Source organism: Papio anubis, chromosome 9, assembly GCF_008728515.1.
Source record: "Papio anubis isolate 15944 chromosome 9, Panubis1.0, whole genome shotgun sequence".
NCBI lineage: Eukaryota > Metazoa > Chordata > Mammalia > Primates > Cercopithecidae > Papio > Papio anubis.
The window spans coordinates 12,085,175-12,373,532 of NC_044984.1; the positions used below are offsets into that span (position 1 = coordinate 12,085,175).

Consider the following 288,358-nt stretch of genomic DNA (forward strand, 5'->3'; position numbering starts at 1 on the left):
GTCATTCGTTTTAATTTCCCTTGGGTATGGGCGTGGCCAATATTCTGAGGAACTGCCAAATTTCTTCCCAAAGTAGCTGCACTATTTTACATTCTTAGTTTTTCTTTTTCGTTTTTTTAAAATAAAGAATCTTTACGGTTTCCTCAGCGTCCCAGAGGAGGGCCTGCTTCCGGCACCCCACCTTCCGGGCTGCCTCCGCAGAGCTCCAAACTCCCCTCCCTGCCATTCCAGGCCCTGGCACTAAGGAGCCGAAACATCAGGTCAGGCGCACTTTGGGCCTCCAGCCCGGCCCCGCCTCCTCAGCGTTAGCTAGTAGGCAAAAGGAAAACAGCTGCCCCTGAATGAGGCTATGTGGACATTGTAGTTTTTTTTCCAGTCAGCAGCGCAGAGACTGTGATAAGAAAAACCACAATTCCCAGAATGCCGCGGTGCTACGGCAGCCGAAGGGGCCATTCCGCGTGTGGCGCTCCCGCCCACTCTCCGGTCTCGGCGGCTCTCCAGAGCGTCTGTAAACACCCAGAGACTGTCATGGAGGGGGAGGAGGAGGCGGCGGCGGCGAAGGGAGGCGTTTGGGGCCGCCTCCAGGGTCCGCTCTGCCATTCCTGAACTGGGCCCTAGTCCCCGTGACTGTGGCATCAGGGAAGCGAACTGTTAGGCAAGAGGAGGAGGCAGCCAGAACCATATCCCCTTCTTCCTCGGGGCGGGGGCCGGGCCAGGCCGGCTGAGCCGGGGGAGGGCTCCGGGAGGGAGTGCCCGGCCAGGCCAGCCTGTCTGCCGAGATGGATGACAGTAAGGTAAGTCTTGTGGTTTGCACGCGCCGCCGCCTGCTTGTCGCTCAATTGCTAGTCCCGCGGCTGAACCTCTGCTATGTAGTCCACGCCAACACCCAAGAGACACCTGCCTAAAACATACCTGCGCCTCTCCAGTCACTGCCCGATGGTACCTAGCCAGGAAATTAGGGAACACCGGGGCTGCTTTTTTCCAGGAAGGGCCCTCTCTGGAAATTTTTCACTCCCAGGGCAACCCTGTTTGCTAGCTTTCCAGGTAGTGCAACCCCTAGTCCTTAACTTGCCTGTCGAGATAAGTGAAGAAACGACTGTACTTTTTCTTCTTGCACTCTTTTGCTGCCTCCTACCTTCTCTCCAGTTTGGAGACTTTAGTGCACTCTGAACCAGTCTTATTCCCCTTGACGATTCCCCTTTCTTCTCTCAGGCTCCCTTACTCAATGCACCATTCATATAATCAGTTCACTCCCCCTCTGAGCTATTTTCCTGCGGTTGGTTGGAACACTGCTAAACTCCTGTTGCTATTTGGCCAGTCTGGAGTTTAACCTCGTCTAGAAAGCCTTCTCTAAAAAATAGTGATTTTTCTCTTGTTAACCTTAGTATCCCACCACCATCCAGTTTCCCTGTCCAAATCACTTACTTTATGATTGTAAGATAATAACGTTCATTATTGGTTAATCCAAATAGTTTATGTATAGCCTTTCTGTCTTTATTTATTGAGACTGAGTTTCGCTCTGGTTGCCCAGGCTGGAGTGAAATGGCGCGATCTCGGCCCACCACAACCTCCGCCTCCGGAGCTCAAGCTTTTCTCCTGTCTCCCGGGTTCAAGTGATTCTCCCGGCTCAGCCTCCCGGGTAGCTGGGATTACAGGCATGCACCACCACGCCCGGCTAATTTTGTATTTTTAGTTGAGACAGAGTTTCTTCATTTTGGTCGGGCTGGTCTCGAACTCGCAACCTCAGGTGATCCGCCCGCCTCGGCCTCCCAAAGTGCTGGGATTACAGGCGTGAGCCACCGCGCCTGGCCGCCTTTCTGTCTTTACCTCTACCCACATTAGTGTTGTTTAGTTTTATTTCCTGAAGATAGGGATGCTCAGGGATTTGCTTATTGATGTTTCAGGTTGTTTTGGAATTGGACTTTTTTATTTTAAGGAATCAGACCTCTAAAATCTGCCAGTTTTTTTGCCGGGCGCGGTGGCTCACGCCTGTAATCCCAGCGCTTTGGGAGGCCAAGGCGGGCGGATCACAAGGTCAGGAGATCGAGACCATGGTGAAACCCCGTCTCTACTGAAAATACAAAAAATGAGCCGGGCGCGGTGGCGGGTGCCTGTAGTTCCAGCTACTCGGGAGGCTGAGCTTGCAGTGAGCCAGGATCGCACCACTGCACTCCAGCTTGGGTGACAGAGCGAGACTCCGTCTCAAAAAAAAAAAAAAAAAAATCTGCCAGTTTTTAAAGTAAAAGCCATCCTTTGTGCTTCTCAGCGTCTTCTGTTTCACAGTCTCTGGCATACTCTTTATGATAGCTTGTCCTTTGGGTGTCTTTTTTTGCTGCTGCTGCAGTTTGTGTTTCACATATCCTCAGAGAGATTCAAAAAATTTCCAACTTCTCTGTGTTCCTTGTTTTATTCTTTCTTTCTTGTTTTCTCTTGCTCTTCATGTAGAAGGCTGTGAGGAAGTGACAGATGGAAGGGAAAACCCAGTGCAGTACTCTGGAATTGGGACTCACCTAGAGGAACGGATTGCTTGTGAAGTAGTAAACCCCTCTTAATAGGAAGTGGTATTTCCAAGACAGAAGTGGGGCACGTTTCAGGAAGCTATCGGCTCTTACAGTGCTTAGTATGCTCAGTACACACATTAATTCCCTTGACAAGAATCTTGCCCTTGTTCGTTTACAACAGTGCCAACAGAATGCGGGATAACATTGTAGACTCTTCCAGTTTTGCCATAGTAACATTCGTGGGGTATGATATTGGGGAAGTGGTATTTCCAAGACAGAAGGGGAGCATTCTGAAAGTTTTCCAGAAAAATCAGCAAGTAATTTTTTTTTTTTTTTTTGCTTTGAGTATTTCTTTGGGGAGGGGACATCACACTTCTTTTTTTTTGAGACGGAGTCTCGCTCTGTGGCCCAGGCTGGAGTGCAGTGACACGCTCTCGGCTCACTGCATCCTCCGCCTCCTGAGTTCAAGCAATTCTCCTGCCTCAGCCTCCTGAGTAGCTGGGACTGCAGGCGTGTCTGCACACCCAGCTAAATTTTTATTTTTAGTAGAGACAGGGTTTCACCATGTTGGTAAGGCTGGTCTCAAACTCCTGAGGGACCTCAGGTGATCCACCCACCTTGGCCTCCCGAAGTGCCAGGAATACAGGTATAAGCCACCGCGCCCGGCCAGGACATCACACTTCTACTCAATGAAGAGAAATGTTTTTATACCTTTCGTCTTTTTTACCCCTATTATGCCATGAATTCATAGGGAATAAGTTCCAGTAGCTCAGGCTCTTTTTCACTGGTGGAGCAGACTGGTGCTTCAATTGAACTCAGGTACCTTTCTTTTTTAGTTTACTTTTTTTTTTTTTAAATAGGGTTTTGCACTGTTGCCCAGGCTGGAGTGCGTTGCTGTGATCACAGCTCACTGCAGCCTTGAACTCCTGGGCTCAAAGCAGTCCTCCACCTCAGCCTCCCAAGTGACTGGGACTACAGGAATTCACATCCACGCCCAGCTAATTTTTTGCAGAGATGAGGGTCTCACTGGCTTCTGTTTCTGATCATTTTCCTTCACATGTTTCTGGAAGCTATCAGCTCTTAAGAGTACTTAATATGCTCAATACACACATTAATTCTCTTGGCAAGAATCTTTTCTTTTTTTGTTTACAACAGTGCCAACAGAATGCTGGGTAACATTGTAGACTCTTCCAGTTTTGCCATAGTAAGATTTGTAGGGCATTCCTTTTTTTTTATTTTTTTGAGATGGAGTCTCTGTTCCCAGGCTGGAGTGCAGTGGCATGATCTTAGCTCACTGCAATCTCTGCCTCCTGGGTTCAAGCTATTCTCCTGCCCTAGCCTCGCTAGTAGGTGTGACTACAGGCATGGGCCACCATGCCCGGCTAATTTTTTTTTTGAGACAGGGTCTTGCTCTGTCGCCCAGGCTTGATGCAGTAGTGCAATCTTGGCTCACTGTAAACTCTGCCTCCAGGGTTCAAGTGATTCTCCTGCCTCAGCCTCCTGAGTAGCTGGGATTACAGGTGCATGCCACCACAACTGATTAATTTTTGTATTTTTATTAGAGACAGGGTTTGCCATGTTGGCCAGGCTGGTCTGGAACTTGTGGCCTCAAGTGATCCACCCACCTTGGCCTCCCAAAGTGCTGAGATTACAGGCGTGAGCCATTGCACCTGGCCAACTTTTTGCATGTTTTAGCAGAGACAGGGTTTCATCATGTTGGCCAGGCTGGTCTGGAACTCCTCACTTCAGGTGATCTGTGTAGGCCATTCCTTATTAAACAGTGCCCATTCCATTGATGTCTACAATATCACCCTTCTTTTTTTTTTTTTCTTTGAGACGCAGTCTCGCTCTGTCACCAGGCTGGAGTGCAGTGGTACAATCTTGGCTCACTGCAACCTCTGACTCCCTGTTTCAAGCAATTCTCCTGCCTCAGCCTGCCGAGTAGCTGGGATTACAGGCATGTGCCACTATGCCCAGCTAATTTTTGTATTTTTAGTAGAGCTGGGACTTCACTATGTTGGCCAGGATAGTCTTGATCTCCTGACCTCGTGATCTACCCGTGTCGGCCTCCCAAAGTACTGGGATTACAGGTGTGAGCCAGTGCGCCCGGCTACAATATCACCTTTCTTGTAGGTTTCCATGTATGTGGTCAAAGGAACAACTCCATGTGTTCTAAAAGGCCTGGAGAACATCTGTTGGTGCCTTTTCTCTTTCCCTTTGTGTTCATCATTTTGGTGAATTACTGGAAGATGGCAGTTCCAGCCAAAAGGCAGAAATAATATATCATAAAAGTCTTTGCTAGCTTGATATTTCAGTGTTAATTTTGAAATTAAATCTTAATGCTGTGTCCATTATCTTGTCCAGAAAATAATACTAATGTTATGGGTGTTTAAGGATGGTAGAAGAACGTATTGTTCTTTATTTTTCCTAACTTGAGATTCAGAATATATTCTTTCTGGTTTTCAGTTTTTTCCTTTTCAGACCTTTGCAACATTTAACAGCTTACTGAAGGTCTTCAATAATTTCAAATAAGTCCAAGAAAAATACATAGGATTCTGGGCTATTTTACTTAGCTGTAAGATCACATAAAGGTTATTTCTAAAACCAGCAATCTGGTGGGGTGAAGGAAGGTTCAAAATGCCACTGTTTAGCCTAAAAGAGTGAAGTTAAAATTTGAGGGTAAGCTATCCGTGAATTACTTCCTAAAGGATACACAGGTAAGCACAATGAATTCGATTCTCACTCTTTATTAATTCGTTGTTTTTATAAGTACTTAGAAACTAGCAGCTTTAAAAACCTTAGTGAGTATCAAAAAGAAAATTCATTTTAAATGTCTCTGGATGGAGAGTGCCTCTGGAGTACTCTACTTGCACTTCGAATTCATGTTGCAGTTGTAGATGAGTAATATTTACATGTCATGTACAATACTGGACTCTCCTTCAACAGTCAGGCACTGTGAAACTGTCCTTATGTAAGGCTTTGGCAGCTCCCAGCCCTGCCTTTTCTGTGCCCTAGTTATAATCCCACAAAATTGTACTGTCCTCCTAGTATATACAGACATACACACAAAACATACTTTTCCCTCACATTCTGTATGAGTCAGTCTCTGGTTCCATTTTCCTCAGTGTAAGGGAAGACGAGAATTGGGGTTTGGAAGTGTGGTGGCTGTGCCAGTGAGAGCATAAAGGATGACAAACTGGCTGACAGCAAGACCAGGGCAACAGGAAGAGGACAGAGTAGGCAGGAACAGCAGTTATAGAGAGGTAGTATTTGACTGAGTAGGTCAGGAAACATGATGATGATGATGATGATGATGTGAGGACCTCCCTTTATAAAGATTTTGTATTCTGAGTTGTTTTTACCAGTGGTGATAAATGAATTTGCTGAGAGTTCTCCACACTCTGCCATCTAGCCGGCTGGAGTGAGAGCAGGACGAATTTGAATGGGGAACAGCTTTGCCTCCCAAGTTTCTAGCAGTGTGCCTAATACAGCATCAAGTACTCATTAATAGAGATTGAATTAAATTGGATCAGGGTGACATGAAGGAGATTGCCCTGATGTACTCGGGCTTTATTAATCAGTGTGCTCCAGCTGAGCAAACCAGCCAGCACGTACTTACCATGGCAAATGAGAGAAATAAAGCAAGAGATAGATTGGGCATCTCAAAGTGGGGTTTAGGAAAGTGTTAAGTAGCAGAGCTCAATTGCTAACTGAGTAGATCTCCTACTAGGCTTGTTGGGAAGGAAAAAATCTTGGCTAATTTATTTACTTTTTTGAGCTTCCATATCCTTATCTGTTAAATGTGGCCAATAGGTGAGGTTTTTGTGAGGATTAGGGATGATACATTTAAAGCTCTAGTACAGACTCTAAAACATAGTAGGCTCTCAAAACACGTTACCATTATTATATTACCTAACAGTGATTCCTTGGGCCTTTGCACAGTGCAGTAGGTCCCTGAGATGCTCATTTTAGTAATTCCTAAGTATATGCTGTTGTATAAGATTTGTAGCACCTGTACTACCCTTTGCTCCAGACTGTGCCCCAGATGGGACAGGGGCAGTGGGGTGGGACATAAAATGAACTTAAGCTCTGTCATTAACTGTTAGATAGTGTGAGAAAGGTAGTCTCCTGAGGCCACCTCCATGTTTACCACTAGGAAAAAGTACTTGTTTTTATGAAAATCTCTTCTCCTTGGCCAGGTGTGGTGGCTCATGCCTGTAATTCCAGCACTTTGAGAGACTGAGGTGGGTGAATTGAGTTCAGGAGTTCAACATCAGCATGGGCAACATGGTGAAACCCCATCTCTTCAAAAAATACAAAAATTATCCAGCTGTGGTGGTATGTAGCTGTAATCCCAGCTACTCAGGAGGGAGGCTGAGGCATGAGAATTGCATAAGCCCAGGAGGTGGAGGTTGCTGTGAGCCAAGATTGTGCCACTGCACTCCATCCTGGGCAATGGAGCTGGACTCTGTCTCAAAAAAAAAAAAAAGAAAGTTTGTTCTCCCTTGACCTGCTACATTCAATTAGAAAATAGAAATGTGTTATTTTCAGAGGCTTTGATCATAGATAGAAAGTTCTCATTTTTTATTTTATGTTGGACTTTATGTTTATTGAATGAACACATGAATAAATTGAAGTATCCTAAGGTGTCAAGATCCAGTTGAGGGACTGATGCAGGAGTGGGCTGGCTGATGGCTGCAGCATGCCAATATGGGCTGCCATTTCCTTCCACACTTCTTTTCTACTTTGTGTTCTACGTGATTATCTGGAAATGAGGTTTCTTGCACTTTCCTTACCCTTTTAACCCCCTTCCTCTGCCAAAGTTTTCTGATTCTTTTCAGTTCTGAGTAGTGCTGGTTCTCAAAAAATTTTTTAATTTGGCAAAAAAATCTCCTTGACATTCTCGCATATATTCTTTGGCTCCTTAACCATCCTCCAGTGCAGTTGGAGTTACCTTCCTTGGGCCGTGCCTTATAGCCCAGACATTTTCTGCTTTTCCTGTCCTCTTACTCACATCAACACTTTCTAGAAGACCAAGACAAAAGAGCCATGTCATCTATTAAACAAATCTCTGACAGTAGACATTAATGTGCTTATGTGCTTTCTTTCTTTTCTTTTCTTTTTTTTTTTTTTGAAACAGTCTCACTCTGTCGCCCGGGCTGGGCACAGTGGTGCAATCATGGTTCACCGCAGCCTCCACCTCCCTGGCTCAAGTGATCCTCCCACTTCAGCCTCTGGAATAGCTGGGACCACAGGCGCCTGCTACCACTCTTGATTAATTTAAAAATATTTTTTGTAGAGACAGCCTGTGTTGTCCAGGCTGGTTTCAAACTCCCGAGCTCAAGCAATCTGCCCATCTCGTCCTCCCAAAGTGCTGAGATTACTACAGACGTGAGCCACCAGGCCCAGCTGCCTTTCTTTGTCTAGGTTACATGCACATTTCAACTTGAGTACCTCTACGGATAATTCAGAAACCAAGGAGTAATTTAAATACCACAGAAACCAGTTGAAATCTAAGTTTAAATAACCTTAATCTAAATTTAATCTAAGTTTAAATAACCTTATTCAGAATGTTTTGTCCTCTAAGATTTTCAGGAAAGTGTATTTATTAATTCATCCAACATTTGTTGGACACCTAATATGTATGAGGCATTGTGCTAGGCATTGGAGTTGCAAAGATGATTAAGAGTTTGTAACTGTTCTCAGGGAACATTTTATTGGGTGAGGCAGACAGATAGAAAAGTAATTACGATATGGTGAGGTAGAAAATGAGGGCAATAGAGGCAAAGTTCTTTTGGGGCACTAAGAGTGGATGCTTAGCTGTCGAAGTATGTCAGACATGGGTTTACAGAGTAGGAATGAGTCTTTAAAGAACTGGAGTCCCCTCCAAAACAGGAAAGATGGAATATCGTGTACTAAAGCATCTTGCACAGTACAGTAAGTATTTTGGTACAGCTGGAGAAGGATCGACAGACTTTCTGTAAAGGGCCGTGCACACCATATTGTCTCTGTTCAATTATTCCACTCTGCCATTGTATCATGAAAGCAACCATAAGCAGAATATAATGAATGGGCATGGCTGTGTTCCAGTAAAACTTTATTTTCAAAAACTGGGCCGGGCACAGTGGCTCATGTACAGGCATGAGCCAGCATTTTGGGAGGCCAAGGTGGGCAGATCACCAGAGGTCAGGAGTTCGAGACCAGCCTGACCAACATGGAGAAACCCCGTCTCTACTAAAAATGTAAAATTAGCTGGACGTGGTGGTGCATGCCTGTCATCCCAGCCACTCGGGAGGCTGAGGCAGGAGAATTGCTTGAACCCAGAAGGCGGAGGCTGCAGTGAGCCGAGATCGCACCATTGCACTCTAGCCTGGGCAACAAGAGCAAAACTCTGTCTCAAAAAAAAAGAAAAAAAAAAAACTGGCAGTAGGCTGTATTTGGGTTGCCAGCAGGGCGGTAATTTATTAACCCTGAACTACAGCATAAAGCACAAGTAGAGGTGTGGTCAGAGATGAGGATGAAAGATAAGCAGGGACCAAATTACAATATACCTGGTAAACAAGGCTGAGAAATTTGGGTCAGTATTTTTCAGAGTGGAAGAGACCTGGTGAATCAGATTCTTTCAGGATAGGGTCTGGGAATTTTGTGAGTGGCTTCCCAGTTGAGTGGCTCTTATGTGTAATGAGGTTTGAAAAACCAAGGCCATAGATGTTGGGGAGCCATTGAAGGGTTTTAAAGCAGAAGTGACAAAATCAGATTTGTGTTTTTGAAGAAAAATGCCAGTGCCTATATGGAGAACAGATTAGGGTGAAAATGTAGGAACTGGGACAAGACCAGAGGCAGATGGTCCAATTATGAAAGAACATGGGTTTTAGCATATGACTTGAGTTCAAATCTCATTTTCACCCTTTCAAACTGTTGTGATTTTGGACAGATTATTTAATCTCTTCAGATACTACTTTCTTCAGATACAGATTGGGTGTGTTAACAAGGACCTTATTGAGTTATTGTGAGAATTAAATGTAGTATATGTATGATCCCATACCAAAAGAACTTAATACATACTGAGTTCAATAAATCCTGGTCTTTTTTGAATTCTCATCGGTCTGGTTAGATTGTGCAGAAGAAAGGCCTGAAGACCATATTAGAGACTTTACAGTGTAAGTTGCAGTTGATGTGGCGTGCTTAAAATTCCGAAAGGATAAAGAGTGGAGAGAATAGAGAGCTAAAGAGAGCCCTGGAAAACTCTAAAGTGATCAGAAGATTCCTGAAGAATAGGACTCAGCAAAATAAACTGAAAAGAGAGGTCAGTGACGTAAGAGAACCAGAAGACAGGGCTGTTGTGCCATCTAAGAGTGGAGAGACTTTTAAAAAGAGGACTTACCAGTTGCAGGGGATGGGGGAAGGGATGGGGTTGGGAGAGGAGAGGCAGAAGTTAACTCTCAGGCTAGAGATGCCTACTTGATCTTTCTCCTGTCGACTAGAAAAACTGGCAGAAAGATAACAGCAGGAAGATGTGAGTAGACTTTGCTGCTTTCTGTAGATCTGGCAAATAAAAAAAAAGAAGAAGCCTAACCCACAGCTGTGAAGGAAGTTATGGGAGCCTTAACATCAAATGAAAATGCCACTGCTTGTTTTGTTTTTTCTTTAAAGTGGTAAAGAGCAGTGGCTAGCCACATTCATATTTATCTTATTTTTCTTTAATCCGTGGGAGATAACTTTTCTCTTTATGTTTTTAAGAGAAAGACAAAACAGGCCCTCCTGTTTTCCTTTTTGGCTGAGGCTGCTGGTACTTCTTCATCTAGATACAGTAGTTCTCTTAACTTTAACAACTTGAAACTTTTAGTAGTCGCCTTAATTAGAGCATCAGGATGTAAATAAGTGCAAAAAGGGTGATAAAAGAAGCGTTCTTAATTGGTTTTCAGATTTCACATCCCTGAGAAGGAGCATTTCCTTTTATCAGCTTTAAAGTTGTTGGTGGTAGTAGTATCAATTTGAAGCACTTTCGAAATATTGCTGATTTTTCTTTTTCATTTATTCATTAAATTATCAATCTTTTAATAAATATCTCTTAAATGCCTGGCTCTGTGCTGGACACTGTGGGATTGCAAAAGAGTAGAAAACATAGCTTCTGTGCTTGAGGAGCTCAGACTACTTGGGGAGATAGAAAAATGTGTGAGTCCACTAAAAAAACAATATAACAAAGCATATAAATTCAGTGTGATATTAACTCTGTGTTCCAGGACTTTGAAGAAAAATGACTTATGGATTGAGGGTGGTGGTCAGTGAGAGCTTCAGAGAAAGAGGGTGAGAGCTGATCTTAACAAAACAAGATTTGCCCTTTTGGATGGTGGGAGGATAGAGGGAAAATAGAAATGTAGGTATAGTTAGAAGTGCAGGGGATGGAGTTCAGGCTAGTGGTCTCTAGGGAGACTGGCTTGAGTTGATACAGAGGGTGCCTGCTAGAGAACTGGCTTTGTGCAGGAATCCTGGATGCAGTGGGCTGAATGGTGGCCCCTCAAACAGTATGTCCGTGTCTGAATCCCTGGAACCTGTGGTTATCACCTTATATGGTAAAACAGTGAATATTACCTTGGATGGCAAAAGATGTGATTAAGAATTTTGAGAGGAGGAGCTTATCCTCCATTATCTAGATAGGCCCTAAATCCAGTGACAAGTGTCCTTTTAAGACTGAGGCAGAGGGAGCTTTGATGGACAGATGAGGAAGCAGTGTGACCACTGTGGCAGATTGGAGTGATGTGGCCACAAGTCAAGGAATGCTGGCAGCCACCAGAAGCTGGAGAGGCAAAGAATAGATTCTCCCCCATGGCCTGCAGAGGGAATGCAGCTCCGCCAGACTGCCCCAGTCTGGACTTCCAGAGCCAGAGAATAAATTTCTGGGTTTAAGCCACCACATTTGTGGTAATTTGTTACAGCAGCCCCAAGAAATGAGTATAATGGATATGATGACTTTGTAAGTAGTGCTGAGCCAGAGGTCTCTTCTTGAACTTGAGGGTGACATGGCCAGGGCCATTAGAGAAAATTTGTTATTTCTATAATGATCAGGTATTACTTTTTTACAGTGAAGAAAAACACCCTTGAAAAGAAAGGTTAATCTGGCAGCTCTTGCAAAATGGATTGACTAGGGAAGTGGGGTGGAAAAGGGGAGATGGTGGAGATGCACTGGGCACCTATTGTAACAACCTGTGAGTAGTGCCCTGACTGGTGTTGGGGTGTCAGTGAAGCAGGATATTTCCTGGACCCTTTCGCAGGACTCACTACAGGAGTGCCTCATATACTCAACCCACCACTCTCAGCTCCTTGCAGTAGGGAGCATGTGAGCAAACGAGTGAGGGAACTGGAATGAATGAGCACTGGAATCGGCCAGCTGCTTTGGTGCTGGCAGGAGTGAACTTTTTGCAGACCCAAAGACAGCATCCAGGTAGGGGTGCCTGAGACTTCTGAAGCCCCAGAGGGAGTGTTACAGTGCTCTTTGAGCTCTGCCATCCGTGGATGGCTCAACCATTAATAGCTCAGTGGACCCTTTGCCTTTTCTTGTGAGGCAACTGCCCTCCACCAGCAAGGGCAAAGGGCCAGTGTGACTGCCTTTTGTTTCTACACTTGTGGCTCCCAAGCTCTTCTCCATCGTCCAGGTAAATGAGGTCACACAAATGAATTGAAGGATGGTGAATGCGGGGGATTTTATTGCTGATGAAAGTGGTTCTCAGCAGGAGGGGGAACTGAAAAGGGGATGGGACTGGTAAGTAATCTTCCCTTGAAGTCCAGCTGTCTCCAGCCAGACTCTTCTCTGAAGTTACGCCATCAAGCCATTCCTCTGAAGTCCAGCTGCTGCTCTCTGACGTCTAGTTGTAGTCTCGTCTACCGGCTGAGTTTGGGGGTTTTATAGGCACAGGATGGGGTGTGGCAGGGCCATGGGTGGCTTAGGAAAAGGCAACATTTGAGTGGGAAAACAGGGATGTAAGTTCTCATTTTGGGCCGTCATTTCAGGCTTTTCGGCTTGAGGATGGGTTTTGTCGGGGACCCACCCTTTTCTGTCTAGAATTTTCTGTCTCCTGTCCCTATCAGTAGGAATGGTGAAGAAGAGAGAAATCAGAGGTTTATAAAGGAATACAATGGCATCACTTTAGTGGGTGGGCATGGAGAATCACAGTAGTAGAGGGAAACTTCAATGAGGTGTAACATGAAAAAGTTTGTTAGTTAACCTCCTCAGCACACCCCTTAACTGAGTGCCTAATATCAAAGTGAGTTGCATTAAATGAATAACCATGTATCATAAATACAACAGTGTATTTAATGCACCTGTCAGTGTTAGAGCTTTTTCAAGGAATTATATGATCAGGTTAATGCGTCCTGTCTGGGATGTGGATGGGAATAGGCATGTGTGATTACCTTCTGACAGGCTGCCATGATACAAATCTGGGGACTTGGGTTCTAGTCCCTGCTCTGATGGAAGTCTCTGGAGTAAAATCTTGTCATCTATGAAATGAAGAGATCACATATCCATGTCTGTGTATACACATCCCTCCACCACCAGCATTCTTGTCTACATTGATATTCTGCTGTCTGCAGTGTTACTGTTTGTTTCATATCTGCTGCTTTTCACTAGTCTAAATGCATGAAGGTTAAGGGTCCTATTGCTTTATATTTATCCCTAAAGTTTTACAGTGTTTGGGACAAAGTGAGTATTTAATAAAGGTCATTGAATAAAGGAATTAATGTGCCCCTCTTTACCTGAAAAAGATGAGGGTAATACTGCTTACCTCATCTGAGGTAGTGTGAAATAACATGAGATAGCGCGTAGGCCTCATTCAAGGCCTTGTTCATAATGAGCGCTTTATGACCACACACCCTGATTTAGCCTCGAACTTATGTTTTTATTCTGTTTGTCCTGAAAAATGGGAAGTAAATGGTCCAAGAATCTTTGGAATAGGATTAAATGTGGGTACTAGAGACTTCTTCATTTTAAGAAGCCCCAGTTAACTCCTAAAGAGCATGCAACTATAATTATGTGTTCTGTTTCTGTGGAAGTTAAACTTGTTGACTGTGAAGCCTAGGCCATCCATAATTTCCTCAGGCCTTTGCAGACTGGTTTCTATTTTGTCTTTTGCTATAATGGTTAATTTTAGAATTATCAGCAATGATTAAATCCAGTTTTATCTTAATTCTCAACCTTAAAACTCGTGAGTTAGAACCTTATGCTTGACCACTCCCCTCCAGAATACTCATTCTCCTCATAAGCTTCTGTATCTGTGCTACCTTGATTCTTCCCTTTCAGCTATTCTTTTTGCTTTTTCAGGTTCACTAGGCAACCATGTCTTTTTAAAAAATAATAGCTTTGTTGAAAGGTAATTCACAAACCATAAAATTCACCTTTTAATTTGTTCATCCTGTGATTTGTAGTATATTCACAGAGTTGTGCAATGATCATCACTATCTAATTCCAGAACAGTTCCATCACTCCAAGAAGAGGCTCTTATAACAAACTGTGGTACATCCCTCCAGTGGAATACTATTTAGCAGTAAAAAGAAGTGAGTTGCTAGGTGCACGTGTAATTCCAGCTACTTGGGAAGCTGAGGCAGGAAGATAGCTTGAAAACAAGAGTCTGAGACCAGCCTGGGCAACATAGCGAGGCCCTGTTTCTTAGAAAAAAAATAAAAATAAAGAAAAAAAGGAACAAGCTATCAAGCCACGAGAAGTCATGGAGGAGCCTTAAATGCATGTTGCTAAGTGAAAGGAGCCATTTTGGAAAAGGCAAAACTATAGAGATAGTAAAAAGTTCAGTGATTGTTCAGGGTTTCAGGAGACGGAGGAAGAAGGAGGAATAGATGGAGCACAGGGGATTTTCAGGGCAGTGAGACTATTCTGTATGATACTGCTTATCAAAATACATAGAATATACCACACCAAGAGTGAACCCTAATGTAAACTGTGGACTTCAGTTACTAATAATAAATCAACATTAGTTCATCAATTGTAATTAATGTACCACACTAATGAAAGATTTTTTTTTTTTGAGATGGAGTCTCGCTCTGTTGCCCAGGCTGGAGTGCAGTGGTGCGATCTTGGCTCACTGCAACCTCTGCCTCCTGGGTTCAAGCAGTTCTCTGCCTCAGCCTCCAGAGTAGCTGGGTTACAAGCGCCCACCACCACGCCTGGCTGTTTTTGTAGTTTTAGTAGAGACGGGGTTTCACCATCTTGGCCAGGCTGGTCTTGAACTCCTGACTTCGTGATCTACCCACCTCGGCCTTCCAAAGTGCTGGGATTACAGGCGTGAGCCACCGTGCCTGGCGAAAGATGTTAATGATAGGTGAAACTGTGAAAGTGGAGAAGGGGATAGTATGGGAACTCACTGTACTTTCAGCTTAATTTTCCTGTAAACCTAAACAGCTGTAAAAAACAAAGTCTGTTAATATAAAAAAGAAAAAAAGAAACTCTGAGGCCATTAACAGGTACTCCCCATTTTTTTCTTCCCTTCTCAGCCCTAAGCAACCATTAATCTACTTTAAGTCTCTGTAGATTTGGAATAATACAATATGTGGCCTTTTGTATTTGTCTTCTTTCACCTAGCATAATGTTTTCAAGGCTATCATTGTTGTACCATGTGTCTGTACTTCATTCCATTTTATAGCTGAATAATGTTCCATTGTATGGATATACTACATTTTGTTATCTATTCATCAGTTGATGGACATTTGGGTTGTTTCTGCTTTTTAGGTATCATGAATAATGGTGCTGTGAACGTTGATATACAAGTTCTAATGTGGACATATGTTTTCATTTCTTTTTGGAATATACCTAGGACTGGAATTGCTAGATTATAAACTTTATGTTTAACTTTTTGAGGAGCTGCCAGAATGTTTTCCAAAGTGGCTGCACCATTTTACATTCCCACCAGCAATGTATGAGGATTTCACTTTCTCCACATCTGCACCAGTACTTGTTATTGGTTGTCTTTTTTTTTTTTTTGAGACAGATTCTCACTTTGTTGCCAGGGTGTAGTGCAGTGGCGCAATCTCGGCTCACTGCAACCTCCGACTCCCGGGTTCAAGTGATTCTCCTGCCTCAGCCTCCCGAGTAGCTGGGCCTACAGGTGTGCGCCACCATGCCCAGCTAATTGTTTTTTATTTTTAGTAGAGATGGGGTTTCACCATGTTGGCCAGGATAGTCTCAATTTCTTGACATTGTGATCCACCCACCTCAGCCTCCCAAAGTGCTGGGATTACAGGTGTAAGCCACCACGCTTGGCATTGGCTATCTTTTTTATTATGTAAACATCCTAGTGGATGTAAAGTGATATATTTTGTGGTTTTGATTCACATTTCCCTAATGACTAATGATGTTGGTATTTTTTCATTTGCTTATTGGCATTTGTACATCTTCTTTGGAGAAATGTGTATTCAAATCCTTGCCCCTTTTTTAAATTGGATTGTCTTTTTATTATTGAGTTGTAAGAGTTCTTTATGTATTCGAGATACAAGTCCCTTATCATATTTATGATTTACAAATATTTTCTCCCATTCTGTGGGTTGTCTTTTTACCTTGATTATCCTTGAAATACAGTTTGATAGCTTGTGCTTATCATATCTAAGAAGCCATTGCCTAATCCAGGTCATAAGGAATAAATCCTCTGTTTTTCCTCTAAGAGTTTTATAGTTTTATGTCTTACATTTAGGCCTTTGTTCTATTTTTTTAAAATTTGAGACAGGTTCTCACCCTGTCATCTAGGCTGGAGTGCAGTGGCACAAACCCAGCTTCACTGCAGTCTTGACCTCCTGGGCTCAAAAGATCCTCCTGCCCTGGTCTCCCAAAGTGCTGGGATTACAGGTGTGAACCACTGCACTCGGCTTGTTCAATTTTTAATTTTTGTATATGGTACAAGGTAGGGATCCAACTTAATTATTTCGCAAGTGGCTATCCACCTGTCCCAGCACCCTTTATTGAAGAGACTGTTCTTTCCCCCATTGAATTGCTTTGGCACCTTGTCAAAAATCAATTGACCATAAATGTAAGGATTTATTTCTGGATTCTCTGTGCTTTTCCATTGGTCTGTATGTCTGTCCTTGTGCCAATATTTGCACTGTCTTGATTATTGTAGCTTTCTCATAAATTCTGAAATCAGAAAGTGTGAGCCCTCCAGTTTATGTCTTTTTCAAGATTGTTTTGGTTGGGCCGGGCGCGGTGGCTCAAGCCTGTAATCCCAGCACTTTGGGAGGCCGAGACGGGCGGATCACGAGGTCAGGAGATCGAGACCATCCTGGCTAACACGGTGAAACCCCGTCTCTACTAAAAAATACAAAAAACTAGCCGGGCGAGATGGCGGGCGCCTGTAGTCCCAGCTACTCGGGAGGCTGAGGCAGAACAATGGTGTAAACCTGGGACACGGAGCTTGCAGTGAGCCGAGATCCGGCCACTGCACTCCAGCCTGGGCGACAGAGTGAGACTCTGTCTCAAAAAAAAAAAAAAAAAAAAGATTGTTTTGGTTATTCTGGGTCCCTTATATTTCCATGTGAATTTTAGGACTAGCCTGCCAATTTCAGCAAAAGGGTAGCTGAGATTTTGATAGGAATTTTGTCAAAACTGTAGATCAATTTGAAGAGTATTGCTTTCTTAATAATAATAAATCTTCCAGCCCACTAACATGGGCTGCCTTTCCATTTATCAGATGTTTAATTTCTTTTAATGATGTTTTGTAGTTTTTAGTGCACAGATTTTGCACGCTTTATGCTAAATTGATTCCTAAATATTGTATTCTTTTTAGGCTACTATAAGTGGAGGCATTTTCTTAATTTCATTTTCAGATTGTTCATTGATAGTGTGTAGAAGCACAACTGATTTTTGTATAGTGATCATGTATCCTGGACCCTTGCTCTACTCATGTAGTAGCTCTAAAAGGTTTTTTCAGCGGGGCAAGAATTCTTTTGGATTAGATTTTCTATATATAAAATCATGTCATCTTCAAGGACATAGTTTTACTTTTTCCTTTCCTTTCCTTTCCCTGAATGCTTTCTGTTTCTTTTTCTCAGTAGTACAGTGTTAAATAGAAGTGACACTGTCTTGAGAGAAGACAAGATTGTTGGCCGTATTCATGATCTTTGGGGGAAAGCATTCAGTGTTCCACCATTAGTAAGATGTTAGCTGTGGGTTTTTTGTAGATATCCATTATCAAATTGGGGAAATTCCCTCCTATTTCTAGGTTATTGAGTGTTTTTACCATGTGAAGGTGTTGAATTTCTGTCAAGTTCTTCTCTTTTCCTTTTTTTGTCTATTGAGATGAACATGCAAGTTTTGTCCTTTTTTTCCCGTTGATACAGTGTATTATAGTAATTGATTTTTCAGATGTCAAACCAACCTTTATTCTTGAGATAAATCCCTTTTAGTCATGATGTATAATCTTCTTTATATGTTGCTAGATTCAACCTTCTAGTATTTTATTGAGGATTTTTTGCATATAAATTCACAAGGCCATAGTGTTCTGTAGTTTTCTTCTGATATCTTTGTTTGGTTTTTGTTTCAAGCACATATTATTGGCCTCATGGAATAAGTTGGAATAAGCTTTCTCCTATTCCACTTTTTGGAAGAGTTTGTGAGTGTTGATTATTTAAATATTTGGTAGAATTCATCAGTGAAGTCATGTGAACCTGGGCTTTTCTTTGATTACTAATCAAAGAAAATTTTTTATTACTAATTGTATCTTGTTATTTGCTATAGCTCTAATTCAGATTTTCTATTTCTTCTTGAGTCTGTTTTGCTACTTTGTGTCTTTCTAGGAATTTGTCCATTTCATCTAGGTCATCTAGTTTTTTGGCATGCAATTTTTCCTAGTATCCTTTGTATCCCTTTTATTTCTGTAATGTTGGTAATGGTGTCTCTTTCGGTCCTCATTTTAGTATTTTTGAGTTTTCTCTTTCTCTAATGGTCAGTCTAGCTGAAGATTGGTAAATTTTGTTGATCCTTTTGAGGAACCATCTTTTGGTTTCATTGATTTTTCTCTGTTGTATTTCCATTCTCTATTTTATTCCGCTCTGCCTACTATTTATTATTACATTCCATCTACTTGCTTTATGTTTAATTTGCTCTTCTTTTGCTAGTTTCTTAAGGTGGAAGATTGTATTACTGATTTGAAACCTTTCTTCTTTAAAAAAAAAAAAAAAAAAAGAGGTATGTTCAGCTCCCTCTGAGGAATGCTCCAGTTGTACCCCTTAAGTTTTAGTATGTTGTATTTCCTTTTTTTTCATCTCAAAGTATTTTTCTAATTTCCCTTGTAATCACAATTGCCATCTATTTTCCTTAAAGTATTTTTCTAATTTCTCTCGTAATCACAATCCTCTTTGACACATTGGTTACTTAGGAATGTCTTTTGTTTTTTAACTGTCATTTATTAAATACTGATTACCAGGTACTAAGAATTATATGACACAGTTCCAGGTGCTTACTTTGAAAAAGTCATGACCTTTAGTTTTAGCTTGTCTTAAAAGAGAAAGTGTTTAAAACAGGGAGTTGGAAAATTGGGACCTTCAGTCTTGCTTGTAACCGGTAGACTTTAACACTTTTGACATATAATGAAGACAGACTTAGTATTTCAAAAACCTTACTGATGTCTAACATCTTTAATAGCCCACCTTTGTGAAAGAAGCTCTCTGTGAAGGGTAAGAAAAAATCACTGGCTAGCAGGTTTCTTTTCTAAGTGGTTGGAGGTCGGGAGACAGGTATTGTTTCCCCTCGGGCTCACTGTCTGCATCTCACAAATGTGCTCTAGGGTGGAAAAAGACATAAAATGGATAGTGGGTAAAGAGGTATACTGTTTTAAAGCCAGCTGTTTAAATTTGCACGTGACTCTATGTAAATAGAAATAGAATTAGAACAGGAAAAAAAAGCTGGATGTGTGGGGTTATTTTCATAGTTTTCTTTGGAGTTTATGTTGGTACATGAAAGTCAGTACTTTTGTTTGTGCATATTAATATGTTTCCTCACAGAAGTATCACGAAAGAGCAAGGGAACAATGTGGTTATCCTTGAGTTTTTGAAAACTTTATGAATTGTAAAGAATGGTCTTTTGGCCCAGGAATTAATTTAAGGAATTAGTGGGCTTGATTTCAGTTTTAGCTGCTGGTTCTTGGTTTCTAATTAACTTCCCCTATCTTTTCCTCAGTCTTTATGGCTTATGATATATATAAAGTTCAGTTGTCAAGGCAACTAGTACTAACCTACATTTGTATGATACTTTTTTCTCTTTTATTTTTTTATCTCCTCAAATTCCTTTTACCAAATAATTTTTTTCTTTACAAAGTAGTCTCATATACATTGTTAAAGCTAAGATTTATAATAATCCTGTGATACACTTGACTCTCTTGGAACTTTAGGCATTAGCTGTTACAAAAAGCCAAAACATTCGGCTTATTAATGAGGAAAAGTTAAGCTAGAGAAGTGGTGATTATATGTTTTAAATGTGACTTTATAGTAGATGACATAAAATACAGAAACCTTAGATTCATTTACTATGCCTTTCTAATAAAAAAAAATGGAAGAACACAGATCCAATTAAAATATTTTGCTACCATGAAAACTAAACAAAGGGTTATAGCTTTTATTTTATATTTTTATGATTGGTAGATTTGTTTCAAAAATCAGTGAAGTCCATGAAGTACACTGTGTTCTCTTTCTGGCTTCTCAAAAGCAGCTACTCCTGAATTAATTAAAAACAGCAATATATGAAGTATTGGATTATAGTGTTGTGTGATTAATGACTCATTTTACTACATAAAGAATAGATGTCATTATTCATTTATTTCACTGTAGACATGAGTTCTCGATGTAATACGTATAAGCTTTTCAAAAAGTGTATTCAGTAGTAAATACACTTTATTTTAACGCAGGGTGATTTCAAAATATTTTATTAAAATTATGCAATTGATGAGATATAAGCATAATTTTAAATTTAGTCCATTGTAATATTTGGATGCACTAGGTCATCCTGCAGTTGCTTTCAAATATTTGGCTCTGAAGAAAGTTTCATAGATAGATAGATAGATAGATAGATAGATAGATAGATAGGTTTTTTGTTGTTGTTGTTGTTGTTTTGAGACAGAGTCTCGCTCTGTCCCCCAGGCTGGAGTGCAGTGGCGAGATCTCCTCTCACTGCAAGCTCTGCCTCCCGGGTTTACGCCATTCTCCTGCCTCAGCCTCCCGAGTGGCTGGGACTACAGGTGCCCGCCACCACACCCGGCTAATTTTTTGTATTTTTAGTAGAGACGGGGTTTCACCATGTTAGCCAGGATGGTCTCGATCTCCTGACCTTGTGATCTGCCCGCCTCGGCCTGCCAAAGTGCTGGGATTACAGGCGTGAGCCACCGCGCCTGGCGGGTTTTTTTTTTTTGAGTTGGGGTCTTGCTGTTGTCATCTAGCCTGGAGTGCAGTGGCCCAGTCTTGGCCCACTGCCACCTCAGCCTCCCGGGTTCAAGCGATTCTTCTGCCTCAGCCTCCTCCCAAGTAACTGGGATTACAGGTGCCCACCACCATGCCCGGCTTTTATATTTTTAGTAGAGATGGGATTTCACCATACTGGCCACGCTGGTCTCGAACTCCTGACCTCGCTGGTCTCGAACTCCTGACCTCAGGTGATCCACCTGCCTCGTTCTCCCAAAGTGCTGGGATTACAGGTGTGAGTCACCATGCCCAGATAGATGTATATTGTTATAATGTAATAAAAACATGACGATTGGGCCAGGCCCGGTGGATCACCTGAGGTGGGCACCTGTAATCCCAGCTACTCAGGAGGCTGAGGCAGGAGAAATGCTTGAACCTGGGAGGAGGAGGTTGCAGTGAGCTGACATCGCGCCATTGCACTCCAGCCTGGGCGACAAGAGCAAGACTCCATCTCAAAACAAACAAATAAAAAACATGATGATGATGCAGAAGAGAAAAGTTTTAAAAGACCAGATTTTGAAAACTTGAAACTAACTTAGAAGTAGTACTGAGGCACCTGGCTTTTAAGATGGTGGTGGAAAGGACATATTTTGTTTTTCCCCAGAGCCTTGGAGTAATCTGCCTCATTTCAGAGCCTCCCCACAAAATGCTAGATACAATGGTTGGCCATCATGATATGACAGAGTTTGGTAAATGTGGCTGATTCACATTTAAAGCTTGGTTTTCTTGACCTAACAGACTTAGTAATTATCTGATCTTTTTAGGGTGCTTAGCTTTGTGAATGTGATACTAATAGTATTTCAAACAAATCCAAGTTTTTGTATCCAAACAGATATTGACCCTTTGAGTTTTGCTACCTGGGAAGGCATCTACATTTATTCTAATAATTTGCCAGTGTTTGATTTTTGCATCTTCTCTTTTAGAATTGCCTTTAAAGCCTTAGCAATGTTCCTGTCAGGACACTAAATGTGTAAAATTTTTATTCTTTGAGGGCAATTTTCAGAAAGAGCTAGACATCAGTCATTCAGAACCTTGTCAGATAAAGAAAGTGGATAATCAGATTGGGAATTTAAAGAATAGTGTATAGCTCTAACATATTGTTATGCCTTATAAAACTTATAAAAACTGGCTCCAATGCTACTTTCCAAAAAACCTTTGAATTGTGGCATTATTGGAAAAAATGTACTCCCTTTCAAGGTGACTGCATTGAAGAACACTTAGTTGATGAAATGTACCCCCTTTCAATGTGACTGCATTGAAGAACACTTACTTGATGTGTAAGTTCAGGTTCAAGTGTTTAATAAGTCATCATCTTTACCACATAGTTGCATCTTGCGTAAAAACTGGGGAAGGTTTCAAAGCTAAACAACAAAGAAGATCAAATTACTTTGCCAGTCACCTAATAATTGTGCCTAGGCAGGTAACTGAGTAACAGGGATATTGAGAGGTTGCTTTATGACATCAGTGGGAGCAGGTAGAAATCTACTGAGACAGTTGAGACTTCTGTGCGTTCCTTTGGGCTCAGCAAAGTTGAAGGAATTTATAGCCAAATTCCTTAGGATACATATTTATTTTTATATATACAATTTTATACACATATTTTATATTTTATTATCTAATTTGAAAATCATAAAAATATAGGTGAGGAAAAGCTATTTATAATTACACCTATCAGAGAAGTCTTCATTGACCTTGTTTACGTCCTTTCTTCTATGTATTGTTTTATAATGTTGAGATCATAATGAACTTACAGTTTCGAATGTTGAGTTCTTTAAATGTATTTTGTTGGAATTATTTTCTCAAGGCAATAAAAACTTCTTAATGAGTCCAGGCACAGTGGCTCACACCTGTAATCCCAGCACTTTGAGAGGCTGAGGCAGGAGGATCGTTTGAGGCCAGGAGTTTGAGACCAGCCTGGTCAATATAGCAAGACCCTAGCTCTACAAAACAATTTTTTTTTTAAATTAGCCAGGCATAGTGATGCTCACCTGTAGACCCAGCTACTAGGGAGGCTGAGGCAGAAGATCACTTGAGCTCAGGAATTCAAGACTGCAGTGAGCTATGATGGTGCCACTGTGCTCCAGCCTGGGTAACAGAGTGAGCGAGAACCTGTCTCAAAAAAAAAAAAAAAAAAGAGGGTGCCTGGACCATGGCTTACTCCTAGCACTTTGGGAGGCCAAGGCAAATAGATCACTTAAGCCCAGGAGTTGGAGACCAGCCTGGGCAACATGGGTGGAACCCCATCTCTAAAAACAACAACAAAAATACAAAACTTAGCTAGGCATGGTGGCTCACGCCTATAGTTACAGCGACCGGGGAGGCTGAGGTGGGAGGATCACCTGAGCCCTGGAGGTCGAGGCTGCAGTTAGCTGTGATTGTGCCACTGAACTCCAGGCTGAGTGACAGAGTGAGACCCTGTCTGGGGAAAAAAAAAAAAAAAAAAAAAAAAAAAAATTCATGAACAAAATATTTACTAGATATTTTTTAGTTTTTTATTATCCATCTCCGTATGGTTTATAAAGTTTACTGGTGAGCTATTTAAACTTCATTATCAAATAAATAATAATGTACATTATTTCTTCTTTCACGTTCATGGTTTCAAAAGTGTCAGAAAATAAATTATGAGGCAAAGACCCAGAAGGCATTTGATGGGATTATGCTTTCTTAGTTCCATAGGCTTCACTCAAGTTTTGTTTGTAAATGTTCTCTTTGCTAATATGCAGCCATAGTCACTTTTCTGTACACAGAACTAAGGGGAAAAATTATTTCTTCTCTCGCTTGCTGAAGGTGGTTGGAGGCAAAGTAAAGAAGCCCGGTAAACGTGGTCGGAAGCCAGCCAAAATTGACTTGAAAGCGAAACTTGAGAGGAGCCGCCAGAGTGCGAGAGAATGCCGAGCCCGAAAAAAGCTGAGATATCAGTATTTGGAAGAGTTGGTATCCAGTCGAGAAAGAGCTATATGTGCCCTCAGAGAGGAACTGGAAATGGTAAGAAATTGTCAATAAACACATGAAAAAATCACCCTAACAAATAAATAACACATTAAAATACGAAGATACCAGTTATCACCTGTCCAGTTGGCAAACATTGGAGAGAATATTAACCTGTTAGCCAGGATGGGGGCAAATAGGCATCTTCATACACTGCTGGTGGGAGCGGAGTGTACATGACTGTCACACTGCGGGACTGTTTATGAGAGAAGAAAATGGAAAATAACCCAGATGGACAACAATAAAGGACTGGTTAAATAAATGTTACTACATTCATATATTGGACTACTTCGTAGCCAGTAAAAATCACAATGCACATCTATTTACTGATATAGAAAGATACTCACAATATATTGGCAAGTGGACAAAGCAATATAACAATGTGTAACTGTGCATGGCATAACCATTCGTGTTTAAGTGACTTTATTTATTATTTTTTAAATTTTTACAGTTTACTTTTTTGAGACAGAGTCTCGCTCTGTTGCCCACTTTGGTGCAGTGGCGCGATCTCGGTTCACCACAAGCTCCGCCTCCCGGGTTCACGTCATTCTCCTGCGTCAGCCTCCCAAGCAGCTGGGACTACAGGCGCCTGCCACCACGCCCAGCTAATTTTTTTTGTATTTTTAGTAGAGACGGGGTTTCACCGTGTTAGCCAGGATGGTCTCGATCTCCTGACCTCGTGATCCACCTGCGTTGGCCTCCCAAAGTGCTGGGATTACAGGCGTGAGCCACCACACCTGGCCAAGTGACTTTATTTATTTTACATGTTTTATTCACTCATGCATTCAGATATTGGACAGTGGCTGTAAAAATGTGAAAGAGAGTAGATAAAACAGAATTGAAACTCCATTATTGTGAGTTGAGGAAGGAAGTGACAGAAGAGAGAGATGATATTACCGTGATCATTACACATTCCATAGGTTTTTAGAAAGTAAGACAACAAGGTTGGAACATGAAGAGAGGGACATGAACAGTGTTGTATGTATTGTCCAGATATATACTATTCAGTAGATTTTTTTGATATGTTGAATATGTGACATGCTATCAATTATTTCTTACTTTCTGCAGTGTAAGCCACTTGAGGGCAGAATCTTTGGTCAGCTTTGTCTTTGTATACCCCCAAAGTCCCTAGCATGCACTCTGGTAGATAGTAGATGTTTAATGATTACTTGTTAAAGAGAGAAAGAAAATTACTGACATTTATTTCTTTGTTTTGGGAGTAGAAATAATACTGTGACAAGTATATATATATATAAAAGATGAATTCTAACTAGTGGCCCACTGTGGGGAGATGTCCTTTTAACCACAGGGGCCTTTTAAATCTGAGCAACACTCCAATACATCAAAGACGATTCAGCAGCTGTTTTTCCACCTCTTCTGAAAGATGGCAGATCTCATACATGTCTTCAGTTTATAAATAGGTAATACCATGGAAAGTGGGTTTCCCAGCAGCGAACATGACTTCTAGCCATGGGAGTTCTTATGTCTAGGATTTCTACCAGTGGTTCCTGAACTCTGAGGAGTAAAGGTTTATTTAAATATGTTTTACATATTTCAGTACAAGCAGTGGTGCATGGCAATGGACCAAGGAAAAATCCCTTCTGAAATAAAGGCCTTACTCACTGGAGAAGAGCAGAACAAATCTCAGCAGAACTCAAGCAGGCATACCAAGGCTGGGAAGACAGACGCTAATAGCAATTCCTGTAAGTACAATCAATGGGAGAGTTTATATTTAAGAGGGTATCTTGGCTGCGCACAGTGGCTCATGCTTATAATCCTAGCACTTTGGGAGGCTGAGGTGGGCAGATCTCTTGAGCCCAGGAGTTCAAGACCAGCCAGGGCAACATGGCAAAACGCCATCTCTACAAAAAAATACAAAAATTTGCTGGACATGGTGGTGTACACCTGTAATCCCAGGTATTCGAGAGGCTGAGGTGGGAGGATCACCTGAGCCCAGGGAGGTTGAGACTGCGGTGAGCCATGATTGTGAGACCCTGTCTCAAAAGGGGGAAAAAAAGGGGTATCTCAAGGTAGGGTTTCTGTTGACCACTTTTCTTAGTATGTCTTTAAATAAAATGTTGATGCCATTTTTAATACACTAATAAGCAAGTGAAAGGGCATTAGATTCTGGCCAGGTGTGGTGGCTTCTGCCTGTAGTCCCAGCACTTTGGGAGGCGGAGGCAGGCAGATCACTTGAGGCCAGGAGTTTGAGACCACCCTGGCCAGCATGGTGAACCCTGTTTCTATTAAAAATACAAAACTTAAGCGTAGTGGTGTGTGCTTGTAATCCCAGCTACTCAGGAGTCTGAGGCACAAGAATTGCTTTAACCTGGGAAGTGGAGGTTGCAGTAAGCTAAGATCATGCCATTGTATTCCAGCCTGGGCAACAGAGCAAGACTTCGTCTCAAAAAAAAAAAAAAAGAAAAAAAAAAAGAAATGGCATCAGATTCTAAATATTAAAATGCGTTTTACATGGAGTCTATAAAGAGCAACTGATAAATTTATCAAAATTTTATTATTAATAGACTTAGTCCATAAATGGGAGTGGCACTAATCTAGCTTTTTGTTAATAATACTACCTTTATTTGTATTTCGATTTACAGTTTACAAAGTACTTTCATTGGCCGGGCGCGGTGGCTCAAGCCTGTAATCCCAGCACTTTGGGAGGCCGAGACGGGCGGATCACGAGGTCAGGAGATCGAGACCATCCTGGCTAACACGGTGAAACCCCGCCTCTATTAAGAAATACAAAAAAAACTAGCCGGGTGAGGTGGCGGGCGCCTGTAGTCCCAGCTACTCGGGAGGCTGAGGCCGGAGAATGGTGTGAATCCGGGAGGCGGAGCTTGCAGTGAGCTGAGATCCGGCCACTGCACTCCAGCCTGGGCGACAGAGCGAGACTCCGTCTCAAAAAAAAAAAAAAAAAAAAAAGTACTTTCATTTATATTTATCTTAAATATTCCCTACAATGATTGTGTTAAGGAATTATACTTATTTTATAGATGAAAAAAATAGCAAAAGGCTGGGTAAGGTGCCCAAGGTCACACAGCTTTAATGGTAGAACCAGTCCTCACCTAGTCCAGGCTCCCTAGTGCAGTAGCCCATCACTGTAAGGATTTTTTTAATTGAAGTAAAATTCACTTAACATAAAAATTGAGAGCCATTTAGTACATTCACAATGTTGTGCAACCATCCCGTCTATGTAGTTACAAAACATTTGATCACCTCAAAAGATAATCCTGAACCCATTAACCAGTTAATTCCCATTGCCCACTTCCGCCAAGCCCTTGCAACCATGAATCTGCTTTCTGTCTCTATGGATTTACCTATTCTATAAATATTTTATATACATGGAATCTATACAGTATGTGACTTTTTGTGTCTGGCTTCTGTCACCTAGTATAATGTTTTCAAGGTTCATCCACATTGTAGCGTGTATCACCAGTATTTAATTCCTGTTTATGGTCAAATAATCATATATATACAGTTGTTTATCCATTGATGGACATATGTTTTTACTTCTCGGATATTGTGAATAGTACTGCTCTGAACATGTGTGTACAGTGTTTGTTTGCATACCTGTTTTGAATTCATTTGTATATACAACTAGGAGTCAAATCGCTGGGTCATATGGCAATTCTATGTTTAATTTTTGAGGAATAGTCAAACTGTTTTCCATAGTACCTGAAACATTTTACATTCCCACCAGCAATGTATGTCTGTTCCAATTTGTCCACATCTCATCAATACTTATTTTCCATTTTTTAACTATAGCCATCCTAATGGGTATGGAGTGATATCACATTGTGTTTTATTTGCATTTCCCTAATGTCTAATGATGTTGAACATATTTTCATGTGCTTGTTGGCCATTTGTATGTATTCTTTGGAGAAATGTCCAAGTCCCTTGCTAATCTTTAATTAGGTTTTGTCGTTGAGTGGTAACAGTTCTTTACTGTGGTTGCAAAACCTTTATCAGTTACATGATTTGCAGATATTTTTTCCCCTTCTCTAGGCTTCTTTTCACTTTGTTGATAGTGTTCTTTGATGCACAAAATATTTTAATTTTGTTGAAGTCCAATTTATCGATTTTTATTCTTTTGTTACTCATGCTTTTGGTGTCATATCTAAGACTCCATTGCCAAATCCACAGTTATGAAGATTTACCTGCCTCATGTTTTCTAAGAATTTTATGGTTTTTACTCTTTTATTTGGGTGGTTGATCCATTGTGAATTAATTTTTCTATATGGTGTAAGGTGGGAGTCCATGTGTTGCATGTGAGTATCTAGTTGTCCAAGCAACATTTGTTGAAGGAACTGGAGACTTTAAAATGAGTATGTCCTATGTTGATTTCTTCATTATTGTTATTACTCTGGGAGCACTTTAAATAGCTATAAGGAAATGTTGCAAACCTTTTTTTTTTAATTAATTTTTTTTTTTTAGGTCAACCTCTGGGAGCACAGAACAACTTTTTTTTTTTTTGAGACGAAGTCTCGCTCTGTCACCCAGGCTGGAGTGCAGTGGCACAATCTCGGCTTACTGAAACCTCTGCCTCCTGGGTTCAAGCGATTCTCCTGCCTCAGCCTCCCGAGTAGCTGGGGTTACAGGTACATGCCACTGCACCCAGCTAATTTTTTGTATTTTTAGTAGAGACGGGGTTTCACCGTGTTGGCCAGGCTGGTCTTGAACTCCTGACCTCAGGTAATTCACCTGCCTCGGCCTCCCAAAGGGCTAGGATTGCAGGTGTAAGCCACCGCACCCGGCCAGAACAAACTTTTTATGTTTTAAATATTTTTTACAAAATTGAAGAAATTGGCTTTTTGATAACTTTTATTAGATGAGATAACATTTGTCTTCATGTAGGTTGACAACTGCACTAAAATCTCAGACTCCACCACTATACACTTCGCCCATAACCAAAAACCACTTCTACCCCAAAAGCTACTGAAATGTTTAAAAATTAGAAAAAGAAAACATTTGCCTTCATCTAAATTAAATTAATGGAAAAATCCAAATCAACTTTTTTTTAGTCTGTGTTTTTTAAAATTAACCTTACTGAAAATAAAATTTTGTGCATCTTAAAACAGATTTTTTTTTTTTTTTTTTTTTTTTGAGACGGAGTCTTGCTCTGTCGCCCAGGCTGGAGTGCTGTGGCCGGATCTCAGCTCACTGCAAGCTCCGCCTCCCGGGTTCCCGCCATTCTCCTGCCTCAGCCTCCCGAGTAGCTGGGACTACAGGCGCCCGCCACCTCGCCCGGCTAGTTTTTTGTGTTTTTTAGTAGAGACGGAGTTTCACCGTGTTAGCCAGGATGGTCTCGATCTCCTGACCTCGTGATCTGCCCGTCTCAGCCTCCCAAAGTGCTGGGATTACAGGCTTGAGCCACCGCGCCCGGCAAAACAGATTAATTAAACTTTATTGACTTTTAAAGCATTCTTACATTGGTAACTTTTATTTTTCAGGGTGAAGATTATATAAAGATGAGTCAGTGATTGAAGCCAATATTCTGATTCCAATGGAAGATGGATGGGCAAGAGTGTACTTCTTGGCTCCATTTACTACCTACTGCTCAGTAGTCATCTCTGTAAATCTGCAGTTTCTACCAAAATGTGTGATCATAGATCTCAAAGGATCTGGCTTTAACTTTCAATACTTAGCAAATCTACAAACATTCAGACCTGTCTGGTCGGTGTTGCCACCCACGACATTTAACATGTTGTGATGCTTGAAAACACAGGAGTAGAGAAAACGGATGAAGATTGTATTTTTGCACCTTAACTCCACATTGCTTTATTGGTTAATTTATATTCTTTCCATGTAATTCATGTAATTGTATGTCTGTGTGTGTTTACATCACCACCTTTCATGTTTTTGATTGCCCTACAAAGAGAAACCAAATGAGCTGATTACTGACTGTAAGTTCTCAGCCTTTATGGACCTAATCTTATTTTTATTTACTTGAGTAATGTTTATTCTCTGCATGAACCATGACTTCTCCTGTGAGCCATTCCAGCATAAGCTGTGAATATGTATTAACAAATATATACATTTCTATTTTTATAATCCATAAGGATATGCCTGTTTTAAATAAAATACATACTAACAAAATCTATCAGGAAAACCCTGAAGACAGCTTCTAGTTAAAACCTTTGTTGCTGTCCTCTCAAACTATATTTATAAAAATTTGCTAGGGCCAAATCCATACTTGCAGAATAATTCATCAAATTTTATTTTTAAGTGAAAAGTAACCTTTCAGGCATTTCAGCAGCATACATTGACAACCTAGGGTATATATGTATGTATGTTTCTTATTGTATGTCTATATATGTATGTGGGGAGGACAGGAGTGAATGTTCACACACATTTTCTTGCGTACTCAACTGAATCAGAGAATGTTTCTGAAGAAAGTAGGATGAAATTAGCTGCTGAGATTGAGTTTCTGCCTTAAAATCTGTAACAAAAAAAGGGACAAATTGCTGGTAGATCTATTGACCATAGCCATCATCAGAATACTTAGTTTCTTCCCAGACATGAATTTCCTGACAGGCTGTGAGCCAGAAACACACTGTGGGCATGCATCTGGTTCAGCCCTGGCTATGCCTCCACTGTGGAGGGAAGCATTGGAACTGGAGTTGTGCACAGCATTGCAGCTAGTGGGCCTGGCTGGGGGTGCAGAAGAGCAGGGTAATTCTTTCCAGTTCCCCTTGCAGCTACACGTGCTTTCTTCCTGACTACCAAATGGAGGGACGGTTGAAGAAACAAGCTCGTAATATAATAAACCCAGACAGACCCAGAAATCTTTTAATTTCCCCAGCGAGATACTTTATCACTCTCTCTTCTCTTTCCCATGGTTAAAACAGGAGTTGTGTTCTCTGTCGCTGCTAAATGATTCTTCACTCGAGTGAAGCAAATACTTAGCTTCCAAATAAAATACGTTGTGTTCTGAACTGGCAGTTTAAGAGGAGATACTGTAGTCTAGATTGTCTTCAAGGTAGAACATGCGATGGACCACATAGTTTAAGATTACAAGGTACTTTCCCTCTTCTCTCAGGCCATGCATTTGAATAAAGTGCCTCCCTTTAGCCTGAGCTCCTAAAGACCTCTTGTACTTGGGTTGCAAACTCAGATCTCTAGTCTAGTCTAGTCTAGTCTAGTCATGTGTGACTGTGTACTGAGATACCACTAGCCCAGTTTGCTGGGTCTCTCTTATGTTTTGGAAGTTGGGGGTTTAATAATATTTAATGTCTTTTTAGGATCATAAACATAAATAGATTTGTTGATATTCAGGCCTTCAGAATGTAAGGGTTTTAAATTTAGCATTCAGATTGTAATTGGTATGTTTTTGCCATCTGGTCTACTCAATTGTATATGTTTATTCTGCAGAACAACCCAAGATTTACTTTATGTTGCTTTGTTCAGTACCTTTTGAATTCCTCCAGAAGAGTTGTTTTCAAAACAAACATTCCAAAATGAATGTGGCTCTTCAATGGAACGTCTCTATTGTGCTTGAAGTATTTCTTCTCTGGTTGTAATTCTAAATTACAGAGTCATTTGAGCTTCCTCCCCTCCCGCTAGTATCTTTACAGGAGCAGGGAAGAGCAGTGACTTTATCCTCAGGTAGAGGATGTGTAATTTTGGGTGAAGTTAAATTACAATTTATTTGAGGTTATTCCTAAACCTATTTATTTGGTATTTTGGAGGAGATCACACTAAGAGAACGTTGATTGCCTCGGCTATTGTGCTGGCTGGTCACTTTGGTCACTTTTGAAGCATGTTAGTAAATGTCACTGATTAAAACAGCTGGAGCATTTCCTTCCCATTCCAGTGAAGGAGCAGCATAGTGAAATCCTGGCACCCCTCACCTTCTTGTGATGACAAGAAGGCTGACAGTCACAGAGTCCAGGAGAAGGTGCTGCTCTCCTTGCTTTCTGAGTAAACAGAGTAATGTTTTCTTTTTCTTATTTTCCCAAGGAAAGAAAGATAAGGGGGAAAATATATTTGTATGTTTAGACCAGTCAAATTCTGTCATTATTTTATCTTCAACCTGCTGTATATTAGAGCAGCTGAATATAATATGGAATAAGTTTGACCAGGTCAAGTTTTAGGATATAGTTGAATTTCTTTAAAATTTTTCTATTTTATCTAAAATCTATTATATCTAAATCAGAATGATCGTCCTGCAGCAAATTCACATTATTGTTTGCTGGCTAATCGACAGTATTTATCAGCATCACTGTGTAGCATTCTATTTTAGCATCTTTGAATTATGATCATTTGATTTGGCTAATTACAAAAAGTACAGGTTTAAACTGGACTTACCTTGAGTTAAAAGCAAAGAAAATCTAAAAACATAAATGTTATGTTTCATAAGAAATCAGTTGCATATTATCCATTACATACTTAGTTTTTAAAAGGAAGAGTCACCTTGAATTATTTTTTGAGTCATCTTGAATTATTTGATCTCTCAACCTGCTTTCTCATCTGTAAAAAAGGGGGGAGGATAACTTTCACAGGGTAATTGGTAGCCTAAATAGGAGTTACAGAAAACTGTTTGTTAAATAGGAAAGAACTACATTAAATTTAAATATTCACATTATGCCTGTGTTTGACTATTGTTAGGATTTAAATCACTAAAGATCAATATATTTAGTGAGTTGGACTCTATGTAGTACTGTAGATATCACATTTCCCAAGTCGTCTTAGCTATATCATGTCTGTCCTTGGAATGGTATAGTTGGAGGCCCTTTTTAGCAATAATAGCCTTCTTTTGATTAGACTAACATTAAGAACAACTAATATTCCATCTGGCAATATCATCCTATAATTATTTGTATAAAGCAGGCTTTCAGACTGCTTGGTAACTTGGCTCTCTTCTATTCCATCCATTTTACCTAACTACAAGGTGGTCATGAATCAGTGGCTGGACTGCCTTGTAAGGTTGAGCTGATTTTGCACTGCACAAAAGTACGCAGTTAAGGAGGCGAATGGACCTAAAAATCTAGTTCACATTCCCCTCAACAAGCTATGTGTGGAGGAAGGGGCTCCTGCCTTCTCACTAAGGTGTACATGTGGCACAGGTCTCCCCAGAAGAGATGTCTTTTTCTAATTTGCCCAAAGGGGATACCTGTCTTAATTTATCCACCAGGGGGTGCCTTTTTAAAAATGTGCAAAGCCGTGGTGTGTTGCGGCTGGCTTTTGCTGGCTCCCCACAGGAGAACCAATTGTGTGCATCTCTTCCCAACTTGATGTGCAGTGACATCAGGTTGGTAGCTTTTAATGGACAATGGTAGGAATATTTATATCATAGAAATTAGAAATTGCTGCAGATTGTGGATCCCCCACCCCCTCAGTCAGTTTCTAACACACCACTGAAAAAGGCCCAATGTAGGCTAGCATTGCATTTCCCGGAGCAGGCACACTGGAGTTCCAAAATGTGTATGATTAAAGGACACATAGAGCTAGAAGAACTCTATATAAAGTTTTAGGCAGCTTGGAGATGTCCGTATCAAATTCAGATTGGTTCACAGACACATGGTCGTTCTGACTCAGAAACTGTTACGGGTCACAAAAGAATATGCAGTCCAACTCTAGAAATGACTAGGAAGTGAATTAGCTGAATTATTTTTGAGATGGAGTCTTGCTCTGTCACCCAGGCTGGAGTGCAGTGGTGCCATCTCAGCTTACTGTAGCCTCCACCTCCTGGGTTCAAGTGATTCTCCTGCCTCAGCCTCCTGGGTAGCTGGGATTACAGGCATGTGCCCCAACGCCCAGCTAATTTTTTTGTCTTTTTAGTAGAGATGGAGTTTCACCATGCTGGACAGGCTGGTCTTGAACTCCTCACATCAGGCGATCCGCCTGCCTTGGCCTCCCAAAGTGTTGGGATTACAGGTGTGAGCCAACACGCCCAGCCGAATCAGCTGAAATCTTAAGCCTTAGGGAAAAAGCAGGCACAACCAATTCACCTACTGTGTTGTGATACAGTTCACCAGACATTCCTGGATTGAGGAGGGCTAGAGCTGGACAGTGAACTCTGGCTTACAGGCCATTTTGACTTTGCAGTAAGATAAATATTTGGGCAGGAAAATTTTCCCATGATCCAACAGAACCCAATCCAATCTTACCATGCCTCAGCAACCCTTTCCTGAGAAGGAAAGCAGTGCTTGGCAAGCACATTATAAACCTGAGCCCAGGTTTATCCTCTTGTGTAATCAAGTCTATGGGGTGGATGTGACAACACCTGTGCCTAAGCTAGGTGGGCTTGAATAGTCCAGAACGAAATAGGCCAAAGGCTGTCCCAAGCCAACTCTTGAGTTTCAGATGTTACCACTTAAGTGTCAGCATCACAAGAAAAGTTTGTACAAGAATTATGGCAATAAATAAATACCTCTAAACCTGCTCCTTCTCAAGCAAGGACAGGCCTCATCTGCCACAAAGGAAGAGAAAGAATATCAAAAAAGTAAGGAAGAAAGAAAACAAAAAGCCAAGCCTTTTTTCAGAAGGAAGAAGATAGTTCATATAGGGGCTGTATTAGTCCATTCTCTCATTGCTATAAAGAAATACCTGAGACTGGGTAATTTATAAAGAAAAGAGGTTTGATAGGCTCACATGTGGTACTGCAGGCTGTACAGGAAGCATGACTGGGGAGGCCTCAGGAAACTTACAGTCATGATGGAAGACAAAGCAAGAGCAGGCATCTTGCATGGCAGGAGTGGGACCAGGGATCAGGGGGTACCACACACTTTTAAACAACCAGATCTTGTGAGCACTCACTATACAGTACCAAAGGGGGATGGTGCTAAACCATTCATGGGAACTCCACCCTCATGATCCAGTCACTTCCCACCAGTCCCCACCTCCCAACACTGGGGATTACATTTTGATATGAGATTTGGTGGGGACCATTTCCAAGCCATATCATTCTGCCCCTGGCCCCTGCAAATCTTATGTCCTTCTCACATTGCAAAGTACAATCATCCCCTTCTCAGTAGCCCCCCAAAGTCTCAAATAATTCCAGCATTAACTCAAAAGTCCACAGTCCAAAGTCTCATCTGAGACAACACAAGTCCCTTCCACTTATGAGCCTGTACGATCAAAAACAAGTTACTTCCAAGATACAAAAGAGGTACACGTATTGGGTAAATATTCCCACTCCAAAAGTGAGAAATCAACCAAAAGAAAGGGGCTACAGGCCCTATGCAAGTCTGAAACCCAGCAGGGCAGTCATTAACTCTTAAAGCTCCAAAATCTCCTTTGATTCCATGTCTCACATCCAGGGCACACTGTTGCAAGGGGTGGGCTCCCAAAGCCTTGGGCAGCTCTGCCCCTGTGGTTCAGCCCCCATTGATGCCCTCATGGACTGGTGTTAAGTGCTAGTGGCTTTTCTAGGTGTATGGTGCAAGCTGTTGGTGGCTCTACCATTCCAGGGTATGGAGGATGGTGGCTCTCTTCTCACAGTTCCACCAGGCAGTGCCTCAGTGGGGACTCTCTGTGGGGGCTCCAATCCCACACTTTCCCTCCTCAGTACCCTAGCAGGTTATCCATGAGGGCTCTGCCCCTGCAGCAGGCTTCTGTCTGCACATCCAGGCTTTGCCATACATCTTCTGAAATCTAGGCAGAGGCTCCCAAGTCTCAACTCTTGCACCCTGTGCACCTGCAGGCTTAACACCATGTGGAAGCTGCCAAGGCTTATGGCTTGCACCCTCTGAAGCACCAGCTTGAGCTGTATCCAGACACCTTTGAGCCACGGCTGGAGGTGGAGTGGCTGGGATGTAGGGAGCAGAGTCCTGAGGCTATTCAGGGCAACAGGGCCCTGGACCTGGCCCATGGAACCATTCAATCCTCCTAGGCCTCTGGGCCTGTGATGGGAGAGGCTGTCTATTAGATCTCTGAAATGTCTTGAGGGCTTAACCTGATTGTCTTGACTATCAGCAATTGGCTGCTTTTTACTAAGTAAATTTCTGCAGCGAGCTTGAATTTCTGCCCTGAAAATGGGCTTTGCTTTTCTGCCACATGGCCAGGCTACAAATTTTCCAAACTTTTATGCTTTGCTTCCCTTTTAAATATAAGTTCCAGTTTTATGTCATTTCTTTGCTCATGCACATGAGCATACGCTGTTAGAAGCAGCAAGGCTAAATCTTGAATGCTTTGCTGCTTAGGAATTTCTTCCACCAGAAGGCTGAGCATGGTGGCTCACGCCTGTAATCCCAGCACTTTTGGAGGCTGAGGTGGGCAGATCACGAGGTCAGGAGATTGAGACCATCCTGGCTAACATGGTGAAACCCCATCTCTAAAAAATAGAATAAATTGGCGGGTGCCTGTAGTTCCAGCTACTTGGGAGGCTGAGGCAGGAGAATGGCATGAATCCGGAAGGCGGAGCTTGCAGTGAGCCGATACTGCGCCACTGCACTCCAGCCTGGGTGACAGAGCGAGACTCTGTCTCAAAAAAAAAAAAAAAAAGCATTTTCTTCCACCAGATACCCTAAATCATCATCATCAAATTCAAAGTTCCACATATACCTAAGGCAGGGGCAGAATGCCTCCGAATTCATTGCTAAAGCATAGGAAAAATGATCTTTGCTCCAGTTCTCAGTTAAGTTCCTCATCTCTGTCTGAGACGTCATCAGCCTGGCCATCTCTGTTCCATATCACTATCAGCATTTTGGTCACAACCATTTAACGAGTCTCTAGGAAGTTCCAAATCTTCTAATCTTTCTGTCTTCTTCTGAGCCCTCCACACTCTTCCAACATCTGCCTATTACCCAGTTTCAAAGCTGCTTCCGCATTTTCAGGTATCTTTATAGAAATACCCCACTTCTGGTACCAATTTTCTGTATTAGTCTGTTCTCACATTCCTATAAATAAATACCTGAGACTGGATAATTTATAAAGAAAAGAGGTGTAATTGGCTCTTGGTTCCATAGGCTGTATGGGAAGCATGGCAGCATCTGCTTTTGGGGAGGCCCCAGGAAAAAGTGGGAGCAGGCATCTTACATGGCAGGAGCAGGACCAAAGGGGTGGGGGAGATGCCACACACATTTTTAATAACCAGATCTTGTAAGAACTCACACTATACAGTACCAAAGGGGGGATGGTGCAACTCTGCCCTCATGATCCAGTCACCTCCCACCAGACACCATCTCCAACACTGGGGATTACAATTTCACATGAGATTTGGTGGGGACACAGATCCAAATCATATCAGAGGCCAAACCAAAGATGAAAGTCGGCAATGCCTATTCCCTTGTTGGAGTAACCTCACCTTTTTACCACTCCAGACAAAAAAAGAAAAATCCATGTGCCCATGAGCCTTTTGAACCAGGCAGAGTAAGAAATCTACCTAGCAATAACCAATAAAATGTCTTTAAAGCTGACTGTAGTAGCAACAGTCCTCTTCCTGGAATAGTGGGGAGAAGGGAGTCTTTAGCACAAATCAGAACCCAGACTAGTGTAAGAAACAAACTGTAATAAATCTGGGCTCAGGAGATGATGACTCATTTTAAATGATAGAGGGGTACCCAGCTAGATACATTTGAAGTAGGAAATTGGGGAAGATGATTCCAAATACATGGGACTCATCACAGAGTTCCTTTATTTTTATTACTATTTTTGAGACAAGGTCTTGCTCTGTCACTCAGGCTGGAGTGCAGTGGCATGATCTCAGCTCACCACAACCTCTGCTTCCTGGGCTCAGGTGATTCTCCAACCTCTGCCTCCCAAGTAGCGGGGACTACAGGTGTGTGCCATCACACACCTAGCTAATTTTTTCTTTTTAATTTCTATTATGGATATGCTAGGAATAACTGGCTGATTTTTTTTTTTTTAATTTTGTAGAGATATTTTGCTCTGTTGCCCAGGCTGGTCTTGAACTCCTGGCCTCAAGCAATCCTCCTGCCTCAGCCTTCCAAAGTGCTGGGATCACAGGTGTGAGCTACCATGCCCAACTTCCTTTAAATGATCAGTCTTAGTGAAATTAATACTTTCAGATCATTAGGCATATCATTATGTGACGACACAAAACATCAAGCTAAAATGTACTCATCCATTTGTTATTAGGATGAAAATAGAAGGCTCTACAAGTCTGATATGTGCCAATATCATTTTAAGTAAACATGACATTTTAGGAGCTTTTTTTTTTTTTTTTTTTTTTAGTAAAAAACGTAACCAGTTGTGTACTGATAGATGTTTAACAACTGACTCCTGGTTGGGGGGAGGCCTAATTTGTAGTATTTGCCAATTTCTGGGGTGGAAATATTCCCACCAGAGTTGGTTTCAAGCTACTGTGTTCTTAACCAGCTCTCAAAGGTTTTGAAAATTCAGGATGGCTCTTGCAAGTGTGTATGAGCCAATTGTACATCATGGGATAACCGACATGGTACAAGGATGGGATATCAGTTAGGAAGCTTTCAGCTGCAAGTAAAGAATCCACAACTAAAATTGACATAAATAATAAAGACCTATCTCACATAATAAGTCTGAGGACTACAGTGGCTCAACAATGTCATTAAACAGTTTACAAATGTCATGGCAAAGTCAGGAAGTTACCCTATATGGTCTAAAAAGGGGAGACATGAATGATCCACCCCTTGTTCAGCATATAATCAAGAAAAAACCCACAAAAATGGGCAACCAGCAGCCCTTGGGCTGCTCTGTCTATGGAGTAGCCATTTTTTATTCTTTTTTTTTTTTTTTCCTGAGACAAGAGTCTCACTCTGTTGCCCAGGCTGGAGTGCAGTGGCGCAACCTCAGCTCACTGCAACCTCTGCCTCCTGGGTTCAAGTGATTCTCATGCCTCAGCCTCCCAAGTAGCTGGGATTACAAGTGCCCACCACCATGCCTAGCTAATTTTTGTATTTTTAGTAGAGCTGGGGTTTTACCATGTTGGCCAGGTTGGTCTTGAAATCCTGACCTCAAGGGATCCGCCCGCCTTGACCTCCCAAAGTGCTGGGATTATAGGCGTGAGCCTCTGTGCCCGGCTCATTCTTTTATTCTTTTTTTTTTTTTTTTTTTTTTTTGAGACGGAGTCTCGCGCTGTGTCACCCAGGCTGGAGTGCAGTGGCGCGATCTCGGCTCACTGCAAGCTCCGCCTCCCAGGTTCACGCCATTCTCCTGCCTCAGCCTCCGAGTAGCTGGGACTACAGGCGCCCGCCACCACGCCCGGCTAGTTTTTTGTGTTTTTAGTAGAGACGGGGTTTCACCATGTTAGCCAGGATGGTCTCGATCTCCTGACCTCGTGATCCACCCGCCTCGGCCTCCCAAAGTGCTGGGATTACAGGCTTGAGCCACCGCGCCCGGCCCATTCTTTTATTCTTTACCTTCCTAAATAAACTTGCTTTCACTTAAAAAAAAAAAGTCATTAAAAACCCAGAATCGGCCGGCCGCGGTGGCTCACGCCTGTCATCCCAGCACTTTGGGAGGCCGAGGCAGGTGGATCACGAAGTCAGGAAATCGAGACCATCCTGGCTAACATGTGGAAACCCCGTCTCTACTAAAAATACAAAAAATTAGCCGGGCGTGGTGGTGCGGTGGTGCGTGCCTGCAGTCCCAGCTACTCAGGAGGCTGAGGCAGGAGAATCGCTTGAACCTGGGAGGCAGAGGTTGCAGTGAGCTGAGATCGCACCCCTGCACTCCAGCCTGGGTGACAGAGCAAGATTCCATCTCAAAACAAAACAAAACAAAACAAAAAAAACCCAGAATCTTTCCTTCCTTGTCCACCATCCTCTGCAGATTGGCTTTCACCCTCAGCTTACCCGCTCATGGTGGTAAGACGACTGCTCCAGGCGTCACTCTCCAGGCATCACTCTCGCAGCCATGGTCTAAGGAGGAAAAGGAGTTCTTTCTTGCTACTGTTAACGGTGGAGGGTCTCCAGGTTCTTGACGTTTTGAACAAAGAATTGGACAAAACGCACAAACAAAACAAGGAAGGAATGAAGGGTTTTACTGAACATGAAAGTACACTCCACAGTGTGGGAGCCAGCCTGTGCATAGGGGCTCAAAGACCCTGTTACCGAGTTTGTGTGAGTTTACAAAGTCATTTACTCAGTGTATGCCCTATGGAGAGGATCTTTCCTGTCATAGCTGAAGTGTGAATCAGCCTTATGTTCCCTGCCTCCAGACCCTATTTTTCTGCCTCACTACTTCGTCTTATCAGGGAGAAAAACCTTTCCCAGATGCCCTCTCAACAGACTTATCTTTACATCTCATTGGTCAGAAGTTTGGGCTATATGAGCACCAGTAAGCCAATCACTGATAAGAGGGAAAGGAATTGCCATGATTGGCTTAAACACAGTTAATCCCTTAAAACCATCACTTCATTGCTACTTCACACCTGAACAAAATTAGTGCTGTTAGTAAGGAAAGAGGTAGAGTGGCTGTTAGGAAGTACAACTAACAATGTCTACCACAACAAATGAATGCCGTTAACTATGGAATAAACCAGAGATCATCAGTAAATGACTGAGCTTTGGGAGAACTTCCTAAATTCCAATCAAGGTGACTTTGGTAGAATCTCAAGAAAGCACACCTAAATGTGATATAATTTATTAAGTACAAACCAATTCTGCCCTTTTATGAGAATATATGACTAGATGGAGGATGATCAGAACAAATAAAATGGAAATCAAAAGAGTCAGAAGGTGATAGAGTTTATTCAGCATTCTTCAGAAAGAGACTATGAATATGGCATACAAAAGTCTAGTTGTCAAAGAGGTACATGCAAATATTGGGCTGGGATGGTTCGTTAGGTCCTTTCATGGCCTGAATGAAATAAATATATTTCAAAATACTTCAGTGCTATAGAGGCTGATTCTTCTTTTTTTTTTTCCTTTTGAGACAGGGTCTGGTCTGTTGCCTAGGCTGGAGTGTGGTGACATGATCTCAGCTCACTGCAACCTTTGCTCCCAGGCTCAAGCGATCCTCCCACCCCAGCCTCCCAAGTAGCTGGGACTACAGGCATACTCCACCATACCCAACTAATTTTTTTGTATTTTTTGTAGAGATGGGGTCTTGCCATGTTGCCCAGGCTGGTCTCCAACTCCTGGGCTCAAGTGATCTGCCTGCTTTGGCTTCCCAAGGTGCTGGGATTACAGGTGTGATCCACAGTGAGCCACTGTGCCTGGCCAGTTCTCACCACACCCGGCCAGGGTTTATGCTTTTTAAAAACTCAATAAACAAGTCTGGCATGGTGGCTCATGCCTATAATTCCAACACTTTGGGAGGCCGAGGCAGGTAGATCATGAGGTCAAGCGATCAAGACCATCCTGGCCAACATGGTGAAACTCTGTCTGTACTAAAAATACAAAAATTAGCAGGGCGTGGTGGCGGGCGCCTGTAGTCCCAGCTACTTGGGAGGCTGAAGAGGAGAATCGCTTGAACCAGGGAGTTGGAGGTTGCAGTGAGCTGAGATAGCCCCACTGCACTCCAGTCTGGGCGACAAAGCGAGAGTCCATCTCAAAAAACAAACAAACAAAAACAACAACAACAAAAAACTCAATAAACTTTACCTCTAGAGAGAGGTACTGGGAGAAAAGTCTAGGGTAAGAGACAGATTTAGTTTCCACCACATGTCATTTTGTAGTGGTAGACAGTCTCTGAAATGTCCCCCCATGTACCTGCCTCTGATATTCATACCCTTGTTTGGCCCCTCCCCTTAAGTGTGGGCAAGAGCTGTTAACTTGCTTCTGACCAACAGAACACGGGAAAAGTGATGGAATGTCACTTCCATGCTTAGGCTACATAAGATAGCAACTTCTGTCTTGATAGCAGCCCCTCTCCTTTGATGCTTTATGAAGCAAGCTGCCATACTGGAGAGGCCCATGTGCAAGGAGTTGAGGGCCAACAACCAGCAAGGATTTGAGGCCCTTGATGAATTGAATTCTGATAACAACCACACGAGCTTGAAAGCAGATCCTATCTCAATTGAGCCTTCAGATGAGACCCCACCCTGGTTGACACCTTGATTGCAGCCTTGTGAATCAGAAGGTTCACTGTTAAGCAGTTAAGCTGTGTCCAGATTTCTCACCCACTGAAACTATGAGATAATATAGGTGTGTGGTTTTAAGCTGCCAAAAAAAAAAAAAAGCCCCAAAACAAAACAAAACAAAACAAAACAAGACAAATTAGCTGGGCATGGTGGTGTGCAACTGTAGTCCCAGCTATTATATTTCGAGGGCAGAGGCAGGAGGATCATTTGAACATGGGAGGTTGAGACTGCAGGGAGCCGAGATTGTGTCACTGCCCTCCAGCCAGTCTAGGTGACAAAGTGAGACCCTGTCTCCAAAAAATAAACAAACAAACAAACAAAGGCTGCAGCATCAAATCTTGCCTGCTGGCCTGTGCTACAGATTTCAACCTTGCCAGCAGCACCCATAAATTGCATGAACCAGTTCCTAAAAGTAACTGTCCATCCATCCATCATCTATGCATATTTCCTATTGGTTCCATTTCTCTGGAGAACCCTAATATGGGTAAGTACTGTTATTTCCCCCATTTTAATCATGGAGAAGGCGGGGTCTGAGAACAATTTCCTTAAAGAGCTGGTAAGCAGAACCTGGACTTGGACCCAGAAAGTTTGACTCCAGAGCCCTCGAAAATAACCATTATACTATTCTGTAACTAAGGACAACTGTGCTGGTTGGCTATCTCACTGGAGTTTTGTACCTATTTTTTTTTTCTGATTTGTAAAGGGTCATTCAAGTGCAGTGCATCCGCCTAGAGAGCCAGATAGCATGGAAGTGAAATGACCCTTGACTGATGGGCAGAGACCCATCCGTTCCTCTCAGCTGTTGTGCTGCCATCCTCCCCACCACGCAACTCTTCACAGCTACTATTTTGTTGTCCAGCGGTCTGTGCTATGGTCTTATTGTCCTTCCCGAGCAAGCATAGTCAGGGTCCTACTGGCCAAATGTACAGTAGTCTCTTAAAGGAGACTGTTCTTTGGAAGATACTGCAGGGAAGCAGAATAGAGAGGATGCATTCGGAATTCCCCTCAAAGAGTTTGAAGCTCCTATATCTAGGGGTTGTGGGTAAACAACTGGAACTGCCTTCCTGACTGCCTGCTGGGAACCAGCCTATGTTTCAAGACCTCCAGACCTGCATCAGAATCCTCAAACCAGATACATGTGAACTCCCCACTGCAGAGCCCAGCATTTGTTGGAGATCTTTCTTCTGCGGAACTAAACTCATACATTCTTCAAATTATTGGTGAATCCAAATTGCATAACCCTACATATAGAACTTAATTAGGGTGCACAGAGAGTCTGTAAAGCAATTCTTTTAAAGAGGCTTCTTCTGGCCAGGCCAGTGGCTCACACCTGTAATCTCAGCACTTTGGGAGGCCAAAGCAGGAGGATCGTTGAGGCCAGGAGTTCAAGACTACCCTGGGTGGCAAAGCGAAATTCCATCTCTACTAAAAAATAAAAAATATATATATAAAAAAGAGGCTTCTTCTGAGAAAGAAAATATAGAGCTCTTGAAGCGTTCAATTGTGCAAAAAAGTTCAGAATGGCCCAGATTATAGGGGCTGACTTTAAAATAAATTGAACTGCCTACTTACCAGCAGCATATGAACATTCACTTGTAGGGAAACTCTAGATACACTGCTATGAAAAAGTCCATGAATTCTCTGAGTCAGTGATGAAAAGAGCGGAAAAGGAAAAGACAGGGCCTGGCCAAGTGTGGGTGGCACTAATGCCAGCTTGGTGGTCTGATGGAGTTTTTTTGAAAATGATCACATTTGTAAAATGGGTTTAAAACAATATTTTGACTAGTGATTTCATGTCTGAAAAGGGTATTATTTTGGAATTTCCTCCAGTGTTTAAATGCTTTGTGTTTTGAACACACTGATTGATTACTTAATCTACAGCTGCTTCTGGGTGCTCAGCAATTTTCCCTGTCTTGTTGCTATGAGACGAGGACTTCCCTGAATTCGCTCGTGTGACAGGCATTGTGAAGAGGTAGTGGGCTCTGCCCACAAGTCACAGTGCCATCAAGCGGCCATTCTGGAAAACTGTTAGAGGAAGTCGGTTTGTTTCCAATGTTCTCTAATTACGGCACTCTAAGGTCATCATTTTCACAGATGAATTAGCAGGTTAAATGAACAGTGAAGGCTTATGTATTCCTTTCATACTCTCCTGCACACAGTTCGGATTTTAAAAATCGAATACATCCAGCCTGGCCAACATGGTGAAATCCCGTCTCTACTAAAAATACAAAAAAATTTGCAGGGCGTGGTGGCACGGGGCCTGTTAACCCAGCTGCTCAGGAGGCTGAGGCAGGAGAATCGCTTGAACCTGGTAGGTGGAGGTTGCAGTGAGCCAAGATGAGTGCAGTGGCAGATCTCAGCTGCAACCTTAGCCTCCTGGGTAGCTGGGACTACAGGCACGTGCACCACACGCGGCTAATCGTAGAGACGAGGGGTCTCATTATGTTGCCCAGGCTGGTCTCAAACTCCTGGGCTCAAGCAATCTGCCTCGCTGGCCTCCCAAAGTGCTGAGGAATAAATAAAACTAATGTATTAAAAAATAAATGAATCCGGCTGGGCATGGTGGCTGACGCCTGTAATCCCAGCACTTTGGGAGGCCAAGGAGTGTGGATCACGAGGTCAGGAATTCGAGACCAGCCTGGCCAATATGGTGAAACCCCGTCTCTATTAAAAATACAAAAATTAGCTGGGCATGGTGACGCACGCCTGTAGTCCCAGCTGCTTGGGAGGCTGAGGCAGAAGAATTGCTTGAACCCAGGAGGTGGTGGTTGCAGTGAGCCAAGATTGCACCACTGCACTCCAGCCTGGGTGACAGAGTGAGACTCCGTCTCAAATAATCAATCAATCAATCAATCAATCAATCATGCCACAGCAAGCCAAACGGCAAAATTGAAAGAAAGTTGAACTAGTGGGTAGGAGACATTGTAGGTTAGCCCTAACTTCACCTCTCTTGGTCTCAATTTCCGCTTCTAACTAATGAAGGACTTGGGTTAGGTCTCCCAACGTCCCTTCTGCTCTAAAAGTGTCTAATCCCTTGCTTCTTTTACATATGGTTTTTAGAGGAGCACAACCTGGAAGCGGATCCTGATCAGGTCTTCCCAGCTGAGCTTGGTTATGTGGCTTCAAAGCGAGCTTGTGCAAATGGCAGCAAGGACGGAAGGGCAGAAGAGGGTCTGTGCCCACGGGGAGAGGTGAAATTGCCAGTAGTCTCTGGCAAACGACTCCACTCCCCACACGCTTGGTGGAGATGGGCCTCCACCGAGGATAAAATTGTCATTTCTGAGGGAGAAGTCTGGCCCAGGGTATCAGCTCCGGGCATGGGGGCTAATCCTGTGAAGAAAGGCTCACAGGCAAGTGCATCTGGGCAGGATGTGCTTATTGACTCAGCAGTAGGCTGGACGTTAATGTATTCAATGAAGATGAGAAGAAAGAGAGAATTCACATTCCACTCTAAGGATGCATCCCTGTCCCTTCCCTCCCCACCCACAGTTTATGAGACCCTGGAGCCAGGTAGGAGAACTGCCTCTACTCTGGAGCCTGCTTCCCCCTGTTGCCTTGCATGGACTCCTGTTTGGAGGCCACATGAATCTGGGTCTGTGGTGCACCTCATTGTCTTCCTGTGGCTTAATTCTAGTTCTTGTGGAGTAAATGTGAGGTGTAGTGAAGGCTGTTCTTGTGTTGCGGGACTTACGCAAATTTTTATCAGTCTGTGCATTATGTGAAGCCTCCTCCAAATTCAGGATCAGGAGAGACACCAGGAATGCTGAGTATTAAGCTAAACAAAAATACGGTGAATTACCAACACCCTGAGAGACCATAGCTGAATTAATACAGGTCATGCGACTTTGGGGCTCTCTTGAATGTGACTTAATACTCTTAATTTGTCATTATTTGGGGGATTAAAAAATACCTTCTGGCCGGGACGGTGGCTCATGCTTGTAATCCCAGCACTTTGGGATGCTGAGGCGGGTGGAACACTTGAGGCCAGGAGTTTGAGAAGAGCCTGGCCAACATGGGAAAACGCTATATCTACTAAAAATACAAAAATTAGCCGGGTGTGGTAGCTGTAGTCCCAGCTGCTTGGGAGGCTGAGGCACAAGAATCGCTTGAACCTGGGAGACAGAGGTTGCAGTGAGCTGAGATTGTGCCACTGCACCCCAGCCTGGGTAATGGAACCAGACTCTGTTTTAAATAGAAAAAAAAAACAACCAAACTCTTTACAAAAGAACTTGTGTGACATTGTCTCACTGAACACCCATCTACTGTAGTAAACTCCCAGGACATTAGACACAACAGAGCTTAGAAATCACCTAGTGTCATTCTTTGCCATTTAAACTGAGACCTACAAATACATAAAAATAAAATGGAAACAAATGAAACTTTTCACACTGTAACTCTAAAACATAATATTTCACGTAAAAAGACAAACAGCACAACTACGGCAGGGGTCTCCTATATTTTAACAAGTCTGAACCATGAAATTCAAGGGCTAAGTGAAGTAAATATCTGGCACATTTTGTTGTTTTAGAGCCATTTGATGATGGGATAAGAATGTGAGGAGGAGGGGAAAAGGGAGAAAGAAAAATATGATATATTATTTTTATTTTTATTTTTTTGAGACGGAGTCTTGCTCTGCCGCCCAGGCTGGAGTGCAGTGGCCGGATCTCAGCTCACTGCAAGTTCCGCCTTCCGGGTTCACGCCATTCTCCTGCCTCAGCCTCCCGAGTAGCTGGGACTACAGGCGCCCGCCACCACACCCAGCTAATTTTTGTATTTTTTAGTAGAGACGGGGTTTCACCGTGTTAGCCAGGATGGTCTCCATCTCCTGACCTCGTGATCCGCCCACCTCGGCCTCCCAAAGTGCTGGGATTACAGGCTTGAGCCACCGCTCCCGGCCATGATATATTATTTCTATCTTTGGAATTTGTGATTGAACAAAGCCTCTCAACTTAAAAACATCAGCTCTGTAAATGTTTTGTAGATTAAATGTTTTGTTATTCTTTGTCCCAAACATCAAAACGTAATCTTGTCTCATTCCCTTGTGTCCGGGAGGTATAGGAAGGTACAGGTTTCCCTCCTTATCGCAAACATTCCGCAGCACAAGTTCAAGAACCTACCTACAGCCAAGGAACAGGTGAGGCCCGGCTCATTACATTTCAACTAGACCCTTTTTAAGAATCACCAATGAATCTTAAATTCAGCTGATTTTTTAAAAATTGAAAATAAAAAAGAGGCCAGGCGCGGTGGCTCAGGCCTGTAATCCCAGCACTTTGGGAGGCCGAGACAGACAGCTCTCCTAAGGTCAGGAGTTTGAGACCAGCCTGGCCAACATGGTGAAACCCTGTCTCTATTAAAAATACAAAAATTAGCTGGGTGTGGTGGCAGGTGCCTGTAATCCCAGCTACTTGGGAGGCTGAGGCGGGAGAATCACTTGAAGTTGGGAGGCAGAGGTTGCAGTGAGCCAAGATCACGCCATTGCACTCCAGCCTGGACAACAGAGTGAGACTCTGTCTCAAAAAAAAAAAAAATTAAAAAAAGAAAAAAGAACAGCCAAATTCTCTTAGACCTTTGACTTCTACCAAGGCAGTGGTCAGGAAGCCCTTCGAGGCCTGGATGGGTTTGGCCCCTCGTGTTCTCTATGGAGACATCCGAAATGTCAAGGAAAGAGCGACAGACAGACATGCGGGTAGAGGCCCGAGTTTGAATGCCAGCTCTGTCACATTCCAACTTGGGCAGGTCACATAACTTTTGAGTTCCAGTTTGCTCATCTATAAAAGGGATGATAATAAATATATCACAGAATTGTTGAGAGGATAAAGGAGATAATGCATGTAAAATTGCTGAACAACTGGAGTTATTATTTGCAGCTCTTGTTAACTAGGGCGTGAAAATGCATACTAGTCTTGTCTCTAAACCCTTTATTGTTTAAATAAAAACATTTTTTAAATGTGCTGGCTGGTCCTCGATTTGAAATAATGGAGATCTGGGAACCAGAGGAAACACATTCCCTAGTTATCACAGGCAAAGAAGAGTTTGAGCTTGGCCAGGGTATGGTGCTGTGCCCTGGAGAGAGATGAGGGAGACCAGGCTCTGGCTAGAGAAATGGCCTCGAGTTTCTAGGAGAAGGAGGAAGGCAGTCCTTGCCCTTGCTGTCCTGGTGTATAGGGGTAGGGCTGGGCAGCTGAAAGTCTCGGCTTGAATTGCAGAGCCTGTACAGAGAAATGCCATCTGTCATGTCTGTCTTTGGCATTTTTTAGATATGCTAGCAACAGCACCTGCGCATTTACTTGTATATAACTCAAAAATGGGAGGTAAATGTCCTAGACACAGCCTAGATGGGACACAGATGTCAGGAAAACATTGCATTGACTTTGCATTTTTCAAGGCTTCATCAGCTGCTTAGATTAAGGAAAGATAAAAACAAGAGAAAGAGCAAGAGAAATTAGGCAACTCTATGCTTTTCCCCCCTAAGAATCCTGATTAAAATCCAACCACAGAAGACTTCCCAGCAAGTTCCAATACATGACATGCTTTCCATAGCAGATCTGGCTTGTGGTTACTTGGAGGAAGGTAACAAGACAACCTATACACTATTAACTCATCATAAATGTTGCTTAGTGGAAGAAATATAAATCTCTGAGATAGGTGACATGGGGATTTCATTTGGAACTGAAGCCCATAGTTATAAAACTTCAGTAAGGAGGAGAAAAACAAAACAAAATAAAACTAGATTGAATCATTAATCAAAGACTGTGTATATGGCTTAGGTTTATGTTTTTGAACCAACAGTAAATAAGTGTTAAGAAAGCATTTCTTTTTTATGCATGTAACTAATATATTAATAGTAAAAGGACCGTTGGCTGTAGCTCAAAGTGAATGCTTTCCCTAAAACATAAAAAGCAAGTAAAATAAAACCCACAAAAACTACAATAAACAAATGAACGCATTTTACAAAATAAAACATTTCCCTTGGAAAGTTGAGGGAAAACAAATATGTAAATAGCTTCTGTTTTTATAATTAAAGCTTTTTAATCTCTGGTGCATAACAATTGAAAGAATGAGAAATTAAACAAAAGTATTTGGTGGATTTGAGTTAATGGGCCAAGCAAGCTTTTTTTCCTTGGCTTCTCTGTCAAATGAGTCATAGATTGAGTCTTTGGTAATAGTTTTGGCCATGGAAGGGATTTCTGAAATGCCAACATAGTTTTTTTTGGCCATCCTTGAACTCGTTGTGATAGTATAGGCATTGCTTCGGTAACATTTCATAGAGGACATGCAAAAAGTCTCTTTCATCCCTCTCCGAAAATTGGCATTATAAATTGAATACAGAGTAGGTTTAGAGGCTGAAGAACTAAAGGATATCCACGTGATAGCTGTGAAAACAAGGGAACTTTTCTTATAGTCTTGTTCATGTGGGTGCCATAGCTGAGCTACATGAAAAGGCAGCCAGGAGAGCAAAAACAACAGATTTAAAATGAGGAACATCTTGATGGTTTTCACTTTTGTCCGAGGGACAATGTTCATTGTCCTCCTCACTGTTCGGCCATCTGTGCCTATTCTCCAAATATATTTTATGACCTTTTGGTAAAATAAAATTATGAGGGCAGATGGAATCACAAAGCCCACCAAGAAGTGGATGACAGTATAGGCAGTGCCTTCCCAAGAGGAAGGGAGGAAATAGTTACAATGACTGTCCCAGTTGGAGCCATAGAAAAAGAGCACAGGGGTCACAAAGGCTGCATCAAAGATCCACGATGCTGCGATCATTTTCTTGGCTTTTTCTCTGGACACCTTGAAGCTCAGAGGATAGACGATGGTGTAGAACCGGTCTATGCAGATGGAGAGGAGAACATAGATCTGGACACCTGGAGTGAGATACTGAAAATATCGCACAACCTTGCACATTGCACTACCAAGCGTCCACCTTCCAGTGGTGAACTGGAGCAGGACGAAAGGCATGCTGGCAACGCTGATAAGAAGGTCAGCACATGCCATGGAGACCACAAAGTAGTTGGTGGTAGACTGAGTCCTCCTACTCCTGTGGATGACCAAACAAACCAGGGAATTGCCGAAGATAGAAAACAACCACAGAGTCCCAAAGAAGATGCTGGCTGTGGCCACTTCCCCGGGTTTCAGTCCATAGTGCAGATGTGTTTGGTTGCTCATCCAGCTGTGTTCCTCACCTAATTCCATCAGGTACTGGCTTGGCAGAGGTGTGGCTGCTGCAGTGCAGCTGCGGTTTTGGAGTGGTACCAGAAGTGTAGGAATAATCAACTGTGGCTTGCTGTTATCCATTCTGTGAGCAAAAACCATATTCACTTTTTTCCTCTTAATTCTGGATGGGGAAAAGAAGAATGAGGCCTCCTGTTAAAAAGGTGTCATACAGGTTGGTTATGATTATGAAGGCGAATGATCTTATTTGACATTTAGATTGGTTGTCATTGTCTATGAGTAGGACTTGTGCATTGGCAGGAAAACATAACTACTATCCAGAAAAAGCCTGGCCCCCATTTTGTTTTCATTTTAGGAGCTGTTTCAGCAGATCCCAGCTCAGGCTCTCTCTGGCCTCACCTTCTTTTGAGCCTTAGTCATAATACCAAGCCCCACTCCTACACATATCCTTTTCCCTGTACTCATCAGAGATCACAGAGGATTAGGGAATCTCAAATCTGGCTCATGCTAAGGGTGTTACCACCAGCTGAAGATCTGCTGGCATTCTGGGCAAGTATGTGAGAAGCTCCTAACTGTCATGAGGTTGCAAGAGAGGAAAGCTTGGGCAGATGAAAACACACAGATTTTGACTATGGAAGTAGCTAACAGCAGTCTGTGAATAGAGACTGGCTAGCTACTGGGAAGGGTGCTGTCCTTACTTAGTGTAGATTTTCCATCATAGAAGGATCATGGTAACACATGGAGCAATCAACACTGCTACATGAGCCAGAAATAGCTCCTAATTTAATGACATGTGAAAATAGGTTGCTTTTTCTAGAAGACACAGTTCATGCACTAATAGCTTGCCACCTACCAGTGACATATATTTTGATGCTATTCTGTTGTTGTTGTTTCACAAAATATTGACTGAAGAACATACAAGATGTCCTCTAAGAAATGGAACCAGGTTACGGGAGACCTTATGGCAGTCAGGTGATTAAAAACAACAACAACAAAAAATGTAACTGTTAGCTAAGCATAGTGGCGAACACCTATAGTCCCAGCTACTCAGAAGGCTGAGGCAGGAGGATCACTTGGGCCCAGAAGTTTGAATCCAGCCTGGGCAACATAGCAAGACCCTATCTCAAAAAAAAAAAAGTAACTTAAAATTACTAAGCACTTTTTAAAAGCTTACAAAGCTTATAGTTCTTAGATATAAAAGAATATTTTAAAGTTTAGCCTTTATTTTATACTTTTTGTATTATTCAGTGAGGAAAAAAGTCACACTTTTTAAACAGGCAAAAAAGATTAACTAGTTGTGGGCCATTCAATTAAAACTGAAGTGATTTTGCTCACAGATTTTAAAGGTTCAATGTGGTCTGAATCCAGGAAACGAAAAGAGAAACAGTAGCAATGTAATCCATAATAACCATAACAATTATGGTGATTAACGTAAGAGATAAGGATAAACATTAATATTTTCCAGAATGTGCCCACTAAAAGTAAAAGCCCATGTGGGGTTACAGCCACCATTTTGCTGAGATTCCATCTGGCCTGTGGCACAGGGGATGTGGCTCCAGCAACAGGCTTTTCTAGTGGTCACTAGTTTCTTTCTTGGTGGGCTCCTGTGTCTGCACCTCACAAAGAAACATTTCTCAAGTGACAGTCAGGATTAGATAATAGTTCATAATGAAACAACGATTCTTAATGACTAATTTTTTCTTTTTTTTTTTTTTTTGAGACGGAGTCTCACTCACTCACTCTGTCCCCTGGGCTGGTGTGCAGTGGCATGATCTCTGCTCAATGCAACCTCCACCTCCCAGGTTCGAGAGATTCTTGTGTCTCAGCCTCTCAAGTAGTTGGGACTACAGGTGTGCGCCACCATGCCTGGCTAATTTTTGTATTTTTAGTAGAGACCGGGTTTCCCCATGTTGGCCAGGCTGGTCTTGAACTTCTGACTTCAAGTGATTCGCCCTCCTTGGCCTCCCAAAGTGCTGGGATTACCGGTGTAGCAACTGTACCCGGCCCTTGTTTTTTCTTTGAAGGATTTTTGTATTAATTTGTGGTAGAGAAAGAAGTGTTACTACATATCATCTTCACCAAAAAGCCACATTCAATACAAGTCTGGTGCTCCAGGCAATATACTCAATGCTGTTCTGTTATCTTTAGGCTTTTTTGTCCATGAGGCAACCTTACTTAAACAAGCTTAAGTAAGATAATTAAAATTTAAAAAAATTTTTAAAAATGTGTTTTTGCCATACAGAAAGCCAAAATAATTAAACATTCTGATCACTAAAAGATCTTTAAGCATGCTGGGAAAATGATAGCCAATGGTAAGAACAGCAACCATACTTTCCATATAAGAAATCAAGGCCAGGTGCGGTGGCTCTCGCCTGTAATCCCAGCACTTTGGGAGGCTGAGGTGGGCGGATCACAAGGTCAGAAGATCCAGACCAACCTGGCTAACACATGAAATCCCCGTCTTTACTAAAAATACAAAAAATTAGCCAGGCGTGGTGGCAGGCGCCTGTAGTCCCAGCTACTCAGGAGGCTGAGGTAGGAGAATCGCTTGAACCTAGGAGATGGAGGTTGCAGTGAGCCAAGATAGCGCCATTGCACTCCAGGCTGGGCAATGGGGTGAGAGGTCATCTCCAAAAAAAAAAAAAAAAGAAAAAAGAAAGAAATCAGGACATAAGATCTAAAATTAGCATTGTCCTAGAAAATCTGGACTGCATGACCCTCATACATATAAGATTGAAATCATCTTTTTGCCTTCATATGTGTAAAACCTATGAAACTTAAAAAAAAAACTTTTAAGATTTAAAGTTTAAAAATAAACTAAAACAGACAAACAATTTCCCCAGACAGAACACTGTTCTAACTTTTCTGGGATGCCTGTGGCCTGAATAAAACAGGAGTCCACAGGCACTTTTCCTTAATGCTCACACTTGAAAACCTGTGACCTTCCTTCTGTTTCTTTCTTCCTCTAACAACAAAACTGTAAATGAAACTCAAGCTCACAGCTTTAACTAAAGCCTGGGGGCGGGAGGCCCATCCATCATTTGCTGCAGCTGCTTTACACCCATGAGTATGTCTGCCCATTTCCCCAGCCCAACCACTTGGAAGCAGAGGATCTCGATGCTCAGAAACAGGACGAGGGAGTCCGAGGAATTTCTGAGTCTAGGTTTCCTCTGCTGGTGGCATGAGTTCTCACTGCACCTAAAATTGCTGCCGTTCTGAATATTCATTCAACAAACCGAGAAACTGGGCTAGGTATTAAGAAAACAAGGATACGTAGGGCCCATAAAATAAGCAGTGTGCCAAATTATAACTCAATTTGATAATAATTATAATTAACTGCTAAGAAGAGAACTATGTACAAGGAGCTAAGTAAGATAGAAATAGGGACCCAGTTTTGCCTGGGTAAGGGGAAGAAAAGGAAAGGCTTCATAGAAGAGGTGAAGTTTGAGCTGGGAGCTTAGAGGATGGATAGGACTTCTTCGGAAAGACAAGTGAATAAAACATTCCAGGGGAGAGAGAGAGCATGTGGATTTAATTTTGGGGTCATTTTTCTGGGTTGATCTTTTTTGGAGCCCTTTTCCCCTCAGAAACATAGTTTCCTTCAGACCATGCCTCTCAGAGTATATAGTTTCTAAATGCCCTACAATCAAACTGACCTAAATTTTTCCTCTGGTTACAATGAGAGGTTATATTTTCTGCATTCATGGGCAGAAATGCGGTCAGACAGTGGGTAAGAACATTAGCATATCCAGAATGGTTGTGGTACCCTTGTTCATACAGCATCTTGTTAGTCCTTTACTGCAGCATTTTCCGTTTGTTTTGCTCTAGCTTAGCCATACAGTACTTTGGAGTCTCCCAGGGAGCTTTAAAACATATTGATGCCTGGGTCCCAGCTTGAGGGATTTTAATTTAATTGCTCTGGAGTACAGCCTGTGTGTTGGAGGTTTCAAAGTTCCCCAGGTGATCCTGATGTGTAGCCAAGATTAAGAATATCTGCTTTAGAAATACCTCGATGTTTCTGTCTTCTCCAATAAACTATGGACTCCAGTAGGGAGATGGGGATGCTATTCTTTTTCTCCGTGCTCTACAGCTTCCGCTGAAGTTCTTTACATTAATAATTGCTTATTGGATGTTTACTAAATTGGATCTGTAAGGACAGAGAGCTGAAATAAATGACTCTTACTCTATGTGCCTCTGCTAGGAGAATTAAATGCAGATAGAAAATCATTATATATTGTCAGGGAGCTGAAACAGTGGGGACCATGGTGATAGCGGAAAACATGACTCCTGATAAAAGCAGGGCAGGTGAAACTGAAGCTACCAGGTCAACTGCTATATGAAACAGATATCTCATCTCAGGGAAAGCGAAGGCAATTTAGGAGGAAAATTTGCACTTTCCTCCCAGAAAAAAGGTCTGCCATATTATAACTAAATTCTAGGGTCTCAAAGTAAAGTTTCAAAAAGGCCTCCCCTGCTCCATTAATTTGGATAAAAATACATCTTCAAGGGGGTGTTTCTGAAATATAAGATCTGGTTAATTAGTAATTCTCTTCAGAGCTATCCATGTGAAGTAATTTTAGGACAAGAAAGCCTTCTTCACCTCTTTCCTGTTCAACCTATCCCTTCCCAGCCAGGTCTGAGACTACCATTTGGCATACTCCCTTGGCTGAGGTACTGAAGGCCCTTATTTATCTCTATCTGTATATGATCTAAAAGAGGAATCATTCATTTATCCTATTATCTACTTCTCATCCATGCAGGCTTCAAGATTAATACACGAGTGGGGAAAAAGGTAGATGGGTTGTCATAGTACAGAACTGGGGGCCAGGCATGGTGGCTCACACCTGTAACCTGGGTGGCCGAGGCAGGCGGATCACCTGAGGTCAGGAGTTCAAGACCAGCTTGGCCAACATGGCAAAACCCCGTCTACTAAAAATACATAAATTAGCCAGGCGTGGTAGCACGTGCCTGTAGTCCCAGCTACATGGGAGGCCGAGGCAGGAGAATTGCTTGAACCTGGGAGGCAGAGGTTGCAATGAGCCGGAGACCATGCCACTGCACACCAGCTTACGCAGAGTAAGACCTGCATCTCAGTTAAAAAAAAAAAGGTCGGGCGCTGCGGCTCAAGCCTGTAATCCCAGCACTTTGGGAGGCCGAGACGGCGGATCACGCAGGTCAGAGATCGAGACCATCCTGGCTGACACGGTGAAACCCCGCCTCTACTAAAAATACAAAAAACTTAGGCCATGAGGTGGCGGGCGCCTCTGTAGTCCCAGCTACTCGGGAGGCTGGAGGCAGGAGATCGGCGTGAACCCAGGAGGGTGGAGCTTGCAGGAGCTGGAGATCTGGCCACTGCACTCCAGCCTGGCGACAGAGCGAGACCTGGCCCCCAAAACGGGCCGGGCGCCGTGGCCTGCCTGTAATCCCAGCACTTTGGGAGGCTGAGACGGGCGGATCACAAGGTCAGGAGATCGAGACCATCCTGGCACGGCTAAACCCCCTGGCTCTCTACTAAAACACAAAAAATTAGCCGGGCGAGGTGGCGGGCGCCTCTGTGGTCCCCAGCCACTCGGGAGGCTGAGGCAGGAGAATGGCGGGAACCCGAAGCGGAGCTTGCAGTGAGCTGAGATCTGGCCACTGCACTCCAGCCTGGCGACAGAGCCGGCACTGGCCTCAAAAAAAAAAAAAAAAAAAAAAAAAGAACTGGGACTGCTGGGTGGACCCTGTAACATGGATCCTGGGCTTGGGAGGAGAGAATGTATCCTATCACTTTGCTTTGTAATTTTTATTTTGCATGTTTGTCTCCCCCATTAGGTTATGAGTTCCTTAAGGATCAGGACTATGTCTTTACTTCTATATCCCTGGGGCACATAGCTATTAAAAAAAAGGTTTAATGAATATATGAATGGGTGGATATGTTAGTGAAAATTATCCAATACTTGAAAATAAGGCAAAAAAGGACATATTGTTTTAAGGTCATACAGGGACATTATTAAATGGACCTCTCCAAGGATTATTTAATTCTCTGGGAGAATGTACCTGTGCTTGACTTTGCTACTTAATATTTAACTAGAGCTCAGACACTGAAAATATTTATATGTTAACTTGTAGATTTCTTTCTAGTAGAAAAAAATAACCCCAATGGTTGTGGACTTACTGCCCTCTAGGACATTAGCCAGTTTAGTGTTTACCTAGCAATTTTATGCTGAAATTCTTTTTTAAAAATGCCTATAAAGATGCATTCTTCAAATGCTCTTGGAACCAGCTTTATTATCTCATTGGTTCCTTCGGTATTATGTTAATAAATCTTTAACATATGTTCATCCCATATTTGTATAAGTCATGATTCTAACTTTTTGAAAATCATACTTTGTTGGATGGAATGGATGGATGAATGACTGGAAGCTAAAAAGAGGGAGTGGAGGACCACAGAGATGAATGGGGCATAGTCGACAAACTTTGCCTCACAATTCTGCATTAACTGTTCGATAGGTTTTTCAGTTAGTTGTTGGGGTATTTCTAGACTTAAAAATACCCTAACAACTAACTTTTTCTCCTCTTGTGATTATAAAGATTCACAAATATTCTCACAAGGTAGAAAGACCATTTTTATTTCTTGAGATTTGTTTAAAAATTTAATGTCAAACAAGAATTTTTATAATGTTGATGTTTTACATGACTTGGTTGAAAAAAAAAACACAATAGAAACATTTTTTGTAGAATGCTAAGTATCTGCTGGACCTATATGGATACATATGGCTATTTACTAATGAGCAGTAAGATTACAGTCATGACAGTAGTTATAGCATTAATACAACCAAGAATTAATACTTGTTTTTGTGCTTACTATGTGCGGCACTTTATATGTGTAATCCTTCAAAGTAGGTAAAATTACTGGCCTTGTTTTACAAATGAAAAAAAAACTGAAGTTCTTCTCCAAAGTCATACAGTTGGAAAGTGGTCACTCCAAAGCCCTTGCTCTTAACTACCCTCAGGGTTTCTTGATCAGTGAGACCACGGAGGGCTGAATTCAGAGAGTCAAACTGGATGTACATTGGTAAGTCTTTCTTGACTCTTCATTCAAACAGAGGAATACAAAGTTATTCCCTAGAGCCTATCCACAGATACATCTGTTGAATATGCTAGCTCAGAAATATGTGACATAGTGAACAGTTTTAAAAAATGATCACTTCCACAATGTACCGCACAGAAGCTTAGCATCAAAAGTGCAGCAGACATGCTGGCCTGGAGAAATAACCTTTCTTCAGAAAAAAGAATGTGAGAGTATTGGAATTTCAACATGATGTATAATTAACTGTTGCCTTTTAAACAGAATGAAAGCAGAATTCTAGACTTCAATTTGAATCGAAGTGAGGAAAAAATTTGATCAATTGTATTATCCCACTAGGAAATTATCTTATAAATTTTCGTTGTTTAAATTCAGGAAATACCATGGTACGGAGATTTTATCTTAAACCTTTCATTGTTGTCCAGGCTTGATTTGCTTACATGTGAAAATGGGAAATGCCTGTAACACTAGTGGGCTGGGACTGGCTTACATAGGGAGCCCTGAGCCAACTGTATATACATTTCTTCCCCACTTCAGGCTCAAAGACATCATGTTGATATCATGAATCAGCCATGGTAGGAGTATGGCAAACACCAAAAATTGAAGTTTTGTTTTCTTTTCCCCCCTCTGCAGAGCCAGTTGTTAAACATTTACCCGCACACCACTTCCAGTAGGGCAGGGCTTTCAGGGCAGCCTGTTCTAAGTCCTGAACTTATACACATTGCTGAACTTAAAAATGGCTCAGGAGGCCACACAAGCTCTTCTGAAGCTTCCTAAGTGGCTCTCTTGCTGTGTGGCCTTGAGATAAGACTCTGGTGTATGTGTGCTTGTGTGTGTTTTATAGAGATGAGGTCTTGCTATGTTGCCCAGGCTGGTCTTGAACTCCTGGGCTCAAGCAGTCCTCCTGCCTTGGCCTCCCAAAGTGCTGAGATTATGGGTGTGAACCACCATGCCCAGCTGAGATAAGACTCTGACATGAACATTAAGTGGCTTATAAAACTACATAAGGCTAGGTAGCCACCAGCATGACTGTGGTGGGGTAACAGGAAAACCAGAGAGGGTGAGACATGTTCTTACAATGTCGACTCAGATGAGGTTGCTAGATAAAATACAGGATGCCCAGGTAAATGCGAATTTCAGATAAATAACAAATAATTTTTTAGTAAAAGTATGTCCCATGCAATATCTCATGCAACATTTTGCTGGTGTCCTATATTTTTATTTGTTAAATCTGGCAAACCTACACCCAGAATGTAATCTTCTGCTAAAAAATCTATGTTTTAAATCTCACACAGTAGGCATACTGCAAAGCAGATATGTATGTAGGCTTTGAAGTCAGTTGCATCCTATTCCTGTCACTCATTCCCTAGCTGGGTGACCTTGGCCAAGTGACCTAACCCTCTTGAGCTCCAATTTTCTTTTTTTTTTTTTTTTTTTTTTTGAGACGGAGTCTCGCTCTGTCACCCAGACTGGAGTGCAGTGGCCGGATCTCAGCTCACTGCAAGCTCCACCTCCCGGGTTTACGCCATTCTCCTGCCTCAGCCTCCCGAGTAGCTGGGACTACAGGCGCCCGCCACCTCGCCCAGCTAAGTTTTCGTATTTTTTTTTAGTAGAGACGGGGTTTCACCGTGTCAGCCAGGATGGTCTCGATCTCCTGACCTCGTGATCCGCCCGTCTCGGCCTCCCAAAGTGCTGGGATTACAGGCTTGAGCCACCGCGCCCGGCCGAGCTCCAATTTTCTTATCTGTAAAATAAAGATAGTCAGTTCCTATCTCATTTGATTATTATAATTAGATGAGAGAATATACACAGAACTTAGATGAGTTAAAACATGTACATATGCCTGATATGAGGAAAACAACAGGTGTTATTTTTAGATATAGTTCTACAAAACACCTAGTTCTGTGTCTGGCACATAGCAACTGCTTCAAAAATTAATCTTTCAAACCATATGACAAACAAATTTTAGTAACCATATTACACATCACATACTATAGTAATAATACTAACATTGGTCACATAATCAAGGGTAAATGACTTTTGTGAAGGGGCCTGGGTACCTAATCGTCATTTACAACAACGTTTTTAAGGGGAAAATCGTTGAGGCCCAAATAAATAAACACATTTTCTCCAAGTTGGGGATGGTTTTATGTGACACGTTGGCCAGATCAAACTTTTTAAGATCTCCTACATCAAAATACGTAATACACCTGGACTGAATATGCCTTTTCCAAAAGCCCATAGAATCCATTCTGCTTAAATTATTTCCATTAGAGGCTGGGCATAGTGGCTCACGCCTATAATGTCAGCACTTTGGGAGGCCAAGGAGGGCGGATCACCTGAGGTCAGGTGTTCAAGACCAGACAGGGTAACATGGTGAAACCCCATCTCTACTAAAAATACAAAAAAAAAAAGCAATTAGCTGGGTGTGGCAGCTGGCGCCTGTAATCCCAGCTACTAGGGAGACTGGGGCAGGAGAATTGCTTGAACCTGGGAGGCAGAGGTTCCAGTGAGCTGAGATCGCACCACTGCACTCCAACCCAGACAAGAGAGTGAGACTCCACTTCAAAAAAAAAAAAAATTATTTCCATTAGATATTTTGAATAACTGCAAAAGAACCTCACACTGCCAATGAAAACAGAGCTTCCACTACCTGAGACTCCTGGTGCCACAAGCTTATAGGCCTGGAATTTTCTCTACTGGTCTTTTTCCTTTCCTCCTCTTATACAATATATATATAAGTATTCCTCCATAATAATCCAGCTCTGTACCTTTCGAACTGTTTCCTAACTGGGATCAAGCAGTTTCTCAAGCTCAGACTGGGTGTATTTTCTTTTTGTTTGGAAACTGGATATGCTTTCATGGTAACATGATTTTTTTTTAAAACAGAGCTGTTTTCAAAACAGCTTCTTCTAACTTCATAAAATAGCTTAAAACAACCATGAACATTCCTGGCTCAGAAATTCTGCCTATCTAGATTTAAGGGACTATTACTCTCCTATCACATTTGCCTCTTTCTTTATCCTTCACATGAATTCAAAAATATCACCCTCTCTCACAATTACAGCATCATCCTTTTTAAAGTCAAGATCCCTATTAAAATATAAATGTTTCTTAAAGACTGGTTTTACTTTTTTTTTCGGTTTTACATTTTATCAGTAGAGTAGTGATCTCTGAGACCCATTCATTCTATCTCTGAAATCTACGATTAGTGAAAATGAGAACAGAAGAGATGCCAAAAGCAAAAGCCATGAGGACCATCAGTAACTGAGAGAATTAAGATGGGGTGTCATTATGAGAAGGGCTGGGTGAAGGGTGAAAGGTGAAGTTGAAGAAAATAAACTTCACCTCCTTGACAGTTTTGTGAAGGAGTGGATAACCGCTGGGTAGATACCCTACCCAAATGAATATAACAGAAAGGAGCCTGAGTTTTACCCCACATGTTGTCCATAGGCTGCAGTCCTCCCCTAATTCTTTGCAAACAATGTTGCATGAAAAAAATGTTAGGTCATGTTGGCATCTCTTTGGGGGTGATCACCCCCATGGATGTATAAAGAATACTATCTAATATTTCTCTTCCCAACTGCTGCTTAGTAGAATTCCTTGTATACAGCATACAGCTGCAGGTTTAATACTGAACTTCCCCACCTCCCTACATTCACACAAAATCTGTAAGGTAAGATAAAATGTAAAAGAAACAAGTGCAAAAAAATTTCGCCCTGGCCGGGTGTGGTAACTCATGCCTATAATCCCAGCACTTTGGGAGGCCGAGGTGGGTGAATCACTTGAGGTTAGGAGTTTGAGACCAGCCTGACCAACATGGTGAAACCCCACCTCTACTAAAAATACACAAATTAGCCAGACGTGGTGGTGGGTGCCTACAATCCCAGTTATTTGGGTGGCTGAGGCAGGAGAATTGCTTGAACTCTGGAGGTAGAGGTTGCAGTGAGCCAAGATTGCACTACTGCACTCCAGCCTGGGTAACAGAAAAGATTCCATCTCAAAAAAAAAAAAAAAAATTCACCCTAAGAAATGACCATTTTGTTATGATGGCATATTCAATCATAACATCTATCCATTTTTTTAAAAAATCACTTAGTATGGCCAGAGTTGTGTTCATTGCTGGGGACACAGATGTTATAATAACCAGACAGACCAGATCCCTGTTTTTATGGAGCTTACTTTTAACATGGGAAACAAATAATAAACGGCTAAACAAATAAAAATGTCAGTAATTCAGAAATGATTAGTGCTATGTAGAAAAAGAAAGCAGAATGGGTGACCAAGAATTGGTGGGAAATGGAATGGCAGATGGCTGGTTAGCTGGTTACCCAATGACCATTCCCAACTCCTCCCTCTCCTGCCTTACTTACGAGGCTAAAAAGGTAAGATAATAATTTCCCCACCATCCCTTTCAGCTAGGTGTGGTCACATCAATATAATCGTCTTCTGGCCGGGCGCGGTGGCTCAAGCCTGTAATCCCAGCACTTTGGGAGGCCGAGACGGGCGGATCACGAGGTCAGGAGATCGAGACCATCCTGGCTAATACGGTGAAACCCCGTCTCTATTAAAAAATACAAAAAACTAGCCGGGCGTGGTGGCGGGCGCCTGTAGTCCCAGCTACTCGGGAGGCTGAGGCAGGAGAATGGCGGGAACCCGGGAGGCGGAGCTTGCAGTGAGCTGAGATCCGGCCACTGCACTCCAGCCCGGGCGGCAGAGCGAGACTCCGTCTCAAAAAAAAAAAAAAAAAAAAAAAAAAATCGTCTTCTGGCCAGAGACAAGAGAAAGTCTCCCAGCAGGGGGTTGGGAGGTTCTCGGAAAAATGTTTCTTCTTTGAAAAAAGGAAAGAGGTGTGTGGTGAGTATTCTCATGGGCCTGGCTGCCTCTCTGCTTCTTACCGCGTAAACTGCCATATGAAGATGTCAGGGCACTGGGTGGTATCTTCTGAGGTCAGTGGAAGTCCTGAGACTCACCGAGACACAGTGCCCTGACACTGTGGTGCTGCTAGGACACTCACCTCCAGATTTACTAAATACAATCAATGTCTTTATGGCTTAAGCCACTTTGAGTTTTGTTACTCACCTCTGAAAGCACCCTGACTGAAACAGGGTCTGGTTTTAGATGGAGCGGTTAGAGAAAGGTTCTCTAAAGAATCTGCCCCTCATTGGGGCATCTGAAACCCCAATGACAGGAAGCCCGCCATGACATTCAAGCAGAAGAAGTGATGAATGCAAAGACCCTGGTGTAGGAATGAGCTTGTTAGGTGGCTGTAGCATATCAATGCCGAAGAAAATGATACCTGATATAACCGGAAAGGTGGGCAAGGGTAGGATTACACAGGGCATTGTAGGGCATGGTTTTATTATATTGAAAGAAAATCCATCGCAGGTTTCAGGCAAAGGAGTGAAATGAATATGACATTTTTTTAACCCCCTCACTCAGATTTATGTTTTAAAAATACAACTTTAGTTGCTGTGTAGGTGGCCAAGAGTAGAAGCAGGGAGAATAGTTAACAGGCTATTTATTACACCCAGCACTTTGGGAGGCCGAGGCAGGTGGATCACTTGAGGTCAGGAGTTCGAGACCAGCCTGGGCAACATGGCAAAATCCTGTCTCTACTAAATATATAAAACTTAGCCCGACATGGTGGTGGGCGCCTGTAATCCCAGTTACTTGAAAGGCTGAGGCAGGAGAATCGCTTGAACCCAGGAGGTGGAGGTTGCAGTGAGCTGAGATCGTACCTCTGCACTCCAGCCTCGGCAAAAGCTAGACTTTGTCTCAAAAAAAAAAAAAAAAAAAAATCTATTACAGCCTGGGAAACATAGTCAGACTCTATCTCTACCAAAACCAAAAAAAAAAAATTAAAAATTAGCTGGATATGGTGGGAGGCTCCCAGCTACTTGGGAGGCTGAGGCAGGAGAACTGCCTGAGCCTAGGAGGTTGAGGCTGCAGTAAGCGAGGATCACACCACTGCACTCCAGCCTGGGTGACAGAGCGAGACTCTGTCTCTAAATAAATAAGATGCTATTACAATAATCTAAGTAAGTGATGATGGTGGCTTAGACCAGGGTGGTGGCAGTGTAGGTGGAGAAAAGTAGATGAACATTGAAAGTATTATGGAGACAGAAACAAGAAGATTAGTTGATGTGTGATGGGGTTAGGGGATGGGGATGACTCCTAGTTTTGAGAGCCTGAGAGCAAGAGAGAAAAAGTTTAGGGAGCTTGAAATCAATAATACCGTTTTAGATAAGTTAAATTCCCACTAGATATCCATGTAGAGATATCAGCTGGCTACTGAATATGTACGTTTGGAAAAATGTCTTTTGAAAACCTGTGCCCATTTGAATCAATTCATTCATCACTCCATAAATATACACTAAGATCATACTATGCTCCAGAATGTGCTGTGTTAATAATTAGATACACAATGGTAAACAAAACTGTATTCCTACCTTCATGAAGACCATAGTGTAATTAGTTGTAGAGGGGTAGAGAGTAGTAAACAGCTAAGAAGAAATGAATGTATTAAGTTGTAGTAAGTCCAATGAAAGAGTAGGCTCCTATAAGAGAGCATGGTAAGGACCCTCCCCTGGGCTGGGGCCAGGGAGGCAATGGAAGCAGCAGCAGAGATGATGAAGAATGGCTCATCTAAGGTAGACTCGCCAGGACCCCTGCTGCTGACAGATGACAAGAGAGTCTAGCCAACTGCCGCCTTGGGTCCCAGTCACCTTCCAGGTCCTTAACAATGTTCTAGGCTCCTTGAGGCCTGGACTTAGGACTGTTGTGATAGTGTGTTATCCTGGACGCAATTCAGAGGTTTTTTTGTAGACAAAAACACCTAAATTATCACATGGGGAGCAGGTTAGAGACAAAGAGGGATAAGTAGAGCCGAGAGGAACAAAGCATCCCCATAGATTTTGTTCTGTGTAAGAACCAAAGGACCTAGGAAGAGGAAGAGAGTCTCAGTAATGTTTGCCACTGATGTTCCCATCAGCCTGGTAGGATAGAGCCTTGCCATTATTTAAAGGAAATAATACGAGTAGTAGGCAGAATGGTCCCTCAAAGATATCCATGCCCTAATCCCTGGAACCTGTGAATTTGTTATGTTATACAGCAAAAGGAATTCTGCGTAATAATTAAGGTTATGAACCTTAAAGTGGAGAGATTATCCTGGATTATCCAGGTAGGCCCAACATGAGCCCTTAAATACAGAGAACTTTCTCTGGCAGCAGCAGGAGAAGTCAAAGAGAGACTCCAAGCATGAGAAAGAATTGACATGCTATTGCAGGCTCTGAGATGCAGGGGCCCACATAGAGGGACCAGGATGAGGCCTCTAGGAGGCATGATGGCTCCCACCTGACAGCCATCAAGGAAATAGGATCTTGATGAGGCCTCTAGGCGGTATGATGGCTCCCACCTGATAGCCATCAAGGAAATAGGATCTTAGTCTTACAACCACAACGCACTGGATTCTACCAACAACCCAACTCAGCCTGGGAGGGCAGTCAACCTCAGAGCCTCTAAAAAGGATCACAGTCCTGCTAAGATTTTGATTTTAGCCCTGGGAGACTCTAAGCAGAGAACTCAGCCAAACCCACCCAGACTTCTGACCTACAGAACCGTGAGATAATAAACAGTGTTATCTTAGGCCACTAAATTTGTGTTAACTTGTTACAGCAGCAATAAAAACTAATTCAATATAGCATTTCTTACATAATTGAATGTGAGTACTAAAATTCATACCATTCTATCACCTTCTACCCTACTAGCATCTGAAATATTAGAAAACCAAAAATCTTAAAGTGCTTTCTACTTCACCTTACACATTGGGCTGGGGGCTAAGAAACCTGGGTTCTAATTCTGATTATAAGCACTGAACAAGTCAAGAGACCCCAGTCTTATTTTTATTTCAGCATAAGGACCTTAAGTACATCAATCTCCCTGAACCTCTGTTTCCATATCTACAATATGCATGAGTTGGCCTAGTGATTTCTAAGGTCATTTCAGCTTTATGAGCAAAAAGTGACAGGTGGACATTGTTATCTGAGATGAGCTCATTTAATTTATAACCGACCACTTTCATCTGGCAGAGAGCTCGTACTGAGAGTGCATTTTGATGGGAGGAGAGGGAAGTTGTTTAGGGCTGCCGGGGCCCAGCACTGAGAGTTTTTGATATCAAAGATCAGTAGCATGGGTCTCCAAAGGAAAGACGAATTTTCCCTAGGGTCCAGCCCAGCCTTCACAGTAACTATCCTAGATGTGTCAACAACTTCTTACTGAAGATTCCTTGCAAGAAGTGGTCTGGTCAAAGAGGACCTGCCACCTGTGTTTGCTTTCCATTCTATCTAATACCAAGCCTCTCAGGGAAGAGAAACATTTCTAGAACCCCTGAGAGTCCTCGGTCAGTTTTCTACACCTTTCTTCCCAGTATGAGGTCTTTCAAATTCTGAAGAAAACAATTTGACCAAGGAATTTGCACCTCACTAAATTCAATTCATTACAATAAACATGTTTTGAACACCTGCTGTGTGCTCGTTGAGTTAGAGGGAACCAGTTGTTTTGGAGGTGAATGTTTGGTTTCATTTCTAAGTTCTGACTTCAGTATCAAGAGGCAAAGACTAGACTTATTAAAGTCAAAGCAAAGAACAATGAAGTAGTTGAGATTTACAGCTATTTGAAAAGGTGAAGGACTTGTTAAGAAGCGAGTATCAGCACTGAGCAGGAAGTTACTAAGCATTGTTTCTCAGGAGCATTCACCTTCTGTCTCACATCTTATTCATATCAACATTCCGGGTAAATTTTGATCTGTACCACTGTCCTCAGTCAGGGTTTTCTAGAAAGCAACCTTCAAGTTTATAAAGCAGATGTTTTTGTGTTTGTTTTTTTTTTTTTTTGAGACAGAGTCTCATTCTATCTCCCAGGCTGGAGTGCAGTAGTGCGATCTTGGCTCACTGCAACCTCTGCCTCCTGGATTGAAGCGATTCTCGTGCCTCAGTCTCCCGAATAACTGGGATTACAGGCATGTGCACCACGTGCAGCTAATTTTTGTATTTTTAGTAGACATGGAAAATGAAAAATGAAAGTCTTCCACTTATATTTGTATATTTGCTCTATTATTTGAGAATTTTGAATTCTGCGTTGCACCATGTTGGCCAGGTTGGTCTTGAACTCCTGGCCTCAAGAGATCCACCCGCCTTGGCCACCCAAAGTGCTGGGATTACAGGCGTAAGCCACTGCGCCTGGCTGCAGATGTTAAATTTAATATCGCATTAACGTGTATTTTTTCATGGACAAATTATGTGACTATATGAAAACATGGCTGAACATGTATTTTCATATATTTCACATGGATAATATATACAGTGCCATCTGTTTTTAGACAGTTTATAAATGGTCATTTCTCAGTGCTTCTTAATTCAATTCTCTCTGCATATCAGTAATGGTTGATTCAAATCACCTATGCTGGCTAGGCGGGGTGGCTTACACCTGTAATCCCAGCACTTTGGGAGGCCGAGGCAAGTGGATCACCTGAGGTCAGGAATTCGAGACCAGCCTGACCAACATGGTGAACCCTGTCTCTACTAAAAATACAAAAATTAGCTGGGCGTGGTGGTGGGCGCCTGTAATCCTAACTACTTAGGAGGCTGAGGCAGGAGAATTGCTTGAAGCTGGGAGGTGGAGGTTGCAGTGAGCCAAGATCGCACCAATACACTTCACCCTGGGTGACAAAGCGAGACTCCATCTCAAAAAAAAAAAAAAAATCACTTATGAAGCAATGTTCAATCTTCCTTCTTCAGAGGCACATGACAAATGTGTTCATATGTGTGATATACCCCCATATATCCAGAATTATGTACAATTCTAGGAGCTCGACCTGTAATTCCAACCCTTTAATCTCCATCTAAGAAATCATACTGAAAAAAACATTGTTATGTATATATCCTGAAATTTATTGGAATTAATTAAAAAAATAAACCAATGATTATTTATTAGTAAGCAGTTATTTGCAACTTGCTCTGTTTGAGACACAGCAATATATTTTGACACCTTTGTTGACATACACTGTCCTGATAGGCCACAAGTGTACACATGAAATCTAAATTCTTGAAGGCTAAGGTGCTTGGCACAGAGAACCAGAGAGAAAAGTGCAGTTATTCTCTTTCCTGGGCAACTGTGAGCTTGTAACTAGTTCTCTGAGTCTACTAATAAGCATTTAATAAGAATCTACTAATCTACTACTTTTCTTGATCCATAAAGCCACTGACATTCCAGCAAAGTTTCATGGCCTGCACCCAAATTTGAAGATTTATTTCTCTCTTTGGATATAGAACAAAATGACTTTATGTGCATTTTATTTCACTTTATTGGGTTGGTGCAAAAATAATTGCAGTTTTTCTAATGAAAAGTAATGGCAAAAACTGCAATTACTTTTACACCAACCTAATATTTTATTTTGAGACAGAGTTGCACCCTGTTACCCAGGCTGGAGTGCAGTGGTGTCATCTCAACTCACTATAGCCCCTGCCACCTGGGTTGGAGAGATTCTTGTGCATCAGCCTCCTGAGTAACTGGAATTACAGGCGCATGCCACCATGCCCAGCTAACTTTTGTATTTTTTGTAGAGATGGGATTTCACCATGTTGCCCTGGCTGCTCTCAAACTCCTGACCTGGAGTGATCTGCCCACCTCGGCCTCCCAAACTACTGGGATTATAGGCAGAAGCCACCGCGTTTGGCTCTTTATGTGCATTTTAAATATGAAGAGGCTATACAGTATAGTGGCTGAGAGCACAGGTTCTAGACTAGTGGTTCTCCATCAGAGATAATTCTGCCTCATAGTGAACATTTGGAAATGTCTAGAGACATTTTTGGTTGTCATATCTGGGAGAGGGAAGTGTTACTGACACCCGGTAGGTAGAAGCCACGGATGCTGCTAAACATTCTACAATGGGTTGGGCACAGTGGCTCATGCTTGCAATCCCAGCACTTTGGGATTTTGGGAGGCTGGGGTGGGAGAATCACTTGAGGCCAGAAGTTTAAGACAAGCCTGGGCAACATAGTGAGTCCCTGTCTCTATCAAAAAAAAAAAAAATAGCTGGTCATGGTGGTGCATGCTTACAGTTCCAGCTCCGTGGAAGGTTGAGGTGGGACCATCATAGACCTAAAGGGAAAAAACTAACACGCAGAAGACAGGGCATGTTGGGCCCTAGGAGTTTGAGCCTAGGAGCTTTAGGCTGCAGTGAGCCACGATTGTACCACTGCACTCAAGACTGGGTGACAGAGTGAAACCTTGTCTCTGGAAAACAAACAAACCCAAAACACTACAATGACAAGGACAGTCCTCGACCCCCACCACGACAAAGAATTATCTGGCCCCAAATGCCAACAGTGCTAAGGTTGAGAAAGCCTGGTCTAGAGTCAGCCTGCCTGGGGTTCAAGTCACTTATAATCTGTATAGCTGTTGGTAAATTATTTTACATGTTTGTGCTTATTGAGTGTCTTCAACAATAAAATTAGAATAAATAAGGCCGGACACGGTGGCTCACGCCTGTAATCCCAGCACTTTGGGAGGCCAAGGCGGGTGGATCACAAGGTCAGGAGATCGAGACCACCCTGGATAACACAGTAAAACCCTATCTCTACTAAAAATACAAAAAATTAGCTGGGCGTGGTGGCGGGCACCTGAAGTCCCAGCTACTTGGGAGGCTGAGGCAGGAGAATGGTGTGAACCTGGGAGGCGGAGCTTGCAGTGAGCTGAGATAGTGCCACTGTACTCCAGCCTCGGCGACAGAACATGACTCTGTCTCAAAAAAAAAATAATAAATAAAAAAAATTAGAATAAATAATAACAATATTCATTTTATTGATTTTTTATGATAATAAATTACACAAGAAAGGAGCTAAGGACAATGTCTGGAACAAAGCAAGTGCTCAACAAATGTTTGCTTTTGTTACCATTATATGCATTGAAAAAAAATTGAGAATACACCAAAATTTTAACAGTGATTTTTTTTTTTTTTTTTTTTTTTTTTTTGAGACGGAGTCTCGCTCTGTCACCCAGGCTGGAGTGCGGTGGCGCCATCTCAGCTCACTGCAAGCTCCGCCTCCTGGGTTCACGCCATTCTCCTGCCTCAGCCTCCCGAGTAGCTGGGACTACAGGCGCCCGCCACCTCGCCTGGCTAGTTTTTTGTATTTTTCAGTAGAGACGGGGTCTCACCGTGTTAGCCAGGATGGTCTTGATCTCCTGACCTCGTGATCCGCCCGTCTCGGCCTCCCAAAGTGCTGGGATTACAGGCTTGAGCCACCGCGCCCGGCCAACAGTGATTGTTTCTAGGTGGCAAGATCATGACTGATTTTTATTGTCATTATCTTTTTATACTGCTTTATATTTTCCAAATTTTCTAGAATGATATTTGTATTAATCTAATATCCAAAAACATGTTTTAAAAGAATGCAGAAAAAAGAACTTTACTTGTGATATAGTAAAAAAAGCACAGAATTTAAAAAGACCTAGATTCAGATCCTGACTCTACCTGCCGTCTGTGGACATTGAACAGGTAAGTTAATCTCTTTGAGCTTCAGTTTCCTCAGCGAAAATTGGGGCTAATAATGCATATCATAGAGAGTTGCTATGAGAATTAAACATGACAGACATGCAGTGTCTGGAAGAGTATACTGAATGAAAGGCTCCAGGAGATGACTGCTTTAAAGGTTTGGTCAAGGGAAAATAACTCTACAAACAGGGAAATATATTAATGATGGTAACTCCCCTTTTCCCTTTTATTTTTTGGTTTTTGAGATAGGGTCTTGCTTTGTCACCCAGGTTGGAGTGCAGTGGAGCGATCACCGCTCACTGCACCCTCAACCTCCCAGGCCCATGCAATCTTCCCACCTCAGCTTCCTGAGGAGCTGGGACCACAGGTGCCTGCCACCACACCCAGCTATTTTTGTAGATCTCCCTGTTTTTTTTGTTTTGTTTTGTTTTGTTTTGTTTTGTTTTTGTTTTTGAGACGGAGTCTTGCTCTGTCACCCAGGCTGGAGTGCAGTGGCACAATCTCAGCTCACTGCAACCTCCACCTCCCGGGTTCAAGCAATTCTCCTGCCTCAGCCTCCCGAGTAGCTGGGATTACAGGCACCTGCCACCATGCCCAGCTAATTTTTGTATTTTTAGTAGAGATGGGGTTTCAGCATGTTGGCCAGGATGGCCTAGAACTCCTGACCTTAAGTGTTCTGCCCGCCTCGTCCTCCCAAACTGCTGGGATTACAGGCATGAGCAACCATGTCTGGCCTAAGGTCTCCCTATGTTTAGGCTGGTCTCAAATTCCTGGGCTCAAGCAATCCTCCCACCTTAGCCTCCCAAAGTACTGGGATTACAGGCATGAGTCATGGCACTCAGCCTCCCTTTTCCTTTTTAAACCATCCTCTCAGAGATCACAACTCCCATGTCATCCAATTTTTTGCCTTGGCTGATAGAGAAGAAACTGTGTCCACACTCTGGTCCTTTGCTCTCCTCTCCCCTTCCTATATACACCCTAGGAACGGATTTGATCATTCCCCTGGCAGGCCCTGACTCATTTGGCAGGGTTTACTTGCAGGCAAGCTGTTGTGTCTGAAAGGCAGGACTCAGGTATCACTTTCTCATATTCTTCACCCATGCTCATTGTCCCTCTTCTTATTTCTGCTTTCACCCTTCACCTCTAGGTTGAAATCATACTTGGCAAGGCCTCTCCTCGAGGGAAAGCCTCTCCACTTTCTCTCCCTCTGTTCTATCCTCCCATTTAGCTGGTTGAGTAGGTTGCCCCCTTTTAGATTCCAGAAGGATGCGTAGGAAGCGCAGCTAGGCTCCCAGATCCATGCCTCATGTGTGTGCTAGCCCTGCTTATCTGAGAAGCCCTGCATGTGTGGGGGCATGTAGCACTTGCCAGCTGGTTTGTGCTTCCATCAGGGCTGTTGTGTCTTTTGTGCAGCTTGCTCAGCAGGTAATGCTTGAGGTGAGCAGCATGAGCTGGTAGAATTCAAGGACCCACACCTTATCCATAACCCCTTAATGATTTAATTAGATGGAAAAATCATGGGTTATATTTGTGTATATTATCAGGAGCGTGACTATTTTAAGCCTTACTATCTTGCTAACTTGAATTTAAATCCTGACCAAGCTTTCAAAATGCCCCAGGACAATCTTCTTCATTCAGAACAATCTTCTTCAGTCATGCCATGGTTTGGGAAAGGCAGTCTGATCCTAACCCACACTGACACTCAAGATCCCAGAGTTCCCTAGGAAAGAGTCCTGCAGTCCTGTGAGCTTTCTATACAGAGTTCTAAGCACTGGGAGCCAGACTGAATTAGGAGAGAATTGCCTGGGGCAGCAGTTGACTTCTCAAGACATTCACTCTCAAACTGAGTTGAACTGTTTCAACACTTGGAGATGGGACCACGCAAAGCATCAGAGGAAAATAAGACTGTTGGGGTGCTTCCATCTAGATATGAATAAAAATATCGGGAGAACTTCATTCTAAATGTAAATAAAAATGTCAGGGGGAATGGTGATCTCCAGGAAATAATTTATGTATACTTTCTAAACTCTAATTTGCTGCTGCTCCAGGGCCAGTCTAACTATATAAACTTCAGGCATAATTTTGACTGTTACCAAGTTCTTACTACACATGTGTCTCCTCACTGTCCTCCCTATAAATACATGCAAAATGAAACAGGCATGGACTCCCAAATTGGCACCAGCAGAATACTGTCATTGTTTTGAGTCTTCTCAGACTTCATTCACAAGAGTATATTGAGAGCTCACCATAAATCAGGCCTAGTGATAAGTGCTAGAAATCCAAAGAGGAAAGGATACCGTCCCTCAAGAAGCTCACTCATGTGACTATAATAGCATAAAAGTGTTACTGGTCCCAGGGAAATGTAGATTTCAGCAGGGATCAAAGGCTTAAGCTAAAAGACTAAAGTTCAATATTGTGGAGGACACAATTACTTTTTAAAGTACTGCGCAATGAAACTCTGAAGGGAACTAGTAACTTTTTAGTTTTTCCATAGCTTATAGGAATCAGATCAGTCATCTTTTATTATCAAAGGCCAGAAGGAAATCCACACAGATCAAAAAAGGAAATCTTTATATCTCAGAAATTTCTAGCAGTTAAAAAAAGTTATTAGCAAACCCCTCTTTTACCCTTAAAAACCTAAAATAATTTGCAAAAGAAACCTATTCCCTTATTTTAAGGTATAATATCATTTTAACACAATAAATCTAGTCAGTTTGATATTACAGTTTATATACATAGTTTTAGAAGTTTTTAATCTTTTTATTTTATTTTGAGAACTAGGTAGGTGCTTTTAAAGACAACATGCTTAGGTTGGCCTTGCTGGGTTCTGAGGATGGAAGAGTGTTTCTAGGTTCGATTTTTTAAAAAACCCATGACATAATTCTAGATTTCTTTTTCTTTAGACATCAATTGGTCACCATAGTAACATAGCATTTTACTACAGAGATCTATACAGCACAAGGGAAACAGAACAGCAATTACTTACTGGGTTACTTGGGGGTACAGAATGTGACTACAGGGATAATTTAAGATTAAATATAGATTTCTCTGGGGATCTTTTTTAGCAAAGCAAGCTGATTCAATCTTCTAGTAGCGTCAGTTGAACGAAATTTGAAGCCAAATTGACTGCTGACATCATTTGAAATAATATGAGGAGGCAAGCAGCATAGCTCAGTGGTTAAGAGCACGGGCTTTGGGGTCAAGCTTCATAGGTCCAAGTTCTGTTTCTACTATTTGCTAGCTGTGTGACCTTGGGAAAGTTCCCTAACTTCTCTGTGCCTCTGTTTCTTCATCTCTAAAATGTGGGTAATAAAACCTTCCTCAAAGGGTTTTTATAAGGATTCAATGACTGTTTGTGCTTAGAAGAGTGCCTTGCACATCAGCAAGAACTTTCTTAAGTATTTGTTAAATAAAGACATACTAAAATTTAAAGGGGCTCATCTCTTTGTGCTGAAAATAGTCAAAGACATGAAAATTTGAGTTCATGGCTGATTATTTTAGCCTGTAACTTTGATAGATTCCTTTGAGAACTTCCCCAGGGTCTTGTGGCTAGCAATTCTACAAGATGTGAAATTCTGTGGCAGTCTACTGTCCTAAATCAGAGCTGGGAACAATCACAAGCAGCCCTGGTACCAGGAACATCAGAAGGAAGATGATCGCACAGCACAAAGGAACACCATGCCTGCCCACTTTGGCTCCCCAAGCCACTGCCAATAACCTCTGGGCAAAGCATAAGCAGCTGAAAAGGGATGAAACACGCTTTTATTGCAGTGATGCTGAAACCTAGTTGGTTTCGGTAATTTTTTCCCCCTCTTTCCAGGATTCAAGGGGAAAAAATCCTTTTCATCAATGAGTGCTTTGTTTCATTAATTATCACCATACACAATTTCCATTCAATTTTTCAACAGGCACATACTCTGACGAATTTTCATTTTACAGAACTACCTAGGCATCTTTTCTGGACTGGTAAAAAACCTAAAGCCTCTAACCAGCATCTAAGGCAGGACAAAATCTCCAAATTGCCTGGAAAAAAATAAGGCATTATGTCCTCTGAGCCAAATTTCAGTCGCAATACCAAGGGATTCCTATCACATACCTTCATCCGGACTTGATTTCAGAGACGTTCTCCTTAGATCTTCTTGGTCAGGAATAGCCCTTGCATACGAGTTTGGAGAATGCCATAAACCACCAGGAAAGCCTGGAAACACATTCATTTCTGTCCTCTGCCTTCCCCTTGGCTCACAGCCTGCTTCCTGTTAGGGAGACAAGATGACGCTGTGCAGGGTAGACTGTTAAACCATCTTCCCGCCCCCAGCCCCACTCTCTTGTTGCCCCTCCTTTCTCCTTTCCAAGGCTCTGGAATGTGTCACATGGGAAATGGATCATGTGGCTGAAGGGGAGAATGTGGCCATCTTCTCCCTCCCTTCCCCCACTTTTCCTTTCAGGAGCAAAGCAGCAGAAATCTCTGCCCTGATTGGCTCAGACCAAAAATCTCCATATGAAAAGGGGAAGATTCAATCACCCAAACCTCCTTCCTTCTCTATTTTCTTTTTTTTCTATCTGAAGATTTTATCCTGACCATTCAGAGTTGCTCAGTATGGAAGATAAATGATGCTTTCTTAACCTCAACCCCTCTCTTTCTTTCTTACAGTCAGTACCCTGACCTGGCAAGGTGTTCCTTAACCTGCCCTCTGGATCCCCCTTAGCATACATCTGGGACAATGGAGTGTTCAGCACCACGGACAGCATTACACCCCCTTCAGTGCTTGTTAAAGCCATTTGTCTATTTCACTCTCAAGTAAATAACAATATTTTTAAAAATTTCCCTGATGTCCTGTGCCTAAATATAAACCACATCATATGTTTAGGGCTCTGACTTCCCCTACTATCAGTTTACTGTTACCTTATAAACACAAACATAATTTTTATATTTCCTTAAACCCAAAAGACTATCCCATACTTATCTCCCTGTCCCCATCCCATCACCCATCCTCACCCTTTAAATATGATCTATGTTTTATTTGTGTGGGGGGGGGGAGGGAGATTTCTGTAACATAGTTTACTGTATGCCCAAGTATCTGTGCTTATGGGGAAAACCAGAGAAACACACAGGAATTCTGGGGTATACAAGTCTAGATGTTGTTAGCCCCATCCCTAGGTCTCAGGCAAGGCTGAAGTGGAGAGGCAGGGAGGGAGCCTGGTTGGAGCTGTTTTGTGCAGGGTCTATCCTGCTTTGCTGACGTCCTCGTTGCCATGGTGCTAGGTAACTGCTGAAGAGGATGATTTCTTTTAAAACCGGTCACCATGGGACCCTGCTGACTAAAGAAAGGAAGAGGGAAAAGGGCTGAATTGCTGAGGAGGGATTTCAGCTAGCATTCTGAGAGCCAAATTGGATTGCTCTTGGTCCTCAATCTTGAAAGGAATCTAGGAATTAGTATGGACACTGCAATAGTTACTCTCCCCATCCTCCACCGCTTCTTTCCTTCAAAATCTAGTTAGGGGCAACTGAATGAGAATTCCAGCTTCACAGATTGACCCTGAAGTGCCATCACAGGGTGGTGGAAAGAACTCAAGAAATCTGTTTCTCCTCAGGTTAAAACATCTGACATTTGGGAAGCCATTATCTAAGTCCTAACAGCCTTAATTGGGAGATACTTTATAACCACACCTGACTGTCCATACTAGGAACAATGTATGGATTCTTTATAACACTATGGGAGAAAAGACAATTTTTAAAATGTGAGTTGCTGAATTATTTTAAATAAATACAAATTTTATTAATACTTGGATAGCATTTGGACTACTCCAAGTCAGAAATATAAACTGGCTATACATTTGTCTCATAATACTGGCATATAACTTATTGTTTCTAATTCAGAATACTAACCAAGGCAGTTCAGAATATTTATTTTTTGAAAGAGGAATGCTGACTTGCAATGTGCAAAAATGAAAACTTTGTTAGCAAAGAGGTGGCACAGGGAAGCTGGAGTATAATTTTCAAGAAACTGAAGGTTCTTCCTGGATCAACATCCTCATCGTATTTTCTACTTTTATTTTAGGAGGAGTGAGGTTAATTCTAGTTTTCCTATGTAAGACTCAGAGAAATTCAACTGTTAATTTTAACACTTGACATTTTAAGAAAATTCATTTATCAAGAAAGTTAGATATTGAAGAAATTCTTTGAGTCAGCAGGCTGGTGACTTGGATATCATCTCCTCTCTTAGTCAAGAATAATTACAACAACAATAAAAACAACTAATATTTAACATGTGCCAGGTATTTACATACATTATGTCATTTAATCCTATCAACCCAACAAGACGAGTACTATTACTGGCATTTCTGTTTTACAGATGAAGAAATGGAGGCTTGGGGGGATAAGTAATGTGCCCAAAGTTGCATAGTGTGGGAGCTAGGATTTGGAACCACTGACTCAGCCTCCAGAGCAGGCATAGTGTACTATTCTGCATCATGAATAGACTAGACTAAAATAACTGGCCAATTTAATGTGCTGTGACTTACTACTATGGCCCCTTGACATGAGAAATCACAAAGATTGTTTTAAATTATTTGAGACCAAAAAAATGACCAATGTATTTATTCCTTCCAGGATGACTGCATGTATATATTATGGCTTAATGATATTTAAGATCATTTTGTAAGGAGCCATAACCCAAAATTTTATTAAGGATGGTCATAAAACACGTTATATAATATACTAATTCTGCTTAAAAGATATTGCCAAAGTTATAATCACCAAACTTACTCCTGACATTGGAAGAAGATAAGGAAACAGTTGTCTTCCATCCAAATGCACAAAATTCCACAATACTTGTGCACCTGGGGTAATATTCTGAACATGAGTAATGTGATCTTTTTCTCATCTGCCTGGGGAATCCATTTGCCCTGGAGATAGGATTTTGGCACTGTTTAGATGTTACAAAAGGAATGGAAAAAAAGAAATTAATATTTGGCTTCTGAAATTCAAAATAGCAACAAGACAATAGGCTTGAAATCCAGGCTATTGTTTTGAAAGCCAGTCTCTAAATTCCTTTATTTCTGCCCTTAGCTTGTCATCAACCAAACCTGGAAGACTTTGCTCAGTATTCTGTACTATAGACCTCTGGCTTCACGCAAAAACTTTCCAAGAAGTCCCAAAGCATGCAGAGTTTTATGGGAACTAATTTCTAGATCCTCAACTTCTACAAGTATGCATTCTAAAACAGCTTTTCTGAGAACTGGTGCAGTCGAGATGCCATGCTGGTTCTTGGTTTCCACTGAGCTTTTCTTCCATCTTACCATAGATTGCCGAACCTCTCTTCCACCTTTACTTCAAATCCTGCATTGCCTGAATTTAAAAACCTCCTGGGGACCAAACTAGGAATAACTGAAAATACTGGGGATAGTATTGAGAAAGTGAATAGCTCCAATAACTGGGTAACAAATCCTTTTAAAAATCAGGAGCTTTCCAAGTGCTTTCAACAAAATTGGAAACAAACCACTACCCAGTGGTCCACTGAGAAATTCATTAAAATAGTTTTCTTAAAAGAGTGCTCTTAGGCCGGGCGCGGTGGCTCAAGCCTGTAATCCCAGCACTTTGGGAGGCCGAGACGGGCGGATCATGAGGTCAGGAGATCGAGACCATCCTGGCTAATACGGTGAAACCCCGTCTCTACTAAAAAATACAAAAAACTAGCCGGGCGAAGTGGCGGGTGCCTGTAGTCCCAGCTACTCGGGAGGCTGAGGCAGGAGAATGGCGTGAACCCGAGAGGAGGAGCTTGCAGTGAGCTGAGATCCGGCCACTGCACTCCAGCCTGGGTGACAGAGCAAGACTCCGTCTCAAAAAAAAAAAAAAAAAAAAAGAGTGCTCTTACCGGGCACAGTGGCATGTGCCTGTGTTCCCAGCAACACAGAAGGCTGAGATGGGAGGATCGCTTGCACCCAGGAGACTGAGGCTTCAGTGAGCTCTGATGATGCCACTGCACTCTAGCCTGGGAGACAAAGCTAGACTCCGTGTCTTAAAAAAAGAAAGTTCTTCTTTACAGAAAAATGCTAGTTAATAAATACAGACTACTACAGTTAGAACACCATTTTTGCAACCCCCAGTGAAATAACTGACTCAGGAAAAGATCACTAAAGGTGTTCAAAGCATAAGATGAAAAGTTGTTGAACAGGTTCTTTGTAGCTTACAAAGTGCAAAGGGATGTGTGTCCTTTTTCAATGGAGTGATTGGGGGGGTCATCATCTCACCAAGTGACCAAATTTCACGTTACTAATAGTGAGATAAGCTGAAATTATGTGCCTAACATGAAATGATGTAACCTACTCAATGTTACTGAAGTATTCTTTCTAAAAATGTTTAACCTGAATATAATCAAATCTGTACATATAATGTCAAGGTGTTGTTTTGTTTTTTAATAAAAAGGCAAGGGTTGGAGAAACAAGTTATAAGATATTATGAGGAAATAATCAGCCAAATCGAGAATGCAGAATAGTCTACAAGACAACTAGCTTAGACTCATCAAAAAGTCAAATCATGAGATAAAAGGCTGCCTACCACAGTAAGTTACCTCCATGTTGACAGCAGTGCTCAGGGTAAGGGACTTCTGCCTTGACTCCCTTTTTGAGACAACTGCCCAAGTCCCTCATACCCCATTCCTTGCATTTCTATGGCTGTTCAGGCCAAGTCCACAATAGCATGGTCAGACAGAGATATGATAATCAATGATTCCAAGCCTTTCTGTTCCCTTGAAGGATGCTGAACTAACAGCCAGTAGGCCAGCCACAACCAAGGCAAGGTAACCCCACAGCAGGGGCCAGGGGTACTGAGTCTGCCAGGGGAGGTGGCCAATACTCCCTGGGAGATTTTTCTGAATCCAAAGATGGGCCATGAGTTCACCAGCTACAGGCTTCAGCATCAGAGGACAGCATGTTCCCCAGGGATCAGGCAGACAAGGGGTATGTATTAGGTTGTTCTTGCATTGCTATGAAGAAATACCTGAAATTGGGTAATTTGTAAAGAGGTTTAATTGTACACTTTTGCAGACTGTATAGGAGGCATGGTGCCCACATCAGCTCAGTGTCTGGGGAGGACTCAGGGAGCTTTTACTTATGGCAGAAGGTAAAACAGAAGCTTGCATGTCACATGGCGAAAGCAGGATCAAGAGAGAGAGTTGGGGGTGGTGCCACACACTTACACAGCAGATCTTGAGAGAATTCACTCACTATAGTGAGAATAGCACCAAGACATGGGGGATCTGCCCCATGACCCTAACACCTCTCACTAGGCCCCACTTCCAATACTGGGGATTACAATTCAACATGATATTTGGCAGGGACATATATTCAAACTACATCAGGGTGTCATCCTGGAAACCTGAAAGTACCTCAGTACATACATACTCTAGGTCCAGAATGAAGCCAGGAGGTACCCTCTCTCTCATCAGTGCCACAAAGATACGTAATTATACCCCCATTTCCCCCCAAACAAATGAACGTCATCTTCAGAAAAAAATGACAGGACCTCTTTGGGAGGTATTATGAAAGATGAAACATTTCATCCATAGGAGACTAATACTGTCTAAAGGAACTGAATGAAATTGAACTATATTTGAAACAGGATTAGACACTTTGGGTTTGTTTTTTTTCTGTAACCTAACAGGTTGTGGTGGTTTTAAAATACATCCACAAATTCTTTGATATGCCTTCAAAGAATGCATCTAAGTTCTGGCTGCCACATTAGCTTTTAGATGTGAAACCTAATCCACCTCCCCTTGAATGTGGGCTAGACTTAGTTACTTCTTTCTAATAAATAGAATGTGACAGAAGTGATTCTGTGACAGTTTCTACCTGGCTCTCACCTTTTTGGATTACTTATTCTGGGCAAGCCAGCTACCACGTCATAAGGAAACTAAGCTGCCTTGTGAAGAGGCCCACACATAGCAAACCGAGGCTTCTCACCAACCAGCACCAACTAGCCAACCTTATGAGTGAGCTGCCTTGGAAGGATATTCTCCAGCCCTAGTCAAGTGACCGTACCCCTAGCCGATATCTCAACTACAGCTTTTTGAGAGACCTGAAGCCAGATGGCCTAGTTAAGCTGCTCCTAAATTCCTGATCCACAGAAACTATGACATAATGTTTTTGTTTGCTTGCTTTCTTTTTTAAGCTCTGTTGAATTTGATATTATTCTTTCAATATACTAAACTGTGGGGAATTTTGTTATGCAGTAATGGATTAAACTCTAGACAAAATAAATAATCTACATTTTCATGAGATATCTGTAGTGAGTTAAATAAGTGTCTTTGCTCTACATGTGTATCCCTAATGTGGAAGACACATGGTTTTATTATGACATAGAACATTAAGAAGGGGAGAACATAATTAGGCACATAACACCGTTGTCTAAGAAAAAAAAGAAATCCCCTTAAGTTGAGATGGATTTATTTTGACTCAGAGGAAGTGCAGAGAACTCAAGAACCAAAAGTGGCAGCCAGACTTTAGACTGGACTGAAACAAGGGTCCTGAAAGCGGTAAGACCCAAGTAGTTAGTGACTCTCTTTCTCTAGCAGACCACATGGCCTACTGCCTCCAGTTCTCTCTGTCTCTTTATTAGCTGCATTCACCAGCTTCTCTTGATATCAACTAGTTCTGCTTGTCCCTTATCGTATTACTGGCCCCAAAATGGCTGCCCCTAAAGGAGGCCTGGGATCTGAAATTCACATGTCCTTATAAATTCAATGTGCCTGTCAGAGTGACCCAGTCTCTCAATGTTCTGACTCTAAATTCTTAGGAGGCAGAGTCTGTTTGACCCAGCCTAACTCAGATACAGAGCCAGATCCAACCAGCTGGGAGAACGGGATGGAGAAGAGTTCCCATACTACCTTCTCAGCACTCTCTAAAAAGGCCTGTTGGTCCATTTTATAAAAGGCAAGGGCAAACAGAGGGAAGAATGACTCATAGATGAAATGACTGGTACCTTGGTGTATCTGTTTCTAAAATTTCATTAACTTTCCAGAATGAGTCTGCCAATAGCTCTGGTCTAAACTCCCCAACCCCTATGACCTCCATTTCTCTTCCATTTGAATCACCTGCTGAACAAGCATGCCCTTCACACTGTGTGCACTGCCTCTGTGGCTTAGACTTGTCACAGTTTCTCTGCCTTGTCCTCCTTGTGAACATCTACTCCTCTTTTCAAACCCTGCTGGGTTTTAGCTTATCTATAGTTCTATTTCTCTACCACTCTGTATCCTTCCAAAATAAGTTACTTACATTTTCCTTTTCGCTATAATACTTTAATTTTCACATATACTACTTATATGATTGCATATATCATATTGCATTGACTTTCATAGATTCTTGTAGGGCGGATGTCATCCAATTCATCTTTATACCTCTAGGATCTAAAACAGCAAAGTAGGTGCTCAGCAACAGTGTACCAGTACACTGAATAAGCATGACTTTTGAGATTAACCTAAAACCACTTAATTTGTATTTTCCACTGTCCCTTTGAAAACACCCTTCAAGGGTGTTTGGTTGCAAGGTTGGTTCTTCTCTTATCCCTGAATTAAAACTTGGGTGGTCCCGTTACTTTTTCTGGTCACTTTTAGTTAAGAGATGTTAATAACTAAAATATCCAGTCCTGTATAACAGTCAAAAGTTGGCACCTGACTTAGTTTAGGCATTTCTCCTTTCTCTCAGTTTGTACCTTCTGTAGACAGGGAAGCCTAGATTTAGCAAAAGAGTGTGGCCACTTCTCTTTTTTCCTGACTTGTTTCCTTAGATCTTACCCCTCCTAGTTTCTGATCCCTCCAGCGTTTGAGAGGAGGATGAGCAATACATCTTACTTTGTTGGTACTATCATGAGCTGCCATCAGTTGTACCTCACAGGTATTAAAAACTGATTCCTTATATCATGAGAACTTATGTGGGTTTGGGGGGACAAAACTCTACTTCTATGAACTTTTCAACTATATCTCCTTTGACTAGCTGGCCACTTACCTAACTCCAGAAAGATCTTTAGCTTTTCCCTGCTGAAGTCTACTCCTCTCTTTGGGTGGTCATCTTGGTCAGGTCCAGTGATGACTTGTTGCTGGCTTCTCGTCTTTTTTTTTTTTTCAGTAACATTAGCCAGGTTAATGGTGGGGTTTCGCCAAGTTGCCCAGACTGGTCTGGTCTTGAACTCCTGAGCTCAAGCGATCCTCCTGCTTTGATCTTCCAAAGTGCTGGGATTACAGGCGTGAGCTACTGCACCTGACACAAATTTAATTTCTTGCGTCCCAAAAAGAGGCAGAAAGAAAGATGGACTGGATACCCTCATTTATAGAACTGGAACCCCATACTGGTACAACATGAAAGTTTCTGAACAAGGTCCAACAGGTATTTGATATCCACAAAGCACAAAAGACCTAACTATACATATTTTTTTCCAACTGGACTTAGCCCCTTTCTCCTTTGCTTTCTGAGCAAAAATACTACTGGCCTCTAGAAGCTGAAATAACCCTTAAGAAACTGACGCATTACTTGTCTTTGGCTCTAGTCCTGGCTCACTCTAACTCATAGAAACCTTTAAAGACAGAGATCAATCGGTCCAGCATTCCTATCTGTCCCAGGAAGACTCTCGGTCACTCCTGTGTGCCTGCTTTTCAAGAAAAGGAACCCAATTAAAGACAGGTAACTTCACATGGCAAAAGATTTTCTTGGCGATTATCACTACCCTTTTTGTCTTATATTCAATAACTAAAGTAGTACGGTGATTTCAACTTCTGAATTATTTATAAACCTAGAAACCAGAATTGCCCTACTAGCAAGCAACTTGTCTCTTAGAAGCTGAAATTCCTGACCATGCCACTTCTCCTATTCCAAGTGATTATCTGTTCCCTGAAAGGCTACAAAAACAGGCTTGAACCTCACCTTTCTCACCTGTTACTAATAACAAAACCACTTGTGTGGTCAGAGCAGCCACATCAACCCTGATAGGCTACAGGAAAAAGCTTCATTATCAATGCCCTGCTGCACATGCATTCCCATGTATAGCAGCCTCTCATTGGAAAAGAACACCCACATTTCAATCATGCCTTGATGCCCTCCCCAACCAATGAGGATTGCAGGTTGTAAAGGTCCACCCCAACCCACTACTGCCATTGGCCCTGCTGATGGCCCAAGATTCACTGTGTGTAATGCAATAAAGACATCATTATCTGTGATGCCTGTGCTGGATCAAAAGACCAGCTTGGGAGATTGAAACTTTTCTATCTCTACAGCTAATCCTGTGTATCTCTGGCAATTATACTAATGGTTTTATCAATGACCTTTCTCAAATTAGTATGTCAACCCCATTCTTATCACAGTGGCCTCCCTCCTGAATAGAGCTCATGATGCCCTACTTATCTGCCTGTCTCAAGTTCTAAACTTTATTCCTCCAGAAATTGTTCAAATATACAACCATCCAGATCAAGAGATCTTAAGCCACAGGTTTAATATATTTTCTCCTTCTAGAGGGAACTGTTTTTTTGTTTGTTTGTTTTCCAAAACGGAGTCCTGCTCTATCGCCTAGGCTGGAGTGCAGTGGCACCATCTCAGCTGACTGCAACCTCCGCCTCCTGGGTTTAAGCAATTCTCCTGCCTCAGCCTCCTGAGTAGCTGGGATGACAGGCGCGTGCCACCACGCCCAGCTAATTTTTGTACTTTTAGTAGAGACAGGGTTTCACCATGTTGGCCAGGCTAGTCTCGAACTCCTGACCTCATGATCCGCCCGCCTCGGCCTCCCAAAGTGCTGGGATTCCAGGCGTAAGCCACCGTGCCTGCCCCTAGAGGGAACTCTTAAAGCAGTGGCTCTCAACCTTAGTTGCAAAATGGAGGGCTTTAAGAAAATACTGATGTCTGGGCTCCACTCACAGAGATTCTGATTTAATTGGTCTAGGGTAAAGCCAGGGCATTAGGATTTTTTTAAGCTCCCAAGGTTATTTCAATGTGTGGGCATGGTACAATACCTGTCTTAAAGTTCCCTAAATACAGAGGGACCTAGATAGAGCATCCACAATTCAACTGGTAGGTGGCATGTACTATATACCAAGTCCTATGCTACCGTGTTTTGTCATTACAATAATTCTATGGCACAGGCACTATTATCCTTATTTTACAAATAAACTGAGACTCAGACAGGTCACACAAAGTGATTGGCAGACCCTAAAGTCAAAGCCCAGGTCTGATTCCCAATTGTACACACTTTATATGATGTCATATCGAGATGTCATGCTTCTCAGAGCTGGATGATCCCACTCCCTAAAACAAGACACCCAGGCTTCAACCCTGAAATCCTATTCCATTGCCTCCATGGGTTTTTCCTGCAGCATCTTCCTATGCACTTCACACATACAGCGCAGTTGCCAGGATATACTGTAGGCTGCCAAAATGAAATGAAGTCACTTTCTTGGCAAGTGACTACCATGCCTGGCTCTTTACTGAAGTACTTCCATTCTATATATTCACACCGGGATCCTTCTCCATCACTGCTAGCTTCAATCCTGTGGCTTTCCATATTTAGCTTTTCTTACAGATGAAGTGATATTGTTTACCTATCAGCCATTCCTTTGTTGGAGTAAAATTACGTATTCCATCAGCATTCCTCTGCCTTGTACTCCAGATAGTATACAAAGAATCAAAATATACCAGTTAAGTGGCATAGAATTGCTGCCAATATCAAGATGGACTCTAATATCTAGTGAACTGGGAGGCTAGAGGCTATAAGTATGCACTTTTGTAAGGTGTCAGTGACACATCTGAGTAATGTGGTAGCTAAATACCACCATTTCATTCCATGAAATCCACATTTCATTCCGGCTAAAGGGTAAAGCTGGTGAGAGGTGGGAAGGGCCAGGAGGCTCCATCGGAAGGAGGCAGACGCTTCAGGTGTTGGGTGGTAACTTTAAGATGTTGCGGGGCCAAATCCAATGCCTGTGCAGGTGTCCCATATATCCTGAGAGACAAAAAGAGGTCAGATTAGTCAGATCCCTCGAGACAGTTCCCAAATCCCTGACTTCTGTTACCGCGACTGTTCTTCCCAATTCCACCTCGGCCTGTGTTCAGGACTGTGGCTTTTAGAATCTTCCTCATTCCATTCCATTAGGGGCGTCCCAATTTCCACCTTATATACACCATGTACTAAATGCATGCCACTTCTGCCTGTTTATAAACATGCACAAGTTCACACTCTTTTAAGACAAATGTCCTCTACTGTCAACTTCTTTCGTCTGGCCTCCCAGGTAGGCTATAGAGCTACTGCCTTCATTTACCTCTCAAATCTTCCCATCTTTTCCTTCCCACGGTATTACCTTAGCTCACACTCATATCCTCTTGGTCACCAGCCAAAAAATAAATAAAACCTTTGGCCCTTCAGATTTCTGTCTTATTCTACAACCTCATTGATCGGCTCTCTCGCTCCCACTCCTTTACTACTTGATTCGCTGAAACCTCCCCTCACAGAGTTCACGGCCAATATAAAAACGGAAAGTAGGGACGACCACACAAACTTGTGGACTTTTGCCAGGAAAATCTCACAGAATGTGGCGTTGTGTACTTGAATCCATCAGATCAACGCGACGGATACTCCCCAAGGGCCAAATCGCGCCGCCTCCCACTAGACGGAAAGTTTTGAAACTTTTGCGCGCTAAAAATGATGAGCCAGACGCATGCGCAAACATGCCCTCCCGAGGTCGCGCTTCTCCTCAGGCAGATCTCGCGTGGTTTGGGGAAGGCCGGCCAGTAGAAAGGTTTTCCGTGGCGTTGAGATTCCCCCCGCCCTTTTTTTTTTTTTTTTTCTTCTTGCTGCACCAGTGGGTTAGGGTTAGTGCTGCAGTCAAATGAAAAAGGTCAAGATAAAAAATTAGACTAATATAACTAGCCGACAGGCTAGCGGCATTTCTCTGGGGCCAAGGAATTCCACGAAGCTCTCTGCGAGGCCCGGGGAAGCACAACTAGTTCTTCAGAAACAATTTTTTTTTTAAAGTAAAAATAAAGAAAGTCAGCCAGTTTATCACCTTGGAACCAGCGTTTTGTTTGGCTTTTCCGCTTTTCACTCTACAAAAAAGCCCATTGGCAGCTACCCAGGTTACCGTCCTGTTGCAATTGCGCCTGCGCGGCGGTTTGTTTACCAGCCCGGGCGAAGCGCTGTGTCCCGGTTCTCGCCGCCCCGAGTGCCTTGGTTTGGTCCCTTGACGTGTAATTCATAATGAAAGTCATGTTTTCATTTGGGAACACGGATCGGAGGCTTAAAACTGGACAGTTTAAGTGTCAACTTGAGACCAAGGAAAATAATGGTAGTGGAATCGGTGCGGGGCAGAGCCGTCACCGAAGAGGTTGATAATGAACCTGAGGAAAACAATAGCACCACCCTGACCAGAACTAGAAAGTGGCAAGCAGCCACAGTTAATCAAACTCATAGGTGGTATTTAGTTACTTATTTAGAATGTAGGCCCAGTTATGGTAAAATGCAAGTACGACCAAACCTAAGTTCATCTTGCTGGAGCAAACCTCGAGCAGTACCTACATGATTTAAGACTGACTTGAAGCAAAGTTTAAAAAAAAAAAAAAAAAAAAAAAAAGGCAGCCATGCAAACTTTGAAACTTAGAGACGACTCCAGAAGCATTAACCCAAGAAAGCACAAACCAACAAACAAATTTTTGAAATGGTTTGAAGATCTCTTCAAAGGCAGTTTCAGGTGGCTTAGAAGAGGATGTTGCTTATAAAGTGAAATCTGATGGAAACTTGTTTTACAGATATGACTGGATTCGTTTGAAAACAAAAAGGCAGGCAAACTGACTTTTTAAAAAGCATTTTTATGGAAGGATTTCTAATGATACATTTTAATGTGCTCAAAAATAACCTTAAATAACTGGTAGATTTAGCCAAACCTGGATCATTATTATCTTAGAGTTGGATAAAAGCATAAATGTTAACAATTTGGCAATTTTATTGGACTCTGTTATGTTTTTGAATGGTGAATTTGAAGTCTTCAACTTGTAACAAGAAATTTTCTACAAGGACAGTGGGATTTTCAAGAGATACGAAATTAAGCAGAGAATATGTATGGACATGTGAGCAGATGGAGCCAAATTTTGAAAGCTTTCGATGTGCCCAGCATCGGTCACAGAAAATCCTTTTATCTCAGGAAGCTAACCTCTGGATTTTCTCATGTTCAATATGATAAAATTCAGTAAATCCAGCTGTTTGAATACCTTTTAACACAAATTTGTACCAAAGTGGGAAGTAACTTTAAAATTCCACTCCATTATCTAGGGGTACTCTGACTTGGTTAAGGTAAGGTGAAAGTCGGTTTTCCAAGCCAGTTTTGAACTGGCATTTTCATCATAAAGAAAAAAAAAATGCAGATAAAGTGAATGGGTATCTTGTTCACTTTAATGATTAAGACTAACTCAGCAAGCTGGCTTACTTTGTCAAGGCAAACAACCAGTATTAAACAAACTGAATACTCTCATTGCACATAATGAGAAGGCTTGAATGAAAATTAAGTATGTGAGTGGAAGAGCTGATAAAGAACAGTGACTTCTTTGAGACTCCTAGTTCATTTACATGTGATGAAAATTATAGTGTAAGAATAGTAAGTTGTCAAATAAAACATTTTTCTTCACTGAATAAAAATCTTTGGTGAGTAATAGAAACTGACTGATGGATTGGTAATTTAGTCTGCCCTATGACTCAGAAAATATACTTACCAAAATTTCCATTATCGGTAGCTGAAAAAGTTAATCATGCCATTTCTTTAGCCAGTATTCTGGGCATGCTCCCCTGTGATTACCCTGATACTGTAAAATAGTGAAAAAACTGATGCCATCTGTATCCACGTATTTATGTGAATCTGAGTTCTCGAATTATTGTGACCCCAGGACAAACAAAAGAAATTGCCAAATAATGAATCTGATATGCATCCCTAATTACTCAAACTTGGTTGAAACAACACAATGTAACCTTACTTATTAACTGAATGATAGGACATTTTTTTTCATGATAGATAACTTAAAGCATTTTTTTTTTTTCTCGAGACAGTCTTGCTTTGTCACCCAGTCTAGAGTGTCATGGCTCGATCTTGGCTCACTGTGACTTCTGCTTCCTGGGTTCAAGCAATTCTCTTGCCTCAGCCTCCCAAGTAGCTGGGATTACAGGCGCACGCCACCATGCCCAGCTAATTTTTGGATTTTTAGTCGAGACGGGGTTTCACCATGTTGGCCGGGCTAGTCTCGAACTCCTGACCTCGTGATCTGCCCACTTTGGCCTCCCCAAGTGTTGGGATTACAGGCATGAACCACTGTGCCCAGCCCAAGTTATGTAGCATTCTACAGTCACTCCTAACTAATGCATAGAGAAGAGTTTGGGAGATAGGGAATAGGGAAGGTGAAGAATTTGGCTTATCATAGTCAGTATGAGCACTGAAATTAACTTAATCCCCAGGGAAGAGAAAGAATGAACTTGGCCAGGCGCAGTGGCTCACACCTGTAATCTCAGCGCTTTGGGAGGCCAAGGTGGGTGGATCACGAGGTCAGGAGTTCGAGACCAGCCTGGCCAACATGGTGAAACCCCATCTCTACTAAAAATACAAAAAATTAGCTGGGCATGGTGGTGCGCACCTGTAATCCTAGCTACTTGGGAGGCTGAGGCAGGAGAATCACTTGAACCCGGGAGGTGGAGGTTGCAGTGAGCCGAGATCATGCCATAGCACTTCAGCCTGGGTGACAGAGCAAGACTCTGTCTCAAGAAAAAAAAAAAAAAAAATGAAAACATACATATTAGGGCCAAATTGCAGGGTTTGTGCATGAATCCCTAATGATAAGCCAAATAAATTTTGCTTACTTTTAGCTCTGCACTCAGGTCTTAAGTATTGGGGCTAATTCAGTACTCTTGTCATACCTAAAGAAAGTATGTTTCTGCTGGCACAATTCCACGCCTATAGTCCCAGCTACCCAGGAGGCTGAGGCAGGAATATCCCTTGAGCCCAGGAGTTCAAGTCCAGCCTGGACAATATAGCAAGACCCCATCACTAAAAAAAAATGTTTCAATCAGAGGGAAGAGAATCATTAGCATGAGAGGGGAAAAGGGAGAAAGAAGGGCAAATTTGGTTTGTGACTAGTCAAATAATGCCCATTGAGGACATCTCTGCAGATGCACTGTACTTCCTGCTAGGGAACTCTGCCCTTGCCTCCATCTGCTGGCATGTTTGCATGGCTGACTTCATTCCATTTACATCTCTGATAAGGAAAGATACCTTTATGGTCTGTTATCTTCAATGTATTAAAGAGACTATTATCATAGTCACAAGATAGCTGCCACAGTTCCAAACATCATGTTCTCATATGAAATGTTTCAAATAGAAAAGAGAGTACGAGCCAAAAAAGCTTTTTTTTTTTTCCTTTTTTTTTTTTTGTAAAGATGGGGTCTCATTATGTTGCTCCTGCTGGTCTTGAACGCCTGGCCTCAAGCAATCCTCCCACATCGGCTTCCCAAAGTGCCAAAGTGCTGAGATTACAGGTATGAGCCACTGCACCTGGCCAAAAGCTTTCTTTTTTTTTTTTTTTTTTTTTTTTTTGAGACAGAGTCTCGCTCTGTCGCCCAGGCTGGAGTGCAGTGGCCGGATCTCAGCTCACTGCAAGCTCTGCCTCCCGGGTTTACACCATTCTCCTGCCTCAGCCTCCCAAGTAGCTGGGACTACAGGCGCCCGCCACCTTGCCCAGCTAGTCTTTTGTATTTTTTTAGTAGAGACGGGGTTTCAGTGTGTTCGCCAGGATGGTCTCAATCTCCTGACCTCGTGATCCGCCCGTCTCGGCCTCCCAAAGTGCTGGGATTACAGGCTTGAGCCACCGTGGCATGATTATGGCTCAGTGCAGCCTTGACTTCTTTGGCCCAAGTGATGCTCCCACCTCAGCTTCCCAAGAAGTTGGAACCACAGGCACACGCCACCACACCTGGCTATTGGTTATTGTTTTGTTAGACTTTCTCATAAGGGCAAAAATGTTTCCCATATGATATTACAGACTTCCATTTATTTCTTATTGCCCAGAACTATGTCATATGACTACCTTTAGTTTCAAGGGAGGCTTAGGGAAGTATGTACAGAGAAAACAGCATGTTTTTTTAAATGGTGCACTAAAAATAACAGGACTTGTGGGAAATATAGGGTTAGAAGCAGATCACTCAAAACCCTTGCAACTTTGTTAGTTGAGGGCTATAATAATTACTATGCTAATAAAAAGCTAACACAATTAAATTCCCTCTGACACTTGTACTCAATATCACAGTCATCCTTTAGGGCCATGCTGTCCAATACAGTAGTAACTGTAGTAGTTTGGGAGGCCGAGGTGGGTGGATCACAAGGTCAGGAGATCGAGACCATCCTGGCTAACACGGTGAAACCCCATCTCTACTAAAAATACAAAAATTAACCAGGCGTGGTGGCAGGCACCTGTAGTCCCAGCTACTCGGGAGGCTGAGGCAGGAGAATGGCATAAACCCGGGAGGCGGAGGCTGCAGTGAGCCGAGATTGCACCACTGCATTCCAGCCTGGGTGACAGAGCGAGACGCCATCTCAGAAATAAATAAATAAATAAATGTGGCTACTAGAAAACATAAATTGTCTTACGTTTCTGTTGGACAGTGCTGCTTTAGTTTCTTGAATCCTGGGGCACATGATTCTTTCTTGGATGTATATTCCCTTGAGGGTATTAATTCCAATTAAGAGCAGTTTCATCAAAATTAAAAATCTGCTCGAGAATTTTGCCTTTTTTATCAATAAGTTTTCCCCCAATGGGGCAAAATGGTTTTGCACCTTCATTTAGACTTTGCAGTTTTACCACAGAACTTAATGTTGTAAAAAACTCTTGAAGCCACCAAACAAGCCTCTATTTGCACCAAAGGAAGGCATTCTTACAGAATTTGCTGCTTTTTTTCTTAACATCTTTATATGTTGCTAAGGTTTTCTCTTTAATTGTGAGAAGCTTGTCCCTGCTTGCCCCAAAATGTTAGTGTGCTGGGAAAAATAATGAATGAAGCAATGTAATTTCTGAATTATATTGACATTATCTCTCCATTTGTTGGTTGCCCATTAGCTGATAATGACTATATCTGGCATATAAAGCTTTTATTGTGGGAGATAGGACTGCCAGTAGACAAAAGGGAGAGAAAATCCTAATCCTATAATTTCAAAGTGTTGGTACCCAATTATGGGATATTTTGGACAGTGTCCTTTCTATTCACCAAGTTAACATTTAGTTAATCGCCCCATTTGATTTACTCAATTACCCCTTTCTCCCAGCTAAAATCCATTGAGTTCTAAAGACCCATTTCAAAGGCCAGGCCAGGTGGCTCATGCCTGTAATTCCAGCACTGTGGGAGGCCACGGTAGGAGGATCGTTTGACTCCAAGAGTTAGAAAGCAGCCTGAGCAACATGGCAAAAACCCCACCTCTACAAAATACGAAAACTTTAGCTGGGTGTGGTGGTGCGTGCCTGTAGTCCTAGCTACGTAGGAGCCTGAGATGGCAGGATTGCTTGAGCCTGAAGAAGTCATGGCGTAATCATGGCACTGCACTCCAGCCTGGTGACAGAGTGAGACCCTGTCTCAAAAAAAAAAAAATAGACAAAGGCTATCTCTTCAGTAAATCTTTTCCTGATCTCTCCTATAGAACCTTCATAGCATTTTACTTGTATCATCTTTTTATAGAACACATATTTGGCATTATGTTTATGTTATTGTCTGATTTTTATATGTAGAATAATATTTTTAATTTGCATATGTAGAATAAAGCTCCTCCCACTGAAGACAGTGATTGTATTTTATTCACTTTTCAAAATTCCTCTGATGAGCAGCCTTATGGTTTGTACAAATTAGACACACCTAAATATTTGTTGAATTTAATTGTGCTGTATCCTAAAATAATAGAATATTAATAGAATAGAATAAATAATATATTTCTAAAATATTAATAGAATAATAGAACCTTATTCTGTTAGCAATAGAATAACTAGATAGAATATTTCTAAAATTCTAAATACAAGTTGGTATTTGACTCACATCTCTAGTGCTTAAAGTGCAACAGAATATAAAATAGTGTTATAAAGTCAGGCTAAACATGTTAGAGTATGTACTGGGGTTTTTTTAAAATTATGTTAAGTAATTATGATTACATCCATGGTAAATATGGACCTGTGATAAATCTAGATCCATACAGTGATGACTCACTTTAAAAGACCCTGGTTTTCTGGATCTCCCTTCTCCTTTTACTCATTGCCTTCTCCTTTTCTTCCTCTGTTTCAAACTATGTTTTCATTATTTCTCTGCCTTGATAATCACTCAAAACAAATCAGTAAGAGATATTTAACTTTTAAATCTAAAACGTCATACTCACATTTAAAGTCCTGAGAATGCAGCATTCCTGTTAAATAATGGTTATAATGAACTTAGTAATTATTAACCCTGGCCCTCTAATTACACTATTCTACACCCCAGTGATAAAGGTGTCAAAAAATGATGATTTAATTTTGTTCCAGTCTTTTCATTTGGATATACAGTATACTGACATGAATCTCATCACGACTGATAAACTGAGCTTGGATAGAAGAGCTGTTAGGATGACTTAGGTGCAAAAGAGAATCTACTGTTTAGGCAATCAGTATACAGTTTCCTTAAATTTTCTTTTTTTTTTTTGAGACAGAGTCTTGCTCTGTTGCCGTGGCTGGAGTGTAGTGGCGCTTTCGGCTCACTGCAACCTCCGCCTCCCAGGTTCAAGCAATTCTCCTGCCTCAGCCTCCCAAGTAGCTGGGATTACAGGTGCCTACCACTACACCCGACTAATTTTTGCATTTTTAGTAGAGACGGGGTTTCACCATGTTGGCCAAGCTGGTCTCAAACACCTGACCTCAGGTGATCCACCCGCTTCGGCCTCCCAAAGTGCTGGGATTACAGGCGTGAGCCACCGCGCCCAGCCTCCTTAAATTTTCTATAATTTATTTCCGTTTTTTGTATGATGTTCCTATGCTTTTCCCACAGAGCTAGGAGCCCCACAAAAATAGAGACTTTGTCTTATTTGCTTCTGGTGCTTGCTTGTCTCTATAACTCCAGCACTCAGCACAATGCCTGACACATTGTAGGTAATAAAGGATACATACTGAATAAATGAAGTACACCTGGGATCAAGTATCACATGTTCCAAATGAGCTTGATTGAGGTTAGATTACACTTATATTGGACATGGAAAGGATCTAGTACCTAATTTGAACTTGCCTCTATGTCTGCGGCATTGGTGGTTGGGTAAGGTCTATTGGTTGTGAGGCACAGTCTCACTTGTTACCACAACTAATATATGGAGTATGCGTGAGTGCGTGTTCATGTGTGTAAGAGGAATCTTAGCTGTATTGCGAAGTCCTAAGGACATGAAAAGCCATTGGGACCTTGAAAGGTTCACAGGTAAATGGTAATCAAAGATTCCCAAGGTCTGTGAATTCTAGACATCTTTGCCATAGAAGGCTATGGCCCCTCACTCCAGCACATAGTGATTCTGCTGGTCCCTCCATGTCTTCTCAATGCACCTGTCTGTTTTCTTCTTACTGTACTTCCTACTTCTTACTGTACTTCCTAGTTCTAATTCTTGGCTTAGCTAATAACAATTTTCTTTCTTTTGGGTAGAGCAGTGTATACCAGGCCCCATCATAAACCATAGTGCTGAGTCAGGAGCCCAAGCTAGTGGCTTGGAGGTGGAGTACTTTCTCTCGGAAGGGGCTATAGACTTTGTAAGTTCCGTGACTGCCATGTCTAGGATTCCTAATACCATGCACTGGGAGCCATCTGTGGGATCTTCACTAGAACCAGCTATACTTGCCAATCATATCTACTGGGTGCTAATTACCTACTTTGCAGTTATTTTGTTTAGAGCATTAGAATTAGCCTCATTGGAGGATACAAAAAAGATTAAAGACTATATAGATTTATATCTAAAGTCAAGGTGATTAAGTCATAGAGACAGTGTATGTGTTGGTGTGTATGTGGCGGGGGAAGCACTTTCTGAAAGAGCTATGTTTAGTGGGAAAGGATCAAGTTTAGGTTGTTATCTTGACTTTGTAACCAATCGTGTGTGACTATAGAGAAGTCACCTTTGATCTTTTGTTCTACTTCACTTGTTAAGGGTTGTAATACTTACCTTGACTGTATAGACAACTGTTAAAACACTATCATAAAGCCAGGTGTGGTGGCTCACGCCTGTAATCCCAGCACTTTAGGAGGCTGAGATGGGTGGATCATTTGTGGTCAGGAGCTTGAGGCCAGCCTGGCCAACATCGTGAAACCCTGCTTCTACTAAAAATACAAAACCTAGCTGGGCGTGGTAGTAAAGGCCTGTAATCTCAGCTACTCGGGAGGCTGAGGCAAGAGAATCGCTTGAACCCGAGAGGCAGAGGTTACAACGAGCCAAGATCGTGCCACTGCACTCCAGCCTTGGCAACAGAGCGAGACTCCGTCTCAGAAAAACAAAACCACAAAAAATACTATCATAAAATAATTGTTAAATTCAGATTATTGTGTAAGGTATGAAAATGATATAAAAATGTTTAATAGGTAAAATCTATGCAAATTTAGAGTTCAATTAAATTTGGTGGGGATTAAAACTCTTGTGTATGCATTTGGAAAAGTAAATTATAAATACGGTTGTGGTCTGGAATAGCTGTAGGATTAGGGCTGACAGTTCTGGCCTTGTGCTGCCCTCCTGTGCTGTTTAAATAGCACAGCAGGTCAATTACATTCCTGCTTCATGAATGTTCCGAATTGGGGGAGGGTAGTCGATCTCATTACTAACCCTCTTCTGTCCTCCTGTGGCCACAGAGCGCCTAACTATTTGGATGTTTCTGGTTCTTCAGTAAAGGAAGTGAAGGAAAACTACTTGGAAACATTCTAGGTCAGACAATCTAATCCTGAGTTATGGAAAAAGGCAACTCATTGCAAATTGAATTTGACATTGGAGATATAATTGATACACAATCTAGAAGACCTCAGCAGATTATCGAGGTTTGGTGTTTTTCTCCATTATTACAGCATTGGGAAAGGCTCTTTGTCAAGAATAAATAGAAATGCTTTTTTTTTTTTTTTTGAGATGGAGTCTCGCTCTCTCGCCCAGGCTGGAGTGCAGTGGCGCAATCTTGGCGCATGCCTGTAATCCCAGCTACTTGGGAGGTTGAGGCAGGGAAATCGCTTGAACTTGGGAGGCAGAGGTTGCAGTGAGCCGAGATCATGCCATTGCACTCTAGCCTGGGCAACAAGAGCGAAACTCAGTCTCAAGGAAAAAAAAAATTGCTGAGAATTTATAATAAAGCCTTACACTGTTTATTTGGTTAATAAGATAGTCTATTATGGTGGGAACAGAAGATGCTGTTCTATAGTGATTGATTTTCTAAGAACACTCGGCAGTTGAAATGTGGGACTCACAAGTAAAGCTAATTCTTTGCTAATTCTCTTAGCATATCCTGCAAAAGTGGTTACTTTCGAAGATAAGGTCATTTGTCAGCATGGCAATTTTTTTTTTTTTTTTTTTTTGAGACAGGATCTTGCTTTGTCGCCCAGGCTGAAGTGCAGTGGCATGTTTACAGCTCACTGCAGCCTTGAACTTCTGGGTTCAAGAGATCCTCTCACCTCAGCCTCCCCAGTAGCTGGGACTACAGGCACACACCACCACATACCCAGCTAATTTTTGTGTTTTTGTAGACACGGGGTTTCACCGTGTCTACAAGATCCGGGCTGGTCTTGAACTCCTGGGTTCAAGTGATTCTTCAGCCTCCACCTCCCAAACTGCTGGGATTAGAAACATGCGCCACCAGGCCGGGCGCGGTGGCTCAAGCCTGTAATCCCAGCACTTTGGGAGGCCGAGGCGGGTGGATCACGAGGTCAGGAGATCGAGACTATCCTGGCTAACATGGTGAAACCCCGTCTCTACTAAAAATACAAAAAACTAGCCGGGCGTGGTAGCGGGCGCCTGTAGTCCCAGCTACTCGGAGGCTGAGCCAGGAGAATGGCATGAACCTGGGAGGCGGAGCTTGCAGTGAGCCGAGATCGCGCCACTGCACTCCAGCCTGAACCTGGGAGGCGGAGCTTGCAGTGAGCCGAGATCACGCCACTGCACTCCAGCCTGGGTGACACAGCGCGAGACTCCGTCTCAAAAAAAAAAAAAAAAAAAAAAAAAAAATGCGCCACCAATCCTGGCCAGTGTGACAATTTTTTGATGACAGTTAAGAAAAGATATTGAAAGAAACAGTGTAAAAGCAGGCAATGAAAGAGTGGAGAAAGACAATCTGTGGCACCTTTTTAATGTGCTTGCTTCCCCATCAGCCAGCCCTCACCTCGGCCCCAGCCTGGCCTGTTGCCAGACTGGTTTCCTGATCGGAACCCATCTACCCTCTGCTTAGACTAGGAGTGTGTGTGCATAATTTATTCATGTGGGTTTACAGCATGCATACACATGACTTTCTCTTTTTAACCCATCCCAGTCGGGCTTTCACATCTTTACCAAGACTCCTCTTATCAAGTCATCAATGACCTCGATGGCCAAATGTAATGGTCAGTTTTCAGTGTTTATCTTACTTGACCTGTCAGCAGCGTTTGAATCATTTGATCATGCTCTCCTTCTTGGAACACTCTCTTCACTTGATCCCTGGGTCACCTCTCTCTTGGCTCTCCTCCACTCTACTGGGGGCTCCTTCCCTATCTCCTTTATCTAGATACTTCTCATCTTGATTTCTAAAAGTTGTAGTATCCTAAGGCTAACTGCCTAGGTATTTTCTATGTCTGAACCCACTCCCTTGGTGATCTTATCTAGTCTCATAGCTTTAATATCATCTAAATGCCAAACATTTCCAAATGTGTATCTCCAGCACAGACCTTTCTACCCTGAATTCCAGACTCATATATCCATCTGCTTACTCAACATCTCCATTTGGATGTCTATGGACATCTCAAACTTAACATGACCAAAACAAAATATGTTCATCTCTCAATCAACCCCATCTCAGCAACTGGTCATACCTTTCTTCAGTTGCTTGGAGTCATCATGAACTCTTTCTCACACACACAGACCATTTCCAAATCATCAGCAAATCCCATTGGCTGTATTTAAAAAAAAAAACACTATCAACTCTCTATCCTTCTTTTCATGTACACTGCTGTCACCCTAGTCTGAGGCCCATGACCTCTTATCTGGATTACTGTATAGGCTACTATGATACATAGTCTCCCTACTTCTCTCTTGCTTCTTTGAAATACTTCTTACTCAGCAAAGTGACAAAAGTTACCCGAAGTCAGATAACAAAACTTTCTGCTCAAGGATGACGTACTTCAATTGGCATAAAATCCCGTCTTTACCATGGCTTATAAAGTTTACATGATTGGGGTCTCTACCTCCTTCCTCTCTGACTTTATCTCCTACTCCCCAGCCTCCACTCACCATGTTTCCAGCTTACTAGTTCCCTTATAGTCCCTCAACTATCCCAGGCACATTCCTACCTCAGAGCCTCTGGATTTGCTATTTGCTGTGCCTGCAACACAAAATTACATGGTCCATGCTCTCATTCCATTAAGGATTGTACTCAAATATCACTTTATTGACAAGTTCTTCTTTGTTCATACAGCATCTGCCTTCGTTACCCTCTGTACTCTTAACTAGTTGATTTGTCATATTAGCACTTACAGCAACATGACATATTATGCTTATTTATTTGTGCATTGTCTGTCTTCCACACTTGAGTGTAAGTTCCGTTTCATGACAGCAGGGACTTTGGCTATCTTTGTTCTCTGCTGTGTCCTCAGAGAGTCTGGCATCTGGTGAGGGCTCATTAAGAATGTAATGAATGAAGAAATGAACAAATATTGATGTGGATAATTATTCCGAGAGTTGGTCAAGAACAGCAAGTGGGTAGTTTCCAGTTTTGTTTTACATGGAAGTTTGTATAAACGGAAGACTAAGATCAGAATCAGGGAAAATGTTCTCCTTTATGTCTTCTCAATGTAAAAAATAGAACCTAGTTGAATATGGTGGATTGGTAATAAATATGTTTATTGTTCCAAATTCCATATTTTATTTATTTATTTTTTTAGGGACAGGGTCTCACTCTGCTGCCCAGGCTGGAGTGCAGTGGTGCCATCATAGCTCACTGCAGGTTCAAACTCCTGGCCTCAAGCGATTCTCCCACTTTGGCCTCTCAAAGTGCTGGCATTACAGGCATGAGTCACTGCACCGAGCCCAAATTCCGTATTTTAGTCATACAAGTTGTCCACTTATGTTTTAATCATGGAAATCAGATTATGTGTGTGATCATGAATCCAAGTTTTGCTATTTCTTTTTTTTTTTTTTTTTTTTTGAGGTATGACCTTGCTCTGTCGCCCAGGCTGGAGTGCAGTGGTGCGATCACAGCTCGCTACAGCCTCGACCTCCCTAGCTCAAGCGATCCTCCCACCTCAGCCTCCTGAGTAGCTGAGACTCCAAGCATGTGCCACCATGCCCAGCTAATTTTTAAATTTTTTGTAGAGATGGGGTCTCGCTATTTGCCCAGGCTGAAAAGTTCATTACATTTCCTATTCTTATGATGCTGGCAATGCTGGTAAGTTTGCATTAGTTCATTACATTTTACTTGGAAATGAAAGTTTTCATCTAAGTAAAATGCCTGATGTATTTTTTTCTTTAAATTCTGACCCCACTAGATTAGTTTTAAACCCTTCTTGAATCTAATTTTTTCAAAGATGCCATTTTTCCAGGCATTTGAATTCCATTTTCTCTAGAGCCTTTGTTTTGTGAATATTGCATTCTAAGTAAATTAAACCAATGAAGCCTTAGTGATATAACTGCAAACCCATCAAGTCACTGCATCTTCTACAGTGGATTCTGGACTCAGCTTAAGTAGGATTAATAGGTACACTAGTCCTAGTGCCTTCTCTGCTCTCTTTTGTGGCGTTGGAACACTCAGTTCTCTATTACAGGGCTTCATCTGCAAGAGAGGATAATAGCATTTGCCTCACATCTGTGGTCTTATGAGGATCAAATGTGATGACACCAAGGAACCTGCTTTAAAGTATTTAAAGTGGCCGGGTGCGGTGGCTCACACCTGTAATCCCAGCACTTTGGGAAGCCGAGGCTGGTGGATCACGAGGTCAGGAGTTCAAGACCAGCCTGGCCAAGATGGTGAAACCCCATCTCTACTAAAAATACAAAAATTAGCTGGGTGTGGTGGTGCACACCTGTAATCCCAGCTACTTGGGAGACTGAGGCAGAGAACTGCTTGAACCCAGGAGGCAGAAGTTGCAGTAAGCTGACATCACGCCACTGCACTCCAGACTGGGCGACAGAGCAAGACTCCATCTAAAAAAATAAATAAATAAAAATAAAGTATTGTGTTAATTAGGGATGACTTGGGTTCAACCAACAGAATCTCATAACAAGCTAGCTTGGAGCAAAAGGGGGAAAATTACTTTATTTTTTTTTGTTTGTTTTTTTTTTTTGAGACAGAGTCTCGCTGTGCTCCCAGGCTGGAGTGCAGTGGCGTGATCTCGGCTCACTGCAAGCTCCGCCTCCCGGGTTCACGCCATTCTCCCGCCTCAGCCTCCCAAGTAGCTGAGACTACAGGCGCCCGCCACCACGCCCGGCTAGTTTTTTGTATTTTTTTAGTAGAGACGGGGTTTCACCATGTTAGCCAGGATAGTCTCGATCTCCTGACCTCGTGATCCACCCGCCTCGGCCTCCCAAAGTGCTGGGATTACAGGCTTGAGCCACCGCGCCCGGCCTGGGAAAATTACTTTATAAACACAGTGCTGTCCCATAGAATGCAAATGTAGGGAGTAATACCTCATGAGCTTCAGGATCCAGAAACTGAAGAGTCTTTGGTTGCTCAAGGCTATCTGTGTTCCTAAAACTATGTGGTCTGTCTTCTCTGCCCCCTTTACACATTGTTTTCCTTCTTCTGACACTCTGCAGACAGACATTATCTGCATCTTCATCACACATGGGCTGAAGATAGCGTCCTTTTGTTTTTGAGATAGGGTCTCACTCTGTTGCCCAGGCTGGAGTGCAGTGGTATGATCAGGGCTCACTGCAGCTTTGATCTCCTGGGCTCAAGGAATCCTCCTACCTCCGCCTGTCATGTAGCTGGGATCACAGACACGCACCACCACACCTGGCTAATTTTTAAAAATTTTTTGTAGAGACGGATCTGACTTTGTTGCCCAGGCTGGTCTTGAACTTTGGGATCAAGCAGCCCTCCCACCTCAACCTCCCAAAGTGTTGGGATTATGGGCATGAGCCACCATACCCCACTGAAGACTGTTCTTAAAAGGGCATTTTCCATCTCAAGTCTACATTACCTCATTAGTCTCTGTCTTACAATTTGCTAATTGAAGCTTCTCAGACTTGATTCCAAATTTGCAGGAGAAAAAATTTGGCTAGCCAAGTTTAGGTCAAATAACCACCTCCTCTCCCGTTGTCTGATCAACTTTGGTAAGGGAATGGGAACAGGGTTTCATAATCTGCTGTCCTCCAGTAGAGGTTATGGGAACAGAGTCTGAGAAGGGAATACAGGACAATAGAGAAACAATGAGTGTTGCACACCTCAAGTGTGATGTGAAAGAATTAAGAATACCACATGTGGCTAGGTGCGGTGGCTCACACCTGTAATCCCAGCACTTGGGGAGGCCGAGGCGGGCGGATCACCGGAGGTCAGGAGTTCAAGACCAGTCTGGCTAACATGGTGAAACCCCGTTTCTACTAAGAGTACAAAAAATTAGCTGGGCCTGGTGGTGCGCACCTGTAATCCCAGCTACTTGGGAGGCTGAGGCAGGAGAATCATTTGAACCTGGGAGGTGGAGGTTGTAGTGAGCCAAGATCACGCCATTGCACTCCAGCTTAGGTAACAAGAGTGGAACTCCGTCTCCGGGAAAAAAAAAAAAGAGAATACCACATGCATCCTTATTCCTGTACCCGTGTAACTGTTAATCTACTCAGGCTCCAACCTGGCCATATGATTAATAGCACATTTGTAAATATGGATAGGTGTCAGAGAGCCCCACCAATCATAATATCCCTTCACATTTTGTGTCAGATGCATGTCTCCAGTATTGTCTCTTTTGCCCTCTTTTTATTTTTGTTACAGACAGCGTCTCCCCCTGTTGCCCAGGCTAGAGTGCAGTGGTACACTGTACCATTGAACTCCTGGGCTCAAATGGTCCTTCTGTCTCAGCCTCCCAAGTAGCTGGGACTACAAGTGCGCAACACTGTGCCCAGCTGTTTTTTAAAACATTTTTTGTAGAGACAGGGTCTTGCTATGTGGACCAGGCTGGTCTTGAATTCCTGGCCTCAAGTAATCCTCCTGCCTCAACCTCCCAAAGTGCTGGGATTACAAACATGAGCCACTGTGCCTGGCCTTCTGTTGCCCTCTTAAGGGACATACCTTTTCATTCTTTCTTTTCCCTGGGGATTAAGTTAATTTTAAACTCATACTGACTGTGATAAACCAAATTCTTCACCTTCCCTATTCCCTATCTCCCAAACTGTTCCATATGCATTAGTTAGGACTGACTGTAAAATGCTATAAAAAATGAGCCGGGTATGGTAGCTCATGCCTGTAATCCCAGCACTTTGGGAGGCTAAGGCAGGCAGATCACGAGGTCAGGAGATTGAGACCATCCTGGCAAACATGGTGAAACCTCGTCTGTACGGAAAATACAAAAATTAGCTGGGTGTGGTGGCACGTACCTGCAATCCCAGCTACTCGGGAGGCTGAGGCAGGAGAATTACTTGAACCTACCTGGGAGGTGGAGGTTGCAGTGAGCCGAGATCGCGCCACTGCACTCCAGCCTGGCAGCAGAATGAGACTCCATCTCAAGAAAAAAAAAAGACCCAAAATGTAATGGTTCAACAATAAAGACTTATTTTTTCTCCCAAATCAGGTCAGGGACCCAAGTTGAAGGTGGCTCTGTCATCTTCAACATGTGGCTTCCAAGGTTGCTCTAGTATTCACCTTTCCAGCCCATGAGAAAGGGGAAAGAAAATGGCGGATTCTGAGGGGGTCACATGACAGGTTTTATGCACTAGGCCTGGAAGACACATACCACCTTTGCTTACATTCTATTGGAAAATATTTCATCATAAAGCCACGTCTAATTACAAAGGAGACTGGGGAATTTCACGTTGCTGGGCAGTTGTGTGCTCAGTTATAATTCTGCTACTGGGAAAGAAGGCAACAATGGATTTTGATGGACTGGATCCGTCAGTACCTTGAGAGACTGAGGTAGGAGGATAACTTGACCCCAAGAGTTCAAGGTTATAGTCTCTCCTACATTCTTCTTCTCTGTTACCTCAGTTAATGGCATTATTCTCTCAAATACCCAAGCTTGAATCCTTAAATTTGTCCTCCCTTTCTCCATCTCTCTCAATCCTCTTATCTGTTCCAACTATCTAAGTAACCCTGCATTTGTTCCTTGCTTTCCATTTCCTCTATAGCATGACTTAAATCCATTGTATCTGTTGTTTGAATAACTCATCATTCTCCAAAATTACCTCCCTGTGTCAGTCTCTCCAGGCTCATCACAGCCATCCTTTACTCTGCCGTCAGACACTACTTCCAAACACAAAGATCTGCTTGTCCAAGACAGCCTGGGCCTCTTAACAGGCACCTCCCGACTCACAGTCAAGGCTGGAAGCACCATATAAAAAGCATCTGCAGCTACACCTTTGCGGCTCAGGAGATTATGGCAGACTGCCTCCTGCCTTCTCTGCCAAGCCGTGTCCTCCTGGGCTCAGGGTTCTCCGTCTCACACTTGAACTCTGCCCATCTCCCCACATCCCTCTGGATGAACACCACAGTGGGACTGTCTGCCCAGCTTTTCATTTAGCCCTGTCCCTAGACACTGTCTTTCATATCACCCACAGCCCCATCTTCAGCAGGTCACCCCATCTCACAAATCCAAACTCCAGAGCTCCAACCCAGGCCCAGGGCCCAGGCTTGCTTTTGTTCAGGAGGCAAGTTTGGACACTGATCATTCTCTTCACTAAAAGCTCCATGAGTTTGCAGTACTTACTGAGCAACAGATTTTTTAGCATGCCATCCATGGCCAACCACTGTCTGATCCCCTCCCCACTTATCACCCCATCCTTATAATCATCTTGACATTTTCCTATTCTTCAACATCTGACTCATATATCACTTCTTCCACGAGGCCTTCCTCTTTCTCCTTGCTTTGTACTTCATAGCATCATGTTTTTCTATGTATTGCTTTCTACCTCTAGTTTATTTGAGACAATGTCTTGCTCTATCACCCAGGCTGGAGTGCAATGGCATGATCATAGCTCACTGCAGCCTCAAGGCTCAGGGCTCAAGTGATCCTCCCATCTCTGCTTTCTGAGTTGCTGGGGCTACAGGTGCAGGCCACCATGCCTGGTTCCTACCTCTGGTTTTTGTGCACATGGTATATATTCCCCACGGGCTAGGACTGTGACAAACATTTCTTCACTTCCCACATTGCTGAGAATAATGCCTTGGACAGTACCTTACACATGGTATTGATCACTGTTTAAAATCTACTAATGCCCCAATGGCTTTCCATATCACCAGGTCAATAATAAAAGCCCTACCTATGCCTACCTAGTCCTATCTGATCTGATGCCCTTTTTTTTTTTTTTTTTTAAAGACAGAGTCTCGCTCTGTCTCTCCCAGACTGGAGTGCAATGGCACGATCCTGGCTCACTATAACCTCCGCCTCCCAGGTTCAAGCAATTCTCCTGCCTCAGCCTCCCAACTAGCTGGGATTACAGGCATGTGCCATCATGCCCAGCTAATTTTTGTATTATTAGAAGAGACAGGGTTTCGCCATGTTGGCCAGGCTGGTCTTGAACTCCTGACCTCAAGTGATCCACCCGCCTTGGCCTCCCAAAGTGCTGGGATGATAGGCGTGAGCCACTGCGCCCGGCCCTGATGCTCCTGTTACTACTCCTGACTTGCTCCGCCCTATCCACTGTGGGCCTCTCTGCTGTTGCTTGAACACATTAGGCAAGATCCCACCTCAGAGACACTTCGTTTGCCCTTCCCTTTACTGGGATGCTCTTTCCCCAGTATGGCTGCTCTCTCATGTCTTCAGGGCTTCTCTCAAAGGCCGTCCTTTTTAAAAAAAAAATTAATTTTTTAAATTAATTAATTTTTTAATTTTTTAATTAATTAATTAATTTTTGTGAGATGGAGTCTCACTCTGTCGTCCAGACTGGTGTGCAGTGGCAAGATCTTGGCTCACTGCAACCTCCGCCTCCTGGGTTCATGTCATTATCCTGCCTCAGCCTCCTGAGTAGCTGGGATTACAGGCCTGCACTACCATGCCCAGCTAATTTTTCTATTTGTAGTAGAGATGAGTTTCACCATGTTGGCCAGACTGGTCTTGAACTCCTGACATCAAGTGATCTGCCTGCCTCTGCCTCCCCAAGTGCTGGGATTACAGATGTGAACCACCGCGCCTGGCTTGAAAGGCCACTTTCTCCATGAGGCCTTCCCTGACCACTTATTCACATGGTGATCCTCGAAACACTCCCTTTCCCTCCCCGCTGCTTATTGTTTCTCCATAGCATTTTTCACCTCCTTACACAGTATATATTTCTTTCATGTGCTGTGTTCATTTTCTGTCTCCCCTCCTCCTTTTGGAATGTCAGCATCATTCTACTTTAAATCTGTTTGTTTACTTCTGTGCTCCCAGAACATAAGGATAATGTCTGGCATAGGGGAGGCACTCAACAAATATTTGTTGAAAGAAAGAAGGAATAAGCAAATTAATAGAAGGTGCTCCGTAAATATTTGTGAAATTGAATTAAAAGTGTCAGAAAGAGATGGCTGTGAAATTCCCAAAGTCTAAAAGTATGTGAGCTTAGAAGAATGGTGGAGTTGAGTGCTGCCTCACTATAAACATCCTCGAGGAAGGACTGAAACTGTGTGCTTGCAGTGGGAGGGGCAGCTGGGCAAGGAACCGTGAACCTTCGCGAAACATTTGGGGCTCCAGTGAGAGCGCTGCATCTGGGAGCTGGCGATGCCGGCGGCTTGTTCATCCACCCAATCCGAACACTTGTCTATGACACAGGTGTTTTAAGTTATTTTGGTCTTTGCCTCTCTCCTCAGCTTGTGAAGGTTACGGAAATCTGGGATGGCTTATGGGATGCTTCTCAGCCCTAAGTGGGAAAACAGCAGTGAAAATGGCAACCAAAACATCACGCAGGACTGGGGGTCTTGGGGAAACAGCTCACTTTAGAGCAGTGCAGTGTAGAGCTTTCCGTCTTCTACCAGGGTCCACCTTTAACACTTCATCTGAAAATTTTCCCCCTGGCTTACTCGCTTGCAGCTGCCCACTTTGCAGGAGGATGGCGCTCTGATCTCTACGCTCCCTGTTCCTTCCGGGACTCCATAGTATTTTTTTTCACGCTTTGTCACTACTACTGCAGACGCCTGCCTTCTCATTATTTGCTGTACAGATCTCCGGTGCCTTGACTGTAAACAAAACACTTTAGATCATTGTGAGGTGGATGTAAGCACAGCCTTTCTGCTGGCAGCCAGACTTCTTAAGGTGGCGTGACTGTGACTTGCTTACTTTTCGAGATTAACAACAACAAAAAAGCGACAAAATAGTTCTCCTACATATTAGTTGAAAGATTCTGCATGTAAAGGGGATCGAAGTGTTAATTTTCTACTTCCATATAAGACATGAATTCCACGAGTAAAATCAAACTTCTGTGGCAAGGTGAAATACTCTAGAATGTCTCCATTTACATATGTGTGGTAGTTTGGGTGTTTATGCATGTGGATAGATGCACATATATAGAGTTCCTGTGTTGTCTAGCAATTGTTTTAAAATTTGGACAATTATCTAATTTCGGGAGTAAGGTATAAATTATGGTAGGGAGCCCTACCCCAATTTTCCCGTCCCTTCTCCCCTAGTCTTCAGTCCAATAAATTGACAGTCTTAAACGTAGCAAAAATAAAGAGGATGAGACCTCTTGCTTGATCCTAGGTGAATTCTTTTCTGTCAGTTAGGTAGGAAGTCCTGACTTGAAAACTAGTTCTGGGCACTGCCTCCTTTACTCTCCCTGGATATCACCCCTGTCCTTCTAGAGCCTATATTTTAGTTGAACTAGTGGATGGTGATACCAAAGGCTCATGACAGCTGCATTTAAATATCAGTGACCACAGGCCACATCAAGGAAACATCTGCAGGCAACCCAGGGCCTGGGAAGGAGCTATTTTGAGTCACTTGTAAGACAGCAGGACCTGCAGACTATAGCACAATCAAACCCAGATAAAACCCTGAACCAGTGAGAACCATCAGGAAGGAAAGGAACAGAAAATGAACCAACTTGAGTGTTACGAGACCTGCATCTAGTCCTGACTCTGGTACCAACCGAATGTATGTCCCTGGACAGGAAACCTCTCTGAGTCTCAATGTCCTCCGTGGTAAAAAGGAGAGGGTTAAACCACAGGGTCCCGAAGGTCCCTTCCAGCTGTCACATTCTGGAGTGTATGAGATGAGGTAGGCACACAAAGTGGACAAACAAGATGTGGCTAAGAAAACAAGCGACACATGAAGTTCATCTGTAGCATAGGTGCACAAGAAAACTTTGCTGCTGTTTAAGGTTAGAAAGGAAGGTTGGTTTCCAGTAAAATGCATTAACTTTGGCTCAAACCAAGATGATGGGTACTGGGCATGGGCGTGGGGAGGCAGTTGAAGATCCACTGAGCTCTGTCTTAGGGCAGCCCTGCTCATCGTCCTACTTTACCTTCCACCACGGTGCTCAAGCCCACACTGAGAGAGAAATTTCCAGTTGCAAAAGGGAGAAGAGAAACGCTGGAATACTAGCATCGGACGTTAGGACATAGATGTGGTGGTTTTAAAAATCATTTCATCATCTGGAGTTTGACCCCGAGGGGAGTCTTTTCACCCTTCAGCCCTCTGAAAGCATTCACTAGCATCTGAATATTGTTCTGAGTTTGTTGGAGCAGTGAAATCTGGTGAGAGAGAAGGGTGGAGGAAGGAAGGAGCTGTTGTATTTGGCGGCTGGAGTCAGGTAGAGGAAACTGCTACAATCCCGGGAAAGAACAGAAAAGTAGAAAGAGACGAGTTCCCACACGCAGCCAATGTCCATGGCCTTAACTGTGCTTGGGAAACAAGATCCTGGGCCAGGGGTGTACCTTCGTTTTTCAAAACTAAATGTGTCTGAGACAGCTACAAAGTGTATTAAGGGACTTGAGAGACTACTTGAGTTTTTTTTAAATCTTGAGTTCCTTTCTTATTTTCATTGAGGGAGAGCTTGAGTTCATGATAAGTGCCGCGTCTACTCCTGGCTAATTTCTGAAAGAAAGACGTTCGCCTTGGCTTCTTTCCTAGGCCCCCAGCCTCCCCAGGGATGGCAGAAACTTCTGGGTTAAGGCTGAGCGAACCATTGCCCACCGCCTCCACCCAACCCCAGCTAAGGCACGCCGGCAGGGGGGCGCCCAGCCCCCCAGCAAAAGCTCCGCGGCCTCCCCCGCAGACTGCGAGGTGGGGGCCATCGGGGAGGGCCGAGCTGGGGGCAGCTCGCCACTCTGGTCCAGGCCCCGGCTTCCCCCGCGAGGAGCGGGAGGGAGGTCGGGGCTTAGGCGCCTTTGCGCACCCGCCAGTGCAGCGCCGGGCCCCGAACCCCAGGCCCCGCCCCAGGTTCCCGGCCGTTTGGCTAGTTTGTTTGTCTTAATTTTAATTTCTCCGAGGCCAGCCAGAGCAGGTTTGTTGGCAGCACTACCCCTCCAGCAGTCACGCGACCAGCCAATCTCCCGGCGGCGCTCGGGGAGGCGGCGCGCTCGGGAACGCGGGGAGGCGGCGGAACCGAGCCGGGGCCACCTTAAGGCCGCGCTCGCCAGCCTCGGCTGGGCGGCTCCCGGCGCCGCAACCAATGGATCTCCTCCTCTGTTTAAATAGACTCGCCGTGTCAATCATTTTCTTCTTCGTCAGCCTCCCTTCCACCGCCATATTGGGCCACTAAAAAAAGGGGGCTCGTCTTTTCGGGGTGTTTTTCTCCCCCTCCCCTGTCCCCGCTTGCTCACGGTTCCGCGACTCCGACGCCGGCAAGGTTTGGAGAGCGGCTGGGTTTGCGGGACCTGCGGGCTTGTACCCGCCCGGACTCGGACGGGCTTTGCCACCCTCTCCGCTTGCCTGGACCCCTCCCCTCCCCGCCCTCCCGCTCGCTAGTCCATTTGATCGGCGGAGATTCTCGGCGGCCGTGCCGGGGCTTCCCCGCAGCCCCTGCGCGCTCCTAGAGTTCGGGCCGTGGCTTGTCCGGGTCTGTGTCTTTTGGCTCCGAGGCCAGTCGCTGGGCTTCCGAGAGGGGTTCGGGCTGCGTAGGGGCGTTTTGTTTTGTTCGGTTTTGTTTTGTTTTGTTTTTTTGAGAGTGCGAGAGAGGCGGTCGTGCAGACCCGGGAGAAAGATGTCAAACGTGCGAGTGTCTAATGGGAGCCCTAGCCTAGAGCGGATGGACGCCAGGCAGGCGGAGCACCCCAAGCCCTCGGCCTGCAGGAACCTCTTCGGCCCGGTGGACCACGAAGAGTTAACCCGGGACTTGGAGAAGCACTGCAGAGACATGGAAGAGGCGAGCCAGCGCAAGTGGAATTTCGATTTTCAGAATCACAGACCCCTAGAGGGCAAGTACGAGTGGCAAGAGGTGGAGAAGGGCAGCTTGCCTGAGTTCTACTATAGACCCCCGCGGGCCCCCAAAGGCGCCTGCAAGGTGCCGGCGCAGGAGAGCCAGGATGTCAGCGGGAGCCGCCCGGCGGCGCCTTTAATTGGGGCTCCGGCTAACCCTGAGGACACGCATTTGGTAGACCCAAAGACTGATCCGTCGGACAGCCAGACGGGGTTAGCGGAGCAGTGCGCAGGAATAAGGAAGCGACCTGCAACCGACGGTAATGACCCCTTCCCAACCGACTGTAATGACCCCTTCCCAACCACAGAATGTCTGTGTCTGGGGCCCCGCTTTGCCTGCTGGAGGGTGCTAACCTTAGCTGGCTTTTCGGCGTATTCTGATTTAGCTTTGGGAGACCGAACTTTATTGGTCTTAGGTGTTCAGTGCTACCTGGCCCACTGCTTGTCTGTTTGTGACTTTTAAGTCAGAAACTGGAAATGGTAAGATCCGATAATTTCCCTAACTTAAGACATCGCCGTGCCCTCCCACTAGCAACCCCTAGGTATGTGACAAAGTTGGGATGTTTATCAACGGTCCGCCTCCTGACTAGGGAGAGAGCTCTGGGGCGGAGAATGCACTTTCTTCTTTTTGAAAACAACCTCATTTTGTGCCCTTAAAGGCTACTGAGGATGACGGATCCTGGATTGTGGGTGGAGGGAGTGGGTTTTTCATCCCCCGACTATTGGGCCAACTTCTGCCAGCCATTGTTTTTTCTAATAAAGATTGTGTGTTCTTTTTAAAAATTTCCCCTGCTCTTAGATTCTTCCACTCAAAACAAAAGAGCCAACAGAACAGAAGAAAATGTTTCAGACGGTTCCCCAAATGCCGGTTCTGTGGAGCAGACGCCCAAGAAGCCTGGCCTCAGAAGACGTCAAACGTAAACAGCTAGGTGGGTTGATCACTAAAGGAGCACGTACTGAAACCCGGGGCCATCAGACCTCACGATACCTGATCTTGCTGGTTGCTGGCAGATTACAATCTTTTGGGGTTTTGTTTTGTTTATACTTCATGAGGTCAAAAAAGTAGCAATGGGAAGGCTGGGGATACTGTAATTCTTCTATGCCCAGAGATACTTTCTCTTGAAACAGTAGACCAGAGCAACTACTTGTAACCAAGGCCCCATCGGGTAAGAAGGTCATTTCCCTGTGAGTCCCACTAAAACATGTTGGGAACAATAGGTTCTTCGCCCATCCGAACAAGAACTGGGGTACTCCCTCAGTCCCACTTCATGAGAATTCATTTCCCAGAGGTTCAGCTTGAGTCAGTAACAGATTTTGAGCCATACATGGAAAAATGTCAAGTACATGATTAAGTTTCAATTTTAAGGGGGAATGTTTGGTAGAAATGGCTCACCTTTGGTTATGCAAGGGATTAGAGATGTCAATGGGTGGTATGTTGTGTTCTTTGACATTTTCATAAACTGTCACTTTCCTTGTTTGCTCCTAAGTTTGGAGAGAGAAGGAATCAGTATTTGCAAAAACCAAAATGGAAAGATAAAAAACATTACTACAGTTTCTACAGAATTTCTGGTAACACTGAAGTTGCAAAGCAGAAGTTAAATTAACTCTCGTCAGTAAGCAATCCAGGAACACGTCAGCCAGTGTATGCTAATTGTGCCGTAACAGGGTGATTTGGATATTTGTAGGGGAAATGGGTAGTAAATATCAAGACTGGTGACCGCAGGTCAGCCCTGCACAAAGGAAGTGGAGATTTTTCCATGCACAAGAATCTGATCACTGTAAATAGCTAATTTGAATAATTCAGCCCCCAAATGTACATGGATTGGCTATTCATAATGATCGAACTACATATATTAATAGTTTGTTAGCTTCTTATAGACCAAGACTGACCTCTTTATTTTCTAAAGCACACACGTAGCTTAGCATATGAGGCGATCTTAATATTGATGTTAACTTTTTAAATCCTCATTTATAAAAAATTTTAAAACAACAGGGATTACGGTGGGATTCAGGTGTGTTGTGTCTTTAAATTGTATATGTGACTTTACATATCTTATATTTTTCAGAGCTTATACAAAACGGCACTATAGAACCTCTATTTTATAGCACCATGTGAAGTGGGAAAATCAGGTGAAAATTTCCCTGAAGCAACTTTAACACACGCAGCCCTTGTTGGTTTGTGACTTGTGGCCCAGCTTATCAGATGAGCCACGAGAATCAGACCTGGATTTTGATCTGGCCCCCGTTTGGACATGCAGAGAGGCATTTATAGCATTTAGTAATATTGCTAGTTCAAAGAATACTAGAAATATTAGTAAGAACCTATTCAAAAGTATTCATGAGTATTTTCTGCATATGAATAAGAAATTAGAATATTTTGAAAATGATGTTAATAAAATTTTCTTCTGGAAGGCCCTTATGATTTTTATTTCCAATCATTTTTCAAATTTAGAAAATTTAATCTGTCACAGGAGTAGAGAAAAAAAATTCTAAATTTTTAAAAAATTTAGAAAATTTTTACTCTTAAGTATTACAGTTTCCTAATTTTCCTATTTATTTCCCACTTGTCTTTGACCTAGATTCTTTAGACTAGGGTTTCTCAACCTCTGCACTACTGACATTTTGGGCCGAATAATTCTTTGTTGTAGGAGGCTGTCCTGTGTGTTGTAGATTGTTTGGCATTATCCCTGGCCTTTCCCAGTAGATGCCAGCAGCATCCTCCTCCTACAGTGTGACAACCTAAAATGTCTCCAGACATTGCCAAATGTTCCCTGGGGGGCGGGGGCAACATTGCCTACTGTTAAGAACCACTGCTCTAGACAAAAGAACACAGCACAGAAGAGAGGAAAAAAATCCAGTTAAGAGAATGTTAGGTGGAGATGACTGTAGTCATCAAACTTTTTTCCTCATCAAGTATTTCCAAGCTAACATAGTGACAAAATAATTCCTCTACTCTATTGGTAACGTTACTCTAGTGCTTTTCCTTTAATTTTTCCGTTTTGTTTTCTTTTGCAGAATTAAGAATATGTTTCCTTGTTTATCAGATACATCTTGATGAAGCAAGGAAGATATACATGAAAATTTTAAAAATACATATCGTTGACTTCATGGAATGGACATCCTGTATAAGCACTGAAAAGCAACAATAACACTAAAATTTTAGGCACTCTTAAATGATCTGCCTCTAAAAGCGTTGGATGTAGCATTATGCAATTAGGTTTTTCCTTATTTGCTTCATTGTACTACCTGTGTATATAGTTTTACCTTTTATGTAGCACATAAACTTTGGGGAAGGGAGGGCAGGGTGGGGCTGAGTAACTGACATGGAGGGGGATATGAAGAGCTTGCTTTGATTTGCAGCAAGTAGATAAATATTTGACTTTCATGAAGAGAAGCAATTTTGGGAAAGGTTTTGAATTGTTTTCTTTAAAGATGTAATGTCCCTTTCAGTGACGGCTGATACTTCATTTAAAAAATCACAAAAACTTGAACACTGGCTAAAGACAATTGCTATTGTTTGTTCTCATTTGGGAGATCTGGTGATCTCCCAAGTTATCTAAAGGTTGTTAAATAGCTGCATATGGCTTTTTTAAAAAAGCAACAAACATCTATCCTCAGTGCCCTCCCCAATCTCTCTTAAAGTTGAAATTTACCAGTTAATCAGCAGAATGGTAATCACTCCAGGTAGTTTGGGGCAAAAATCCGAAGTGCTTGGGAGTTTTCAATGTTAAGAATTGACCATCTGCTTTTATTAAATTTGTTGACAAAATTTCTTCATTTTCTTTTCACTTTGGGCTGTGTAAACATAGTCAAAATAATTCTAAATCCATCGATATTTTTAAAGATCTGTAAGTAACTTCACAGTAAAAAATGAAATATTTTTAATTTAAAGCTTCTTTGTCCATTTATCCAAAGGAAAGTGTTATTTTTAAAGGAAGGTTCATGTAGAGAAAAGCACACTTGTAGGATAAGTGAAATGGATACTACATCTTTAAACAGTATTTCATTGCCTGTGTATGGAAAACCTTTTGAAGTGTACCTGTGTACATAACTCTGTAAAAACACTGAAAAATTATACTAACTTATTTATGTTAAAAGATTTTTTTTAATCTAGACAATATACAAGCCAAAGTGGCATGTTTTGTGCATTTGTAAATGCTGTATTGGGTAGAATAGGTTTTTCCCCTCTTTTGTTAAATAATATGGCTATGCTTAAAAGATTGCATACTGAGCCAAGTATAATTTTTTGTAATGTGTGAAAAAGATGCCAATTATTGTTATACATTAAGCAGTCAATAAAGAAAACTTCCATAGCTATTCATTGAGTCAAATTGTAATGTGCTTTACCAAACGAGGTATTTGACTTGGCATTCTAGTCATGTTTAAACAAATGTAAATGTGAAATGGCAAGTATCTAGGTAATTCAGGCCCACAACTCAGATGGTGTTTTATGTAGTCTGAATGTAGTTAGCAGTTAGTATTTTCCACCTAGCTCTGTGTGGGTGGACAAAACTTCAGAAGGTGAAAATGGAAAAGCTACATTTTCATATGAATAAGGTTGTCAAAGTCTGCATTAGTAAAAATATTTATGTCTTCTAGGATATGAATGTGTCAGAACCAAAAAATCCTTACATAAGTGTAGACTGACACACATGCAGGATTGAAAATGAAAGTAACATGGTGACTTCTCTAAATTCTGTATTTACACATGAGAAGTGTGAGGAATTAAAGCAGTTGTTTGGACCATCTAATGTATAAATCTTGTTTAAAATATTCAAACATATGGGCCCTCAAGAAATTGGTGTGCACTCTAGGTAGCTATTTTTGAAATTTAACTGGTCATATAAAAATTATTTTAATTTCCAAATACCCTTGTTATAATCTACACAACCAAAAACTGGCTAATGTAAGTAACCAAATCTGAGAGTTTTGAGTCTCCATAGCCATACAGCAGATATATATTTTTTACCTAAGGAAAAAAGTGTAAGACGACATTTTAAAGTCAGATAACTAAAATGATTCCTGTAATTCCACATTCTCAAAAGAAAATGTGTTTAAGGTGTAATAGTAAATTATTCTAGGACTTATTCTAGTAAGTGGGTAAATCGTAAAAATCTAAATTTGGGTTAAATTGTTTCGCTCAAATATCTACATTTCCATTATCGTACCCCAAAAGGAGCTCTCAAAGAATAGTTTGAACAGCTTTTGACCCGAAGATTTTTTTTTTTTTTTTTTTTTGAGCAGGTTGGACTCTTCGGCTCCCTGGAAGGGAAAAATAGGTCCTTTAGTGGCTGGGCTACATCTTTCAAGTAGGTATTATTTTAATGAAAGACTAGAGGTGTTTTGTCATTTTGTTTGAAACTCGCATCCAAGAGTGTTTTTCGAAAACAGACTGAGGGAGCAAGAAAAACAATTCGAAATAGGGAGGAAGGAGTGGAGGGTCAGAAAATAATGAAATTAAAGTTCCTCTGAGTAAAAGAAGATAATTCAGAAAGTGTCTCTAACAGAGGAAAAAATACCGCCTGGATTGCTGCAGGCACCCCAGTCTCCTTTCCTAAAGAGGTCTCTTTAAAGATAATTTTGAGCGATTGCGTTTTAGTTGTGCGGGCCAGGGAGAAGTGGATGCTCGCCGCGCCAGGCACGTCCACAGGAACGCAGCCCCGAGTCACCGTGTCCTTCGTCCTTTACCCGCCTGTGTCAAGCAAGCCTCCAAAAGTGACCCGCAGTTCAGCTCGTCCTTCTCCGCGAACGTCCCTTTGCGGGGATGCGGCCGCCGGCGCCCGCCACCCCTGGCCCCGCTACCAAGCCACTGCGCCGTCGTCTCCCCAAACTGCCCCGCAGTTCCGCGCCCGCCCGCCGCGGCAGTTGCGGGGTCAGGCTGGCTGGTGCCTTGGGACGAAAAGGCCATCAGGTCTTGCTCCCCCATCTGTAACGTGCAGCCCCCGCACTGTCCCCGTCGTCGCGCGCAGTTCCCGCGCCCGGGCGGCCGCGCCTCCGCCGCGCAGCCGGGCTGGGCGGTTTCTCAGAAGCTTTCCTCCCTCATCCTCTCCTCTGCGCTGAGAAAGCAGCGAAAGCCCCCACTCCTCTCCGCAGACGGACTCTCCACCTGAGTTACTGGCTGCCTCCGCGGCTGTGGGGATATTGGAGCTAAGGAGAGAGCCTTCCCGAGTTCGCGGACCCTCCGGCGCTGCAGCCCGCTCCCACCCCTACACTGGGCTCCAATGATCCGCAGCCCCGCGCATTTCGAAAGCCCGCCCGGCTCGCCGGCGCCCGGGGAGGGTCACAGAGGCGCGCGGCCCGGGCCCAACGCCACGGCCGCCCGCGTGGGTCCCCTCCGCCCTCAACCCAGCTCGGCAACGTCCCCCCATCGCATCCCCGGCCGCCTGGCGCGGGGGCCTGGGACAGGGAAGAACTGGGAAATGTGGGTTTGGGGGCGTGTTTGGGGGACTCCGGGAGCGTGGGCTTCACAAGCGGGGAGCGGGGCGAGAGGCCTCTCAGGCCGGGGTGCTCCGGCCTCAGGGAGCGACTTTCCCGGAGGCCGGGGGACTCTGCCTTCGCCATTTCATTATCATCACAGCGCCCACACTTGCTCTTCTCTCAAGCTCTTTGCACCGAAAAAGTAATTCTAAATCTCCTCTAGGATCTTCTGTCTGGTGTTCAGAGTATGAATTTCTTTTTAAAACTTGCTTTCTTTCTGTGTCTTTCACCTGGGCCACACCCTACGTCCACCCACCCCCTCTCCGCCAAAAGGGAGGTAAAAAATCCTGCGGGCCCAGCTGGGGGTGGGGAAGGGGCCCACAGTCCCGTTGGAAAACCTCAGCAGCCACCTCTGGGATCGGGGCTGGCCTGGGGGCTGGGGTGGGGTGGGGTCCGCCGCAGGCCGACCCCGCAGAACCGAAAGTGCAGAGTTGACACGTAAGCCCCAGCCCCTCTGCGGCCGCTCGCGCGCCCGGCCTGTCACGCGTGGGGACACACAGAGCGGCAGGCATCGGAGCAAGCAGTACAAAAAGAAATCAAGGCGTTGGGCGCGAAACCTCGACGCGCCTCTAAAGGAACGTTGAGAAAAGGCAGGGAGCAGGGCGCGCGGCCGGGGTATTGCATCATTGCGGCTCCCCCTACAGAAAACGGGCTCCGAACCACGGCGACCATCATGGCGCTCGCGCCGGGCTGCGCTCCCCGCGCGCCTTCCCCGCGCTCCAGCCGCGGCTCGGGAGCCTCGGACGCGCATTTCGCAAACATTCTCGCCCTCTCCCGAGCGCCTGCCCCCACCCCCTCCTTCTTTCTGTGTGTGTGTGTGTGTGCGTACGTGTGTGCCTGTGTGCGCGCGCGTATTTGTGTGTAGGGAGAACTTGCAGATGATTTTTTTCCCTCCCGTGCTGCTGGTTGTAAACTTGATTGGCATTGGCTGCGCCCACTGACCCCGACGCCGAGTCCGCTGAAGATTTAAGGTGGATCCAAGAGGCTGCAGCTTCAGGCTGAGTCTCGCGCTCTAGTTGGTTTGGGAGGAGGAAAAAAAAAAAAAAAAAAAAAAAAAAGCCCCGAACTGGTCGCCCGCCGCGTTTGCCGAATCCCCCCCGGGTCCCATCCCCCGCGCCCGTCCGGGGCCCCTCCCAGCATCGCGCGCCGCGCGCGGCCTCCGCCCACCTCCCACTTCTTCCCCATTGGCCGGCGCGTGCAGTTTGAATTTTTTTTTTTTTTTTTTTTGATGCTTGTTTTCTTGTAAAAAATACAGTTCCCCAGATCGTGTGACGAAACCTGCTTCGGCGGCCCGAGGTGGGGATTTTGAATCGGTTCGTGGAGGCAGAGGGAGGAGGATGGGCGGAGCTTCTGTTCCAAAATTTTCCCCTAAGTGCGGTTGACAGTGTGCAGGCAGGCGGGGGTGCGCGGGGCGGTCAGCGATCTGCAGCTTCGCAGGGACAGAGATGTAACCGAACTCGTTCACGGATGTTCCGCGCGCCGTGTCACCGGCTGCGGGCCAGGGGTGCTCGGAAGGCACGGGCAGGAGCCTGGCGAGGATGCACCTTCCCCAGCCTTGGAAAGGTAGAACTGGGGAGTGCGGGAGGGTGAAGGTGGCCCGGAAAAGAACACCTCTTCGCAACCAAAAAAAAAAAAAAAGAGAGAGAGAGGAAATAGAGGAAAAATGTGTTATTTCAACCGCCACTCAGAACCCATCATAATTCAGCCAGTCGGTGTCATTTTTATCGAATTAAATTTTTAAAAAGTTTTCTTTGATTTCCAGAGCGTTTTTGCGGGAGGAATATGTTAAAACAAACTCAAGATAGGAAATGAGACTTTTGAAGTGCCTTTGATTTCTGGGTCCGGAAATTCTTTTGATAAAGCATGTGTACGTTAAGATTTAGGATGACTTTTTTTTTTTTTTGGTAATACGAGTCTAATGGAAATGACTTTCTTTATGAATTAGAACCCAATTATGTTTTACTCTGTGAACATTTTTAAAGTTTATAATAAGTCAAATGATTCTCCCAATCAGTATGTCCATATTAGTGAAATTCTATCTCCATATTAGCGAAATTTGCATAGATACACACCTTTTTCTTTTTCTCTTTTAGTCTTGCTGTAGTGTACCGGACGATGTTAACCAGATATCCAGCACTAGCCTTCTAACAGTTCCTAACTCAGTGGTGACATTTTTTAGTTCTTAACTCCCCCAATCCTTCTTAGCCTAACAAACCTCTTAATTAAGGTCCATGAAAGACCATAAACCAACCTGATAATGCCTTTAGCAAGGGTGTGTTCACTTAATCTCTAATCCCACATCATAAAGGTCCGCTAGTCACTTCTGACCTCCAAGAACCCACCTAACCAGGGTGGACACTGTAAGAAAACATACGTGCCTTAATGGAATGGGAACTTTTTTGAGTTGAAGACACTCTAGCCTCAGGAAACAGTGAGCTCACCATCCCTGGAGTGTGAGTCAAGGACTAGTCTTGGATGGCTCCGTGGTAGGAACGTTGTAGACAAGATGCAAATATCAAATAGTATTTGGACTAGTGATTTCAAAGTCTGTTCCAGACCCCTGAGAAACTGTATTTCCAACCTTGGCATTTCTGGATTTCCACTAAATTAAGCCACTTTCCTTGCTCATTAGCATCTTGTAGAGCTGCTTGGCTATTTGAGCACTTGAATGTGGCTAGTCCAAATTGAGATGTGCTATATGACATAAACACCATGTTTCCAAGAATTAGTATGAAAAGAAAATGTTAAATATTTCATTAATTTTAATATTGATTACCTATTGAAATAATATTTTGTTATATTGGGCTAAATAAAATATTAAAATGAATTTCATCTGTTCCATTTTGCTTTTTTAGTGGAGTTACTAGACAATTGACAGATGTGGTTCAAATTATATTTCTATTGGGCATTACTCTTCAAGACTAACACCTGTGGTAACTTGAGGCCCCATCTTTAAGAGTGGTGACTATTAATACTGAGGAGTAGGTGGTCACTTCCAGCTGCCATCCTAACTTCTCAAATTAAAGTGAGACCCTAACTCAGCCTCTGAAAGCTTTATTATTTATTTATTTATTCTTACTATTTTTTTTAAAAAAGATATGAGTCTCCCTGTCATCCAGGCTGGAGTGCAGTGGTGTGGTCATGTCTCACTGCAACCTCCAGATCCTGGGCTCATGCATTCCTCCCACCTTGGCCTCCAGAATCACTACAATTACATGTGTGCTCTGAAACCATTATTATTATTTTTTTTAAAACTTTGTAGAAAGAGTCTTGCTATGTTGCCCAGGCTGGTCTCGAACTCCTGGCCTCAAATGATTCTCCGGCCTTGGCCTCCCAAAGTGCTGAGATGACAGGCATGAGCCACCACACCTAGCATCTCTGAAACCTTTAAATAGAATTCTGCCAACATCTAACACCTACTGTTTAATCTTTAATTAATTAATTAATTAATTAATTTTTCTTTTAAAGATGGGTCTCACTCTGTCACCCAGGCTGGAGTGCAGTGGGCATGAGCATGGCTCACTGCAGCCTCAAGCTCCTGGGCTCAGGAAATCCTCTACTTCAGCCTCCCATGTAGCTGGGACTACAGATGTGTGCTACCACCTCTAGCAGTTTTTTTACTTTTGTAGAGGTGAGGTCTTGCTATGTTGATCAGGCTGGTATTGAATGCCTGACTTCAAGCGATCCTCACACCTTACCTCCCAAAGTGGTGGGATTACAGGTGTGAACCACTGAGCCCAGCCTGTTTAATCTTTAACACTTAATGTAGGGTTCGAGCCCAGACTATAGGAATATAGTATAGATATGTCTGATGAACTCAGACTTGGTCACCACAGCTTTTCACTTTATGGCAATAGGAAGACTGGAGGCCGGACACATTGGCTTACGCCTGTAATCCGCACACTTTGGGAGGCTGAGGCGGGCAGATCGCTTGAACTCAGGAGTCCAGACCAGCCTGGGAAACATGGTGAAACCCCATTTCTACAAAAAACAAAAAAAAACTTAACCGGGTGTGGTGGTGCTGCCTGTAGCCCCAGCTACTCGGGAGGCTGAGGTGGGAGGATTGCTTGAGGCTGGAAGGCTGAGGTTGCAGTGAGCAGAGATCACACCACTGCATGCCGGCCTGGGCAACAGTGAGACCCTGTCTCAAAAAAAAAAAAAAAAAGAAAAAAAGAGACAGAAAAGAAAGAAAGAGAAAGATTGGAAAGTCCAATATGTTAGTTATGACTCTGGAAAAAACAATTTAGACCCCACATAAAACCTGCACAGGCAGGGCCTCACTGCTACTCTTCAGGAGACAGGAAGCTGGTGGGGAGATGGACAGGTGTGCTCATTCTAAGACTGGGTCTCTAGCAGAGGTCTGCACAAATGCAAACGTATACCATATGCTTGGATGGAAACACCCAACATGACAAAGATGGCAGTCCCCCCTAATTCATCTGCACCTCTTTACACTAAATTCTGATAACAGGTTCTGATCATCCTATTTTGTTCCTTTGTTCTAGCAGTCTGTCCACTCAGGACCATATTATAATTACCGTAAATTTGGAATATGTTTTAATTGCTTGTGGGATGAGTCCTCCACATCTCGATGAGTCCCTTTTACTCTTTTTTTTTTTTTTCCTGTTTTCTTTTGCTTGCCATTTTTCCCATGCAGATTTAAAATGAATTTGCCTAGTTTTAAATATAAATCTGTCGGCATTAAAAAAAAGTGGGATTCTTATCTCACACATCAGGATAAATTCCTGAAGAATTAAAGAGGATGAAGTAGAAAGAAATGAAACCATAGACATGCAAGGAGAAACCTCAAGGGATTTTAAAAAATAAAATCTTAGAGTTGGGGAAGGTCTTTCTAAGTACAACAATAAACATAGAATTCAGAAGATGTAATTTTTTTTTTCTTTTTGGTAGAGACAGGATCTCCCTATGTTGCCCAGGCTGGTCTTGAACCTCAAGTGATCCTCCTGCCTTGGTCTCCAAAAGTGTTGAGATTACAGGTGTGAGCCACTGTGCTCAGCTGGGAGGATCTCTTGAGGCCAGGATTTTAAGACCAGCTCGGGCAACATAGCGAGACCCGTTTCTAAAAAAATAAAAATAAAAATAAAATTTTAAATAAAAATAAATAGTTAAGCTATTCTGGAGGCTGAGGCAAGGGGATTGCTCTAGCCCAGGAGTTCGGGGCTGTAGCTCAGGCTACGATGAGCTATGATTTTACTACTGCACTCCAGCTTGGCAGCTCTAAAAAAATAACAATAAAAATAAAGCAGTTATTTTTATAAAATTATTTTATTTTATTATGTATTATTTATATATATGAATATACATTTATATATAATAAATACTCATTATATATAAATATATAATATATAAAATTATTATATATTATTTTAAAAAATAAAAATAAAATAAAACCATTTAAACCTAAATGGTAAGTTGTATCTTACTTGTATTTAACCACAATAAAATAATATACAACTACTGGAACATTTTTTTTTTTTTTGAGACCAAGTCTCACTCTGTTACCTAGGCTGGAGTGCAATGACTCACTGCAGCCTCGACCTCCTGGGCTCAAGTGATCCTCCTGTCTTAGCCTCCCAAGTAGCTAGGATTGCAGGTGCACACCACCATGCCCGGCTAACTTTGTGTGTGTGTGTGTGTGTGAGAGTGAGAGAGAGAGAGAGAGAGAGACAGGTTCTTGCTATGTTGTCCAGGCTGATATTGAACTCCTAGCCTCAAGTGATCCTCCCGCCTTAGCCTCCCAAAGTGCTGAAATTACAGGCATGAACCATCATGCCTGGCCCACTGGAAAAATTTAAAGTTCATTCATGTTATGTCTAAAAGAATCTCACACAGTGTACCAGGTTATATTATTTGTGAGGTACTGTAGTGGTTCAATTTCAGGCTCTGGAATCCTACTGCCTGGGTTTGAGTCCAGTTACTGAATTGCCATTTGCAAGTTCCTTCACTTTTTCAAGTTTTTATTTCCGCTGGGCATGGTGGCCCACACCTGTAATCCCAGCACTTTGGGAGGCTGAGGCGGGCAGATCACTTGAGGTCAGGAGTTTGAGACCAGTCTGGACAACATGGTGAAACCCCATCTCTACTAAAAATACAAAAATTAGCCGGGCGTGGTGGCAGGCACCTGTAATCCCAGCTACTTGGGAGGCTGAGGCAGCAGAATCACTTGAACCTGGGAGGCAGAGGTTGCAGTGAGCCGAGATTGTGCCATTGCGCTCCAGCCTGGGGGACAAGAGCGAGACTTCCTCTAAAAAAAGAAAAAAAAAGAAAAAAAAAGTTTTTATTTCTTTGTCTATATAATGAGGATGCTTATAACTCTCATAGGGTTATTAAAAGTATTCAATGGAATAATGTATGTGTTATATTTAGCCCAATACATGGTATATAATAATGACCATTACATATTTGTAAACAATCAGATTAATGGGGATATCCAGTTTTTATTTTGTCTTCTCCCAGTAACCACAGCCAGTACTATGTTAACCTTGTCAATATGTCTTATTATTTTTAATTACTGCTGTTATTACCATTAAGAAAAACAAATATTTTAAATTGGCATTTAATAAAGAGAATTAGATATGCAAAACCAGTTAAAATGGTAAATTTTATGTATTTTTACCACAATAAAATTTTTTTGAGGCACTTGTTGAATTTAGTGTCACATCTAATGATTTATGAAAGGACTTGATATAGATTTATTTGCGGTAATAAGTCAATAGCACATACACCCACATACATATGCAATGACAAAGAGGGAAAAATGTTTGCAACCCACATATCACAGGGTTAATTTCCCCAATAAATAAAGGGTTTCTACAAATCAATGAAGAAAACACAAACCAGTATAAAAATAAGCAAAGGATATGAACACAGTTACTGGAAAAGGAAATATGAAAGGCTTTTAATAAATGAAAACATGCTCAATTGTAGACTATTGGGATATAAACCATATACAGAATATATAAATATAGGTAAATTGAGGCACTCAGATACAAAGATGGCCATTATTCTTTCTTGACAGTTTAATCTTTGCTTCCCTCCTTTCTATCTGAGGGTGAGTGATATTTTTCCAGCCTCATTGGTGGCCAGAGAAGCAAAGAGTTTGCATGCGTGGAAGCCACGACCATCTTCAGGTTCAGTGTAAAATCCCTCTCATCCAAATAATCTCATCTTTAGCTTTAGTGGCATCTCCTTACTTTGTACATAGAAATCCCCCGAATCAGCCTCTTAGAGCCAGCACAACTATAAGTATGTAAGAGGTTGATTCTGTCAACACATCCCCATCCATTCCTGCTTTTAATTTTAATACCTGTACGTTGCTGGTAATACCAGTCTCTCCAAAACCATCACCTTATTCTGGCTTTTCCTTCAAGCTCTCTATTCTCTTTTAAAAGCCTGACGAAGAATTGATAACATGATAAACTTAAATTGTCTAATTAGTAGAGAGAAACTATGCTATGCAATAAATGGTGTTAGGTTACAGCTAACCGTTTGGAGAAAAATATTAAATCCCCCTTACATACACATACATATTATATACTGTGCATTTAAAATGTATGTACTTTCCAGCTGGGCGTTGTGACTGTTATTTACTGCTGTTATTACCGTTAAGAAAAACAAATATTTTAAATTGGCGTTTAATAAAGAGAATTAGATATGCAAAAACAGTTAAAATGGTTTGGTCTTAATGTGTTATGGAAACTTTACACCTGTAATCCCAGCACTTTGGGAGGCTGAAGCAAGAGGATCACTTGAGGTCAGGAGTTCAAAACCAGCCTGCGAAACCCCGTCTCTACTAAAAGTACAAAAATTAGCTGGGTGTGGTGGTGCATGCCTGGGATCCCAGCTACTTGAGAGGCTGAGGCAGGAGAATCGCTTAAATCTGGGAGGCGGAGGTTGCAGTGAGCAGAGATTATGCTACTGCACTCTACTCCAGCCTGGGCAACAGAGCAAGACTGTCTCACAAAAAAAAAAAAAAAAAAAGAAAAGAAAAAGAAAAAGCATGTACTTTACTACGAATTTAATTTTGAGAAATAATCAGATGTATGACTAAAGATATATTTACCAAATTAATCACTGTAATGTTAAATATTAGATTTTAAAAAGAACAAAAGAGTAAACAACCAAAGAAAAACCCTTTAGATGTAGGGTTACAGAATTGATTATTTGATTGATCCAACTATGGTATATGCAAGAAAGGTACAAATTATAGCCATTAAAACACCCTGGGTAGCTTTATATGTATTAATAGTTATATGTCTTGGCTGGGCAGGGTGGCTCATGCCTATAATCCCAGCACTTTTGGAGACTGAGAGAGGCGGATGGATTAAGTCCAGGAGTGTGAGACCAACCTGGGCAACATGGTGAAACTCCATCTCTACAAAAACACCAAAAAAAAAAAAAAAAAATTAGCTGGATGTGGTGGCACAGGCCTGTAGTCCCAGCTACTCAGAAGGCTGAGGTAGGAGGATCACCTAAGACAGGAGGAGGTCTAGGCTGCAGTGAGCCATGATCACGCCACTGCACTGCAGCCTGGGTGGCAGAACAAGACAGTGTCTCAAAAAAAAAAAAAAAAAGTTATACAGCTTAATATTAAAGTTTCTGTAACACATTAAGATGAAAAGCAGGCACAGAACAGTATCTATGGTATGAATGTATTTTTGTGAAAAATTTAAAAATTCACATGTATATAGGCATACAATTGTCATGGAAGGTTACCCACCACATTGACATCTGTAGTTCCTATTTCTGAGGTCAGGATTATGAAGAGACTTTCCCTTAAACATTTATGTACTGTTTGCATTTTTAACAGTAGACTTTAACAAGGAAAAAACCATGAAGGTATTTCAGGTTTTTTTTTGTTTTTTTTTTTGTTTTTTTTGGAGACAGAGTCTCACCCTGTTGCCCAGGCTAGAGTGCAGTGGCCTGATCTCGGCTCACTGCAACCTCTGCTTCCAGGGTTCAAGCAATTCTCCTGCCTCAGCCTCCTGAGTAGCTGAGATTACAGACGCGTGCCACCACGCCCAGATACTTTTTTTGTATTTTTAGTAGAGACAGGGTTTCACCATGTTGGCCAGGCTGGTCTCAAACTCCTGACCTCAAGTGATCTGCCCTCCTCAGTCTCCCAAAGTGTTGGGATTACAGGCGTGAGCCACTGCGCCCAGCTGGTATTTTAAATTTGAAAAAGAATTATCATTACAATTTCTTGAGCGTGGAATCAGAGTTTCTCTTTATGTCTCACATACAGTCTCGTTCTTCTCAGACATTAGCAGAGCACAAGGCATTTCTATAATAATTTTTCCTCCATTTTTCTATCTAACTTCAGATGCCATTAAATCTGTACATGAGTTAGGAGTGTGCGTATGCGTGTTTGTGTACATGGTTTGGCTTCTGGGGCACATAAATGAGGTATAAATATCATCCCCATTAACTCAAAGATATCTTAACAAACTATGGAAAATTGAGGTTATTCCATCTTTTTGCCATATGGGATTTTACTGATAACATGATCCCAAAACTCACATTCCTTAATCTTTGGCACTTGGCACACTCAGGGAATCTGCCTGGGAATTCAACAGATCAACTCCCTGCCTTAGATTAGTTACTTAGGACATAGTGCTGGGAAAATGGTTTCACATTTCAAGTTAACCGATTAATCTTTGGCTGTCCCTCTCCATGTGACTGACCTGGGGCAAATCTTAGAATCTCAGACTATTGGCTACGGGAGATCACTGTATCCGGTCTTTCCATTTTACAGATGAGACTATTCTAATTCTTGATTTCCTGTAAAGTGGGGAAGTTAAACGAAGATGATTTATAGATTCCTTCTGGCTTACAGCTCTGTGATTCCTGTTTCCTAGTCAAGATCACACATTCCATCCCTGTGGATCAGGTTCTATTTTTCAGGGAAGCTAGAGTCCTGATTTTTGGCCACAAACCACATACTCAAAATCAAAAGAAGATGATCGTATAATAGCGTAGGCTGAACAATGAACGTTTATAATCTCACTAGAAAAAAAGCACGTGAATGTGTAACCTCAACCAGTAGTGCCAGATACTGCTGCACACTGTGGCGTGCACTCTCAGGGGGCCTTTACTAAGGCCAGGCTCTGTGGGCTTCAAGGTCACAAACCGGAGTGCTGGCTTCCTGGAGCTCCACAGGGCATCACAGCTGTAATTATTCCACGGAATTTAGGTGAATGTTGTGAAGGATGAGTGCCATGCAGGGACCTCAGAGCTTCTGCTTCATGCTCTAGCAGTTTGGATCCCAGACAAGGTGACTAACTGAGGAAGTAAGCAGGGGCTAAAATCGAAACTCTTTCCCCAAGCCAGCCTGTGTTTACTGAAAAGAAAAGGGCCTTTAAAATCCACCCAACACTCCCTTCAGCCGGGCAGCCACTTATAGTCTCAGCTACTCAGGAGGTTGAGGTGGAAGATCCCTTGAGCCCAGGAGTTCAAGTCCACCTGAGCAACAGAGCAAGACCCCATCTCTAAAACAAACAAACAAACAAAAATCAAAAATGCCATTCCATCCCCCTCACCAGCAGTGCCTTCCCCTATGTTCCAGTGGCTGCCTGTAGGATGCAGTAAGAGTTTGAAACAGGGGCCCTGACCTACAGCAGGGGCTACAGAATCCCTCCTAAAGAAATTACTTTCAAGCTGAGACCTGGAAGCTGAGCATGAGTTAACCAGTTGAAAGGAGGAGAGGAAGGAGAGTGAGCCAGGCAGAACACAGTCCAAGGCTGCAAGTCAGAGAAGAGCTTTGAAAGAAAGTGCTTGTGGCTGGGGGGCAGTGAGCCAATGGCAAAAGGAATGAGTGATGTGGCTGGAGTGATGGGCTTTTTAAGCCACATTAGGAATTTTGGACTTTAACTGCAATGGGAAGCCACTGGATACTTTAAAGGTGATTTGGCAGGCACAGTGGCTGATGCCTGCAATCTCAGTGCTTTGGGAGGCCAAGGTGGATTGCTTGGGAGGCTGAAGAGGATCATTTGAGGTTAGGCATTCAAGACCTGCCTGGGCAATGTGAGACCTCATTTCTACAATAAATAAACAAATAAATAAGCCAGGCATGGTGGCGAGCACCTGTAGTCATAGCTACTTGGGAAGCTGAAGCAGGAGGATCGCTTGGGCCCAGGAATTCCTGAAAAGAAAAAGGACTTTCCTGAAAAGAAAAGGTTTTAGTGAACTATAATCCACCACTGCCACTCAGGCCTGGGTGACAGAGTGAGATCTTGTCTGTAAACTAACATAAAATAAGCTCATGCCTGTAATCTCAGCACTTTGGGAAGCTGAGGCAGGTGGATCACTTGAACCCAGCCTGGGTACCATGGCAAAACCCCATCTCTACTAAAAATACAAAAAACTAGGCCGGGAGCAGTGGCTCATGCCTGTAATCCCAGCACTTTAGGAGGCTGAGGTAGGAGGATCACTCAGGAGGTCAAGACTAGCCTGGCCAGCCTGATGAAACCCCGTCTCTACTAAAAATACAAAAAATTAGCTGGGCGTGGTGGTGCACGCCTGTAATCCCAGCTACTTGGGAGGCTGAGGTAGGAGAACTGCTTGAACCCAGGAGGTGGAGGTTGGGGTGAGCCAAGATGGTGCCATTGCACTGCAGTCTGGGCAATAAGAGTGAGATTGTGTCTCAAAAATAAATAAATAAATAAATAAATAAATAAATAAATAAATAAATAACACTAGCTGGGCATGGTGGTGTGCAGCTGTAGTCCCAGCTACTCGGGAGGCTGAGGTGGGAGAACCACCTGAGCCTGGGAGGTCAAGGCTATAGTGAGCCATGATCACGCCACTGCACTTCAGCCTGGGTGACAGACTGAGACCCTGTCTCAAAAGAATAAATAAAATAAAATAAGAGAGTGACTTGAGCAGCTTCAATTAAATTTTATTGTTTCCTCACTTTATCTAATATTAGTTGAAATCCTTAGTCTTATGTTGGGGCTATCCCAATAGGACGCGGGAAAGCAAGTTCAAGCTTTCGCCTTGATAGTTCTCCATGATGCTGCTTACCCTACACAATCGAATTTTCAAAAACCAAAACTCCCGATTTCATTAAATAAGGAGGGTGTAATGAGTAGTGCTTGGACCCTTAGAGGGGATTGAGGGGATGTGGTCGCAAGTGGTGTATTTCAGGCTTTTGAAGGAGCACATTCAAGGAAGAGCCCTGCCTAGTGTCAGCTACTGAACCAGAGATCCAAAGTAGTGGACCTCGCCAGCCTCCTGCTCCACCCAGCTACCAGTCTTAGCTGGAGCTCCCTTTTCATTGTCATCCTCAGCCAGTTGCTCATGCTGTTTTAGAGTCTGGCCCATGTTTTGCTCTTTGGTTGTGTGATTGGTGTGAATCTTCTAAGCGAATGAATAGCTTAGAGGTAAATACTGAATCTTTTGCTTCAAGTAGCTCAGCATTTTTGTCTTTCATTTTTACTAAGTGACTAGATTCAATATTCAAAGATGCTTTGGCCAAATGATTCATTATTTATTTGGCTTTAGAAAGAGACTTCAAAAGGATCATAGAAATAAACAACCCAGAGGATTTTTTTTTCTCTTTTTTTAAATTGAAGATTAATAAAAGAGAGACCTCTGCTGGCTACAGTGGTGTAACAACCCCTAGAGTTGGCCAGTGACTCCACAGGAAGCTATAATGGCTGTGATCCGCCCCGTACGCTTTTACAGTTGTCAGCAAATCGATCACTATTTGTTCATTTCCTCAGCAATCAACTCAAGTTCTTTGAGAACTCATCTAAGTGAGGTGTAATTCCCAGTCCAATCACAAGTGTTTCTGTTTCAATCTTTAGGAAAAGTATTAGTCTTTTATATTTCTCGAACATAACAGCTTTACACATGAGCCCCTGCCAAAACTGAGACCTGAAATAATTCCTGCGTCTTATCTTCGTTTCCTTTCCCCCGTTTTGCCTCCACCTCTCCTCCTCCCCTTCTCCAGTAAAACAAAATAAAACAAATCTACACTCAAGAAAGAGTACTGCTGATGGAAAGTGAGAAGTGGGGAGCTGGGCGCTTATCTTGGGCATATCCTCAACTGAGGATCCAGGCTGGGGTAGGGGCCAGGGTTGGTGTTATCTACCTGAGTAGAGCTGTACTTCCTATTGATGTCTTCCGACGGATTTGTTCCACCGTGGGAATGTGGCTGCACGACAGTGGAGCGAGGTTCAGCGAATGCTTGAGAATGTGGAGGGTCGTTATCTAGCGGGAAGAAGGGGACCGAATGTTCTCTGGAGACCTTTTGTTGGTAACAAGCATAATGAGTGCCTACTATGCGCCAGGCCCTGGACTAAGTACCCTACATACCTTAATTCTGTTTCCTGCTTTTCCTCTCTCTTCACAGTCTTAAGAATGTGTTTCTATGAGAAAAACATGGAATATATGTAAAGAACTGACAACAAAGCCTGCATAAAGTTGTAACGATGTGTGTGTTCACTATTTTATTATTATGTTTTTACTCTGGAATATGCTGCCACTGCTACACATGAGGGGAGGCTCTCCCCTTCCTCACCAGAGTAAGCAAGTCCTTTTTTTTTTTTTTTTTTTTTAAGACACATGGAGTCTCGCTCTATTGCCCAGGCTGGAGTGCAGTGGCATGATCATAGCTCACGGCAGCCTCGACCTCTTAGGCTCAAGCAGTCCTCCTGCCTCAGCCTCCTGAGTAGCTGGGACTGCAGGTGCATGCCACCACACCTGGCTAATTTTAAATATTTTTAGAGATGGGGGTCTCACTATGTTGCCCTGGCTGGTCTTGAACTCCTTTGCTCAAGCAGTCCTCCCAATTTAGCCTCCCAAATCATTGGGATGACAAGCATGAATCCCAATGTGCCTGGTTAATTATGGAGATGTTTACATATCTACATATCTTAAAAGGGTGTCATTTTAATAATTTCAAATGATACTTTATAGTTTCTAACATGGTGCCTTGGGTATACTGTTGATATTTACTATAAAGTTTTGTGAGTGATAAATTTCCCTACCTCAGTAGTGCCACAGAATTAATTGATTCTTGTATCTGAAATTTAATGAGTGCTTATGAAGTATGCTGGACTGTGTTAGGTTCTGACGGCATTTGAAAAGAAGTTTGACATCTGCCTGTCTGTCCCCTTTTGGCTGCCTATGAGGTGTGTGAGATGGCTGCAATTTGAGGAGGCATCCTTTGTGCCTGAGGATAGAAGGTGCATTGTGGAGCAGAAAGATACAGGAACTATAGGCGCTGCCACACCAACTTTGTGCCACTTATCTCCAGAATTCCTGTACAGAAAAGAAAAGTACACTTTTATCTTGTTTAAGCCACTATTATTTCTGGGCTCTGTTACTAGCTGCCAAAGGCAAATCTTAACTGATACAGAAGTCCTTGAGGATTTTTGAGCAAGGAACTGACTGTAAAATTGGTGGCTCTGCAAGGGACAGATTTGGGGAGAGGGGTGTTCTGGAGAATACTAAGAGATAAAGTTGGCTTGGCAGGTGGGGACAGATAATAGGGGGAGACTGAATGGAGAGGATACACATCTTGCACAGGTCACTGATTTTGTTTTTTTCCCAGGACACCTCTGCTAAACTCCTATTTTTACTGTGGTTATTTAAATATGTGGTTACTGAGGAATTTGTATTCTGCTATCGTCAAGTGGCCTGAAAGCCAGGGAGATCGAGAAGATGTGTGTTCTTTGTGCCTTAAAAAGAAGCAAGCAAAAGCTGGAACGGAAAAAGACTATCAGTGCTACAGTAAAGTGAAGTTACTATGTTTTCTGAACTCCTGCAAACATTTTCAAGGAAAGGAACTTTTGTTACAGGTGACTGTCTAATCAAGATACATTTGAAATGTATCCTTTACTGGATAGCAACTGTAAACACTATTTAAAAAATATATCTTAGAGTGACGTGCAAAGATAATTTCATATGCTAAAGTTTCTAAAAGGAGAAAAACCTTTTTTATTAACCTTAATGTTCATATAATCACACTGAGTAATGGCTATTTTTTCTTTTTCTTTTTTTTTTCGAGATGGAGTCTTGTTCTGTCACCCAGGCTGGAGTGCAGTGGTACAATCTCGGCTCACTGCAAGCTCCGCCGCCTCCCGGGTTCACGCCATTCTCCTGCCTCAGCCTCCTGAGTAGCTGGGACTACAGGCCACACCAAGAATTTTTTTTGCATTTTAGTAGAGATGGGCTCACCGTGTTAGCCAGGATGGTCCCCTGACCTCCCCGCACTGATCCACACCACTCCCTCAAAGTGCTGGGATTTGTATGGAGCCACTGTGGGACCAGCCTTATTTTTCTTAGTGGAACTTTCATTTTAGGTTGCAGGTAATTTGAGTACTTTCTTGATTATGGTTTAAAATATGGATCCTATAGCCATAACTGAATATTATAAGCTTAGGTACTTTATGCCTTCCATCTTCACATGAGTATATCTCTCAGATCCTACCAGATCCTACTTTTTTTTTTTTTTTTGAGACAGAGTCTTACTCTATCGCCCAGGCTGGAGTGCAGTGTTGCTGTCTTGGCTTACTGTAACCTCTGCCTCCCAGGTTCAAGCAGTTCTCCAGCCTCAGCCTCCCGTGTAGCTGGGACTACAGGTGTGCGCTGGCACGTCCGGCTAATTTTTTTTTTTTTTTTTGGAGACAGAGTCTCACTCTGTTGCCCAGGTGGCAGTGCAGTGGTGTGATCTCATGTCACTGCAACCTCCACCTCCTGGGTTCAAGCGATTCTTCTGCCTCAGTCTCCTGAGTAGCTGGGACTACAGGCACGTGCCACCACGCCCAGCTAATTTTTTGTATTTTTAGTAGAGATGGGGTTTCACTGTGTTAGCCAGGATGGTCTTGATCTGCTGACCTCGTGATCCACCTGCCTCAGTCTCTCAAAGTGCTGGAATTACAGGCGTGAGTCACTACACCCGGCGTAATTTTTGCGTTTTTAGCAGAGACAGGGTTTCACCATGTTGGCCAGGCTGGTCTTGAACTCCTGACCTCAGGTGATCTGCCGGCCTTGGCCTCCCAAAGTGCTGGGATTACAGACATGAGCCCCTGCACCCAGCCCTCAGATCTTACTTTCTATGGACACCCTACCTTGCTTCAGCCCTGAGATCCTAGCTGCCCCATTCAACATTTTTACCTTCCTTTTCCGCATTGTCCTAACCTTTAGAAAATCTGGGCCGGGCGCGGTGGTTCAAGCCTGTAATCCCAGCACTTTGGGAGCCCGAGACTGGCAGATCACAAGGTCAGGAGATCGAGACCATCCTGGCTAAGGTGGTGAAACCCCATCTCTACTAAAAAATACAAAAAACTAGCCGGGCGAGGTGGCAGGCGTCTGTAGTCCCAGCTGCTCGGGAGGCTGAGGCAGGAGAATGGCGTAAACCCGGGAGGCGGAGCTTGCAGTGAGCAGAGATTGCACCACTGCACTCCGGCCTGGGCAACAGAGCGAGACTCCGTCTCAAAAAAAAAAAAAAAAAGAAAAAGAAAATCTGAACCCCAGTAGTTGACTGTACTCTGAACTAGGTGAACCTAATATCCCAATCTCTCTGTTTCCCTAAAAATGGGTTGGCAATTCTAAAGTTCCTTTCAAACCTGGTTGGACAGGTAATTATAAGTCTTAATGCAATGACAAATTTCAAGGTCCCTCCAGGCAGTGACTTTCAGCCTTCCCTCTACACATGGAAAGGGATGTGTCCAGCGTTACCTGAAAATTCTTACTAGGTTTTGCCTCAAAATATAATATTTGGAATCTTTTTTTTATAATTTTCCCACTACAAACTGGAGACAATCCATATATTACTATTAAAATTGAGTTGGGGCTGGGCACGGTGGCTCACGCCTGTAATTCCAGCACTTTGGGAGGCTGAGGCAGGAGGCTATTCAGTATTACCTGGAAATTCAGGCCACTTGACAATAGCAGAATGCAAATTACTCAATAACCACGTATTTAAATAGCCACGATGAAACAGGAATTTAGCAGAGGTTACCTGGGAAAAAAACAAACCCATTAATTATGTCTCTCAAAGTCCTTGTACCTTTTTGTAACTTTTTGGTACCTCTTACCAAGAAAAAAGAAAAATTGTATCTCTCTACCTTTCCCTCCCCCATTTGGAAAAAGTACCCTAGAATGCAAGAGACTGAACATCAAGTTGTAACCTGGACTATCTGTTGCAAACTTTCATACTTTTTCTACCAACTTAACTTAAAAAAAAGAAACATTTTAGAGACAGAGGCTTGCTCTATCGCCCTGGCTGGAGGACAGTGGCACCATCATAGAGTCACTAGCGTCTTAAACTCCTGGGCTCGACTGATCCTCCCATTTCAGCCTCCTGAGTAGCTGAGGCTACAGGCATGTGCCACCACACTCAGCTAATTTAGAACATTTTTCTTTTTTTGTAGAGACAAGGTATTGTTGTGTTGTCCAGGCTGGTCTTGAACTCCTGACCTCAAGCAGTACTACTGCCTCAGCCCTCCCAAAGTACTGAATTACAGGAATGAGCCACTGCGCCCGGCCCCAACCCAGTTTTTATTGTAACATGTGGATTGTCTACAGTTTCTAGTGGGAAAAAGTATAAAAAATGATTCCCAATTTTAGGTTTTTAGTTATAGCTCCCTGAAGTTCCTGGGTTGCATTTTACTACAGTCTGCACACAAGAAAAACAAAACAAGACACACAGTCTGATAAGCAGAGAGATGTTCTCTCTGTACAGTTAAAGACATAACAATAGCTACCATTTGTGGAGCACTCAGTGTCTGCTAAGCCACTCATCTACATTATTTCCTTTAATCCTGACGCAAATTCTGAGAAGTAGCTGTAATGATAAGGAAACTGAGCCTTGGAGCTGTAGCTCAACGTACATGAGGCCGCTGAGTCTGGGCTCAAATTCAGGTCTTGGGCTGTCCTGTCATTCTTATAAATAATCTCAACAGGAAAAAGGCCAGCTGGCTCAGTGTGACACTCAATCCTAAATTATTCCCTTTTACTTTCTGCCTGATTAAAAGACCATATGGTAATTAAATATTTCTGGCCAGCAATGTCTTACCATTTATTGAAAAATAATACCACAATATCTTTAATAATTGTTTCTTTAAAAACAAGAACAAAGGCCCAGCTATGTCCGGAATGGCTCTAAGAACATCTTTCTACTTCTCTGCACCTTAGTCTCTCCTGAGGCAAGCTGGAAAGAACAAAATTACGAGGTTGCTTTGGCAAAAAAAGAAACAATGGATACTACTTTATTAGGACTAGGAGCCACTTTTTATGGCAGGTTACAACTATCAAAAGACATTTTAGGGTTGGGAAGCCCCTTTGCAAAGGACAAAGGATGTTCATGGTAAGAAAAAGCATGGAAGGCCCAAGGGAGAAGTTTTAAATGAACTTGCCTCTAAGCCTCCTTTGCTGCTAACCTCCATATAGATTCAGGCATTTCTCAAAGGCCACCTTCTTCCAAGGTAGATAAGAAGGCCCTGGTCAGCCGGGCATGGTGGCTCACGCCTGTAATCCCAGCACTTTGGGAGGCTGAGGCGGGTGGATCACGAGGTCAGGAGTTCAAGTTCAGCCTGGCCAAGATGGTGAAACCCCCATCTCTACTAAAAATACAAAAATTAGCCGGGCGTGGTGGCAGGTGCCTGTAATCCCAGCTACTCAGGAGGCTGATGCAGAGAATTGCTTGAACCTGGGAGGCAGAGGTTCCAGTGAGCTGAGATTGTGCCTCTGCACTCCAGAGCAAGACTCCATCTCAAAAAACAAAAAAAAAAGAAGGCCCTGGTCAGGGTCTCACTCTGTCACCCAGGCTGGAGTGCAGTGGTATGATCTCGGCTCACTGCAGCCTTGACATCCAGGGCTCAGATGATCCTCTCACCTCAGCCTCCTGAGTAGCTGGGACTACAGGTATGTGACACCACAGCTGCTAATTTTTTGTATTTTTTGTAGAGATGAGGTTTGGCATGTTGCCCTGGTCTCGAACTCTTGGGCTCAAGTGATCCTCCCGCCTTGGCCTCCCAAAGTACTAGGATTACAGGCATGAACCACCGCTCCCGGCCATGGTCAAAACTTTATGTTTGTTAATCTTGGTTAAGCTGGTTTCCCACTTCCTATATCATTTGCCTGAAAGGGGAGACCCAGCTTACTTTGGAGGTAGGTGTAGGTAGGTAAGAGCCAAGTGTTGCTTGCTAATTTTACTGAGTAAGGGATCTCATTAAAAGGTCATTTTCTTTGTGCAATCAAAGAACTCCTATGGAGCCCAGTATAGTGTCACACACCTGTATTCCTAGCTACTGATGAGGCTGAGATGCAGAATCTCCTGAGCCCAATCACTGATGCCAACCTGGGCAACATAGTGAGACCCCATCTTTTTTTAAAAAAACAAACCTCCTATGGACGTTTTCTCATTTATATGTTTTTCGGTTCCTATTTTCTTTTTCTTTTTCTTTTTTTTTTTGTTTGAGACGGAGTCTCGCTCTGTCGCCCAGGCTGGAGTGCAGTGGCCGGATCTCAGCTCACTGCAAGCTCCGCCTCCTGGGTTTACGCCATTCTCCTGCCTCAGCCTCCCGAGTAGCTAGGAGTACAGGCACCCGCCACCGTGCCTGGCTAGTTTTTTGTATGTTTTAGTAGAGACAGCGTTTCACCCTGTTAGCCAGGATGGTCTCGATCTCCTGACCTCGTGATCCGCCCGTCTCGGCCTCCCAAAGTGCTGGGATTACAGGCTTGAGCCACCGCGCCTGGCCAGCCTCTCTTTTAAGCCTCACTGTACAGGCACAGAAGAGGCCATTTGCTTTTCTGATGAAAATATACTCCTGGATGGAGGTGGGCACGGGTGTGGATCTGATTGACTGAAATCTAAGGCAGTCTTCCTCTGTGGGACACCTCCATCGGCTAGGCCAGGAGCAACTTGTAGGCTGGGTCATTATTTCTGTGCCTAACCTCTCTAAGCTTATAAAGAAAACAACCTCACAAAGGTGTTGTCATGATTGACTGAAATAATGTGTCTGGAAGCGCTTTACAAATTTATTATTACAATATGTGAAAATGATGACTAATGGAAGTGCTACAAAATGTTAACTCTTATTAATAGCAGTGCAAGTCAATATTATGCCTAATGGAGGAAGCTGGTTTATGTACACAGGTGGTGACTTTTCAACATGTATCTTTTCCCTGCCCCATCTCTTTTACGTTTTTGTTTGTTGTGTTTTTGTTGTTGTTACTGTTTTGAGACAAGGTCTCTCTCTGTTGCCAAGGCTGGAGTGCTGTGGTATAATCATGGTCCACTGCAGCCTCGACCTCCTGGGCTCAAGTGACCTCCCACTTTAGCCTCCTGTGTAGCTGCAACCACAGATGTGCACCACCACACCTGGCTAATTTTTTTTTTTTTTAAAGATGGGATCTCACTATGTTGCTCAGGCTTGTCTTGAACTCCTTGAGTTCAAGTGATCCTCTTGCCTTGGCCTCCCAAAGTGCTGGGATTACAGGCGTGAGCCACCCTTCCAGCTTTAATATCCTCTTTTTATAGTGGAGAAAACTGAGGTTAAGAGAGGTTATGTAACTTGCTTAAGATGACACATCTTGATTGATGGAGCTTTTGGGTGAATGAAATAGAGTTATCTATTCATCGAAGCTACAGTAATCAAGAGAGTATTATTTATTGCAAGGATAGACACATGTATCAGTGGAACAGAATACAGAGTCCAAAAACAGACCCAACCATGTATTGTCAACTGATTTTTGACAAAAGCACAAAACCAACTCAATGTAGGAAGGATAGTCTTTTCAATAAATGGTGTTGGAACAGATGGCAACCATATGCAAAAAATTTTTAAAAAGAACCTCAACAGGTACCTTGCACATTTCACAAAAATCACCTCAAAATGACTCATAGACCTATTTGTGGCCTTGGATGAGGGAAAGAGTTCTTGGATATGGTGTCAAAAGCATTATCCATAAAATAAAAAAACTCATAAATTAGATGTCATAAAAATTTAAAGATTTTCCTTTGTGAAAGACACTGTGTTTTTGATACAGGGTCTTGCTTTGCCACCCAGGCTGGAGTGCAGTTGTACGATCACAGCTTACTGTAGTCCTGACCTCCCGGGCACAAGTGATCTTCCCACCTCAGCCTCCTGAGTAGCTGGGACTACAGGCACATGCCACCATGCCCGGTTAACTTTTAATTTTTCATAGAGACAGGGTTTTGCCATGTTGCCCAGGCTGATCTGGAACTCCTGAGCTCAAGTGATCTGCTCGCCTCAGCTTCCTAAAGTACTGAGATTACAGGCGTGAGCCACCGCACCTGATTGTGAAAGACACTGTTAAACTGGGGATGGTGGTGCACACCTGTAGTCCCAGAAACGCGAGAGGCTGAGGCAAGAGAATTGCTCAAATCCAGGAGTTTGAGTCCAGCCTGGGTGACACAGAGAAACCATGACTCTAAAATAAAATAAAATAAAATTTAAAATGTTTAGGCTGGTCCAAAGGTAATAAGTTATCAATAGACTGTTCACAGTTATTGAACTCCCAGCCGGATGTGCACACTTGTAATCCCAGCACTTTGGGAGGCTGAAGCGGGCAGATGGCCTGCGCTCAGGAGTTTGAGACCAGCCTGGGCAACATAGTGAAACCCCATCTCTACAAAAAATAGAAAAAAATTAGCTGTGCGTGATGGTGGTTGGCTGTAGTCCTAGCTGCTTGCGGAGCTGAGATGGGAGGATCACTTGAACCCGGGATGTTGAGGCTGCAGTGAGCCAAGATGGGACACTGCACTCCAGCCTGGGTGACAGAGCAAGACCCTGTCTTCAAAACAGACAAACAAATAAACAAATAAAACCCCACAGTTATTAAACTCCTTGTTCTACTGTTTCCCTCTTTCTCACTACTGCACTTGACTAGTCTTTCAAAAAGTTTGAAAAAAAGAATGGAAAGACAAAACACAAACTAGGAGAAAATATTTGCAAATCACCTATCTGATAAAGAATATATACATATATTATATATATAAGAACTTTCAAAACTCAACAGTAAGAAAACAAACAACCCGGGACCAGGCATAGTGGCTCATGCCTGTAATGTTGTCACTTTGGGAGGTTGAAGCAGGCAGATCACTTGAGGTCAGGAGTTCGAGACCAGCCTGGCTAACATGGTAAAACCCCATTTCTACTAAAAATACAAAAATTAGCTGGGCATGGTGGCAGGTGCCTGTAATCCCAGCTACTTGGGAGGCTGAGGCATGAGAATTGATTGAACCCGGGAGGCAGAGGTTGCAGTGAGCCAAGATCATGCCATTGCACTCCAGCCTGGAAAAACAACCCAATTTAAATTGGACAAATGATTCTGAACAAACGTTCCATGAGAGAAGATACATGAATGGCAAATAAGCACATGCAAATATGCTCAATGTCATTAGTAATTAGGGCATTGCAAATTAAGACCACAATGAGGTAATACCATACATCTATCAGAATGGCTAAAAACCCAAACCAAACCAAAACAAAACAAAAAACTGACAACACCAAATGTTAGCAAGGATGTGGAACAATTGGAATTTTCATAACATTGATGGTTGAAATGCAAAATGATACAGCCATTTAGGAAAGCGGTTTGGCAGCTTTTTATAAAAATAAATATACACTTGCCATATGACCTGGTAATATTAGGTATTTACCCAAGGCAAATGAAAACTTAAGTTTACCCACCTGCACACGAATGTTTATTGCAGCTTTATTCCTAATCACCAAAAACTAAAAACCAGGGCTGGGTGCGGTGGCTCATACCTGTATCCCGGCACTTTGGGAGGCTGAGGCAGGCAAATCGTTTGACCATAGGAGTTTGAGACCAGCCTGGGAAACATGGTGAAACCCTGTCTCTACAAAAAATACAAAAAGTAGCTGGGTGTGGTGGCATGCACCTGTAGTCCCAGTTACTTGGCGGAGGCCGAGGCAGGAGGATCACTTGAGCCTAGGAATTTGAGGCTGTAGAGAGCCATGATTGTGCAACTGTGCTCCAGCCTGGGTAACAGAGCAAGACCCTGTCTCAAAAAAAAAAAAAAAAAAGTCCAAACCAAAACCAAAGTGAAAAAACCCTGGAAACTCAAATGTCCTTCAATAATTGAATGGATAAATAAACTATGGGATGTCCATACAATGGAGTATACTTAGCAATGAAAAATTAAGAATTATTGATACATCCAACAATGTGAATGCATCTCAAAGGCATTTTTCTGCACAAAAGAAGCCAGATCCAAAAGGCTGCATGCTGTATAATTCCATCGATATGCCTTTCTCAGAAAGGCAAAAGTAAAGGCATGGAAACCAGATCAGTAGCGGCCAGGGGCCTGGAGTTAGGAGAGGGTTTTGATTACAAAGAGGCAGCACAGGGAATGACTTGGGCTGATGTAACTCTTGTGTCTTGACAGTGGTGATGGCAGCATATTGCTGCTTCACGTCCAAGTCAAGAGAAAAGATGCACACATTTTATTGTCTAAGAAGCTAATAGTGAGAAATCTTGTGCTTTCTGACTGAATTGAAATATGTCCAGCAGCTGAGTTTTCGACGCAAGCTTTTGACAGAGCACCAGTTGGAAATTTCAGAGTCAGTGACAAGCCTAGATGCCTAGAACATTCCATCACGTATAAGGCGTGGCAGGCAGAATGACAGTCCCCTTCAAGATGTCCATATGCTAATCCCTGAAACCTGTGACTATGTTACCTTAAATGGCGTAAGGGTCTTTGCAGGTGTGATTAATATTAAGCACCTTGAGATGAGGAGAGTGGCTTGGATTATCCAGGTGAGCCCAATCTAACAAAACAAATCCTTAAAAGCAAAAGCAGAGAGCCTTTCCATCTGTGATCAGAGGAATGGATGACTATGGAAGAGTGGTCACTCCCTTTCCCTTGTCCCTGCTTTGTTTTCTCCACAGCACTAGTCACTCTGTGGGAGGCACAAAAATGCCCCTCTCCAAAGAGATACACATCCTAATCCCCAGAGCCTATTAATATGGTATGTTATATGGCAAAGGGAGATTAAGGTTGCAAATGGAATTGTTTGCTGATTTGCTGACTATAAGATTGGGAGAGTGGCTTGGATTATCCAGGTGAACCCAATGTAATCACAAGGGTCCTGAATCTTGGAAGAGGAAAGCAGAAGAGGGGTTCAGAGTGATGTGACGTGAGGGCTCCGCCTGCCGTTGCTGGCTTTGAGGGTGGAGGAAAGGGGCTAGGAGCCCAGGAATGCAGCAACCTCCAGAAGCTGGAAGAGGCAAGGAAAAAGATTCTCCCCCAGAGCCTCCAGAAACAAATGCAGCCTTGCTGACACCTTGCCTTTAGCCGAGACCCACATTATACTTCTAGCACACAGTACTGCAAGATATTAAACTGATGATGGCTGGGCATGGTAGCTCATGCCTGTAATCCCAACACTTTGGGAGGCTGAGGCTGGTGGATCATTTGAGGTCAGGAGTTTGAGACCAGCCTGGGGAACACAGCAAGACCGCATTTCTACTAATAAGAAATTAGCAAGGAACAGAGTGTGCACCTGTAGTCCCGGCTGCTCAGGAGGCTGAGGCAGGAGGATCACTTGAGCCTAGGAGGTCAAAGCTGCAGTGAGCTATGGTGGCATCACTGTACTCCAACCTGGGCAACAGAGGGAGACCCTGTCCCCTCCCCCTCAAAAAAAATTAAATTAATTGTATGATGTTTCTAGCCACTGAGTTGGTAGTAATTTGTTGTAGCAGCAGTAGGAAACTAACACATATGGAGAGTGTATTCTTAAGTGTGAAAGGAAAATATTAAGAGTAGGGAACTGGCTGGGCACAGTGGCTCATTCCTGTAATCCCAGCACTTGGAGAGGCTGAGGTGGGTGGATTGCTTGAGCTTACAAGTTCGAGACCAGTCTGGGCAACATGGTGAAACCCCGTCTCTACAAAAAATATAAAAATTAGCGGGGTGCGGTGGTGCACACCTGTAGTCCCAGCTACTCAGGAGGCTAAGGTGAGAGGATTGCTTGAGCCTGGGAGATGAAGGTTGCAGAGAGCCGAGATTGTGCCACTGTACTCCAGCCTGGGCAATAGAGCCAGACCCTGTTTAAAAAAAAAAAAAAAATGGTTGGGTGTGGTGGTTCAGGCCTGTAATCCCAGCCCTGTGGGAGGCTGAGGTGGGTAGATCACTGAGGTCAGGAGTTCCAGACCAGCCTGGCCAACATGGTGAAACCCCATCTGTACTAAAATTACAAAAATTAACTGGGTGTGGTGGTACACACCTGTAATCCCAGCTACTCAGGAGGTTGAGGCAGGAGAACTGTTTGAACCTGGGAGGTGGAGGTTGCAGTGCTCAGAGATCGCACCACTGCACTCCAGTCTGGGTGACAGAATGAAACTCCATCTCAAAAAACGAACAAACAAAGAACTGCTTGGTTCCTGATTTCTCAGCTCTCGACTCTAGGCAGGTTGGTTTGTCTGTCCACTTAAGAGATGGGAATTGGACGCTGCCACTGGGATCGGTTCTGATCCTGGCTGTAAATTTCCGGGGTGCCCTGTCTTAGAACTTGGTTTATTACCTATTAAGCTGCTTTCCTCTTGCCTGTGCTCAGTGTCTGTCTAGCTCCTGGCCTCCTCTTGCCAGGTGATTTGGCCGCATTCTGAACTGATTTATGTAGAGTGACTGTCTGCCCGACTTCACAGGGCAGATCAGAGAACAAGATCCATGTGCCGTGATCTGCTTTCCCTTCACCAAATATCACTGTGAACTTGTGCCTACCTGGACCCCATACTTCCTTCACCCTGACAAAGCTTTTTCTTCCCTCTACTTCTGGCCTGCTTGGAATTTATTGTTTTATGCCTGTGTGTCAGAGGGAAAAATGTATTAAAATGATGTACTGGCAATACCTGACTTCCTGTCTAAAAAAAGTAAATTCTTTGTGTACTCATCTCCCTAGAGGGCCTTTGTTGAATTAAGCAGAGTGATTGGCTGTGAGGAGAATTAAAAGGCAGAGAGAAGACCAAATTGCTCTGCCCAACCCAAAATGAGGAGATATTTGAAAGATAATTTTACAAGGAGAAGACCGAAGAGGGCCGGGCTAGGTGGCTAACGCCTGTAATCCCAGCACTTTGGGAGATTACTTTGGGAGGTCGAGGTGGGCGGATCATCTGAGATCAGGAGCTCGAGGCCAGCCTGACCAACATGGTGAAAGCCTGTCTCTACTAAAAATACAAAAATTAGCTGGGCATGTTGGCAGATGCTTGTAATCTCAGCTACTCTGGAGGCTGAGGCAGGAGAATCGGTTGAATCAGGGAGGTAGAAGTTGCTGTAAGCCGAGATCGTGTCACCGCACTCCAGCCTGGGCAACAGAGCTAGACTCTGTCTTAAAAAAAAAAAAAAGAAAAGAAAAATAACAGAAAAAAGAAAAAAAAAAAAGAGACTGAAGAGAAAATGAAGGAGAGATGAGTGAGCTGTACAATTTTTGAGGAAAGAACCCCAAAGAATATTTTAATGGAAAGCTTCCTATATTGCATGTAGTTTAACATTCTCTTTGCCTCTCTAAGTATACAGTACACGTTGAATTTGTGGTAGACTGGGTGTATTAAGTGCTGAGATTGGCCTCCAGGCAAGGGCAGGATGTCTCAAAATAGCACAAATGTTTGAGGTGGGAAGGGGGAGGAAGAAGGAAAGCAAAAGGCAAGGAAAATGCAAAGCGGTCTTGCCCACAGCAGGTCTTTCAGCCGGCATGCTTGCTCCGTACTCAGGATTCTCTAGAAAGGTTGCAAGAAGAAGCTGCACTCCAGAGTAGTCTGAGAAAGGGATCAAGAAGAGGGCATTTATCTGCCAGCTCCCTCCTGTCTCCATTTGCTGTGGCTGAGGTTCATACTACTTAGCAGAGCTAAATCCCCTGAATGCCATGTGGTGTCATCTGGCAGCTCCGTGATCACTCAGGAAATTAATTTTACACCTTGCTGTGTGGCTATTTCATCCGAGTCTGGTAGTGAGGCGTGACCAAGAGAGAACAAAAGGAAGGGTGGTGGGAATCCAAAAAGGCTTAAAACGTGTGTCTCTGTAGTTGAGAAAAGGTTTTATTTAAATCCTGTTCCAGGCCGGGTGCAGTGGCTCACGCCTGTAATCTCAGCACTTTGGGAAGCCAAGGTGGGTGGGTCACCTGAGGTCAGGAGTTTGAGACCAACCTGGCCAACATGGTGAAACCCCGTCTCTACGAAAAATACAAAAATTAGCTGAGTGTAGTGGCAGATGCCTCTGTAATCCCAGCTACTCAGGAGGCTGAGGCAGGAGAATTGCTTGAACCCAGGAGACGGAGGTTGCAGTGAGCTGAGATCGTGCTACTGCACTCCAGCCTGGGCAACAAGAGTGAAACTCCATCTCAAATAAATAAATACATAAATATTGCTCCAAATGGTGAACATGTGCATGACTAAGTGTATGAACTCTCATGTCTTCATAAAGACATTTTAAAAAACTATTGGAGAACATAGGAAAACATCCTCTAATTTTTTTTAAATTTCAGATTCAGGGGGGTACATGCACAGGTTTCTACGTGGGCATGATGCTGAGGCTTGGGTTTCTGGACAATCCTGTTGCCCAAATAGGTGAACATAGTGCCTGATAGGTAGCTTTTCAACCCTCCTCCCTTCCTCTTCCCCTCCCCTCCTTTTGGAGTCCCCAATGCCTATTGTTCTCATTTTTTTTTTTTTTTTTTTTTTTTTGAGACGGAGTCTCGCTCTGCCGCCCAGGCTGGAGTGCAGTGGCCGGATCTCAGCTCACTGCAAGCTCCGCCTCCCGGGTTCATGCCATTCTCCTGCCTCAGCCTCCCGAGTAGCTGGGACTACAGGCGCCCGTCATCTCGCCCGGCTAGTTTTTTGTATTTTTTAGTAGAGACGGGGTTTCACCGTGTTCGCCAGGATGGTCTTGATCTCCTGACCTCGTGATCCACCCGTCTCGGCCTCCCAAAGTGCTGGGATTACAGGCTTGAGCCACCGCGCCCGGCCTGTTCTCATTTTTATGTCTGTGTGTACCTAGTGTTTAGCTCTCGCTTGAAAGTGAGAATACGCGGCATTTGGTTTTCTGTTCCTGCTTTAATTTGCTGAGGTTAATGGCTCCCAGCTACACCAATGTTGCTGCAAATGACATGATTTCATTCTTTTTTATGGCAGCATATTCTCTAATGTTAATTGATAATGCCAGATACATCTTATCTTTAGACTTCTAGATTATAACCACGGAACCAGGTAGCAGCTTCCACCTTGCTTTTTAAGTTATTTAATTACCCATGTAATAATACATATATATTTTTTTCTAGAGACAGTCTCGCTTTGTCACCCAGGCTGGAGTGCAGTGGTGCCATTCTAGCTCACTGCAGCTTCGCATTCTTGGACTCAAACAATCCTCCCACATGGGCCTCCTAAAGCACTGGGATGATAGGTGTGAGCCACTGTGTCTAGCCCACGTCTCTTACTAGTTAAGAAACAAAAAGCAGGCCGGGCGCGGTGGCTCAAGCCTGTAATCCCAGCACTTTGGGAGGCCGAGACGGGCGGATCACAAGGTCAGGAGATCGAGACCATCCTGGTTAACACGGTGAAACCCCGTCTCTACTAAAAAAATACAAAAAACTAGCCGGGCAAGGTGGCAGGCGCCTGTAGTCCCAGCTACTCGGGAGGCTGAGCCAGGAGAATGGTGTAAACCCGGGAGGCGGAGCTTGCAGTGAGCTGAGATCTGGCCACTGCACTCCAGCCTGGGCGACAGAGCTAGACTCCGTCTCAAAAAAAAAAAAAAAAAAAAAGAAACAAAAAGCAAAACCTGTCATTCCAGGTGAAGCGAGTTGCTTTAGTGTAACCCCTGGCTTTTCTCTGCCCTTTCCTAACTCTGCTCCTGAGCTGTGATTTAATTGGCAAATTTGGGGAAAATAAAATGGGCATATGCTCAGCTTATCCTGTCCACTTTCCCCTTGGGAATCCAGCCAGCATGGCCTGCGGTAGGGGCAGGCTGACACTCTGGTCCCCAGTGAGGCAAGTCTACTTTGGACCAGAACGGCTAGATCTCACTCTGCAGCTTGGTGTTGGGAAGGTCTTCTGACTCTCAGATTAAACTGCATCCCGCAACCCAGTCCTATCAGGCATAAACTAATAATTTGGTCTTCTCCCTCCATTCCTGTATTTCTGAGTTGGCTGTGAAATTTAAAAAGGAGGAGGGGTGCTTTTCATTGGGCCCTTCTTCCAACATTTGGTTCATTGGCTAAAAAATTGAAATGTAAGAAAAAAGGAAGGAGCACAATTAGGGAGAAGCAAGTGAACACACATGGAGGGATCGAGGCTTCTGGAGTGGTGAGGGACTGGCCTTGGGCCTGGGTCTTGTTCTTAGTATGTGTGCTGGACATGTTGATCTTGGCAGTTTGTAAAGGCTTATTTTGGGCTAGGTACGGTTTTATGATGGCAGTGCAGTTAGCATTTAACAGCCATGGCCTGGGGAAAACGTTGGAAGAGCCACTCAGAGGCTGTAGCAGGGCCTTGACAAGGGCATGGGGGCTATCAGAGGGCCTAAGTGGGGACTGGTAGGCTGAAGAGCGTTAATAAGCAGTCACAGCTGATGCAAGGATTCAATTAAAGGAGGGAAGAAACAGTCTTTTCATATACTATCCTTTTAGTTATTAAGAGAGTGAAAAAAATATTTGCTGTTTTTAAACCATGGAGCAGCTGGGTTCTCCATGGACCATGGAGCATTAGTGAGGGATTGGTTTCCAATGTGTTAGCACGAGGTAACGTAAACAGTCCGAGTTTCAATTCCTCTTTTATGTTGTTTTGCACTATCCTTAAGGGCAAGAGAGGGCAAGGGCTAAGTTTGACTTCATGTGGCTGAAGAATCAGTCCCTCTACTTTTTCTCAAGGTTGCTAGAAACTGGTTGCTTAGACTTTCTCTTTCTTTTCTTTTCCGTTTTTCTTTCTTTCTCTTTCTTTCTTTTTTCTTTCTCTCTCTCTTTCTTTCTTAGCATGATAAAGTATCACACAATCTTTTTTGTGAATTTTTAAAACTGATACATAATGCTTGTGGATATTTCTGGGATGCATGTGATATTTTGATACATGCATACAATGTGTGATGGTCAGCACTGCCTCAAACACCATTTCTTTGAGAACATTCCAAATCTTTCTTCTAACTATTTTAAAATATATAATTATGGGGTTTTTTTAAATAGGCCTAAGGAAGTCCACAGAAAAAGATAACGGGAAAAGCCATGTGGCATAGGAAAGAAATATTTACTTGGTATTGTGGGAGCCCTCTTACTAGGCAGAAGTTCACTTCCATTGCAGCACTGCAGTGCAGGCACCTAAAGTTCAAAGGGGACATGGAAATGTAAAGGTTTTGAATATCTGGGTGAGAAAGAACAACCCCAGCTCCTCTCAAATAAGATGTGATGACTGAAGATATTGCCATTTTATATTTCTAAACTTTACAAGAAGGCAGCATCCTCTCAAATACTCTGAGACAGGAGAAAGTACTCAGAGGGGGATCTTCCCAGATATGGTAAGAGGTGCCACAATGCTGAAATTAACCTGTGGCCAGGAGAGTTCTACTAACTGGGTGTAAATTCACAGGCTATAGAGTCTGTACTCTTGGCATTGATCAACTGGCATTTTGGTGAGGCTGCAGTCTCTGCAACAGTCTTTGGGCACCCAAAGCACTGATTCTGGGTATGCAATTCTGCTTGAACTACCTGCTAGGGATGGGCTTGTTTTATGGAGATGGTTGGGATAGAGCTCCTGCTATGATCATTTTACAGGTTTTGTTAAATCTATAGACTCTTTAGAAAAAAGTACATCCCAGACTAGGGTGATATTGAGGCAGGAGAATAGAGTCTGGAAACAGGGAACCTAAGGCCATTTCACACTAACTTCCTAGAACTAAATTTAAAGGAAAACCCTAACATTCCACGCCTAAGTAACAAAAGGACCAGGGGCTACTCCCTTTGCAAACCCCCACCTTTTCTGCCCAGCAGATGGGCATGTGGCTGTCAGCAACCAATCAGACTGATTGCAGGCAGAGTCTTAGTTTCCACAGAAGTGCAACTTTGTAACTTCACCTTAGCCTCTGATTGGTTGCTTTTTGCAGCCAATTAGATGTTTGCACAGGAGTGTAACCTTCCTAACTTCACTTCAGCCTCTAATTGGTGGCTTTCTGCAACCAATCAGACCAACTGCGGACCACCACTTCATTTACATGAGGTGACTACCAGGTGGCCCATGGGAAACCTGTAGGGGGTATTTGGACCCAAGAAAATTCTGTATCCGGGATTTTTGAGCCACTGCCTGGGCCGCTCCCACACTGTGGAGTGTACTTTCGTTTTCAATAAATCCCTGCTTTCATTCTTTCGTTGCTTCATTCTTTGTTTTGCTGGGCATTTTGTCCAATTATTTGTTCAAAATGCCAAGAACTTGGACAACTTGCAGTCAAGATCCTCTACCAGTAACAATATTATCATTATTTTTTGACTTGGAGGCCCTGAAGGAAATGCCCCCATTCCAATGAAATACAGCTTAAGCTGTACCTGCCAAAAGATCCCTGACTCTACCCCTACATTGAAATCCCTTCCAGTAGAGACACAGCATAATAAGAAATTAGAGAAGATGGCCGGGCACAGTGGCTCACGCCTGTAATCCCAGCACTTTGGGAGACTGAGGCTGGCGGATCACCTGAGATTGGGAGTTCGAGACTGGCCTGACCAACATGGAGAAACTCTGTCTCTACTAAAAATACAAAATTAGCTGGGTGTGGTGGCACATGCCTGTAATCCCAGCTACTCGGGAGGCTGAGGCAGGAGAATCACTTGAACCCGGGAGGCAGAGGTTGCAGTGAGCCGAGAGAGGGCCATTGCACTCCAGCCTGGGCAACAAGAGGAAGACTCTGTCTCAAAAAAAAAAAAAAAAAAAAAAGAAATTGGGGAAGATATATTTTTTGACTTCTTTGAATATTAACCCACACATGCAAGATAATTTTATTTTGAACTTCACTTTCTTTTATTTTTAATGTCTCATGATTTTGACTTATAAGGAGATGGATTTCATTTCTTGGACATTAATTTCTCCCTAGAAACTTGATAAAGGGAGGAGATTTATGTTAAAATGTATTTTTTTCTTCATATTATTGGCATTTTCTTATTGAGGTTTTTCTGTGAATGTTGTTAGAGTAGTATAATTTTGTCATTTAATCTCATTGTTGATCCTCTGATATGTGGACAATATAGATAAACACAATAAAAATTAGTAATAGAAAAAATGAATGGAGTTAAGCCTTGGATACAGAATGTAACTGAACTTTTTATTTTTTTGAGACAGAGTCTTACTCTGTCACCCAGGCTGGAGTGCAATGGCATGATCACGGCTCACTGCAGCTTTGACCTCCTGGGCTCAAGTGATCCTCCCACCTCAGCCTCGCAAGTAGCTGGAACTACACGCATGTGCCACTGCACCTGGCTAATTTTTTTTTTTTTTTTTTGGTTGTCTTTTGGTAGAGATGGGATTTCACCATGTTGCCCTGGCTGTTCTTGAATTCCTGGGCTCAAGCAATCCACTTGCCTTAGCCTCCCAAACTGTCGGGATTACAGGTGTGAGCCACCACGCCTGGACCCTGAAATATTAATGTGTTATAGTGAACTATTTTGGAATCTTATGTGAGCAAAATCGCCATTGCCTACCAGGATTCCTGGAAAGGTACAAAGTAGGGTGGTATGAGAGGGAAGGGTAATGTCATGAAGGTGGGGCAAGGACGGTCCTCACAGGCTGTCAAGATGCTGTCTGGAGGATGTCAGCCACACCTCTGGCTGGCATAGGCTGAATGGTTAAACCAATGTCTTAAGAGAACAAACATCAAGAGAATATTAGTGGGAAATGATTCTTTTCTGTTTTGAGACAGGGTCTTGCTCTGTTGCCCAGGCTAGAGTGCAGTGGTGTAAATGTGGCTCACTACAGCTTCTACCTCCCGAGCTCAAGGGATCCTCTTGCCTTAGCCTCCCAAATAGCTGGGACTACAGGGGCGCTCAACCATGCCCCACTAATTGTTAAATTTTCAGAAGAGACAAGGCCTTTCTATGCTGCCCAGGCTGGTCTGAAACTCCTGGCCTTGGATAATCCACCCACCTCGGCCTACCAAAGTGCTGGGATTATAGGCGTGCGCCACTACGCCCACCCAGGAGTGATTCTTAAGCAACCTTGATAGTACCTTCTGTGATAGACTGAATAATGGGCCCCCAAGTATGTTCACATCCTAATTCTCAGAATCCATGAGTATGTTATATGGCAAAAGGAACTGTGCAGATGTGATTGAGGATCTTGAGATGGGGAGGTTACCTTGTATGTCCAATATAATCCAATGATCTCGATAAGAAGGACAGAGGAAGAGTCAGTAAAATAAGGTGATGTGCCGGCCGGGCGCGGTGGCTCACGCCTGTAATCCCAGCACTTTGGGAGGCTGAGACGGGCGGATCACGAGGTCAGGAGATCGAGACCATCCTGGCTAACACGGTGAAACCCCGCCTCTACTAAAAAAATTAAAAAATTAGCTGGGCGCGGTGGCCGGCGCCTGTAGTCCCAGCTATACCGGAGGCTGAGGGAGGAGAATGGCTTGAACCTGGGAGGCGGCGCTTGTAGTGAGTGGAGATCGCGCCACTGCACTCCAGCCTGGGCGACAGAGCGAGACTCCGTCTCAAAAAAAATAAAAATAAAAAAATAAAATAAAATAAGGTGATGTGACAGCAGAAGCAGGTTGGAGTGATGAGCTTTGGAGATGGAGGAAGAAGCCACAAGTCAAGGAATACAGGCCACTAGAAACTGAAAAAGGCAAGAAAACATTCTCCCCTCAGAGGCTTCAGAAGGAACCAGTCCCTCTGACACCTTGACTTTACCCCTAATGAAGTGGATTTTGGACTTCTGACCTCAAGAACTATTGAGAATAAATTTGTTTTCTAAGCATCTACATTTGTGGTAATTTGTTACAGTGGCAAGAGGAGACCTTCTATAAGAAGGAACTTGATTTTGTTTATCTCCTGTGTTTTTGGACAGGGTAATTTAATCTGACTGATAAATTCTAGAATAATAAACTGAGCATGATTGGCTTAGTTTCCTTCTCTTTGTTCTTTGGGAGCCGGTCAAGCCCAAGAAAGCATAAGCTCTACTTGTTGCAGGGCAGGGTGCTACCCATGTGATGAGATGTGCCCCACTCAGTGTTGCTGGACTTGGACCTGGGTGGCTAATTAACTTCATGTAACTCTGTGGTTCAGTATTAGCATTTGGCTTTCATGTTAAGCTATATTCTCCATAGTTTTAATCAGAATATGGTGATATTTTGACCTCCACAGACCACTTCTTTGACTTATCTTTGTTCATCACTCAGGCATGGCAAAAGGGTGAATTTGAGGATAATGGATTGGACAAAAATGGTACAATCTCTTCTAGCTCCCAATTTCTGTAAGTAGTGGAGACGATTAAAAAAAAAATCACAACTGCATCGGAAACAAGAAATTGCCAGGAACCAGAAACTACGACAAATCCCTGAATGACATAGGATCAGGTGAAGGAGGTAAACCACAGTTAAAACTAGAACAGTAGACTATTGCTGCAAAATATAGCAGGACACTAAGAATACTCCTTGCCCCAAAGTGGTGGATAGCAGTGACAGGAAGTTCAAAGGTGACTAATAGATTGACTAATTCAGGTACCACAGTAGGACTATCTAGATGGTTTGATTGCTGGTTGCTTTCCCTTCTCTATCTGTTTAACCAGGTAATAGTGATGGGTGGTATCTGTCTCCACTCAAGAAAAATGGGTAGGAGAGTGATGGTAAGATACGGCAGTGCCCAACCCCCAGTGTCTGGCAATACCTGGGAGGAGGGGGGTGCACTCACATTGGAACACTAGCCACCAAGGTATGACCAGTGCTACATCCCATCCTGCCTCACAATAGGCTAAACAAATAGATATGACATACATCTAAAAGGATATTGCCTCTGTAAAGATGAGTAACAAATCACTGGCCGGGCACGGTGGCTCACACTTATAATCCCAGCATTTTGGGAGTCCGAGGCGGGCAGATCACAAGGTCAGGAGATCGAGACCATCCTGGCTAAGACGGTGAAACCCCGTCTCTACTAAAAATACAAAAACTTAGCCAGGTGTGGTGTCGGGCGCCTGTAGTCCCAGCTACTCGGGAGGCTGAGGCAGGAGAATGGCATGAACCTGGGAGGTGGAGCTTGCAGAGAGCCAAGATCGCACCACTGCACTCCAGCCTGGGCGACAGAGTGAGAGTCCATCTCAAAAAAAAAAAAAAAAAAAGATGAGTAACAAATCAAGAATGGCCAAACTTTAAAGAAGGCTAACATGAAAGAGAGACAAGAAACTCAACAGATGATAAACCTTCTGTCTGAGAAAATAGAATTAACACAGCAAGAAGATTAGGGCTTTTCAATAAGTATGACTTGTATCATTAAAGAAATGTGAAAGGGTAATATACATATATATAAGAATAAATTAGATTTTGTGGAAATTCAATTGATTGTTGAAATAATTTAATAGAAGGTGGCTGGGTGTGATGGATCATGCCCGTAATCCCAACACTTTGCGAGGTCAAGGAAGGAGGATAGCTTGAGGCTAGGAGTTCAAGACCAGCCTGGGCAACATGGCAAGACCACATCACTACAAAAAAATAATTTAAAAAAAATTAAGCCAGGCATGGTGGTGTGTGCCTGTAATCCCAGCTACTCTAGAGGTTGAGGTGGGAGGATTGCTTGGGCCCAGGAGGTCTAGGTGGTTACAGTGAGCCATGGATCACACCACTGCACTCCAGCCGGGGCTACAGAGTGAAACCGTGTCTCAAAAAAGTTCCAGAAAGAAAGAAATATGAGTAGGGAAGAGAGGCAGTGCATTTAAATAATTCGAAGACGTCTTAGTTCCTGAGAGGGACAGAACCTACAAAGTCCCTACAAATAGCACGAAATTTGTGAATAGAAAAGATAAAGAGAAAAGGCTTAAAATCTTCCAGAGGAAAAAACAGAATGCCTACAAAGGAAAGAGAATCAGATTGAAATCAGACTTCTTATCAGTGATATCGTATTAAAAAATATCAGTGTGAGTCGAGTATGGTGGCTCACGCCTGTAATCCCAGCACTTTGGGAGGCTGAGGTAGATGGATCACCTGAGGTCAGGAGTTCGACACCAGCCTGGCCAACATGGTGAAACTCTGTCTCTACTAAATATACAAAAATTAGCCAGTGCCTGTAATCCCAGCTACTTGGGAGGCTGAGGCAGGAGGATCACTTGAACCCGGGAAGTGGAGGCTAAAGTAAGCCAAGATTATACTACTGCATTCCAGCCTGGGCGACAGAGTGAGACTATGTCTAAAAAAAAAAAAAAAAATCAGTGCGATGAAATGTTTGTAGTTTTGATAGACAATAACTCAGCCCCCCAAAGTGCTGGGATTACAAACATGAGCCACTGCGCCTGGCCGACAATAACTTTTCATTTAGGATTCTGTTAGACCCAATCAAATATAAGAAAAAGATAGAGAAGGGCCTTTCCTATCAGACGTCTACCTTTATTTTTATTTATTTATTTATTTAGAGACGGAGTCTCGCTCTGTCACCCAGGCTGGAGTGTAGTGGCACAATCTTGACTCACTGCAACCTCTGCCTCCTGGGCTCAAGCAATTCTCCTGCCTCAGCCTCTGAGTAGCTGCGACTACCTGGCTAATTTTTGTATTTTTAGTAGAGACAGGTTTTGCCATGCTGGCCAGGCTGGTCTTGAACTCCTGACCTCCAGTGATCCGCCCACCTGAGCACCCCAAAGTGTTGGGATTACAGGCGTGAGTCACCATGCCTGGCCAAAATCTATCTTTAATATGAAGTTATTGGCTGGACATGGTGGCTCACACCCGTAATCCCAGGACTTTGAGAGGCTGAGGTGAGAACATCGCTTGAGGCCAGCAGTTTGAGACCAGCCTGGGAAACATAGGGAGACCTTTATCTCTCAAAAAAGAAAAACAAAAAAAACCAAATTAGCCAAGCATGGTGGCACACACCTGTGGACCCATCTACTCGGGAGGCTGAGGTGGGAGGATTGTTTGAGCCCAGGAGTTCAAGGCTGCAGTGAGCCATGATCAGCCACTACACTCCAGCCTGGGCAACAGAGTGAGGCCCTGTCTCAAAAAACCAAAAAATGAAGTTATTGTTTTTAAAACAGTGTGATATGAGTGCAAGGATAGATAATTAGACCTTTGGAACAGAATAGGGAGCTTCAGAAACACACTCACCCATATATGAAAACTTGATTTGTATAAAATCAACCATCCATACATGTAGGAAAAAGATATGTTAGTCTATCAATAGTGCTGGGACGATTTGTTATATATAATGAGATCTGTAGCTCACTTCATATACCAAAAACAAATTTCATAGAAGTATTCAAAATGAACAGCAATTTTTAGAAAAAAAAGGATAATATTTTTATGGTCTTGTGTGGGGTGAAAGGAAGCCCTATACCCAAACCATAAAGGAAAAGGTTGATAATTTCAGTTATATTAAGATGAGAAAATGTCTGCTTATTAAAAGGCATCATAAAAGTGAGAAGTTACAATCTGAAAGAACATATTGGTAACAAATATAACCCACAAGAATTAGTATCCAGATTATATGAAGAATTCAAAACTGCAACATCAGCTGGGTGTGGTGGCTCACCCCTGTAATCCTAGCACTTTGGGAGGCCAAGGCAGGTGGATCGCTTAAGCTCAGGAGTTCAAGACCAGCCTGGACAGCATGGAGAAACCTCACCTCTACCATAAATACAAAAAATTAGCTGGATGTGATGGCACATGCCTGTGTCTCAGCTACTCCAGAGGCTGAGATGGGAGGATCGCTGGAGGCCAAGAGGTGAAGGTTGCAGTGAGCCAAGATAGTGCCACTGCACCCCAGTCAGGGCAAAAGAGCACGACTGTGTCTCAAAACAAACAAACAAAAAACCTAAAACCCAAAAAACTGCAACATCAATCCTTCCCTGAGTTTCTAGCCTGCCAACCTGCTCTAGAAATTTCTGACTTGGCTCCTGGCACAATTGTGTCAGCCAGTTCCTTAAACTAAACCTTTCTCTCTCTATATACATCTATATCCTATTGGTTCTGTTTCTATGGAGAACCCTGACTAATCCAAGTCAGAAAAACGAAGTCTGGGAGCAACTGGGAGACTCTGAGTGGAGAGGAGTGAAAAGATCCACTGTCGGCCGGGCGCGGTGGCTCAAGCCTGTAATCCCAGCACTTTGGGAGGCCGAGGCGGGTGGATCACGAGGTCAGGAGATCGAGACCATCCTGGCTAACATGGTGAAACCCCGTCTCTACTAAAAATACAAAAAACTAGCCGTGCGTGGTGGCTGGCGCCTGTAGTCTCAGCTACTCAGGAGGCTGAGGCGGGAGAATGGCGTGAACCCGGGAGGTGGAGCTTGCAGTGAGCTGAGATCACGCCACTGCACTCCAGCCTGGGAGCACAGCGAGACTCCGTCTCAAAAAAAAAAAAAAAAAAAAAAAAGATCCACTGTCAGATGAAGGCGGACCCTTGGGTGAAGAATCAGATTGAAGAATCCTCTGCTAGATGAAAAAGCCCATGTGACCGCATGGATTTTGGTTTATATTGTTGTGTTTTTAACCTTCTGTTAATGCCAGCAATTGATTTTTCCAGATTTCTCTTCTTTGATTTCTTTTTCTACGATAGCTGCTTTACCGTAGAATACAAAATTAGATCCATTTGGGTTTTCATCAGCAGCCTTCAGATCTGCTGCTCCCCACGCCTCTTTATGAAGGCTGGCACCTTTTAAGGATAATTCTAGGCCATCTTAATCGCTTTTAATTTGGTTAATCTTTTCAAGAATTTTTGCATTTTCCTTCAATTAGTTTGGTAAATTGTATGGTGAATTCCCTTTCCTTCCTCTATGGATTTTTTGTATTTTAAAAAATTGCGGTACACGTAACATAAATTTATAATTTTACTATTTTAACCACTTTTAAGCAATTTATCATTGTTGTGTAACCATCACCACTATCCATTTCTAGAACTTTTAAAAAATCATCCCAAACAGAGGCTTGTACCCATTGAACACTAAGTTCCTATTCTCTTCTCCCCTGTCCCCTGGTAACCTCTGTTCTACTTTCTGTCTCTATGAAGTTGTCTAGTCTAGGTACCTCATGTAAGTGGAACCATTTAATATTTTTCCTTTCTACAGCTGTTTTTTTTTTTTTTTTTTTTTTTAGATGGAGTCTCACTCTATTGCCCAGGCTGGAGTACAGTGGCGCAATCTCAGCTCACTGCAACCTCCGCCTTCTGGGTTCAAGCAATTCTTCTGCCTCAGCCTCCAGAGTAACTGGGATTATAGGCGGCTGCCAACATGCCCAGCTAATTTTTGTATTTTTAGTAGAGATAGGGTTTCGCCATTTTGGCCAGGCTAGTCTCGAACTCCTGACTTCAGGTGATCCACCAGCCTCAACCACCCAAAGTGCTAGAATTACAGGTGTAAGCCACCGTGCCTGGCCTACAGCTGCTTTTCAATCAAAGAAAAACCTCTCCAAAACAAGAACTATAAAAAATATCTGATAACTTTTGCCCATACCATCATCTCCAAACAGATTTGAAGAGATTGGACTCAGGCTCATGTTTTCAGGCAACAAGGCCATAGTCTTGCAAGTGTCTCCAGGAGAAGCCTGAAGCTCAGTTCTGAGGCAGTCACAATGCTTTTGGTGAGCCCAAGTTCACCACAGACCTGCCTCTGCGTCTGGGGGTATTGGCCCACTGAACCACAGCAGACCACTCATATCACTTCACAGTGTTCAGCCAACCCTGCATGGCAGCTGGGACAGCAGGCTCAGGGCTCAGAGAGGCACATTGAAGAACCAGCCCAGGGCAGCCCCTTCTCACCCATGCTTTAAAAAGTAATAACTCATTTTACTTAACTTTTTATGCTGAAACATAAAACACAGATTCATAAAACTATGAGACAAATTATTATAAAGAGAACATCCTTGTAACTCCCAATCAGGTCAAAAAATAGAACCTTGTCAGCCACCCCCCAAAACCCCTCTCTGTGTCCCATCTAATCTCAACCCTCTTCCAGCTCCCAAAAGTAACCGCTTTCTTGCCTTTTTTTCTTAAAAAAAAGTATTTGATTGAGAGGTAATTCACTTATTTAAGGGGTACAATTCAATGGCTTTGGCGTATTTGCAGAGTTGTGCAACCCTCTCCTGAGTTTTATAGCATTTCTTTGTATCCACTGGTATCTGTAGTTTCAGGCATCCACTGAAGGTTTTGGAACATATGCCCCATAGTTAAGGGGGAACTGCTGTAACTGGTCACTTTCGAAGGATGGAAAGCAACTAATTCAATATATATATATATTTTTTTTTGAGACAGAGTCTTGCCCTATTGCCAAGGCTGGAGTACAGTGGCACGATCTTGGCTCACTGCAACCTCTGCCTCCTGGGTTCAGGTGGTTCTTCTGCCTCAGTCTCCTGAGTAACTGGGACTACAGGCGCCTGCCACCACGCCTGGCTAATTTTTTTTGTATTTTAGTAGAGATGGGGTTTCACCGTGTAGCCAGGATATTCTCGATCTCCTGACCTCGTGATCTGCCCGCATTGGCCTCTCAAAGTGCTGGGATTACAGGCATGAGTCACCACACCTGAACTAATTCAATATCTTAAAAACTGGTAAGCTGCCAGGCACAGTGGCTCACGCCTGTAATCCCAGCACTTTGGGAGCCCAAGGCAGGTGGATCAAGAGGTCGAGTTCGAGACCAGCCTGGTCAACATGGTGAAACCTTGTCTATACTAAAAATACAAAAATTAGCTGGGCCTGGTAGTGCATCCCTATAATCCCAGCTATTAAGGAGTCTGAGGCAAGAGAATTGCTTGAACTCGAGAGGCGGAGGTTGCAGTGAGCCGAGATTGCACCACTGCACTCCAGCCTGGGCGACAGAGCAAGACTCTCAGAAACAAAACAAAACAAAACAAAAACCTGGTAAACAAAGGGACAGAGCCAGCATTTTTCCTGCCTTTCCTATTGAATGAACAGAAACATTCAATTTATCCATCCATAAATGTGATGTCTTTTCCACTTCAACTAAGCACTTATGTATTGTGGCCTTAACTTTTGCAGTTTGAGATGCAACAGCAAAACTAGCGCAATTTCTTTTTCGTTCTTCACAGTGTCAACAATCGAGTCATTCTTAACCACAGATCTTAGCAATCTCAGCGTATGATTTCTTTTCTTTCCTTATTAAGTTGAGAACCTTCACTTTTTCATTTAAATGGAGCACTTTACAGCTTCTCTTTGGCATATATGAATTGCCAGCATCACTATTCTTGCACTTCGGGGCCATTAGGAAGTAAAATAGGGTGACTTGAACACAAGCACTGCGATATCGTCACAGCCAATCTGATAACCCAGAAGGTTACTAAGTGACTAATGGGCAGGGAGCGCCTACAGTGTGGTTCAGCTGGACAAAGGGAGGATTCACATCCTGTGCGGGAGGGAGTAGGATGGCATGAGATTTCATCACCCTACTCAGAATGTCATGCAATTTAAAACTTGTGAATTGTTTATTTCTAGAATTGTCCATTTAATATTTTCAGACCGTGGTTGACCAAACGTAACTGAAACCACGAAAAGGGAAACCATAGAGAAGGGGGAGCTGCTATAGTTGTTTGTTTTTAAACCATTATGAACACATGGATTTAAATATCTTTGAAGGGTTTCATTCCATTGTAATTATTATCCTTAATGAAGCTCAAGTTGTCCCATCTTGGCCAAAATTGCCTCTTGTGTCCCCTTGGCAGGACTGTAGTTATCTTTGTTAGCTTCCTTGCTATCTTGTATGACAAGAGGCTATAAAGTATATCACTGACTTTTGGTGATTTAAATGACGTGATATTGACTTAGGAATAGACAAATATGTTAATGGAAGTAAGGAATGGGATAATTCATAAGGTTATGCAGTAGATATCTGTTTTTGTTCTTGTTGTTGTCGTTGTTGCTGCTGCCAGCATTTATTGTACTTTCTACAAGGACAGTTTCACAAAATTTATTTGGGATATTACTCTTCATTCATTTAGCCTTATTAAAGTGTGTTGAAGGGACTGACCCCATCTGCAGCTCGGGCTGCCTTGACGTCAGTATATCCAGTTACCCTGTTGGGAGTGACTAGTTTACAATGGGCATGGCCAGAGTCAAGGGGAGATGAGAAGACATTCACTGGGACTTCTAGGAAAGACATTAGGATAATTGGCCTTCCATTTGGAGGAAGATGCTAAATTTCTACTTCTTACCATTTGCGAATATTAATAGAAGTGAAATTAAAAACCTAGAAGAGTCTGTGATTATTAAAAGATGCAGAAAGGCAAAAAGCCATATTGATAGATTGATAATTTGATTACATGATGTCGGAACTGTACAACACCATGAAAAAAATTAAGACAAGCAACTGAATAGAAGTAAACTTGTTATATACATAACAAAAAATTTGTGTCCAGGGCAGGTGCTGTGGCTCACGCCTGTAATCCCAGCACTTTCGGAGGCCGAGGCAGGCGGATCACTTGAGCCTAGGAGTTCGAGACCTGCCTGGGCAACATGACGAAACCCCATCTTTACAAACAATACAAAAATTAACCACCATGCCCACAGTCCCAGCTACTCAGGAGGCTGAGATGGGAGGATCACTTGAGCCTGGGATGCAGAGGCTGCAGTGAGCCATGATTGTGCTACTGTACTCCAGCCTGGGTGACACAGTCAGACCCTGTCTCAAAACAAACAAACAAACAAACAAAAACCTTGGCCGGGCGCGGTGGCTCACGCCTGTAATCCCAGCACTTTGGGAGGCTGAGGTGGGCGGATCACCTGAGGGTAGGAGTTCGAGACCAGCCTGCCCAACATGGCAAAACCCTGTCTTTACTAAAAATACAAAAAATTAGCCAGGCGTGGTGGTGGGCACCTATAATCCCAGCTACTTGGGAGGCTGAGGCAGGAGAATCGCTTGAACCCGGGAGGTGGAGGTTGCAGTGAGCCGAAATAGTGCCACTGCACTCCAGCCTGGGTGACAAAAGTGAAACTCTGTCTCAAAAGAACCCAAAAAACAAAAAACAAAAAAAAACCCCCAAAACCCCAAAACAACAACAACAACCTTATGTCCATACCACACAGTAAATCTTCTACATGTGGATAAGAAAAAAAGGCAAATCAATAGAAATATGTGCAAAATATATGAATAGATCATTTACATATGAGGATCTGAAAGGGCAACCCCCTCCCCCAACATATGAAAGGTAATCTACCTCTCTAATAGTCAGTAAAGCACATTTTACAACTTGGTACATAGTAGGACATACCAAGTTTAGCCATTCCCCTACTGGTGGAAAGTTAGATCATTTAAAACTTATTATTACATACAATACTCATTGAAGATGTGTCTTGCCTCTTTGGGACATATTCGTGCTTTTGAGATATGAAACCTTATAACCTAAGCCTAGAATGTGATAGCAACCATCTTGGTGTCTGCATCCCAACTAGAAGTTATATATTACGTGAACATACACTAAAATTTAGCATCAGAATGTTCTTTGAATTGTATTTTTAATCATGTGCTTAATCTAATACACTTGGGAACTACTGGAACTTTTTCTGGTCAGATTAGTTCAAACAGTTAGAAATTGTTCTCTTTCCTTGAAATAAAGCTGATTGAAGGATTATGTTGTCTGAATAGCTGTAGGATTCAGAAACTCCTTTATAAAGACTTGCTTTATTTTTAGGTTTAAAAATATCCATGATTTCTTTTGGATTAATGGTCTAAGCATGCATATTTGACTAAAGCCTTACTTTTTTATTTATCATGGCTATAGCTTGTTTGTTGTTCATTAGTCATAATATGTTCCAGGGAGAGGAAATTGTTTAATCTCTACTCAGTAGGGAAAGAAAATATTTATCAAATTCAAAATATGTAGGCCTTTTGTTCAAGCAATTTCAATTTGAGGAGTCTTCCCTACAGAAATACTCATAAGCGTATACACACACACATACTCACACACAAGGATGTTCACTGCACCATTGTTTCTAATATATAATTCAGTTGAAAATATGGTAAATGTCTATCAACAAAGGAATGAACTAGTAAATCTTGACTTGTCCCTAAAATGAGTGACAGCCACATGTATCACCTTGGAAAAATGTCAATATATGAGAGGGTGCTGGAAGGTAGCAGAATTCACCCCCAAATGGTTTGAATGAACATATATATACACACATATATACACACACACATATATATATACACACACATATATATACACACACACACACACACACATATATATATATGCCGGATATATGTGTGTGTGTGTGTGTGTGTGTGTGTGTGTATAGAGAGAGAGAGAGAGAGTCTTACTCTGTCACCCAGGCCTAAGTGCAGTGGTGTGATCATATCTCACTGCAACTTCCAACTCCTGAGCTTAAGCAATCCTATTGCCCCAGCCTCCCAAATAGCCGGGACTGCAGGTGTGTACCACCACCATGCCTGGCTAATTTTTTGAATTTCTTTTTGTAGAGATGGGATCTTGTTATGTTGCCCAGGCTGCAAATGAAGCTATTTTTAAGGAAGAGTTTACTTACAGAGGTTGGGTGGTGCCAAGCAAACAAACAAAGGATGGTGAAGTGCCTAGAGACTAGCAATGGTGGAAAGTGATTCCCATTCCTAGGGCCTCAGGTACAAAGGAGAGGGCATAGCATAATAGGAGCCCAGTGAAATTTGGAACCATGGAGGCAGGGCCACCCAGAGGAGCTGTAGCTAAAGATGGAGACAGCTACTGCAAAAGACAGAGCTGACGCAGGTAGGAAACAAGGAAGGAATACTCTGACTTTTTAAAATTAATTAATTAATTTTATTTTTTATTTTTTCCGTGATGGAGTCTTGCTCTGCCGCCCAGAGCTGGAATGCAGTGGCGCAATCTTGGCTCACTGCAACCTCTGCCTCCTGGGTTCAAGCAATTCTCCTGCCTCAGCCTCCCGAGGAGCTGGGCAACATAGTAAGACCCTGTCTCTAAAAGAAAAATCTAAAAATCCAGGTGTAGCAGTCCCAGTTACTCCAGAGGCTGAGATGGGAGAATTGCTTGAGCCTGACAGGCAGAGGCTGCAGTGAGTCATGATTGCACTCTAGTCTGGGTAACAGAGCAAGACCCTGTCTCAAGAAAAAAAAAATTATTTTTAATTGACAATAAAAGTTGTGCATACTTATTGTGCACAGCATGATGTTTAGATATATGTGTGCCTTGTGAGATGGCTAAATCAAGCTAATTAACATATTCATTACGTCACTTTTTTTTTTTGTATGCGGCGAGAACATTTAAAAATTACCCTCTTAACAATTCCTAAGTACAGTTATCCCACCATATCCAAGAAAAATTGGTTTTGGGACCCCCTGTGAATTCCAAACTTTGGGGAATGTTCAAGTACCTTATAAAATAGTGTAGCATTTGTGCATAGCCTATGCACATCTTCCAATATATAGCTGGCTTTTGTATTGGTGGGTTCCTCATCTGTGGATTCAACCAACCGGAAATTGAAAATATTGTGTATGGGGGGGAACAATACAACAATAAAAAAATACAAATAAAAAAGCAATAAAGTATAATAACTATACAGCATTTACATGGTATCGGTATCATAAGTAATCTGCAGATGATTTAAAGGATAGGGAGGATGTACATAGGTTATGCACGAATGCTATACCATTTTATACGGGACTTTAGCATCCTCGGATTTCTTTATCTACAGAGGGTCCTGGAACCAATCCCCCACTTATATGCGGGGGATGTCTATACTTTAAATCATCTCTAGATTACTTATAATACCTTATATAAGTGTTATATAAATAGTTGTTATACTGTCTTTTTAAGTTTGTATTATTTTAAAGTATTTTTTCCCAAATATTTTTGATCTGAGATTGGTAGAAGCATGGATGGAAAACCTGAGGATCCAGAGGACTGACTATATATAGCACATTATTTTTATTTATTTATTTATTTATTTATTTATTTATTTATTTATTGAGACTGAGTTTCACTCTGTCGCCCAGGCTGGAGTGCAGTGGCGTGATCTCGGCTCTCTGCAACCTCCGCCTCCCGGGTTCACACAATTCTCATGCCTCAGCCTCCCAAGTAGCTGGGATTACAGGTGCCTGCCACCATGCCTGGGTAATTTTTGTATTTTTAGTAGAGTCAGGGTTTCACCATGTTGACCAGGGTGGTCTTGAATTGCTGGCCTCAGGTGATCCACCCATTTCCACCTCCCAAAGTGCTGGGATTACAGGCATCAGCCACCGTGCCTGACTACAGTACCTTATTAACTATAGTCACCATGTTGTACAAAAGATCTGTTGAATTTATTCCCCTTGAAATGTTATATGCTTTGACCAGTATCTCCCCAATTCTCCCCAATAATGTTTATGTTTTTTAAGTGGAAAAAAAAGTTGCATAGCAATATATAACAGCTATTTTTGTAAAAGAAAGCCACAACCACATATTTGAAATGCACATGGTTGTATAATCATCAGCATTATGTAAGAACACATCACAAACTATAAACCTCAGTATTACCTCTAGAGGGTGAAAACAGAGAAGGATTTTATTTCTAACTTTCTGTATTTTGATTTTTATTATATATTTTTTATTTCTACTAAGCATGGGCTTTATTGGTTGATTTCTCGGTGAGTACATTTCCAAGTGTGAAGGTACCCTTCCAGCAGTGTCTTAGATACAGTACGGTAGGAACATTCCTTATTCACCAGTCACTCATCCACGTTTATGTGTATCTCACATGGTGTTCTTCCCCAGGTGGATGTGATTCTTCATGCCAGCAAAGAGTAAGTAAGACCCCAGCACGGTATGGGGATAGAATAAACTCTGCTGGGCTAACAAATAAACCCTGAACTCTCAATGGCTTAATGCAATAAGGATTTGTTTCTTATTCATGCTGATGTTCCTGGCCTGAGAACATCACCAGAGCAGCTCTTCTCTAAGCAGCAAATTCAGGGATCAGGACTTCTCCCATCCTGTGCATCTGCCATCTTGGAACCTTCATTTCCAGCCCTGCAGAGGAAGAGAGAAGGAGCCTGAGAGACTGGGAGAGGGGTTTTATGCAAGGGAGTGCTGGGAAATGTAGTCTTCCTGGTTCTGCAGGCTGTATAAAGACGCATAGACCAGCCGGGTGCGGTGGCTCACGCCTGTAATCCCAGCATTTTGGAAGGCCGAGGCGGGCGGATCACGAGGTCAGGAGATGGAGACCACGGTTAAACCCCGTCTCTACTAAAAGAACAAAAAATTAGCCGGGCGCAGTGGCGGGCACCTGTGGCCCCAGCTACTTCGGAGGCTGAGGCAGGAGAATGGCGTGAACCCGGGAGACGGATCTTGCAGTGAGCGGAGATCGTGCCACTGCTCTCCAGCCTGGAAGACAGAGCAAGACACCCTCTAAAAAGAGGCATAGACCAGCATCTGCTTCTGATGAAGGGCCCAGGAAGCCTCCAATCATGATGGAAGGTGACGGGGAACCAGAGATGAAGGAATGAAAGTTTCATTTTAAAAATTAGAGATGAGGTCTTGCCATGTTGCCCAGGCTGGACTCGAACCCCCGGGGTCAAGTAATCCTCCCACCCCAGCCTCCTGAGTAGCTGGAACTACAGTCTCATGTCACCACACCTGGCTCAATGTATTTTTATGTTATATAAATTTGTTATAAGAATTATGCATCTTTTGTGATTAAATGAATAACGATAAACTATCTTTTGCATGAAAAGAAAGCACTGTTACACTTCAGGTGAAGACAAAGGTAAGACAAACCCCTAAATGGTTATTAAACATTTAATTCACTTAAGGGCACTGCAAAGAGGAAACACTTTTAGAAATCTATGTTAACTCTGCAAACATTAAGGCCAAAGTGTAGGCTGGGCATGGTGGCTCATGCCTGTAATCCCAGCACTTTGGGAGGCTGAGGTGGCAGGATTGCTTGAGCCCAGGAATTCAAGACCAGCCTGGGCAACATGGTGAAACCCCATCTCTATAAAAGATCAAAAATTAGCTGGGTGTGGTGGCACGCACCTATAGTCCCAGCTTCTCAGGAGGCTGAGGTATTAGGATCTCTTGAGCCTGGGAGGTTGAGGCTGCAGTGAACCGTGATTGTACCACTATCGTCCAGTCTGAGCAGCAGAGTGAGATGCTATCTCAAAAACACCCAAACAACAACAACAACAAAAATATCAAAGTCAGAGTAGATCTTCTGCGCTCTAGTGTTGGTTAGGGTCCTCTGTTGCAAAGATCAGAAATCAAGTCACTCAAGGAATAAAAGGGGAAGTTGAAAAAATAGGAATATATGAATGGTTCATAAAATGGAAGGATGGCAAGAAATAAAAGTTAAGACTCTCTGTTTGCCTCTCAGGTCCTTATCTCTTAATTTTCTGCAGTAAACAAAACAAACTTTCTCTGCTCTTGGGGGAACATAATGGGAAAAATATGGTTGCTTCACAGATCCTGAGTTCCATATTTCAGTTCCAGTCGTTGAGAAGACTGCCTCAACTCTCTTTAGGTCCAAATTCCAAAATCTTGAAAGAATTTGATTGGCCAAATATGGTTTGGATGTCCACCTTTGGTCCAATTGGCTATAGTCACTGTGCAGGATCATGTAATGTGGTACCAAGATACTGGAATATTTTAAATGGAGATAAAGAGATGTTGTCAGGTTAAGGTGGGGGCCATAAGTTCCCAAGCTGCCTACTACAGTTGCACAAAGGACAGAGAATATTATAAATTGATGAGCTAAAAATCACTTTTGCATTGCCCCACAGCTAAACAATTTTAAAAGATATTTCTCAGAGAGTCATAAAAAGGCAATAGTGAAACACTGATATAAAATCAACTGGGGCCAGACATGGTGACTCATGCCTGTAATCTCAGCACTTTGAGAAGCTGAGGTTATCTGCCCGGATCACCTAAGGTCAGGAGTTCGAGACCAGCCTGGCCAACATGGCAAACCCTGTCTATATATAGCACATTATTTTTATTTATTTATTTATTTATTTATTTATTTATTTATTTATTTATTGAGATGGAGTTTCACTCTGTCGCCCAGGCTGGAGTGCAGTGAACTGTGATCTTGCCACTGCATTCCAGCCTGGGCGATAGAGCAAGAATCTGTTTCAAAAAATGGAAAGGCCAGGCGCATTGGCTCATGCCTTTAATCTTAGCACTTTGGGAGGCTGAGGCGGGTGGATTACCTGAGGTCAGGAGCTCGAGACTAGCCTGGCCAAAATGGCAAAACCCTGTCCTTACTAAAAATACAAAAATTAGTTGGGTGCGGTGGCACGCGCCTGTAATCCCAATCACTCAGGAGGCTGAGGCAGGAGAATCTCTTGAACCTGGGAGGCGGAGGTTGCAGTGAGCCAAGATCATACTGCAGCCTGGGTGACAGAGTGAAACTATGTCTCAAAAACAAAAAACAACAAAACAAAACAAACAAAAACAGCAAAACAAATAAACAGAAACAGAAAAAAGAATTAGCTGGTAAATCAGCTGGCATATACTATCAGAATAATAAATAAGAGTTGGCCCCCTGGGCTGGGTGCAGTTGCTCACGCCTGTAATCTCAGCAGTTTGGGAGACCAAGGTGGGTGGATCACCTGAGGTCAGGAGTTCGAGACCAGCCTAACCAATATGGTGAAACCCCATCTCTATTAAAAATACAAAAATTAGCCGGGCGTGGTGGCACATGCCTATAGTCCCAGCTACTCAGGAGGCTGAGGCAGGAGAAGTGCTTGAATTCGGGCGGTGGAGGTTGCAGTGTGCAGAGACCATGCCACTGCACTCCAGCTTGGGCGACAGAGCAAGATTCCATCTCAAAAAAAGAAATAAGAGTTGGCCCTCTGTATTTGTGAGTTCTGCATTTGTGAATTAAACCAACCACTGATTGGAGTTATTCAGAAAAATTAAAAACAACAGTACAATAACAAAAATAATACACATAAAAATACTGGTCATGTGTGGTGGCTCACACCTGTAATCCCAGCACTTTGGAAGGCCGAGGTGGATGGATCACTTGAGGTCAAGAGTTTGAAAGTAGACTGGCCAAGAGGGCGAAACCCATCTCAACTAAAAATAGAAAAATTAGATGGATGTGGCGGCCTGCGCCTGTAATTTCAGCTACTCGGGAGGCTGAAGCATGAGAATTGATTGAACCCGGGAGGCAGAGGTTGCAGTGAGATTGTGCCACTGCACTCCAGCCTGGGCTACAGAGGAAGATTATGTCTCAAAACAAAAACAAAAACAAAACTAGTGTAACAACTATTTACATAGCACTTACATTGTATTAGGTATTATATGTAATTATAGATGATTTAAAGTTTATGAAAGGTGAGTAGGTTATATGCAAATACTATGCCTTTTTTTTCTTTTTTGAGACAGAGTCTCACTCTGTCACTCAGGCTGGAGTGCAGTGATGCGATATCAGTTCACTGCAACCTCCACCTCCTGGGTTCATGATTCTTCTGCCTCAGCCTCCCAACTAGCCGGGACTACAGGCACGCGCCACCATGCCTGGCTAATTTTTGTATTTTTAGTAGAGACGGGGTTTCATCATATTGGCCAGGCTGGTTTCGAACTCCTTACCTCAGGATCCGCCTGCCTCAGCCTCCCAAAGTGCTGGGATTACAGGTGTGAGCCACCGTGCCCGGCCTACTATGCCATTTTATATAAGGATCTTGAACATCTGTGGATTTTGATATCTATGGGGAGTCCTCAAACCGATCTCCCATGGATGCTGAGGGATAACTGTACAAATATTGAACAATTGAAAAGGCCACAGATAACTAGAAGTAAAAAATAGTTACTGGCTTGAAAAAAGGTAAGAATACCTTATAATTGCACCGCATTTTGTAGGTCTCACAGGGTTTCCACATTCCCTTTCCAATATAATAAATAAAACCTTATAAAAGCAATTGAGGCTGAGTGCAGTGGCTCACGCCTGTAATCCCAGTACTTTGGGAGGCTGAGGCAGGAGGATCATTTGAGTCCAGGAGTTTGAGACCAGCCTGGGAAAGATACGGAGTCCCTGTCTCTACAGAAAATTAAAAAAAAAAAAAAAAAAATACAACCAGTGTCATGCACCTGTAGTCCCAGCTACTCAGGAGGTTGAGTTGGAAAGATTGCTTGAGACCAGGAATTCGAGGTGGCAGTAAGCGAATCACATCACTGCACTCCAGCCTGGGCAACACAGCGAGACCCCATCTCTTAAATTAAAAAAAAAAAAAGGCAATTGAATCTCAATAGGTCAAGTCATTTGCTCAAAGTCACACACAAACCACAGACATAGGACTCAAACTCCTTGTTTTCACTTTATGTGCAGAGGCCTAACTTATAGAATCTGCCTCCCACCTTTTTCAAAGGTAGTTTACACTTTTTTTTTTTTTTTTAAAGCATTGAAAGTAAAGGCAGAAATGACTTTTAAAGTGCTAGTTTTCAGGGGAAAAAAGTGGATTAGGAACTTTAGTTTCCATTCTGGCATGTAAGGAGTTTAGAAGTCACCACTCCTGGCTGGGCACCATAGCTCATGCCTGCAATCCCAGCACTTTGGGAGGCTGAGGCAAAAGGATTACTTGAGCCCAGGAGTTCAAGACCAGCTGGAGCAACATGGCAAAACCCCACCTTTACCAAATATACAAAAATTAGCCAGACATGGTGGCACGTGCTTGTAGTCCCAACTACTCGGGAGGCTGAGGTGGAAGGATCACTTGAGCCTAGGAGTTAAGGCTGCAGTGAGCCATGATTATACCACTGCATTATAGCCTGGGCAACAGAGCAAGACCTCCATCTCAAAAAAAAAAAAAAAAAAGTTACCACTCCATCTTAACAAGTAAAAGAGCTGAGTAAACTGAAAAATCAACAGCTCTTCTAAGATCCAGAAGAGATGGGAGGTCATAGATCAAATCCCAAATTGGAAACACAGGTGAATGTAGATAATCACCTCTTACTTACTGGCGCAGAAACCTTCATGGGAATCAGTGCTGGAGTGGGAAAACCTGAACTGTAATTGATAAATTCCTGGAGGCTTGGTGTGGACAAGTCTGCAAGATAAAAACTTACTGGGAGGCTCCCACACTTTCGTAGTTTTACCTCCAGAGGCTCCACTAGGTTCTCACAGTGAATTCTGGAGAAAGATCCTCTCGTGCTTCCATCAAGGGGAGAGGAAAAGGAACCATCTTGAAATACCCCAGAGCATTCTGTTCTTGTGAACAAGGTCTTCCCTCAGAAGAAATTACTTAACTGGAGCCTAACCTGGTGGGGTTTTATGACAGCCTAACTGATCTGGGGGAAGGGAAATACCCAGTTCCAGCCTAATCTAGCTATGTTGTCCCACCTAAGGAGAGGGGGAGACTGAGAAGCACCTGTGAAGTTCACAGTCCAGAGACATAGGCTCACTAAAAGACCGAGACCTAATTATTGGACTGTAGAATGCTTCCTTTCCCTCCACACCTTGCCACCACATTACTAAAGTCCTATTTACAGTAGTTCCTTTAGCCCAATACATCATGCCTGGCTGTCAAGAAAAAATTACAAGGTATACTAAAAGGCAAAAAACATAGTTTGAAGAGACAAAGCATGCATCAGAACCAGATGCTCTGGATAAAGTAGACAGCATGCAAGAACAGGTAGGCAATGTAAGCAGAGAAATGGAAATTATGAAAAGAACCAAAAGAAGTGTTAGAGAGGCTAGGCGGTGGCTCACATCTGTAATCCCAGCACTTTGGGAGGCCGAGGTGGGCCGACATGAGGTCAGTTCAAGACCAGCCTGACTAGCATGGTGAAACCTCATCTCTAATAAAAATACAAAAATTAGCCAGGCATGGTGGCACATGCCTGTAATCCCAGCTACTCAGGAGACTGAGGCAAGAGAATCGCTTGAATCCGGGAGGCAGAAGTTGCAGTGAGCCGAGATCGTGCCATTGCACTCTAGCCTGGGTGACAGAGCAAGACTCCGTCTCAAAAACAAAAACAAAAAAAACCATGCTAGAGATAAAAAACAGTGCAATAGAAATGAAAAATGTCTTTGATGTGCTTATTAGTATACTAAACGTGCTGAGGAAAACATTTCTGTGTTTGAGGATATCTCAAGAGAAACCTCCCAAACTGAAAAACAAAGAGAAAAAAAGACTGAAAAAAACAACAGAAAAGAATATCCAGGAACTGTAGGACAATTACAAAAGGTGTAAATGTGTAATGAGAATACCAGAAGGAGAAGAAAGATAATACGGAAGAAATATGTGAAACAATAATGATTGAGAATTTCCCCAAAACAGTGTCAGACACCAAATCACAGATCCAGAAAGCTCAGAAAACACCGATAAGAATACATGTTTAAAAAAAAAAACTCTACACCTAGGTATATCATATTTAAACTACAGAAAATTTAAGATAAAGAAACAATCCCTGTAGAAACCAGAGGTAAAAAAAAAAAATCTTATAGAGAAGAAAAGAATTACTTCCAATTTCTCCTCAGACAGTATGCAAGCAAGAAGAGAGTGGAGTAAAATATTTAATGTGTTGAGAGAAAAAAATCCCACCAACCTAGAATTCTGTATACTGTGAAATCATCCTTCAAAAGTGGAAGAGAAATAAAGGTCTTCTCCGACAAACAAAAATTGGGGGAATTTGTTGCCAGTAGACCTGCCTTGCAAGAAATAGTAAAAGAATTTCCTTAGAAAAAAGAGAGAGCATATAGGTCAGAAACTCAGATATACATTAAGAAGGAAAGAACGTCAGAGTAAGTGAAGGTAAAATTTAAAAACTTTGTTTTTCTTATTTTTAATTGCTCTAACAGATAACATTATTTTAGAGCTTTGGGAGAATTTATTGGAGCAGATTTTGTGTACGAAAAAGGTGCTGGGCGGGTGTCATGCCTGGTGGCCCCTTTATGGCCATCAGTTGGTTGGTCAGACTGCAATGGCTACAGTAGCCATAAGCAGCAACGAAATCACATTATCCGACAAGAGGTTGACTTTCTATCCATCATGTTCAAATGCCTGGTTTCAGTGCAAAGTTTTTCATCTGTGTTCTCCAGCAAATTGGCAAAGCTGTTAATTATCTCATTTTGTCCATCCAATTCATTCCCAATTTCCTGCCCCATTTGTTTTTGGCAACTTACAATGGAGGAAATGGCATCAAAGCCTGTGTCCTGTTCTTTGGTAATTTTCTGCTTGCTATTGTCAGCGTTCATTAAAACCCAAGCCTCTTTTCTCCTCTGGCTCCTCAAAGAGCCAAGAGTTGGGCACTTCCTAACAGATACCAGTTTGTTCAAAATAACAATAGCAATAATGTTCTTGATTACATATTGCATATATATATTTATATTTATGTATGTTTATGTATAAGTGAAACAAATGACAGCAATGATACAAGAGATGTGGGAGAGAAATTAGGATTATTTTGTTATTATAAGGTACTCACACGACCTGTGAAGTCATATGGCATATTCAAAAGTGACTCAGATTAGTTGTAAATGTATATTGCAAACTCTAGGGCGATCATTTTAAAAGGTTAGAAAAAAAGAAGTATAACTGATATGCTAAGAAATGAGAAAAAATTAATTTATATGAAATGCTCAATTGTAATGACAAAAGGCAAAAGAAAAAAAAGGGTGGAAGATAAAAATAAGAACAAAGAACAAGGAGAACAAATAGAAAACAGTAAAAAATGTAGTAGATGTTAATCAAACTGTATTAATAATCACTTTGAATGTCAATGGTCTAAATTCACCAGTTAAAAGCAAGAGATTGTCAGAGTGGATCAAAAACAAGACCCAACTATTTGTTGTATACAAGAAACCCACTTTAAATATAAAGACATATATAAATGGATAAAGATACACCTTGACAACACTAATCAAAAGAAAGCAGAATTAGCTATGCTTATGTCAGACAGAACAGATTTCAGAGCAAGGAAACTGATTGGGAAGAAAGAGGAACATTACATAATGATAAAGGGGTCAATTCTCCAAGAAGACATAACAATCCTTTACCCAATGTATGCACCTAACAACAGAGTGTCAAAATATGTGAAGCAAAAACTGACAGAACTGGAAGGATAAATAAATGAATCCACTATTATAACTGGAGACTTCAACAGCCCTCTCTCAGGAATGGACAGATCCAGCAGGCAGAAAATCAGTAGGGCACAGTTGAACTCAACACCACCATCAATCAACTGGATGTAATTGACATCTATAGATGACTTTATTAAACAGTAGCAGGTTACATATTCTTCTCAAAGTCACGTAAAACATTTACCCAGATAGACCACATTCTGGGCCATAAAATATACCTTAACACAATTTTTAAAAATGAAAATAATGTAGTGTCTGCTCTCAGACCACAATGAAATTAAACTAGATATTAATAACAGCAAGGTAGTTGGAAAATCCCAATATACTTGGAGATTGAACCATACGCTTTTATATGTTTATTCTTCTCAAGAGAAAATTAAAATATTTTAAACTAAATGAAAATGAAAGCCAGGCATGGTGGTGCACTCCTGTAGTCCTATCTACTCAAGAGGGTGAGGTGGGAGGATCACTTGAGCCCAGGAGTTTGAGGTTACAGTAAGCTATGATCGCACCACTGCACTCCAGCCTGGGCATCGGAGTGATATCCTGTCTCTAAAAAAGAAAAAAAATTATATGAAAAATACAACTTACCAAATTTATGGGATGCAGTAAAAGCAGTGCTTAGAGGGAAATTTTTATAGCATTGAATGCATATATTTGAAAAGAAGAAAGATCTAAAAATCAATAATCTAAGCTTCCACCTTAGGAAACTAGAAAAAGAAGAAGAAATTAAGTCTGAACTAAGTAGAAGTAGCCAGTCATAGTGTCTCACACCTGTAATCCCAGCACTTTGGGAGGGTGAAGTGGGAGGATTGCTTGAGGCCAGGAGTTCAAGATCAGGGTGGGCAACATAGTGAGACTTACTCTCTACAAATAAATCAAAACAATTAGCCAGGCGTGATGGTGTGTGCCTGTAGTCCAGATACCTAGGAAGCTGAAGTGGGAGAATCACTTGAACCCAAGAGTTTGAGGTTACAGTGAGCTATGATTGCATCACTGTACTCCAGCCTCGGTGACAGACCCTGTCTATTAAGTAAATAAATGAAAAGTAGAAGAAAAGATTATAAAAATTAGAGGTGAAATCAATGAAATTAAAAATAGGAAATCAAAATCTGGTTCTTTGAAAAGATTAATAAAATCAATGAACTTCTTCCCGACTTAATACTTCCTATAAAGCTACAATAATCAAGACAGTATGGTATTGGTGAAAGACTAGAAAAACAGACCAATAGAATAGAATAGAGAGCCCAAAGTGAACCCACATAAATATAGTCAATTGACCGTTGACAAAGGAGCAAAAGCAGGACAATGGTACAAAGACAGTCCTTCAATAACTGGTGCTAGAAACCTGACATCCACATGCAGAAAAAAATGAATCTAGACACAGATCTTATACTCTTCACAAAAATTAACCTAAAATGGGTCACAGACCTAAGAGTAAAACATAAAACTATAATAACTCCTACAAGATAACAGGAAAAAATCTAGATGACCTTGGACTTGGTTATTACTTTTCAGATACAACATCAAAGGCACAATCCATGAAAGAAAGAATTGGTAAACTGGACTTTATTAAAATTAAAAAAGGTTACTCTGCAAAAGACCCTGTGAATTGAATGAAAAGGCAAGCCACAGACTGGAAGAAAATATTTGCAAAAGACATATTTGATAAAGGACTGTTATCCAAAATATACAAAGAGCTCTTAAAACTCAACAATAAGAAGAAAAAGAACCTGGCCGGGTGTGGTAGCTCACACCTGTAATCCTAGCACTTTGGGAGTCCGAGGCAGGCAAATCACTTTGGGTCAGGAGTTTGAGACCAGCCTGGCCCACATGATGAAACCTCGTCTCTACCAAAAACTACAAAAATTAGCCGAGTATGGTGGTGTGTGTTTGTAATCCCAGCTACTCAGCAGGCTGAGGCAGGAGAGAATGGCTTGAACCCAGGAGGCAGAGGTTGCAGTGAGCTAACATTATACCACTGCACTCTGGCCTGGATGACAGAGTGAGACTCTGTCTCCTCCCCACCGCCAAAAAAAAAAAAAAAAAAAAAAAAAAGAAAAGAAGGAAAGAAAAGAAAAAAGAAAAGATAACAAAGAACCTGACCGAAAAATGGGCCAATGACCTTAACAGGCACCTCACCAAAGAAGATATTGCTGGTAAATAAGTATATGAAAAGATATCCCACATCTATGTCAGGGAATATCAGGGAATATCATATCAGGGAATGCAAATCACAACAGCAATGAAGTACCATTACATATTGATTAGAATGGCCAAAATCTAGAACTGACAACAATGAATTCCCTGAGGAGGATGTGGAGCAGCAGGAACTCTCCTTCAATTTCTGGTGGGAATTCAAAATGGTACAATGAGTTTGGAAGACAGTTTGGCAGTTTCTTACAAAACTAAACATACTCTTGTCATAAGATTCGGCAGTCATGCTCCTTGATATTTACCCAAAGGAACTGAAAACTTATGTCCACACAAAAACCTGCACACAGATGCTTACCACAGCTTTATTTGTGATTGTCAAAAATCAGAAGCAACCAAGATGTTCTTCAGTAGCTGAGTGAATAAATGGTGGCACATCCAGACAATGGGACATTATTCAGCGCTAAAGAGAGATGAACTCTCAAGCCACAAAAAGACGTGGAAGAAATTTAAGTACATATCTGTAAGTGAAAGAAGCCAATCTGAAAAGGCTACGTACTGTGATTCCAACTACATGGCATTCTGGAAAAGGTAAAACTATGAAGACAGTGATCAAAGATCAGTGGTTACCAGGAGTTAGGAGGGAGGGAGGGATGAACAGGTGAAGTGCAGAGGATTTCCAGGGCAGGTAAACCACTCTGTATGAGATGATAATGGTGGATACATGTCATTAAACATTTTTCAAACCCACAGAATGTACAACACCAAATAGGAACCCTAGCGTAAACTGCAGACTTTGGGCCAATGTAGGTTCATGGATTGTAACGTAGGTACTGCTCTGCGGGCGTTGGTAATAATAACCGCATGTGTGAGGGCGGGGAGCGTGGGGTGTCTCTGTATGTTCCACTCAATTTTGCTGCAAATCTAAAACTGCTCTAAAAGATAGTCTAACAAAGCAAGATTGGAGAGGAAAATAGATTACATCAAATCATTTTCTCACCTAATTCGAAAGCAAATAGAGTTGAAAGCTCAGCATAGAAACTATATTTTTTAAAAACCGGTTGGGTACAATGGCTTATTCCTGTAATCCCAGCACTTTTGGAGGCCAAGGTGAGAGGATTGCTTGAGGCCAGGAGTTCATGACCAGCAACATAGTGAGACTTCATTACTACACGATTTTTTTTTCTTTAATTAGCTGGGTGTGGTGGTGTGCACCTGCAGTTCCAGCTACCCAGGAGGCTGAGGTGAGAAGATTGCTTGAGCCCAGGAGTTCCAAGTTACAGTGAGCTATGATCATGCCCCTGCACTCCAGCTGGGGTGACAGGGTGAGACCCAGTCTCCAAAAAAAAAAAAAAAGAAAGAACGAAAGAAAGAAAGAAAGAAAGAAAGAAAGAAAGAAACACACACACACACAAAAACAAGCAAACAAAAAAACTAATAAAAGCAAATAACTAGAATAATAATGACCAACTTTCAGGGTGTTAGAAGATGCACCCCTTGCTTCATCATATTGCTTAATGTGAACTGACTGAATTCTACTAAAAACAGACTTTAAACAAAGTTAGAAAAGAAAACCAATATCCAACATTCTCTCTCCTATAAGAGGCATATTACAAATTAAACGATTCAAAGAGTCTCAAAGCTAAGGGAAAGCTTAAGATTTATGATGCCTCTGTAGCTACAAAACAAGCAGGTGTTATAATCCAGGCTGCAATACTGTTGTAGATGTCTGAGAACTCGGAAGATAATGACTAAACCTGAGAAAGGGCCAGACAAAGGTAATTGTTTCCCAGTATCCTGGAAGATAAGAGAATCTTTATGGCTACTGGAGGGATGTGGACTCAGCTGCAGTCTTTCTGGCACCAGAGGAAAAGGCATGTGGTAAACTAGATATTCTGTAATAGGGCCCATGGGGCAAACGATTCTATATTAATGATAGAGTGTAGGTTTCACCCACAGGATCCCAGGTGTTCTGTGCAGGTGTGCACACCTGTGGAGGAGGAAGCAGAGCAAACTTTAAACTGCCTTCTGTGGAACACATAAGAAGCCTGGGACAATTAAAGAGTTCCCAGCATCAGATATGTCCAAAAGAAAAAGCAAGTAAGATTAGCAAAGATACATGTTTTTTCCCTCAGCAAAAAGCGATGAAGGTAGAGTCTCCCTTTAAAAATAAAAATTGGATTATGAAGCAGTAACATTCAAAATCATATTATATTGAATTAACAACAGGTAAACTGTTCAGTGGACTAGATTTCCTAGAAGTAGATGTTAACAATGGTAACAAATCAGTATAAGACTAACCAGCAATAACACATCTATAGAAAAGCATGTTTTTTTATATAAAATGATCAAAATTAAATTCATCTGAAGAAGAATTAGCACCTGCTATGCACTAGATATAATAAATTCCAGGTGGGTCAAATTAGGCTAAAATGTTTATTGTGGATATTTTCTTTTTACCTAACAACCATCAGTTTCCCTTTCCCTGACATAGCAATCCCACTGTAATTTTCTAGTGTGAAACGTCTTCTCCCTGAGTATATATGTAATGTTGGTGGGAAGGTTAAGTTCTTTTACCATCTCCCACTTGAAAGCTGAAGGCAATTCACCCCTTTTCTCCCTGCCCAGTGCAGATGGTAGATGGGCACTTGACCTAAGCTCAGCCAACCCAGTGATCACTCCTGGAACTTTGATTCTTAAACTGATACAAGGACAAAAGGAAACAGTGGTTTGTCAGTTTCATCACACAGGCTGTTCCAATTACAAAACGACCGATGTCCTTTCAGTTTCTCGGCTCTTTAGAGCTCCATGGTCCTTTCCCATGCTCAAGTATGTTCCCTCAGTCTCATAGCAATAATTCGCTTATATTAGCCAGAGCGAGATTTTTACTACAAGTTGAGTATTCCTTATCCAAAAGGTTTGGGACTAGAAGTGATTTGGATTTCAATTTTGGTGGGATTTTAGAATATTTGCATTATATGCTTACCAATTGAGCATGCTTAATTAAAAAATCTGAAATCTGTAATTCTCCAGTGAGCATTTCCTTTGAGCATCACTCTAAAACCTGAAACTTACTGAGCCCCAGTGTGACGCCCAAAGGAAATGCCCACTGCAGCATTTCGGATTTCAGATTTTTGGACTGGGGAACTCAACCTCTCAACCTGTATATCCAGATGGAGACTGCAATTCCAAAGAACAAGCTGAAGAGGAAGAGGGTATAGGAGGTGGATGATGGTGTCACAGTTCACCTGGAAATATCTTCTCTACAAGGAAAGGTGTTTTTTGTTTTTCTTTGTTTGTTTGTTTGAGACAGGGTCTCACTCTATCACCCAGGCTGGAATGCAGTGTTGCAGTCTCGGCTCAATACAACCTCTGCCTCCTGGGCTCAAGCGATCCTCCCACCTCAGCCTCCCAAATAGCTGGGACCACAGGGGTGCTCCACCACACCTGGCTTTTTTGTGTGTGTGTATGGAGACAAGATTTTGCCATGTTCCCCAGGCTGGTCTTAAACTCCTGAGCTCAAGCATCCGCCAGCCTTGGCCTCCCAAAGTGCTGGGATTACAGGTGTGAGCCACTGTGCTTGGCCAGGAAAGCATCCTGACAATGATCTGATGGTTTATATTTCTTCTGCTTGCTTCTCCCCGTGGGAGGCGTATACCTCTCTATCCCTTTGTTTACTTTATTTTACATTTTTGAGACAGGGTCTTGCTCTAATGCCCAGGCTGGAGCAATAGAGCAATAGCCCATGGCTCACTGCAGCCTCGCCCTCCCAGGCTCAAGCAGTCCTCCCACCTCAGCCTCCCAAGTAGCTGAAACTACAGGTGCACACCTCCTTGTGTGGCTAATTTTTAATTTTTAATTTTTTTTGTAGAGATGGGTTCTCACTGTATTGCCCAGGCTGGTCTCAAACTCCTGGGCTCAAGCAATCCTCCTGCCTCGGGCCCCCATAGTGCTGGGATTACAGGAGCCAGCCATGGTGCCTAGCTCCTACCCTTTAATGTTGGGTTGGCCACAACTTGATTGGCCAGTAGAATGTGAATGGATGTCATGGTTACCCTGTCTGAGCAGCCTTAGGGATGATTAGCCAATTTTGCTTCCAAAACATATTCTGTACTTTATCTACTCCATTCCGTCCTACCAACACTAGCCAAATCTGAGATAATTTCTGTCAACTACTTCCATAACCTTCTAACTGTCTCCTGGCTTTAGCTGTGTACCTCTGAGAACCATCTTTCACACAACTGTCACACCACAATGTCAAATTAACCCTGTAAGGCCACAGATGAAAGCCTTCAATGGCTCCCTCTTTCCCATATGGCACAGGAAAGCTGTCATGACTTGACTTCTACCTACCCCTTAAGCCTCATCCTTTGACCTTCCCTGCTTCCCACTTTACGTTGAGCAACACTAAACACCCTGGACACTCCGCCATTCCTTTGTCCCTTCTGTTCCTTTGACCAGCCTGCCCTCCTCTCTCTCCTAATTTTTGTCCAGATAACTTCTGTTTAACTCTCAAGATTCAGCTCAATGTCAGGGCTTCCAGAAAGTCTTCCCGAGTACTTCCTGGGCATGCACTTGCCCTGTGGTTTCTTGGTATCAGCACACACCCCTGGCACTTCCCCACATTAAATTTAAATGATATATTCTGTCTTTTTCTCTTCTAATAGATTTGCCATCTTCTGGAGGGCAGGGACTATATCTTTTTTTTTTTTTTTTTTTTTTTTTTTTTGAGACGGAGTTTCGCTCTATCGCCCAGGCTGGAGTGCAGTGGCCAGATCTCAGCTCACTACAAGCTCTGCCTCCCGGGTTCACGCCATTCTCCTGCCTCAGCCTCCCAAGTAGCTGGGACTACAGGCGCCCGCCACCTTGCCCGGCTATTTTTTTTTTTTTTGTACTTTTTAGTAGAGACGGGGTTTCACCATATTAACCAGGATGGTCTCGATCTCCTGACCTCGTGATCCGCCCGTCTCGGCCTCCCAAAGTGCTAGGATTACAGGCTTGAGCCACCGCGCCCGGCCGGCAGGGACTATATCTTATTCAGCTTTTGGTCCCCAGACTCTAGCATGATCTCTAGCACATAATAGGTGTTCAATACACATTAGTGGAGCTGAAATCAAACAAATTAAACATTAATATAAGAAAATTCTGGCCGGGCGCGGTGGCTCATGCCTGTAATCCCAGCACTTTGGGGGGCCGAGGCGGGCGGATCACAAGGTCAGGAGATCGAGACAACGGTGAAACCCCGCCTGTACTAAAAATACAAAAAACTAGCCGGGCGTGGTGGTGGGCGCCTGTAGTCCCAGCTACTCAGGAGGCTGAGGCAGGAGAATGGCGTGAACCCGGGAGGCGGAGCTTGCAGTGAGCCGAGATCGCGCCACTGCACTCCAGCCTGGGTGACAGAGCGAGACTCTGTCTCAAAAAAAAAAAAAAAAAGAAAGAAAATTCTGAAAGCCTTCTGCCTCTATTCTTACAAAAGCTGGTGGCATTATAAATGGGTTCTTCTGGAAAGCAATATAGCGATATATAACAAAAACGATGAAGATGATCATTCTCCTTGAGTTGGTATTTTCCCGTGTGTGAATACTCCTCAAAGAAATAATCCAAAGGAAAAAAAATGTACACAGATGTCCTGGCAACTCTAGTTATAACAGTGAAAAACCTGGAAGCAATCCAAGTGTCTAACAGGGAAACGACTAAGCAAACAATAGGATTATTACATAGCTATTAAAAAATGACAGAGGTGAGGACTATGTCAACATAGACAAGTGTGTATCTATCTGCAGGAACGTTAAGTAGAAAAAAGAACACAGGCTAGTGTTTAAACACTAGTGATTAAGGATGTGTGTGTGTACATTAACAAAGATTGGAGGCCGATTTGGAGAAATGAAAATGGCCGGACTACAGTACTTGTTGTGCAGTTCCACGAATTTTTGACAATAATACTTGAGATTCCATGCAATATAGATATCCTAGAAGTCTTCTGCAGAATAAGTATTCTAAGTTATACCAAGCTGTATAGTCCAAGAGAAAATTTTATGTTAAATTCTCATAAAATTGTTATAAAATAATGATATTTCTTTAAGTGAACAAAGTCTCGCTCTGTCGCCCAGGCTGGAGTGCAGTGACCGGACCTCAGCTCACTGCAAGCTCCGCCTCCTGGGTTCACGCCATTCTCCTGCCTCAGCCTCCCGAGTAGCTGGGACTACAGGCACCCGCCACCACACCCGGCTAGTTTTTTGTATTTTTTAGTAGAGACGGGATTTCACCGGATTAGCCAGGATGGTCTTGATCTCCTGACCTCATGATCCGCCCATCTCGGCCTCCCAAAGTTGCTAGGATTACAGGCTTGAGCCACCGCGCCCGGCCTGCATTTTTCTTTAGTTAAATTCAACAAGCAACTATGAGAGCTTGACTATGTTCTAGAGCACTTACATTCTGGGGAAATTCACAAAATCATGGGCAAAAATCCTCAGGTGAATATGTGTTATTATTTTAATTTCCTTTTTTTTTTTTTTTTTTTGAGACAAGGTCTGGCTCTGTTGCCCAGGCTGGAGTGCAGTGGTGTGATCTCGGCTCACTGCAGCCTCACCTCCCAGGCTCAAAACCATCCTCCCACCTTAGCCTCCCAAGTAGCTGGGACTACAGGCACATACCACTGAGGCGCCTGCCTCAGCCTCCCAAAGTGCTGGGATTACAGACATGAGCCACTGCACCTGTCCGAATTTATTTTTATTTTGGTGAATGTACATATTAGAACAGATGACAAAGGAAAGTCTGCAAGACCTTTGGACAAAACCTCACATTCACAAGTTGTCTCAATTTTATTTTTTATTTTAATTTTTTTTATTTATTTATTTTGAGACAGAGTCTGGCTCTGCCACCCAGGCTGGAGTGCAGTGGAGCAATCTTGGCTCACTACAACCTCTGTCTCCGGGGCTCAAGCCATCCTCCCACCTCAACCTTCCCAGTAGCTGGGACTGCAGGCGCAGGCCACCGTACCCAGCTAATTTTGTATTTTTTGTAGAGATGGGGTTTTGCCATGCTGCCCAGGCTGGTATCATACTCCTGGGCTCAAGTGAGTCTTCCACCTCAGCCTCCCAAAGTGCCGGAATTGCAGGGTGAGCCACCATGCCTGGCCTCAATTTCATATTTTTGATGTCTCCAAAAGAGGTCCTATATTTAGTCACTGAGATATACTGTTAAGGATTAAAAGGAAAAAGCCATCATCATGTAACTTTAATCTTGTGCCACTTTTCCACAATATTAATAAAATGAATTAATATTTTATAAATCCTGTGACTATATTGTGAATAGCAAAATATTGACATTATAAGATATAGTACATTGCAATTAAAAGAAATAAGCCACAATTTTTTATATTCCATTATAGAATTTCTTCATTTTAAAAAATCAACTGAGAGGCAAGGTGTTGTGGCTCACACCTATAATCCTGGCACTTTGGGAGGCCAAGGCGGGTGGATCACCTGAGGTCAGGAGTTCGAGACCAGCCTGGCCAACATGATGAAACCCCATCTCTATTAAAAATACAAAAGATTAGCCAGGTGTGGTGGCAGGCACTTGTAATCCCAGCTACTTGGGTGGCTGAGGCAGGAGAATTGTTTGAACCCGGGAGGCGGAGGTTGCAGTGAGCCAAAATCACGCCATTGCCTGGGCAACAAGAGCGAAACTCCAACTCAAAAAAATAAAAAATAAAATAACTGAGAGCCTGAAAAAATGGAAGTGGACCAGACCTTTGAAAGGCCTTGAGCATAATTATCACTTTATCTTTTTTCTTTTCTTTTTTTTTTTTTTTTTTTTTTTGAGATGGAGTCTCATTCTGTCACCCAGGCTGGAGTGCAGTGGCATGATCTCAGCTCACTGCAACCTCCACCTCCCGGGTTCAAGCGATTCTCTGCCTCAGTCTCCCGAGTAGCTGGGATTACAGGCGCCTGCCACCTCGCCCAGCTAATTTTTTTGGTATTTTTAGTAGAGACAGGGTTTCACCATCTTGGCCAGGCTGGTCTTCAACTCCTGACCTTGTGATCCACCCGCCTCAGCCTCCCAAAGTGCTGGGATTACAGGCGTGAGCCACGGCGCCCGGCCCACTTAATCTTTAAAATGTGATAGTTTTAAGTAGGGGCCTAAAGCAAATGGGTTGTTGATAACTATAAAAACGCCTAGCTAACATGGTCCTTTCCACTAGACTTACTATTTCTGCTGCCATGTAACAGGTGGTCAGAAAACTACCAGTTCTGACTGGGTGTGGTGGCTCATGCCTGTAATCCTAGCACTTTGGGAGGCTGACGCGGGCAGATCACCTGAGGTCAGGAGTTTGAGACCTGCTTGGCCAACAATGTGAAACCCCATCTATACTAAAGATACAAAAATTAGCTGGGCATGATGGTGAGTGCCTGTAATCCCAGCTACTTGGAAGGCTGAGGCAGGAGAATTGTTTGAATCTGGGAGGCAGAGATTGCAGTGAGCCGAGATCGCACCACTGCACTCCAGCCTGGGCAACAGAGCGAGACTCTGTCTCAACAAAACAAAACAAAATGAAACAAAACTACCAGTTCCTAGAGCAGTGGTTCACAAACCCGGCTGCAGGTAGGAATCACCTGTATTTTCCCAGATCCCACTTCAGATCACTTGAATTAGATTGTCTAGGGCTGGGGCCTGAAGATTCCTATGCTTAAAAAGCTGTCTATCTCTCTTCCTTCCTACACTGAATTTCCTTATGGTTCGAGGACTCACAATTCAAGCTAGTATAGCTAATGCCACAGTTCAGCTGCTTCAAGAGTTCAACACAGTGAGAACTTGTCTCTACAAAAAGTCAAAAATGAGGCGGGAGGATTGCTTGAGCTCAGGAGGTCGAGGCTGTAGTGAGGCGTGATCGTGCCATTACGCCTGAGTGACAGAGCGAGACCCTGACTCAAAAAAAAAAAAAAAAAAAAAAAGAATTGAAGCGATCTGAAGGCTACTTTGAGGGCCAACCACCATTTTCAATGTAGTCTCTCTAGGGTGATATGTTGGAAGTGTCCAGAAAACAATTTTAAAAGAAGTTTGAGGATGTGGTCCACATACTTTTTTGGGAAACTGACCACACAGAACTTTTGATCAAAATGCCTTCATTTGTTCCTAAAATGTCTTATTGTGTCTTTACTATATGAAATTAATGCTGGCTGGGCATGGTGGCTCATGCCTGTAATACCAGCAGTTAGGAGGGCGAGGCAGGCAGATCACCTGAGGTCAGGAGTTCGAGACCAGCCTGTCCAACATGGAGAAACCCTGTCTCTACTAAAAATACAACAATTAAGCAGATGTAGTGGTACGCACCTGTAGTCCCAGTTTCTTGGGAGGCTGAGGCAGCAGAATCGCTTGAACCCGGGAGGCGGAGATTACAGTGAGCTGAGATCATGCCACTGCACTCTAGCCTGGGTGACAGACTGAGACTCTGTCTCAAAAATAAATAAATAAATAAATAAATGTAAACAAATGCTGAATTGAAATTGTTAAGTTCAAGTGTTAGCTCTTACAAACAAGGTGAAGTACCAGTTGGGTTTTTTTTTTTTTTTTTTTTTTTTTTTTAAGAGATAGAGTCTTACTCTGTTACCCAGGCTGGAGTACAGTGGTGTGATCTTGGCTCACTGCAACCTCTGCCTCCCAGGTTGAAGTGATCTTCCTGCCTCAGCCTCCTGAGTAGCTGATACTATGATACTACAGGTGCGTGCCATCACACACAGTTAATTTTTTTGCATTTTTAGTAGGGACGGGGTTTCACCATGTTGGTCAGGCTGGTCTCGAACTCCTGACTTCAGGTGATCCACCAGCCTCAGCCTCCCAAAGTGCTGGGATTACAGTGGTGAGCCACCACACTCGGCCCCAGTTGTTTTTTGTTTTTGTTTTGTTTTTTGTTTTTGTTTTTGTTTTTGTTTTTTTTTGAGACAAGGTTTCACTCTATCACCTAGGCTGCATTGTAGTGGTACCATTATAGCTCACTGCAGCCTTGACCTCTGGGGCGCAAGTGATCCTCCTGCCTCAGCCTCCTGAATAGCTAGGACTACAGGTGTGAATCACTATGCCCAGCCAATTTTTAAATTTCTTGTAAAGATGGGGTCTCATTATGTCGGCCAGGCTGGTCTTGAACTCCTGACTTCAAGTGACCCTCCCTCCTCTGCCTCCCAAAGTGCTGGGATTATAGGCATGGGCCACCATGAATGGCCAAAGTACCAGGTTTTTATGGGCAGTAAAACTTTAGCCCAAACTGTCAATGAACTCAACTTTTTTTGCCTCCATAAAGAGGCAAATACAAAGAAAATGGGGTTTCAACACAGAGAAAAACAAATTCCAAGAGATGGGCTGGGGTCAGTATACATGCTGTCTATTCTCCTCTACCTTCTGGTTCTTCATCCTACCTCTGTACTATGATGTTGATGCTCTGAAGAAGACCCTGTATCCCAGCAATATTCCTCATCTATAAAATATTTAATTGTGTTCCTCTAAACCCAAAACACACAAGATGATGTCCAGGAAGTTAGAGGAACATATGTCAGCTGAAGAATTAGGGGTACGTTCCCTCCTGTTTACCTCCCCAATTCACCCTGGCCCGCATCCGGTTTGGAGTGTCCATGTCTATGGAGACAGAGGAGGATGTTCTTCCACTTCTAACCTCAAAAGGACACACTGGAGGCATCTAGATTGAGGTTACAGTTATCCTTTGAGGAGCTGTAAGAAGAATATTTGGAAGTAGATCAAATCTAGAATAATCAAGTGTGAAAGGACTATGGTTGTGAGTAGTAGCAAATAGTACTGTTGCTACTGCTGCTACTGTTGCTATACTGTGTTGATAAATACAAAGTCTAGTCATAAAGGTGGGGGATTGAATCATGATCCAGAATGATATGGCTGTTAAGGCTTTCCAGGTCAGCCAGACAGTTGAGATAATCCTTATTCAAGTGAGAAACGAATTTGGCCCTCCTTATCTGGAGGAGAGGGTTAGAAGAACGATGGATGGATTTGGGGTCATATAGTAGCACTGAATTCCTAGGCTGAGCTCCAATGACCTCTGAATGCCCCAGAGATATCTGTGTTCCATCTGATCTGGTCTGCAGCAAGTCCACAGAAGCTACACTCACTTTTTCCTGCTGAATTGTCAAAATAATTGCCCTTCAGCCCATGCCTCGCTACCCTGTAGACAGAATCCACTCATTTCCCTGTCACATGGGCTACAATTGCTACTTCAAATGAAAACCTGGGAAGCCAGTTCCCTGCTGTGGTTGAAAGCATATAATTAGCTCCTCATGCAACCTGACCCCACTGATTTTTCTGATGCATGTGGCCTAGAGTGTGCCCTTTCTGAGACCTCCAATGTCTTCTCCACAGCTGGGGATGCCCAAAACTGCATGCAGCACTTCCTGCGGGTGTGGCCTTGCATTCTTAGGGCTGCAGGGTACCCGCCGCATGCCAAATGGATCACAGGCTCCAGCCACTCACAGATTCACAATGCTTTTAAAAATACAGCAGTGGAGTATGAGTGGCTACATCAGATATGAGGGTTTTCCACCCCCTCCCTTTTCTTTTAAAATATGATTTTGTAATGGTGGCCTCAAGAAACACTATAATTGGTCAGCCTGGGGTGCGTTTGAAGGCCTTCCCTATGGCGTCATTAGCTATTCTCAGGAAAGGCAGGGTATCCCCCTGGGAGAATGACAACACACTTGTTTCAAGTTAGGGAAGAGCCTGTGGTTCTCTTCCTGCGTTCAGGGGAAAGCGAACACACAATGTTCGTTTCCTAAATACGGGATGTGCTGTGCTGGCAGGCCATTTTCCACCATGTCACGTCCTTCTGGATGAAGGCAGCAGGGGTCAGGACAGGAAATGGCAAATTCTCAGAATGAGACAAGGCTTTCCCAGGGCAGCCATTGGTTCTCTGGGACTATAAAGCACACTCATCCAGAAACAGCCTCAGATTTTACTTTCCTGGAGGCAGACAGAAGTGAATGGTAAGTGGGGAACCCCGAGGCATATATTCGGGATGATTTTTTCTCATTTTCTCTTTTTACCTGGAAAATTACCCCTGGTGGGTTGGATTATGGAAGCATGGAAGTAAAATTAAGTCCTATGAGTAAGGAGATCAGGATTCTAGACTGGGCTCTGTGAAGAATCAGCTGCTTCTAGAATCTGATGTCTGATGCAGGCAATTCTTCCAGACGAGAATGATTTCTGCCCTGATAGCTCAGTTTTGAAATGCTCTAGTTCTATGGCTCATTTGCCACTTCTAAGAAGTTCCTAATAATGAAGACTACAGTGGACATGAAGGTGGGAATCTTGGCAACGAGGATGAATGTACTTTTCCCCCAAGATGTACAACTTGTTAGTATCTTTGTCAGTCATCTTCAGTTGGCTTCAGCGTGGTACAAGTTGTTGAACAAAAATTTTGGCCGCTTTATCTTATTCAACCATTACTCATTTTTAAAAGAAAACGTTCATAACAAAGAGACATAATGGTATTAATTTAATGTGACTGAGTTTAAATTAAGCACCCAGCAAAGATTGATGTTTCTGAAGATCTAAGGAGCCCTAGTTAGAATAAACAACGCAAACCTCACTTTAGGTTTGATTCTAAGAAAAGAGCCTGGAAGAATCACAAGCAAAAGAGTTGCTTCAGGCAAGCATCTAACTTAGATTAGTTTCTTCTGCTTGGTAGAAAATATGATTTTTGAGATTTTGGTGACGTCTTTTTCATACATTAGAGAGAGAGAAAAGTGTGTTGCAAAACTCCTAGGATCCAATTTTCATAAGATGAAAGGGCTTTGTAAACTGTACAACCCACCACTTACAAAGTGTTATCTTAAATAGAGCAAAGGCCTCAGTATTGGAGAAGTCTTCTAATACCACGCCCCTCCCAGTTTAAATCTTATTTAACACATAGCTGATGAAACCCATCCTTAGCGTTCCCTGGGAGAGAAGCAGAAGATAGCATTATTCCTATTTCCATATGCAGAGATAAGGTCCTGAGAACTTGTGTGGCTCCCCCCGATTCCAGAACAGGTCTTTGAGAACTTGATTCATGATCCACTGGAAATAGACCCGTTCCCCTAGCGGGGCAGTGGCTGCTCCGCTGAACTCGTGCCAACTTCCCGCTGGCGTCCAGGCAGCAGGGAGGGAGCGGCGGCTGGCACGGAGACTCCAGGCTGACCGCGTGTCTCTGTCCCCGCAGGGAATGGAGAGGCCGGCAGCCCGGGAGCCGCATGGGCCGGACGCACTGAGGCGCTTCCAGGGGCTGCTGCTGGACCGCCGAGGCCGGCTGCACGGCCAGGTGCTGCGCCTGCGCGAGGTGGCCCGGCGCCTGGAGCGCCTGCGCAGGCGCTCCCTGGTGGCCAACGTGGCTGGCAGCTCGCTGAGCGCAACAGGCGCCCTCGCAGCCATCGTGGGACTCTCGCTTAGCCCGGTCACCCTGGGGGCCTCGCTGCTGGCGTCGGCCGTGGGGCTGGGGGTGGCCACAGCCGGAGGGGCTGTCACCATCACGTCCGACCTCTCGCTGATCTTCTGCAACTCCCGGGAGCTGCGGAGGGTGCAGGAGATCGCGGCCACCTGCCAGGACCAGATGCGGGAGATCCTGAGCTGCCTGGAGTTCTTCTGCCGCTGGCAGGGCTGCGGGGACCGCCAGCTGCTGCAGTGCGGCAGGAACGCCTCCATCGCCCTGTACAATTCTGTCTACTTCATCGTCTTCTTCGGCTCACGTGGCTTCCTCATCCCCAGGCGGGCGGAGGGGGACACCAAGGTTAGCCAGGCCGTGCTGAAGGCCAAAGTTCAGAAACTGGCCGAGAGCCTGGAGTCCTGCACGGGGGCTCTGGACGAACTCAGCGAACAGCTGGAGTCTCGGGTCCAGCTCTGCACCAAGTACAGCCGTGGCCACGACCTCAAGATCTCTGCTGACCAGCGTGCAGGGCTGTTTTTCTGAGAACATCCTTTCCCCCTAATGACCGAGGCCAGCAAATCATCCCCATGGGATGCTCCAGATTTTGTAGCTCCCTTAGGAAAACACCACGCTGGGTTAGGAGCCGAAGGCAAAGGATGAGAAAAACTGGTTTTGAAGTGGGTGGGTCCCCAGAGCCCTTCTTTTCCCATCACTATGACATCTGCCTGGGCTTGAGTGCTACGGACTTTTCAGTTGTGTGATCCTAGTGGAAGAATGTGACCCCAAAACTCTTTTTCCTTTATCAAAACCTTTCTGTCTAAACACAGCTGGGCAGGCACTACTGTTTGAAAGTTACTTCCGGGTCCCTGGCCCTGCCCTGGTGGCTTGACCTGAGACTGGAGAGAGTGCCGCCCTCTGGGTCCTCTCCAAGTCCTACTAGTCTTTGAAGTCCTCAAAATGCCCATGAAAGAAGGCATTTGCCTCTCTTCCAGAATGTCTGATACAAAGAACTGCAGAATCCAGAGCAAATCAGCCCTTCTCTAAACGTTGTAGGACGGTTCAGAACTCAGAGAGGGCCCTGGTGTTGACATGTCCTCCTCTTCCCTTTCCCTTCAGCTTACCCACTCCCAGATGCAGCCTGAGTATGCAGTAGGCCTTTCCTGAGTGGCTCCCAATCCAGTCCTCCAAGTACTCAGAGGGGAAGCCGGTTAAACCATCATCTAAGTCCTGCTCCCTCACATGAAGAAGCTGAGGGCCCGATAGATGGAGCGACTGCCAACTTCATTTCCCGACATCATTGTGTTCAGAAGAGAGTGATGGGTTGAGTTAGACAATCCTGGGCTTGAGACAGGCTTTGTCACTACTGTGTGAGTGTAGCCACCTAATCTGTCTTTGACTGTGTAAAACAAAGATGATAAAACCTCATCCGGTTGTGAGATATTAAATGAGCCAAAGTGCCTAGCATAGTGCTGGCTCATATAGTGTAGTCCCTGGAATGGCAGATTAACACCACCCGGGAACTTGTTAGAAAGGCAAATTCTTGGACACAACCCCCCTGACTTATGGAATCAGAAACTCTGGATGTGGAGCCCGGCAACCTGAGTTTAAACAATTTCTCTCCGTGGTTCTGCGGCACACTAAGGTTTGAAAACCACTGCAACAAATGCTAACTTCTAATCCCCTTGATGAGCTTTCACGAAGTTTCGCAGCTTCTCTAGGGACTCCACGGTCTTCAGAGTCATTCACAGATGACCAAGGACATACTGTGTCCCAGAAGCCAAAATGAGAGAGGGAGAGCGCGCGAGCACCCGTACGTGCATCCTGAGGCAGTGTCTCACCGTATGAACTAAGGGATGTAACACTGTCAGTCCATTAGAGGGCAGTGTTTCCCATCTATTGTAGAAACTGGTACAGAAAGGAACGTGAAGTTCCCGAAACTGACCTTTCTCTATTATTACCTTCTCTGAAAAGCGCCAGTCCATGTATTTCTTATTTATTTTAAGTTTGTAATTTAATTATTGTTTATTGTTTGCATTTAATTTTATTTAACCACCACATTTAGAAAATAATAAGAGCAAGTTTCTAAATGGGAGACTGCTGAGGCTCTTTGCAAGAGATGAGATTAAGTTTGAGTTTCTAAGGCAGGGCATGGGCTGGAAATAGCATTGCTTTCCTTGAATGTCTCTCTCCTTCAGGGAGACTTTTATTCTCTAGTGTTTTAAGTGATCCTTTTAAGTAAGTGCGGAGAGTCTTAAAGAGCAAGACCAGGAGCTGAGTTTAAGCTTGTAATGGAGGCTTGCATTGTGGGATATATAACTGAGGAAGCATATTTATCCTGAAGGTATTTTACCAGAAGATAACACTTGACCTGGAAAAGGAACCTATTTAGTTCAGGAAAGATAAAAAGTTTAGAGGTATGTGAAGGAAGCACTTAGACCTTGCAAGCCTGGTGTCCTATCAAGTTATGTCTTATGGGTGACAGACAAAATATCCCGTCTTATGCTGGTGATGTGTTGCATTTTCACTTCGGGGTCTGTAAGAAACTGTCAGCGAAAATGTATACAATTCCTTCAGTTTCCATTCTTAACAACCGTAATGTTGAAAAGTAAGTTGAAAAGTCTTTGGGACCATACATGCAAAAACTGTGCCTCTGTTATTTAATTATTTAAAATTCTGTAAATGTACCCAATCTGCCCCCACCCTTCCCAATGACGGCAGCATGTCTGAGGAAGTATAATTTCAGTGCCGGGGTTGCAGAGAGGAGGTGATGCTTCTGTATTTTTATTTTTCCTATAAATCGCAATTGGTCTGTATTGGTCTGGTTTATTTTGAAATTTATCTTGGTTTATTTTCAAGCTGGTGTTATCTCCTAGACTGCTTCACCCAGATACTAGCTTTTTTTTTTGAGACACTCTGTCACCTAGGCTGGAGTATAGTGGTTTGATCTCGGCTCACTACAACCTCCGACTCCTGGGTTCCAGCGATTCTACTGCCTCAGCCTCCTGAGTAGCTGGGATTACAGACGTGCAGCGGCACATCCGGCTAATTTTTTATATTTTTAGTAGAGACACAGTTTCACTATGTTGGCCAGGCTGGTCTTGAACTCCTGGCCTTATGTGATCCACCCACCTTGGCCTTCCAAAGTGCTGGGATTACAGGCATGAGCCACCTCGCCTGGCCAGATGCTAGCATTTTAGATCACCGGAATGTACTTCACATTGTTAGTTGTGTTATGGCATAAAGGTACAACCATTCCCTAACTCCATCTTTTATTAATGCTTAAGTTTAAGTTATATTCTTCCAATGCCTGAGCTATTCCCTAGAAATAAACTGGGCAATTCTGGAAGCAGAAGCCCTAACAGCAGCAGCAAACTTTCCTGTCATTAGAATATTGTGGGTGTATCAAAAGTTCTATACTTTTGAAGTTATGATTTCAGTGACCCACTTTATTTCTAAGGAAGAGTGTCTACTTTGGAACAATGCTTTGCACATAGTAGGAACTCAAGAAATGCATTTGAATAATTTAATTAACTGTTTAGCTATGTTAATGAGAATTTGTTAATAACAAAAGATCATCCATCCCCTTATGTGTGAGTAAGATTGGAGCCTCTATCAAGATTTAGTCAAGTTCAGTTAGATTGATTCTAGAAACAAATATTTATTTATTTCTTTTACGGGGATGTGAATAAGGCTTTTCCTTAAGGCCTTCATTCTATAAACAAACAGTTTGAAATCGTATGTTGTAAAGAGAAGAAGGGAGAGGGATATTTAGATGTTAAGTGTACTTGACAAAAATGTCAAAGTTTGAAAAATAAGTATGTTTGTTCTAAATGTTTAAGTGCTTCTCTGTTAGGTTCCTGGGTTTGCAATCATTTGAATTGTTTTGTTTCACAATAAAGGAGATTCATTGGGTTCTGCGTTTTAAGGATTCAATAAAACTGCTCCATTAAAAAAGTAATCCTTAGCAAACATTCGGATCCTAACTGCTTTGATGCACTTGCCTTCCGGCACCTGTCATTTCCAATATGGTAAGTGTCAAAGTCAAAAGTATTTACTGGGAGAAAAAGGAGAGGAGTGGCTGTAGAAGTCTCCCTAAATCAGATATGTCAAGCAATCAGCCAACATGGTATATTTCTCATTCAATATTTTCATGTGAATTGAGACACTGAGATAAAGACATTGTGCAGAGATAAATGGGGATACAGTTAAACGTAGCAACTCTTGAGTTCATTTTTTTCCCACTGTAGCAAAATTAATGCTTTCTCTTTATTGAAATAAATTGCTCATTTCTCAAACTTTTTTATCTTTCTGTAATTAATTTCATAGTTCTATGTTTCCTTGTGTATGAATCAGTAACTTTGAAAAAGGGCAGATGTTTAATCATTTTCACTTAGAATATTCAGATAAAACTATATGAATCAATTTTTTAAAGTAATCAACGCATATACAAGAATTCCCTTATTGCCTGGAAATCAGACTTCCAGCAGTCTCAAAATGTTTGAACAATTCAAAACTTTTGAACAATTCAAAACATTCGAATAATTACAACCTGGGAAGGAATTGAAAGGAAACCTAGAATCAGCCAAATTAGCCTTCACAAAATCCAAACACTAAAGAGAGGTAGGCAGAGAGGGTGAAGGGCAGCATGTATACCAGGAAAGCAAAATTTTCCCATAAATCTCTGGGGGACTTCACCTTGCAAGCCACCGATCTTGACCATGCAAGGCAGGCTGGGAAATGTAGTATTTTTAGCTGAGAACAGCGCTGCCCCTAATATACCTCAGATTCTGTTGGTAAGAAAGAAAAGGAGGGTGATCACTGAGTAGGGGGTCCAGCAGTTTAAACAAAAAGCCTGTTGTGGTTGCAGCAGCCAGTTGGGAACAACTGCTCTGGAGATGACCTCACTATCTGAGTGCCAGCTGCACCTTGGAAACATTCCTGGGTCTGGAGGCTGCACTGTTAATGACTGTACAACCAAAAAAGGCTGTGTTGGCAGGCCCCTGACTGTTTGCAGAGGCCAGCCGCAAGCTGGGATCCTATCTTTGCTGAAGCATATGGTATTCCTGTAGTAACAAGTGTCCTTTTGGTTAATTGCAATAAATCTCTTGTTGAGTTGACAGGAGGTTGGGATGTTACTTTTTGCTCCTGGCAAACTCATAAGAGGGAAAGTAAACCCTGCTGTGGTCTGGAATAGGACAAAGAGTGAGCCCTTAGATCTGAAAACAATCTCTTAGCAACCAGAGAGCTGTTAGGAGAAGGGAAATCGTGCTGATGAAGCAAGACCCATCTAGGGTCCAGGAATGCACATTAGGGGTCCTCGGCACCCCCAAACCTGACTAGCATTAGCACTGGGTTGTGGAGAGAAGGCCCTCCAATGTGGTCTTTGCCTGCATGCATACAGATTGTCTATATGAAGCTATATCTGCAGAAAATGATGTTTAATCCAATTTTGTATTTACACTATAACCCCAGAGGCAGAAAGGCAGGCAGGCCTATGACCTGATTTGCCCTGAGCTTTAGCTATAGTTCACAGCCAAGGCCTCTGCCTCTCTTACACACAGGAGCAGGCGGATCCTGGCCTCCTTCAGCATTTGTGTGAATACGGTTGCCAAATTCACCAAAATAATTATAATTGGGAGAAGCTTTTTGTGTAGATACAGCTTGGGGTAGGGGTAATGTCTAAAGTCTTTCTTTTAGGCGAAACTTCTTTCTCTAGGCTCCCTGATTGATAAGCAGACATTTCTTTCTGCCCTCACTTCTTATTAAAACTGCACTGTCAAAATATCATTTAAAAACAATATTTTTTTCAGTGCTTAAATAAAATGACATTTCAATAATATCGAACATACATGTGGAATATTTAGCAATAATAATAGTTAACGTTTATTGAGAACTCACTAGATGCTGTTCTAAGTACAATTTGACCTATATCATTTCATTTACCTTACAAAAATCTTATGGTGTGTGCACTACAATTACCCTATATTGTTAGGTAAAGTAAGGAATTTGAGAGGTTGCATTGCCAGCATGAGGTGCCCCAGAATTTGAATTCTGGCAGCCTGACTCCAGAGTTATGCTCTTTTCTTTTCTTTTTTTTCTTTTTCTTTCTTTCTTTTTTTTTTTTTTTTTTTTTGAGATGCAGTCTTGCTATGTCACCCAGGCTGCAGTGCAGTGGCGCAATCTCAGCTCACTGCAACCTCCGCCTCCTGGGTTCAAGCAATTCTCCTGCTTCAGCCTCCTGAGTAGCTGGGATTACAGGCATGCGCCACCATGCCCAGCTTTAATCCAGCATGGGTTTCACCATGTTGGCCAGGCTGGTCTTGAACTCCTGACCTCAAGTGGATCCACTCCCGGCCTCAGCTCCCAGCTGGATTATGGTGCATGCATCACCGTGCCCATCCAGTGCTCTGACTTTCTGATTTTTTTGCATGGTTTCAGCTCTGCTGCCCAGGCTGGAGTGCAGGCATGATTCAGCTCACTGCAACTCCTGGCCTCTCGGCCCCAAAGCATTCTCCCACTCCCAGCCTCCCCGCAGCTAGGATTACAGGCACCCGCCACCATGCCTGGCTAATTTTTGTATTTTTAGTAGAGACAGGGTTTTGCCATGTTGGCCAGGGTGGTTTTGAACTCCTGGCCTCAGATGATTCACCCGCCTCAGCCTCCCAAAGTTCTGGGATTACAGGCGTGAGCCACCGCGCCCAGCCAATCCCAGCACCTTGGGAGGCTGAGGCGGGTGGGTTGCTTGAATCCAGGAGTTAGAGACCAACCTGAGCAATATGATGAGACCTCATCTGTACAAAAAATTTTAAAATGAGCTGAGCATGGTGTTGCACACCTGTAGTCCCAGCTACTTGGGAGGCTGAGGTGGGAGGATCACTTAAGTCCAGGAGGTTGAGGTTGCCCTGAACCGTGATTGTGCCACTGTACTCCAACCAGCCTGGGGAACAGAGTGAGAACCTGTCTCAAAAAAAAAAAAAAAAGTCTCCTGGCAGTAACAGTTTCATCCAGGATGAGTAATCTTATGCCAGTAGGCTAGTCAATAAGAAAAAAATAAAATATAGCTTTGCAAGTCACTAGTATTTATAATAATGTGGGTGTGATTTGAAAGTTATAAAACTTCTGCTCTGATCATAAAAACCTATGTACAGGCTGAGCACGGTGGCTCACACCTGTAATACCAGCACTTTGGGAGGCTGAGGTGGGAGGATCAACTGAGGTCAGGAGTTCAAGACAAGCCTGGCCAACATGGTGAAACTCCGTCTCTACTAAAAATACAAAAATTAGCTGGGTGTGGTGGCAGGCACCTGTAATCTCAGCAACTCGGGAGACTGAGGCAGGAGAATCGCTTGAACTTAGGAGAAAGAGGCTGCAGCGAGCTGAGATCGCGCCACTCCACTCCAGCCTGGGTGACAGAGTGAAACTCTGTCTCAAACAAAACAAAACAAAATAAAACAGAAGCCTATGTACAAAACAATATTTTGTGATGCTCCCCCAAATCTCCCAAACATGGCAAGATTCTTGTGAACAAAACACCTGAAGTGGAAGGACATGATTTATAAGAACTTTTTGCTAACTGTAGATGCACTAGAATTGAAGGTATCAGTAGAGACGACAGAGACATGAATGAAGAAATTACTGGTCGAACAGGCCTATCCAGACCTGATTTTAAAACTTCAAAAAATGAAACTTCTTGGGGTCATTCCATCGAAACGACTACTGACCCTGCTTGTCAAATTTCTTCCTGTTAGGGGTGTGTACTCAATTGTAGCCTAGTAGTTATGGACTAAAAGTGTTGGAGGCATGTGGGCGAGTAGATAGGTATGAGTAGGAGTAAGGAATGAGTTGGGTATCATAAACTATTCAAAATCATAATGCTTTGTGGTTGATTTGATTTTAACATTGTCCCCTGAGGTTTTGCATAGTAAACACTGTTATTTAATTTTAATTCTTTCTAACTTCTCTGTAGCATTTGACTTTGCTGAATACCCAATTCTTTTTCTTTCTTTCTCTTTTTTTTTTTTTTTTGAGATGGAGTCTCACCCTGTCGCCAGGCTGGAGAGCAGTGGTGCGATCTCAGCTCACTGCAACCCCCACCTCCCAGGTTCAAGCGATTCTCCTGCCTCAGCCTCCCGAGTAGCTGGGATTACAGGCATGAACCACCATGCCCAGCTAATTTTGTATTTTTAGTAGAGACGGGGTTTCACCATGTTGTTCAGGATGGTCTTGATCTCTTGACCTTGTGATCCGCCCGCCTTGGCCTCCCAAAGTGCTGGGATTACAGGTGTGAGCCACTACGTCCAGCCAAATACCCAATTCTTAAAACACCCATTCTCTTGAATTCTGTGACACCAGTCTTTCTTATTTAGTTTCCTTGACAGCTTTTTCATTCTCCTCCAGTCTTAAGGTTCAAGTTTCCCTGAACCTCAGACCCAGGCTGCCATTCCCCTGAACTTGTCACACAGCCCCTCACTGAGCATGTTCGTTTCCTGGGTCTCACCAGTCCTGCATGTTGGTATGGATGAAACCAGCTCTAAAGGATTATTTGGGGTCAAGTTGAATTTGGTGGGTACTATGTAAAATGAAAACAAATGAAATCATTGACTGAATGAAAAAGGTAGCAGGAAGAGCGCACCAAACAAAAGCCCTCGCTGCATTCCTACCATGCCATTCCTCCCATTGAAGTGCTATTCCTGACTCCAGCCAGATGCAGTCTTGCTCTAATCTGAATGTCTAAGAGCAATCTGTGTGTCTCTTATGCAGACTTATTCCATGATACATTTTATTAAATATATATGTGCCTACCCCAAGGCTCTTAAGGACAGAAACCGCATCACAGATATTGTGAAATCTCCCAGTGTCTCTCCAGCTCCCACCACAGGAGATGCCCAATAGCATTTATTGACTGAACAAGCACTGTTTATCCTTATGGATACGCTGGCATTGCTTCTCAGAACATCTGAAGCTAAATTTCTCTGTAAAACGGGCCCAGTTTCACAACTCTTCTACTTCTACCAAAGGCAACATCAGTCTCCCAGTTGTCTACCTGGAAATATCATCATCATCTTCAAAATATTCCCCTTTCTTACTTCTCTGATATACTTTTCTTCTTTTTTTTTTTTTTTTTTTTTTGAGACAGGGTCTCCCTCTTTCACATGGGCTGGAGTTCAGTGGTGCGACCACGGCTCACTATAGTCTCAGCCTCCCACCGTGATCCTCCCACCTCAGCCCCCTGAGTAGCTGGGACCATAAGTGCTCGCCATCATGCCCGGCTAATTTTTGTATTTTTAGTAGAGATGGGGTTTTCCCATGTTGCCCAGGCTGGTCTCGATCTCCTGGGCTCAAGCAATTCGCCTGCCTTGGCCTCCCAAAGTGCTGGGATTACAGGCGTGAACTACACCTCCTGGCCACTCTAATACACTTTTGCCAAAGTATTTCCTTCCCATTAAATGTCTCTCCCATCCATTTTGATCCATTCCACTGCTACCACACCCATCTAGGCTTTTTTATCTCCTAATACCTACAGTGACCTTCAGGCTTCTTCCTGATTCCAACTTCTTTCTGCTCAGATTCACCCTACACTTCAATCCTTGATTCATTTACATAACTCCCAGATTTCTTTATATTCCAGTCAAGTGGAACATAGCCTTATCTAAACCTTGACTCTGAATTTGAGTACACGCCCCAGAGAAGTGCTGAGTTCCTATGGTGTTTGCTATGATGGATGATACCATGAAGGGCTAAGAGGAACTCAATTCTGTGGTTATTTATTCATTTATTTATTTTTATTATATTTATATAATTATATTTATTTTTTTATTTTTATTATTTATTTTTGAGATGGAGTCTCATTCTCCCAGGCTGGAGTGCAGTGGCATGAGCTCAGCTCACTGCAACATTTGCCTCCCGGGTTCAAGCAATTTTCCTGCCTCAGCCTCCTAAGTAACTGGGATTATAGGCACTTGCCACCATGCCCAGCTAATTTTTGTATTTTTAGTAGAGACAGGGTTTCACCATGTTGGCCAGGCTGGTCTTGAGCATCTGACCTCAAGTGATCCACTCACCTTGGCCTCCCAAAGTGTTGGGATTACAGTCGTGAGCTGTTGCACCCGGCCTAATTCTGTGGTTTTAATGAGAAAATGATGTTGTAGTCTAGTGACTTTCAAAACAGGCTGAGTCAGGAAGAAAAGGCCCCAGGGTGGTAGTGCAGGGAAGCCTCGGGAGGGGAGGAATGGGGAAAAGAGAGAGAGAAGCAGGAGTCCGCAGGTCACGTCATCCCTAGGAGAATTTCTTTCATGAAATTGAAGGTTTGGTGCTTCTGATTGACTTGTAGAGAGGACTCGGACCACCACACACCACCAATGCAAACTGGCTGTACGGCCTTTAATGATGGGAAACAAGAGCAGAGAAAGGCAATTGCATGTTGAACCTGATGTCTTGACTCCAAAGGCTCTTCAACGTGTGCAGTTGTCATAGAAACCCAAGCCCCGACCTAGGCTGACCCTAACTCCCTTGCTAATGCTGTAGGGTGTGTAGTTGAGTTGACAATGAACTTCCTGACCTTAGAAGAGCTTTCCTCACCAGAATGACCTCCTTTATAAGGGATGTTATCTAAAGAGGGGAAGACTTCAGAGTTATCTGGGGCACCGCATTCCACCTCCCCAGCATGGCCAGTTCTGTAAGCTTTCTTTTTTTTCTTTTTTCTTTTTTTTTTGGGGGGGTCTCGCTCTGTCGCCCAGGCTGCAGGCTGGAGTGCAGTGGCGCGATCTCGGCTCACTGCAAGCTCCGCCTCCCGGGTTCAGGCCATTCTCCTGCCTCAGCCTCCCGACTCCGGAATAGCTGGGACTACAGGCGCCAGCTACCACGCCCGGCTAATTTTTTGTATTTTCAGTACAGATGGGGTTTCACCGTGTTAACCAGGATGATCGCAATCTCCTGACCTTGTGATCCACCCGCCTCCGCCTCCCAAAGTGCTGGGATTACGGCTTGAGCCACTGTGCCGGGCCTTCTGTAAGCTTTCTAATCAAGTTGGTAATCCATATTGACCTCTCAGAAGAGGACAGGCTGGAAACGATGCCTCGCACCTGTAATCCCGGCACTTTGGGAGGCCAAGGGAGGAGAATCACTTGAGCCCAGGAATTTGAGACCAGCCTGGGAAGCATAGCAAGACAAAAATAGACTCTACAAGACTACAAAAAAAAAAAAAAGAAAAAGAAAAAAGTTAGCCAGGTGTGGTGGTCCGCACCCATGGTTCCAGCTACTTGGGAGACTGAGGCAAGAGGATTGATTCAGCCCAGGATGTTGAGGCTGCAGTGAGCTGTGATTGTGCCCCTGTACTCTAGCCTGGGCAACAGAAGGAGACCCTGTCTCAAAAATAAATAAGAAGAGGACTGGACTGGAAGACACCATTTCCTGTGGTGTGAAGGAGATATTAAGGGAGACATTTTTTGTTTGGTGATTTACAGTTAGGTCAACTTGGACCTTGTCCTCACATCCCTGCTTTATACATAGAAAGTTGTTGTGTCTCTTCTCTTTCCCAAGAATGAGCAATCTTGGCCCAGAGTAATAACCTGTCTCTAGAAGCTCAATTTAGTGTCCTACTTCTTTTACACACAGACATATGATCTTTCTACATCACAACTGTGGCCTCATCTCTCCTTTTCTTCATCCCTTCCCAACACACACCCACAGGCACACAGATATTCATTCATTCAACAAAAGATTTATTGAGCACTTACTATATGCTAGGTATTTTTCTAGGCACCTAGCATGGAGTAGTAAACAAAACAGTCAAATATCTCTGCTATCAGGGAGTTCGTATCTATTGATGGTACAGAATGCAGACCAAAAAAATGAAGAAGTAAATATCAGCCAAGCATGATGGCACATACCTGTAATCCCAGCACTTTGGGAGGTAGAGGTGGAAGGATTGCTTGAGGCCAGGAGTTCAAGACCAGCCTGGGCAACATAGTGAGACCACATCTCTAAAAGATAGATAAATAAATAAATAAATAAATAAATAAATAAAACAAAGAGAAGAAGCAGAAGAAGTAGACATCTAGTTTGTGAGATGGTATATATTTTTTTCCTATAACAAAGATTTTAGTAGTTTAAAACAACACAAATAATTTATTATCTCACAGTCAGAAGTCTGATGCAATTGTAGCTCGATGAGCTAAAATCCAGCGGTCAGCAGGGCTATGCTCTTTCCTAGAGGTGACAAGGGAGAGCCTGTTTTCTTGCCTTTTCCACCTTCTAGAGGCTTCTGCATTCCCCGGCTTGTGGCCCCTTCCTCCATCTTCAAAGCCTGCAATGATGGGTTGAGTCTTCTCACATTGCATCACTCTGACATCCTCTTCTGTCTTTTCTTCCACTTTTGAAGACCCTTTGACTACATTGGGCCCAGCCAGACAATTCAAAATAATCTCCTTATTTTAAGGTCAGATGATTAGCAACCTTAATTCTATCTGCAACCTAATTCCCCATTGCCATGTAAGATAGCATGTTCACAGATTCCAGGGATTGGGATGTGTGCATCCTTGGGGGCCATTGTTATTCTGTTTCCCACATGTTGATAAGTGCCATGGAGAAAATCAAAGCAGGGACAAGGGAGAGGGAGTGCTGCGGGGGAGAGGGGCTGGATGTTTGAGTGAAGAGCTGAAGTTGGTGTGGGAGAGAGCCACGAGGGTATCTGAGTGTTCCAGGCAGAGGAACAGAGAGTGCAAAGGCTCTGAGGCAGAAGCATGCCTGCTATGTTTTTTTGGTGTTTTGTTTTTAGATAGAGTCGCCCAGGCTGAAGTGCAGTGGCGCCATCTTGGCTCACTGCAACCTCCAGCTCCTGGGTTCAAGCGATTCTCCTGCCTCAGGCTCCCGAGTAGCTAGGATTATAGGTGCACGCCACCATGCCTGGCTAATTTTTTGTATTTTTAGTAGAAACGGAGTTTCACCATATTAGCCAGGCTGGTCTCAAACTCCTGACCTCAGGTGATCCACCTGCCTCCCAAAGTGCTGGGATTACAGGCATGTGCCACTGTGCCCAGCCATTTTTTGTATTTTTAGTAGAGATGGAGTTTTGCCATGTGGACCAGGCTGGTCTTGAACTCCTGGCCTCAACTCCTGGCCTCAAGTGATCCGCCTGCCTCAGCCTCCCGAAGTGCTAGGATTATAGGTGTGAACCACTGTGCCTAGCTGACTTATGTTTTCTGCTACGTTGAGAATTGACTGTTGAGAGGTAAGAATCGAGGCAAGAAGACTAGTTAGGAGGCTAGTGCCATGACCCAGGTCAGGAATGTTGGTAGCTGAGAGTGGAGAAAAGTAGTCAGATTCCAGATATATGATGAAAGTAGACCCGCAGCATTTGTTGACAGGTTGGGTGTGGGAGGTGTAAGAGAGGAGTTTTGGCTTGAGTAATTTAGAAAGATGACATGGCTATTTCCTGATGTGGGGAAGACTGTGGGAGAAACACACTGGGGAGGAGTGGAGTCGGGAGTTGAGTTTTAGAGGTATTAAGTTTGAGATTCCTGACATATCCCAGTAGGCAGCTGAATATATGGGTCTGGAACCCAAGGAAGGACTTAGAAGGGAGATATCAATTGCAGAATCCTGAGCAAGTAGGTGGTATTAAAAATCATAAGACTGAATGTGGCCACTAAGAGATGAGTGAAAATAGGGAATATAGAGAATAGGTCCAAGGATTCAGCCCTGGGTATTCTGACATTTAGGGTGGGGAGTGGGTGGGAATGAGGAAGTACTAGCTAGGAAGACTGAGAAGGAGCAGCCAGTGAGACAAGAGAAAAACCAGGAGTCTCCGGTGTATTGAAACCCAAGTTGGCCGGGCGCGGCGGCTCATGACTGTAATTCTAGCACTTTGGGAAGTGGAGACAGGTGGATCACAAGGTCAGGAGTTCAAGACCAGACTGGCCAAAATGGTGAAACCCCATTTCTACTAAAAATACAAAAATTAGCCGGACGTGGTGGCGTGTGCCTGTAATCCCAGCTACTCGGGAAGTCAAGGCAGAGAATTGCTTGAACCCAGGAGACGGAGTTTGCAGTGAGCCGAGATGGCGCCACTGCACTGCAGCCTGGGCAACAGAGTGAGACTCCATCTCAAAAAAGAGAGAGACAGAGAGAGAGAGAGAGAGAGATCGAAACCAGCCTGGATGGTGAAACCCCATCTCTACTAAAAATATAAAAGTTATCTGGGCATGATGGTGCGTGCCTGTAGTCCTAGCTACTCAGGAGGCTAAAGCAGGAGAATTGCTTGAACCCAGGAGGCAGAGGTTGCAGTGAGCCAAGTTTGTGTCATTGCATTCCAGCCTGGCGACAGAGTGAGATCCCGTTTAAAAAAGGAAAAGAAAGGAAGAAAGAAAGAAAGGAAGGAAGGAAGGAAGAAAGGAAAGGAAAGAAAGAAACCCAAGTCAAAAGGATTTTTCAAGGAAGAGGCAGTTGGATGCTGCTAAGGAATCAAGTAAGATGAAGAATGAGAATTGACCATTGGATTTAGCACATGGGGGTCTTAAAGGAAAATTTCTATGGAAATAGTATGAGCAAAAGCCTTACTCAAGTGGATTCAAGAGATGGGAATTGGAGGCAGCCTACATGGACAACTCATACGAAGATTTTTGCTGTCAAGGAAACAGAGAAGTGGGTAGTAGCTCTAGGGAGATGTGGGGTCATCAGAATTTTTTTTTTTTTTTTTTTGAGATGGAGTCTTGCTCTGTCACCAGGCTGGAGTGCAATGGCATGATCTTGGCTCACTGCAACCTCTGCCTCCCCGGTCAAGCAATTCTCCTGCCTCAGCCTCCTGAGTAGCTGGGACTACAGGCTTATGCCACCATGCCCAGCTAATTTTTGTATTTTTAGTAGAGACGGGGTTTCACCATGTTGTCCAGGATGGTCTCGATCTCTTGACCTCATGATCCGCCCACCTCAGCCTCCCAAAGTGCTGGGATTACAGGCATCAGTCACCACGCCCGGCCCCATCAGAAATATTTTTTAAGATGGAAAGAAATAATAGCATGTAGAGATGCTGTGGGACTAATCCAGTGGAGAGAGAAACATTCATGGGGCAGGAGAGAACATAGAGACTTCAGAGGAATGTCCTTGAGAAAGTAAGAAAGAGTGAGATTTAGCCCAGGTGCCCAAGTGGAGGGTTGGCTGCATTTGGCAGAGGCATTGACAGGACATCTTCAAGAACAAGAGGGAAGGCAGATAGGTGATAAGATGGGCAGTGGAAACTTGTGGAAGTTTTTTTTAGTTTTTCACTGAAATAGGAAGCAAGGCCATAGGCTGAGAGTGACAGTGGGAGAGGGTGCCCTGGAAGACTGAGCGGAGTTGTTTGGGCAAGTGGGAGAAAGATGCAGTAAGGAAATGCACAGGCTTACCAGGCAGCACGAAGGAAGGGCCACCAAAGAGGGACAGTTTGATGAGTAGGTTTTCATAACATGTGATTGGCAAGCTGAGGTGGGAAGATCGATTAAGCCCAGGAGTTTGAAATCAACCTGGGCAACGCAGTGAGATCTCATCTCAAAAAGAAAAAAAAAGATAAGGCCGGACCGCAGTGGCTCACACCTGTGATTCCAGCACTTTGGGAGGCCGACATGGGTGGATCACCTGAGGTCAGGAGTTTGAGACCAGCGTGGCCAACATGGGGAAACCCCGTCTCTACTAAAAATACATAGATTCGCCGGGTGTGGTGGTGCACACCTGTAATCCCAGCTACTCGGGAGGCTGAGAAAGGAGAACTGCTTGAACCCAGGAGGTGGAGGTTGCAGTGAGCAGAGATTGCACTCCAGCCTGGGCGACAGAGTGAGACTCCATCTCAAAAAAAAAAAAAAAAAAAACAACGATCAGAGAAGTATAGATTTTTCCTTTAGCAGCTGTTAGTGTTCTTAGATGCAAACACCTCTTGTAGTTAAGCAGAGAAGGACTTTATTAAAGCATATTAGGAAGCTCACAGAATCTCCAAGAAAGCAAAAGTCAGGCTCAAGAGCAATGCAGCCAGGAACAACACCCACAGCCTGTTGTGAGATCACCACTCCAGCAGAAACCCCACTGCTGCTGTTGGTAGGCTAGGGCACCTCCTATCGCACGACTGGTACAGGCACTGGACATCATAGCCTTTGTGCTGTTGCCCCTTAAACAGGACACCTCTACTAATGCCTGTGTCTACTTCCTTGCATGACCCACGTCTGAACTAAGCTCTGGTGTGGGTGTGTCTGTTTGACAGAGACCAAGGCATGTGTCTGGGAGGTACAAGGGAGGGTGAGGAGTGAGTTTCTGGTTTCTACTTCAAGGAGGTGAACTAAGAATGGGAGAAATTTGCCCATCACTGGAAAAGATGATTAAAAGATGTTGGGTTATCATCAAGCATGAGAAATGTCCAGGATAGCAGTTAATGTTTTATTTATTTTAAACATTTAGATATCAAACTTACTATATGAAATTCACATGCTTCTATTTTCAGTGCAGCTGGAAGCTGCTGTGTATTGCACTCATTTCATTGCAGCCATGGTATCAGGATTGTCAAGGAACTTTATAAACACCTCCATTTCTAGTAATGTTTTTTAATTGTGTATACATTTAAGGCTGGCTGTGATGGCTCATGCCTGTAATCCTAGCACTTTGGGAGGCTGAGGCAGGCGAATCACTTGAGGCCAGGAGTTTGAGACCAGCCTGGCCAACATGCAGAAACCCAGTCTCTACTAAAAATACCAAAACATTAGCACACGTCTGTAATTTCAGCCACTCGGGAGGCTGAGGCAGGAGAATCTCTTGAGCCCGGGAGGGGGAGGTTGCAGTGAGCTGAGATTGCGCCACTGTACTCCAGCCTGGGTGACAAAGTGAGACTCTCTTAAAAAAAAAAAAAAAGTGTGTACATTAAAAAAAACCTCTCTTGTATGAAGGGAATACAAGGAAACCAGGAAACCAGGAAATGACTCAAAGCTGCCTTTTCCTTTACTACCTGGTCCATAGCATGAACTAACCTTGAAACCCTAGCCGCCGTGCTTTCTACGTAAGACTGTAACATAGCATTTGAACTTCCTGCTTATCGTTGACTCTAGGTTAAACCCATTCCTTATAAATTTTATTTGCGTTATAGAACATCACTTGTCCTCTTCAGTTTAGTTCTCAGTCTGAGACACCAGATTTTTGGGGGAGCACTAGACGTAAAAATCTGTTATTCCTAGTGGACCTAGGGGCTCAAGGGGCCAAATGGCAGGTTTGGTAGGAAAGTTGGCTTTTCTGCCACCCTCCCACCCCAGCCCTGCTCTGCTGCTCCTAGCCACTGCCTATGGGCTGGTGTTCACCACGGAAGTGGCCACAGCCTTATTAAATTACCACACTCCTAGGTCGGTTTCTCTCTCTCTCTCTCTCTCTTTTTTTTTTTTTTTTCAGATTCAGAAACTCCCTATGACCCCTATGATTAATAAATAAATAGGCTCTGGGGATTTATTCATGCTAAGCACACTCACAGGAGACCAATCTACAAACCAGTCTCATTCACCCATTGGGCAAGTATTTTCTGAATTCCTATTCTTGGCTAGGCAATGGGAAGTGCATGAGTGTACACCACAGATGTGCTCTAGTCACTGTTATGGTAACCCTTGCTGTTGGGTGGGAAATCAAACAACAATCAAACTCATTTTGAACTATGATGGTAGTGGTGAAAAAGGAGGAGAAGTAGTGGGACCCCAGATGAATTTCGGCAGCAGAGTCTGTAAGACTTGCTGATGTGGAACCTGCAGGAAAAGAAAGAGGTGAGATGAAGCACATGGAGAGAAAAGCAAGTGTTGGGGAGAAATCCACACGCTAAAGTTTTCATGTTCATTGGAAGATATGGCTAAGTTGAGACTCAAAAGGAGTTACCCACAGAAGAGACACCCCTTGAAGTGCGTAGACTATGCAGGAGACAAAACAAATTGGCTTAAATTAATTGAAAATGTTACGAGCATATTACTGATATTTCCATTCGTCATACCGGGGATAGCATAGTGACGATGTCGTATCAACATACTTTGGGCTGGGCGTGGTGGCTCACACCTGTAATCCTAGCACGTTGGGAGGCTGAGGCAGGAGAATCACTTGAGCTCATGGGTTCGAGACCAATCTGGGCAACATAGTGAGACCTCGTCTTGAAAAAAACAAAAACAATGACAAAACAGGGCCAGGCACGGTGGCTCACACTTGTTATCCCAGCACTTTGGAAGGCTGAGGCAGGCGGATCACGAGATCAGGAGTTCAAGACCAGCCTGGCCAACACAGTGAAACCCCATCTCTCCTAAAAATACAAAAATTAGCTGGGTGTGGTGGCAGGTGCCTGTAATCCCAGCTACTTGGGAGGCTGAGGCAGGAGAATTGCTCGAACCTGGGAGGCTGACGTTGCAGTGAGCCAAGATCTTGCTACTGCACTCCAGCCTGGGCAACAAGAACGAAACTCCGTCTCGAAAACACAAACAAACAAATAAACAAACATTTAAAAAAAGAAAAAGTTTCAAATTAAAAGCCAAAAGAAAAAGAAAACAAGAAATAACAAGGACTAGTTATTTTTTCTCTCTAGACAAGAATTGGTTAGATAACTACGTAAATTGTACTTGAACTGTCTGTTTTCTAGATTTTATGTACACTGCTGTCTTCTCTCTCTGCCCGCATTGTTACATCATCTGTGTCTGTCCTTTCTTCATCTGAACATACATATTCATAACAAGTTACCACTCACACGTCTAAAGATAATTTCCTGACTGATTACATTTTGTATGGGTTCCTTCTTGAATAATGGGCACTTTGTCATAAGCGAGCTTCCTCCAAAACAGACCTCCGGGTATGCAACTTCTTGGCCATTTCGTGCGGAAACTGATCACCAATTTTTGTTTGAGTCCTCCACAGAACTCTTGTCCCTAAGTTGGGGGCTCACTTTACTTTTGCTCCAGGAACCACCAACATCCCAACCTGCTCACCTCCACAGTGGTCCTGGGTTCCTGGCCCGTGGTAGTCTTCCCCTATGTTCCTCACACCCTTCCCTTACCTGTGGGGTGCAGGAGACAGAATGCCTAGAGCCAACAATGTTTTTACAGATCTCCAAAGACAGGTTTTCATTTCTTTTCAAATCAAAAGAAGGCCAGGGCAGGGCACAGAGGCTCAGCACTTTGGGAGACTGAAGCAGGTGGATCACTTGATATCAGGAGCTCGAGACTACCCTGGCCAACATGGTGAAATCCCACCTCTACTAAAAGTACAAAAATTAGCTGGGCATGGTGGCATGTGCCTGTAGTCCCAGCTACTTGGGAGGCAGAGGTTGCAATGAACCGAGATCATACCACTGCCCTGCAGCCTGGGCGACAGAGTGAGACCTCATCTCAAAAAAAAAAAAAAAGGCCAGGTGGCTCACGCCTATAATCCCAGTGCTTTGGGAGGCCGAGGTGGGAGGATCACTTGAGTCCAGGAAACTGTACTCCAGCCTGGGCAACAGAGAGAGCCTGTTTCTAAAAACTGAAAATAATAAAATAAAATAAAAATTTGTTAAGTCAAAGAACAGGTTTTAATACATAACATTAATATATTTGTCTGTATACTAATGCAGTTGTAAAATACAATGTTTAATACTTTTTTGTGGAAGAAGAGGTGCGTGAAGGCAAAGGAGCCTGGGGCTCATGAAAACCTTTGTGTAAGATGGGGTCAGGCCCTTCGACCTCTCCTTCTGGAGCCCATGTATTGTTTCAGGCTTGCTCTTCCTCCCTCATCATTTAGAGTGTTTATTTATATTTCCTCTTTAACCTTTCTCATTGTTCTGAAAGTACAGGATATGACATGGCTCAGTGACCAGAATGGACCTCTATTATTTCCATTCCCAGAATATAAATATCCAAACTGCTTCCAACCAGATAGGAATAGTCAAAAGCAGACAATCATCTCAGCTACTGCAGGCTTTCCTCTTTGGAACCCACCTATGGTCATCCTGTCAGTCTGACATGAATCTGGTCACTGGGGTGGGTGCTCTTCCAAGGCCCAAACCTTGCTGGCAGGAACGGACCAAAGAATCGAGCAGCGCTGATGCTGCTGTCACTGCATGCCACATCCTCTTCACGGCCCTCGATACCCTGAGGACACTGACACCAGAGGAAGTTTTAAAAACACGCTGTGTCTGAATTATCCAAGAAAGAACAGAAAAGATTTGTTTGGCTAAAATCAACAGGGTCTTATGTTATAACTGCAGTTGAAAGGCTTAAATCAGTTCCCTTTAAAGCAGCAGCCACCCCCAGACATTTTACGGGTGACTCCTTTTTCTTTTCTGTAATACATTTGAACAAAACTCACGTAACTTTAGATCGTATATGATATACAAATTTATAGACCTTCCAGTTATTTCCATCTGAGTCCCCTTTTCAGGCTTTTATCTCTGCTTCCCCTCACTCCCCAGTTAGGATCCTCTCCTTCTCTCAGCTCTTCTTTCTCATTCCACTCTCCTAAATGCAATCAGAGGATGAGTCAAGGGGAAGCAAAATAAATACTGCAGCTGCTTTCTCTCTTTGTTTTTACAGAAAAGTCTGTGTGGCTGCTTTTGAAGAATGAAGCTGCTTTCGATTATGTAAGACGATGTTCTCTTTAGTAAAAACTTCGGTCTGGTCTCAAGAGGCTTGGCTTTTTTGTGTTGTTGTTTTTTCTTTTTGAGAAGGAGTCTTGCTCTGTCTCCCAGGCTGGAGTGCAGTGGCATGATCTCGGCTTGCTGCAACCTCCACCTCCCAGGTTCAAGCAATTCTCCTGCCTCAGCTTCCCGAGCAGCTGGGATTACAGGCGCACACCACCGTACCCGGCAAATTTCTGTATTTTTAGTAGAGATGGGGTTTCACCATGATGGCCAGGCTGGTCTGGAACTCTTGACCTCAGGTGATCCACCCACCTCAGCCTCCTAGATTGCTGGCATTACAGGAGTGAACCACCACACCTGGTCTAAGAGGCTTGGCTTCTAGTCTTGTCTCTTGTGATTTTTACTCTTTCTTTACTCTTGTGTCTCTTTACTCTCTGGGACTAGAGTTCCTCTCTGTCAAAAGAGGAGAACAAACTCCCCAGCAGGTCTATGTAACAGAGAAGAGGAAGAGGAAGAGCCCAGTTTAGCTGGGTAGACGCTCTTTGGGAGAAGTTGACTTCCCCTTATCGCAAAGCATATGTATTCACTTTGGAGACCATCTAGAGTGGCCCAATTCCAAGTCATAGGAGAATGAGAAGGTAGCCATGAGGAGGGCTAAATAGAGAGATGGAATGCCTTAGACTGGGCTAGCATAATTGTATGCCTGTGATTGCCCGATAGAACCAATTTCAGGATGACCTGTTGTCTTATGCAGTGTGTATTTGCTCTCCTTTCCTTTAACTTGGAGTGAACTAATGTAAAAAGGCCAAAGACCCCAGCTCATTCTGCAGGAGTGTAATCTTTTATATATGTGTGTGTGTATATATATATATATATATTTTTTTTTAGACAGAGTCTTGCTGTGTCACCCAGGCTGGTGTTCAGTGGCACAACCTCGGCTCACTGCAACCTTTGCCTCCCAGGTTCAAGTTATTCTCCTGCCTCAGCCTCCCAAGTAGCTGGGATTATAGGCGCCTGCCATTATGCCCGGCTAATTTTTGTATTTTTGGTAGAGACGAGATTTCACCATGTTAGCTAGGCTGGTCTTGAACTCCTAACCTCAAATGATCCACCTGCTTTGGCATCCCAAAGTGCTGGGATTACAGGTGTGAGCCACTGTGCCCGGCCAGGAATGTAATCTTAAATATGGAAAAACCTCACTCCCTAAAAAACAAACAGTGAAGTCCTCTCTGGTCTGCTGTCCTTCCTGATCCCAACGCTTTACTGTTTTACTTCAGCCAGGCAGCATTTACAGAGCATCCACTTTTTGCCAGGCCCTGTGCTTAGAGCCAGGGGTATGAAGAGCATCCCTCCTCTCTTAGATTGTTGGGGACCAGCCTCATCACCACCCGTAGGGTACCCAAAGTCCAGTGGCGACGAAGGAATGATAAAAGATAGGTTAAGAGTGCATAAAGAGTGGGGGCCAGGGGGCCAATTGCAAGATGGAGGCTGCGAAAGGCCCAGAGTTCTGGTCTCCACACTGTTTATTGAGGACAGTCACAGATCTAAGAAGCAGATGTTCAGGGCGAAACAGTGAAAGGGAGGCAGTATGTCATAGGCGTAATCTATAGCAATAGTGGTTTAAATGAATCTCCTTTGTGCTCAAACAGCATACTTTTAACTTATCGAAAAGTAGCTAGTGGGAGTGGGCTTAACTAGGAGCCTGAACGTCTGTCCATTTCAATGCTTCAAAGGAGTGTCTTTCTCCTTGAACACAGTGTTTATAGATAAGAAAGCAGGTTGCGCTCAGAGCATGGGAACATAATGGCGATAAGAAGGCTTTCCTCCTCAGAGCCCTTTAGTGACTTTCCACAACTTATTGTCCCATATTTTTATGGCCAGTTTATGCAGGCACCCCACACGCCCTTTTCCCAACATAGATTGGGGTCCCCAGCCTCTGGGCCATGGACTGGTGCCAGTCCGTTGCCCTTTAGGAACCAAGTTGCACAGTAGGAGGTGAGTAGCAGGTGAGCAAGGATTACTACCCGAGCTCTGCCTCCTGTTAAATCAGCTGCGGCATTAGATTCTGTTAGGAGCACAAACCCTGTTGCAAGAGATCTAGGTTGCAGGTTTCTTATGAGAATCTAATGCCTGGTGATCTGTCACTGTCTCCCACTACCCCCAGATGGAACCACCTAGCTTCAGGATGACAAGCTCAGGGCTCTCACTGATTCCACATTATGCTGAGTTGTATAATTATTTCATTATATATTACAATGTGATAATAATACAAATAAGGTGCACAATAAATGTAATGTGCTTGAATCATCCTGAAACCATCCCCGCCCCAATTCGGCGCAAAAAATGTCTTCCACGAAACCAGTCCTTGGTGCCAAAAAGGTTGGGGACCACTGTCTTAGACGGTCTCCTTTTCCCACTCTTTCTACAACCTATCTCCATATAGAGTTAGAGTAATATTTTCAATGTGTAGGTCGTGTCTCTTCCCTGCTCTATACCCCCAGTGGCTTCCTTCTGCATTTAGGATAACATCCAAAACCCCAGGCCCTTTACAACAGGGCCCTGCAGAGTCTGACCTGAGCCCACTTCTCTGACCGCATCCTACCCTTTTTGTTGTTGCAGACACCGCCGTGATGCCTAAATCAGGGCCCTTTTTCAGTTGTGGTGGTGGGAAGGTTGGCAGGCACATTGAGACATCGAGTTGGGTTCATCACAATTCTCAGGTCAAGCACACTGGCATCACAAGTCCCCTCTCTAGCTTTGTGTATTTATTATCTTTTTTTTTGAGATGGAGTCTTGCTCTGTCACCCAGGCTGGAGTGCAATGGCAGGATCTTGGCTCACTGCAACCTCCACCTCCCGGGTTCAAGCAATTCTCCTGCCCCAGCCCCCGAAGTAGCTGGGATTACAGGTCCCCGCCACCATGCCTGGCTAATTTTTGTATTTTTAGTAGAGACAGGATTTCACCATATTGGCCAGGCTGGTCTTGAACTCCTGACCTCAAGTGATCCACCCGCCTTGGCCTCCCAAAGTGCTAGGATTACAGGTGTGAGCCACCGTGGCCGGCCTATTATCTTTTACACTTAATTCTTTTATTCCCAATTCCCAATTTTATTCTAATTCTTCTCCCTCTGCAGGCAACCATTCTAAAATATTTCAAGTGTATCTTCTGTTGGATGTATTTTAGCAGAATGTGATATCTGTGGGCCTATATTTTAATATACTTGATATATTTTATGCTTTTCTCACTCAGCACTAGGTTTTTGAGATGCTCATCATATTGTTAAGGGCATGTTTGTAGACACCATGTTCACATTTTAACTATGCATTTCCCCAATGATGGACACCAGATTGCCTCCAACTTCCCATCCTCAGGAATAAGACTGCAATGAGCACCCTGTGCAGTGTGAGACCCAAGTGACAGGCCATGGGAGGGCATTGCTGGCCTTGGGGCATGCAACGTACAGCTCTGAATTTGCTGCTTTCCAGAATAGCCTCAGTAGCTTCACAGTCTTGGTATTGGAATTCTCTCACTCTGGAATAATTATCTCCCGGGATCTTAAAACGTTTTCTCCTGCTCAACAGTGAGGTCTTAACTCAAATATCACCGTCTCAGAGAGGCCTTCCCAATCCACAGTTATCCCCACAACCCACCCTCGGCAGGTTACTCTGTCATTTTTATGTACACAGGGTTTCACTCTGTCGCCCAGGCTGGAGTGTAGGGGCAGGATCTCCGCTCACTGCAGCCTCAACCTCCGGGGTCAAGTGATCCCACAACCTCAGCCCCCTGAGCTGCTGGGATTACAGGCGCATGCCACCATGCATGCCCGACTGATTTTTGTATTTTTTGTAGACACAGGGTTTTGCCATGTTGCCCAGGCTGGTCTCGAACTCCTAGGCTCAAGTGATCCACCCGCCTCAGCCTCTCTAAGTGCTGGGGTTACAGGCATGAGCACACCCAGCTACTTTTCACAATTTGAAATGATCTGTGATAGCTTATCTCCTTTTTCTGTCTCCTTTTTCTCCACGAGGGCAGGGGTCGCTGTCCTGTTCACTAGGCATCTAGCACAGCCTTAGCATATGGTAGGCTCTCAACATTATTGAATAAGGTAATACGATAATTAAAAAATGGCATTGTGATATCAATCCGTTCCAAACTCTATGGTTAGAAAAGCGGGGAACATAACTGGCGACATACGTAGAGAAGGCGCTTTAAAAGGGATCTAAAGGTCAACTCGATTCCCCGGTGATCAGCCCCTTCTGCAATCGGACCTATTCCGCCTGCCTACGCGCGCATTTTCACTGGGCCCCACCCGCCTAGCGCACGGGTGCAATCCCCGGCAAGCCCGCAGGGGGCGCCCAGAGCAAGCCGTCCGGGGAGAACTAAAACTACATTTCCCAGCATCCCGCGCGCCGCAGACCCACTTCCGGAGACTTCAGACAAGATGGAGGCGCCCGGGGAACGCGATTCTCCGACCGAAGCGTCCCAGCCAGTGATGGAAGAGGAGGAAACTAAAACATTTAAAGACCTGGTGAGAATGGATGGCGCTGGCTTCTTTTATGTACTCTGGTGCTAGGCTCAGGCAGACCCAATTACCTTAGATCCCGCTCTGATAGTGCACAAAAGCATCTCGGGGCCTACCTTGTGTTTTCCCCCAAATTTCAGAGGGCAGGGTTTCGGGCGTGCTCTGAGTTTGGGTGGTGGGAGGGCTGCTGGGCCCTGAGAGCCCCATTTGCCCTATTCGCCACGTTTATATGTGTCCAGGAGGTTGTACATATGGGGAATTGGTCTCTTTATAGCTGGAGCTTTGGAGTCAGATGAACCAACCAGATTTGAATTTTGACTCAGTCTCTTACTATAGACAAGTTGTTATCTCTCTGTGTTTCTCTTTTCATATCTGTAAATTGGGGATAGTAATAAGTACTTACCTCGCAGAATTGTTGTGACGATTAAATGAGATGCTACATGTAAAGCACTTGGCCTTGGCCTTGGTGAGCAGAAAGTGTTCGTTAAGTCTTGAGCTACTGTCTCATGGTATAAAGAGTAAGCTCTGAGATGCACAGCAAATACCTTTTAAAGCAAGTATATTGGTTGTACATGATGGTTCTGACAAAGTCAGTTAAGTAGGAGGGAGGTAGGGGTGTGCTGTTCTTGGCTAAGGTATATTTTTCTGAATTCTAAGGGTGTGACAGATGTGTTGTGTGAAGCTTGTGACCAGTTGGGATGGACAAAACCCACCAAGATCCAGATTGAAGCTATTCCTTTGGCCTTACAAGGTAGGTTGTGTGACTTCGTACAGATTTAATATAAAGTTATCTCAATTAGATACCCCTTTTGAAAGCTGTTGCTTGCATACTTCAAGTGAAATAAGGATATGGTCACTAAAGGTACAAAGTTTGGGTAATGGCATTTGAAAATGTCATTCTCCAGTTTTACAGAGCTTACTTTCTGTCTTAATAACTAAAAGGGTTTGTTCTCTGCCACAGATGCTGTCTTTAAGGAAGCCCTGGATTAAAGTATATTAACGACAATCTTGGTAGGCTTTATACATCAATGGGTGTACACTTAGACAGGGAAGGATGCCTGGAACACATATGTGTGTCTTGAGGAGTTGAGAATTCTTGCTGTGAGGCATGTTTATCAGATTTGTAAAAGAGTGGTTAAAGTGCTGATTGATGGCTAGTGGAACTGAAACTAACAGGATGAACTTTTTTGTTTTTGAGGTTTTTTTTAAGATGGAGCTTTTTTTTTTTGAGACAGAATTTTGCTCTGTCGTCCAGGCTGGAGTGCAGTAGTGCGATCTTGGCTCACTACAACCTCCGCCTCCCAGGTTCAAGCAATTCTCCCGCCTCAGCCTCCCGAGTAACTGGGATTACAGGCGCACCACCATGCCCGGCTAATTTTGTATTTTTAGTAGAGACAGGGTTTCAGCATGTTGGCCAGGCTGGTCTCGAACTCCTAACTTCAAGTGATCCACCTGCCTTGGCCTCCCAAAGTGCTGGGATTACAAGCGTGAGCCACCACACCTGGCCGTAACAGGATGAACTTTAATAGGAATAGAAATAAAGACCTGCTCTTAGATTCCTAAAGTACCAACTTTACAGGATTCGGGTGGGTGATAAAAGAGACCCAGAGGTCTTAGTTAACTGAAATCTATTAAGATCCTCAGAAAAAGTGAATGTAATCTTAGCTATTATTATAAGAGGGGTAATGTGGCTAATTATTGTTAGTATTAATGTAGCTATTATTACTATATTAGTGATTAATGTAAGCTATAATTATTACTAATTATTAGTAATTAACCTAGCTATTGATAATAATTGAAAGATTTAATGATTTGAAGAGCTGTCATGTGGAAAAGAGGTTAGACTTACTCTACAAAATTCCATTTGCTCTTTCCATAAATAGTTACTATTTGTTGTAAATGTAAGGCACTGGAGGTTAATAGTCTGTCCTCTCCAAGAGTCCATAATCTATTAAAGAGATAATTATAAATTTATTACAAGTTGAACAGGGACCTAAGAAAGTTACATTCAGAGTGCACTGAAGGAGAAGAGATTACTTCTAATTAGGATGGATTAGAGAAGATTTATTTCATTTTATTTTTGGCTGGGGAGGTTGGGAAGACATGTGAGCTGAACCTTGAGGACTGAATTTAGAAGGATTTAGACATTCAGATATGATGGGAAGGGAGAACTTTCTAGGCATAGGGAACAGCATGGGAAAAAAGCCAGTCTGGAAAACATAGGCACGTATGGAGATTTGCAAGTACTTAGCAGAGTGGTGAAAAAGTTTAGTAAGGTGACTGGGGCCAGATTATGAAGGATTTGAGTGCTGGGTCAAAGAATTTGGTCTTCGTTTCATAGGCAGTGGGGCATTTTTGGAGATTAAGGATTTAGAGTTGTACTCTTGGAAGATTAATCTCATAGCTGTGAAAGATTAGAGACAAGAGACTGGAGTCTGGGAAACCAATTAGTAGGTTATTGTAATGATTTTAGCAATAAATAATGGGTAGGGTGGTGGTAGAATGAAAAAGAAAATGTTAGAAAAATAATCCTTGATTTTACAACCAGTTAAGCAAGTGGAAGGCAAGGAAGGGGTGGGGAAAATCTAAGATTATCGCTAAGTTTGTGGGCTGTTACGTTTAGGGCATATTATTGGTGTACCACTGATACAAAAAGGGAACGGGGGGGAGAATTCAGGAAAGATGAGTTCAGTTGGAAGTAATTGATTTTGGATATCAATGAGATAGAGTTGACCTTGTGGGAGGGGAATGGGGAAATGTTGCTCAGGGTACAGTTTCAGTTAGCCGGGATGGATAAGTTCTGAAGATCTATTGAATAGCATGATGACTACAGTTAATAATGTTTTGTGTATTTGAAAATTGCTAGGAGAGTAGATCTTAAATGTTCTCACCACAAAAATGACAAGTATGTGAGGTGACAGATAGGTTAATGAGCTTGATTTAATCACTTCACAAAGTATACATATATCTAAACTTTGCATTCTATACCATAAGTATATTATAATTTTTTGTCAATTAAGAAAACTGAGGGACAATAAAAAAGGAAAAAAAATACCCAGTTGGAATCCTGGGATTGGAACTTGATTGAGAGGCCAGAGGTGGATATAGACATTGTATCCAAAGAGCAGTTATAGCTGAGATTAGAAATGGATTAGATTGGCAAAGATGACAGAGGAAAAATTGGAAGATTCAGTAGAGGGTTGAAAATCATGAGAGTATAGTTTCACGCAAATTAGGGAAGGGAAAGTGTTTCAAGGAGGGGCTAATAAACACTTCCAACCTGTGCAGAGAAGTTTGAAGGATAAGGACCATATAAAGGCCAGTGGTGGGAAAGAAGTATCGGTGGCCCAGCATTACTTTCAAATAGCAAGAAGTTGCCGGGCGCGGTGGCTCACGCCTGTAATCCCAGCACTTTGGGAGGCTGAGGCAGGTGGATCACCTGAGGTCGGGAGTTCAAGACCAGCCTGACCAACATGGAGAAACCCCGTCTCTACTAAAAATACAAAATTAGCTGGGGTGGTGGCAGATGCCTGTAATCCCAGCTACTCGGGAGGCTGAGGCAGGAGAATCACTTGAACCCGGGAGGCGGAGGTTGCGGTGAGCCGAGATTGCGCCATTGCACTCCAGCCTGGGCAACAAGAACAAAACTCTGTCTCAAAAAAAAAAAAAAAAAAAGCAGCAAGAAGCGTTCGTGCATTTTAACTTTTCCAGCTTGCCCTACAGCATAGGTGAGAAAAAGGAGTCAAAACAGCTGGCAGTAATCCTAAAATTATTATTATTATTATTATTATTTTTTTTTTTTGAGAAGGATTCTCGCTGTCACCCAGGCTGGAGTGCAGTGGCCGGATCTCAGCTCACTGCAAGCTCCTCCTCCCGGGTTTACTCCATTCTCCTGCCTCAGCCTCCCGAGTAGCTGGGACTACAGGCGCCCACCACCTTGCCCTGCTAGTTTTTTGTATTTTTTAGTAGAGACGGGGTTTCACTGTATTCACCAGGATGGTCTCGATCTCCTGACCTTGTGATCCGCCCGTCTCGGCCTCCCAAAGTGCTGGGATTACAGGCTTGAGCCACCGTGCCCGGCCATCCTAAAATTATTTTAATGCTTTCAGCCATAAGTTTAAATTTGATGCAGAAAAGAATAGGGAGGGGTCAGTGGAAGATTGCTAGGAACTGACAGACACGATCACCATGGAAAATGTCTTTATCCTTATTGGGTTTGTCTCATTCTAATGAGTAGTTTATAAATATTTCATTTGAATCTATAGAAACGATTCAAATAATCTAATGTTTGATTTTGTTGCTGTTGTTATTCGATTAAAATAACTCTAAATTTGAATTTGGGACTAATGACGTTTTCAGTTTCTGCAAAGTTACTGAGCCCAGATTGTCCGCTGTTCTTAAACCTTATAATATGCTGAATAGTAGGTAGGGATAATTATTTTATTAGTGAGGAAATTGAGGCTCAGGGAGTTAAGTCCTTTGGCTAGAGTCACCTAACTAATTATTGCTAGAGCTGGAATTTGAACATAGAATCTTATAGCTCAGAAAACCTCTGTTAATGGATCTGCATCGACATGTGTTACTATCAAGAGATCAAGAGTTGTTTGATGAGCATGGTGGTTCATGCTTGTAATCCCAGCACTTTGGGAGGCTGAGGTGGGAGGACTGCTTGAGACCAGGAGGTTGAGACCTGCCTGGGTAACATAGTGAGACACCATCTATTTATTTCTGTTTCAGAGATCACTTAGAGTTGTCCTCAAGGAATTTCAAACAGCTTATTAATGGCTGCCATGTAGCAAGCACTTATGTTCAGTGCTAGCAACGTGGCAGGTCTATATGACAAAATTTATTCTGCTCTTATGGAGTTTATGCATGCTGGTATATTCTCTACAGGTATAAACACTGAAAAGGCTTAGAGGTTTCTTCAGAGATGAAGAAAGGAGATGACATAGAAAAATATATCAGTTTCACAAACTGAGGGTTGCTCTGAGGGACTCATTAAAAAACTGAAAGCAGTGCAGGCCTCAGCTGTGGGCAGCGAGCAGTGCTTATTGCTTCGTGAACCAAGCAACTTCGGCTCCTTTACTTCCCTAAATCTTTCTTATGTACTCCTTTCTTCTGAAATGTTAAGATTTCCCTTGACAGGCCGGGCGCGGTGGCTCAAGCCTGTAATCCCAGCACTTTGGGAGGCCGAGACGGGCGGATCACGAGGTCAGGAGATCGAGACCATCCTGGCTAACACGGTGAAACCCCGTCTCTATTAAGAAATACAAAAAACTAGCCGGGCAAGGTGGCGGGCGCCTGTAGTCCCAGCTACTCGGGAGGCTGAGGCCGGAGAATGGCGTGAACCCGGGAGGCGGAGCTTGCAGTGAGCTGAGATCCGGCCACTGCACTCCAGCCTGGGCGACAGAGCGAGACTCCGTCTCAAAAAAAAAAAAAAAAAAAAAGATTTCCCTTGACAAAAAAAGAACAAATCGTAGCTGCCCCACCCCCTGTTCCCGAAGGTGTATTGTGTTACACGGGCAGGACAGCAGTATCCCCAAGGAGTTGAAGACTAAAAAGCTTCGGGAATCATTTGCTTACACTGACCTTTGTTTCTCAGATAGGTAGATGCTGTTGCAATTCATTATTACCGACCCTGCCACTGGGGAACATTACAATAAGTAGATGAGTGAGACATTTTATCCCTGGATTGTCATTTGTCTGTAATCTCTAAAAAATCAGTCCGTTGTCTGGTTTGACTTGTATTTCACATCTGTGCATTTGCTTTTGAATGGAAAACACTGATGTTAATGAAAAGAAGGCTAAAATATATAATTCACTAGGATACACTGTGTATTAATCCGTTTTCACACTGATGATAAAGACACACCCAAGACTGGGAAGAAAAAGAGGGTTAATTGGACTTACAGTTCCATGTGTGTCTGGGTAGCCCCCAGAATCATGGCAGGAGGCAAAAGGCGCTTCTTACCTGGTGGCGGCAAGAGAAAATTAGAGACATGCAAAAGCAGAAACCCCTTGACAAAACCATCAGATCTCACTAGACGTATGCACTAGTGTGAGAACAGTGTGGGGGAAACCGCCTCCATGATTCAAATTATCTCCCACCGGCTCCGTCCCACAACATGTGGAAATTATGGGAGTACAATTCAAGATGAGATTTGGGTGAGAAATACTGAATCTGAATTTCCAGGCATGGGACCGGTCATATATGTATATATGTCTCATGGATTATTCTGAAGCTTCTGCCCCTGAGGGAGTACCAGTGGTAGGATATTTATGTCCCATGTCTGTTCTAACCCCACTTTTTTCCTGAGCTCCAAACAAGTATGTCCAACTGGTTTTTAGACATATTTCTAAACAAGTATGTCCAACTGGTTTTTGGACATACCTCTTTGAGTTTACTGCAGGAATCTTAAGTTCTAAGTTCCCTGTGTGGAAACCAAAGTCCTTATTTTCCTAACCAGGACTAATTTTTCTGTTGCTTATATCTCAGTTTTTGGCTTTTGAGTGTCCTGTACTAAAAATGTGTGCGTCACCCACATTCCCCTTTGTTAGTTTCTGAATCTCACTCCTTCCTGTGCTCATTCCTGGCCTCATTTCAGGCCACCGTCATATCTCCCCTGAATTATATCTGATGTCCCGGTTGAGCCTTTGTTTTCCCTGTTCTGGTCATTTAAGTCATTTCAGATTGTAAGTCATGTTCAGGTTACGTCAGGGAAAAGGGATTTGTTTATTGTAGGATTGTTTTCTAGGTAAAGAAGACTTCTCAGCTGTTACGCAGTCATAGAACAGGGACAGCAACTATAGGGGTCTTGATTTAAGAGGGAGTGTTCTCACTGGACACTGTTGTAGTGCACAGCTGCCTATGCACTACAGCCAGCCTGGAGATAGTGATCTGCACCCAGGAGTTAATTTCCAGATCTTATAAGTTGTGGCTTGAGTGGTGATAACAAACAGTGGTGACCTGTTCTTAAAGAATTACTTAGAGCATTCTTCCCTCAGAAGGAGCAGTAAATGGCATGCACTGTAAGGTTCCTTGGCTTCTCCTTATGCCATCAGGCCTAGAGTTTATCTTCCTAAACAGTAATACTGATCATGATATTCCCTGTTTAAAATCCTTCAATTCTCTCTTATAGGAAAACATCAAAACTCTAGCCTCATTCTTCTCTTTCTCCCTTAACACTTCTGTGTTCCAGCCACATTGTACTTCTCAGCCTAACTATGCATGCTATGTTCTTTTTTTTTTTTTTGAGACTGGAGTTTCGCTCTTGTTGCCCAGGCTGCAGTGCAGTGGCACGATCTCTGCTCACCACCGCGGCAACCTCCGCCTCCTGGGTTCAAGCAACTCTGCCTCAGCCTCCCGAGTAGCTGGGATTACAGGCATGCGCCACCTTGCCTGGCTAATTTTATATTTTTAGTAGAGACAGGGTTTTTTCCATGTTGGTCAGGCTGGTCTCGAACTCCCAACCTCAGGTGATCTGCCCACCTCGGCCTCCCAAAATGTTGGGATTACAGGTGTGAGCCACCACGCCTGGCCAGCATGCTATGTTCTTTAAAGCCTTAATTATAATTATCTTTCCTCTTACAGGAATATCCTTTCTTCCCTTCTTTGCTTACTTCTAGGTTTAACTCACTTAATCACCTCTGTTAGCCTTTTTTGACTCTTCTGGGCAGTAGTTACTTTTCCTTGTGTTCTCACGTATTTTGCAGGGGCTTATATTAAAACTCTTATCACATTATAATGAATTTGTATATCAGACTGTCTCACCACTGGGTTTTGAGCTTATCTAAGAGAGAGACCATGTCTTTTCTGTTTATTCAACTTTTCTCTCTCCTCAGTTCATCAGATATTTATTAAGCGTCTACTTTGTGCCCAGCATTGTGTCATTGTAGAAGACACAGAAATACTGCAGAGAGAATTAACTTGGCTGTTGAACTTCTTTTTCTTCTAGGTCGTGATATCATCGGGCTGGCAGAAACTGGCTCTGGAAAAACAGGCGCCTTTGCTTTGCCCATTCTGAATGCACTGCTGGAGACCCCACAGCGTTTGTTTGCCCTAGTTCTTACCCCGACTCGGGAGCTGGCCTTTCAGATCTCAGAGCAGTTTGAAGCCCTGGGGTCCTCTATTGGAGTGCAGAGTGGTAAGTGTCTGAGAGGGGAGGGATCCTAGGTTGCCATCACAAGTGAAGAATGAGTGTGAAAGGAGAATGGAGGAAGGTATTGCTAGCATAATTCATTGACCTAAAGAGCTAATGCTGTATTTTAGCTTTGGGAAGAGTATTAATTGTAAGGGAAGAACAAGTTTAAGTAGAAATCTGGCATTGGCTTTAAAAGATGTTCAGTGGACCATGGAAAAAATTTAAGGATCTCGTCTCTATGTTCTTTTTCTCTCTGTAGCTGTGATTGTGGGTGGAATTGATTCAATGTCTCAATCTTTGGCCCTTGCAAAAAAACCACATATAATAATAGGTGAGTAACTGACGAAGGTAAAAGACACTGGCAGTGATGAATTGGAGAAAATCTACCAATATCGGATAGGAAGACTTTGAGAAACAGATTTTGTAACCCTGTTAAATTTGTTAATTTCTTAAGTTAAATTTGGTGGAGAGCTGTGGGGTGGGGCAGGTAACTTTATTTGTTTGTTGTTGTTGTTTTTCATCCTGTTCTGAAACATCACTGTTTCTCCTCAACCTTTCTTGGTAGCAACTCCTGGTCGACTGATTGACCACTTGGAAAATACGAAAGGTTTCAACTTGAGAGCTCTCAAATACTTGGTCATGGACGAAGCCGACCGAATACTGAATATGGATTTTGAGACAGAGGTGAGCTCTCAATTTCTTTCCTCCTCTTAGAGCATCTCAGGTTCCTGTTTCAAAATTTGGTTCATTGCCCACTTGTTTTATATAGAACATTGCATCAGTATCAGTTTCATTCTTGATATTCTTCAAATTGCAGTTTCTCAGCACCCTTTTATCTTTAGAATATAGTCTGACTCTGACTCCAGAAATGGGAAATATCAAAACTGGATTTTCTTTTCCATTTCATTTAATTTAGACCTTGACATATACCCTGAAATATCTTTATTTTCTTTGATGACCCACTAATCCCAGCTTACTTAGTTGATTAATACTTATTCTTGACTTTTCTCTTAGATCAACTCTGGTCTACTAATTTAAACTGTTCTTTTCTTAGAAAGGTATTTTTTAATAGTGTCTGGTGGGGTATCAGGCAGTAAATATTCAGTAAACTTTAGCTGAATCGAATTGAATTTTCGAGTACCAAATCCTCACAGTGATATATTTAATTTGTTAACGTCTACCTCCTTCATTACCTAGAGGATTTGCAGCTCTTCCAGTCTGAATATCATATTGGCATCTTTTCCTCTTTGTGCCTTAGGTTGACAAGATCCTCAAAGTGATCCCTCGAGATCGGAAAACATTCCTCTTCTCTGCCACCATGACCAAGAAGGTGAAATTTGCTAGGACTTTTGTTTCTTCTTTATGAGAATTGATACATAAAGTAAATGGTAACAACAATAATAACAATAAGTAAAAATAAATTGCTTTAGTCCATTTTCACACTGCTCTAAAGAACTATCTGAGACTAGGTAATTTATACAGAAAAGAGAGGTGTAATTGACTCACAGTTCCACATGGCTGGGGAGACCTCAGAAAACTTACAATTACGGCAGAAGGCGAAGGGGAAGCAAGGCACGTCTTACATGGTGGCAGGAGGTAGGGGCAGTGCCACACTTTAAAACCATCAGAAATTGTGAGAACTCACTATCATGAGAACAGCATGGGGGAAAACCACCTCCATGATCCAGTCACCTCCCACCAGGTCCCTCCCGTGACATGTGGGGATTACAATTCAACATGAGATTTGAGTGGGGACACAGAGTCAAACCATATAAATAAAGAGTGTTTAGGCATCAGTGTGCTGTTCTGGATCTTCTTCCTCCAGGTGCAAAAGCTTCAGCGAGCAGCTCTGAAAAATCCTGTGAAATGTGCCGTTTCCTCTAAATACCAGACAGTTGAAAAATTACAGCAATATTATATTTTTATTCCCTCTAAATTCAAGGTAAAGTGTTTACTTTGATCATTCCTGCCTCTCCCTCTTCTTTTCACCAAAGCATCTGAAAATGTGTCAACCCTTGATTAGCCAAGAGCTGTAATGCAGATTGGCATCCTGTCTGTTTGCTTTAGAGGGCGTGTTGTGCTTATATTATCACCGATAAACTAGACATGCCAGGAATTCACAACACATTAAACCACAATAATGAGGTCATGATGTAATCATATAATTCCTTCCCATCCCCATCCTTGAGGTAATTTTTCCTTTGTTCGCTTATAATGTGGCTTTTATTTAGGATGAAGCCTCTGGTTTTGTGCTTTGATGTAAGGACTTCTGTTTTCTGAGGACAGATCTCCTGCCTGCCTTTAGGCTCTGTGGGGAATAGTGGTTCACAGAGATGATAATGCTGGTTAAGGAATCCTAAGCTGGCAGCTGGAGGTCTGGATAATGGAGGTCTGGATAATTGAGAAGCAACTATAGGGTTAGTCTTTACCTTATGTATATGCCAGGTCTCCAATCCTTTCTCCCAGGTTCGATGACATATATTGTTTTGGGTTTGTAACTTAGGATACCTACCTGGTTTATATTCTAAATGAATTGGCGGGAAACTCCTTTATGATATTCTGCAGCACCTGTAATAATACCCAGAGAACAGCTTTGCTACTGCGAAATCTTGGATTCACTGCCATCCCCCTCCATGGACAAATGAGTCAGGTAAGGATTCATCGTCATCATCAGCCACGCACTGATGGCATGAGCGAGATAAACCTCCTAACAATAGATTTGTACAATAAGGACATAGGGCACTGATGCCTGTTTCCATAATTGTTCTCATTTTATGGGCTTTGAAGTGTTGCTCTAGATGCTTACTTTCTCCCAGGGTAGCAAGAGGCTCCCATTAGAATATTTCATATGTAGCTGTCTGGTTTGCAAGCTGTTGAGTTGATATATTCAGCCCTAATGGTAATAATGACTCTGGTCTCTAAAAACATTAATAAATTATTTCACAGTTACTTTTCTATTGTGTCAGGCTACCCTTATTTTGTATCATTTTTTTTTTAAATTTCTTGTTGCTTCATATTTCTGTTTTGACCTATGAAGCCCCATTCAAAAGTTGAGGGGAAAAAAACTTTAAAAAATTTATGTCTCTTTGTTCTTGTGTTTGTCTCTTTTGTGTTTTGTATTCCAAAATGTATGTTAAGTTTTCCAACATTTCTTTCTCATTGCCTCAGAGTAAGCGCCTAGGATCCCTTAATAAGTTTAAGGCCAAGGCCCGTTCCATTCTTCTAGCAACTGACGTTGCCAGCCGGGGTTTGGACATACCTCATGTAGATGTAGTTGTCAACTTTGACATTCCTACCCATTCCAAGGTGAGTCCTGTTGCTAACTTGCCTTTCTAGTCCTAAAGTGTGTTTCTTAATGGAGTGTCTTCTGTCTTTCCTTAGTTACAGCAGTTTTTTTGTTCCTGGTTAATTAAGTATCAAAAAACAAGAAAGCCTTTGATTAGTTCATTCTCATCATCTTGCACAGGCCTGTGTATGTAACGTTAGTACATATGAAAGAGGTAGCCAAGGAGAGTTATTAGATGCTCATAGTAGAGGCAGGTGCACCACATACTGATCATGTCACTGTCATTTCTTGAGAATGACAATTTGTAGTTCTCAGTGTATCTCAAGGTTTCTCAGCCTTGGCACTATTAACATTTTAAGCTGTCGAATTCTTTGTTGAAGGGTTGTTCTTTGAGTTGAAGGATTCCTAGTAGCATTCCTGGCCTCTACCCACTAGATGACAGCATCACACACTCTTCCACTTGTGATAATCAGAAGTATTTCCAGACATTACCAGTGTCCCTTGAGGATGACAGAAGCACCCCTGGATGAGACTGGTGTGTCTCTTGTCTTTGTATTTAACTGCTGTAGATGAGGTGCTATCTCATTTGATTTTCATAACAACTCTATAATTTGGGCATGTATTTCTATGCCTGTTCAATAAATAGAAACCAAGGTTCAGGGAGGTTATGTAATTTGCAGGTAATTGTGTAACTGGCAGGTGGGAAGGACCACAGCTATAACCCAGCTCTGCCTCGAGATCCAGTGCTGTTTTTTAAAACACCATGCAGCTTGCGACCATGTAGATATGCTTTGTAGATTTATCTTTCTATGAAAGAGGGGAAAGCATTGGATCCATTTTGTGCTGCAAGGAGAATAAAAAAGATGAAGTAGATTTGTCTCAACAGATTGCCCAGGCCATTTATTTTCTCCATGTTATGACATGAATCTATTTTCTTTCAAAGTTTTATGGCAAGACTTTGCATACGTAGGTTTTTTTTATTTTTTTATTTTTTTTACTTATAATCCATATAACTTGAATTTATGTACCCTTTTGGTTTTAGGATTACATCCATCGAGTAGGTCGAACAGCTAGAGCTGGGCGCTCCGGAAAGGCTATTACTTTTGTCACGCAGTAAGTAAATCAGCTTTAGGGGCAGAGCAATGTAGAGAAAAGAGCAGAACTTTCGAGCCACTGACTGGGAACCTGGCGCTATCATTTACTACACTACTCACTTTCATACTGAAAACCAGGATAAAGGCATTGAAAGATGGGAATAGTAATACCTATCTAGCAGGGTTTTGGTGAAAATTGGAGATGATATATGTAAAAGATCTAGTATAGTATTTGGCATGTAGAATGGTAGAGTGGTACCTAGAGCTGGAGAGCAATTGCCTTTGTGTCAGCTCAGAAAGCGTTAGAATAACTATTTCCAATTTTGTTTTTTTTTTGGAGGAACAAATTTTTATGTGCCCAAGGCTGTCCTGTGAATAAATACCTTGAGGGATTTTCTCCCTCCTTCCCTCTTTTTTTTTTTTTTTTTTTTAAATTTGTCTCGCTCTGTTGCCTAGGCTGGAGTGCAGTGGTGCGACCTTGGCTGAGTGCACCTTCCACCCCCTAGGCTCAAGCAATCCTCCTACCTCACCTTAGCCTCCCAAGTAGCTGGGACCACAGGTGCATGCCAGCACACCTGGCTTTTTAAAAAATATTTTTAGCAGAGACAGGGTTTTGTCATGTTGGCCAGGCTGGTCTTGAACTCCTGAGCTCAAGCGATCCATCTGCCTCAGCCTCCCATAGTGCTGGGATTACAGGCACAAGCCACCTGCCTCAGCCTTCCATAGTGCTGGGCTTATAGGCACGAGCCACCTGCCCGGCCGATTTTTCTTTTTTTTTTTTTTTAAGCAGCAAGGTTTCACTCTGTTGCCCAGGCTGGAGTGCAATAGCTCGATCAGAGCTCACTGCAGCTTCAAACTCCTGGGCTCAAGTAGTCCTCATGCCTCAACGTCGAATGGCTGGGACTATAGGCACAGGCCATCATGGTTGGCTAATTTTTAATTTTTTTTTTTTTTTTTTGAGATGGAGTCTCGCTCTGCTGCCCAGGCTGGAGTGCAGTGGCCGGATCTCAGCTCACTGCAAGCTCCGCCTCCTGGGTTCACACCATTCTCCTGCCTCAGCCTCCTGAGTAGCTGGGACTACAGGCGCCCGCCACCTCGCCTGGCTAGTTTTTTGTATTTTTTAGTAGAGACGGGGTTTCACTGTGTTAGCCAGGATGGTCTCGATCTCCTGACCTCGTGATCCGCCCGTCTCGGCCTCCCAAAGTGCTGGGATTACAGGCTTGAGCCACCGCGCCCGGCCTTAATTTTTTTTATAGAGATGGCATCTCACTATGTTGTCCAGGCTGGTCTGGAACTCCTGGTCTCAGGTGATTCTCCTGCTTTGACCTCCCAAAGCGTTGGGATTATAGTTGCAAGCCACCACGCCTGGCCTCCCTGGAGTGATTTTCTAATGGACTATGCACAGAGATTGCACTTAACCCATATTTAGAAAAGAAATAATATGTTCAATATTGTTTAAACCTGTGGCTCCTATTGCGTTGTGTCATATAATAACAGTTTGGGAATGGACAGGCATTTGCATTACCAGGCAACCAAAGCTGTGCAGTTTTCCTTCCTCAGGTATGATGTGGAACTCTTCCAGCGCATAGAACACTTAATTGGGAAGAAACTACCAGTCTTTCCGACACAGGATGATGAGGTTATGATGCTGGCAGAACGCGTGGCTGAAGCCCAAAGATTTGCCCGAATGGTATGCATCTTTCTTTTGTCACCAGTGTCTGTGCAAACAATGTTAACTGTGTGCCACTTTATTATATTAACCCTCACACTAGACTGCAGAAGCTGGGTATTATTTTATTCCAAATTTCAGATGAACAAACTAAGGTGCAGAGATGGTAGGTAATTTGCATTAGACCATCCAACCAAATGGTGGATTCAGGATTTGGCCTCATTCTGACATTTACACATTCATAGCAACTGTTCACGTGTCACATGTGGTGAGATAATTCATCAGACCTGAGGTCAGAAGATGCAGCTGTGAACTGTGTGAGCTTGGGAAATGTGCCTGACTTCTCAGAATCAGAATCAGTTTCTCACCTGTAAATTGGGAATAACACTTGCCTGAATACCTTATGGGGTTTTACAAGCACCAGAGAAGCCAATATAAACTACATAGTTACTAGCAGGGGTTGATCATACCTGATCCAAACATTTGAAATCCAAAACCAAGATCCAAACTTTTTTTTTTTTTTGAGACGGAGTTTCACTCTTGTTGCCCAGGCTGAAATGCAATGGTATAATCTCGGCTCACCACAACCTCCGCCTCCCAGGTTCAAGCAATTCTCCTGCCTCAGCCTCCCAAGTAGCTGGGATTACAGGCATGTGCCACCATGCCCAGCTAATTTTGTATTTTTAGTAGAGATGGGGTTTCTCCATTTTGGTCAGGCTGGTCTCAAACTTCTGACCTCAGGTGATCCATCCGCCTCAGCCTCCCAGAGTGCTGGGATTATAGGCTTGAGCCACCACGCCTGGCGATCGAAAACTTTGAGTGCCAAAAGGATTGCCACAAGTGGAAAATTCCATGCCTGACCTCATGTGACAGGTTGCTACCAAGACACAGTCAAAATGTTTTTAATGCACAAAAATATTAAAAATACTGTGTAAAATTACCTTCAGACAATGTGTATAAGGTATATATGAAACAAGTGAATTTTGTGTTTAGAATTGAGTCCCATCCCCAAGATAGCTCATTATGTATCTGCAAATATTCTAGAATTAGAAAAAATCTGAAATCCAAAACACTGCTGGTCCCAAGCATTTCAGATGAGGGATACTCACCCTGTAGTAGTAGTAACAGTAATAGTGGTGATGAGAAGATTCTAGAGGAAAACCCTTGGAAGTGCTGCCTGCTTTCTGGAGTTCTGGTCTGAGGGATGGAGAAACTTTGCCCATAGGTGGTTGTTGGAGTAGCTGAGGTACAGATTTGGTTTTTATTCTGCCCACATGGGATTTTTTTGTTTGGTATTTTTGTTTGTTAAAGTATTACATGTGCATTGGGAAAAAAATTCAAAAAATACAGAAAAGATTAAAGTAGTAAGTGAAAAGGTAAACCTTTCCCCACAGAAAACCATTGATAACATTTGGCTATTTTTCTTTCTTTAGCCATAATTAGACTTTAATTATATAGGATTAACATTTTTCTGTTTCAACAAATACAGATTCATGTGATCGTGTCTTAACGGCTACAAAGAATTCCATCATGTGTATGAAATACTTACATTCATGGATGCTTATGCTTTTTTCCAGTTTTTTTCTACTTTGGTACAGTGTTGAACACCCTACTTTGTACAGCTTTGCATACTTACTCCCTTAGAATAAATTCCTAGAAGTAGAATTGTTGGGCTAAGGGATGTACACAGTTAAAATTTGAACTCATACGGAATGCCAAATTGCCCCTTCCCCCAAGAAAAGCTATAGCAGATTGCACTGTAAGTGACAGTATATGCGAATTTTTCTACACCTTGGCCAATACTGGGGATTACCCTTCTCTTAAGTCTTTGCCAATCTGCCATGTGAAAATAAAACCTTATTATTTTAATGTTCACGTTTTGATTACTAATAAGGTTAACATCTTTGTATATTTGGAGTTGGATCTCATTCCTTTGCTAATGTCAGGCATCAGGAAGTTACTTGATACTTGATCTTAAGGAGGGGGTACTAGAATGTGTTACCTTCAGTGCCAGTAATTCGTTTTCAATCCCATCTTCTTTTTTTCTTGCAGGAGTTAAGGGAGCATGGAGAAAAGAAGAAACGCTCGCGAGAGGATGCTGGAGACAATGATGATACAGAGGGCGCTATTGGCGTCAGGAACAAGGTGGCTGGAGGAAAAATGAAGAAGCGGAAAGGCCGTTAATTACTTTTATGAAGACTCACATTCTGCTGTTCTGTGAAAGAGAATTGGAGAATGAAACCTGCTCCGACAGAGATCGTGAGACTGAAATCTGTCAGAATTGTGTCCAGAATGTGCTCAGTGAATTCAGTACTCTTCCCCATTCTGGGTTGGAGTTTACTGCAGAATAATTCTTACAGTGCTGGTGTCAAGACCGTTACTGTTTCTTCAACTTTGACTCTTTGCTCATGACATGAGTAGGATGTGCTCTTCTGTCACTCACACAGACCTGTTGCCTTTTTTAGCTGCAAGTCGAGGACTAGGTTGATGATGTCCACGACCTGTAATTCTAAAGAAGCTTGGACATCTGCAAATGATATTTAAGCTATCTTGGCTTGTGCTTTATTCAAACTAATGTGAAACAATAAATTTAAATATTATTTTTAAAAGATTCAAACTCCTTAAAAACCTTGGTGTTAAAGGGCCTTGTAGATTTAAGTAAGATCTTGTTAATAGGTAAGAACCTGACAGTGTTGATTACATGGCACATTCATTGGTTGTCTTAATTAAGATAAATATTTATTACTTAAAAAATCAACAAGGAAACAAGATGATAGATGGCTTTGCAAGGGAAGTCCTACTTGAAAGGAGGTTGTGTTTTTCTTGCAGATGGAGCAAAGTCCATCAGTAAGACAGCAGAGGTCTTTAAAATCCCTAAATAGATTTATTTCCTTCATTCCCTCAATTAAGCAGGTGGTTAGGAAGACTGGTTTCTTACGTAGACTCTTTTTTTTTTTTTGAGACTATCTTACTCTGTCACCCTGGGTGGAGTGCAGTGGTACGACCTCAGCTCGCTGCAGGCTTGACCTTCCGGGCTCAAGTGGTCTCCCACCTCAGCCTCCTGAGTAGCTGGGACTACAGGCACACGCCATCACGCCTGGCTAATTTTTACATTTTTTGTGGAGATGGGATCTTGGCATGTTACCCAGACTGGCCTTGAATTCCTGAGCTCAAGAGATCCACCTGCCTCGGCCTCCCAAAGTGTTGGGATTGCAGGTGTGAGCCACTGCACCTGGCCTCTTTCTTTTTTTCTTTTCTTTTTTTTTTTTTTTTGAGATGGAATCTTGCTCTGTTGCCAGGCTGGAGTGCAGTGGCATGATCTCGGCTCACTGCAACCTCCGACTCCCTGGTTCAAGCAATTCTCCTGCCTCAGCCTCCCAGGTAGCTGGGATTACAGGCACTCACCACCACACCCAGCTAATTTTTGTATTTTTGTAGAGATGCGGTTTTGGCATGTTACCCAGACTGGCCTTGAACTCCTGAGCTCAAGAGATCCATCTACCTCAGCCTCCCAAAGTGTCGGGATTACAGGCATAAGCCACTGCACCCAGCCTCTTTTTTTTTGAGACAGAGTCTCGCTCTGTTGCCAGGCTAGAGTGCAGTGGTGTGATCTCAGCTCACTGCAACCTCCAACTCCCTGGTTCAAACAATTCTCCTGCCTCAGCCTCCCAAGTAGCTGGGATTACAGGCACGCACCACCACGCCCAGCTAATTTTTGTATTTTTAGTAGAGACGGGGTTTCACCATGTTGGCCAGGAGGGTCTTGAACTCCCAACTTCAGGTGATCAACCCGCCTCGGCCTCCCAAAGTGCTGGGATTATAGGCGTGCACCGCCACACCTGGCCACTCTGCCTCTTATGTAGACTCTTATCCCCAGGTGACAAGAATAAAATCAATATGCGTCAGAAATGTATAATTATAAGATCTAATTTCATCCACTTGTCATTGGTGCCCACTGGCCACTCTTCTTTTTTGTCCCCATCTATTAGGCGATGCAGGAGATGTGGAGCTGGGGCCTCAGGTCCAGGGAAGGGAGTAGGCATTAGCACTCTAGGGGCTGGATGTTGGGGGAGGGTTGCTGGATTTCAGAAGCAACTTTGAAATTCCCAATCACAAACAGTCTCGTGTTCTGAGGATGTTTACACATAGAAGATGCCTAATACTTTTTGTTGTCTATAACAGTTTTATTAGAAGAGTGTGTCTGAAGTGGCAGAACCAAGGTAAAGAGGGTCTAAAGAAACACTTTGAAGGATTAAGATTGGAATGAAGTTTGGCAGAAAAGAAACTTTCCGTATCCATCTAAGTCAAAGTATCTGGTGAGGAGTAAAGAGGACAAAGCAGTAAAATTCTCTGTGGTCGTCCGGGGCAGACTGTTCAGTGGACTTCCTTCACTGCAGGAAGAGCTTTGCAAATATTGGTGGGGGGGAGTTTCTACCACAGATGCATTCTAAAATGGGCGCCTGTGGGCAAGGCATTCGCAATGAATTGAAATACCGTGCATGACTTACTTGTTGTTTTGTTTGCTCTGAATTTCGTTGCTGCTTATTATGGTACCTTTGTGTGAAGGATAATTTAGAGGAGGTAGAGACATAAGGGAAAGGAAAGGGGAAAGGGGTACCAGAATAAGGAGGCAAATGGTTGAGCGGGGCCGTACCCGTTCCTATTTGTTACGAGTTGTGCCTCCCACTTGGGACTAATTCTCCATTAACATCGTGTTTTCCCTATGGCACTCTCTAGGGTGGCTTAGGATAGCAGCTCTCTCCGAGTCAGCTCATGGATACTGTTTCAGCTCAGTGGAGGACTTCAGAAGCAAGCTGAAATGGAACTGGTGTACCAGTAGGGGGTAAGAAGGAGAGATTGCAATCATCCTCAAGGATGTCTCAACTTTCCAAATAGGCAGTGGTCTCTGGCCTGGGGTTTGTGGACCCCTGAGGAATATGCATATTTCTGGGGAGACTAAAAAGATTAAAAACCACTGCACTAAAGCTTAACTGCCATCTCTAATGTATGTGCCTAATTATGCTTTGCTAGGATGGGAAGAAAGGACACTAGTGAAAGAAATATGGACGGGTGTGTCTTCAGGTATATTAACAGGTCCAGAGCATGGAGTCCAAAGCAGAAAATGCACAGATGCTATTGCAAAAGGCAGGAGGCACAGAAACCAATGTGATCCACCAGTAAATAAAAACAAGGCGTGTAGGTTTGCTCTATTAGTCAGCCATTCCTGTGCTCTCCTGTCCTCTAAGCTGAGATAGTGAGGTCGTGCTGCTGAAACCCTTACGGAAGTATGTTTTAATGTCCTGGGACTACTGAAACAAAGTACCAGGAACCGAGTGACTTCAAATAACAAATTTAGGCCGGGCGCGGTGGCTCAAGCCTGTAATCCCAGCACTTTGGGAGGCCGAGATGGGCGGATCATGAGGTCAGGAGATCGAGACCATCCTGGCTAACATGGTGAAACCCCGTCTCTACTAAAAAAATACAAAAAACTAGCCGGGTGAGGTGGCGGGCGCCTGTAGTCCCAGCTACTCGGGAGGCTGAGGCAGGAGAATGGCGTAAACCCGGGAGGCGGAGCTTGCAGTGAGCAGAGATCCAGCCACCGCACTCTAGCCTGGGTGACAGAGCGAGACTCCATCTCAAAAAAAAAAAAAAAAATTTATTCTCTCATGGTCCTGGATTTTAAGATGTCCAAAATTAAGGTGTGGGCAGGGCCATGTTCCATCTGACACCTTTAGAGAAGAGTCCTTCCTGGCTTCTTAGCCAGCATTGCCCCTTGGTTGCCTGCAGTCCTTGGTGTTTCTTGGCTGTAGCAACATGACTCCGATCCCTGTCTCCATCTACACATGGCCTTCTACCCCATGTATCTTTGTGTCTTCACAAGGCCTTCTTATAAGGATACTAATTATTGGATTTAGGGTGCACCCTAATCCACCATGGCCTCATCTTAACTAATTACATCTGCAAGAATCGTATTTCCAAATAAGGTCACCTGAGGTTCTGGGTTGATATGGTTCAGCTGTGTCCCCACCCAAATCTCATCTTGAATTGTTGCTCCCAGAATTCCCACGTGCTGTGGGAGGGACTTGGTGGAAGATAATTGAATCACGGGAGCGGTTTCCCCCATACTGTTCTCATGGTAGTGAATTAGTCTCATGAGATCTGATGGTTTTATAAGGGGTTTCTCCTGTTGCTTGGCCCTCACTCTCTCTTCGCTGCCACCATGTAAGACGTGCCTTTCACCTTACGCCATGACTGTAAGTCCTCCCTAGCCATGTCGAACTGTGGGTCCATTAAACCTCTTTTTCTTTTTTTTTTTTTTTTTAAGAATCGATACCCAAGACCATCCTTTATTGTAGTATTAGTTCATGGTAACTGCATGAAAAAACATTTCAGGAAGAATTTACAATTTCCGGCTTAAAGAACTTGCCCACCAACATAACCAATTTATGAAAGTCAATTCATTAAAAGGTACAGCACCCCCTGTTGGGCAGGATGGCAAGGGACAAAGCTACAACGTGGCCTATGCCTTTGGAAGCTGAGGCAGGAGGACCATCTGAGCCCAGGAGCTTGAGACCAGCCTGGGTAACACAGTGAATCCGCCTCAGCAAAAAAAAAATTTTAGCCAGATGTGCTCTGAGCTATAGTCCCAGCTACAAGGCGGGAGGATTGCTTAGGCCTGGGTGATTGAGGCTGCAATGAGCTGTGATTGTGCCACCACATTCCAGCCTGGGCAACACAGCAAGACTGTCTCAAAAAAAAAAAAAAAAAAAAAAAAACCCAAAAAAACTCAAGAATGTAATGAATGATACCCAATGTGCCTTTTCTAGAAAAAGTTGCCAAATATATCTCTTGGATCTGCTGAGCATGTCCTCTGATACACAAAGCAATCATGTTTCTACACCCAATGTTGATGCTGGTTAAAGTTTTCATAATCCAAACTGACGGCAGCTACTGGTCCTTGGGATTGACATCCTCTGGGAATATAACCTTCTTTTGGGCTAAGATGCTGCCACCAGCTCTAAAACGGCACTCTGTTCTCAAAACCTTGTGGCAGGCTCCTTGCTCCAATACTCAGCTGCCAAACATGCTGCTGCTATCTTCACGAATTTGCAACCTCATGGCTACCCCGTCTTCAGCACTCTGCGGTGGGCAGGCAATCTCCGTAACAACGGGAATGAAAAGCTAAACCTCTTTTTCTTTACCCAGTCTCAGGTATGTCTTTATCAGCAGCATGAAAACAGATTAATACATGGGTAGACATGACTTTTTGTGGGATACTGTTCAGCCCAGTACAAGGCATCTTTGTGGACTCTGCTATATTCTGCGGGGTTTAAGGTTGCAATTATGGAATAGAAATGGTGGGGAGAACTAGTTACAAAGTGTGGAGAAGACAGGAGATGGGTCTTCAGAAGTGTTTGGATAGGTATTAATAGAAGTATAGAAGAATGTTGAAATGTCATTCTCTTAAATGACATGTAAATTGCCTTTGCAGTCAAGATACCAAAGGCTCTAGATTTAGGAGTGGGGAAAGAGGTCCCTGACCCCTCTGCTATTCCCTTCTTGGTACAGCTCCTTAGTTCTGCCTTCCTGATTTAAGAAACTGTGAGCTTCAAAACAGTCTTCTCCCACCCCAATTGTGAACAGATACATCTAACTTTTATGACTTAATAAAGGGAGTATCTTGGAATAGTCATGTGATATCAGCCCAGAGAAAATGTCTTCCTTATTTCTCATCTGAATTGTAAAACTGATTTACATGGTATTCATTGTCTACAGTTGCAGTAACAATAGCTTCATGGTAGTAGCTAGCCTAGTTTTGCTTCCTCCGTACAGAGCTGAGTGAGAGTGAGAATGAGGAAAACAGCTCTCTATCTTATGAAGGGGTCCTAGGATCCTAGTGAGAGGGTTTCAACTGGATAGGCTGTTTCAGGCTTAAAGCAGGCCCAGAATTCCAGGGAACTATGAAGAAGTCCTCTAAGGGCACTCTGAGGGGATTCTAGTAGCTAAGAGGGGCCTAGACCCAACTAGATCATGATTATTCTTTCTCAGTCTCTCAAAACGTGCAATGAATATCCCAGAACTTGGCTGGCTCTTTAAGGACGTCTTGCTTGCAGACAGAGTGTTTTCCAAGTAGCTTCCTGCCTGCAGAGGCATCCATAAACCTAAATCGGAGACTTTATCTACCCCGGGGCCCTCAAAACCCTGGGAAATAGGACCAGAAAGAACCACCGGCTATGGTGTTGGTTACAGAAAATGAAGGGATCCAAGTTATTAAAAGCAGGTAACAAAGCAACATCAAGAAACTGTGTCCTTAAAACTAAGAGAATAAAGACATTCTGATCCACATGGTTCGTAGGGTGAAATCTAGCCTCTGGGCAGATAAGAAATCAGGGTGTGAGTCACCCCTCTTTAGCTGGAATGACAAGAGACTCAGACCATAACTCTAGAGATTCAAGGGCTACCCACACCCACATTCCTTTTCATGCCTCACCTGTCCCAGGTATGCACGAAAACTACCGCTAAAAATAACTGCAGTAACTTGAGGTCTGGGAAATAGCACTGAACAGTCTCACCTGAAGTGACGAGCTGGTTGGTGCCAAGTGCAAAGGAGACAGGAAGAAAATGGGCTTCTCTGGAGCCATGGTCTCTAGGAGGTGGGCCCCAAGGTCCACTCAGAGTCTTGGAGCTTTTGTCTGCTCATAGCCATCCATCCCCTGATGCCATCTAAACCCAAAGGATGTCTCCTGTCACTATCACCCTTCAGTCATCTGCCAGTGCCGTCAAAGAGGCTGGAAGGGGCAGGAGGGATTGGGAAAGGAACATGTGGGGAAAGTGTAAGTCATCGGACTGTTCACTGTTGCTGTGTGACCTTGTGCGAGTTACTAAACCTCTCTGAACCTTGAGTTTTCTCATTTGTTAATATGGAAAGAAGACCATGGAACCTATCCCTGTCACAGAATCTTTTTCTTTTTTTTTGAGATGGAGTCTCTGTCACCCAGGCTGGAGTGCAATGGTGTGATCTCAGCTCACTGCAACCTCCACCTCCCAGGTTCAAGCGATTCTCCTGCCTCAGCCTCCCAAGTAGCTGGAATTACAGGCACGTGCCACCATGCTGGGCTAATTTTTGTATTTTTAATAGAGGCAGGGTGCCATGTTGGTCAGGCTGGTCTCAAACTCCTGACCTCAGGTGATCCATCTGCCTCGGCCTCCCAAAGTTCTGGGATTACAGGCGTGAGCCACCACACCTGGCCTGCCTCACAGAATCTCGAACCTAGTTTTTAAAATTCTGTGTCTTTCCTCCTTCCCTTCCAGTGTCCACCATATCCTAGCCACAGTGCCAGGTACTAGGAAAGCAGTACTGAAGAAAGAGTCAGATGCTATTTTTGCTGAACTTAGCCTTGGTATTGTATTGTGATTGTGATTGTGTTTCCTACTGGGCAGGGACCATGCCTAGTCCGTGGATATAACTAATATCTTACAGGGCCCATACGCAGTAAATGTTCAATATCTGTCACTTTCTGAAACCTAAGATGTGTCAGGCGGCTTGACCTGTATTGTTTCTAGTTCTTTGAACCATCCGGAACAGTGGATATTATTGTTCCCAGTATGAGCTATGGTGCCAGTTTGCCAAATGGGCCCCTGACTGTGAGACTTTGAACAAGTTGTTCAACCTTCCTGTGTTTCAGTCTTCTTATCTGAAGACACACAGTTATGGTACAGCATTGTGAAGTTTAAATGAACTATATACTGTGGCTCATGATAACAATCAGTAGGTGTTAGTCATTATAATGATCATTAATTGTGGCTATTAGCATAGATGAAGACTGGCAGCGTGCCCAGATCATACAGCTGGTAAAGGGCTAAGTAAAAATTTGAAGCCAAAATTGGATTCCAGGCCTGTGCCCTTTACAGTAAATACACTGTTATGTGTGCGTGTATGTATATATGTGTAATTCTGTATTATATTACTCATTCAATATGTTCCACGCAACAAGTAAGTAGTATGCAAATGAGCTTTCAGGTTCCAAGCTATTTTCAAATCGGCAACAGGCAGGTAAGAAAATATGACTTTCTTGTTTTCACCAGTAGATGGCAGAAGGAAGAAAAGGCCACTCCGGAGAGGGAAGGAGTTTTAATTCAGAGGGAGTGATTCACTGTGGGCTGTGGCTGAGGCACAGGGGCGGATGAGTCAGACTCCTTGTATGACTACAGTGGAGGACAGCCCCACCAGGACTAGGGTCAGGGGTCTGGGTGGGCAGGAGAACTACCTACAGGTATGTGAAGGGTGTCAGCCTTCAAGAAGATCTAGGTTGACCCAGAGGATGGGGACTGGGAGCCCCGAAGTAAAGGCAAGTTCAGACGCAGTTAGAAAAAAAGGTCACGTTTCCCCTATCATCTCTACTGCATGGTCCCTGGCTGTGGGCCCTCCTCGTCAGCTTCCAGACACTTGGTTCTTTTCCAAAGCCTGCCCTTCCCTCTGGGATGTTGATGAAGCCACTTGCCCTCTTTGCTCCTTTCCCCGCCCCCTACCCCAGTCTGTAAGCTAGGAATACTATTTCCCTGCTTCTCCCAATACACGTTGTTTATGAGCCATTGGCCCCCCTCACTGCTTCCCTCTCTCCTAACTGCGTATCCATCCAGTAGGCTTGGTCCACAGCCCGCGCTCCTGTATCAAATAAGCTTGGTGCTGGGTAACCCGTGAGCTGCTTGTTCATTTTATCCTAGAGACGTGTCCTTCAGCCCAAAGTGATGGGAGTTGTCCTTCTGGGTCCAAAAGACTAGTAGCAGCAGTCAAGCTTGGTGGTCATTTATACTGGGCTGACTCTCACTGATGTGATGCTGGCTTTTGTCCTCAGACATCTTTTGGGGGAGGAGTCCACTGGTTACTCCTGACATCTTAGAAACCCTCTTACCCAAGCTATTAAATCCAGTGCCAACTTAAAACCAACATCCCTGTGGCGATTTCTGGGTGGGTCAAGAGTGGGGACTATCCAAAGGTTTCTTATTTGGCATATGTCTATTTGTACATTCGTAATGGTTGTTGGTTTGGTTTTAAATAAGTGATTCTTGGATGGGACGTGGTGGCTCATGCCTATAATCCCAGCACTTTAGGAGGCCAAGGTGGGAGGATTGCTTGAGGCCAGGAGTTTGAGACCAGCCTGGGTAACACAGCAGAACCCCACCGCTACAAAAAGTAATTTAAAAAATTAGCTGGGCATGGCGGATCCCCCTGTGGTCCTAGCTACTTGGGAGGCTGAGACAAGACAATCACTTGAGCCTTGGAGGATAAGGTTGCAGTGAGCTATGATTGTGCTGCTGCATTCCAGTCTGGGTGACAGGGCGAGACCCTGTCTCTAAAAGATAAATAGTAAACAAGTGATTCTTTACATTAGGGCTGAGGAGAGCCTCCTGTGTGTTAGGTATTTGCCAGGTGACTGGCATGTATTATTTCTTTTACTGGAGGTTATGAGTTATTTCTCAAGGAAACTGCGAATCAGAAAAGCTTGTTTGTCATATTTTAAAACTACAGCCTAGTCATTCTTTTTTTTTTCTTTTTCGTTTTTGAGACTGAGTTTTGCTCTTGTTGCCCAGGCTGGAGTACAATGGTGCGACCTCGGCTCACTGCAACCTCTGCCTCCCAAGTTCAAGCGATTCTCCTGCCTCAGCCTCCTGAGTAGCTGGGATTACAGGCATGCACCACCACGCCTGGCTAATTTTGTTTTTTTAGTAGAGACGAGGTTTCTCCATGTTGGTCAGGCTGGTCTCTAACTCCTGATTACAGGCGTGAGCCATTGCGCTGGGCATAGCCTAGTTATTCCTTATTCTGTCTTCTGTGATTTCTTAAATTCATCCAAGGGTGTTCAGGAATTTTGGAGGGTGAGCCTATGCTGACAAAATGAAGTTGAGCACCATAGTTTTGTGTTTTTACTAAATCTCCAGAAAATAAATGTGACCTTTGGACTGCCAGAAGATGCGCATTGAAACCTCACACAAAATCAGCATGTGAGGACAGAGAGGATGTTGGTGATCACCGGAATCTGTTCATTTTTCCTTTGAAGATGCTTAAGGGAAGTATGTGTGTGTTTATAGGTTTGTATGTGTTTTAGAGTGTGCCAACAAGCTTTAGCCATTTAAAGACAGACACTAAAGACTCCCTCTATTCAAAAAAAAGTTCTAGTGGAATTTTGTTCATAATATCTGCCTGAGAAAAAAACAGGCCCTGCTTTTCAGTCTTGAAGACCTAAGTCTCCTTTTTGAATAGAGTAGTGGGGGCTGGGTGCAGTGGCTCATGCCTATAACCCCAGCACTTTGGGAGGCCAAGGTGGGCAGATCTTTTGAGGTCAGGAGTTCGAGACCTGCATGGCCAACATGGTGAAACCCCGTCTCTACTAAAAATACAAAAATTAGCTGGGTGTGGTGGCTTGTGCCTGCTAATCCCACTACTCGGGAGGCTGAGGCATAAGAATCACTTGAACCCAGGAGGTGGAGGTTGCAGTGAGCCAAGATCATGCTGCTGCACTCCAGGCTGGACAACAGAGTGAGACTCCATCTCAAAAAAAGAGAAGAGTAGTGGGAGTAGTTGGGCGACAGAAGTATGCTGTAGAGAAGGCTGGCCAGCCTAACTCATTTTCCTAGTAAATGCCAGTGATGCCCCTAAGCAGGCACTAGCGTCTATTGCCAGTGTGGCATGTGGGTAAGTCACACTTTGTACCTCACCTCTTTAGCATCTTTGTCTGGGTGAACTCAGAATTATGTGTGATCACCAAGGGCAGCCTTGAAGGGGACGAAAGGGCCTTACAAGGACAAGCCTCTGGCTGACAGGGATGACAGAAGGGCAGCCCACCTGGGCGGGGTGCTGGGAGAGAGGGTAAAGGGAAGAAGGGTGTCATATTCAATTTTACAGCCTGTCCGCAAACTTCGTGGTTTTATGGTACTCAGCTGGGTAGTCATTTCCTGCCCTTTCTCCTACTGTGTTCTCCAGAGTCCCTGAGTCACTCTTTGGCCAGTGGCCTGCAGCCAGGGCTCATTTCTCTTCCCTATGGTCTAGAGAAGTTGTTTCCAAAGCGGGGTACGGGTATCCAGGGACAACATATTGCGAGGCGGTCTGTTGGGGTGTGGAAGACACTAGAACATTTATCTGTATTTAACCCATCCATTTCTAATGTCTATTTTTTATGTTTTGTAGTGTAAAGTTTTGCTGTAAACAATTCACAATAAATACATATAGATATGGCATATTTATATATATATATATAAAATGTATGTAAATTGTTTAACATACGTGCAAGTATGTTAAAGATATTATGTTGAATAGGGATGCATATCAAGAAGGTTTGGCCAGCCTGGCCAACATGGTGAAACCTCATCTCTACTAAAAATACAAAAATTAGCCTGGCATGGTGGTGGGCACCTGTAATCCCAGCTACTCAGGAGGCTGAGGTGCGAGAATTGCTTTAACCCAGGAGGTGGAGGTTGCAGTGAGCTGAGATGGTGCCACTGGATTCCAGGCTGGGCGGTAGAGCGAGACTCAGTCTCAAAGAAAAAAAAGAAAGTTTAGGACTATAGCCCTAGGGAATTATGCTGACAATAGTCCTTTTTTATTATTACATAAGTTAACCCATTTATTAAAGGCTAGTGATGTTTCCAGTGGTGGAGGAACATCTACTGGTCTCTCAGTTCCTTCAGTCTTCTGATGGTAGACTTTGCTGTGGCAGCAGAAGTGGTATTGTAGATTCAACCACCACCAGCTACTGTCTTCATGTAGGAACCACAGTGCCAGATGCCTGTATCTTGTCTTTTCGTCTTGGTTTTGCCACAGAAAGAGCAAGTGTACCTGACGTGCTAGCTGGTTTCAGTTTTCTTCACCATTTTCCGGAGGGAGGCACCATAGCGGATCCTGTATTTACTGACAATTCCAACTTTATTGGTGCATTTAGCCATGTCAGCGCAAAGTAGGTTTGAGCCCGTAATAGTCTTTAAAAGCATTATTTTATGTTTCATTATGAAATTAACTTTTTTTTTTTTTTTTTGGAGATGGAGTCTTGCTCTGTCCCTAGGCCGGAGTGCAGTGGCGCAATCTCGGCTCACTGCAATCTCTGCCTCCGAGGTTCAAGCGATTCCCCTGCCTCAGCCTCCTGAGTAGCTGGAATTACATACAGGAGTGCACCACCATGCCCGGCTAATTTTTTGTATTTTAGTAGAGACGGGGTTTTATCATGTTGGCCAGGATGGTCTCGATCTCCTGACCTCGTGAACCGCCCGCCTCGGCCTCCCAAAGTGCTAGGATTACAGGCGTAAGTGACCGTGACCGTGCCTGGCCCAACTTTCTTTTTTTTTGAGACAGAGTCTCACTCTGTCGCCAGGTTGGAGTGCAATGGCGTGATCTCGGCTCACTGCAAACTCTACCTCCTGGGTTCAAGCGATTCTCCTCCCTCAGCCTCCTGAGTAGCTGGGATTACAGGCATGCGCCACCATTCCCAGCTAATTTTTGTAGTTTTAGTAGAGATGGGGTTTTACCATGTTGGCCAGGATGGTCTTGATCTCTTGACCTCATGATCCATCCACCACAGACTCCCAAAGCGCTGGGATTACAGGCGTGAACCACCGTGCCTGGCCTTTTTTTTTTTTGAGATGAAGTCTCACTGTGTTGCCCAGGCTGGAGTGCAGTGATTCAGTCTTGGCTCCCTGCAACCTCTGTCTCCCACGTTCGAACTGAGTGGGAGCTTCAAATTCTGGTTTCAAACCTGGATGATTCTCCAGTTCCTTGAGAGTTTGTGAGCTAATAGGTGTGTGAGCTATTTTCACTGTTTCCAGAGCCTAATAGAAACCTTCTATGTACCCCAAATAAGCCTGCACAGGCCAACTTTAAGGTCAGGTGTTTTGCATTCATTAGAAATGTTAGGAACTTGGAGTGGCCCTCTCATGCTGTTCAGAATGTATGGTTATGGCCTGAGTGTGGAGTGGGCAGGTGCTGCTTTGGGGCCTGACCTGCATCCCAACCCCCTTCTATTGTGAGGGAGTTCTGCGGAAGGAAACGTGGGGAACACCACCTCCCATAGCCCCTGGACAGCACTGACTTTAGACCTGGGCAGGTGAGACCCTTCCCCAGGCCTGCTCCTCAGGAGTCTCCACACTTTGGAGTATGTTTCTCAAAATGTTCCAGCTTTCCCTTCTGTGCTTGGGACATGCCAGGGCCAGCAGGCAAGAGAGTTCCAGTTGCTCCCAGCCTTTCCAACATTTGATATTGTCAGGCTTTTTGATTTTAGCTATTCTTCACTGTGGATATTTTTTCCCATGGGAAATCTCTCTCTGTGTATGTCTCTCTCTTACCCTTCTCTGTCTCTCTCTTTCCTTCTCTCTTGCTGACCTTCTCTCTCTCTCTCTCCCCCCCCCCCTTCCTGTCTCCTCCCCACAACACATTTACTGAGGTATCAAAAACATGGCCGGGTGTGGTGGCTCATACCTGTAATCCCAGCACTTTGGGAAGCTGAGGCAGGCGGATCACTTGAGGCCAGGAGTTTCAGACTAGCCTGGCCAACATAGCAAGATGCTGTCTCAAAAAAAAACCCATGTACATATTTGATTTGATAGGTTTTGATTTGATAGCTTTTGACATACGTATACATCCATGAAGCTGTGACCACGATGAAGATAATGAACACATCCATCATCCCCAAAATTTCCTCGTGCTCCTCGTCATCCCACCCTCCTGCCTTTCCTTCCTCCTCCCTGCCCGACACCAGGAAACCACTGATATGCTTGCCGTCAATATACAAAGTAGTTTGCATTTTTAGAGTTTTGTATAAATGGAATCATACAGTGTTTTCTTTTCTGTTTTTTAGGACAGGGTTTTACTCCTGACACCCAGGCTGAGGTGCAATGGTGTGATCTCGGCTCACTGCAACCTCTGCCTCCCAGGCTTAAGCAATTTTCCTGCCTCAGCCTCCGAAGCAGCTGGGACTACAGATACATGCCACAGCGCCCGGCTAAATACAGTATATTCTTTTTAAAATCTGACCTCTTTCACTTGGGATAATTATTTTGAGTTTCATCCATGTTGTGTGTTTCAATAGTTCATTCGTTTTTATTGCTCAGTAGTATTCCATTATATGGATTTATCATAATTTGTCTATACTTTTCTTTTTTGGTAATGTCTTTGGCAAGATTTGGTATCAGGGTTATACTGGCCTCATAAAATCAATTAAGAAGCATTTCCTCGGCCCGGCACAGTGGCTCACGCCTGTAATCCCAGCACTTGGGGAGGCTGAGGCGGGTGGATCACCTGAGGTCGGGAGTTTGAGACCAGCCTGACCAACATGGAGAAACCCAGTCTCTACTAAAAATACAAAATTAGCCAGGGGCGGTGGCTGATGCCTGTAATCCCAGCTACTCAGGAGGCTGACGCAGGAGAATCTGCTTGAACCCGGGAGGCAGAGGTTGTGGTGAGTCAGGATTGCGCCATTGCACTCCAGCCTGGGCAACAAGAGTGAAACTGCGTCTCAGAAAAAAAAAAAAAGAAAAAAAAGAAATGTTCCTTCATTCTCTACTTTCTTTTTTTTTTTTTTAGACAGAGTTTCACTCTTTTGCCCAGGCTGGAGTAAGGTGACGTGATCTTGGCTTACTGCAACTTCCACCCCTCAGGTTCAAGTGATTCTCCTGCCTCAGCCTCCTGAGTAGCTGGGATTACAGGCGCTCACCACCATGCCCAGCTAATTTTTATATTTTTAGTAGAGACAGGGTTTTGCCATTTTGGCCAGGCTAGTCTCGAGCTCCTGACCTCAGGTAATCCACCCGCCTCAGCCTCCCAAAGTGCTAAGATTAAGGGCATGAGCCAATGCGCCTGGCCTTTCCATTTTTTGAAACAGAGTCTTGCTCTATCGCCCAGGCTGGAATGCAGTAGCAAGATCACAGTTCACTGCAGCTTCCACTTCCCTAGGCTCAAGTTATCCTCCCACCTCAGACTCCCAAGTTGCTGGCACCACAGGTGTGCACCACCATATTTGGCTAATTTTTGCATTTTTTTTAAGAGATGGGGTTTCACCATGTTGTGCAGGCTGGTCTTGAACTCCTGGGCTCCAGTGATCCTCCTGCCTTGGCTTCCCAAAGTGTAGGGATTACAGGCATTCTCTATTTTCTGAAAGGTTTGTGTAAAAATTTTTTTATAAACAAAATATTTTTCATTCTGAATTATACAAAATCAAAACTTCAGACAAACAAGTACTGTTTATAAGATCCACTAATGTTATATTTTTAAATAATATGATTACATAATAGCTTTCTTTAAATCTGAGTTCACTCACATTTGATGTTTTTTTTTGAGATGGAGTTTCACTTTTGTTGCCCAGGCTGGAGTGCAATGGTGTATTCTCGGCTTACTGCAACCTCTGCCTCCCAGGTACAAGTGATTCTCCTGTCTCAGCCTCCGAAGTAGCTCAGATTACAGGCATGCACCACAATGCCCAGCTAATTTTTTTGTATTTAGTAGAGACGGGGTTTCATCATGTTAGGGTGGTCGTGAACTCCTAACCTCAGGTGATCCACCTGCCTCAGCCTCCCAAAGTGCTGGGATAACAGGCGTATGCCAACCCTCCCAGCCTTGTTTTATCTTTACTAACTATAATTACCAAGTTGTAAAAACGAACAATTACCACCACATTCTTGGCAGAATTTTGATGTCTGATAATACCTGGATATTGGACAGCATCCAGTTGAAACATCAGTGTAGCTTTCATGCATTAAATAAAGTATTTTACTCATGTTCCCAAAACAAACTTGAGTATGTTGGGTTTGAATGGAAGCAAAAGGCCAAGTGAAAATATGAAAGCAGATTGTTTTTATTTGGTGGGAGCTGAAATGAATATTTGCGTTCTAATCAGACATTTGTGCCATGTGGCATTTTCCAAATTTTTAAGAGTCTGCTAGTCTGAACACTTCACTGCTTTCCACCTTTGCTTTGCTCTTCTCTTTTCTTTCCTTTCATTTTACCTTCAGACTTTTTCTTTTCTTTTCTTCTTTTTTTTTTTTGAGACAGAGTCTCGCTGTGTCACCCGGGCTGTAGTGCAGTGGCGCTATCTTGGCTCACTGCAACCTCCACCTCTTGGGGTTCAAGTGAGTCTCATATCTCAGCCACTTGAGTAGCTGGGACTATAGGCGTGCACCACCACACCCTGCTAATTTTTGTATTTTCAGTAGAGACAGGGTTTCACCATGTTGGCCAGGCTGGTCTCAAATTCCTGGCCTTAAGTGATCTGCCTGCCTTTGGCCTCCTAAAGTGCTGAGATTCCAGGCATGAGCCATTGCCCCCGGCCTCAGCCTTTTTCTTTACCTCTACTTCTTCCATACTGGCTACTGCCCATACTGGTCTAGAAAACCCTTTTTTCCTCTTAATATCAGCCTCCATTTTTGTGTCATCTTTTTCATCTTTCACCACACATGCATTTCCTCTTGGCAGTGTCTGGCATCACCACAGGTGCTGTCTCTTGAACGTCTTTCCTTAAAACATCGCTGTCTACTTTGAGAATACTTTCAAGTCAGCTGAGCACCTTTGGGGCATTCTTTTTTCTTTTTTCAGCAAGCACCTTTCTTTTCTATCCCCTCTGACACACCACATGATCACACTGACCAGAGTCTGGTTTGTGTAAAATTGCTGTTATTTCTTCCTTAAATGTTGGATAGAACTGAACAGTGAAGCCATTTGGATTTGGGATTTTAATTGTTAAATCATTTTTCTTCTTTTCTTCTTTTCTTTCTGGACAGGATCTTGCTTCATCACCCAGGCTGGAGTGCTGTGGCACAATCACAGCTCACTGTAGCTTCAACCTCCTGGGAGCGATCCTCCCACCTTAATTTCCAGAGTAGCTGGGACTACAGGTACGTCCCACCACACCTGGATACTTTTTGAATTTTTTGTAGAGTCAGGGTCTTGCTAGGTTGCTTAGGCTGGTCTCGAACTCCTGGCTTCAAGTGATTCTCCTGCCTTGGCCTCCTAAAGTGCCAAGATTACAGGTATGAGCCAGCATACCCGGCCTGCATCCTGCACATATTGATACACTGTGTTTTCATTATCATTTAGATTGAAATGTTTTCTAATATCTTTTGTGATTTCTTTTTCGATTCAAGGTTATTTTGAAGAGTGATGCTTAATTTCAGAATATTTGAAGATCTTAAAAACATTTTACTTAATGATATAACCTGGGCTGGGCATGATGGCTCACACCTGTAATCCCAGCACGTTGGGAGGCAGAGGTGGGCAAATCACTTGAGGCCAGGAGTTCAAGACCAGCCTGGCCAACATGATGAAACCCTGTCTCTACTAGAAATACAAAAATTAGCAGGGCATGGTGGCACACACCTGTAATCCCAGGTACTCAGAAGGCTGAGGCATGAGAATCTTTTGAACCCAGGAGGTGGAGGTTGCAGTGAGCTGAGATAGCGCCACTGCACTCCAGCCTGGGTGACAAAGCAAGGCTCTGTCTCAAAAAAAAAAAAACCAAAGAAAAACCATAACCTGAACGAATTTGATCCTTTGCCATTTTTTGAGGCTTGTTTTATGGACTAGCATATAGGCCATCTCATTGTATATTCCATGAGCCTTCAAAAGAATGTGTACTCTGCAATTTTTGAGTATGATATTCTGTAGTCAATTAAGTCAAACTAATTGGTAATGCTATCAAATTTTCTATGACCTCACTTTTTTCCCCATCTTATTCTAACAATTACTAAGAGGGGCTATTAAAATCTCCATATGTTTGTGGATTCATTTATTTCTTTTTAGTCTGTTAATTTTTGCTTTACATATTTTAAAGCTCTCTTATTAAGTGTATACAGATTTAGGATTTTTATGTCTTAACTAATTAAATGTTTTAGTATTAAGAAATATTCTTTATCTCTAGAATACTCTTCGCTTGAAAGGTATCTTCTCTGGGCCGGGCGTGGTGGCTCACACCTGTAATCCCACCACTTTGGGAGGCCAAGGTAGGCAGATCAGGAGGTCAGGAGTTTGAGACCAGCCTGGCCAATATGGTGAAACCCCATCTCTACTAAAAATACAAAAATTAGCTGAGCGCGGTGGCAGGGGCCTGTAATCCCAGTTACTCTGGAGGCTGAGGCAATAGAATTGCTTGAACCCGGGAGGCAGAGGTTGCAGTGAGCTGAGATCGCACCACTGCACTTCAGCCTGGGTGACAGAGCAAGACTTGTGTCAAAAAAGAAAGAGAGAGAGAGAGAGAGAGAAAGGAAGAAAGAAAGAAAAGAGAAAAAAAGAAAGAGAAAGAAAGAAAGATAGATGCTTTATCTGATATTAATATAGCCACAAACAAGTCAAACATTGCTTTTTTTTTTTGAGAGGGAGTCTTGCTGTGTCATCCAGGCTGGAGTGCAATGGTGCAATCTTGTCTCGCTACAACCACTGCCTCCCAGGTTCAAGTGATCCTCCTGCCTCAGCCTCCCAGGTAGCTGAGATTATAATGTGTACCACCACACCTGTCTAATTTTTGTATTTTTAATAGAGACAGAGTTTCACCAAGTTGGCCAGGCTGGTCTCAGACTCCTAGCCTCAAGTGACCTGTGCGCCTTGGCCTCCCAAAGTGCTTGGATTACAGGCATGAGCCACTGCACCCAACCCAAATATTGTTTTCTTAAGTTTAGTGTTTGTACAATATATAATTTTTTACTATTTTATTTTCAACTTGGTTGTGTCTTTATATTTCTAATGTGTTTCTTGTAAACAAAGTAACCTGAGACTTTTGTTCTCTGTTTTCTAATTGGAGGGGCTAGTCTATTAACATTTTCTTTTTTTTTTGAGACAGGCTCTCACTCTGTCACCCAGGCTGGAGTGCAGTGGCACCATCATGCCTCACTGAAACCTCGACCTCCTGGGCTCAAGCAGTCCTTCTACCTTAGCCTCCTGAGTAGCTGGGACTGTAAGTGTGCACCGTCATGCCTGGTTAATCTTCAAACTTTTTCTGTAGAGATGGGATCCCACTTCATTGCCCAGGCTTGTCTCATTTGTATTTAATATGATTTTTGTATTTTTAGGTTTACTTTTAACATCTTAAAAAACCCATAATATTTTTTTCTACTTGTTCCATCTGTTGTTTGTTTCTCTGTGATATAGCTTGGGTCTGTGTCCCTGCCCAAATCTCATGTCAAATTGTGATCTCCACTGTTGGAGGTGGGGCCTGGTGGGAGGTGACTGGATTGTGGGAGTGGAAACCCCGTCTCTACTAAAAATACAAAAAATTAGCCGGGCGTGGTGGCATGCGTCTGTAGTTCCAGCTACTCACGAGGCTGAGGCAGGAGAATCGCTTGAACCCGGGAGTTGGAGGTTGCAGTGAGCTGAGATCATGCCATTATACTCATTATACTCCAGCCTGGGCGACAGAGTGAGGCTCCACCTCAGAAAAAAAAAGAAAGAAAGAAAAAGAAATATAAATAGACATCTAGGCTGACAGGTTTTGCTTGTTTTTTTCATTTATTTAAGAAAGCTTTTCTATTTTTGGGGGGTGGAGTGGAGTGTACTAGTCTGTTCTCATGCTGCTAATAAGACATACCTGAGACTGGGTAATTTATAAAGAAAAAGAGGTTTAATGGACTCATAGTTCCACATAGCTGGAGAGGCCTTGCAATCATGGTGGAAGGCAAAGGAGGAGCAAGACACGTCTTACATGGTGGCAAGCAAGAGAGAAGTGCAGGGGAACTCCCTTTAGAAAGCCATCAGGTCTTAGAGGCGTTTAGCTGCTTCAAGATGAAGCTGAATATCTCCTTCCCAGTCATTGGCTGCCAGAAACTCATTGAGGTAGACAATGAATGCAAATTTCATACTTTTTATGAGAAGCTTATGGCCACAGAAGTTGCTGCTGATGCTCTGGGTGAAGAATGGAAAGGTTATGTGGTCCGAATCAGTGGTTGGAACAACAAATAAGGTTTCCCCATGAAGCAGTGTGTCTTGACCCATGGCTGTGTCCACCTGTTACTGAGTAAAGGGCATTCCTGTTACAGACCAAGGAAAACTGGAGAAAGAAAGAAAATCAGTTTGTGATTGCATAGTGGATGCCAATCTGAGCATTCTCAACTTGGTTATTGTTTTTTTTTTTTTTTTTTTGAGACGGAGTCTCGCTCTGTCGCCCAGGCTGGAGTGCAGTGGCCGGATCTCAGCTCACTGCAAGCTCTGCCTCCCGGGTTCACGCCATTCTCCGGCCTCAGCCTCCCGAGTAGCTGGGACTACAGGCGCCCGCCACCTCGCCCGGCTAGTTTTTTGTATTTTTTTAGTAGAGACGGGGTTTCACCGTGTTAGCCAGGATGGTCTCGATCTCCTGACCTCGTGATCCGCCCGTCTAGGCCTCCCAAAGTGCTGGGATTACACGCTTGAGCCACCGCGCCCGGCCAACTTGGTTATTGTTAAAAAAAAAAAAAAAAAAAAAAAGGAAAGAAGGATATTCCTGGACTGACTGATACTATGGTGCCTCGTCACCTGGGGCCCAAAAGAGCTAGCAGAATCCGCAAACTTTGCAATCTTTCTGAAGAAGATGATGTCCACCAGTATGTTCTAATAAAGCCCTTAAACAAAGAAGGTAAGAAACCTAGGACCAAAGCACCCAAGATTTGTCGTCTTGTTACTCCACATTTCCTGTGGCACAAAGGGCAGCATATTGCTCTGAAGATGCCGCGTACTAAGAAAAATAAGGGGCCGGGCGCGGTGGCTCAAGCCTGTAATCCCAGCACTTTGGGAGGCCGAGATGGGCGGATCACGAGGTCAGGAGATCGAGACCATCCTGGCTAACACGGTGAAACCCCGTCTCTACTAAAAATACAAAAAACTAGCCGGGCGACGTGGCGGGCGCCTGTAGTCCCAGCTACTCGGGAGGCTGAGGCAGGAGAATGGCGTAAACCCAGGAGGCGGAGCTTGCAGTGAGCTGAGATCCGGCCACCACACTCCAGCCCAGGCGACACAGCAAGACTCCATCTCAAAAAAAAAAAAAAAAAAAAAAAAAAAAAAGAAAAATAAGGAAGAGGCTGCAGAATGTGCTAAACTTTTGGGCAAGAGAATGAAAGAGGCTAAAGAGAAGTTCCAGGAACAAATTGTGAAGAGACACAGACTTTCCTCTCTGCGAGCTTCTACTTCTAAGTCTGAATCCAGTCAGAAATAAGATTTTTTGAGTAACAAATAAATAAGATGAGACTCAAAAAAAAAAAAAAAAGAAAAAAAGAAAGCCATCAGATCTCGTGAGACTTTATCACAAGAACAGCATGGGAAAGACCCACCCCCGTGATTCAGTTACCTCCCACCAGGGCCCTCCTACAACATGTAGGAATTATGGGAGCTTCAATTCAAGGTGAGATTTGGGTGGGGACACAGACAAACTATATGAGGGGGTGGGGAACCTTTTCTATTGTCTTCTGGCCTCTACTGTTTCTGATGAGAAATCAGCCATCATTCGTAATTTTTTCTTTGGCTGCTTTTAATAATTTATTTTTATCTTTTATTTTTAACACTTTGACTGTGATGTATCTGAGGTTGGTTTTCTTTGTATTTATTCTGCTTGGAGTTCACTAAGCTGAGGCAATCTGTGACTTGATTTCTTTTATTAGTTTTAGCAAATTCTTGTCCACACTCTCTCCAAAGATTTCTTCTGTCTCACTCTTTCTTTCTTTTCCTTACGGAACTTCAATTGCAAATACGTTAAACCATTTGCTATCATCCTAAGGTTCTTAGATGCTCTGTTTTATCCCCCCAACATTTTTCTATTTGTGTTTTAGTTGGATTACACTCACGTGCTGTATAATGACAGTTTAGCCAAGACCACTGTCATATATTTAGCCAACAGACCACATATATGATGTTGGCCCCATAAGATTGTAATAAAGCTGAAAAATTCCTATCAGCTAGTGATGTTGTAGCCATCATAAAGTTGTAGTGCAACACATTTCTCATGTGTTTGTAGTGATGCTGGTATAAACAAACCTGTGCTGCCAGTCATATAAAAGTATACCGCACACAATAATGTATAGTATATAATACTTGATAATGATAAAAAATGACTATGTTACTGGTTTATGTATTTACTATAACATACTTTTATTATTTTAGAGTGTACTTCACATGTATATATAACATTACATTATATATATGTATAAAGTTAACTGTAAAACAACTTCAAGCAGAAACATAAATAACAAATTTTAAAAAAAGAAAAAAGCAGCTGGGCATGGTGGCTCATGCCTGTAATCCCAGCACTTTAGCAGGATGAGGCGGGTGGATCACCTGAGGTCAGGAGTTTGAGACCAGCCTGGCCAACATGACGAAACCCCATCTCTACTAAAAATACAAAAAATTAGCAGGCATGGTGGTGCACACCTGTAGACCCAGCTACTCAGGAGGTTGAGGCAGAATCTCTTGACTCGGGGAGGCAAAGGTTGCAATGGCCTGAGATTGCGCTGTTACACTCCAGCCTGAGCGACAGAGCGAGACTCAGTCTCAAAAAAAAAAAAAAAGGAAAAAGTCTAAAGAATAAACAGAAAGAAAATATTTTGCATAGCTGTACAATGTGTGCTTGAAGTTAAGTCTTATTAAAAGAGTCAAAAAGCTAAAAGATGAAAAAGTTTGTAAAGTTAAAAAGTTACAGTAAACTGAGGTTAATTTATTATTGAAGAAAGAAAAATTTTAAAAATAAATTTAGTGGCTGGGTGCAGTGGGTCACACCTGTAATCCCAGCACTTTGGGAGGCTGAGGTGGGTGGATCACCTGGGGTTGGGAGTTCCAGACCAGCCTAACCAACATGGAGAAGCTCCATCTCTACTAAAAATACAAAATTAGCTGGGCATGGTGGCATATGCCTGTAATCCCAGCTACTTGGGAGTCTGAGGTAGGAGAATCGCTTGAACCTGGGAGGTGGAGGTTGCAGTGAGCCGAGATCGTACCATTGCACTCCAGTCTGGGCAACAAGAGCGAAACTCCATCTCAAGAATAAATAGATAAATAAATAAATAAATAAAATAAATTTAGAGTAGCGTAAGTGTCCACTGTTTATAAAGTCCACAGTAGTGTGCAGTAATGTCCTAGGCCTCCACATTCACTCACCACTCACTTGCTCGCTCACTTAGAGCAACTTCCAGTCCTGTAAGCTCCATTTATGGTAAGTGCCCTATATGGGTGTACCATATTTTATCTTTTATGGTGTATTTTTATTGTAACTTTCCTATGTTTAGATTTGTTTAGATACATAACTATTTACCATTTACAATTGCCTGCTGTATTCGGTACAGTCACATGCTGTGCAGCTTTGTAGTCTAGGAGCAGTAGGCTATTCCAAGCAACCTAGGTGTGTAGTAGGCTGTGTGGTATGTGTGAATATACTCTATGATGTTCACACAATGACAAAATTGCCTAATGATGCATTTCTCAGAATGTATTCCCATTGTTAAGCAATGCATGACCTATTCTTACTGATCTGCTTTTAAGTTTACTGTTCATTTCCTCTGCTGTGTCCAGTCTATTGTACATCAAATTACTTCTTCATTTCTGATTTTTTTTTTTTTTTGAGATGGAGTCTTGCTCTGTCGCCCAGGCTGGAGTGCAGTGGTGTGATCTCGGCTCACTGCAAGCTCCACCTCCCGGGTTCACGCCATTCTCCTGCCTCAGCCTCCCAAGTAGCTGGGACTACAGGCGCCCACCACCACGCCTGGCTAATTTTTTGTATTTTTAGTAGAGACGGGGTTTCACCGTGTTAGCCAGGATAGTCTCAATCTCCTGACCTCATGATCTGCCCACATTGGCCTCCCAAAGTGCTGGGATTACAGGTGTGAGCCACCACACCCGGCCTCTGATTTTTTTTTTTTTTTTTTTGGAGACGGAATTTCACTCTTGTCGCCCAGGCTGGAGTGTGGTGGCATGATCTTGGCTCACTGCAACCTCCGCCTCCTGGGTTCAAGTGATTTTCCTGCCTCAGCCTCCCAAGTAGCTGGGATTACAGGCACCTGCCACCAGGCCCGGCTAGTTTTTTGTATTTTTAGTAGAGATGGGGTTTTACTATGTTGGGCAGGCTGGTCTCGAGCTCCTGACCTCAGGTGATCTGCCTGCCTCAGCCTCCCAAAGCATTGGGATTACAGGTGTGAGCCACTGCTCCTGGCCTGATATGTTTTTTATTTCTAGTATTTTCATTTTTTTTTTTTTTTTTTTTTTTGAGATGGAGTCTCACTCTGTTGCCCAGGATGGAGTGCAGTGGCGCAATCTCTCAGCTCACCACAAGCTCCACCTCCTGGGTTCCCGCCATTCTCCTGCCTCAGCCTGCCGAGTAGCTGGGACTACAGGCACCTGCCACTACGCCTGGCTAATTTTTTGTATTTTTAGTAGAGACAGGGTTTCACCGTGTTAGCCAGGATGGTCCTGATCTCCTGACCTTGCGATCCACCCGCCTCGGCCTCCCAAAGTGCTGGGATTACAGGCGTGAGCCACCGCGCCCAGCCTAGTATTTTCATTCTTTAAGTGTCTGCTCTTTGTTAAAATTTCTCGTTTGTTCATAGAAGATGTTTCCCTTTTTCACCAGGTCCTTTGTCGTATTTGTTAATGTTATTTTATTTATTTATTTATTTATTTATTTTTTTTTGAGACTGAGTCTGGCTCTGTCCCCCAGGCTGGAGTGCGGTGGCCGGATCTCAGCTCACTGCAAGCTCCGCCTCCCGGGTTCACGCCATTCTCCTGCCTCAGCCTCCCGAGTAGCTGGGACCACAGGCGCCCGCCACTTCGCCCGGCTAGTTTTTTGTATTTTTTAGTAGAGACGGGGTTTCACCTTGTTAGCCAGGATGGTCTCGATCTCCTGACCTCGTGATCCGCCCGTCTCGGCCTCCCAAAGTGCTGGGATTACAGGCTTGAGCCACCGCGCCCGGCCGTTAATGTTATTTTAAAGCCCATTTATAATTGCAAAATCTGGGCCTACTTGGGGCCAGCTTTTATTGATGATTTCCTCTCTTGATAATAGATCGTATTTTCTTGTTTCTTTAGGTGTTTTGTAGTTTTAAATTTATGCTGCACATTGCATAAAATGGAAAGTAGAGGTTAAAGTAATATTTACTCCCAATAAAGGACACATCCTACAGGAAGTGGAATAAGTATAATAGTATAATCAGAAGTTAAAGTGAGCCTGGGGTGTTTTTTTTGTTTTGCTTTTTTTTTTTTTTTTTTTTTTTTTGCCGTTTTAGTTAGATTCTGATCACCATGGGCTTCAGATGTTTTGACAGCAGGATCAAGATGTTCTCCTCAGCAAAGCTTAGGATGTGACACCTGCAAGGGCACAGAGATCCCTTTATGCTTGTTATCTAGCCACCGGTTTTACAAATCATGGCAACCCGTCTCGTTGGTGTTGGGGTGTTACTGCTTCTAGGCCCTCTCAGTGGACAGAGCTAGGGAATGTATGTATGTGTTTGTGTCCATATGAATATACACTCGTACATGTATACATACATTTACATTTACCTATTTTTATATCTCTCTCTCTATATTGGAAAACATAGGCCGGGCGCAGTGGCTCACGCCTGTAATCCCAGCACTTTGGGAGGCTGAGACGGGCGGATCACAAGGTCAGGAGATCGAGACCATCCTGGCTAACACGGTGAAACCCTGTCTCTACTAAAATACAAAAAAAAGAAAATTAGCCGGGCGTGGTGGCGGGTGCCTGTAGTCCCAGCTACTCAGGAGGCTGAGGCAGGAGAATGGCGGGAACCCAGGAGGCGGAGCTTGCAGTGAGCCGAGATCCGGCCACTGCACTTCAGCCTGGGCGACAGACCGAGACTCCGTCTCAAAAAATAAATAAATAAATAAATTCGAAAACATAACTTTAATATTTCTAATTCCAATTAAACAGTCCAGGGTTTATTCCAATTTTCTTCCTCTCCCCTTTCCTAACTCTTTTCTCCAAGAACGATGGTTTTTATTATCCTTCGTGTTAAGTTTTTATTTGATCATTCCCTGTCTACATAACCAACAGTTGTTGCTACCCCCACTTCTGCATAGACGGTCTCGCCACTCTACTTGGGCTCTGACACACCATCCTGGGCTGCCTCCTTGCTGGGATGCCTTGCTCATCCCATTTCCTCTCTTAACTTGTCACCCCGGGTTGCTTAGGTGTGGCCCTGCTCTCCCCGCTCAGGCTTCAGTACCTGACTCCAGGCTACCCTTCTATGGGAACATCTTTATCACTCTGCTTAGACTCCAACGTCTTGTGCCAGACCATCCCATAGCATGGGCATCCTCCTCTCCTGCATGGGTCCCGACATCCCATGCCAGTCCACCCTCACACGCATGCCCCATCACCCTGCGTTCACTCAGACCCTTCACACCATGCTGCCCTTGTGTGGGACACCTTCCTCATATTCTAGGTCCTCCAACAGCCTGTGCCGGTCCAATCCCCGCTGTGCATGCCCTCCTTGCCATGCTTGGGCTCCAGCTCCTGTGGCTGGCCCATCCCTCCCTTCTTCTCCCATCCCTCTATGGATGCTTTCCCAACCTTTCAGGCTTAGACTTGCCATTTTGGGTCACCATGATTCAGGGACATCCTTCTAATTCTGCATGGGCTTCAGTACTCAATATTCAGATTCTTCTCCTGTGGGGATACTCTCTTCACCCAACATGAATTTCAAAACCAGTCCCATGCCTGGTTATATATATGAGACAATATTATAGTGTTAGAGATGAAAGGCCATAATTATATCATTAGATTAGATCCAGTTGAGATGGGTTGAGAACAGTTATTCACAAAATAATTAACTCCTCTGGAGTGCCTACTATGTGCCAGGACCTGTGCTGACCATTGAGGTTACCATAACCTCTTAGCTGCTATATGCTAATTTGTTAGGGTTAGTTGCAAGTCTGGCTTAATCATCCTATCCGTCCCCTAGCCATGACACTAAGATTTAAGGGAAGTCACCTAGTTCCATATTTCTAGTATAATTATCACCCCCGGCCGGGCACAGTGGCTAACGCCTATAATCCCAGCACTTTGGAAGGCCGAGGCAGACAGATCACAAGGTTGGGAGTTTCAGACTAGCTTGGCCAACATAGTGAGACCCCATCTCTACTAAAAATAAAAAAGTTAGCTGGGTGTGGTGGCGCACGCCTGTAATCCCAGCTACTCGGGAGGCTGAGGCAGGAGAATTGCTTGAACCCAGGAGGCAGAGGTTGCAGTGAGCCAAGATTGTGCCACTGCACTCCAGCCTGGGCAACAGAGCGAGACTTTGTCTCAAAATAATAATAATAATTATCACCCCCAGCCTCAAGCCGTAATTCTGCCTGCCTCACCATCTTGAACCTCCCCAGAGGACTATTAGCTGTTTAACCATTTTCTCATAGAAACTATTAGGATTAATCCCATCCTGCCTTATATCCTTTTTTACTTCAGTTACTACCTGAAGTCCAAGCAACCTAGAGAACAGTGTATAATATACTATCATGGTGCTAAAATGAGTATATTTGGCCAGGCACAGTAGCTCACGCCTATAATCCTAGCTCTTTGGGAGGCCAAGATGGGTGGATTGCTTGATTCCCGGAGTTTGGAACCAGCCTGGGCAACATGGCAAAACTATGGTTCTACAGAAAATACAAAAATTTGCCAGGTGCATGGCTCACACCTGTAATCCCAGCACTTTGGGAGGCTGAGGCAGGTGGATCACCTGAGGTCCAGAGTTCGAGATCAGCCTGGCCAACATAGTGAAACCCTGTCTCTACTAAATATACAAAAAATTAGCCGGGCATAGTGGCAGATGCCTGTAATCAGAGCTACTCGGGAGGCTGAGACAGGGGAAACGCTTGAACCTAGGAAGCGGAGGTTGCAGTGAGCTGAGATCATGCCATTGCACTCCTGCCTGGGCAACAAGAGGGAAACTCCATCTCAAAAACAAACAAACAAACAAAAATTAGCCAGGCATTGTGGCATGAGCCTGTGGTTGCAGCTACTCCAGAGGCTGAAGGGGAGGATCACTGGAGCCTGGGAAGCCAAGGCTGCAGTGATCCATGATGGTGCCACTGCATTCTACCCTGTTTCAAAAAAGAAAAAAAAAAGTATATTTAAAATATTTGTTTGAATATTCATGAAATATCTCTCAAAAAGTATACAAGAACTATGTAACAGGTAACACTGATACCTCCAGGGAGGGAAACCAGGTGTTCAGTGGGCTAAGGAAGGGAAATTGTTGACCTTATATATCCTTATGTAACTTTGAGTTTTGAACAGTGTGAATACATTTACCTATCAAATATATATATATATATATATAAAATATAATATAAAAATACTTCATTGGCTGAATATGCTCAGTTAACTAGGCACCGTGCTAGGGACTTGGAGTATATAAACAGGTGGTTAATCACAGTCTCTACCCTTAAGGGGATGACCACCTAATTAGAGTATGAGAGTGAAAGTTAAGTATGTAAATTACTAAAAAGTAATTGATGCAATGATAATTGCTATATCAAAGAGATGGAAAACCTGGAAGCCACTATCTCACAAATGGTTTTTTTTTTTTTCTCGGAGTCTTGCTCTGTCGCCCAGGCTGGAGTGCAGTGGCGCGATCTTGGTTCACTACAACCTCTGCCTCCCGGGTTCAAGCGACTCTCCTGCCTCAGCCTCCCAAGTAGCTGGGACTACAGGTGCCCACCACCATGCCCAGCTAATTCTTGTATTTTTAGTAGAGACGAGGTTTCACCATATTGGCCAGGCTGGTCTCGAACTCCTGACCTTGTGATCTACCCGCCTCGGCCTTCCAAAGTGCTGGGATTATAGGCATGAGCCACTGCGCCTGGCCTACAAATGGCTTATTATTTAGGTATTTTATTTATATATATATATATATATATAAAATATAATATGACTCATTAATGGTTTGGGGCATTTCAATTTTTACTGATTTTTTTTCAGGACATAAGGCTGACATTGGTTTTCTTGCAGGCTCCTCCTCCCCATCCCTTTGCCTCCCATCCTACCCTTTGCCATTTCTTTCTTTTCTTTTCTTTTCTTTTTTTGAGATGGAGTCTCACTCTGTTGCCCAGGCTGGAGTGCAGTGGCATTATCTTGGCTCACTGCAACCTCTGCCTCCTGGGTTCAAGCGATTGTCCTTGCCTCAGTGTCCTGAGTAGCTGGCATTACAGGTGTGCAGCACCACACCCGACTACTTTTTTAATATTTTGGGTAGAGACAGGGTTTCACCATGTTGGCCAGGCTGGTCTCACACTCCTGACCTCAAGTGATCCACCTGCCTCAGCCTCCCAAAGTGCTGAGATGTCAGGTGTGAGCCGTTGCGCCCGGACCCCTTTGCCATTTCTGATCTGGGAATTATTTAGTTGCTGTGTTTTTGTTTTTGTTTTAATTCAAACAAACAAAAAGATTAACAGCTTACTGACATATTATTTACGTAGCATAGAATTCACCCATTTTAACTGTACAATTTGAAGAGTTTTAACACATTTAGGCAACCATCACCATAATCCAGTTTTAGAAAATTTTTTTCACACCAAAAAGTTTCTTCATGTCCATTTGCTTTCTGTCCTTATTGTTTTCCCTTTTCTTGATTTTTTTCTTTTTCTGTTTTTTTTTTTTTTAATGATGGAGTCTTGCTATGTTGACCATGCTGAAGTGCAGTGGCTGTTCACAGGCACAATCATAGTGTACATCAGCCTCCAATTCCTGGGCTCAAGTGATCTTCCTGCCTCAGCCTACTGAGTAGCTGGGACTACAGGTACAGGCTCTGCACCCAGGTATCTTGTATTTTAGTTTTTATTTATTCAATTAATTTATTTATTTTAAGACAGGGTCTCACTCTGTCACCCAGGCTGGAGTGCAGTAGTGCAATCACGGCTCACTGCAGCCTTGACCTCCTGGATTCGAGCCACCCTCTTACCTCAGTCCCCTGAGTAGCTGGGACTATAGGTGTGCCCCACCATATCTGGCTAATTTGTGTATTTTTTGTAGAGATAGGATCTTGGCATGTTGCCCAAGCTTGTCTGAAACTCCTGGGCTCAAGCCATCTGCTCATCTTAGCCTCTCAGAGTGCTGGGATTACAGGCGTGAGTTATTGCTCCTGGCTGTATTTTAATTTTTTAATAGATGGGTCTTGCTATGTTGCCCAGGGTGGTCTCATCCTGGCCTCAGACAATCCTCCTGCCTCAGTCTCCCAAAGTTTTGGGATTATAGGCGTGACACACTGCATCCAGCCTCTTGTATTTTTTTTTTAAATTTTTTTTTAGCCAGAGTCTCATTCTGTCACCCAGGCTGGAGTGCAGTAGCATGATCTTGGCTCACTGCAACCTCCGCCTCCCAGGTTCAAGCGATTCTTCTGCCTCAGCCTACAAATGTGCGCCACCACACCTGGCTGAATTTTTTTTTTTTTTTTGTATTTTTAATAGAGACTGGGTTTCACCACATTGGCCAGGCTGGTCTCAAACTCCTAACCTCGTGATCCGCCTGCCTTGGCCTCCCAAAGTGCTGGGATGACAGGCGTGAACCACCACTCCTGGCCGTATTATTTTTTAAAGAGGAAAAAGAATCATGAATTCATACTGATATTTTCGACTCAGGTCGTCAGGTGTGGCATCTTCTTTTGCCACACCTTGTAAATCTGAGACAAATTGGTTGGCATTGAAGCTGAGCCTGGAATTTGCCAACATGTTAAATGGTGTGTGACCCCCTCACTTCCCTTTGGAAGAGTTACCGAAGTTGATGCTAACAATACTCATTTATCTTCTCCTCCAACTCTCTGCCAATTCACCTTGGAGTGGCTTGGCTCGATTTCCTTTTAATACCCTGATTAAGAAAAACGCTAATGCTTATGAGACCGATCATAAAACGAGGATCGATCCTGCAAGATAGATGCCAAAACAAATGCAGTGATGCCACATTAGGGTTTTCTAATGTAACTTTTATCAGATGCCAACATGCACAAAGTACTGTGCAGAGCCCAGCGTGAAGCAGAGTCCCTAGCTACAGGGGTTGCAGTGGGAATGTGGAGGCCAGAAAAACCCAGGGAATTGTATGATACAATCCCAATGGTTGGGAGGAGGTTATTATGCAGAACAGCGACATTGAGCCATTCTGCATCACAGAAGTGTAGATTTCTGATGAGGGCCCCTTCTTTTCATCTCTTGTTTTTCAAATTAGCTAGGAGACAGCAAATGGGGAAATCAGGAAATTTGCTTTAAGCCATTAGCTAGGTGGAGTAGAATGCACCCTTGCTTGACCTGGGCAGCACACGGCTGCTTGTGGTGCAGGGTGATGTAGAGGAGACTTCAGAGGAATTGAGACAAGGCTGGGGAGATCCTGCTCAGTCCCAAGGGTGATGGCAGAACCCAAAAGTCCTTGACGATGTGACTGTGCTACATGTGGACTATGTCACAGTAGGTGGGTAAACTCTCTGTATTTTTTTTTTTTTTTGGCTGGGGACAGAGTCTCATTCTGTCGCCCAGGCTGAAGTGCAGTGGTGTGATCTCGGCTCACTGCAGCCTCTATCTCCTGGGTTCCAGTGATTCTCCTGCCTCAACCTCCTGAGTAGCTGGGATTACCGGCACCCATCACGCCCAGCTAATTTTTGTATTTTTAGTAGAGACGGGTTCTCACCATGTTGGCCAGGCTGGTCTCACCATGTACCTTCCCTTAGGGTAAAGTATAGTTATTCTGATGATTAAATTGAGGAAAGAGAGAGACCCTCTCATATTGTTTTTATTGTTTTATACTCAGTACCTGTTTTAAGAAAAAAACAAGGTAGCAAAACCAAAGACAGGCAGCCCAGTGCCAGGCCCAAAACCAGGCCTGGGCCTGCCTGGCCTAAACCCAGTAGTTAAAAATCAACTCACAACTTAGAAACCGATGTTATTCATAGATTCCAGACATTGTATAGAGGAACACTGTGAAACTCCCTGCCCTGTTCTGTTTCTCTCTGACCACCGGTGCATGCAGCCCCTGTCACGTACCCCCTGCTTGCTCAAATCAATCACGACGCTTTCATGTGAAATCTTTAGTGTTGTGAGCCCTTAAAAGGGACAGAAATTGTGCACTCGGGGAGCTCGGATTTTAAGGCAGTAGCTTGCCGATGCTCCCAGCTGAATAAAGCCCTTCCTTCTACAACTCGGTGTCTGAGTTTTGTCTGCCGCTCGTCCTGCTACATTTCTTGGTTCCCTGACTGGGAAGCGAGGTAACTGACGGACGGCCGAGGCGGCCTCTTAGGCGGCTTAGGCCTGCCCTATGGAGCATCCCTGCGGGGCACTCCGGCCAGCCTGAGTGATACGATCCAAAGAGCGGATAGGCAATTGTCCCGGTGGAACGCCTCATCAGAGCAGCGTGTAGCAGGCCCCCCGCAGAGGATTAACATAGTGGCTGAACACCGGGAAGGAACTAGCACTTGGAGTCTGGACATCTGAAACTTGGTAAGACTAGTCTTTGGAACTTGCCCTACTCTATTTGAGTGGAAGCGTGGCCTGATCACCCACGGTGTGCCTGGACCGGCACTTTTGTTCTGGTTTTGACTTGACTTGAATTGCTGGATACTTCGGTTTTGGTTTTGACTTGGCTTAAATCTCTTGGTACTCGGATTCTGAATTTCGTGGTATTCTGATTTTGGTTTGGTATAAACGATAAAAGTGTGGTGTGCACTCGTTCTTTGTTTGTGGTGAGTGTGTGTGTTGTGAGTGTGGTATTTACTCTTGGGAAAACATGGGTCAGGCGCAAAGTAAGCCCACCCCATTGGGAACTATGCTAAAAAATTTCAAGAAAAAAAAAGTGAGGGGAGACTGAATTTATATAAAAAGAATGTTTATAATAAGTCAAAAAGTTGAGACATGTCAAAAAACTGTCTGCAAAAGTCGTAAAAGAAAAAAGTTATAGGCCGGGCGCGGTGGCTCAAGCCTGTAATCCCAGCACTTTGGGAGGCCGAGACGGGCGGATCACGAGTTCAGGAGATCGAGACCATCCTGACTAACACGGTGAAACTCCGTCTCTACTAAAATACAAAAAAAATTAGCCGGGCGAGGTGGCGGGCGCCTGTACTCCCAGCTACTCGGGAGGCTGAGGCAGGAGAATGACGTGAACCCGGGAGGCGGGGCTTGCAGTGAGCTGAGATCCGGCCACTGCACTCCAGCCTGGGCAACAAGCCAGACTCCGTCTCAAAAAAAAAAAAAAAAAGAAAAAAGTTATAAAAATTTTTTTATGCAAAAAATGTTGTATAATTTAAAAGTAATAAGGCCTCCTGAGTACTATTGAAGAAACAGTTATGTGCAAGGTGTATAAGAAAAGTAAAATATACCTTTGGTAAAAAGATTATAAGGAGGCATAAAAATGTGGATTTTTAACCTACATTAAAAGGTTAAAAAAATTATACTGTTTTAAAAGTTTAAGCAAGTTTAAAAACGTTAATTATAAAGAAAATTCTTTGTGCAAACATATTAGCTAAAGTTAAAAAGGTATCATCCAGTTTTTCTGTGAACTGGACATTAAAGTAAAATGCAACAGGTTTTTCTTAAAGCATCAACCTGCTCTTTAACCAAAATTATAAAAGGTTAAAAAGAGTCTACAAAATCTTACCTTATGGGCAAACATAAAAAATTGGATAAATATGTCTACAAGGTTTTATTAAAATTAAGTTTAACATTAATAACACACTAATATAAAGGTGAAATTTAGCTTATCTGGTATAAAAATCATACAAAAAGCATTATTAAATATAAAATGGTGTTTAGCTTTTTTTTTGGTCAAAAAACTAGTAAAAATAGGTACTAAAGGAAATGTTCATTTTACTAGAGGATCATAGAAGTTAAAGACCTAAAACAAACTTTGACAATTAAGACAGCATACCAAGATGCAAATGCCTGGTTGAAATGGATCAAATATTCCATCTGCATGTTAAACAAAAGCAATTGTTACGCTTGTGCACATGGCAGGCCAGAGGCCCTGACTGTCCCCTTCCACTAAGGTGGTCCTCCAGTCGACCAGGCGTGGGCTGCATGGTAGCTCTTTTCCAGGATTCTACAGCCTGGAGTAGTAAGTCATGCCAAGCTCTCTCTGCTATATCCCGAAGTCCCCCGAGGGCCATCCAGCTTCCGTCTCCCAACACTAAGTTCACTTCGTGTCTCTCACGGCAAGGAGGAGACTTAGCATTCCTTGGAGACCTAAAGGGATGCAGTGAGCTTAAGAATTTTCGAGAGCTTATTAATCAGTCAGCCCTTGTTCATCCCCGAGCGGATGTGTGGTAGTATTGTGGTGGACCTTTACTAGGCACTCGCCAAATAACTAGAGTGGCACTTGTGCTTTAGTCCATTTGGCTGTCCCTTTCACCCTGGCATTTCATCAATCAGAAAAATATATAATAATAATAATAAGACATCGTAAAGTGAGAGAAGCCCCTTGTAGGTCTTTCAACTCTCACATCTATTTAGATGCAATTGGAGCCCCACAAGAAATACCAGATCAATTTAAAGCTTGAAATCAGATAGTTACAGGAGTTAAATCAATATTTTGGTGTTTATCTGTAGACTGGGAGCTGTACGTGGATGGCAGCAGCTTCGCTAACCCCTGCAAAGTGACTCTGAAAAAGACGGCAAGCCCTGCTCCAGTCACACCCGGAAGCTGACTGGTCCACACACTGCCGAAGCATGAGGAAACTCATCGTGGGACTCATTTTCCTTAAAATTTGGACTTGTACAGTAAGGACTTCAACTGACCTTCCTCAGACTGAGTGCTGTTCCCAGTGTATACATCAAGTCACTGAGGTAGGATACAAAAGATTGCTATAGTCCTCTTATTTTATGGTTATTATAAGTGTACTGGGACTCTGAAAGAAACTTGTTTGTATAATGCTATTCTATCCAAAGTATGTAGCCCAGGAAATAACCAACCTGATGCGTGTTATGACTCATTTTAAGCCTCCCGTGATCACATTTTTTTTTTTTTTTTTTTGAGACAGAGTCTCGCTCTGTCACCCAGGCTGGAGTGCAAGTGACGCGATCTCAGCTCACTGCAAGCTCTGCCTCCTGGGTTCAGGCCATTCTCCTGCCTCAGCCTTCCCAGTAGCTGGGACTACAGATACCCGCCACCACACCTGGCTAATTTTTTGTATTTTTAGTAGAGACAGGGTTTCACTGTGTTAGCCAGGATGGTCTCGATCTCCTGACCTCGTGATCCGCCCGCCTCGGCCTCCCAAAGTGCTGGGATTACAGGCGTGAGCCACCACGCCCAGCCTCATGATCACATTTTTAAAATAAGACTAAGGACTGGTCCTTTTCTTTTTTTTTTTTTTTGAGACGGAGTCTTGCTCTGTCACCCAGGCTGGAGTGCAGTGGCCGGATCTCAGCTCACTGCAAGCTCCGCCTCCTGGGTTCACGCCATTCTCCTGCCTCAGCCTCCCGAGTAGCTGGGACTACAGGCGCCCGCCACCTCGCCCGGCTAGTTTTTTGTAGTTTTTAGTAGAGACGGGGTTTCACCATGTTAGCCAGGATGGTCTCGATCTCCTGACCTCGTGATCCGCCCGTCTCGGCCTCCCAAAGTGCTGGGATTACAGGCTTGAGCCACCGCGCCCGGCCAGGACTGGTCCTTTTCTAAGTGATACAAGTAAAGTCATAGCTAGAACAGAAGAGGGGTCCCCAAAAATGTAATCTTAAAATTTGACGCCTGTGCCACTATTAATAGTAAGCAGCATGGGATGGGATGCCGTTCTCTAGATTGAGAAAAATAAGCAGAAAATAAGTATATCATCTGTCAAGAATCATATTTATGTGAAATGTGTCAATACTGGTCTTGTGTCATTTAGGCTACTTGAAAAAAAAATTAAAAATTAAAAAAATCCTGTTTGGCTCCAAAAAGGAAAAGTCAGCCCCTCCTGCATGAGTGGGAGCTGCGACCCTTTAGAATTGGTAATCACAAACCCCTCAGATTCAAAATAGAATAAAGGAAAATACGTAACATTAGGCACTGATGAAAAAGGACTAGATCCTAGCGTAAGCATCCTAATAAAAGGAGAGGTTCAGAGACGCTCTCCAGAACCAGTATTTCAGACTTTCTATGATGAACTAAATGTGCCAGTACCTGAGATTCCAGGAAAAACTAAAAATTTGTTTTTGCAATTAGCCAAACATGTAGCCCAGTCTCTAAAAGTCACTTCATGTTATGTTTGTGGAGGAACCGTAACAGGAGATCAATGGCCATGGGAAGCCCAAGAATTAGTTCCTACACGCCCAGTTCCTGATGAATTCCCGGCCCAAAAGAACCACCCTGACAATTTTTGGGTTCTAAAAGTCTGAATTATTAGACAGTATTGCATAGCTAGAGAAGAAAAAAAATTCACTCATCCTGTAGGGCAGCTTAGTTGTCTTGAACAAAAGCTGTATAATAATACCACAAAAACAGTTACTTGGTGGGCTTCCAATTATACAGAAAGAAATCCATTCAGTAAATTTCCAAGGTTGCAGACTGTCTGGGCCCACCCAGAATTCCACCAGGACTAGACTGCCCCCACTGGGTTATACTGGATATGTAGACATAGAGCCTACACTAAGCTGCCTGATCAGTGGACAGGCGGTTGTGTTATTGGCACTATTAAACCATCTTTCTTCTTACTGCCCATAAGAACAGGTGAACTTCTGGGCTTCCCAGTCTATGCTTCCCGTGAAAAATGAAGCATAGCCATAAGTAATTAAAAATATGATAAATGGCCCCCTGAAAGAATCATACAATACTATGGGCCTGCCACTTGGGCACAAGATGGCTCATGGGGATATTGGACTCCCATCTACATGCTCAACTGAATCATACAGTTACAAGCTGTTTTAGAACTTATTACTAATAAAACTGGTCAAGGCGTGACTATTCTGGCCCAGCAAGAAACTCAGATAAGAAATGCTATCTATCAAAATAGATTGGCTCTTGACTACTTGCTAGCAGCTGAAAGAGAGGTCTATAAGAAATTTAACCTTACTAGTTACTGTCTACACATAGATAATCAAAGGCAAGTAGTTAAAGACATAGTCACATGTGCCCATACAAGTGTAGCACAAATTCGACCCTGAAGCCATGTTTAAAAATTAATTCCCAGCACTAGGAGGATTTAAAACTCTTATAATAAAACTTATAAGAGTAATAAGAACCTACTTACTGCTCCTTGTCTAATACCTGTACTTCTCCAAATGATAAAAAGCTTTGTTGCTACCTTAGTTCACCAAAATGCTTCAGCACAAGTGTACTATATGAATCACTATCAATTTATTGCACAAAAAGGCATTAGCAAAAATAAGAGTGAGAACTCCCACTAATAAAAAGTGAGAGTCTCAAAAGGGGGGAATGAGGAAAGAGAGAGACCCTCTCATACTGTTTTATATTGTTTTATACTCAGTACCTGTTTTAAGAAAAAAGGAACAAAAACCAAAGACAGGCAGCCCGGCGCCAGGCCCAAAACCAGGCCTGGGCCTGCCTGGCCTAAACCCAGGAGTTAAAAATCAACTCACAACTTAGAAACCGATGTTATTCATAGATTCCAGACATTGTATAGAGGAACACTGTGAAACTCCCTGCCCTGTTCTGTTTCTCTCTGACCACCGGTGCATGCAGCCCCTGTCACGTACCCCCTGCTTGCTCAAATCAATCACGACGCTTTCATGTGAAATCTTTAGTGTTGTGAGCCCTTAAAAGGGACAGAAATTGTGCACTCGGGGAGCTCGGATTTTAAGGCAGTAGCTTGCTGATGCTCCTAGCTGAATAAAGCCCTTCCTTCTACAACTCGGTGTCTGAGAGGTTTTGTCTGTGACTCGTCCTGCTACAGAATAATTCATGTGTAGTAGCTCCATGACTTATGATGGGGTTGCATCTAGAGAAACTCATGGTAAAGGAGAAAAATCCCAAATCAAGCCATGTTAAGTCGGGGACCAGCTGTGCTAATTGTAGACACTCAGTAAATGCTAACTCTGATGATGGTGGTGATCTCTGTTTCTTCGTCCTGAGAAATTTCTTTCTTCTTCTTTTTTCTTTTTAAAGGCATGGTCTGGCTCTGTTGCCCAGGCTGGAGTGCAGTGGCATGATCTCAGCTCACTGCAACCTCCACCTCCCAGGTTCAAGCCATCTTCCCTCCCAAGTAGCTAGGACTACAAGCACACGCCACCACACCCAGCTAATTTTTGTATTTTTTTTGCAGAGATGGGGTTTCACCATGTTGCCCAGGCTGGTCTTGAACTCGAGAGCTCAAGTGATCTGCTCACCTCGGCCTCTCAAAGTGCTGGGATTACTGGTGTGAGCCACCGTGCTGTCAGTCCTGAGAAATTTATAAGAGTACCCTGGTACCTGCTCTTTGGATCACTCAATGCTGAGGGTCAAAGTTTGTAATCAAAACCAAATTCCCTTCTTCTACATCTTTTCACTTGCATAGATCATCCTCCCACCTTCCTAGACTGCCTCCATCATTCAAAATACAGTGAGTGTAGAGGCAGACCGAACTCTGAAGTTCTCTCTGAATCAATCAGCCAATATTTGCATCAGCAGCACGTTAGATGGCTAGTGATCTAACAGCTCTTGCCTTTAAGGAACTTTCAGTCTTACTTGGAGAGTTACAATTAAGAAGTGCACAATTAGGCCAGGCGCGGTGGCTCAAGCCTGTAATCCCAGCACTTTGGGAGGCTGAGACGGGCGGATCACGAGGTCAGGAGATCGAGACCATCCTGGCTAACACGGTGAAACCCCGTCTCTACTAAAAAAATACAAAAAACTAGCCGGGCGAGGTGGCTGGCGCCTGTAGTCCCAGCTATTCGGGAGGCTGAGGCAGGAGAATAGCGTAAACCTGGGAGGTGGAGCTTGCAGTGAGCTGAGATCCGGCCACTGCACTCCAGTCTGGGCGACAGAGCGGGACTCCGTCTCAAAAAAAAAAAAAAAAAAAAAAAAAAAGAAGTGCACAATTAAAGAATAACTCAAAAAATTAAAGTGGAGTGATGATTATATGCCGTAAGTAATTAAATAATAAACCAATAATGATTTGGTACTTAGATGTAATAATAAAATAACAGCTAATATTTCTGAGCCTATGCTATGTATCAAATGCTTTGTTCAGTGCTTTATAAGCATGATTTGTTTAATTCAATCTGCACAAGAGTCCTCTAAGGTAGCTACTATTAGCATCTCCCTTTTCAGAAGAGGAAGCTAAAATTCAGACAAGTAGCTTGCTTGAGATCACACAGCTGATAAATCGAGGAAGGTGGAACACAGACAACGTGTAGTATATTAGTCCATTCTCACATTGCTATAAGAAAACTACCTGAGACTGGGTAATTTATAAAGAAAAGAGGCTTAATTGACTCACAATTCCACAGGCTGTATAGGAAGCATGGCTGGGGAGGCCTCAGGAAACTTGCAGTCAAGGCGGAAGGTGAAGGGGAAGCAGGCACGTTCTTCATGGCTGGAGCAGGAGGAAGAGAGAGCGAAGGGGGAAGTGCTACACACTTTCAAACACCCAGATAAGGCCAGGTGTGGTGGCTCATGCCTGTAATCCCACCACTTTGGGAGGCCGAGACAGGCGAATCACTTGAGGTCAGGAGTTTGAGACCAGCCTGGGCAACATGGTGAAACCCTGTCTCTACTAAAAACACAAAAATTAGCAAGGTGTGTTGCAGGCATCTGTAATCCCAGCTACTCAGGAGGCTGAGGCAGAATTGCTTGAACCCTGGAGGCGGAGATTGCAGTGAGCTGAGATCATGCCACTGTACTCCAACCTGGGCAACAGAGCAAGACTCTGTCTCAAAAAACAAACACACAAAAAACCAACCAGATCTCATGAGAGTTTATTCGCTATAACGAGATCATGGGGGTGAGGGGAATCCGCCCCCATGATCCAATCTCCTCCAACCAGGCCCCTCCTCTAACACGGGGGATTACAATTTTAACATGAGATTTCAATGGGGACACAAATCCACACCGTATTACATAATAAATGAGTACAGAGGTAGCAGATGTTAATGTCAGCTTAAGTTAAGGTTAGCCACAAATTCTCATCTTTTTTCCAGAGTTCCCCATCAGGTGGAACAAAGCTTTTCCTGTTACCTCCCCTCAAAGACAAACCAGCAACCAATTCACCACCCATCCACCCTTCAGTGTCTTCTCATTGCTCTTTAGAGAAAGGCATGGTGCCACCAGCCTATCCAGCTCCTGTCTCTCCTGCATTTCCTTCCCTACTGGCTGCTTTCACTCTTTAAGCTCCTGCCTACCCCAGGGCCTTTGCACATGCCATTTTTCTACCTCCTCTGCTCTTCTGCCCTCTTCATCTAGGCAACTTCTACTCATCCTTCAGATCCCAGGTCAAGCATCTCCTTCTTCAGGGAAGCTTTGCCTGACATCCCTGATGGAGTCAAATCCTCCTTTTAGAGGATATCACCACACGCTGCATCTCTATTTTATAACACTTGTCTCAGTATTACATTAGTCTGGTTCTTTGATTGGTATCTGTTAGTCTCACTAGATTATAAGCCCCAGAAGGAATGAGACTGAAGCTATTTTTACTCATCATTGTGTTTTCAGCACCAAGCAAACTGCCTAACACATAATAGGCACTCAGTGAATATTTGTGGAATAAACTGAGGAGTAAGTAAAGAAGACAGAAGATCTAAAACATGAAGGGGCCTACAGATGGGAAAGGGCTGGGGAGGGAAGGGGAGGTGTTCAAGAGAGGGAACCGAAACCAATGAGGCTGCTTGTAAGTGATCTTGGCGTGTACATGAGAGGAACACAAACTAACCCCTGAAGCGGCAGTCCGTAGACCCATAGAGATGGTGTCAATGCCTGCTGAGTTGGTTAGCCTATCCCATACTTCTATTCATTGCTAAAGGCATCTCCACATATAGATAACCGCTCACTAAATTATGCTTTTGCTCAGGAAGTGCCTTTGCAGAAATTCTCCCTTTGCCACTTCTGAAATGTGTAGACAGCTCCTCAACCAAGACCCGGAGGCTGGTACCAACATCCAGAATGTTCTGGGCCTCAAAAAAAAAAAAAAAAAAAAAAAAAAAAGTTAAATAAATAAGAGAAAAACCCCTGAAAGTTCTGGGTCTCTAGCTTTCCCGCTTCCCAGCCAGTCCTTGGTGAGGAAGCAGGTGCTGCACAGGGTTTATTCTTGCTTAAGGGCAACGAAGCACAGTCTTGTGCTCTGTCATGGGTAGAACTGTGCCCCCCTCCAAAATAAATGTTCAAGCCCTAGCCCCCAGTACTTGTGAACGAGACCTCATTTGGAATAGGTCTTTGCACATGTAAACAAGTTACAATGGAGTCATACCGGATTAGGGTGGGCCTTAATCCAATAACTGCTGTCCTTCTAAGAGAGATTTGGTTGGGAGGCCGAGGCGGGTGGATCATGAGGTCAAGAGATTGAGACCATCCTGGCCAACATGGTGAAACCCCAACTCTACAAAAAATACAAAAATTAGCTGGGAGTGGTGGCGGGCGCCTGTAATCCCAGCCACTCGGGAGGCTGAGGCAGGCGAATCACTTGAACCCAGGAGGTGGAGGTTGCAGTGAGCCGAGATCACGCCATTGCATTCCAGCCTGGCGACAGAGCAAGACTCCATTAAAAAAAAAAAAAGAGATTTAGACACAGAGACAGAAGACAAAGCCATGTGATGGCAAAGGCAGAGACTGGAGGGATGCATCTATAAGCCATGAATGCCAGTTCTTGCTGGCAGCCACCAGAAGCCAGGAAGATGCAAGGGAAGGGCCTCCCCTGGTGCCTTCAGAGATATCATAGGCCACTGACACCTTGATTTTTGACTTCTGGCCTCCAGAGTGTGAGAGACTAATTTATGTTGGTTTTTTTTTGTTTTGTTTTGTTTTGTTTTTTGAGATGGAGTCTTGCTCTGTCCCCAGGCTGGAGTGCAGTGGCCGGATCTCAGCTCACTGCAAGCTCCGCCTCCCGGGTTCACGCCATTCTCCTGCCTCAGCCTCCCGAGTAGCTGGGACTACAGGCGCCCGCCACCTCGCCCGGCTAATTTTTTTGTATTTTTTAGTAGAGACGGGGTTTCACCTTGTTAGCCAGGATGGTCTCGATCTCCTGACCTCATGATCCGCCCGTCTCGGCCTCCCAAAGTGCTGGGATTACAGACTTGAGCCACCGCGCCCGGCCAAATTTATGTTGTTTTAAGCCATCCAGGTTTGTGGTAAATTTGTTACTGCAGCCCTAGGAAATGAATCCACACTCTCCGCTTTGTTTTTGTTTTTGGTTTTGTCTTGACACAGAGTCTTGTTCTGTTGCCTAGGCTGGAGTGCAGTGGTGCGGTCACAGCTCTTTGCAGCCTCGACCACCTGGGCTCAAGTGATCCTCCTGCCTCAGCCTCCTGAGTAGCTGAGACCATAGGTGTCCACCACTACGCCCAGCTAAATCCATCCTCTCAGAAGGCAAAGTTGGCCGGGTGCGGTGGCTCAAGCCTGTAATCCCAGGACTTTGGGAGGCCGAGACGGGCGGATCACGAGGTCAGGAGATCGAGACCATCCTGGCGAACATGGTGAAACCCCGTCTCTACTAAAAAAAATACAAAAAACTAGCCGGGCGAGGTGGCGGGCGCCTGTAGTCCCAGCTACTCGGGAGGCTGAGGCAGGAGAATGGCGTAAACCCGGGAGGCGGAGCTTGCAGTGAGCCGAGATCCGGCCACTGCACTCCAGCCTGGGTGACAGAGCAAGACTCCGTCTCAAAAAAAAAAAAAAAAAAAAGAAGGCAAAGTTACCGTTGAAGCTCAGATAGGAAAACTCAAACAAAGAGACCCAGTTTTTATTTATTTATTTTTTACCAAGTTTCTGTAGAATAGAGCAAAGAAAACTAGGTGCAGTGGCAAAATAGACTCTAGAAATAGCAGACACTCTTGACATTGGAGTGTACAATTATTGTAAGGTGCATTGCTACTTATAGACACTTATGTCTGGATTAACTAAGAAATACTCAAGGAGAAGTAGGAGGTAGTTTAGGTTGAAATTGTATTTAGCTGGATAAAGCAGGTAGGTAGAACAGTGATGACAAAACCATATGAAATCTCTGAGGAGAGCTAGGACATTCAGGGATCTGTCTTCCAACTTTAGGTTGCTGCCAGGCAGGGTAAACCTGAGTACCTAAAATCCATGCCCACTTCTTTGTACTGTGTCAGATACAGAGTACAGAGCCCTGGTGCAAAAGTCTTACCAACAATAATTTTCATTTTTTTGTTTTGTTTTGTTTTTTGGAATAAGAGGGAAAGAGTACATGTTTATTCTTTTATCCACATAGAATATTCTTTCCTTTTTTTTTTTTTTGGCAGAGTCCCCCTCTTGTCACCCAGGCTGGAGTGCAGCAGTGCAATCTGGGCTCACTGCAACCTCCGCCCCCCGGGTTCAAGTGATTCTCCTATCTCAGCCTCCCGAGTGTCTGGGATTACAGGCACATGGCACCATGCCTGGCTAATTTTTGTATGTTTAATAGAGATAGGGTTTCACCATGTTGGCCAGGCTGGTCTCAAACTCCCAACCTCAGGTGATCTGCCTGCCTCGGCCTCCCAAAGTGCTGTGATCACCAGGCTCACCAGGGGTGAGCCACCGCACCCGGCCAGAATATTCTTAAAATTAAGTGGGTGTGGTGAAGGGCACCTGTATCCCAGCTACTCAGGAGGCTGAGACAGGAGAATCACTTGAACCCAGGAGGTGGAGGTTGCAGTGAGCCAAGATGACACCACTGCACTCCAGCCTGGACAACAAGAACGAGACTCCATCTCCAAAAAAAAAAAAAAAAAGAATATTCTTAATATGTTTTCCTTTCATATGTAGGTACTGTGTGCTAGTTATCAATGTATGGCCCCTCAGCCCCAAATTCACCATTCAGTACTTGTTCTGCAATAATGGATTGGACATTAAGCATTTCTATTCTGTGGTGAAACTGATGCTAAGTTGTCCCAGTAGAAGACAATGGAGGGAAATTGCAGGCTTCCCCTCTTAGTTCTGGTGTGTTGCATTTTTCTTTTTGTTACTCTTCCTGCATGAGTGATCAGTGGTTCGGGTCTGTGAGGATATCTAATGGTGCACTGACCCCACTTTATGTCCAAAGTGTGCAGTCTCTCGGTGACCATGCACCTCCAATCCAGGCCCACAGACCACCTTCCTCTGGCACTCTGATGTGGATGCTGCAAGCTGCAGGCCTTGCCCCTGCATTGGTGCCCTGACTCCTCCTGCACTGCTGCCCCGTAGCCTCAGCTCACCGGGCCCCCAGGCTCAGCTCACCTGCCTCTGGAGGATTGTTTCCTGATTGCCCCATGACTGTGGACCACCTCTGGCCTGGGCACCGTACTTCTCTGCCATCCAGTGGGCTGCAACCATACCTTCTCCAAAGAGATTTGGACCTCAGTCTTAGGAGGGAGCCTTCCCCCTGAGTATGTCTTTCTTTGGACACTCTCCCTCAGCCCTGAAGTTCCCTTTAGCATTCTCTCATAGTTATGCTCCTATTCTAGCTTCATAATTACTTGAATTAGATGTCCTCCATTTAAATTACTCTGTGGTTTCTGCCTCCTGATTGTACCCAGACTGACATAGGTATATTCTCTCCTTGACAGAAAGCAAAAATGTAGGGACTTCTCAAAGAAGAAATGCAAGGACTCTCTTCAAAGAACTAGAAAGGTTCTTTGAATAAGTCTCTTGACATCTAGTTTGATCTCCCCAGTTGAAATTCCTGTCATCCATGAATTGCAAATATTCAGTAATGGCCTTGAAGGGATCTGGATGTGTGGCTCCCATTCTGCCCCACGTACTGGATAGTTGTCTCTGCTCTATTTCCTCCACCAGCTGATCTAAACTTTCAAAGGTTATTCACATATATATGTAACAATTGGAAGACAGACTTTGTGTGGCCATGAGAGTCTTCTCTCTGGCCAGTGAGACAAGCCACACTTCTCCTATCTGAAAAAGATCATCCCTGTGTTTGTGTTATAGGAAATGTTGAACAAAGTGTTGAATACAGGAGAATGATTTCCATCAGAAACAACTGTGTTGCCAGTATCATAGGATGGTTGGGAAAAGCAAATGAGATTCTCTAGATAAAATGCTCAGCCTAGTCCTGACACTTTATATGTGCTCAGGTCTTATGAGTTCTTCTATTCATTCATTCATTCATTCATTCACCCACCCATTCATTCATTCATTCATTCATTTCATACTTAGCAGCTACCATATACAGGTGCTTTTGTCAGCATGGGGATATGAGGATGAACAGGACTCATTCTCTGCCCTCACAGAGAGGCCAGTTCAGTCTCCTATTTAGTATAAGCCGGAGTGTAAGAGTCAGTCCCTCTCTTCATTTTTTTAATATATAGAAGGATATAGGCTTTCAAGTAAGCGAAATATAATTAATAACTTAGTTATACAATGTAAAGCATTGAGATAAGTTCACATGTCTAGAGGGACATGTCTTCTGTTGTAGTTTGGCATGAGCTTTGACAAACCCTGATTATTATTAGACCAGATTCTCTTTCTATAATTAGCTATAAATTTATTAGTCACATGTGATATATAGACATATATATATAATATAGATATATAAATTAGGTAGAGAATGTTACCATACAGTAGGCTACTGATAGACATTACAAACAGTACTTAATTTAATCTTTGTAACTATTTGTATTTATTAACAGTACTTAATTTAATCTTTATAACTATTTGTATTTATTTATTAATTTAATCTTTATAACTATTTGTATTTATTTATTTATTTATTCACTTTTGTCGCCAAGGCTGGAGTGCAGTGGCGCGATCTTGGCTCACTGCAACCCCTGCCTCCCGGGTTCAAAGGATTCTCCTGCCTCAGCCTCCCAAGCAGCTGGGATGACAGGCGCACGCCACCATGCCCGGCTAATTTTTGTATTTTTAGTAGAGACGGGGTTTTGCCATCTTGGCCAGGTTAGTCTCAAACTCCTGACCTCAGGTGATCCACCTGTCTCGGCCTCCAAAAGTGCTGAGATTACAGGTGTGAGCCACCGTGCCCGGCGAGACCCTCATCTCTTAAAAACAGTTATGCAGGGTTCCTTATCAGGTATTATACTCACTACCTAGGTGATGGAATAATTCATACACCAAACCTTGGTGACATACAATTGACCCATGTAACAGACCTGTACATGTACCCCCTGAACCTAACATAAAAGTCAGGAAAAATGAAGAGTCGCTCTGGAGCAAATCAGACACTGTAAGAAGTACTTCATGCGGTGAAGAAGCCAAGCGAGCCACATGGAAAAGCCACCTGGAGCTGGAGATATGCTCAGTCAAGTCTTCAGCTGGGCTCGTCATCCCCAGCTAGGTGGCTCAAGCCTGTAATCCTAGCACTTTGGGAGGCCAAAGTGGGCGGATCACCTGAGGTTGGGAGTTCGAGACCAGCCTGACCAACATGGTGAAACCCTGTCTCTACTAAAAACACAAAATGAGCCGGGTGTGGTGGCCCATACCTGTAATCCCAGCTACTAGGCAGGCTGAGGCAGGAGAATCACTTGAACCTGGGAGGCGGAGGTTGCAGAGAGCCGAGATGACGCCATTGCACTCCAGCCTAGGCAACAAGTATGAAACTCCGTCTCAAAAACAAAATAATAATAATAATAATAATACCAGATAGGTGATTTTTCAACTCATGTCCCTACTACAAGCCCTCCCCACTAGTAGTCTCCATAAAGATTGTTGCCTTTTTTTTTTTTTTTTTTTTTTTTGAGACAGAGTTTTGCTCTTGTCGCCCAGGCTGGAGTGCAATGGAGTGATTTTGACTCACTGCAACTTCTACTTCCTGGGTTCTATTCTCCTGCCCCAGCCTCCCGAGTAGCTGGGATTACAGGCAGCTGCAACCATGCCTGGCTAAGTTTTTTTGTTTTTTGTTTTTTTGTATTTTTAGTGGAGACGGGGTTTCACCATGTTGGCCAGGCTGATTTCGAACTCCTGACCTCAAGTAATCTGCCCACCTCGGCCTCCCAAATCGTTAAGATTACAGGCGTGAGCCACTGTGCCTGGCCGTGTTGACATCTTTATGTTCATGTTTACTCACTGTTTAGCTCCCACTCACAAGTGAAAACATTGTATTTGGTTTCCTGTTCCTGTGTTAATTTGCTTAGGATTATGGCCTCCAGTTACATCTACGTTGCTGCAAAGGACATGATTTCATTCTTTTTTATGACTGCATAGTATTCCATGGTGTAGATGCACCATATGTTTTTTATCTAGTCCACTGCTGAAGGGCATCTAGGTTGATCCCATGTCATTACTATTGCGAATAGTGCTGTGATAAACATGTGCGTGCATGAATCTTTTTGGTAGAATGATTTATTTTCCTTTGAGTATACAGCCGGTAGTGGGACTACTGGGTAGAATAGTAGTTCTCAGGTTCTTTTATTTTTTGAGACAGAGTTTCACTCTTGTTGCCCAGGCTGGAGTGCAATGGCACAATCCTGGCACTCTGCAACCTCCGCCTCCCGGATTCAAGCGATTCTCCTGCCTCAGCCTCCTGAGTAGCTGGGATTGCAGGTGCCTGCCTCCACGCCCAGTTAATTTTTGTATTTTTAGTAGAGACGGGGTTTCACCATGTTGGCCAGGCTGGTCTCGAACTCCTGACCACAGGTGATCTGCCCGCCTCTGCCTCCCAAAATGCTGGGATTACAGGTGTGAGCACCGCACCTGGCAGTTCTGAAGTTCTTTTAGAAATCTCCACACTGCTTTCCATAGTGGCTGAACTAATTTACATTCCCACCAGCAGTGTGTAAGCATTCCCTTTTCTCTGCAACCTCGCCAGCATTTGTTGTTTTCTGACTTTTTAATAACAGCCATTCTGCTGGGTGTGGTGGCTCATGGCTATAATCCCAGCACTTTGGGAGGTGGAGGCGGGTGGATCACCTGAGGTCAGGAGTTCGAGACCAGCCTGACGAACATGGTTAAACCCCACCTCTACTAAAAATACAAAAAAACTAACCAGGCGTGGTGACGTGTGCCTGTAATCCCAGCTATTCGGGAGACTGAGGCAGGAGCATCGCTTGAACCCAGGAGGCGGAGGTTGCACTGAGCCAAGAATCAGCCTGGGCAACAAAAGCGAGACTCTGTCTCAAAAAATATATATATCCATATATATATATAATAATAGCCATTCTGACTGGTATAAATTGGTATCTCCTTGTGGTTTTGATGTGCATTTCTCTAATGATTAGTGATGTTGAGCATTTTTTCATATATTTGTTGGCCACATGTATGTCTTCTTTTGAGAAGTATCTGCTGATATCCTTTGCCCATTTTTAAGGGGGTTGTTTATTTTTTGCTTGTTGGATTATTTAAGTTCCTTATAGATCCCCAGAATGACTTTTCCAAGAGACTTGGGCGGAAATCGCAAGACTTTTTATGACCTAGCCCTGGAATTTATTCAGCATCCTTTCTGCTGTATTCCATGGTGAGTCACAGGGTCAAATGAGACTCAGTATCCGAGAGAACTACGTAAGAGCATGGTTGTTGGAAGACATCATTCAGTGGGTGCTGTCTTTGGAGACTAGCTGCCATTGAGGGGAAATAGCAGCCTAGCAAGGGAAACCTCAGAGGAGGAGATGTTTACAGGGGAACTCTCAGACGAGGAGGAGGAGTTAGCCAAGTGAAGAATGGGGGAGAAAAGGAAGGGTCTTCCAGGCGGAGGGAGCCTCTCGTACAAAGACCCAGAGAGAAGGAGTGAGGGCAGGGTAAGCAGGTTGTATTCAGGTTCTACACCTTTTACTTGTTGAGTGACTTTGGATAGTTATTTCACCTTTCTTTGTCTGTTTTCTCATCTGTGAAATGGAGATAATTATAGTTAATATCTAGTAGAGTTGTAAAGATTAAATAAGTTAACGCACAAAGTGTCTTTTATTAATCTATTTTTATTAGTCTTTCTTTTTCAAACACCAACTTGAATCAGAAGGAAGAGTTTTTTAGAACAAACCTGATACATAGCAAACAATAGATATTGGTCATTGTTGCTGTTATTAGTATTATACAGGGAGCCATGGGTATGTAAATATATAACTGGAACATAGAATTTAAGAAAGTGAATGGAGAGGCCAGGCGCAGTGGCTCATGCCTATAATCCCACCACTTTGGGAGGCCGAGGTGGACGGATCGCTTGAGGTCACGAGTTCAAGACCAGCCTGGCCAACATGGTGAAATCCGTCTTTACTAAAAATACAAAAATTAGCTGGGCATGGTGGCATGTGCCTGTAATCCCAGCTACTCGGGAGGCTGAGGCTGGAGAATTTGTTGAACCCGGGAGGCGGAGGTTGCAGTGAGCCGAGATCGCACCACCGCACCCCAGCTTGGGAGATAGAGTAAGACTCAGTCTCAAAAAAAAAGGGGGGGGGGTGAATGGAGAGACAGATATCATTCTGGAATGGTAAACAGGGGCCAGATCACAAATGACTTTGTAAGCTGTACATGGATGTCTGAACTTGTCCTAGAGTAAATGAAGAGAGGTTGTAGATTTTTGTTTGTTTTTGAGACAGGCTCTTGTTTTGTCACCCAGGCTGCAGTGCAGTGGCGTAAGCACAGCTCACTACAGACTCCACCTCCTGGGCTCAAGCCATCCTCCCCACTCAGCCTCCTGAGTAGCTGGGACTATAGGTGAGCACCACTATGCCCAATTAACTTTTTACTTATTGTAGAGACAGTATCTACCTATGTTGCCCAGGCTGGTCTCAAACTTCTGGGCTCAAGTGATCCTCTTGCCTTGGTCTCCCAAAGTGCTGGGATTACAGATGTGAAGCCACTGGGCCGGGCTGAGAGGTTATGGATTTTAAGCAGGAGAGAGTTGAGCAGATTTGGGGTTTTAGGAGGATCTCTACACAAAAGGCTTCTAGAGTGGGGAATGCTTGGGAGAGAAGAAAAACTAGAGACAGCAATCAGCTGGAAGCCACTGGGGTGGTCCAGGAGAGGCTTGTGGGGGCTGGGCCTGAGGTTGTGCTGAGGGTGATGAAGAGAGGTGGACCTGCTAAAGGTCACAGTGCTGGTTAGAGACGGACCAGGGGCTGGAGCTGCTGACTAATTATGTAAAAATTTCCTGCCAGGAAATTAGCCTTTTTTTCTTGTTTATTTAGGCATGAATGTAATATATGTGCTACTTGATAGAGACAGATAAGTAACTACAAGTAACTGGGCAGAGATGGTTAGCTGGGAGGTATGGATTTCATTTCCATTACTAATACCTGCAACTGCTGATAATAGATGTGCCCCAGGAATCGCTGCAAGGGAAATGGAGCAAGGTGAGCCATTCTCTTTGAAGGAGTTTTTTCCAGCTCTACCGGTTTATGTTTATAGGGTCACACCCTACCTTCTTATAACTGCCTCATTTGTTCTCCTTTGGGTCAGGCTGAAAGTGTTTATTTGCTTTATCTGGTTTTATTGGCATGGAAAACTCTAGCAAGATGTGATTGGCCACTCTGTGGGGGCATCACTGGCCTTTCAAGCTGTGTTTCTCAAACATTCTCTGTGGATGCAGGTTGGTCATGGCATCTGCATTCTTGGAAGGTGCAGGCCTGGATCCAGGCTGATAGGTGGAGAGGAGTTTCGTGGAGCCTGATGAGATGAGGCACCTGGGGACAGGTGACCCCAGCGGCTGCCACTGGCAGGAGAGAGCTTCTGAGGAAAGACATCTGACATGGCAGGGTGACTGCTGGGACTGTGGGCAAAGCATGAGCTCAGCGGTGTTCTCATCCACCCAGTTAGGTGACCCTGAAGGTCTATGATTATAATCTAAACGATCCCTGAAAGGATCTACACCAATCTCTTCGCTGGTCCATGAACCTGCCAGGCTTGTTCCTGATTCCATGTGGGAATGTGATTGATAAAGTCCTGTGCATTCTTGAGTCACCCCCATCACCCACCCTCTACTCCCTTCGAAGAACCACAGAGGGAAGAGTAGACACCAATACAGCTCACACTGACTCACTTCTGTGTTCAACACATTGCTCCTCTTAGTCTCCCAGCTTTTCTAGAAGCCCTCTGAGGGATTTTTTTTTCCTTTTCTTTTTGAGACAGGGTCTCTGTTGCCCAGGCTGGAGTACAGTGGCGTGCTCTCAGCTCACTGCAACCTCTGCCTCCTGGGCTCAAGTGATCCTCCTACCACAACCTCCTGAGTAGCAAGACTTCAGGTGTGCACTACCACGCCTAGCTAATTTTTGTGTTTTTACTAGAGACGGGGTTTCACCATGTTGCCTAGGCTGGTCTCAAACTCCTGACCTCAAGTGATCCGCCAGCCTCAGCCTCCCAAAGTGCCAGGGTTACAGGCGTGAGCCACTGCACCTGGCCCTTCTGAGGGCTTTTTATTCCTTCTATGTTCTCATAATTCCTCTCACAGAGTTTTTAGGTGACCTCTATTGATTGACAGATCCAGAAGTTTGGAAGATGTGTCAGCCTGCATTGACAGATTGGGAAGCTGAAGAGGAAGGGTTTAGTCACCTGCCCAAGATTGTGAGAATTGGCAGTTATTCACCAGACAACCAGGAACAGTCCTAGAGTCAAACATTTTCCATACCTTTGTTGTTTAATCCTTTCAACAAAGCCTAAGAGGTAGAAGGTCACGCGCGTCCGTGTGAAAAGACCACCAAACAGGCTTTGTGTGAGCAATAAAGCTTTTTAATCACCTGGGTGCAGGCGGGCTGAGTCCGAAAAGAGAGTCAGGGAAGGGAGATAAGTGTGGGGCCGTTTTATAGGATTTGGGTAGGTAAAGGAAAATTCCAGTCAAAGGGGGGTTGTTCTCTGGTGGGCAGGAGTGGGGGTCACAAGGTACTCAGTGGGGGAACTTTTTGAGCCAGGATGAGCCAGGAAAAGGACTTTCACAAGGTAATATCATCACTTAAGGCAAGGACCGGCCATTTTCACTTCTTTTCTGGTGGAATGTCATCAGTCCAGGTGGGGCAGGGCATTTTCATCTCTTTTGTGATTCTTCAGTTACTTCAGGCCATCTGGGCGTATACGTGCAAGTCACAGGGGATGCGATGGCTTGGCTTGGGCTCAGAGGCCTGACAGTCTCATTATCCCCATTTTATAGCAGAGGAAATTGAAGCTTACAGTTTTTAAATCACCCCACTGCACTCCATGTCAAACTCAGAATTAAAGCCAGTCTTATTCCTAACTGCTTCTCATTTTCAGCACTTCTTACATTGTACTACAGCTTCACCTACCTGCCTTCTCTGCTTACCTTTTCTAAAGGCAGGAATAATACTTTTTATTTTAATCAGGACCTAGCACAGAACCTGATCCATAGTTGATGTTTGATGAATGGTTATTAACCAAATGTGAAAAGAATAAAGAGCTGGTGATAAAGCTAACTTCTAGTCCAGGTATGCACTGCCTCCCTGCAGAGACCAGGTTGGCCTGCTCCCTTTCAGAATGGGATCTCATAGGAGCCTTTTCTCTGTTCAAAGTGACACCATCAGACCCCATGTATGGGGAACAATGTTACTTCCTGGTTTCCTTTAAAAGCCCTTTGGGAGGAGACTGGTGGTCCAGTGAGCGGGCATCAGTCTTGGGGAGCCTCTTCAGCCCTGCAGGGTTGGGGCCTCCTTTCTGGCTCTCCTCCGTGGCACAGAGCTCCACTTAGAATCCACAGAAACCCTTGGAGGGCGTGAGCATCAGCCGCCATCGAAAGTGGTGATGACCAGCCTAGTCTCTGGCTGGAGAAACTTGGAGTTGATTCTGGTTCTCTTGGGCCAGATATTAACCTTATGAAGCCTCAGTTTCCTCCCTATAATGTGGGGATACATAACAATGTTCATTTCATCCAGTTGCTATGAGGATTGAATGAGAAAATGCATGCCCAGCCCTCATCACAGCGTGAGGTGAATGACAGCTCTGGTAACTGGCGATTTGAAGGCCTGAGATAGGAATGTGAAAGAGGAACTAATAATAACATCAGGCACTGCAGGGCGCTTTGCCAATCACTCTTTTTTTTTTTTTTTTGAGTCAGAGTCTCGTTCTGTCGCCCGGGCTGGAGTGCAGTGGTGCAGTCTCGACTCACTGCAACCTCCACCTCCCGGATTCAAGCAACTCTCCTGCCTCAGCCTCCCAAGTAGCTGGGATTACAGGTGTGCACGACCATACCCAGCTAATTTTTGCATTTTTAGTAGAGAATAGGGTTTCTCCATATTGGCCAGGCTGGTCTCCAACTCGTGACCTCAAGTGATCTACCTGCCTCAGCCTCCCAAAATGCTGGGATTATAGGCGTGAACCACCACACCCGGCCATGCCAATCACTCTTCACTTCCTGCATCTTAAAGCAACACTGTCAAACAGTTGGAGTTGATTTTCTAGGCCTTTCTGTTTTCCCCCTCCTGGTTGCCATTGCAGGGCCTCCTCTGGTCACTCGTACCCGTGAGAGGTCAGGCTCCTTAAGGAAGTATCACAGCAGAACATCAGATTGAAACTGCCTTTGCAAAAGTATGACTGAGACAGTGAAGGAGATCAAACTTAACTGAGTCCATCTTGCTCCTAACCTCCACACTGCCTTTATTCATTCCTGGGTGTAGGCTGAACTAACTTTGGGAGAAACTTAGTTTATAGTTTAAACAAAGATGGTAACAACCCTTTCCCAAAGCAGCCCTCCTTCTAGCCTGGGGACTAGATTGCCTTTCAGGGTTTAGAAGTCACGCAGCTGGAGGCTACAAGATTCTAACCCTCCCCTAAACTGCTCCTAAGATCAGCGTTTGACTTGTTTTGCAGACCCTGCACTTGATGGATCAGCTGGTCCCACCCAGATAAATAAACCGGCTCATCGGATCTTGCGGTCCCCACCCAGAACTGACTCTGCAAGAAGACAGCTTCGACTCCCTATGATTTCATCTGTGACCAATCAGCACTCCTGGCTCACCCGCTTCCCCGGATCTGCCAAATTATCCTTAAGAATTCTGCTCCCCAAACGCTCAGGGAGGCTGATTTGAGTAAGAATAAAACTCCAGTCTTCTTCACAGCCGGCTCGGCATGAATTACTCTTTCTCTATTGCAGTTCCCCTGTCTTGGTGAATCGGCTCTGTCTGGTCAGCGCGCAAGGTGAACCCCTTGGGTGGTTACAGTAACAGAGAGAGGGGACTTAACTTTTTGAGTATGTTTATACATTAGTTCTATTTGTATGTTCATTCTTTTTTCTAGGGTCTTACCTTTGGGCTTATTTTATAACTTAAATCTGTAAAGCAGTCACTCTGAACCTGCAGTGAATTGAAGAAGCCCTTAAAACATCCCCTCTGGGCTGGGCGTGGTGGCTCACTCCTGTAGTCCCAGCACTTTGGGAGTCCAAGGCGGGTGGATCATGAGGTCAGGAGATCGAGACCATCCTGGCTAACATGGTGAAACCCCATCTCTACTGAAAATACAAAAAAATTAGCCAGGCGAGGTGGCGGGCGCCTGTAGTCCCAGCTACTCGGGAGGCTGAGGCAGGAGAATGGTGTGAACCCAGGAGGCGGAACTTGCAGTGAGCCGAGATCGCGCCACTGCACTCCAGCCCAGGAGACAGAGTGAGACTCTGTCTCAAAAAACAAACAAACAAAAAAAAAGGAAAAAATAAATCTCCTCTGAAAAATGTCATTATTACCTTTCCTTAGTTGCAGGAGTCCGGGGTCTCCTTTGTGCAGAGATCTTTGTATTGCCAGATTAGTACAATGCCCTGCACATAATAGATGCTTAATATCTAGCACTGCACTGAACTGAAATGAGTAATGACACTTGTCAGACAGTCTTGCAAAAGAGGAACAGGTGAATCTTTAGCACAATTCAAGATCTTATAGGAAGAAACTTCCAGTCAACCAAAACTAAACCAAGCATACATTTCTTTCCTCACCTGGCTTACTAATACTTTCATATTTACAATGCTGCTTGAAGGTCTCTGGTTTCCACTAAATGCCCTGGGGTTAGCGCATTAAACCTTAGCTGTTTTATAAACCTTGCCATGGATATGCTTATCAGCTTCTTCCTGGGAGCATAAGATGGATTTGGATAATGAATATAAAGCGCTGGAATAAGGAATGTTAGTGTAAACAAGAGCAGGTTAGAAGTGAGAAGGTGCTTAGAGGACAGAGGAGATACGGGGAAGGACTTGAAATTAGTGGGTTGGAACTGGGGAGGAGAGCAGGAGGCCTGGCACTGACAGCATCTCCTTTCCAGCTTCTTCTAGACAAGAGTGGCCTTGCCTGCCGGAAGCCCTAAAATTACAGGTGAGCTGGATCCCGAGAAATGAAGTCCCTGACTAATCGCAAGTAAAGACATAGCCATTTGATAGTTCTGTTCTGCATCTTGGAATGGGTAGAAATACAATAATAGCACCAAACATGAATTACGGAAAACAAGATGTGATTGGAGACATTTGCTAAGAGATGCCAGCCCGGCCTCAGCGAAGTCAATTCATCAGCTATTTTCACTTGGGAAAGAGAACTTAAGGGCGGAGCCGCAGTCCCGGCCAAACCTAACAGTCTAAAAAGCAGACTGTGTGACGTACCAAGGCCTCAGGGCAATATTAACTGCAAATGAGCTCAGCAGGGCGGGGGCCTCCGCACTGTTCTCTGGGGGAAAAGATGGCAGGGCCACAGCCTCTAATGTGAAAGCCACCTGCAGGGCCAGAGGCCTCTCTGGAGGCAGAGGGATGCAGCAAAGACCACTCGGCTCTGCAGTGAGGGCTGGGCTGGGTGGTGCCACACCGCTTTCTAATGGTTACTTACGTCTCCAAGCTTGTTTCCTCATCTATAAAATGAGGCTCATAGCATGTGCTATACAGAGTTTCTGTAAAGATTAAAACCAAGACAAAGCAAGTACAAGGGCTTTGGAAACTGTAAAAACTCAATGTCAGATGTCATTATCATGAAAGAGAAACAATAGTGGTTAAAAACAAAAGTTTCCTTCTGATGACTATTCCATGGTGTATTTTAGTGAGAGGAAAAAAAATCCTGCCATCTAGAGATAAAATATATATATATTTTTTTCCTGCAGTAAGCAAATAGGCTTCCAATAAAAAGCTGACATAGGAGCCAGGAACAGTGGCTCACGCCTGTAACCGCAGCACTTTGGGAGGCCGAGGGAGGAGGATCACTTGAGGTCAGGAGTTCCAGATCAGCCTGGGCAACATGGTGAAACCCCATCTCTACTAAAAATACAAAAATTAGCCAGGTGTGGTAGCGCACACCTGTAGTCCCAGCTACTCAGGAGGCTGAGGCAGGAGAATTGCTTGAACCTGGAAGGTGGAGGTTGCAGTGAGCCGAGATCATGCCATTGCACTCCAACCTGGGGGACAGAGTGAAACTCTGTCTCAACAAACAAACAAACAAACAAACAAACAAACAAATCAAAAACTGACATAGGGAAATGTTTTTCCCCCTGGATGGACCTGTCTTCCTCTGCCCTGTGCAGGTCTATCCCTACCAGCCCCTTTGTGTCACCTGGAGAGGCAGCCTTTAACATCAAGAGCCAGGTGCACCTTCTAAGGCAAACCTGACCTATGCTGGCAGGTACACAGGTGAAGGGATACAGGTTCGTAGTACTTCTAACCTTGCCATGGATTCCTTTGAGAATGTGATGAAAGCCATGGACATACTCAAGGAAAATGCTCTCTTTTCTTCCCTTTTCTTTTCTTTTCTTTCTCGGGGTTTTGCCTAGGCTGGACTGCAGTGGCATGACCATAGCTCACTGCAGACTTCAGCTCCCAGGCTCCAGTGGTCCTCCCACCTCAGCCTTGTGAGTAACTGGAACCACAGGTGTGCACCACCACACTTAGCTAATTTTTTTGATTGTTAGTTGTTGTTGTTGTTGTTATTTTGACAGAGTTTCACTCTTGTTGCTCAGGCTGGAGTGCAGTGGCATGATCTCGGCTCATTGCAACCTCCGCCTCCCGAGTTCAAGCAATTCTCCTGCCTCAGCCTCCCGAGTAGCTGGGACTACAGGAGCGTGCCTCCATGGCCAGCTAATTTTTGTTTTAGTAGAGGTAGGAGTTCACCACGTTGGCCAGGCTGGTCTTGAACGCCTGACCTCGTGATCCACCTGCCTCAGCCTCCCAAAGTGCTGGGATTACAGGCATGAGCCACCAAGCCCGGCCTAGATTTTTTGATTTTTAGTAGAGATGAAATCTTGCTATGTTGTCCAGACTTGTCTGGATCTCCGGAACTCAAACAATATATTTCTGACAACAAGGGAGAAGGTTCTTAACTTGAGGCCCATCCCTGAGTCCCAGTGTGTGTGTGTGGTCCATGGACACTAGGTGTCTTAGTCTGCTGGGGCTGCCATAACAAAATGCCATAGCACAGGTGGTCAAATAATAGAGATTTATTTTCTCACAATTCTTGAGGCTAGAAGTCCATGATAGGGGTGCAGGATGGCTGGGTTCTGGTGAGGGCTTTCTTTCCAGCTCATGGACAACGGCCATTTTTTGGTGTGCTCACGTGACCTCTTCTTTGCATGAGAAGGACAAGATACACATATATATATACATGGAAAGAGAGAGAGAGAGAATGAGGAAGCTCTCTGGTGTCTTCTAAGGGCACCAACCCCCATCATAAGGATTCTACCCTTACCGCCTCATCTAAACCTAATTACCTCCCAGAAGCCCTACCTCCTGATACCATTACACTGGGGGTTGAAGCTTCAAATGTGAATTTTACAGGCGCACAATTCAGTCACTGGCACCAGGTTATGAACCCTGCACTACAGAAAATAGGGAGCTTTGCTGGTCTCTGAGCTCATGTGTGACATTTATTTCCTTTTTTTTTTCCCTTTGGGTGAAAGCAGAAAATGCAGGACTAAAAAAAAATGCAGAATCTGGTGAAACCCCGTCTCTACTAAAATAGAAAAAAAAAAAAAAAAAAAAATTAGCCGGGTGTGGCGGCATGTACCTGTAGTTCCAGCTACTCGGGAGGCTGAGGCAGGAGAATTGCTTGAACCCGGGAGACGGAGGTTGCAGTGAGCTGAGATCGCGCCACTGCACTCCAGCATGGCCAACACAGAGAGACTCTGTCTCCAAAAAAAAGAAAAGAAAAGAAAAGAAAAGAAAAATGCAGAATTAGACTGTGCGCGGTGGCTCACACCGGTAATCCCAGCACTTTGGGTGGCCTAGGGGGATGGATCACTGGAGCTCAGGAGTTTGAGACCAGCTGGGCAACATGATGAAACTCCGTCTCGGCGGATCACGAGGTCAGGAGATCGAGACCATCCTGGCTAACACGGTGAAACCCCGTCTCTGCTAAAAAGTACAAAAAACTAGCCGGGCGAGGTGGCGGGCGCCTGTAGTCCCAGCTACTCCGGAGGCTGAGGCAGGAGAATGGCGTAAACCCGGGAGGCGGAGCTTGCAGTGAGCTGAGATCCGGCCACTGCACTCCCGCCGGGGAGAAGAGCCCGCCCCCCCCACGAAAAAAAAAAAAAAAAAAAAAAAAAAAAACTCCGTCTCTACAAAAAATACAAAATTAGCTGGGTGTGGTGGCGCAAGCCTGTAGTCCCAGCTACTAGGGAGACTGAGACGGGAGGATGACTTGAACCCAGGAGATGGAGGTTGCAGTGAGTTCAGGTTGCGCCACTGCACTCGAGCCTGGGTGACAGAGTGAGATCCTACCTCAAAAAAGAAAAAGAAAAAGGAAAAGAAATGCAGGATGGCAGAGTTTGCTATCTAAAATGTTATCCTTGGGCAGGTACTAAAGTGGGATTTAGGGTGCTGTAGCAGCTGGATGCTGGGAACAAGAGTCTAGAGACCTGGGTTCTAGTCCTGCCTCCCCAGTCAACCAGAATTGGGACCTAAGACACATCACTCCGTCTCTCTGAACTTCAGTTTTTTCACTCAAGCTTATTCCCACCTAATGCTACTACTTATTGATGCCATATCATGGCCAGACACTAAGCTATTTCCTCCCTGTCCCCCCACCCCAAATATAATTGCTAATGTGTTTAATATTACTGCAAAGCAAGTCTTATTATACCCATTTTACAGCTAGGGAGAAGGTTAAATAGTTGGCCCAAGGTCATATAACTATTTAAAGAACGAGCTGCAATTGGCATTCAGGCTTAGCCAACTCCAGGCTCTTGCTATATATGGTTGTATTGACATTATGGTGATGCTGTGAGAATTACACAGGACAACATGTAGAAAATCTTTTGAAAACCATGAAACATTCTCTCTGCATATACACACACACACACACACACACACACACGCACATGCACACGTACTGTTATAATTTTGTGGGAAGGCAGCCATACTTCTTCACAATGGGAAAATAAAATTCCCATAGGTCTCAATTCAAAATTTCTTTCTCAGGGGATCTAGACGTGCCTTGGTTATGCGAAACCAAGTAGTCATACTTCTGGGGCCCTCATCTTTAGCAAGATGAAGGTGGCTTGGTCTTCTCCCGCTTCCCCATAAGATCTCTTCTTTCCTCAATACCCACCTTTGTCAGGCCCTATTTACACTGTTCCCTCCCAAGGCCACACCCGTCAGTTTCTTTAAAGGCATTTCAAGCAGTTGTGGTTTGGGATAGTGCAAGAGAAATAAGGAAATGACTCGTGGGTGAGTGGAGATCCCAATGGCATCCTTGTTCTGCCGCCCCCCAGCCGCGGGCCAGGGTGGCTCGGAGCTGCCACTGCAGTGTGTCCCTGATGGTGGGGCCCTGGGGTGTTCCCTTAGCAGCAGCCCGGAGCCTCTCCACAGGAGTTTCACTCTGGGTTTGGGTCTGTGTTGTCTTTGGAATGAGCCCGTTAGAATATATCAGGCCAGGCACGGTGGCTCATGCCTGTAATCCCAGCACTTTGGGAGGTGGAGGAAGACGGATTCTTTGAGCCCAGGAGTTTGAGACCACCTGGGCAACATTGGGAGACTCCGTCTCTATCAAAAATTTAAAAAATCGGCCAGGTGCGGTGGCTCATGCCTGTAATCCCAATACTTTGGGAGGCTGAGGTGGGTGGGTCACCTGAGGTCAGGAGTTCAAGACCAGCCTGGTCAACATGGTGTAACCCTGTCTCTACTAAAAATACAAAACTAGCTGGGCCTGGTGGTGCATGCCTGTAATCCCAGCTACTCGGGAGGCTGAGGCAGGAGAATTGCTTGAACCTGGCAGAGGTTGCGGTGACCGAGATTGCACCACTGCACTCTGGCCTGGGCAACAAGAGCGAAACTCCATCTCAAAAAAAAAAAAAAATTAAAAATTAACTGGGTGTGGTGGTGGGTGCCTGTGGTCCCAAGTACTTGGGAGCTTGAGGTGGGAGGATTGCTTGAGTCCAGGAGGTCAAGGCTGCAGTGAGCCATGATCGTACCCTGCACTCCAGCCTGGGCAACAGAGTGAGACACCACCTCGGGGTAGAGGAGAAAAACATAAAGAACCCAGGCAATATCTTGTATCTGCTGGTGCCACTGGCCCATCTCTGGGACAAGGCTAGAATAGACTCAGCCATGGCCTGGGGACTGGAGAGCAGACTGAGCCTGTCTTTTCACACCCCTGTGGGACCCTACCCCTATCTTTTTTGACTGTTTTCCTTGGGATTCCCTACCAACACACCAAATGAACTTAGCAACCAAAAGAACAGGCAGCATAAGGTGGTAATCGGATTTTCTAACCTAAGGGAGGAGACTAAGGACACTTTGATGCAAAGGTGTTTTTTTTGGTTTTTGTTTGTTTTTAAAATTTGAATGTGGCCTGTTTCTTTATTCATTGATTCAGTTTCATCTAAAATACCAACGATACCTGACACATAGTAGGTGGTTTACACAAGTTTGTGGAGAGAATACATGAACAGTTCTCCATAGTCCTTTTGTACTAAAAAGGAGAGCCAGCACACAGTACGACTCCAATCAATACTTGGTTCTTACCTCTCTGTCTTCTCTGAGGTGTTTCATTCTTACTTCAGATGCCTCAGGAAACCATGAGTGAGGCTGTATTAAAGAACATATTTAAAAACTTCAGGCCACTCTGCACTGAAAAGCCAAATATTTCCTCTAGGCTGGGAGGGGGGGAGAATTAACTTTGTTTACTGACCTTCTTGTCTTGGTAGAAATGCTTGTCTGGATTCCACGGACTCATCAGGTAAATTTCAGGCAAGTTACTTTTCTTTTTATAGGTCTTAGCCCAGCCCACCTCCTTAGGGATATAGGCGTTCTGAGAGCATTTGGGAAGCAAGTTCATTTGAGAACAATTTCAAAAGTGAAGGTGTTCTTGCCACCCTAAATTGAAATTCTGGATTGTTCCAGTCAATGAGGGTAGAAGTGTTTTCATTTCTCTCACCTTATTTTATTTCCTAGGGGATAAATGTTGTGGCTTGAAGGCAGAGGAAGGAATTTGTGTTCTACACTGGGACTCTAAGTGAATCACCTCACCTGTGAACTCTTGCGAAAAAAGCCTATGTCTTCAAACTTGTGCAAGATGGTGCCATAGAGGGTAAAAACAAGATGGAGGCAGAACGGTGGCTCACGCCTGTAATCCT

The 288,358-nt window shown here is 43.6% G+C and overlaps 5 protein-coding genes and 2 pseudogenes across 16 annotated transcripts; 5 read left to right on the forward strand and 2 right to left on the reverse strand.

Annotated features, from left to right (window-relative positions):
- Positions 1-432: 432 nt before the first annotated feature.
- Positions 433-32,523, forward strand: CREBL2 (cAMP responsive element binding protein like 2). The gene is made up of 4 exons (XM_003906017.3): positions 433-794; positions 23,733-23,930; positions 25,492-25,636; positions 29,390-32,523. Exons 1-4 carry the CDS (start codon positions 780-782, stop codon positions 29,392-29,394), a joined length of 363 nt encoding a protein of 120 aa, XP_003906066.1. The 5' UTR covers positions 433-779; the 3' UTR covers positions 29,395-32,523.
- On the reverse strand, positions 23,924-83,261 carry GPR19 (G protein-coupled receptor 19). 7 transcript variants are annotated; one of them, XM_017945680.3, is made up of 4 exons: positions 81,699-83,261; positions 76,465-76,624; positions 73,795-73,951; positions 48,830-50,268 (listed from the first exon to the last, which is right to left on the reverse strand). In XM_017945680.3, the coding sequence occupies exons 3-4, from the start codon at positions 73,798-73,800 to the stop codon at positions 48,970-48,972; spliced, it is 1,305 nt and encodes a 434-aa protein (XP_017801169.2). In that variant the 5' UTR covers positions 73,801-73,951; positions 76,465-76,624; positions 81,699-83,261; the 3' UTR covers positions 48,830-48,969. The 7 variants fall into 7 exon arrangements, 5 of the variants coding, with proteins under 5 accessions (XP_017801169.2, XP_017801170.2, XP_003906068.2 ...); XM_017945681.3 differs by lacking the exon at positions 76,465-76,624; XR_001892498.3 differs by lacking the exons at positions 48,830-50,268; positions 76,465-76,624; positions 81,699-83,261 and adding an exon at positions 23,924-24,129 and having other exon boundaries at positions 73,795-76,450.
- A 24,221-nt stretch (positions 83,262-107,482) lies between these two features.
- Positions 107,483-112,737, forward strand: CDKN1B (cyclin dependent kinase inhibitor 1B). 2 transcript variants are annotated; one of them, XM_031650300.1, is made up of 3 exons: positions 107,483-108,680; positions 109,220-109,349; positions 110,487-112,737. In XM_031650300.1, exons 1-2 carry the CDS (start codon positions 108,206-108,208, stop codon positions 109,339-109,341), a joined length of 597 nt encoding a protein of 198 aa, XP_031506160.1. In that variant the 5' UTR covers positions 107,483-108,205; the 3' UTR covers positions 109,342-109,349; positions 110,487-112,737. The 2 variants fall into 2 exon arrangements, with proteins under 2 accessions (XP_031506160.1, XP_003906069.1); XM_003906020.3 differs by having other exon boundaries at positions 111,436-112,737.
- Positions 112,738-116,027: 3,290 nt separating this feature from the next.
- Positions 116,028-189,953, forward strand: APOLD1 (apolipoprotein L domain containing 1). Of its 2 annotated transcripts, none has more exons than XM_009180247.4 (2): positions 116,028-116,460; positions 185,458-189,953. In XM_009180247.4, the coding sequence occupies exons 1-2, from the start codon at positions 116,365-116,367 to the stop codon at positions 186,199-186,201; spliced, it is 840 nt and encodes a 279-aa protein (XP_009178511.1). In that variant the 5' UTR covers positions 116,028-116,364; the 3' UTR covers positions 186,202-189,953. The 2 variants fall into 2 exon arrangements, 1 of the variants encoding a protein (XP_009178511.1); XR_634478.1 differs by lacking the exon at positions 185,458-189,953 and adding an exon at positions 129,476-129,822 and having other exon boundaries at positions 116,373-116,460.
- Positions 189,954-210,585: 20,632 nt separating this feature from the next.
- On the forward strand, positions 210,586-227,562 carry DDX47 (DEAD-box helicase 47). 3 transcript variants are annotated; one of them, XR_002515554.1, is made up of 12 exons: positions 210,586-210,767; positions 211,419-211,512; positions 218,717-218,905; positions 219,162-219,233; positions 219,468-219,586; positions 220,161-220,232; positions 220,728-220,844; positions 221,406-221,552; positions 222,071-222,208; positions 223,231-223,301; positions 224,829-224,972; positions 227,004-227,562. XR_002515554.1 is itself a non-coding variant. In XM_003906022.2 (12 exons), the coding sequence occupies exons 1-12, from the start codon at positions 210,681-210,683 to the stop codon at positions 227,133-227,135; spliced, it is 1,368 nt and encodes a 455-aa protein (XP_003906071.1). In that variant the 5' UTR covers positions 210,586-210,680; the 3' UTR covers positions 227,136-227,562. The 3 variants fall into 3 exon arrangements, 2 of the variants coding, with proteins under 2 accessions (XP_003906071.1, XP_021777755.1); XM_003906022.2 differs by having other exon boundaries at positions 224,843-224,972; XM_021922063.1 differs by lacking the exon at positions 219,162-219,233 and having other exon boundaries at positions 210,635-210,767; positions 224,843-224,972.
- Positions 227,563-238,613: 11,051 nt separating this feature from the next.
- LOC108581207 lies at positions 238,614-238,909 on the reverse strand (annotated as a pseudogene).
- A 7,429-nt stretch (positions 238,910-246,338) lies between these two features.
- On the forward strand, positions 246,339-248,181 carry LOC116268975 (annotated as a pseudogene). Its single transcript, XR_004176301.1, has 3 exons — positions 246,339-247,035; positions 247,368-247,647; positions 247,958-248,181. The product of XR_004176301.1 is annotated as a 40S ribosomal protein S6-like (transcript).
- Positions 248,182-288,358: the final 40,177 nt, after the last annotated feature.

What these genes read in the sequence shown, in the direction of transcription:
- CREBL2 (XM_003906017.3), top strand. An exon ending in TCAGAGAGGAACTGGAAATG is followed by an intron (nt 23,931 to 25,491) that starts GTAAGAAATTGT and finishes TACATATTTCAG; the next exon opens with TACAAGCAGTGGTGCATGGC.
- CDKN1B (XM_031650300.1), top strand. Translation starts at nt 108,206, where the DNA reads ATGTCAAACGTGCGAGTGTCTAATGGGAGCCCTAGCCTAGAGCGGATG. An exon ending in GAAGCGACCTGCAACCGACG is followed by an intron (nt 108,681 to 109,219) that starts GTAATGACCCCT and finishes CCCTGCTCTTAG; the next exon opens with ATTCTTCCACTCAAAACAAA.
- APOLD1 (XM_009180247.4), top strand. Translation starts at nt 116,365, where the DNA reads ATGTTCCGCGCGCCGTGTCACCGGCTGCGGGCCAGGGGTGCTCGGAAG. An exon ending in CCTTCCCCAGCCTTGGAAAG is followed by an intron (nt 116,461 to 185,457) that starts GTAGAACTGGGG and finishes CTGTCCCCGCAG; the next exon opens with GGAATGGAGAGGCCGGCAGC.
- DDX47 (XM_003906022.2), top strand. Translation starts at nt 210,681, where the DNA reads ATGGAGGCGCCCGGGGAACGCGATTCTCCGACCGAAGCGTCCCAGCCA. An exon ending in CTAAAACATTTAAAGACCTG is followed by an intron (nt 210,768 to 211,418) that starts GTGAGAATGGAT and finishes CTGAATTCTAAG; the next exon opens with GGTGTGACAGATGTGTTGTG. An exon ending in CTGCCACCATGACCAAGAAG is followed by an intron (nt 220,233 to 220,727) that starts GTGAAATTTGCT and finishes TTCTTCCTCCAG; the next exon opens with GTGCAAAAGCTTCAGCGAGC.